Raw genomic sequence first — 288,358 nt, forward strand, 5'->3', positions numbered from 1 at the left:
TTGAAATTAAGTTACTGACTCCACACCCAGTCTTTCTTCAGTCAGTTTCTTGTAAATTAAAGCAATATGAAATAAGTATAATCTAATGTTACTCGAACAGCCCTATATGTTATAACAGCCCCAAGGCATCACTATAAAAAATGGTATTTATATAAATTTGCATGAGTTATTGGGAAACCATAACTAATTTTCCACATATTCTACTAAAGAAAACAGGAAGTATGTAATATTTTTTGTTTTCAGTCATAAAACATGTCTTGATAGTTTGACAAGTTGTAAGGGATTAGATACCAAAAGAATATATTTTTTAAGCCTTTTAAAATGAGATGGTAAGAAATTCTCAGGACCCCAGGTGAAATGAGAGCAGGAATGTGGGAAGGAAGCAAGGATGAAAACTGGCTTTCATCTGAAGAGGTTCTGCCAAATCCTAGAGGCACTGAGCTTCAGTGTTGATAACTAAGTCAGCCATGGAAAAAGCCTAGAGCTGTCCAAGGTAAATAAGCTAATAGGAGACCCCTATATAAAGATGGCAACCCAAGGAGTATGTATGATGTCAGCAAGAAAATGGTATCTTGGGAGAATTTGTAACTAACTACATGTTGGCCCTCACATGAATTAATGTTCATGCTAGTCATGTGGTCTGAAAAACCTGGAAACAAGAAACTAATATGTTTTTGTCAGTGACTGTAGGCAACCAGCAGAATCAAATGTAAACATTCTTTGGAAAAACAAATTTTAACCCAGTTCTCAAAGAAATCAAACAGATAAATGTGTAGTTTAAAGCTAACAGTCACAAAATATACATGAAACAAGTTGTTATATGTGAAAACCAACAGAAATAGAACTATATTGTATATTATTGTATATCAGTATAGAATATAAAATATTTATGACTAAGAATAGATAAAGGAAGTGCTGTCTTGGATCAGTTTCTCTAGACACAGAGCTTGAGACGGGGACTTGGATGAGTATGTTTTGTTGGAGAGCTCACTAGCTGGTGAAGGGGATCTCGGAGGGGCACCAGGAGGTCCACTACTAACGTCTGAAAACATAACCAAGGTCAAAAGCAATTTTAAAAAACCTAACTAGACTTCTAGAAACTGAAAAATGTTTTAAAATCTTTAATCAAGAATGCAGTCCAGAAATTCAAAGAAATATAAAATATGAGGACATTCATGAGAAAGTGAAAAAGTCCAACATGCATCTTATTGAAGTTTCAAAAGCAAATAATGGAGAAGAGGTAATATTTGAATACATGATAACTTAGAATTTTCAGAACTTAAAAAAAAATTAATCCTCAGATCTTGAAAGCACAGCATATAAAAAATAGAATAAATACATTAATAACCACCTAGACATATCATAATAATACTGCAGATCATTAAAGGAACAGAGTTCTTAAAAGCAAAGGAGTAAGTGGCTGAATGCTGAATAGCAACAATGGCAGCCAAAAGACAGTGACTTAGTATTTTCTATTCCCTGAGAGAAAAGAGCTATCAACATAAAATTCTATAACTAGAGAAACTATTTTTTAGGAATGAGGAAAAAAAAAAGAGTATTTTTTCCCCAAGGACTAATAGAATTTACCACTAAAATATCCTCATCAAAAATAAATTCTAAATGTATTTCATCCATAAATAATATCTGAGCTGTAGGGGAAAATGCTGAGTAAAGATTTGAGTGTGTGTTAATGTGTGTTTGTGTGTGTGTGATGGAAGGAAGCTAGACCAAAAATGCTATCCTGAATAACAATAATGCCTAAGTAAAGAAGTAGCTGTTTGATGTTAATGCATTCAAATTTCTTCAACTGGTCTGGATGAAGGTAAAAAAAAAACATGACTAAATTTAAACTTCGTCATATATGCATCTCAAAATAGCCAGGGTGATTATTAAAATAACAGAGAATAAGTGTATAACTTCCACAAAAGTGGAAGAAAAAGACAGATTGAACACTCCCACACACATCCCTCAATCCAAAAGAAGAAAAACAGAGGAAAAGAAATAAAAGTCCTAAGAATTCAAAAGAAAATTAAAACTATGCTTATATTTGCAGATAATGATTTCCTACATAAAAAATCCTTTCTATTTAAATGATTAAAATGAGAGATTTTAGAATATAAAAAAATCAAAATCAATGTCATATCAATTGCATGTCTATACAGTGCTATCGGTTAAACATTAAATTTTATAGAAAATAACATGTGGGTAGCAATAAGATTATAAAGTACTTAGGAATATGTCAAGCTATAAATGTGCAGTTCCATAATGAAGAAAATAAAACTTTTTGAAAAACATTAAAGAAGTCATAAATAAATGGAGATAAATGTCATGGTCTAGAAGGCTCTATGCTGAAATGAGTCAATGCTTCCAAAACTGATCTAAAATTTAATTGAAATTCAATTTAAATCCAGCCATGGGTTTTTATGGAACACAAAAGATTTATTCTAAATTTACTTAGATGTATTATAAAAAATAAAAAATAAAGGATAAAGGGGCCTGGGATGACCAGGACAACCCTAATAAAAAGAAGCTGAGAGATTTAATCTAGCAGATGCCAGGCCCCATTGTAGTGTGTATATATATACATATATATATGTAGTTATAGTATTAATAATTAAGGCAGGGTGGTATTGATGAAAGAATAAACAAATTAGTCAATGGGAAAGTACAGATAGCTCAGAGAGAAACTTAAAATAAGGGAATGATAAAATATAATTCAGTGGTTATGTCTGGATTTGGCGAGGGAGTGGAATGCAAGCTGAAGAGTTACTCATGCTCTGTTCCTTAACCTGGGTGATGAGTAACCGTGGTGCTTTGAACAATTTGTACATAAATTTGATATACTTTTAATGTGATTAGCATGAAATATTTTAAAGCCTAAACTTAGAAGCACCTTCAAAGACTTTTCCTTACTCAACTATCTATTTAATATCCCTCAGGGTTTTTTGCTCATAGTATCATCTATTTGTCTTTCATAGAAGTTATGATTTGTAGTTATATATTTACATGTTTAATATGTGTTTCTCCTACTAAGTAAGCTCATGTTCCATGAGAACTGGAACCACATCTATTTTGTTTACCACTGTGAGGTTCAAAAGTGATTCCTTCTATATGAAACCATATACGGTTGAGTTTTAAGATTTTGAGAACTCTTCCACCTATGAAGATGAATGTTAGTGGGAAGCTTTATGAAAGCAATTATGTAACCACTCAATTAAGAAAGATACCACATAAGTAGCACAGCACAATACATAGTGCATGATAAGTACTTGATAAATATCAGTAGCTGCTGGTGGTGGTAGGTGTTGATGTCAGAGTTCCACATTTTACTATTTAGGTCTACCATCCAAAGAGGTTGTCTAAGTTAGTTTAATTCAATTCAGATTTGTTCAATCAGGAGCAATAATTATGTCGTAGTCACTCTTTCTTGCTGGCTATGTATATAGATGTAGACTACTCTGCCAATTCATAGACAGTGGCTGTGGCATCAACAACTGAAAACTAGTGAAGTCCAACAGGACTGAGTGTAACTTTAGTTATGATAGTGGATAAGCAAGGTACATAGATTTGACATAAAAAGGTCCAAGGATAAAAGCATTCATTTCCTAGTTCTAATCTTCAAAAAATATCTCAGGGTGATTTATTAACTACTTTTGGAGAAAGAGTAATATCTAAGCTCTTATCTCAAGGGAAGGTACCATTAAAAAAAAAAAAAGAGAGATTATGGTAACATTAAACAAAGTAACATTCTTGAAAGTGTGAATCAGGTCCCAAGAGTGAGTGAGGAGATCAATTTAATGAGTTTCCACCAACATTTTTTATAATGAGATAAAATAGAATAATAAATATCAGAGCACAGGCAAATAATTTAGAAAACTTTTACTTTTGCTAAAGTACCATTTCTTTAAATCAAATACAAGATGGTACCTACTCATTATGAGAAGCACGCTAATTTCAGAGATGGTAATGTGAGAGAATGGCCAATGGTGCTTGTAAGAAGCTATTGATTGAAAATTGAAAGATATGTCATCTTTCAAAGTTGTTAAAATATGACAAAAATATCTTAGAGTCAATAAAATTTGGCATATACACACTTAAATACCAGTCTCTGATATTAGAGACCAACAGTCTCTAGACCGATATTAGAGATCAGCAGTAATAATGTGGATTGTGGCCAAAAATATTTGAAAGCCACCATGCCAGGAAATGTCTTTTCTTTTCCTTGGTTAGTTCAAACTAAAGTACTATTTTCAAAATTAACACAAGAATTCCACATACATTATGAATTTGTCAGTCAAATTATAAATTAAACCAGCATAAAACATTTTGATGACCATGAAATGTGACAGCTAATTGAGACTGTCCATAATACATGGACCAATATAGTCTTTGATCCCCCACACACCAAGAGACTAGACAGCCATGTGGACTCCTCAGGGCCATAGACTGAAAAATTATATCATATTTTTCTATAAAGTATACAATTTATTGCCAGTTATATGCAGTCAATTTTGAAATACTGTCAATAATTAAAAAACAAATACCAGTAAAATAAGCATAGCACCTTTCATTATAATTTGTCTAAGTTATTCTAGAAAACACTGCTAATTTTTTGTTTGTGTAGAGTCAAGCACAGAATTGAGCAGATTGATAAATCTATAAACATCATGGAAAGAATTGTAGAGAGGAACTGGAGCCACTCGAATGCCATTTGGTTCCCGCTTGTCACACTGTGGGGACAAACATAAATGAAGTCACAATAATGATAGCATTATTCACACACTGAAAAGCTACGTTCAAGGTAAACTTATGCAAAGCATTCATCCTGATTTCCTTAAATATTAATAGGTAAGCAAATTGTTTTCATGTTAAGTAAAACACAGAGTTTTTATGTTATTTAAACTTTCCTCTTTAAAATAATTAAAGTAAGAATGGGTTGGTACATGAATATCCAAAGTAGTTCCCTGAAGTCCACTTAGCAGTTAGCTTCTTTAAACATCCAACAGATCATAGAGACAATTTTTCTGTGGCGAAATCCTGGAGGGACTGGAACCCTTGGACAAATTTAAATGAATGAGAATTTCACTGGGATCTGGAGAATTTTAGCAAATGATCCTTAAATTTAATTCTCTGATCTTTGACCTTGCAGGTAAGGAGTGGGTTACATCTCTGGGAATGCTGGTAGGTCCTGCAGTAGCACCAGACCATTTGATCTGGCTTGACGATCACTATGGCTAACTTGCAGAAATACCCACCATAGACTAGACAATATATTAATTGAATATAGTTTATGTATGCTGTCCCATTTAATTCCCATAGCAACTCTTTGAGGTGAGTAGTTTTACACCCAAAATACAGATGGAAAAAAATCTCAAGCCAGTAGATCTTAATGAACTTTCCCAAGAGGACAGACAGCTTGGAAATGGCAGAGCTTGATCTGGAATCTTGATATTTTGACTTGTGTCCCTGGAGTTGGGGGTAACCTCTCCTAAAGGTTTGGAGGTCCACATGAGTGGAACAGTGCTTAAATTATATTATCATGAGAAATACATGTGTTATCAACTTTTTTCCCTGAAATTACTCAGTTAACATTTATTACCAATGGCTCTCCAAGAGATTAAGAAGGCTGCATAAAGTTAAAGATTAAAAAAAAAAAATTACTCCTTGCAATGTTACCACTCATGACAAATGTTTACATATCTTTTTTAACTGAACTCACAAGGTTGAAAATAAAATAACTTAATTCTATCAAAATAACTTAGTTCTATCAAGCAATTACATAAGACTGATTTCTTTTATTTTTCCCTTCACTAAATCGATATGCTCTTTAATTCCATTTATCCAATAAATATATACTGAAGTTTCCACTAGTACAAACTAGTGAAAACATGTCCTGATCAATTATAAAATAATTATTTCCTGCCCAAACTGTTATGAAAAGGATGAATAAGTTACACAAAACTATTTCCTTTCACCAAAATTTGCGGTTCCTTCCCTTTTATCAGAAGTGACAGATCTCTACGCCCTTCAGTTAGCAGGATGCTGACTGCTTACTTGGCACTTAATTCATCCTTAACTGACTGATCCATGTGAAATAACATGGAACACTGAATAAACCAAAAGATCCAATTTTTGTCCTCCACATGCAGCCCATAAAGAAAATCTGGGGGCAAAGTAAGAGACATACTTACAACCACTCCTCTTTTTTCTAGTTCTTGGAAAACATTTTTCTTAGAAACAGAAAATGTTAGTGTCAGCTGGCAACCCCGATCCTCTACACGGGATGGAGTAATTATGTTCACCATTGGTTTCTTGGTGTCTGCTTTATCTTTGCTGTAGTAATGCTTGATCAGGTATTCCAGATAACCAGTTAGCAAAATAGATTTTCTCCTCAATGCTTTCATAGTTGCCTGCTTAAAGATCTGCAGAATGAGAAACAATCGGATTAAAGTGTTGTATTCATTTACAAAGAAGCAAAAATTAAGTGTAAATCATACATAAAAAGGAAATGTCCACTTTTTCCCAATAAGTATCCCCTTTACATAATCTTTTTTGTAAAAGCATGTCCTCTTTTAAATGGCTTGCCATTAAAAACTGAAGGTGAGGTTTCCATGACAGAAAAATTGTACAAGTATCACTTAAAGAATATTTGCAAAAGAAAGTATTAAGTGAATATCACATACCTTCAAGTTATTTTAAATGAACTGAGTAAGTAAAACTCACCTTAATAAATGCATTTAGATATTATAAAATTTAAGCTTTTCCCCCAAAACTATTTTATAAAATCATATCCAAAAAGGCTTTTTCTATTCTAATATAAAGTTTGTGTGGTCCACAAAAAGTGCAATATGGGTCAAACACGCATGCATACATGGAAAGTGGTGTTATTAATGTTATTTATAATTGTTTTACTGACTCCTAAATCTCTCTCAGTTGAACAGTAAGAAAACAAGCAGTTAAATAATAAAGCTAAGTTTTCTCAGACAGGGATGCAAATAATGTTAGAAAACACATTTATTATTACTGAAGCATTTGATCCTTTCCTCCCTCTCTTCCTTTCTCTTTCCTCTTGTTTTTCCCCTTCTAAACTCTAGCATTGGTGTGAAAATACTGTCTTTGCTGCCTGAGGTGTCTTATACTAAGATGAGTGACAAGGGCACACAGTAACTGCTGTTGGAACATTAGGGGTCAGTACAGACGTGCTTTTCTGGCTTATCTCTTAAGGTCAAGTAGAGTTTAAAAATACATCCTATGTATAAGAACTGAGTGAACTGCAAACAGAGCATGATGCACTGGCCTGCCACTTAATGTTCCTTTTCTGTATTATGAGCAAAAATATCAAGAGCAAAGATAGGGTCATTTGGTGATACCAGACTTTATCAAGCTTGTGAAAATATTTATTTTTGTATGTACACCGTTGCCTGAGTGGGCAGATATTCTGATAGGACTCAAACTATTCAGGCATAGATTTTCAGGAACTATATTGTATGGAGGCTGTGGATTTGGCTGAAGGAGAGGACGGGAGTTGCATTGAAGGTAATAGTATCTAAGGAAGAGAGGAGAAAGAGCATAGAATGGTACCTGTCTCTCCCTCTCTCTCTCTTCAACCAGACCTCAGACTGTGTCTGAAGCCTACAAAGACATCAGTTGCAAGTGGAGGCTGATATTTTTCTTTCATAAGCCACTGAGATCTCGGGTGCAAACAATACTGCTTCAGGACTCAGGTGACCTGAACTTACACAGAATTTGGTAGGAAGTATCTCTTCATTTGCTCGTGTAAAACAAAATGTAGGTAGACTTGGCCCACTGAGGACTCCAGGGAAGCCAGCCAAGTTGTGGATCAGGGCCAAGAATCAACATTCTCGGAGGGCAGGGACAGGCAAGGCATGGGCCACTGGTGGTTTGGCTGTGAGGTTTAGAATAAAAAAATTATGAGAGGAATCTTTCCAAGATTCTCTCTGGAGATTCGTAATATTATAGGAAATTCTAATTAATAAAAGTAATTCTAGGCAATTTTATGGTTCTGCTATAGGTGGTGTAATATGCAGGTACAGGCGATGTGTGACGAATTACTTTTAATTCGTCACACATTTTGGTTCATTTGCATTCATAAGTTAGTAAGACTTGGGGGAACATTACTTAAGTCTATAATTTTTTAAAGAGGTTAGAGGGTCTTGCTCTTGCAGATTTCTCCTGATAATTAGAAACCAACTTTTTTTTTGTAGGACAAATAGTTTCAATTTTAATATACTGTGGAATGTTGTTATGCTTTATTAATAAAATAACTTAAATATAAAACTATTTCCCACATTACAACCACACCAAGGGCAGCCACATTCCAAGGGAATCTTAGATTCCTGTCTTGGGGGTAAAAGTCTCTTCTGAGGCCTCACATAAAAATATTAAGAGGATCTACTAGTGGGAAAGTAGAATAAATATCCTATTTTATTTTTGTATATCAGTTTTTATGCTTTCAATATTAAGAAAAAATAACTTTAAAATTAGAAAAAAATGAGAAGTGTAGCTTGAAAACTATTTAGCTCATTAGAGAATTCTTGGCAGAGTTTTAATTACTTGGATTATTTTTTTCTTGCTGAGTAAAATAAACACAAAGCTAGGAAAGTTAGATAAGATTAATCAGGAAAAATAACTATAGTATGATGTTTTCAATTGTCATTTTTTTTTAATTTATAAAATTGGCTTCCTAATAACTTTGTGAGGAAACACGTAGTGTACTTTTGTGTCCTGAGTCTTTTGACTCTTCCATGTATTTTAATTGAATGCTCTAATTTTGTGTTTTGAAGCTATTTATTTTGTGATGAACTCATATACTGAAAGGGTCTAAAAATTGTCTACCTATTGCTACATAGAAATATGAACTTTCAAAATACAATATGAATGTATTATTTAATTTCAAAATAAGTAAATGGAAGATTGAGGGGAATTCTAAAGTAATCCAGTCCAAACATCTTCATTTAAAAATCAAGGCAAATAAACTCAAGAGTAGTTGTTGCTTGTGAGTTGTTGCTTAGTGTTCAGAGAGGGACAGAGTACTTGCCACCTGAGTCCCAGCCTCATGCTCCTTCTCTTAATCCAGACTATTTAAGAAATTATTGTATAAATGACTAAGATCCAATAATATAAAGAAAAAGACAGTTTGAAACCGATTATAAGCTGCTATTTTAATACCAATCAATCATATATTCATGCAATTATAAGCAAAGCCACATTAATATCTTTTTTTAAAAAAATCATTGCACTGAAAATCTGAGCTATTTATGTGTAATTGATTCTCAAATATAGAATCTCTCCTCCAGTTGGTATTTCACTATGCAGAATATTTTTGAAAGAAGAAACAATAATGACAGCAGTTTGATTCATACATTTATTTCTTTCATTTATTCAAACTTCAACCCCCATCTCCTACAATGCAATGAACTATTTTAAAATGATAAGGTAAGTATTAACATGGCTAAATTCACTGATACTTACTCATATGGCAAGCTCATAAGTGTCTAGAAAGTAGACTTAAACAGATACAGAATGGAAAGCAATTATTATAAATGCATTATTTTGTAATTTTAATTTTTTGCAATTTATAATGGGGGGGTAGGAATTATGAAAAACACTTTGACCTATATAAGGCTTGATTAACTAAAGATTTTGTTTAGAATATAGCCTCTGTAATGAATGACTTCAGTAAAAGGCTCTAGAGAAATACTTAAGTGTAAAGAAGCTCCAGAGACGTGTATACCCTCCTTCTCTTGGCTTTTAGGGTCCTTTTGCTGGGTTTAAATTTAGACATGAAAGGGAAAAAAATAAATGAGTCCTCAGATTGTAAATGAAAATAAGAACTTTGTCTAGATGACTGTAATACAGTTTGGAAGGAAGATAAAGGGATAGGAAAAATAAGAATCTGCCTCCTTTTCCACAAGGAAAGGGTGACTACTGGAAGAAAAGCCAGCCTTCCCGTTGCAGAGAGCATACCAAAATGAGAGTGCCTACAAGGAAATCTCTAGATACCTCTGAGAAGTCATTTGCAAAGATAAGGAAAATCAGAGGAAATTTCTTCAAGTACTAGCTCTTCCACAGATAGGTATGTCTTAGTGCTTTTCATACTGTCGTTCATCTTTCCCTGATATAAAACTTGCCAAGAAAGCAGGAACTTTGTTTTGTTTTAAAAACAAAATATTTATTTGAATGCATAGCATAAAAACAACTCAGATATCATCATCTGATTTACTAGACATATTTTTGCTCAAAAAAAACTTTCAAAAAAAGGTATCACTGGCTGAAAAATCTCGTTACTGGGTCTATTTTCCAAGTTAAAAAAAAAAAAAATTCTGCCAAGTGAAAACAGCACAAGCTCCATCTAGTGGTCAAACTGAGTAGGTGCTCTTTAAATCTGGATGGAATGAAATGAGAGTATCACTATGCAGTGGTGAGGCTGCATAAAAACAGAGGAACTTGACACTGCCATCCAGTGGCCAGAATGAGAAACTGCTATAATTGTTCACAGAATTCTAGAATTTTAGATTTGGAAGGAATTTTCAAAGTCTTTTTCCAGTCATTCATTTGATGCTGGAATCCTCTACAACAGAATTTCCTGAAGTATCATAAACTAGATGATTTGATCCATAATTAAAGAAAAAAATTCAAATTCTTCTTTAAATAGCTATATATATCTATATATAAACATATATAGTCTCTGTTAGAAATATATATGTATATTTACTTAAAATATATTTTACTTAAATATATGTATATAAAATATATATTGACTTAATATGTATGTTAATATTATTAACTATACAGTATATAATTATTAAGCAATATATTTACTAGAATAAACAGTCTAACTCTAATAATATCTAAGGAATCAGTATATTTTCTAGATATGTATATATATATATCTATATTTATCTATTATATATAAACTAACTGATTTTATGGATATTAATTTCAGGGTGAGACTAAATTTATGTAAAAATATGAACAAATTTAAAGGAAAATATTGAGTTAGTAATTGTAGAAATTATATACGGACATAAAGGCATAGAAGTCTTAGAAAACAAAAACAAAACAAAAAAAACACCCACCCTACCTCATGAGGCAACCTTACTCAATCTTTGTTTTACTCTGATTAGTCATAGTTTTTTTTCTCCTTAAAGTAAGTCTTCCTGTGCTTTGTCACATAGCACTTTGTCAGTTCGTTGACTCACACTGAGCTAGAAGAAACAGTCTCCAGTACTCACAACATCTGGCACATAATACTTCCTCAATAAATTCATGTAAACGAGTGGATTAATGAAGAGCAAAATATTGCATGCTTAGTTAGTATATAGAGAGACCAAAAGAAGGTTAAGTAACTTATTCAAGTTTACACAGATTCTAAGTAGAACAAAAAATGTGTCTCCCTCTGAGTTCCATTTAATATTTGCTCCATGTCACCAATGTGCCTAGCATGTGCTAGGTGTGGTGATATAAATGAAGGGACACAATCATCACGTGGGTACTTTCCTAAAGGAGAATGCTGCCTTTTGTCCATTGCTCATGCACAGCACACGTTTATAATTATGCTGTTTAGCAGAAAAAGTACTACAAATTGTTGCAATTAGGTCAAAAAAAAGATACAGATGTGGGAAGTTTGAAACATAGATCACTTACCTCTAAACTAGCGTGTAAGGAACAAACCAACAAAATGGGAGGATTTGAAATTCGGAATCCACTGACCCCAGGGATTAACTGCAGCTCTGAAAAATTAATATCATGTCATTTTTATAGGATGTACCTTAGAAAGTGTCCATAAAGACAGTCAAATGATAAAGAGTAAAAGAGTAAAACTTAAACATTTATTCCTAGGTAGGATTTCTGAGATATTTAAAAGAAACCCAATGGAGCCACTAGAACCTTTGACACAAGATAAAAATGACCTCTTCTGGAAGTTTTTCTGGACCCCCTCCCCTGCCTTCCCATTCCCAAGGCAGCATTCCTTGTACTGCCCACGCTTTGCTTTTCTATTATGAAGCCATGTCAATGAGACAGAACTTCAAAATTTGAATGAAATATAATTGTAATGTCACCTAAAGGCAGAAGTATGAATGAAATGACTAACTTTTAGCTCTAGGATTATTAGGTCAAGTGGCTTCTCTTTGGAAAAGGATGAGAGGGAGCTTTAAAAAAAGATCTGCCCAAATCTGATATATAAAATAGGTAAATTAATAGCAGATACTATCCCAATTACAATTAAGTAGATTAAATTGTAACAAGTTAAATCCAATAGGGTTAAGATATCTAGCTCCAGATCAAGTTAAAACTAAGATTGACTAAAAAAATGTTAAAACATTATGGCTTTTTAAATATTCATTGGCTCCAGGACTTGACAAACTATGGCCTGTGGGCCAAATTTGACCCACATTACCTGTTTTTTTAAATATAGCTTTTTTGGAACATAGCCACAATTATTCATTTGTGTGTCATCTATGGCTGCTTTAGCACCACAGTGACACAGCTGAGTATTTTCCACAGGGACTGTGTAGCCTAAAAGGCTTAAAACATTTTCTGTCTCATCCTTCATAGAAAAAGTTTGGATTCCCTGATCTAATTTAATTCTTTTATTTACAGATAAGAAAAGCCACCTCAAAGAATTTAAGAATTAAGAATAACAGAGCTGATTACTTCAACAGACAAGATAAAATACAGGTTTCCTGATTTGACAGGAATAGCCTATTTTGTAATTTGAATGTTGCAAATCCCAATACAGATGATTTTCCACTTCCAGTGGTTGGACTTAAAAATTTTTCAACTTTACAGTGATGGGAAAGCGATTCACGCTCAGTAGAAAGCATACTTCAAGCACCCATACAGCCATTCTGTTTTTCACTGTCAGCACAGTATTCAGTAAATTACTTGAGATATTGAACACTTTATTGTAAAATAGGCTTTATGTTAGATGATTTTGCCCAACTGTAGGCTGATGTAAGTGTTCTGAGTATGCCTAAGGTAGGCTAGGCTAAGCTACGGTGACTGTCAGGTTAGGGGTATTAAGTGCATTTTTCACTTACAATATTTTCAATTTACAAGGATTTATCGAGACATAACTACATCGTAAGTGGAGGAACATCTGCATATATAAAACATTATCTTGGGGTTTGAAGGAATCTGAAGGATCAAGTTTATGCTGAATTCTGAAAACACCTGTGATGCTTTCTATATCCCATGTGATTGAGAAATAAAATCACTCAGGAAAAAGAAGCAGCGGAGTCTGTGAGTCCTATGTGTTGTAGAGTTTCATTTCTACCCACTAACGTTTAACTACTCATTGGGATTGCTACACTCTTTGGTATGTGGCAAAAGCCACAAACGGAGGATATTTAGAAAAAAAGAGGCATAAAAATGAATATTTATTAAAGCGCTGCTATGGTGCGGCTTGGTTTACAGCTTTGAACTTGACTTACCCTTAAACCAAACACTTAAATAGGTGCTATTATTCATATTAGGTATGTGGAAAAAAATGATCCAAGATGATATAGCTTGTGCAAGATCACAGAACTATTAAGCAGCAAAATGAGACTAACACCCAAGTCTCTCCGGATCTGATCTCAAACCCCAAATTCCCTTCTGCCCTCACTGCCTGATGTTTGGGCACACCATATTGATGAGATCTGACCAAGCCACATGTATTGTGTGTTAGACTTTATTTCCTTTTATCTCCCTACAAAGGAATACACTCAAACTCATACTAAAATCTATAAACATGTAGTCTTACACTCTGGAAATGTCATTTCTTATTTTAAGAATTCTCAGTGACATTTACAAAGTACACTCTCCATGGAGCATGTATATTACATATAATACAAAGACAGATGAAAACTGAAATGAAATTAAAATAAAATGACTTAGCAGGTAAAATTGAATACACTTACTGTTATCCATTTGAAATCTTGTGCTGAGTTCATGGCCAAACCATCCCACTAACCTAAAATATAAATAACAACATTAGATATTATATTTTGGTCTACAAAAATAACCATAATTTAGGAATTTGGGCTCCGAATTTGTGATATATCAAATACTTGAGCAGATAAATGCTATATGATGTCATAAGGCAATTAATAATATTGACAATAATGAGGATAAAATCAATTTATCTGTATTGTAACAGAGGTAAGGGCCTGAAAAAAGGCAAAATGTATTACAAGTTTTCTTTTTAAACCCGCACCCCAACTCTTTTTGGGAATTAAAACCTGTATTCCTGCCTGAGGCCAGTAATCAGAAGGGCAGAGGAATGTTCTTTGTTTTCTTTTATCTTTGTACCATAGGAGATGGCTTAATGGAATTGTCCAGGCAGAGGTCATGAGCTTGTCTTCACAGAAGATGCTGTAGTTAAACAGCAATAGCCCAAAGCTGAAACCTCCCTTTCAAAAGCTCTGTATTTCTGCTTAAAGGAAGGATGATGGCCCTTTAAGACAAGATCCTGCCACCCTCCTCATTTGCAGGCAAATTAATAAACTTCTCTTTCCTTTTTCTCAAACGACTTGTCCTCATTCTTTGGTGGGCCATGGAGACAAGTACAGAACTTTTGGTAACAATATTATTAGTTATTAAAATATTTTATTTTTGTGTAGTAAAATCATCTGATGAGTTATAGTTAATGACTTTTTTTCTTATTTAAAATAAAATGAACAAAAAATGTTAAGGATTTTGTTTTTAAAATTTTAAGATAAAACTAAGAGCTGAAAAGGGTAAAACAATTAATGCAAAACTATTTTCACAATAGAATCTCTAAAGACATATGGTGGCAAAAAATGCCCCATATAATAGTGGAAAAATTTTCAATAATTTCCTAAAGAAATAGGTTGCTTTTATATTGTTAATAAGAATGTGAATTAATCTGATATAAAATACAAAATACATAGAAGAAAGTCATATGCATGTGTGTTCGTATTACATGAAAAAATCTACAAAATAGTTTAGAGAAAAATATAAAAATTTTAGAAAATGATATACAGTGTTCCTGATAATCCATTCTCCCTAAATAATATTTTAGTTTTAATGCTGCCAAAATAAAAATTCCAAAGCACTCTTTTTTTACAACATGCCAAAATATTTTTAAGTTTATATAGAATATATGAGTGAACATTATAAATTTTGAAATTGAAAATTATACTGGAGTATGTTATATAATTTTGTAATGATATCATGCATGATTTATAAGATAATATAACACATTATAAAACTCAGTAAGTAAACAAGCATAGTACTGGTAAAGAAGCATCAGCAAGACAAAGGAAACATTATAGAAAAACACAGAAACAGTCCTCAGATCATTTAATAATTTAATAAGTGATAATTGCAACATTTCAAAAATGAAAAAATATTTGCATATGTGTATGACTTTGAAAAAGAGAAATTTCTTTCTAAGCATAAAAACAAAAGAAGAAAATATAAAGGAACATACTATTAGATTCATAATCATTTAAAGTTCTATATTAAAAAGACAGACAAAAGTACAAAGCAAACCAAAGATGAATAAGAGGAGTGATAATTGCTAAACAGTTTTTTCATGGAAAAAGGACAATACACCAAAGCTACCCAGCCATAGAGCATGGACAGGCAATTTATAAAAGGAGAAATTCAAATGCCCCACAAATTCAGGAAAAACAAACAAACAAAACAAACAAACAAAAACAACTCAATTTCACTTATACTTAAAACTATGAAATAACATAAGGGTGAGACCATATTTCATATACCAAACTGGTGAAGTCATTTAAAAATTATGATGTCTATTTTCCTCAAGGATTCAGGAAAGGGGAATTAGCCATTTGTCTAATGATCAGACTAATAAAATAGTACTTATACTGTCAAAGACACCTAAATATTTTGTAATAGAGAATTGATAAAATAAATTATACTACTTACATATGATGTGATACTATGCAACCATTATAAAAATCCTATTTAATAGAATATATATTTTAAAAGAATACAAAGGAGAGTATAATATTTAGAGTGTGATTCCAATTTTAGAACAATAAAAGTATGCATTTATATGTAACTATAGCCAAAGTTTTTAAATTTTAATTCTCCATTATTCATATCTGTGTTTCCAGAGTTTCCTAAATAGCATGCATTGTTCTTACAGGGAAATGTTTTAATTATAGGTTTAATTCCTACTCACTAGTCCAAACTTATTTTAATTCCAAAAAATATCATTATTTTGTGCACAAATATATGCATTTACATAGAGTTAGTCTGGAAAGTCTGATTAATTATGTAAAGTGATTTTCTAATCCATCATTTAAAAACATCATACAGCTCCCATGAACTTAAAGGTCAAAATTCATAGTATGTCAGCCTAAGCATACCTTTCAAATCTTATTTCCAATATTTCTTATCTCATTTCAAATAATTCATTCTCAAAATCTAATATTTGTCTCCCTTTTTCCTCACTGGGTCTTTTGCTTCTAATGGGTAGAAGCGGCATGGGAAGAATTAAAGAAAAAAATCAGAGCAGAGTGGCAAAAGCTCAAGTGATAGTGTATATAAGGAAGTTCCAGTGAAAATTTACTTACTGAACTAAAAGCAATGTGCCCAATTTGAACTTCAGAAACTATATGCTTAGTACAACCAATAGTATAGAACGAGGGTGAGCAGGCAGGCCCTTTTTCAGAGCGGCAGTTATATGACATTCTATGCAGAAAAAGAGAGGGGGCACATCCATACAAAGAATTAAGAGGAGGCCAAATAGTTGGAAGTAGTCAGTGAATGAGAAACCTAAAAGGCCACCCTGTCTCCTTCCCTAAACTCTTGCTTAGGTACCTCCTTCCAATTGCCCATCCAGGAAAATTCAACTCATTCAGTGATGAGCAATGATGAGACGGCTATAGCACTGACACAAAGATTCTCCATGAAAAATGTGAGAGGAATTAGTAAATCCTACCCACAGATGAAAAACATGCACCAGAAAAAGTCTGCCAAAAAGCTGATGAAAAAGGTAAAGCCAGCAAATAAATAAAGAAACAATAGAAACATAACAAAATAATATTCCACATGATGGGAAAATGCCCAGTAAAAGTGTAGGAATAAGACTGACATAGCTTGTGCAAGAAAAGGAGAATACTGTGGGAAAGACAGCAAAGGACAGAGGATAGTTAGGAGAAAAAATAAACAAAAATTAGATTTAAAATAGTTTCAAGAGAAAATGATAAATATAGTATGCAGGCAAAGAAGTTCTGCCATAACCAAAATTAATTCCCCAAGAAGAAAAGAAAAAAAAAGGGAAGAACTTTTCTCAAAATTATAATTCAAGACAACTTTTATTAAATAAAAAATAATTAATTGATAATTAATTAATAATTAATTCAATAATAATCTACATATTGAAAAAATGCAACATTCTCTGAGCAAGTTGGGGGGGATTAGAGTGGTCAATTTTGGTTGTTGCTTATTAAAATTATTGGATTTTAAGGACAGAGAAAAAATTAGGGTTCCAGTCAAAAAAGTTTCAGTCAGAATGAAGAGATATCAGATTGGCTTCAAATTTATCAAATGCAACCATTCAATGAGAGAGACTAACATAGAAACACCTACATAATACTCAAAGAAAAAACACATGATACACGAATTTCCTCATTGGGTAAGTTGAACTGTATAAAGTTTACTGGTTTTAATCAAGTAAGAGCTCAACTAATATTTTTCCCATGAATTCTTGCCTGAGAATGAACTTAAGTCAGCCAGGAGATGATTGGGGAAATTGATAAAAAGACATGTCATGACTATTGAATGTAATTGATTATAAGACTGAGATGAAACAAATGTGGAGATTAAGGTAACAAAACAAAATAAAATACTATATGAAAATGTAAAAATGAACAACTGAACAAATGGGGGTTTAAAGTAATTTTACTGATTATCTATAATTTAAACTTGATAAATCAAGGAAAACAAGTATATATCAGATTTAAGAACACAAAGTAAACAATAAGAAAGTAAAAATTAGTGACTAAATCATGGGGTGATAGAAGGTTGGGGAGAAAGAAGAGGAAACGAATCTATCATTGTTCAAGGAAGGGAACCATTAGAATAAAGGAAGAAAGAAATTAAAATCTTCTTACAAGTTCAGAAGAATTATTAACTGAAAAAAAATGAACAAAAAAGCAAAACATCTCATGTTGAAAGACTTTTTAAAAAGCTCTAGAAATAGGAAATATGATATTAAATGACATTGAATTAAGACCAGACATATCTGTCAAAGCAATAAATGTCAATGGGTTTAATTCACATATTGAAAGACAAAGTTATCAGATTGTGCCACAAAACAAAGAGACTCAATTAAAATAAGTGATTCTAAACGAAATAGAATAAAAGGATAGGCAAAAGTAAAAATGGAAAATGGAAAATGAAGCAAGGTGCAATCTTTATGTTCGACAAGGTGGAATTCAGACCAAAAAGGATTAAATAATAAGCAGTGTATTTTATCATGCTAATAATTCACATAAAACAGTTATGAATTTCGGTTCAAAACATAAGCAGTGTATTTTATCATGCTAATAATTCACATAAAACAGTTATGAATTTCGGTTCAAAACATAATGCCACAGCAATACCCATAAAGCAGACATTACAGAAACTATAAGGAGAGCTAGAAATATCCTGTGGTAGAAGAGTTTTGTTAGCTTCCCTAAATCCCTGACAGAGCACGTGGACAAATATATCAATTAAGAAGATAAATCTAACACAAACGTTTAGAGCTATGCCCTGAAATCAAGGTGTTAGCATTTTTAGAAATGCTGATAAGATGTTGACTATAACTACAAAAAACCCTTTAATATTTTCAAAGTGTATATATTGCTGTGTTTTCTGTCTATAATCCAATAAAACTAGCAATTAACAAGAAACTCAGAAAACAAAAAGACTCGATTACCTGGCAAATTGAAAGAAAATTTATTTCAAATTACCTTTAGGATAGAGAAGAATACAAACTGAATTGGTAGAATTTCTTTAAAAGAATAATTAAAACACTATAGATCAATACTTTTGAGATTTGCCAGAACAATGCATAGAGAGGAATTCATACCTTTAAATTTCAGATCAATTAAAACAATTTTAAAAAGAAAGCAGATAAATCAATAAGGACTGAAAAAGTTAAAAAGAACAAGAAAAGAAACTAAAATAAGACAGTAGTATGCAATTAACAAAGAAAAAGGCTGAAATTCCTAGTAAGAAAATATAAAATAACAGTTACATTGATATATAAGTCAAAAGTCAATTGTGGTGACAAGGTGGGTGTAATCAAGAAAATGCAAGACTCTAGTTATGAAAAATATGACATGTGGAGGGATAGTCACAAAATAGGGGAAAATAAAAGCTTTATAAGAGAGATGTTGCTTAAATTTATTTAAAAATCTAGATGAACTGGGTAGTTTTCTGAGAGAATGTGATTTATTTAACCTAATCCCAGAAGGGGAGGAAAATCTAAACCTACATATTTTAATAGAAGAAATAGAGAAAAAGCTCAAATACCTAAAACTCACAAAAGAAGGTGATCTTGTGGGGAAATTCTACCAATACTTTTCAATAGACAATTCCAATCCTTTTTAAATTATTTCAGTGCATTGAAAAGAAAAATCAAAAAAGATGTATGAGAGAGATTACCATTTTTTGTGATAGCAATAGAATATTAATACTAAACCAACTTAGAATTGTACACATAAAAAGCCAATCTTAATTAAAGCTGCAGGGTTCTGAAGCTTCCTTTCTCAGTCTTTATTTATGTCATTTCTAGACACGTGGTAATTAAATATTGAAACCTAATCTCCCTTTGATATGTAAGAAAAGCAGATGTGTATGTTCAAATACTGGGGTGGCCAGGGAAAGGGTGGAGGAGATGGTTCACATCAGTGCATCAGCATTCTGCCTTTGTATCACTGAAAGAACTGTGGTTGCTCAGGCAATGTTGTCCCAAGGAGCTACTATTCATACAACCTGAGAGTTAGTGAGGAGATGCTATTCCCATTGGTTGGTACCCTGACATATATTTCCAGAAGCCCAAGATTGGAACAACTTTTCTTTAATATAAAAAAACAACATGTTGGAAAGTATCCATCTAGTCTGTTCTAATTAGCCATCCCTGAAGGCAAGCCCTTAATTTGTTAAGCTATTAAAATGTAAGTGGCATATAAAATAACTACATCACAGCTAGAGGAGTGCTCATTGAACTCAGATTTTATTTTTTTCTCAAAGTACTTAATACCAGATAACAGTACATGACCAGTGAAGAAAAATATGGATAATAAAGAATTACATTAAAAAATGCAAAATAAAGAGTATTAATTTAAAAATCATACATATTAGCAAACAGATTCTAACAGCACATTAAAATAATAACATATTATCAACAGTGTGGTTCATTTCTGAAATGCAAATTTATTAATACATAATTAATTTTATTAGTAAAGCTGAAGAGAAAATCATAGGGTTATCGTCACAAATCCTATAAAGATATTTACAACAGTCTTTGATTATTCTTAATTTAACAAATAAATCTTAGGAAAACAATAATAGAAAGGCACTTAAAATAATGAAATATATATACCCTCAGCCCAAAAGTCAAACTCAGATTTACCAGAGAAACATCAAAGTTACTTTCTTTAACAAGATTTTGCAGATGTCAAAATTGGAAAGAAAAAGTAAATTATCACTACTGTACTTTCAAATTGTATAATTTTGTACCTGATATGAATAAAAATATAATTTAGTATGGTAGTCTGGTATGAAATTAATATGAGAAATATCTTAATTTAAAATAGTAAAAAATAGATAATATTACTAAGAAATTCAAGATCTACATTCCTGAAAAACAACAGAAGACTTGAATAATATTCAACATCAGGAAAAAAGTCAATTCTCCTCAAATTGAAGTATAAGTTAATATATCTCAGTAAAAATAGGTTTTTATTTGTTTTTACTTGGAAATAGACAAGCGATTCTAATGTCATATGGAAAAACAAATAATACTAAGAAATCTTTAAAAAAGAAGAGCAATGAAGCGCAATATTTCCATAATGTATTAGTATATTATAAAACTTTAAAATAAAAACAATGTGGCACTGTGTTAACAAATTGTTTAATATACAATTCATTATATTAATAAAGATAAAGAGAAGTTCAGGATCATTTTCATAGACCAATGAATCAAAAGAGAAAATCTTCTTGAGAAACAATAAGTTAAAAAAAATCATTTGCAGCTCCCACCACAAGGGATTAGCTAATCTTGCTAGTAATAAAGATCAATAAGGCATAAGTAATAATCCAATAAAAATGACCAAAGAATGTGAATGTTCATTTATAGAAAAGAAAAATATGGTTCTTAAAAGTTATAAAGAAAATCTTTCCACTTACTAATGATAAATATATATATACAAATTGAAACTACATTGAGAAACCACTATTCACCTTTCAGATTGGCAAAAATGCATAAATCTGATCATGCACTCTATTGGTACGACTCTGGGTAAAGACAAATTTCCATGTATTATTGTGGGAGTATAATTTGATGTACCCCTGTGAAAAACAAATGAGCAATAGCTATAAAGGTTACAAATACATATACAATTAATCTAGCAAATATACTTCTGGAATTTTATTTTCCAGAAGTACTTAAACAAGTATGATGTGAATTATGTATAAATATAGTCAGCGTATCTTTTTACTCATAGTCCAAGATTTAAAGGAATCTATAGATCATCAAGGCAGAAAATCAACAAAGAAGCATTCAAGTTAAACTGTACTCTAGACAAAATGGACCTGACAGACATTTACAGAATATTTCATCCAACTGTTGGAGAATACACATTTTTTTCTCACTGTCACATGGAACATTCTCCAGGATAAACCATATGTTAAGTCACAAAACAAATTTCAACAAATTAAAAAAGTCAAAATCAAATCAATTATCTTTTCTGACCACAGTGGAAAAAACTAAAAATCAATAACAAAAGGGACTTTGGAAACTGTACATATACATGGAAACTAAGCAATGTGCTCCTGAGCAACCAATAGGTCAATGAGGATATTAAGAAGAAAATTTAAAAATGTCTTGAAACAAATGAAAATGAAAACACAATGTAGCAGAGGCTATGGAATATAGGCAAAACAACACTAAGGGGGAAGTTTATAGCAATAAATGCCTACAGCAACAATAAAAAAATAGAAAGACTTCAAAAAAGTTAATGATGTACCTCAAGGAACTAGAAAAGTGAGAACAAACCAAACCTCAAACAAATAGAAAGAAAGAATAAAGATCAGAAGAGAAACAAATGATATTGAGACAAAAAAAAAAAAAAAAATACAAAAGATCCTGAAAAATACAAAAGGTCCTGAAAGTTGGTGTTTTGAAAAGATAAACAAAACTAACAAACCTTTAGCTAGACTAAGAAAAAAAAAACAAAAAAATAACAGAAGATTCAAAATTCAAAATAAAAAAGGAAACATTACATCTAATACCACAAAAATACAAAGGATGATTATAGACTACTATGAAAAACTATACATAAAAAATTGGGAAACCTAGAAGAAAAGGATAAATTACTGGACACAAAAAAGCTACAATGATTGAATCAAGAAGAAACAGAAAACCTGAATAAACTAATAATGAGTAATGAGATCAAAGTAGTAATAAAAACTCTCCCATCAACAAAAATAAAAAATAAAAAAAAAAAAGCCCAGAACTTGATGGATTCACTGCTGAATTCTACCAAACATTTAAGGAAGGACTGATACTAATTCCACTCAAATTATTTAAAAAATTAAAGAGCAGAAATACTTCCAAACTCATGAGGCCAATATGACAGTGATACCCAAAACAGACAAAGATACAACAACAACAAAAAGAAAACTATAGGCCTATATCATTGATGAACACAGATGCACAAATCCTCAACAAAATACTAGCAAACTGAATTTAACAACACATTAAAAAGGTTACTCACCATGATCAAATGGGATTCATCCCAGAGGGGCAAGAATAGCTCAACATATATGCAAATCAATAAATGTGACACATCACATCAACAGAATGAAGGCAAAAACCATGTGATCATTTCAATTAATGCTGAAAAACCATTTAATAAAACTCAAAATCCATTCATAGTAAAAACTCTCAAAAAATTGGATATGGAAGGAACATACCTCAACACAATAAAAGCCATACATGACAGACCCACAGCTAGTATCATACTGAGTGGGGAAAAACTGAAAGCCTTTCCTCTAAGATCTGGAACAAAACAAGGTTGCCCACTTTCACCACTGTTGTTTATCAAAGTACTGGAAGTTCTAGCTATAGCAATAAGACAAGAGAAAGAAATAAAGGATATCCAAATTGGAAAGGAAGAAGTCAAATTATCCTTGTTTGCAGACAATGTGATCTTTTATGTACTGAAACCTAAAGATTCCACAAAAAAACTGTTGGAACTGATAAACAAATTCAGTAAAGTTGCAAGACACAAAATGAACATACAAAAATGAATAGCATTTCTATATGCCAATAGTGAACAACCTGAAAAAGAAACCAAGAAAGTAATCCCATATACAATGGCTACAAATAAAACAAAATACCTAGGAATAAACTTAAGCAAATAAGTAAAAGATCTCTACAATAAAAACTATAAAATGTTGAAGAAAGAAATTGAAGAGGACACAAAAAAAATGAAAGATATTCCATGCTCATGGGTTGGAAGAATCAATATGGTAAAAATGTCCATACTACCCAAAGCAATCTACAGATTCAATGCAATCCTTATCAAAATATCAATGACAATCCTCACAGAAATGAAAAAATTAATCCTAAAATTTATATAGAATCACAAAAGACCCAGAATAGCCAAAGCCATTCTGAGCAAAACAAAACAAAACAAAACTGGAAGTATCACATTACTTGACTTCAAGTTATACTATAGAACTTAGTAAGCAAAAGAGTATGGTACTGGCATAAAAACAGACACATAGACCAATGCAGCAGAATAGAGAATCCAGAAATAAATCCTCACATCTATAGTGAACTTACTTTTGAAAAAGGTGCCAAGAACATACATTGGAAAAAAGATAATCTCTTCAAGGAATGGTGCTGTGAAAACTGGATGTCCATATGCAGAAGCATAAAACTAGACACATATCTCTTGCCATATACAAAAAATCAAATCAAAATGGATTAAAGACTTAAATCTAAGACCTGAAACTATGAAACTACTTAAAAAAAATGGGAAAATGCTCCAGGACACTGGTCTGAGTAATGATTTCTTGAGTAATACCCCCAAAGCACAGGCAACCAAAACAATATTGGACAAATGGGATCACATCAAGCTGAAAATTTTCTTAACTGCAAAGGAAACAACAAAGTGAAGAGACAACTCACAGAATGGAGAAAATATTTGTAAATTACCCATCTGACAAGGGATTAGTAACTAGAATTTACAGAGTTCAAATAACTCAATAGGAAAAAATCAAATAATTCTATTAAAAATGGGCAAAAGACCAGAATAGACATTTCTCAAAAGAAGACATACAAATGGCCAACAGATAGAAGAAAAAAATGCTCACCATCACAAGTCATCAGAGAAATGCAAATAAAAACCACAATGAGATATCATCTCATCCCAGTTAGAGTGGCTACTGTAAAAAAGACAACAAATAACAAATACTGGTGAGAATGGAGCCAGGTGAATGTTCGTATGCTATTGGTGGGAATATAAAGTAGTACAGCCACTATGGAGAACAGTATGGAGGTTTCTCAAAAAACTAATAGAACTACCATATGATTTAGTAATCCCACTGCTGGGTATATATCAAAAAAAAAGGAAGTCAGCATATCAAAAAGATACCTGCACTCCCATGTTTATTGTAGCACTACACACAATATCCAAGATATCAAATTAAACTAAGTGTCCACCAGTGGATGAATATATAAAGAAAATGTTGTACATATACACAATGGAATATTATTAAGCCATATAAAAGAATGAAATCCTATGATTTTCAGCAAAATGGATAGAACTGGAGGTCGTTATGTTAAGTGAAATGAACCAGTACAGAAAAACAAATATTGCATGTTCTTGCTGCTCATATGTGGAAGCTAAAAAAGTGGATCCCATGAAGGTAGAGAATAGAATAGTGGCTCTGAGAGTCTGGGAAGGGAAGAGGGAGGGAGCATGAATAAAAGTTGGTTAAGTGGTACAAAAATACAGTTAGAAGATATTAGTTCTAGTACTTGATAATACAGTATGGAAATTACAATTAATAATTTATAGTATAATTTAAAATAGCTAGAAGAGAAGAATTGTAATGTTCCCAATACAAATAAAAGATATATGTTTGAGGTGATGGATATCCCAATTACCCTGATTTGATCATTACACGTTGTATAGCTGTATCAAAAATATCACATGTACCCTCATATATACTACTATATATCAATAAATACATTTTTTTTAAAATGAAAGGAACCTAATTTTCTTCACTAGGAGGCTGGTTTTATAAATTATGGTAAATCTGTACAATTGTTACATTAAAAGTAAATGAGAAAGAGTCCTATATACTGATAGGGAATGATTGCAAGAGATGTGAAACCAAAAAAGAAAGATGTAGAATAGAATGTATTTTATCTTTTGTGTATAATAAATAATTACTTCTTAATTTGTTTTCCATTTTCTCCCCCAACTAGATTGTACGCTCCCGCAGTCAGGGGCTTGTCTCTTAGTATGTGTAGAAGAGTGTTATGAGGATGGTGTGAAGTGTGGTTGATGGTTGATAGGTGAAGCCTGAGTTAGAGAACTGAGCCCTCCTGGAGATGGTCAGGAAGCTCTTTGGAGGAAGCTAAGTAAAAGGATGAGTATATTTTTTTGGAAAAGGGGAAGGAAGGAGTGTTCCAGATAGTTGGGGTAGTACATGCAAAGGCCCAGAAATGAGAAAGGGCAAGGCTATTTGGTAGACAAGTGACTTTTCCAAGGTAGACTTCTCCATGTCGTATAATTGACAATTATGCTCACCATTGGAGATGTAGTCAAATGGTAAACATTGTGTTGAAGTATGTATTGAGTATTGAAGAGGGATTATTTGAAATGTATTCAACATTTTTTAAAAATGCTTTTCATATAACACTTTAAATCCTTTGTTTAAGCTGGAATCAAACTGTAGAGGTACAATTATCAAAAGTTCTTATATTTGTAGGTACAGTTAGAATACAAGTCAGAACCTTTCTCAAGTCTAATGTAAACAGGAGTTCATGTAACTGTTTTTGAGCTACATCAATGGGATGAACTGGAAGAAAAAAATTCACAACATAATTGTTTGTATGAGATGCAAAGTTAATCATCACAGATATTTACTTTGAAAATCATTAAGAATTGATTTAAAAGACAGATATAACAAAGTACTCAAAATTTTTCTCATAATGATTTATAAAATCCACTTCCACTCAGATAATTTTCAACTTGTATACAAGAAAAAAAGAATTTTATAATCCTATTAGCGATAACCAAATTATTTTCTAATTTAACATAGTGAAAGACACATCTCTGTGAAAAACAGAATTTGAAACGGGTCTGAATATGAGATCTTGCCTCATGTGTGAAGTACCTATATCTCATTTCAACTTAAATAATCACTAACTGTAAAATTTTACATGATAGTAATTAATTTGATACTTTATCTGTATAGATGTCCACTTTCACTTTTTCAAGCCTCAGGGAAAGCTTTATTTTAAATGTTAACTCGCCAAAATATTTCAACAGAATGAACTTTGAGAGAAAAGTATATTCTAGAATTGATTCCTTTTTAGACTGGTTAGCTAAATGGCATTATTTTGAATGGTCTGTAGGAAAAAAGTAAAGCAAGTAGGATATACTTCAGGTTTGAGGAAATAGACGATTCGTCAGGCAAAGCCATGTATTTTGCACCTCTCTAAACTCAACTAAAGCCACTGCATTTAATTCAAAGAACTGCTGAAGTTGACATTCTGTCTAAGCCTCACTATACGCTACCAGGAAAATCTGAACTTGCAATCCTACATCACTGATTCCTGTCTATCTCAACATAAAAAATTGGTTGAGGGAAAATGTTTTGGATGGTCTCCTTTATATGCTCAAAAATCTGTGATTCTATGTCACTGATCCAACATATTGCCAAACTTCATCTCCATAAATGGAACAAAATTAAAAGAACATAATAGAGAGGACAAAAACCTACTTAGAAAGTAAAAAGGACTATAGTTCACATAAATATAAATATCTGAGCACACATCTAGCATATCTTTATGCCTACAGGGAACATGAGAATGATTAAGAGCATTAAGAGGTTGCTGCTTGTTCTTTGTCAAGTCACCACTCATGAAATATCTGGCATTTGAGAACTGATCAGATGTTCAGTTGTATAAATTTACACAGTGAATACTTACCACATCCCAATTCATTCTACTGGGCTCATTGAGCAGTTTATATGATGCCCCTGATCTGTCCACTCCACCTCCAACATACACACGGACTGGGTGAGCTGATTTTCCCACATCCCTTTTCCCACTCTCATTTTTATCAGTAGTAGTATAATGTCTGACCTTAAATGAGTTCTGATTTTTCTATTAAGTTTAATAAATCTTTAGGTGCATACCTAATAGCTTCAGAATTGAGGTATAATGATTTTTCAAGAATAAAGTATTAAATCTGGTTAGAAAACTAATGATCTAGTTTGGGTTCTGTTCTTGCTACCTGTGCTATTTTTAATCTTGCACTAATTGCCAATTTCCTCTTATTTGAAAACTGTATGGATTCAGGGACAACTACTGATATATTAATAATATTATTTAGAAAATGTTTGGGGTGATAGAAACTTTAAAGATTTATTAGGGACTTTTCTCATCATTTACAAATAGTCTACCAAAACTTTCTTCCTCTCCACAGTGAATCAATACATTTTATTGCTTCAGGGTCATTTTGTTAAGTGGAGAATACCAAAGGATGCATATAGTACCAAAATCCTAATTTTTAGCTGTGAGTTCCAAAATAAGCTTTTGAAACTTATAGCACAGACAATTCCCTTTAAAAGCCAAGGATTTTGATTTACAATAGACATTTTGGATCTCAAACCATCATGTGTTCCCTATAGCCCAGTATAAATTTTATGCCATAAACAGAAAATAGAATAGGAGAAGCAATGAAGCTAACCCATTAATTAAATCAAGTTTGCTCATGTTGGGGAAGGAGAAGCCTCAGAAAGGGACTCTTAAATAAGGCTGGATTCAGGTTCCCAATAGTGAGTCAGGCTGCACTTCCTACCCCAGTTAAGTTGTAGGGTTTGAGACTGGGATGGTTGAGAGATCAGTGGCAACTCCAGAAATGTGTGGAAGGATCTTATGATGGAAATGGCCTGAGTCATGTTCCCTTGTTTCTAGGAGGCAGTCCTGAGTGTTTGTAGAGAATTTCTCCATGCCCAACTTGGTGCCATAGTCTGAATGTAAAAATGCACCTGTGAGAATGCATCTGTGATAGCACCTCCTTTTATTTATTTATTTGAGACAGAGTCTCACTCTATTGCCCGGGCTAGAGTGCCATGGTGTCAGCCTAGCTCACAGCAACCTCAAACTCCTGGGCTCAAGCAATCCTCCTGCCTCAGCCTCCCAAGTAGCTGAGACTACAGGCATGCACCACCATGCCCGGCTAGTTTTTTCTATACATATTTTTAGTTGTCCATATAATTTCTTTCTATTTTTCAGTAGAGACAGGGTCTCGCTCTTGCTCAGGCTGGTCTTGAACTCCTGCGCTCAAATGATCCACCAGCCTCGGCCTCCCAGAGTGCTAGGATTACAGGCGTGAGCCACCGCACCCGGCCTCAACACCTCCTTTTAAAGCCTATGTTCATACGACCCTCAAAAGACCCAAGAGAGTGTTCTGAAATTCCTGTGCCCCCAGAGAAGGGTGTAGAAGTGACTGAGAGACCCAAAGTCCCCAGTGAAGCTGATTGGTTGGGACAAAAGGCATGAGGCCATCTTGCCTTCACAGGCATCTTGGAAGATGCACCAGTAATGGGAACAGAAGACCAAAAGGGTACAGGCACATCTCAGTGTATTCCAGGAGACGGCTGTAGGCCAGATACCTCTCCTTTACCTCTGCCTGAGTGTTCTATACACCACTCACTCCTGCAATCTTAGATGCCATCCTTTGGAGGAAAGGAAAGGGAAAGAACTCTGAATTGACAGACCCTAAACTCTGAATTTACTGAGAAAAATAAGTCACTAAGCTTACCTAGAAATTACCAACACTGAATTTCCTGCAACAAATAGGTATGGACTCATGATAGAATTAAATTCAGATAGATAAAAACAAAGAAAATAAAATTATTTGATCACCTACATTTAAGGCTTGATGACAGTTACATACATAACTTTTCTTTAAAATTACCAAATTCTGAGAAATTAAAAATAGTACTACCATAAGATCCAGCAAGTCCTCTTCTGGGCATGTACTCAAAGGAAATGAAATCAACACCTTGTAAGTATATTTGCACTCCCATGTTCATTGCAGCATTACTCAGGAGAGCCAAGATAGGAAAACAACCTAAGTATCCCTTGACAGACGACATATGGACAAAGAAACCATAGTGCACGCACACACACACACACACGCACACACACACACAGAAATATTATTCTGATCTAAAAGAAGAAAGAGATATTGCCCTTTGCCATAACATGGATGAGCCTGAAGGACATTATTCTAAATGAAATAAGCCAGATACAGAACAAAAAATATTGCATGATGTCACTTATACATGGATCTAAAAAACAAAAAACAATCAAATATGTAGAGGTAGAGAACACAACATGGTTACCAAGAATGGAGTTGGGGAAGGAAATGGGGGGATGTAGGTCAGAGGACAAAAAGTAGCAGACATAAAGGATGAACATGTCTAGTCACCTAATATATAACATGAAGACTATAGGTAATAAAATTGTACTAAATATGGGATTCATGCTAAATGAGTAGATTTTAGCTGCTCTTGTTATTAAAAAAAGGGGGCAGAAACTGAGAGATGATGGATATGTTAATTTTGCTTCACTATATTAAACTTTTTACTATCTACATGTCCCATAACATCATGTTGTATACCTTAAATATACACAATAAAAAATAAAATTAAATTAAATTAAATAATAAAATGTCGACTTCCCTTTATTATAGGAAATGCCACCTGGGCCTTTCCACCTCACAGTTCCAGAGCCCCATCTCAGACAGAGCAGCTGCTTTCCTGCATTCTCCTTTGTTACAGGAAACATTTTATATATTCTAAAGGAACTCCAGCTTGGAGACAACCTTCAACTTGGAGATAACCGGTATATTTTCTCTATCTGAATCAGGAGTGACTTTAGGTTCATTAGTATTCTGGACTCTACTTACATATTCAGTTATTTGGGTTTCTGAAGATTTCAGTGCAATTTTGGAACATAGCATAACCTGAAGCTACTTCAGCTTGTCACTTAGATTGCAACAACCTTTACCTGGCTTCTCCTCCTTGTCTGTTCACAGATTGGCCTTTGAAAACCAAGTACCCTGAAATTTCTATAACATTTGACACACAGAAATATTAGTTCCAGCTTTTATTTTTCTCTTTTGCAGTCATAAAAAAATCTTGAGAAAAAAATTATGGCACTATTGCAAATCTACAAGATATATACAACTTTGTATATTTCTGCTTTCCTGAAAAATTTATTGATGTATGACTCAGTCACTCCTCCTCTTATTTTTTCACCAAGTTTTTGTTCTTATTATAGACTAGCATGTGACTTGCTGACAAAGAGGGCCAGACTATTTTCTTTTTGGTTGCTGTAGTTGACTGGAAATTCTTGTGAGCAAGACCTTCTCTGTTCCTCTCTGCATGCTTAGGCCCTAACCTGGAGCCTGGCACCCAACAGGAGCTCTGTTAATACTTCTTAATTTGAAATGTGAATGCCTTAAACAAAATTTATACAAAACCAAGTAGATTATTCTCTATTTCTACCCTTTAAAGCCATTTCAGATTGTTTTTTCCATAGCGCTCAGGGGAAGATTGATTTCACCGTCTTTGACTGCAATCTCGCCATAGCATTAATGAATTTGCTAGTATCATACTTGAATTCCCTATGACACTATTCAAATACCCCATACCTCCACTACAAATTAGTTCTTTCAGTTCTCCAACATGAAGGGAGCGCAGACCTAGACTCTGGATGACCTACTTGTTAGGAAGCCTCACTCTTAGCTTATGCTAGGCAAAGTATTTGTATTGGCTTTTATTTAGAGGAAGCACAATTTGTAGTTAGCCTTGAAGTGATGTGACTGATGCATTGGATCAGATGGTACCCAACCAGCGATGATTATACTAGTGAACCCTTCAGTGATGATTCTTGGAGATTGAGCTTAACTTCTTCCCATTAAAAACCTAATGAGACATAATTTTATCACCCTAAGTGCTTCAGTTAATAGTGCCCAGTTTAAATAGAATTTAGCAAACAATGTTGATAGTAAAGATAGCACACTGTAGGCAAAAGGAAAAGTGAACGCTGCCTTTACTTTTTCTTTCCTCCAGCACCTTCAAAACGTTTGGAAGGACTGTACTTGTTGAGACGTTATCTGCTAAGAGTGGTCAAAGAAGGTCTTACTTGACTTGAGACTTGAATCTCAGTCCCATAGCTTCCTACCAGTGAGGACTTGGGAAGATAACTCACTTCTCTCAGCCAGTTTTCTCATTTGTGTAATGGAGGAAATGTATAACTCCCTGAGGCTATGATTAAATAAAATGTGAAGTTTCAAGCACAGTGCCTGTGTAAAGGTAAGCTCATTCTAAATATTAGATTTTCCCTTCTTAAATACATCTAGTATTAATCTTAAAACTTACAGTTGAAAATTAATGCATGGGGAAGAAGATGTGAAAGAACTTCATCTAATGATTTTGTTGGTTTTTAATGAATTTGTCAAAATGACGAGTGCATTAAGTAATTTCTTTTAGAAAATTAAAGTAAAATGAAAATGAAGTTTGTTCATGGAAAATCATAATAGAATAATGGGGAAAAGTCCTATTCTCTAGTTCTACCTCTGCCAAAAACATAATATATCAAACAAAAAATCCATCTTTTTTCCTTTACATTTACTCATCAGCTCAACTCTCCCTCTTAGGTAATCTTAAATACCCATATTGGACACCATTAGGTTATTTTTCTCTTTCTTCCTGAGTCTTATGGGTCATTCATTTTGTTGTTTCTTGCTTTATAATGGCTTTGTCATCTGCTCCTTCCTTTATATTCCCACTGCTAGACTCTAACCTAACCCTTATCATCTTGTTGACAGAAAAAAATAAAATCATCAAATTTCTGATGACAACTGAAATCAGTGATGAAATTTAAAAGTATGATAATCAAAGTTCTGAAAAGAAGAATTTTGTATTAAATAACTATCAGAATCAGGATCAGAACCTACCATATGTAGGGTTATTTCTTTTTTGCCACTAGTACCAACTTTATTTTGGATTTCTTTATTCTTTTTGTTTGTTTCAGAGTATTATAGGGGTACAAACACTTTGGTTACATAAATTGCCTTTGCATCACCTGAGTTAGAGCTATTAATACAAGTGTGCCCAGCCCTCAGACAGTGTGCACCACATCTGTTAGGTGAGAATTTACCCATTCCTTCCTCCCACCTCCCACCTGCCTGACACCCTATGAATGTTACTTCCCATATGTGCACATAAATGTTGATGGATTAGAATCAATTTAATGGTGAGTACATATGGTGTTTGTTTTTCCATTCTTGTGATACTTCACTTAGAAGAATGGGCTCCAGCTCCATTCAGGATAATACAATAGGTAGTTCACCAATTTTTATGGCTGAATAGTACTCCATGGTATACATATACCACATTTTATTAATCCGCTTGTATTGATGGGAACTTGGGTTGTTTCCACATCTTTGCAATTGTAAATTGTGCTGCTATAAATGTTCAAATATAGATGTCTTTTTTATACAGTGTCTTTTTTTTTCCTTTGGGTAGATACCCAGTAGTGGGAGTGCTGGATCAAATGGTAGTTCTACTTTTAGTTCTTTGACGTATCTCCATACTGTTTTCCATACCCGTTGTACTAGTTGGCAGTCCCACCAACATTGTATGAGTGTTCCATTGCTCTCATCCACACCAACATTTGTTGCTTTGGGACTTTTTGATAAAAGCCATTCTCACTGGAGTTAAGTGATAACTCATTGTGGTTTAGATTTGCATTTCCCTGATCATTAGAGATGATGAGTATTTTTTCAAATGTTTGTTGGCCATTAATCTACTTTTGAAAAGTTTCTATTCATGTCCTTTGCCCACTTTTTAATGGGATCATTTGATTTTTTTCTTGCAGATTCTCCTGAGTTCTATCATAGATTCTAGTTATCAGCCTTTTATTGGATGTATACCATGAAAATATTTTCTCCCATTCTGTAGGATGTCTCTTTGCTCTGATGATAGTTTCCTTGGCTGTGTAGAAGCTCTTTAATTTGATCAGGTCCCATTTATTTATTTTTGTTGTTGCTGTGATTGCTTTTGGAGTCTTCTTCATAAATTCTTTGCCTAGGCCAATGTTTATAAGAGTTTTTCCAACATTGTCTTCTAGGATTCCTATGGTTTCACATTTAGGGAAATCACAGGGGGCAGCACATCTTGAGTGCAATGCATACGCCTCACCTTGGGAAAACCACCTTTGTGATCATGGTATCTCCCCTGCCAGGGAAATATATCATACATAAATTTGAACACATGACTGAGCCATAGCAATGAGTTAAATTGTGTGGAAAAACAAAATCATCTCACAAAGTGCTTGCTTATTTGAGGTGCTGATATTTATCATGGTGTATATTTATTCAAAAACCATTCTTTCGGCAAGCATGGCTGGGTACTGAGGTTAAATTATTATGACCCCTTCTATTGAGGCAAATAAGATTCATGTTTACATGAAAAGGAGGATTTAAGGAAGTGGTTCTAGCCTAAATGAATTAGATCCATTCACCAGAGTTTAGAACAGGGCCATTGACTATTAGTTTATTTTATTTTTTATCTTTTTTTTAAAAAAAGAATATTACCATTTGTTAAGAAGAATTGTTTCTTGGTAGCTACTTGTCAAAAATATAATAGATGTACGCTTATGTACCTAATACTTTCTGTGGAAACTGATTCAAAATTTGCCTCTTGGCATTCTCTTTTGTAAAAATCTGAGGCAAACACAGTGGCTGAGATAGGGCGATTAAAAACATAGCAATGTGTTTTTTCCATTTCTTTTCAATGGAATCAAAACAAAAATCAAGAGCAGTGTTCCAATCTTTTTTCTTATTTAGCAAACTTTTCTTTCATTTTTATGTATTCACTAAAGGACTGGGTATTTATCATTTCTGTTTGTGGAGTTGATATTAAAAATTCAAGAGTATGAATTATGATGATTGCTGGCTATATCTGACAGACACATCAAAGACCTAGTGCTCAAACAGAGTGTCACAGGAAAAAACAATAACTTGTATTTGAAAATACTGATGACATGTTCATAACCCAAATATGAAGGAAACAAGGGACTATACAAGGGGTAAAATGTGTTCTTCTTAGGAAAAAAAGCAACTCATAAATGATTTTGTAACTGAGGTCAAGGCACCATTTTAAAAAAAAATTCTTTATTTATTGAAGCTACTTTATCTGAAAGGGTATAAATAAAATATGATTGTTTCAAAAGGAAGACTTTCCAAGGTATCTAACTCATTATTTGATGATGATATTCCTCTTTTGCATTTATTCACTGAAGAAATTATATTTTCTCTCCAATAGCTTAATATGAAGGACACAAGGAGACCACCTGACCCTGCACCAGTTCCACTGAATATTCTAATAGTTTTCCATCCACCACCTTTTCTCACCCCTACAACAGGTAGATCCTTGACCTCTGGACGGAATTTATATAATCCCATAGAACATTTAAGAATAGTCTAGTTAATATTTGTTCTCCTGCCAATAAGAAATCTTGTTCAAAAGACATAGTTGAGCCAAACTTTTGCACAGCTAACTGTTGAGGAAAAAAGAATGGAAACTAAGACATGTTTGCTAGGAAATGGGCACAGTGATTTCACATGTTCTCACTTAATCTTTGCAACAACACTCTGAGGTAGATATTATTTCTACCATTTTAGATGTGAGAAAAGCAAGGCTTAACAAGGTTGAGTGACTCATCAGAAGGGATACCAAGCCAATGTCCTCCTCGATATATAAGCAGGAACACTGATTCCAAGCATGAAGCTGTGGTCAAGATGGCACCATCAGAAAGAAGTTGAAGGAGAGAGTTGAATATCTTAGCAAGCCAATAAGCAAGTGGAAGCTGAGATACCCAGACCCTGGGAGCTGAGTAGAAGAGCAGAAGCTAAAGGTAGACCTTGGTAAAGTAAAATAGTTTAATACGTGCAAAGTTGATGCTGGTAACTAGGGGCTCTATTTCCACTGTTTATGCTCCTAATTATATTATACTTCTTTTTTGAAGTATATTAGAGTTTTTCTACATTTCAATCATTAACTCTTCAATAATATTCGTTAATGAGACTGTTTGTTTGCTAGAAGCTAGAGATAGAGATCACATGGTAAGGTAAAGCAGAAACTGTCCCTCGTCACAAAGTTTAAATTCTACTAGGGATGAGTGTGGCTGAGGGTAGGGGGTAATTAAACAAGTATTAATTCAACAAAAGGGTGGTGGGCAGACTCTTAAGGTGCCCCCATCCCTGCCTCTTGGTGTTTATGCCTTTGTCTAACCTCCTCCCCTCTTGACTAGGATGGGATCTGTGACTCCACACCGAGAAGCAAGAATCCAGGAGACAAAGTGAGGCAGAAAGAAGAGAAGGAAAATGGACTCCATGCTAAATATCTGTTATTAGTAAACAGTACTTAAGAAAGATGAAATTGCTGGCATATTCCATGAGGAGTGAGATATTAGTTGAGTGGATTGAAACACTTAAAGAAATGAAACCAGAGACTCAGGAGGATGAGAAGTTTCTGTTTCATCAACATGAATATTGAGGTTATTAAAAGAAGGAGAGTAGAGTAAAAAAGTTGATTATACAAATTGGATCATTTTTCTCGTACCCAGCTAAATTAGCAGTGGAAGGGTCAGGGGAGAAAAAGTACTCGGGGTACACAGCATTGCTTCAAGAGTTTAATCCTCTGCAAACCCAGCTGCTGAAACTACCTACTGTAACCCAGTGAGCAGTTCTATCTAGTAACTGCTGAAACAACCTGCCATGACTCTAAGACTAGTTTTACCTATGGCTGTCACTCACCAATTAGAGCTTGCCAGCTCCCCAAGATTCTCTAGCGTCAATGAGCTTTTTTTTTTTTTTTTAATTCAAAATAATACATTTCTCTTTTGGAAAAAAACACAACCTTTCTTTATTCTTTGGACATATATGGAAGACCACCCAGTCTGTGTGTATGGCCTGAATTACAATCCTGTGGTTCCCAAATAAAACGTTAAATTAAAAGATTTCTGTATTTTATTTAGACTTCAACAGGAGTAAAAGAAATAGAAGAAAGAAAATAACAGCTCTTTATAGAGGCTATTGATACCATAATTCTCTAACAATTAGTAGTAAATGGGGTCAGAGTACTCCACAGTTAGAAAATAATATGATGTTTTCTATAAAACATGGTATAAAGGCTAATATCTAGATGTGGCAGTGATGTCATTGTAGTCAAAACCATTATTTAAATAAAATATTCATCAAAACAGCTCAGCTAATCATAAATACAGACTCTAATACATAGTTTTCTGCCATACAGCCATAAAAAAGTGGGGAGATGGGTTACTCCATGTTATAACATATGTGCTGTGTAGTCCTGGGGCCTTTGATGGTTAATCATTTCAGACTGTCACTGGTTTCTCATATGATGTTTTTCTTCCTTTGCCTCTTTATTCTGGTATCAAGTATTAATAATTACCTTGCTACTTTAATCATTGGTGGTTTCTATCTTCAATTTTAATGAAATTCTAAGTGTTATTTCTTCTGGAAAAAATTGCAACATTCTAAGATTAATTGCTCTACCCCTTCACTGGATAAAAAGAAATTTAATCATTTAAATGGTATATTAGAACAAGAAGATGACATTTCGATCTTATTAAAATTTATTTTTACCCATACCTTTTGTGAAATAAAGAAGTGTTGGGCTCTCTTTTTTGATGTGTGACATTTTTCAGGTGATTCTGGATATTTTCATGAAGAGCAACATCAGTGGTATCACCTTTTTAATATAAAAGCCCATACTAATGTGTGGTTAACAAGCTAAACGTTTTGAAAAATTACTAATTTAAATAAAATAAGAAAAGAAAAAAGAGTTTTATATAATAAAAGAACATGTTAGAGAGATAAAGCCTGCCCTTGTATTATCTTCCAACTGATAGGAAATCAACAACTTGAACCTAGGTGATTGATGACTCCCCAAGTGTTTAACTAAAGGCTTGTAAAAATGGTCAAATATGTTTAACTTAAAGGAGGTGTGTTCTTTTTTTTTTTTCCTGACTTAGGTTCTTATAGTTCTTTTAATAATTGTGATAGCAACAAAGATAAATATTAGCTAAGATTTTATTATGAACCAGACATTGTCCTAAGCAATCATTCAATCTTCAAAATAATCCCATGAAGTAGAAACTATTATTATCCACATTACACAAATGAGGAAATTGAGGCTCTAAAATGCTTAGTAAGTAATTTGAGATTCCACAATTATTAATTGTTAAGGCCCAAATGTAGATATAGGCCATTATGACAAAATATATTCATAAAAAATTGCAAAATCATCTGGGGCAAATTTTTTAAAACTGAATCAGTGATTCTATAAAAGCAATAGTCCCCAGATTACTTAAGTACTGCACTTAGGGTTCTGAGCTGGCAAAATGCTTGGCTAGATGACAGGCTACGATGGCAGAGCTGCTACATTCTTTTTAGCATGTACCATGTCCCCCCAAACCCCCAAAATATATGTATGTTCTTTTGACCTTCTCTGTTCTTTTAGAATCTCTGTAGTCAGTCACCCTTCTTCAAAATGCATGGTCTTATACATCTGATTTAGTAAACTTGAATCAGCATATCACTCTATGTTACACTTTGAAGTCTTTACAAATGGAAATGGGGGATATTTAGAGCCTTTAAAAAAGCAAATAAAGAAATAACTATTCAAAAAAATATTCAAACTCAAAAATACATTACACAGAATCTAAGAGAAAGTTAAAGTGATTTCATGAGCCCATCATTTGTAACATTGGAGAGGTAAAGTCAAAACACAAGAGAAATCTCAATGAAATCTTGGCATAGATTCTAAAAAAATAAGTATTCTGAAAACTTAAATATTCTAAAGCTAATGAAGTAAAATTAAAAACCATTAAATTAGTTTATAAGTAGCTATTATCACAATAGGCTCATAAATCATTCCTACAAACTGAATTTGAACAATAACAATTAAGATATAATCTCATTGAACGTAGACTAGAATTTCAAATCTTTTCTCATCAAAAATTAAAAATCACATAGGGAGTTAATTACTTAGAATGAAAATATTAACTGAATTTTGAGAGAAGCAAGGTGTTGGAAGAGATCTAATAAATACTAAAAAGCAAAGATCTTAATATGCTTTTTGTTCTTTGAAAATCATAAATTTCCTAAAAGCAGTTTCAAATAAATGTTATCAAATGGAAAGCATCACTTACTATAAAGGCACCTTTGAAGCATGATATTTAGATTCAGGGAGAGAAAGCCACCAGGGATCCATTCATTTTGTATACCAGGAGTTTCGAAATGCAATGCCCAAACTCTCCTTGATCTCCTTAACAAGTTTTTAATGGCAGAACCTTCAGTATAAATCCCTAAATATATCATGCATTGGATTAATTTAACTTATCCTTTAAGGTTCTTACCTCTCCTCACCCCAAATTTCACCAAAACTAAACAAAAGTAATCCCACTTTTTTAGCTTGTGATAAATATCCTGTTCATCTTTGGTGCAAAATAAAAAAGTATTGATAAATCAGATCACAATCTTTCTAAAGAACATACATTTTCATAAAAGACTGTTGTCATAGGGTCCTTTAATTTGACAATTTATTATTACATTTAATAATTTAATTCTGTATTTGGGAATGGAAACGTGACTAGGAATGAGTTTCCTTTCCTTTCCTCTTTCTTATGGTCATAACTTAAAACTAAATACTATTATCTTATTGCTTTCATGGCTTTAAAAAATGTGTTGAATTAGATAAATTGTTATAGCATTGCAAACACATGGAACATGCAGGGTACAGCATAATTGTTTATTTTCAAAATAAACAAAATCTGTAATAGCAATTTGGGATAAGTTGGAATGTCTATCATCCTCGCGTCTTCTATAATGTAGTCTCAAGTACATTACTTATTTTCCTCATGAAATAATCATGTTTCATAGAGTCAAAAGTTCCACAAAGGTTTTTTCTTGTTCAGAGAGTAATCAGAAATGTACTTATTCAAATAACCTTTATATATTCTTGATTTTCATACTAAAAACTTCAGCAGTTGAACTTGACGACATATATATGTAGTTTTCTTTTGCACTTGAGAAAAGGAAAAAGATGAGAAAGGTACAGTAGTTTCTTACAAAGTTGTCTGAACTTATTGTGCTTTATCACATCCACCTGTTATAAAATGGTGGGCACGAGAGGAACTAACCAAAGTCATCAATTATAGCCACCAACACACACATTTCCATCAAATTGGTTTTAGTACCTGACCTATAACTACCATTAATTCACCTTATTCTGATACTTCATTTTTATCATGTGAGAATCAAGAGTTTAAAAGCTGGAGGGAATCTTTCAGAGATCCCCTGGGTCTATTTATTTTTCCATGAGCAAACTAAAATTAGAGAGACAAGGAGACCTGAATTTGCAATCTTGTTCTACATAAACAGCCACTGACTCCCCTTTTTCTTTAAAATAAAATCAAAATTCCTTATGTGGAACACAAGGACCTCAGTGCTCTGGCCCCTGACTAGGATGCGTGGAAAACCACCCTGCCTAGAACACTCCACTGCTGTTTTCCCTCGGTTTGCCTGAGAGATAGGGGTATTTCTTCAGTCAACTTACATGTCACCTTGGCAAAGTTCTCCCAGCCTCTCTCCTTTCTCTGCTGACACTGAATGGTAAGTTCAGGACAATGGACTCTCATTCCCAGCTGTATCCCCAATGCTTTGTGTACACTCCTGCCTATAGCAGATGCTTGAAAAATATTTCTTTCAATGGGTAAATGAAGTAACCGTGTGACAACAGGCTAACAACTTAGCATTCCTTTGCTCAAACATCAGATTCATTTTTGATTCTTTCCTCATTCTCACCCCTGTATCCAAACTTTTCTCTGTGTCCTCTTGATTAAACTTCTTAATAACTGTTAACTCTGTCCTGCTTTCTTCATCCCATTTGCCATTGCCGGATTTTACATAGCAAGAAGCTCACATTTGTATCATTACAAACACCCATTCCTTAAGTGACACTCATATTTCTATTCGTTTTTCCATTTTAGTGTTTTGTTCCTTTTTTGGAAAAAAAATGTGATGAAAACACTTAACCCCATCCCCTAGACAAATTTTTAAGTGTACAATACTGTATTGTTAACTGTAGGTGTAGTGTTGTGCAGCAGACCTCTAGAATTTAAGCTTATGTAACTGAAACTTTCTTACTTTTCTAGTCTTCAGCCCTTTCTGGGTACTGCCATCTATCTTTTAGATGAGATCTAGACCCCGACCACTCTCATCACCTCCTCTGCTACTTTCCCTGTGTCCAGTCATTATCACCTCTTGCCTGCTTGTTGTAATACTTCCCAGCAGGTCTTCCCAGGTCCACCCTTACCTCTTACGACCTATTCCAAACAAAGCCACCAGAATGACCATTTTAAAAGTTGTTATGTCACATCAGTCTCTTGACAAAATGGGCAACGGATCCAAGTGTTTATAGTGCCTTACATGGGCCTGCATTGTCAGGATGTCTTTACCTCTCTCATTTCATCCACTAATCTCCAGCTCACTCAATGTCTTTCAGCCATTCCAGCACCTGAGATATACCCGTCTTAAAGCCTTTGTACTTCCTTTGCCTGGGATTTTCTTCACCAGGTAACTGTTTGGCCCACTCTCCCCTTCCTTCAATTCTTCATCCAAATCTTGTCTTCTCAATATGGGCTTTCCTGAATGGTTTTTAATATCGTATGTTGCCAAGGATCCCACATAAGGTGATACTATATCTCTTTTCCTGCTGTACTTTTTCAGTCATCTATAGGACTTACCAATTTCTAACATATTAAATAATTAAGCTCCGCATTATGTATATAGTCTGTCTTCCCCTGCTAGAATATAAGTTTGATGCAGACAGGGATCTTTGCTTTTTTGGATGATATATCCTAAATACTTTTAAAATTGCCTGGAATATAGTAGATGTTCAATAAATATTTCCTTAATGACTTTTTTTATAGAATGACTTTTGTTCTTCTGGGTAGATGCCCAATAATGGGATTGCTGGATCGAATGGTAGGTCTACCTGAATCTGTTTAAGGTATCTCCATATTGTTTTCCACAGGGGTTGCACTAGTTTACAGTCCCACCAGCAGTGTGTGAGTGTTCCTGTCTCTCCGCATCCACGCCAACATGTATTGTTTTGGGACTTTTTGATAAAGGCCATTCTCACTGGAGTTAAGTAATATCTCATTGTGGTTTTGATTTGCATTTCCCTGATGATTAGAGATGTTGAACTTTTTTTTATATGTTAGCCATTTTTATATCTTCTTTTGAAAAATTTCTATTCATGTCCTTTGCCCACTTTTGATAGGGTTGTTAGATTTTAGCAGCACAATTCACAATTGCAAAGATGTGGAAACAACCCAAATGCCCATCAATTCATGAATGGATTAGCAAAATGTGGTATATGTATACCATGGAATATTACTCAGCTATAAGAAATAACGGTGATATGGCATCTCTTTGGTTCTCCTGGAGAGAGTTAGAACCCATTCTATTAAGTGAAGTATCCCAAGAATGGAAAAATAAGCACCACATGTACTCACCAGCAAACTGGTTTCCCTGAGTGCACATTTGGGAATAACACCAATTGGGTATCGGACAGAGGTGGGGGCTGGGGGGAAGGGATGGGTGTATACCTACTTGATGAGTGTGATGCACACTGCCTGGGGAGTGGACACACTTGAAGTTCTGAAAGGGGGGAATGGAGGTGAGGGGAGGGGATGGGTGCATACCTACATGATGAGTGTGATGTGCAATGTCTAGGGAATGGACACGCTTGAAGCTCAGACTCGGGGGGATGGGGGGCATGGGCAATATATATAACCTTAACTTTTGTACCCCCATAATGAGCTGAAATAAAAAAAAATATTTCCTTAATGAGTAAAAATATAGCACAGGGGCATTATTAACCGATGCCTTCAAGGAGCGTAAGTCGAAATCCTTCCACAATGTTCAGTGAACACATTAACTTCTTTTCATAAATAATCATAGACTTCTCTGCTCTTCCCATTTGGTTACTCCAAGCTCTATTCATCTATTATCAGCCAAAATGTTTCTTCCAGCCTCTACTGACGGTCTTTTCCAGCCAATCAATCCAATTAGGATGACCAAATGCAAGCAAGCTCAGTTCTGTGGGATGTGGCACTGTTGCATGAGTACACAAGTTCCCCAGTCAAGTCCTTAGGCAGTGTCCTCATAGCAGGGCCTTAATGCTGATAAACTGTCATATGGAATAAGAAGAAAGGCTTGGGAAATAGAAACATACTTGTTACAGTTCAGGTAGATCTTGGACTTCAGAAATAACAGTAGTTCAGGCACACATGGAGAAGATAGTGCTACTGCATAGGAATAAGGAAACAGAGAAAGCAGAAAATATAAACTAAAACAAGAAGTCAAAACAAAATAAAACAAACACACAAACAAACAAACAAAAATAATAAAAATGAGAAAAAGAGCAAGTAAAGTCTAAAGTCCAGGCAGTTGGTAATCAGCACGTTGGTAGGAAAAGTAAAAGTGTGGCTAAGGGACAAAAACAGATTCAAAGACTCTAATGACAAAGAAAAAATATTGAAAACTGATAAAATAGGTTGCCTTAGTTCATAAATTGTACATTCATCCCTGGATGCCAGCAACCAGTCCCCGAGCATGCCTGTTATAATGCTTGACATGGCATGCCATGAAGCAGATAGAATATTACTAATACACTCTTAAGTAAAGAAGATCTCTATCAAATCTTATTTTCTACAAAATATTCATGTATTCACAATTGCTCAGCTCTGTTCTAATTCAGCTGATTTTATGCTGTTCTAGAAGCAGTTTGAAGAGGTATCATGAAATTCACTTCCTTTCCTTCCTCTCTTTTGTCCACCCATCTGTAACTACTGGTGCTTCACTTGGTTGTTATATATTCAATTACTTCAAATCTTACTCTACAGGAGGCTTGTTCAAACATGTCCAGTGAGCTAAGAGTATGATAAGTACAGTCATAAAAATCACTTCCTGAAATGATGAATTTTAGTTAATAAAAATTGTTTTCTGAAGTTTCAGGATAATATGTTGTTCTTATAAGAGCTAAGTCAATATTTTGTGTGTGTGTGTGTGTGTGTGTGTGTGAAAGCAATATTAACTAAAAAGGCTTTGAACATTTTCTGAGTATACTTTCTCAAACTATCTTATTATTTTGAAAGATTGGTTTATAATCCTTTGAGATAATACTGGTGTTCCAAGCACAGAACAGAAAGAAGATGTCTGGATTTAAGACTTTAGAAAAAACTATTTGAATTTTGCTCATCAATGTTGATTAAAAATTCATGAAGGATTTTTAGGTTGTCTGTAGCTAGTTTTCATGGATATATTTGGTCTTCACAGAAGCATATGGAAATACATATTTAATTTGACAGTATTTTGCAAATCATACCCACATCAGAATAATTTGCAAAGTGGAAGTGCTTCCATATGCTAGAAGATGGTTTGTCTATTATGCTGAGAGTAAAGAAAGAGCCATATATTCAACAAAAATATTTTAAAAATTATTTTGGGGGGACACTAAGGATTATGAAAGTAAGAAAAGATTAATAGGAATGTCCCTGTACCCAAAGAATTCAGAATTAAGAAGATTTCAATTTATAATCATTTTCTCAAGCAATCATGTCGAACATGCTGACATGACGTCTCCTAGGGATCACAGGCTTCTTAAAAAAAAAAGTGCCACATGGCCTTTTTCTGCTTAAATTGCCATGGCTTGTGCCAAATCTTCTAGACCTCGACCAAAGCTGATTGGAGCAGGGATTAATATGAGAACCAAGGTAACTTCACTACACAAGAGCTGGTCATGAGGGCAAAAGGTGCTAGTTCTAGACAAAACAGTAATTCCCACTCAATCAAATTCCCTCCCCTGGAAGAGTAAAAACAGGTGAACAAAGATGGATTGCACGGTGCAGACATTTGTCTTGAATAATAAATTTCAAGCGTTCTTGTAGGCTGTGAAGTTATCCTGCCCCAGTCTTGGAAGTACCAGGACCCACGGGGGTGCCCGTGTGATGAGGCAGTTCCCTGCTGCTTCACCCGGCATGTGTCATGCAAACACTTCCACCCTGGCTGTTTGGAAATCATAAGGAGCCAGATGGACACATGTATGTTCTAACCAAGGGCAGATAAAAATGTAGCAATAGCTCCTTGCAATTAATAGTAAAAAAAGCCCTGCAGATTTCAAAGATTACGTTAGGGACAAAACTTGAAGTAATTAAAACAAGAGCTGAAAGCTCTTTGACAAGTTTTACTTTTTTACCTCTGAAAGGTTCATTGACCCTACATATCTTCAGAGACACTAGACTGCAATTTTAAAATAGAAAATAAATTTTGAGGTTTCAAAGGACTTCAGTGTTCTCAAATTAATGATTATGTCATCATTATCTGAGAGTAGTGATTTGCAAGTAAGAATGCTTTAATGTATCTTTTTATACTGATAATTACTATTTCGGCTTTCTTTAAGAGCCAGAATTACTTTATTTCCTGAGATTAAAAAAAAAAAAAGATTATTTACTGAATTTATTTTTAAGTGCTCATGCCTCAATACATTTAAGTTAGTCTTATGATCACAGGTTAATTTCACCACCTGGGAAAATTATCTGGAGAATTTGGCACAGTAAAAATTGTCATGCCAAGAAAATAAAAAATCCTTTTAAATAAAATTATTGATCTAAAGTGATTTCAAAATAAAAATAGGTTTAGAGACCTAATTCTAACAAATGAATATATGGTGTGTCATGATTCCACAGAAATTTCATGATTTCTTCAAATGATTTGTCTACTTTTGTATCCTGTACAGTGACAATGTGAGGACTAAGAGCAGGAGTAACGCATTTCACGAGTGTGGTTCCAGAACTGAGAATTCAAAGCAATCATGATTTTACCAGTGTTTATAATTTCTAAAATGTTGTAGAAGAGGGATAAAGAACAATTTTATGATAAGAAGGTGGGCTTTAAAATGGTAAGCCAGTGAGTGACTCAGATTCCATAAAAATTCTAGTGAAGAGAATAAAAAGGAAAAGATCACTTGACATACCCCCTTAAGAAATGCCATTTGAGTAATTCTTTCTTCTTTTATACCCCCTTAAATTTATGAAACTTATGAAGCGAATCTCATAGGCAACAATTTCAGCTTTCAAAGTAACAGAGAGTGAATTTATTCACTTAGAGGATTCTCTGCAAGTTTCCCCACCTCCTTGCTCAGGCTTCTCCCAAGCAGCTCGGAGCCAGTCATCTATCCCTCCAGTGCTCCTACGGCAAACTCATTCTCAGAATTTACCCAGCAATTAGTCAGAGGTTGCCTCATGACATACTCTAATGTGGTGTTGCCTGTCATTTAAATCACTTACTTCACTATTTAAATAATATCTCTCCAAACAAATTGTAACATTTTAAAATCATTAGCAATAGCCTATATTTATTTCCATCTTTGAAAGTTTATTGCCTATAAGTATTTGTTGATTATGTTTGTTTGTGTCTCTTTAATCAACTCAGGATCATTCCCTTTACATGAGAAAGCAATGAGCACCTTCAAAAGACACCTCTGTTGGAGTAAAACACGAGTTTTACCATATTTAGTTTCTGAGATAAAGGTGTGTGTGTGTGTGTGTGTGTGTGTGTGTGTATGTACATACAAACATATTGAAAACGCTTATTTTCTGATGACAAATGGAAAACATAAGAAAAGACCACTTAAACCCATTGTAAACTTAATGGAGGAAAAAAAGGTTTGATTGAGATGCTATTTTAAAATATAAAGTTAAAAATTAAAAAAATTATAATTTGTTGACAAAATGTAGATTAAAATTGTAATATCCTAATTCTTAAAAAGAATAAATATTAAATCAAGTATTGATCTTTTGGTATATTTCTTGACAAAATGCTATGGCAGCAAAATATAATCCCTTTCATTTTATGTTTAACTTTTTCAACATGACCTTAAAGGTGACAATTTTTATATAAAGATTTATATAGCCATTTCTCTTTAATTCTTGATATTCAAGTTATTTGCTTTTAAAGTACCTTGTCAAATTTCCTCTACTTCACTTGTTAATAGCTCTACCTGACGTATTTTCATTGTCCATAATTTTGTAATTCAAGAGTTTTCCAATTTCACTTTCATGATGAAAACCTAAATCTCTTGAAAAATCTTTTTTTACAATCATTTTTTCATTATTTTTTCACTGCATTATCTGATATTTATAACATTCTATTATATAATCTAAGACTTTCTAAAGTAATTCATAGAGATAGATGCTAATACCAATGGGGAAAGGGTGTTCAGGTGTGGACTATAGTAAGTGGGAAGTGTATTAGTGAATATTTTCCTATTAAGACAATTTTTCTTTCCTTGTGTCTTTGGGGACTAGGATAATTTTGGATAATGAGTAACTCTTGCAATATGCAATCAGATGAAAATAAGGGTTACAAGTTGTGCAAGTGGTAAAGCAGGAAATGGAAATTAGTGTCCTCTGCAAATATGTATTGTTGAAATTATGATAACTGATAAGATACTCTGGGGAAAGAGAACAAAGACTGAGGCTTTTAGAGAATCCACAAAAAAGTGAAAGAGTAAAACTCGTAAAACACAAAAGAGCACTCACATCCACGGGAGTAGAAGCAAGAGAAAGCGGCACCACAGAAGCTTGGAGAAGTGGCAGGCAAACACTACAGTCAGAGATGGCCTTTATATATGGCTGAGAGGTCAAGAAGTTGTGGCTGAAAATTCATCCATGAACACCTAACTTTAGAAATAGGCTAAATAAGTAGAACAGATCCCTCAAGAGGCCTAGGTCATATTTCAAGTGGGAATTCTACAAGAACTTTCACTGAGAAATCTATTGATATTGATCTATGCCAATATTAATAGAATTGAAAACATCGGGAGCCTTGTGAATTCACACACCATGCTTCTGCCATCTATACTTCCTTATGCTTTCAGTCTGTACTCAAGGAGACCTTACCCAGGTTCCAGGCAGAGATTTGATAAGTAGTAAGTCAGAAGAGAGCACTATACAACTAAACAAGGATTAGATGATAGGTAAATTTCGGGCTATTCTCAACCATTGCCTGGAGAAATATGTGGAATTGAAATATATTAAGTCAGTGGTCCCCAGAACAAATGTGCATAAGATGATCTCCCCATATATCCTTAATTATACAGTTGGGTCAAGAATGACATAAGCTTATAATTTTTAGTCCTTTTGCTGAATTTTCGTGATGTTTACTTTTTTGGGGGGCTTTCTTAAGAATTGTTTGATGTGCATTTTTTGTTCTTGTTGCCAAATAATAACCTGCATTTCCTTACCCACCAACTGAAGTCAGCCAGCCTCTTCAACTGGTTCTTTTGAGCCTGCAGATTACTCGTAACAATAAAGGAGATGACTCAAACCCTTAAGAAAGCTTTAAAAATGTCATTGCTATTTAAAGCTTTCAATCAAATGCCTCTAACTGATTATGGAAATGTTTGGCATGATTTAAAAGTTGAGCATTTTTATCAAAATTGTCAGTTGGCCCCATTCTTGGCTACTCATAAAAGCTGGAAAAAAAAAAAAAAAACACATAGGAATTGAGCATTTCAAGAAATCTAATACAATGTGAGTATTTGGAGGTTTGTGATGCCAGAGTGGAAAGTGAGGAACAGCATGTATGTATATAGGATTTCACTGGATAGGGTAAAAAAGTAAATGATAGATGGAATCTTAATAGCTCATAGGATCCACTCTGGTTATCATAGTAGAGTTCCTTTTTTTTTTTTTTTTTAAAGTGGGGCAATATCTTGAATTGTAGCCTATGGGCTGATACAGAAGAATCTTTTGATAGGATTCAGATATCTTTGAATCCCCTAAAACCAAAAGGTTAAATACTGCTCTAAAGTGTGCCAGAACAGCTTGCATTTGTAAAGTTAAAAAAAAATTCAGGGTTATTTAAGCACGTTTTTTCGTGATACATTTATGATAGCCAAATTTGCACAAAGTCTTTCTTTTTATATCTCACAGCAATAATTAACTTTGTCCGCTGAATTGAAGTCTGCTCTGAAATGAGGGAAAAACACCCAAGAAGACACTTATTCATAACGCATCCTAATTTATTGTAATTCTTAACTTCAGACAAGGTTTAGAATGGCATTGCAATGAGAAAAGGTGATGATGAACTAGGGAAAGGTTAAGTTCTAGTTGAGAATAACAGCTTGAGTTATGATGCTTAATGCAGTGGGCTGATTCTGGCCTCTAATTCATTCCTTCTCTTTATGGGCAGAAGGGTCTTGGGAAAAGCCTTAGGTCATCAGTTTTGAACAATGGCCAAAATGCCTATTTAAACAGAAAAAGGAAGTGAAATTTCTTGGTACAGATGTAATTTACCAGTTGCCAATGAAAACATCATATAAAAGACTATTTCAAAATTACATACTGAATAGTAAGCTTCTAGAATCCACTGTCACATATCCTGGATTCACTTTCTACACGAGGTAGCCACCTACCCCATCATGCTTTCCTCACTGCAGCTTTGATGAATGTTCAAGCATTCTTTTTAACCACACACCTGGAATGCCCCCTCACCTTTACTTCCAAACTTCATTCTGTACTAACTCTTTATTGAATTTTAAGTACACGATTATTGTACTATAAATACACAGTCAAATGATTAAAAAGAAAAATAAATAAATGATACACTTTAAAATACTTGTTAAAGAGTGAATGACTAGACAAGAAAAAGAAACATCATTTGGATTTACTTATTTGAAATAACATGCATAGCCACTAGATGTCACCCTTTTTTAAGCAACGAAGACTACTTCACCAAATGTGCAACATCAATACCAGTGATTCTTTGTTCCACTATATTTGATGTTCTCCATATGGAGAACATATATCTCAGCTACATATTGAATATGTTAATAGTGAAAAACTCTTTAGTCTCTCTAAAGGTCTAAGAGAACAGAAAAGTATAGGTAACAGAAGGCTCATTAAACACAGTTAAACCAGCTGATCTTGGAGCCCTAACGACTGAAATATAATTATTAATTGGCAACCGAGTCAGTACTCACACAGGAACTTTGGAAATTCAAGTTGGATTTGATCTTTGTGCTATAAACATTATTATTATATTGCTCACAAAAGAACTCCCCTCCATGTTCAAAATACTTTTATTTATTGAATGTCATTGTAACATCTACACAATTAGCCTTATTTAGACAGTGTGGTATTTTAGGCTTTCATGTCTTTTTCATTGCTAACTCTACCACTTTTCCCGCAGGTGGTGTTTGATTTGCAGATACATAAAGGAGTAAAATACAGTATGGAACATAAAATTAAATTGTAGCAAAGCATTTCTTTTCCTATCAGGGACAATGAACAGATTATCTGAAAACAGCTTGTCCCCGTCTTGTACAAATCTACTGCATCCCATTCCTAATTAAATAGCTTCATCCCTAACACACATTAAATACATGATACCTAGTACAGAAGAGGGAGCTAAGGCTAGAAGTTGGTAGTACTGAAATTAGTCACGCTCACATCATATAAAAAGTTTTAAGAGTGTGAGAAAACAACACACAGAAAAACCACCACCACTAGGGTTTCTTGTAACAGGGTCTTCACAAGTCAAGCCTGATTCTGAGTCCTGTCAGTTTCCAAAGCTAGCTAGTTAAAATGCAACAATAGCTAATAACATGTAAGTTTCTGAAAAATTTAAAAGCATGGCCCTCATACACATGCAAAATGAATACACGTGAAAGATCTCATTCAATCCAGTAATAACGGACAATCAGTAAGATGGTAGCAAGACTGGTACAAGAGAATTCAGGGAATGGAGATTTATACAGACAAGCCCGCAAAGGCCTGTGGAAATAAACCTGGTAACAGACTCAAACTAATGTCCTACAAGGTCACAACCATAACCTTTGGGGTAATATTTCCTGCTCTAGAAATATGATTTCCACTGGGCGAAAGTCTACATGTTGACATGCAAATTCACAGTGAATCAACAAAGTTTTTAGGTGTAAATACTACATAATTACCAAACAATACCTGGGCAAAGTTGTTAAAGATGCCCCAGTGACATTTTAAAAAGCTGTCCCCCATATTTTTCCCTTATTTCTCAAATTTTGGATACATAGTTTTTCATATAGCCCCATATGGACCAATCACATATAGTACTTAAGTGGCTATGCTTAGTGCTTTAAATGCATCATCTTATTTTATTTTCACAATACTTGGTTATGGGGTAGAAGCTGTTATCTCCATTCAGAGACCAGAACACTGAAGGGTCAAGGAATATTCTTCAGGCTACAGGCCACCAAGAGTCTGAGCTGGATGATCTTTCTCCTGGGAGCATAAACTTAACATATATTTAAATGTTAACTAGGAGATTTTGAGATTCCACAAAAGGGGTAGATGTGAGCACACTCCAACCCCTTGGCCCTCTCCTGTTCCTTGTCCATGGTGAGAGAAGTCTCAGCCACAACAGCCGTATGTGTAAGGTCAGAGCTGAATCCCTAACACTGGCACTCTCTAGAATTTGTGTAGATTACTCTGCCCACCCCGCCACCACAGGCTTCCCCTTTGGATTATATGATCCATCACATGCTCTATTAAAATTTAAATAAATTGAGAATGAAACATGGCAGGGTGGTGAGTCATCACACAAAAGCAAGCAATATCTTGCATGCTGTCTATGTGGACAACAATTACACTAGATGAAATGTTTTATCAATGGGATTTGTTAAAAATGAAAAAGAAGACTTTTAAAATACATGTGGTATTGTTATAATATATGCTTTCTATTCTTCTCAGAGAGTTTGGGGACATGGAGAGAAATCTAATGGACTGACACAATGTATGCAAGGAAGATGTCTGCTTGACTAAATACCTGTCTAAAGAAAATGCTCTTTTTAATTTTAAAATTTTGAAGAAGTTTTAGACACGATTAAATAAACTATAGAAAATCATCTTAAATTTCTGGGATTTATATGCAGAGAACTTCAGAAATGTGAGGTGCTCCAAGCTCTATTGCTAATTCAGCTTCAATTCTTGGAGAGATTATACCACTCAGCCGGTGCCTGAGAAGATTCAGAAAACTAATCAAACATTATTATATTGTCTATTAGGAGTCCAGACAGTCTCTTCAGCACACATATTCCAATACAGCAACTGTGAGAAGGTTTTTTTTTTCTTCCTGGAATACTATTTCTTTATCTCCATACCAGATAAAAATAAAAGGAACACTTAGGAGTTCCCCAGTCAAATAAAAATGTATAAATTTGTTGGTGTATTACATTTGCATTTATACTTGCTCTAAAAATGAAGAGAGTTCTATAAAATAGAAAAGTATTACTTTTTATGTAGTCAGTCTGTTGTTCAGTGTTCAGCTTCCCCAGGTTTCATGGATTATAAAGTCTTTTAGGACAGAAGATACTCCCTATAAGCCATCATGTAACATTTATAGCTTTAAAGGTAGAGGTAATTTTAATAATAACATGCCATATTTAAGGCTCTATTAGGCACAGCTCTGGTTGCCTTTGATTTATTCATCAATTTGAGGACTCTGAAATTTTCTAAAGCCTAAATTTTGAAAAAAAAAATTCAAGTGGTCTTTTTGCATTAAACCGTCTGCTCTACATGATTGCAGTGACTCATTTTTAGCATTGAAGCTTCTCTTTTTTGATTAAATTTCTTGTTCGACCAATTGAACTCTTTGGAAAGCATTTTATTTCTGATAAAGTATATCATTGCTGATAGAGTAGTGAACTAATTATAATCTAATCCAGATTCCTATTGGATAGCATCTTAAAGAACTCATGTAAATTTAACATATTATTAATACAAATTAATTTGTTCATCATTAAAGAAGAATATGAAGATGGTACTTACGCAGGTTTAATTTTATGGGTGTGCTTTTCATGGACAAAGGCACCAGCAAGACCTCCTGCTCCTGAATTTAAATACTGGATTAAAAATAAAATAAACTGCATGGGTTTACTTAAATATATGACAAAAAACAAGCAACGTAATCATTTGAGTTTTTTTAAATGCACCACAGCTTTTGATCAGTTCAAAATGTGTGATAATTTGAGTTTTTATAACAAAAGAGAAACTTTGGACACCTCTTTCAAAGAAAAACAAATGAAAAATAGTATTATCAGGCTGAGAACAAATTGCTATTACTTTTTTGGTCAAATTTTGAGCCAACTAGTAGATAACAGTTCCACTGAGGTCTGTGTGATTTCAAAATTGATACATTTAAATTATTTGGTCATAAAATATTTAAATAATAAAAGTAACATATTTTAAAAACACCTAAATTAAAATTGGTTTTATTTTCATGCTCCCTGTCAATTAAATTGTCTTCAGATACTAATACCAAGTTGATTCTCTAAGAATTATCTTTATATATGTAGAAATTTCATAGCTTACCAACAAAAAAACCTAAGAACCTAATCCATTTTAGTTAAGTTTTAAGTGCAGGGTTTTTTCTCCAAACCCTCCTGACTTTTTCATGGCAGCTTAGGAACTGAAGGAATAAGTTCTCTATGGTGATGGAAATACTAGATTCAATTATTTATTATACTCCTCTACAATATGACTCTACTATTAGCTAAAATTAAAAAATGCAATACTGAAAGAAATAGGAAAGTCAGTCAAATCCTTAAAATTGACCCATGGATCCATTTTTCCTTTCAGGTTAATGTCAATGTGAAATAAAAGGCTGTAAATACATTAACTAGTTCGTACCTTGTAGGAACACCAGCAGGCAAAATCAACTCCCCAGTCGTGTAAGTGGAGTTCAACGTTTCCAACTGCATGAGCTAGATCAAAGCCAACAAAACAACCCTGGGGAAGAGCATAATAACAGACTGTGAATTTGCTTAGTGGTTAGAAATAGTAAATATAAATCTCTTTAAGAAAATCTTTGACAAACTGTTGTACCATAATGGTTCCTCTTTTGTGCAGTGATTCACAAACTGGGATTCTCAGTTCCCAAGACCCTTCCAGGAGACCTACCAGATCAAAGTGCTTTTCATAATATCAAGATATTCTTTGCCTTTTTACTGCGTTGGCATTTTCACTGATAATGCAAAAGTGTGATGGTTAAAACTGCCGGCACCTTAGCAAGGACCAAGGCAGTGGCGCCAAACGGTAGCATCAGTCATTGCATTTGTCTCAGCCATTCACTCACAGGGTGGTGGTGAGGGTGGGGGGAGTTTTACTTAAAAATCTCTTTGTTAAAGCTCTATAAATGATCAATTTTTATTAAATCTTAACACCTTAATTCTAATATTTTTAATGTGTAATGTAGGACGTATACACAAAACTCTTGGCCACATTCTGCAGTAGACTGTTTCAAAATAATGCACTTGTGCAATTATTTGAGTTGCAAGCTGAATTAGCTACTTTTATTTTATGGGGAATTATTGCCATGTGAAAGAGCACCTGACAGACAAACAATGGTAATTCATACCTAGGTATTTGATAAACTTTTTTTTTTTAATGAATAAAGTGTCTGTCACTTCAAGGAAATCAACTCATGGTATTTGTACCCAATGATATAGAGTTTCCAAGAGAAATTAGAATATTGGAAAACTTGTATCTACCTCCAAGAGTGTGACTACTTCCCAGTATTAAGAGATATTTCTGATGAGTTTAGTAGCAATATATAATTTTTAAAATATTGTATAATTAAATATATCAGTATTTGGAAAATAGGCATAATTCTATGAACTGATATTTTCCAAATGACTAATGTTTTATGTTACATATCAGGCATCAATAAAATCTACTCAAAATGCAAGATGAACCAATGGATTTTAATGTAACAGAGTACAGAGAATTCAGTTACTTGGCTTCACATTCCACACTACAACTCCTATGAAATTCTCACTGGTCAACTTCTGGTGTGGTATCAAAGAATATACACAATTAACTGAAAAGGTTATTAACTATTCCTGCCTTTTCCAACCATATATCTGCATGGGTATCAATTTTCTTCAAATGTTTCACCAAGAGGAAAAAGAGAGATTGGACACAGAAATGGGTATAAAAAACCCAGCTGTCTACTCCTCCTAAGTCAGATGTTAACGAGATTTGCCAAATGTAAAACAATGCCACTATTTTTTGTTTGTTTTAGAAAACATAGGTTTTTATAACAATATATCGCCTTTATTAATATGTAATGAGTTTGTTTTTATTCTAAAATAAATAAATACAGTTTAAAATTCTGTTTTAATTACAAATATAATAAAATAGACAGAATATCACCTCCATTTTGCAATCCATGATGAGTCTTAAGAGTGGAAAAGGTTTCCATTTCTAAAACGTTTCAGAACTTCTGTTTTAGTGTATCCTAGTAATTTGAAGGAGTTAATAGAGATTTTTTATCCCTTAACCCCATATCATGCCCGTATTTAATTTAATCAGTTCATGCAGAAACACCATGGTAAACTGCACCCATGGTTCTGATTCTTTGCTCCTTCATGTACTGTTTCCTTTGCCATGTGACTGTTCAGTTCCTCCTACTCTGGGCAAAGTGGGATTCTCTGCCACTGGGCTGAGCCAGGTGACTTGTTTAGACAAACAGGATGTTAGCACACACAATAAAAGCAGAGTCTCAAAAACAAACTTGAGTGACTAGGCTTGCTCTCTTGCTCTCTGCCACCTCCACAAGAAGGATTTGCTTGGGTCAACCTGCAGGCGCGGAAGGAAGAGGAAAGGAATAAGGACCAGAGTCATCCTCACCCCAGCTGCTCACCCACACCCCTCAGCTGCATAAGTGAGCTCAGCTGAGACCAGCAGGACCCCTCCAGCCAAGTCCTGACTAGATCAGCTGACACCAAGGTTATCCACAAATAAATGATTATTGTTTCAAGACAAAAAGTTTTGAGATGGTTTGTTACACTGCAATTTTATGGCAAGAGCTAACTGATATATATACTCAGTCCAAAAAAGAGCAAGGCATAATTTACATGGTCTTAGGAATTATAGCTGCCATTCCCCTCAAAGAGTCCAGCTACAGAAGGATCACAGATGGGAGGTTTGGATCAGTTACTGCTTGAGTCCCCTTAGTTTCCGTGTCAGAATAAGAGTATGTATTCGTGCTCAGTGCTATTCTGTAAGCAAAGATGCGTATTTCTGATACACTACAGATCCTTAATGTCAGCCAGCTGTTTTATCTGATGTTGAATTTTTAAAAAGTATTCTTATCCAATAATAGAGGGAAAAAATGATGTTGTTTGTTAGATAATTTCAAAGTTAATGTTGACTCTACTGTCTTCTCCATATACATTGACTTTAAACCTTAACAGCCTCTTTGGATCTGACTCCATTCTGCCTTATTTACTTGTCATGTGGATTCACGTGTTTTGTATGTCTGCCTAGTGGAATTCACAATGTTTTTCAGTAGAAACCAAGCCTCTGTTTTCACTAAATTCCCAAAAGGACAAACCAGAGCAACGAATAATTATCCAAATTGTACCCCAGTAGTAACTTTCTAATTTAATGCTTATGATCAAAACCATTTACCTACATATCAAAATGCTATATTTTTTTTTTTTTTTTTAAAGAAAAGGTCTCGGTCTGTCTCTTGGGCTAGAGCACAGTGGTGTCATCATAGCTCACTGCAACCTCTAGCTCCTGGGCTCAAGCCATCCTTCTGCCTCAGCCTCCCGAGTAGCTGGATTATAGGCATGCACCCCCATGCCATGATAATTTTTCTATTTTTTGTAGAGATGGCGTCTTGCTCTCCCTCAGGCTAGTCTCAAATTCCTGGCCTCAAGTGATCCTCCGGCCTTGGCTTCCCAAAGTGCTAGGACTACAGGCGTGAACCACCATGCCTGATCAAAATGTTAAAATTTTTACTTTGAAAATGTAGTGATTAATTTCACATGAAAACAACTTTGTACATGAACATGAACTTAAAAACTCATCATTAAATGAGGTGATAGAACTTTGTAAAACATTTTACCTCTGGGTTTGTCTATTATGAGTTTACCAAGTGTACAGATAATAATTATATGCCCCAAATATTAGATTTCCTGTAACATTGAAACAACACATCTCTCGACTGAAGTAAAGTTTTTGAAGTAAATAATTGCAGTGGGATGATTTTAGAATTGTTCTAACACCTCCTAAGAATAAATAACCCCAAACTGCTATTATGGTGTTTTCCCTAGAGCAGAGAAATGCAAACTATGAGATCTTTTATAAAGTTATATTGGAACATGACCAGGCTCATTTGTTTAAATATGGGCCATGGCTGCTTTTGCACCACAGAAACAGAACTGAGTAGTTACAACAGAGCCCATATGGCCCACGAAGCTTAAAATATTTTCTACCTGGCCCATTACAGAAAAGATTTGCTTACATCTACCCTATAGCATTAGTTTCCCTATAGAAATCTCAGTATATTTAAAAGTAATTAATTAAAAATCCCACTCACTATAATGTGACTGGAACTAGTATCTCACAAAAAAAAAGTTCTTACCAGTATTTTATAATTGAGGGATTTGTGCTTCCTTTCTCACTAAAACGAATAAGGTAGGTACTCTGTGCTAATATTAAGTTTGAAGAATGATGGGAAAGGAATACAATTAATCTCCATCAAGTCTTGGAAGTTATCAAAACCTGGGTTTGCAAAAGAATGTTTAGGTTCCATAGATACATGTGCACATTTTTTATTTGTATGTATGATACCGAAATCCTATTTGGGAAAAAGTAAAAATTAGTTATCCTAAATTTGAATCCCTCTTTCTTTTCACCAACACTTTGAATTAAAGCAATTTTTACAGCTCAACTTTTCATAGATATACTTTTTTTATAACTCAACTTTTCTTAGATAACTCAAGGCATAGAAAAGGCAATACTTTTACTTTTATTTTATTATCAATTATTTATAAAGAATGGCACATTGAAGAAACCACAAAACTTCACCTACCGTGTCCTGTTATTAAAAGCCCTGTGGCCACATTTGTGGCACCACATCAAAAAACCAATTGCGGCTTCTACAATATGTTTTAATGCATGCACAATTCTTTGCCCATGGATGGCAGTAAATGTAAATTATTAAAAGATGACTGTTTCAAGGAAAGGATTTGGAAGCTATAAACTTGAAGATCACCACGAGGTGATTTTATAAAAGTGTCACTAGATGGCAGCATCTTAAAAATAATAATGACAAACAATTACTCATTCTCTAAAACCTCCCTAGGGTCATCCAGTTAGGTATTTTCTTTATTTTACCTCTAAGAGTAGGTAACATAATATGTACAGGTAAAAACATAAACTCTACACTCGAGTGCCTACTTTATGCAATCTTTAATAAAAATCAAGTATTTTTCAACACATTTTTATTCAAAATTACTCACAGGTGCTCACACTCATATTGACATGACCACATACCGGCATGACATTGTTCAGCCACCATGCCACCTGTTACAGTCAATCCCCACACTATTGCAGTCATCCTCTAATCACCCTGAATACTCCCCAGCCTGCTGTCTTCCAAGGAACTTTCTAAATCACATATTTGATGACGAGACTCCCTGCTTCCCTTAGAGAACCCTCATTAACTTCAGAATATAATTCATACGCCTTAGTGACCTGCTCCTTTCTAGCTTTCCTGTCTCAGATGCCCCCAAACTTACCTCACTTTATTTACATAAACTTTTTCCAGGGTGTTCTTTCTCTACTCCTTTGCCTGGCTAGTTCATGTTGTGATCACAAGATAACTTCTATGGAAGGTTCTTTTGCCACCTCTCTCCCCTCTCTCATCTTACAGCCCTATTTGCATATCACTTTTGTAGCAATTTTCCAATCTTACTGTTTTCTCTCACATGATACGAAACCATGTAATTATTGAATAAATAAGTGAACAAATAATAAAGTCTTACAACTGTCAATAATCTCTATAGTGATGCTAAATATTAAAAGAATATTATTTGAGGTTCTCTGTTTCTGATGATATTTTGTTGCATATGCTATTATTCAGACATGGCATCTTTTAAAAGGAAGTATCTTGGGAAAAATACTAGTTAATAATAATGTCAAGATTTCTCTCAATTAAATAAGGAATATCAGTGTGTTTTGTCCTTGCCATCTTCACTAACACGATCCAAAGAATTTTTCTCATCAGTGGAGTAATATGATACACAGGGCCTGTGTTGAAATTTCCAGGAAAAGAGCTGGCTCTCTCTCTCTCAACTCTGATTAATTATTTGTTTATTTATTAGAATTAAATATGGAATGGTACAGCTGAATTATTTTCCTAATAACATTAAATTGCTGATAATTTTATTGATTCATTTTATAACAAATTGACTTTGGGCAATTATTGTTATTGTGTCTATTCCTTCTTCATCAAAAAAAAAATTTCTTTGAATCATGAAGATCATTAATAAGTAGCAGATTTAGTATAAAAAATGTAATTATACAAGATAAGTTATTTGTGGCTATATCCAGGGTTGATATTCAATTGATAGGCATTGGTAGGCTCTTATCGATTGCTAAAATAATGAAATACTTAAGGTAGGTAAACAGCCTTTGTCCTAAGCCACCTGCATAACCACCCATGGTTGCAGCCCTGTGGTCCCTGGGAGGTGCCTACCTAGGGTGCCTGTGGCTAATCATAAATACCAGCTTCTGAATGTGCACTGCTAGGTGCTGGCCCAGACTCCAGTGGCTGAGACGATGCCCTTGCTGGTGCCACTATCATTATGGTGGGTTAACTCTAGGTGCCTATCAGTCCCTCAAGGCTAGCAGCAGGTACTAGCTGGTAGTCCCACAGAGTATGACCTTCTCGTGCCTGACTATGGGAACTCCATATCATACCAATCAGGCTTTAAGTGTTTTGAATATCATTCATTGCTTGACACAAAAGTAATAGGAAACAATCCAAAACTACAATGCTATAAATTTGGACAATATTATCTTAAAGAGAAAGAGTGTGATGGGAAATTTGAGGAAAATGAACAAAAAAAGAAAAACTTATAGGGAGACATGTGTATATGTGTGTGTACGCACATGTTAGTAGACTCTACATAGATGGTGTGAACAAGAGGTAAATGAACAATTATAGGTTGGCTACTGAACTCAGATCTTGTGCTTTCCCAAATTAGTTCATAATTAGAGAGTTGTTGAATAGTACTAGTGAAAGCTGGGAATGGAGAGGAAGATGAAAGCTGGTAGGTTTTCTTGCCACAGTCTTGGAACATTCAACTTTCCAAAATTCATTCAACATTATAATTCAAAAGCATACATAGAAGGTAAGTTAAAAACAACAGTAAACATCTCTAGAACATCTACCAACTCTGTAAATACCTCATGGCAGAGTGAATTTCTATTCTGAAAGTCCTTCCTTTTATCCAGACTAAATTTATCATGGTCTTCAAAAATTTTTCTCACTCTTTTTTCCTTTTCTTCCAACTCTCTGGCTATGAGCAGGAACTAAGTATTATTTCGGGTATTATGCTCACTGTCTACTTAAAGTCAATAAGTTATAGGTGTCACAATTTCTTTCTAAAAATTATTTCATACAGCTATCTACTATTTTTTAATGCAGTATGCTAAGCCTTCACTTATTTATACCAATAGTTCAATGAAAATAGCAGCTCTTCACTGATAAAACATAAAACAATACAAAATGAAAACAAACACACAAATAAAAGGGAAAAAGACACAGTCTTCCAGGGAAATATTTTAGAAATGAAGTAGCATGGCAACCGGAATCAAAGCTTAAATTTTCTACAGGGCACTACCTAAATGCTACTCAAAGTTATTTTAATCTTATGGCTCTCATAGATAAAGCAAGACAAAAAAAAGAAGAAGAAGAAAAAGAAGTATATGTATTGCAGGAAGGAAATCCACGCAATATTCCATCCAGGCAGCTAGCCACTTGACAATCAATTCTAAATGCTTGTATTGAAGTTCAACAACAAACAGGAACAGAAACAAGAAAAATGAGGATAGCAGACAAGATTTCACCCTCAACCTTGTGGTGAATTACCTAAGATTAAGGTCTAATAACTTCCAATGTATCTCATCAAATATTACTTTAAAATGTAAATATATAGAGAAACGTGATAATCACAAATAACCCTTACGCTGCACAATAAAGTAATTGGGAAAACCTGCATTGTCCTAGCGCAATTGATTGATGGTACCTAATGCCAATATGCATACACGGAGACAGTGGCCCTGGTAAAGTGAACACCACTCTGTGCCAGTCATGTGTGCTGACGCCAGGGAGCTGGATGCCATGAGTATACTTAGGAATTTCCAGAGAGCTTAATTTTGAAAGTAAGAAATCCAATAAAGGAGTGTTCTGAATCAAAAAAGCGTATTTCATGACAAAATGTACACAGAAATCAAATGACTTATTAAACTAAAAATAAGTACCTTTAACTTGGAATCAGAAGGAAATCAGAATGAATATTTTTCCTGGGTGACTTAAAAACGCTACTTTGTATAAGGATAAGCTAAAAAGTGCAAAATGAATTCGTCTGGAAATATTCACTTATTTGTCAACCTGTGCAAATTACGGTAACACACGGTTAGGTTTTCATTGCCCACTTATATCCAAGCCATACCTTGATATTTTTTAAAAGTGTAGTAACTTACATCTATAGTTACCCTAAAGGAAAATTTGAAGGACGTGTCCTTTTGGGAAAGTAAAGCAACACAGGATGGATGTTGACTAGAAGGGGATGGGCATAAGCAAGCCAAAGTGCTTGTCTTGGGTAATAATCCTGGATTCCTGAATGGGAATGTTGAAACTTTACTCAGGTCTTGAAGATGGCTAAGCTATCACATTTTTTTAAAAGCCTCTTGGACTCCATTTGTTTCACAAGGAAGAGAAAATTTAGATTTTTTGAAATTAATATGTAAACCAAATTACTCTTTAAGTGCCATAAATCTTCCTGAAATTTGATTTACGTAGCTAATCAGTTTCCCTGTGGGGAAAACTGATAAAGGAGTATCTGGCACCACAGCTACATCCTCTACTTATGTGAACAGACGGCAAAGGGACATGACAGCTTCTGAATGCAGTGGGACTGTACCTCCAACGACCTCAGTGCGGCTCCCGGAGCCAATTCACATTGTGTGGTTTGGCCCCACCTTAAGGTTAAATGAATTTGAGAAAGCCTAAGTGTAGTTTCCGTGGTGTTAGAATGGCTTGTTTTTTCTAAGACACCTGAGAGAATCTGTCCTCACCTTTGCCGAGTACTTAACACAGTCTACAGCAATTTTCTATTTGTATGTCTCTATGCCCCTTCTGGTTCTGAGCTCTTTAAACACAGAGACAGTGGAGTTTTTCTTAATAATCTCTATTATCTCTCTCCCTTTTCAAACCCGGTGCATGACATAAAGTGAGAGATCAATATACACATGAAAGAATGAAGTTTCTTGAGAGTACTGTGCACCCCAGCTACCATTACAGAGTTTGAGGGACTTCCTGCTGGCATTCTCTCCACTGTCAGGAAGTTCATTTCCCAATCATATGGAAGCTTGCAAGCTCTTTTAATGAGAAAGAGAGTTTCTGCAAACACCCCAGACTTCACTGAAGAGATGCTAATGGGAGTGACAAAGGTGCCATCATTGCTGGGAACTGCTGCCAATGGAACAACTGCCTAAGAGATTCACCAGAAGGAGGCATGGAGGGGCCAGTGTCTCGGGGCCTCTCTAAAGGAGAGTAGCTGGGAGGAATGGGTTTGAGGCTGTGAGAAGGGGCACTGGTGAATGCTGGCACTGAGCAGAATCTAATTCAGAAAGACTTCTGGTTCCTATTCTTGATATTTAGGAGCAAAGTAAATATTGTGGGTTTTCAATATTCTCAAAAGAGCCAACTACAGTACCTATGAAAACAGAGGTTTCAGATTCCGAAGAAAATAAGTGACCAAGAAAAGAGAATTATGTATTATTTCTTTGACATCTCTAAATGCTGAGACCTCTTTCTCATTATATGATTAGTTCATATATATATATGGAAGGAGACAATATAGTGGAAGAAGAGCTTTGGTACCAACCATAGCTAGACTCCAACTCTAGCCTTTACCAACTGGGTAAGTCACCTTGGGCAAGTGCTCAACCTCTATCAGACTCAGTTTCCTCGGTAAAGCCATCGTGAAAGCTTACTGTTAGGGTTGCTGGGAAAATTGGAAACACTACATGTCAAGTGCCTAGAGCTCAGTGTGCCATCAATGGTAGCCACTATTATTCACATTTTTACAGAGCATCATTTCAGAAACTAGAGTCATCATTTTAGCCCTGCTTTCTTAACGAAGATATTGATGAGATTGTCAAATTCAAAGATGAGAAATAGGAGGGGAGAAAAGGAACATTTTGCTAATGAAATGCTAAGGGAAATGTGTCAGTTGCAAAGGTATGAGATAGCACTAACATGGAAAACAAGCAGACAGGATTTGGGAGAGAGGAAAAGCAAACCAATCTTGAGACCCTAAATCATTGTATAATTTGCAGGTTCACACTTCTTACTACTTAACAAAGTGTGTGCTTTAAAGAGAAAATTTCATCTATTTCTTTTACCAGAAAAAACAATAATTGTCATGCTCTATTTATTCTCAGAAGTACCAAACCAGGAAATATAAAGCAAATTTAGTGGTACTATTCTCTTCTATAGTCTTTTTCCAGCTGGCAAGGACCTCACACAAAAAGTAGTTTGTTTGATTTATTTCAGAGACCCTAGATGAGAAAAATAACTCAAGGTAATTTTTCAAGCTTAATTTAGTTCATTTAATATTTAATGACTTAATGGAGCAGTCTGCATGTTTTAAGTGTGTCAAAGAATAGAAATGTAATTTGGAAAAAAACTCAAAATTTGCAAAAAGTTACTTGATTTTTAGAGTACTTAGCCATTATAAGTAATTCTGCAGAAAGTTCTGATTCTATTTAAATGGGAACACAGTTGTGTTTTTTGTGCAATTTTGTGATCCATCAAATTAACCTGACCCACTCTATTCCTGATGTATACACACTTACCCATTCACTGGTCTAACAGGTATATATTTAAACATAAATGACTATGTGCAAAGCACTCTCAAGAGCCTGTGCGATTTGCAAGGCCCACACTCAATCAGTCATCAAACACTCTACTGACATCAGCTTCCTAAAATTGAGAGCTAAAATAGGCATAGAAATAATGACAAGACAGTGCAAAAGATGGCCAGTGGTACATTTTCCATCATGCTGTGGAAGTACAGCAGGAAGGTAGATTTATCCTGACACAGAGAAGCACAACAATTTTGATAATAAAGGTTAAAAATTTAGCACTCAGGTTTCTATGAAAGTAAGTCAAGGGAGAGGGCTCAGGATGGCTGACTGGAGACATTGGATACCAGTTCTCAGAAAGAACCAAAGTTACAAGTTTAGAATCACAACTTGAACAGAATATTAAGGGGCGAGTGCTGGAACATAGCGGAGAACTCATGGGAAGAAGCAGGGTCACAAAAAAAGAAGGAAGCAAGAGGCTGGCAGAGATGAGTTAGGCACCCTGAAGGACTTGGTACTGTGTAGAAAGGGCAGGTAGGGGTGTTTTGGCTCCCCCTGCCCCTGCAGCAGACTGCTGCCATTTGAACTGTCATAGAGCTCCTCTGCCCTCATGAAACAAAACACTAGTGTGGGTGGTGATTTGGGAACTTCTCGTGGGCATCATATGAGACTGAAAACTTGCCCCAGGTCACCCACCTTCCCCCTGGACTCAAGCAGGGGTGGTAAGGTGCCATACTCAGGCCACGGCCATCAGAGGACTGTGTCCAGCCCAGGGAAGAACTTCAGTCTTTGTGTCTCCACATCACAGGAACCCCCAGTGACATTCCCCAGTGTCCACTGAAGGGATGGCAGCTGCACAGGGCTGGCTGGACCAAGGGGAGCCATAGGGTTCCCAGCAGTCTATCCTTCAGGGGGTGCTGCTTCTAAAGGAAGGGAGAGTGCAACACACCAAGGTAGCCATGCCTTGGGAGGAAGGAAACCAGACCGTATGCTCTCTAAGGCCAAGAGCTCCCCACTTGTGGGTAGGGTTTGGTGGCACCACTTCCAACAGATACACAAAAGCTGTGCTTGGCTTTGCAAGGGAGGAGTGTAATCCTATCCCACTGGGTGAGCTACCTGAGTGCTCAGGCCTGACGGAGAGAGAGGAAATTCCCCTCCCCATCCATATACTGCTGCAGACACAGCTGTGGCTGTTCCTACTGGAAATTGGAACAGGCATGCCAGAGAACTGCCTTTCTGAGGCCCTATGGGGCACCTGAGTTCCCACTGGAGTGTAGCCATCAGGCTCAGACTTGAGCAAAAGGCAGGGTCCCTCCTCCTTCTTCCCAGAATAGCAGTGTCTCAGGAGCAGAGAGCAGGAGAGCTGGGGAGCTCTGTGTTTTGAGCTGAGGGAGGAGACTTTGCACCACAGTCATTCTGGTGGTGAGTTATGGAGCAGGGGTCTATTATGACCTTTGGCTACATTGCAGCCTGGAGACAGTAATATCTAAGTAAACCGAGTTTCCTGAGCATCAGGATAGGGGCACAACAGGGAAACAGATTGTGTTCCAGCCTGCCAAAGTTGTGGTGCTAGGGAAGCATCCTTTACCCTTGGAGAGACCACAGTGCATTCCACCAGAAGCTCCCTGTCACCCCCATTAGGGACTAGTATTTGTGCTCATTACATGGGATCTGAGGACAGGCTCATCCTGTACAGCTACACCCAGCTTCATCCTCCACCCTCCAGGGCTTAGCAGGGAGCTGAGACCACTATGCATTCCACAGACCAGCCCATTACCTGCAGCAATTGAGAGCTTCAGGAAGATCAAACATAAACCCAATTGCTACTGCCACAGCTGGCTTTTACTTATAAGCATCACCTAGTGGCCTTGAAGTCAAACTGCAGAACCAATACAAAATCTGCTGACATAGGTGCACAGTGTTAAGAATGAGATAAGCTTCTTGAGATCTCCATTGGCCCCTCAGAAGATCATAAGCCTACTCACATGCCCAATACATTGCTACTACAACCAGCATTTGAGAAAGCAACCATACTACAGCTATCTATAAGCAAGGAATACATACAGAGTCATTGCCACTGAACACACCCAGAAGCAAAACCAAACAGCCATACACAACATACATTATAGTCACCCTTAAGGGGTAAAAACAAACAAACAAATCCTATCCAAGTGAAAGTAAATTCAAAAATAAGAAGATGATATGTTTCTCCAGATGAGAAAGAACCAGCATAATAATTCTGGCAGTAGAAAAAACAGAGTATAATGACATACCCTACAGATGACACTTGCTCTCTAACAATGGATCTTAAACAAAATGAAAATTCTGAAATGCCAGATAAAGAATTCAAAATATAGATTGTAAATAATCTCAATGAGCTACAAGAAAAATCTGAAAATCAATACAAAAAACTCAGAAAATTAATTCAGGATATAAAAGAAGAAATTACCAAAGAGATATATATTTCAAAGAAAAAGTAAGCAGAAATTCTAGAAATGAAAAATTCATTAAAGGAATTCCAAATTACAGTTAAAAGCTGCAACTATACACTAGACCAAGCAGATAAAAGAATCACAGAACTTGAAGACAGATCCTTAGAATTAATTCAGTCAGACAAAAATAAAAAAAAAAAAGAATTTAAGAAAATTAACAAAACTTTAGAGAACTATGGGATTATGTAAAGAGTCCAAACCTATGAATCATAAGTATTCCCGAGGGAGAAGAAAATGCAAAAACTTTGAAAAACCTGTTTGAAGATATAATTGAGGAAAACTTCTCTAGTCTCACTAGAGATTTACACAATCAGATAAGAGAGGTTCAAAGAACTTTAAGGAAATACACTGTACAAAGAACTTCATCAAGACTAAAGTCAACATGAATTTAAAAAAAAAATCCTAAAATCAGCAAAAAAAAAAAAAAAAAAAGCATCTAGTTACCTATAAAGGAAATCCCATCACACTAACAGCAGACATATTAGTAGAAACTTTACAAGAAAGGAAGAGTGGGGCCCTATTTTCAGACTTTTTAAAGAAAAAAGATGTCAATCATGAATTTTGTATCCTGTTAGCATAAGCTTCATAAATGAAGGAGAAATAAAGTCTTTCACAGAAAAGCAGACTCTGAGGGAGTTTGTTACCACTAGATTGCCCCTACAAGAAATGCTGAAGGAAGTTCTAAACATAGAAACTTGATACTCACCATTATAAAAACACACAAAAGTATAAAACTCAGAAGACTTACAAAACAATTACACAAATAGGCTACAAAAGGGACTAGATAACAATTAACATGGCAAACATCAATATTAACCTTGAACATAAATGGATTAAATGCCCCACTTAAGAGCTATAGATGGACAGAATGATAAAAAAAAAAAAAAAAAAAAAAAGAAACCCATGACCCAACTTCATGCTGCTTATAAGAAACCCATCTTACTATTAAAGACACTTATATACTGAGGATAAAGAGGTGGAAAAAGATATTCCAAGTGAACAGAAACCAAAAGTAAGGAGAAGTTGCTATACTTATATCAGATAATACAGACTTTAAATTAATGACAGTAAAAAATGACAAAGGAAGTCATTATATAGTGATAATGAGATCAATTCAATAAGAAGACATAATAATCCTAAATATATATGTATCTGATACTGGAGCAACTGGATTAATAAAACAAATTTAGCAAAACCTAAGAAAAGAGATAGATGGCAATGCAATAATAGTGACAGACTTCAACACCCCAATGACACCACTAGATGGATCATCAAAACAGAAAATCAACAAAAAAACACTGGACCTAATTTGGACTTTAGCCCAAATAGACCTAATAGACATTTACAGAACATTCTACTCAACAACTGCAGAATATGCATTTTTCTCATTAGTCCAGAGAACATTCTCCAAGATAGACCATATATTAGGCCACAAAACAATTCCCAATAAATTTTTAAAAATTGGAATCATATCAAGTATCTTGTTATATCACAGTGGAATAAAACTAGAAATCAATTCCAAAATGAACTCTTGTAATTATACAAATACATGGAAATTAAACAACCTGCTCCTGAATGATCTGTGGTTCAACAATGAAATTAAGATGGAAGTCAAAAAATCTTTTAAAATGAATGTAAAATGATACAACATACTAAAACCTCTGGGATACAGAAAAAGCTGTGCTAAAATGGAAGTTTATAATGTTAAATACCTACATCAAAAAAAATAGAAAGATCACATATAACAAACTAACATCACACCTCAAGTAACTAGAAAAACAAGAAAAAATAAAAAAAAAAAAACTAACGTGTCAAAGGACAAGAAATAACAGAGTAGAATTAAATTTATATTGAGACCACAAAAACAAACAAACAAACAAAAAACAATATAAAGGATCAACAAAACAAGATGTTGGTTCTTTGAAAAGATAAACAAAATTGATGGGTTGCTAGCTAGACTTACCAAGTAAAAAAGAAAGAAGGTTCAAATAAACACAATTGGAAATGGAAAAAGAGACATTACAACTGATACCAAAGAAATACCAAAGATCATCAGAGACTACCATGAACAACTCTATACTGACAAATTAGAAAACCTAGAGGAAATGAATAAATTCCTAGAAACATACAACCTCCCAAGTTTGAACTGGAAATAAAAACAAATCCTGAACAGACCAAGAATGAGTTGTGAGACTGAATCAGAAAAAAAAAAAAAAAAAAAAAATTCCCGACAAAAAAAGCCAAGGACTAGATGAATTCACAGCTGAATTCTACCAGATGTACAAAGAAGAAGTAGTACCAATTCTACTGAAACAGTTCCAAAAAAAATCAAGGAGGAGGGGATTCCTCCTTAACTTGTGCTATGAAGCCCATATTACCTTGTTACCAAAGCCAGGCAAGGATACAACAAAAAGAGAAAACTACGCACCAATATCTCTTATGAACATAGATGCAAAAATCATCAACAAAATATCAACAAACTTAATCCAACAGCACATCAAAAAGATAATATACCATGATCAAGTCAGTTTTATTCCAGGGATGGAAGGATGGTTCAACATATGTACATCAATAGATGTGATCCATTACATGAAAAGAATTAAAAGCAAAAACTATATGATTACCTCAATACATGTAGAAAAAGTATTTGATAAAATTCAGCATCCCTTTGTGATAAAACCCTTAACAAAATAGGCATAGAAGGAATATACCTCAAAATAACAAAAGCCATATATGACAAGCCCACAGCCAACATCATACTGAACAGAAAAATATTGTAACCATTCCTTCTAAGAACTGAAACAAGACAAGGATATCCACTGCCACCACTTCTATTCAATACAGTACTAGAAGTCCTAGCCAAAGCAATCAGGTAAGAGAAGGAAATAGAAGGGATACAAATGAGAAAAGTAGTCACATTATCTCTGTTTGCTGATGATATGATCATATACTCAGAAAACCCTAAAGAATCTGCCAAAAGAGTCTTAGGTTTGATAAATGAATTCAGTAAAGTTTCAGGATACAAAATCAACATACAAAAATCAGTAGCATTTCTATGTACCAATAGCAACAAATTTGAGAACCAAATCAAGAAGTCAATTTCATTTATAATAGCTATAAAAAATAGCTAAGAATACATTTAACCAAGAAAGTGAAAGATCTCTCCAAGGAAAATTACAAAACACTGATGAAAGAAATTATAGATGACACAAACAAATGAAAAAACATCCATGCTTGTGGATCAGAGGAATCAGTATCATTAAAATGACTATACTGTCCGAATAAATCTACAGATATAATACTATTCCTATTAAAATACCAACATAATTTTTCATATAAATAGGAAAATACAATCCTAAAATTCATATGGAACCAAAAAAAGAGTCAGAATAGCCAAAGAAATCTTAATCAAAAAGTACAAAGTGAGAGGCATCACATTACTCAATATCAAATACAAGGCAATAGTACCCAAAGCTGCATTGAACTAGTGTTGGTATAAAAATAGACAGATTGATCAATGGAAGAAAATAGAGAACCCAGAAATAAAGCCCCATATCCTCAAGCAACTGATCTTTAACAAAGCAGACAAAACATATTCTGAAGATAGGATACCCTATTCAAAAATAGTACTGGGAGAATTGAATAATTGTATGCAGAACAATGAAACTGGACCCCTCTCTTTCACCATATACAAAAATTAACTCAAGATGGATTAAAGAATTAAATATAAGACCTGAAGCTCTAAAAATTCTTGAAGAAAACCTAGGAAAAGCTTTTCTGGACATTGATGAAGAATTTATGACTAAGACCTCAAAAACAAATGCAACGAAAGCAAAAATAGAAAAATAGCATGTAAGTAAACTATAAAGCTTCTTCACAGCAAAAGAAGTGGTCAACAGAGTAAACAGAAAACCTACAGAACAAGAGAAAATTCTTTGCAAACTATGCATCCCATGAAGGACTAATATCCAGAATCTACAAAGAACTCAAACAATGAAACAAACAAACAAACATAAATAGGCTGGGTATGGTGGCTCACACCTGTAATCCCAACACTTTTGGAGGCAAAGATGGGAGGTTGCTTCAGGCCAGGAGTTCCAGACAACAACATAGTGAGCAGCAAATGAGACCTCATCTCTACAAGTATAAATAAATTAATTAATTAAAAAAACAAGTAATGCAAAGTAAAATGAAAAAAGAAAAGAAATAACTATTAAAAAGTGGGCAAAGGACATGAATAGACATTTTTCAAAAGAAGATATGCAAATAATCAACAAGCTTATGAAAAAATGCTCAATATCACTAATCATCAGAGAAATGTAAATTAAAACCACAATGAGGTAGCATCTTTCACCAATCATAACGACTATTATTAAAAAGTCAAGACACAATAGATACTAGCTAGAATGTGGAGAGAAAGGAGCACTTGCATATCAAAAAATACCTGCACTTATATGTTTACCATAGCACTAATCACAATAGCAAAGATATCAGATCAACCTAAATGTCCATCACCTAATGACTGGATAAATAAAATGTGCCATACACACACACACACACACACACACACACCCCCCCAAGGAATACTACTCAGCCAAAAAAAGAATGAAATCATGTCTTTTGCAGCAATGTGGATGGAAGTGGAGGCCACTATCTTAATTGAAATAATTCAAAAACAAAGTCAAATGCCAAATGTTCTCACTTATAAGTGGAAACTAAATAGTGTGTACATACGAATATAGAGAGTGGAATAATGGACATTGGAGACTCTGAAGCGTCGGAGGTTGGGAAGGTGGGAGGGGGATTAGGGAGAGGAAATTACTTAATGGGTACAATGTACATTATTTGGGCGATAGTTACACTAAAGGCCTAGACTTCACCACTAGTAACAAAATTGAATTTGTACTCCCTAAATCTATACAAAAAAAAATTAAGAGAGTTAAGTCACATAATGTAGGAGTTGGGCCAAATGCACCACATTTGCTGATACAATGAGGGCTACACAAAACAAATCCCTAGGACAGGTTGTAACCTTTGAAGTGGGTAGTAGCCGAGCTGGAGTGGAGGAAGAGAGAACGTTCATATGTGAGAACTCTAAGTGGAAGAAGGAAAGCTAAAAAGAAAGGCATGGAAACAGAAAGCACAACATCTGGATACGGAATACATACAACGTTCGATGTGATGGATGCATAAGTTATGCCAAAGAGATCAGTGGAAAATATGATATTGATAGTTTAGCATACAAAGAATCAAATAGCTAAAGTGATTTGCACTCTATTCCACAAATGGTAGAAAAACGATGGTCACCACAAGGGAGGGATGTGAAGCGGGCAATTCAAGTAGGAGGATTGACATCAGGTCAATCACAGCCCTCCCAACAAAGTGAGGCTGACTTTCCAGATATATTATCAATTTATCTACCTGTTTTCTATAAAGTGGATTTTAAGCAACTGTTTTATCACCCATCACATGGTAATGATGATTACATCTGAAAACAGCCCCATTTAGATGTAAAATGAAAGAACACTCTTCTATAAGATATTTTTCTAGTGATTACCGTGTCAATCTAAATGGTCTATTTCTCAGCCAAATTTGCTTTATTTTAAAATATTTACTTAGACACTGAACTTTATAATATTACATAGAAGACTACTGCATAATTCTTGAGGATGTCTCTCTTAAACTGCTTCCTTTGAAGCCAGTTACTATGGACAATATGATAGTTCTGATATTCTTTGCTCTCTATCCTCCTTAGGATAGATTATCTGCTGGGAAAATTAAGATTTTCTTTTCAACTCAACTAACTTTTGATGTTGACATCCCTAATCTTGTTTGCATAAATAATTTAAATGATGAAATAGCGGATAGTAAAGAATGACATGGGAGAAATCTCTCACATTTTTGGGTGGATTTTTTTTCTGCCCAAGGATCTTTTTGAATTCCGCTTTTATTGCCATGAGACACAACCTTCCCTCTCCATTCTTATGGAGGGTAGTGAATAAATTAGAACTAGTTTATATGTTCCATATTGAAACACTTTCATTTTTCAGCTTAACAAAGACTTAACCTTCCTTGGTTAGTCAAGAAGCATGAAAAATGGAATGTTAGAGAAAATACCCCAGGCCAAAGACAACTTAAGTATTTTACAAAATGTGTATCAACTACAAAATACCCTAAATGCAATGTTTCTCTTGGGAGGCCCCAAGTTTAGCTATTATGTCAATAAATGAGGCTAGATCAGGAGAAACAGTTATCTCTCATGGCTTTGATGATAGTGATTACAGAAGCACAGATCCTGATTGGCACCCAGGAGGCTTGCTTTTCCCAGATCTGTAATCTTAAAACAACATTTGGAGTCCAGATTTCTCTTCCATTAAGAATTAATCATTCTTTCTCACATGGTCTGTTTAATCAAAAGCTGAAGTTTAATAATACACCTAATAAAGACTTCTTAGAAATAGCTCAAAATTTTTAGATTCTTGGGCACTGATCTTCATCAACATATTTTGACTTATTGCTACTACCTGGGTGGATTCAAGACTAGAGATAGTTTACTACATGTCTTAACAGAACAATCCTCTGCTATTCCCAAAGTAAAGAGTAAAGGCCAATTCATTAATGGGACGTTCCATCTAAACTTTGTTATTCCCCCCTTTACTAAAGCATAGGTCCAAGTTTCCCAATCAATATTCTTCATGAACAAATGCAGTACACACATTATAACCCTGAGGATATATGTGTCAAGTATGTATACACACCCACACACCCACGCATACCTACAGTAACCTGTCCTCTCAGTGGATTCTGTGGAAAGAACCAAATCTGGTTTAAACTACTGAGGTCAGTATAGACACGTGACTTTTGAAACTCATGCAAAACCTGTCTTTATTATCACTAAAGGAATGAGGATAAATATAATATGAATAATCACTTGAAGGGGATCAAAAAAATTATATAGTATGAAATGGATCTATTCTCTGGTACCTTCATCTTTTGAACTGTATCTTAATGATAGAGAGTTTTAAAATACTTACAAAGATACTGCAATTGCCTCTTACTTTGTCCACTCTTATCCCATTCCAATCTATTCTCATCACTGTGGGCAGGAAATTTCTTTCTAAAATTAAAACAAATCCAGCTCCCTGAATGTCTAAAATCTCTCAATGGCTTTCCATGAGTCTTCAAGAAGAAGCTTATATGGGTTAGTGGGCCCCCTGTTTATCTGGCATTTCTCTGCCTTATAGAGTCATTTTTTTAAATTTCAGCATATTATGGGGGTACAAAAGTTTAGGTTATGTATATTGCCCATGCCTCCCCATCCATCTCCCCCCCCCGCCGAGTCAGAGTTTCCAGCGTGTCCATCCCCAGATGGTGCGCATCACACTCCTTATGTAGGTATATACCCATCCCCGCCCCCCACCCACATCTGCCTGACACCCAATTGGTGTTATTCCCAAATGTGCACTTAGGTGATGATCAGGGAAACCAATTTGCTGGTGAGTACATGTGGTACTTATTTTTCCATTCTTGGGATACTTCACTTAGTAGAATGGGTTCCAACTCTATCCAGGAGAACGCAAGAGATTCTATATCACCGTTATTTCTTAAAGCTTTAGCTCAGCGGTTCCTTTGCCAGTGCTTTGGTAATCTCTTATAGAGTCATTTCTTGTCCTCCCTTTTCTAAAATCCTGCAAACAAATTATACTGAAATACTTGCTTTCTTGCAATCGTATCAGTATTTTTAACTTTCTAGAATGGCCCCCTCCCCACAGCCAGCCCCCTACAGGGGATTCGACCTTGTTAACTTCTACTCATATTTCCAGAATTGGTTCAGGTCTCATCTTCTTTAAGAAGGTCAACCTGACACTCCGGGATAAATTAGGTGCTCCTGCTTGTAACTTCATTATTATAATTTACTGCTCAAATGTTTACTGATGAATGAAAGATCCAAATGCATGCTTCTCTACTATAGAGAACACACATAGTGACAAGATTCTTCTTATGCACTAACGATAAGATCCTATTGGGTGAATGGGCACTGACAATAGAAAAATGACTCTAATCTCAACAATTCTTAGGAAAGATGACTTACCATTTAACATCGCAATATTAAACCTTCATGGAAAAAGTCAATTTTTGTGCATAAAAATGCCATATATCATGCCAATTTATATATAAAAGTTTTGGGCACTAATTTTTCTGAGCTAATTCATTGCTAAAGGCCTGATTTACCATGCAAGTATTATTGATACTATTCTATTATAATAGTTTATGAGAGTTGACTCCCAATTTTCAGAACTGAAAGCATTATAGCCAAGCTTTCCATAGAAATTTGCATCTTAATTACTCATTCATTTGTGTCCTAAAAGAACTATAAAATTGCTTTAAAGAAAAATTTAGAACTTCCCTGAAGATAAATGGATGATTTATTGAGATGACCATTCACATGTGAGTGTTGTTTGGATATCTCTGATTTTAATAAATCATTTTATTAATGATATCTTTATTCATATTTCTGCATTTGTCTTAAATTATTCTGAATCCAGAATTAATTAATTTTTATTCAAATTGCTTGGGCTATTATTACTATTTATTAATAATTTAAGCAGTTTATTGCTGGGTCTAAGAGATGTGTGCATTCAGACAAAGTAGAAAGTGCCACATGACAAGGTAGAAGCTAATAAAGCGATGAGGGAGTTTGTAGAATTTGGTCTTTTTTTTTAGACACCATTTGCATTTTAATCTTCAATAAGCTAACAGAAAAACATGTCAGCAATCATGTAGGTATACTAAAATGAGTAAAAGATGTAATAAATTAAGAGAGTCAATCATTCATTCATTGAGCAAATATTTGTTTGGCACTCATTGTCTGCCAGGCATTATATAAGTTTCAGTGTGCTATAGGCCATTTTAGAGGGACTTGGAGGGGATAGAGGGAATATGAATAGTTTGCATCAAGTTTTTTAATGATAAGATTATTAAAATTAAGATTTTTCCATCACATAAGATTTTAAAACTTCAGTCTAGTTTCCTGAGTCCTAGCCAAGCTGATTAGATTATACTGTGTTCTTTTATATTGCAATATGGAAGTGTTCAGTGAGTTTTTAGTTAAAAATTCTGCATGCTTCCCTTTCTAGTCTAAAAGTCTCTTTTGTTCATTATTTCTTTTTCTACTGAGGCTGAATATTTAAGTATGTCTTTTTTTTTTTAACACGTTGACAATTGCTAACATTTATTGAGTATTTACCATGTTCTAAGCACTAAGTATTTTAAAAATGATATCTGTTTAAATTCTCTTTAGAAGAAACCTATGAACTAGGTATTATTATCTTGCACATTTGTTAAGTGGATAACATAAGTCATATTGGTAAGTGAATTAAGCCAATAAAACTATTCTGAGAGGTAATGGGGAGTCCTGGGTTCAAGTCTAGATCTGACTGTGTCTTCATAATCTGCACATTTTATTACTGCAAATGCTACACTGCATCGCAGAATATCCTACTCCATTAGTAACACAAAATACCTGAGCCAGGTGTAGCAAAACTAATAGCTATTCTTCTTGCACACACAGTTATACTTCATTTCTCAGAAAAGGCCACAGAGTAAGTGTTAGTCAATAGAATACAGGTGAAACAAATTTTGCCATTTTTACCATAAGGCTTTTAAAAAGTCAGTGTACCCTTTCACATCCCTTTATCTCATTCCTTCAGCTGAATCCAGACAGAGGCTCTATGAAACAAAAGCCAAAGGACACAACCCCGAATCACTAGGAGCCTGAATCACTACATGGAGAGAAAGTTAGTCCCTGGCTGCTGCACCAGCAAGAAAGAAACATCTATCACTGTGAAGGCATTTATGACTCTGTTTATTTACAACAAAGAGCTAGTCTACCTAACCAATACACTGAGAGTTCTTCATTGAAAACATTTTGATTATTTGTTACCTATTTCTTATGATAATCCAAATTGAGAAATTATACTTTGTGGGAGTATTTCTTAAGATGATACACAGGAATTGTCTTTATTTCTCTCTCTTTTTATTTTATTATGTCACTCTATTAATTTCCTATGATTTTTTCAAGTGCTTTGTGAAATGAGGTGAGAAAGAAAAAGAGAGAAAGGAAGGCAGAAAAGAAGGAAAAGAGATAGAGGGAAGGAGAGAGAGGGAAAGAGCTTTAAAGGAAAAATTTGAGTGATGAAAGAGGAAAGAGGGGAACAGGTTAGACACAATGAGGTCTCACGGGGGTGTAACTGGGGAATGTGAGAAATTCTTCAGGTTAGCCAACACAAACCCCATTCCCAACCCTTTCTTCTTAGTCTGTTTCTACTCTAGGGCCGTAAATGTGAAATATTTTCTTAGTCATGCTCTTTCTTAGCTGCCACTTCAGAAAGCAGTGAGTCATAAGCAGGAATCTGCTAGGTTTTTCTGGGAAAGATTTAGCACTTAGGATGAAAGGGACAGATGAAGCTGCCCTGCTGATTTTCCCTTCTTCCTTCTCTCTGCCCTAAATAGAAATGAGATATTTGGATTTGGGATGACTGTCTTGTGACCGAGATGTGAGAAGTCTGAAAAAACTCTAAGAAAACTCTGGAGATGTCACTCAGACATAACTGAGCAGCTGAGTGCATCCCAGCAGGCTCCTGCCTCAAGTCTTCTATAGTCAGAAAAAGAAATCCCCACTTTTCAGCTGATTTTAACTGGGATTCTATTTCTCATAGCTGAAAAGCTTCATATTTGACTTAGGAATATTAAAGGAAAGACAGAGTCTGAGAGGATGGAATTATGTGAGTGGTTAAAAAGGTCAAGGATGGGTGATTTGCATGTAATGGCCCAGAAGGATGGTAGCATGAAACAGTAGGGAGAGACATATTTACTTGGAGCATCTCGAGATGCATCTGGGGCATCCAGGTATATGGGATATTCTCTGTTGTAGGAGTTGCCTGCAGCTTTCCCTTGGCAGTGATAGCTGAGTTGAGGTGGTGGTAGGGATGGTAATGCAAAGAACAATGGGAAACTTCTACATTCAGTGGGTGGAGAAAAGAAGAAATTCTTACCATAAGCAAGTAATGAAACATAGAGTAATATGGAAGTGAGGCAGAGCTCCAAAAAGATGGGTTGGCCAATAAGATAAAGTACATGCCTTCAAAGACAAAAAATGAAAACCACCTTCAAACTGATGTCTCTTGTCACTTGCTGGCCTGTCCTTGTGGTACCATTCTCTAAATTGACCCTATGTCTAGCTTTCTGTGGCCTCCCCCTCTTGCTACATGTTAGGCTTTCTCCTCAGTTAAGAAAACCTTCAGCATCTTCAATTCATCATGTGAATCAAGGTCAAACTATCAATTGTTCTTTTCATTAATTCATTCATTTTCCTCTTTGATGGCCACTGGAAATGTAGTATTTTTTTTTTTTTCCTTCAAAATCAATGTCTATACCACTTACAACCGAATCAGGAAAAGACAGATAACCCAATAAAAAAATGGGCAAGATACTTGAACAAGCATTTCATAAAAGAGATCTATTTTTTTTTTCTTTACTCTGTTTTTTTTTGTGTGTTTTTTTTTTTTTTTTTTTTTTTGAGACAGAGTCTCGCTCTGTTGCCCGGGCTAGAGTGAGTGCCATGGCATCAGCCTAGCTCACAGCAACCTCAAACTCCTGGGCTTAAGCAATCCTATTGCCTCAGCCTCCCGAGTAGCTGGGACTACAGGCATGAGCCACCATGCCCGGCTAATTTTTTCTATATATATTTTTAGTTGGTCAGATAATTTCTTTCTATTTTTAGTAGAGACGGGGTCTCGCTCTTGCTCAGGCTGGTCTTGAACTCCTGAGCTCCAGTGATCCACCTGCCTCGGCCTCCCAGAGTGCTAGGATTACAGGCATGAGCCACCATGCCCGGCCCCATAAAAGAGATCTAGAAAGCCAATAAATATTTGAAAGATTCTCAACCTTATTAATAATCAGGGAATTGCAAACTGAAACTCCCATACGTCATCTCTACAAACTAATCAGAGTACCTAAAATTATAGACTGACAATAGTAAGGATGTAGAGCAAAAAAAAGTCTCATATATGGTGGTAAGAGTATAAGCCAAACTGACATGACCCTTTTAGAAAATTGGCATTGTTGATTAGGAACAAATATACACATACCTGATGAGAAAGGAATTCTACTTTGGATTGGAGCTGTTCATTCCTATTTTCACTTATTTAATTGAGCATTCCATGAGAATTTGGCTTGGTAGGCACTTATATTTTTTAGGCACTTATATTTTTTAAGTGAAAGAAAGCTTGCAAAATGCCTAAAGAATGGTTTTAGCAATTGAAATACTTAAATATAAGAGTTACATATAAAACCTAAACAAATGTTTTGCTTTTCAATGGGAAATAAAAGAAAGCTTATATCTGAGCCACTTCATAACTTTGTATTCATTAAGGACAATAGAACAGGAAGAAACCATGATTTAACAGCAGAATGTGTGCCAGTCCATTACGTGTTTTATACTCTTCATTCTCACACTGAATTTATGAGGTGGGAGCTATTACCCCAAATTAGCACTTTTGAAAACAAAGTTGCAAAAAAGTCAAGTGACTTGCCCAAGATTACATAACCATTAAATGACCTAGCCAAGACTTGAACCTCAGACTGTGTTATTCCAAAACTCGTGGTCTTTCTTCTCTATCTTCCTGTCTCATATCTATGAAGGTTAATGAGACATGCCTGTGTACGAAGGGGACAGGGACTGCTGATTCCTTGCATAACATTTTAAAATGTGATTTTTTATTCACCTCTCTTTATTTTGGTGCTTAACATTTAATATCTAAATTAAGAAGACATTATCTTTATATCTTTTGTAATGCCCCACTTTCACAGTTATCCATCAAACCAGTTGGAAGTCGTGGTTGGAAATTCCTAGAGACTGCTAATAACGGTGCTAAATTTCTTTTCATTAGTTCCATTCATTAGCTTCAATAACTGAATATATTAACTAGACCTCACACATATATTAATCCATAACTTATTAATGTTCAGAATAAAATTCAATTGTCACATTTTTAAATACATGACTTGATTACTGAATGAAATAGACCTGTTATTTAAGGATTTAAAATATAAATTGTGACTGTTGGATGTTGCCCCCCCCAATATTATTTTTCAGGCAAATAAAAACTAAAAACACTTTTTACAAACAGTTATACACAGAGACACAACTTCAGAATGGAAAACAGTTTAAGTGCAATTTAATAGTGCATAGGGGGAAAAAAAGCCCTCCTGTTATAGGCAGTATAAAAATTTCCCAAGATTCTTAGGAATTAAATGGCCTTCTTAAAGTAACTTGTGCAAAACTTGATCTACTGATAAAATTTAAATCTACATTTCTCCATCTTTAGATACCAAGGGTTAAGTGAGAACTGATTTATATTTAGAACGAGTTACAATATGACAAAATACCAAGTTGAGTTTCTAACAGTCCTAACACATAGTTCCTATCCTAAGTATTTTGTCTGCTATCCTAAGTGTTTTGACCGAGCAGTTGAAGTACCAATGACATCACCTGCAGGAAGCTTGCCTGTCCTGCTGACTAGAGGCAACCACCGAGACAGCAGCTGTGAGTAAGGAGGTGAGACCACAAAAGTGGCAAAAAGTGATTTAAATAGAGATGCCCAAAGCAAAAAAAAAAGACTACCATTTTTTTTTAAAATGTAAGACTTATTCTTTTCTTAACTCTTAACATAATTTTACACGGACACAAACAAAGGTACTTCTCTAGAAGTGCAGTTAGAACCTTCTTCAGCCTGGCGATGGAAAGGGTGAGGTGGGAAGGAGGAAAGGATACATACCTTTGCTTGTCCAGCTTTGGTGATGGCAGGCATATTAAACAACTGCCCCGTATAAAAATGCAGCCCACTGAACAGGATCACTGCAATTGAGTCTCCTTCCTTCTCAATTACTTCAAGGATATCCTCTATTCTTAAGATTTCTTCCCCCTAAGTCAAGTTAGGCACAAGTTACATCATATCAACATTAATATATTTGTCACTTCATATTCACCCATCTAAATTTCACCATGAACTCTTCTCCATCATGAGAAAAATCAAAAATTATTTTCAGACTAAGTCTCTTCAAAAATCTGGCAAAAGAGCAGCATTTGAGCTTGCTTATTATTACTAAAAAATGATAATAAAATAGGAAAAGGGATTTTTACAGTATAAGTCTTCACAAAAGCCTAATTGCTTGATTTATCCTCCAGTAAATAGTTTTCTCCTTATTTCCAACCAATAAAACACCACAAATATTATATAAGAAGATAAATAGTTGGAAATTAGTATTGCACTTTTTTTCAATCTAATATTGTTATTTTTCTTCAGGAAAAAAAAAAAAAAAACTCACTTATACATCTTTTATCCAGGTGTTTAACCAATATCTTCTATTAGCTTAAGAGTAAAATCTCTCCAAACTAATCTAAATATCAATAAAAATCAGTAAAACTCATTATTGTAGAGGGTTTTTGCCCCATATCTCACCACTACAACTAATGATTGACTACTTCGTGAAAATAGTGAGTGAATTTAGATTTGGTCTTGCAAACAACATGGGCTGAAAGAAATCAGTTAAATACAGATTCTGGTCCACTTATGAAGCTTTTATAAATTTTCTCCATTGCTAAATATGACATGATTTTGAGGTCAATATGTCATTAATATTTTCATTAATATTTGGGGGAAGCTTATTAAGATATTATCCTTCCATTTATTTTTAACTTTTCATAATTCTTGCTATTTGCCAATTACTCTGCTCCATGTTCAAGGTGTGTGTGTGTGTGTGTGTGATACACTCTCTACCTGAAGAAGTGTGGAACTTGTTTACAAAATAGGCATCTATAAAACCAGTATTGATACTGAAATCTCTGAATTACTAAGTGAAGTGTAACTTATATATATAAAAAGAATTTCATTAATTATAAGAAAAATTCTAAGAAATGTTAATAACTAGGCAATCTAAAACTCTTTATTCTTAAATAAATTTAGTTCAGTTTGCCCACTATAATTCCAAAAAAAGGTATTATATCTATTAATACTTTATTTCTTTAAAGAATCAGTATTAAGCAAGTAAGAAATATATTTCTTGATGGTAGGATATGGCCCTTTCTCACGTTGACTTGTACGTAATGCTCAAGAGTGGTCTCAAGACTATGATTAACTCATGAGACCCCACAACCCTGGTCACTTATAACATTAAAACTTGTGATAATTAGCACCTATGTTCATTTATGCTACAAGTTAACAATTTATATCCCCTCACAGGTGTGAGACCTTTCTAATCTCATTAATCTATTGCATGTGGGCAAATGGAAATGAATAGAGTAGGTCTTTAATTTCTTCAAAGTAATTCTGGATTGAAAGAAATAATTGTTCAGACATTGGCTTATCAGGCTGGGAGCATCATATGTGAAACCAAAAATTTATTCTGCATAATTCTCTTGTTGATAAATTACACAAGCTGCAGGGTTTATATGTCAAAGTCTGTACAGCTGAGCCTTATATCTCTATTAATATAAAATACACGGTGTTTTAGATCATGAACATATGGTCAAGCCTGATTCGATGTATCCTTTGTTACCTGTTTAAATATAAGGATTCTCAAAGAGATAAAGAAATTTCCCCAAAGTCACATATCCAGTAAGTTGCAGGGTCTGGGATTTCACTGGAGTCTATTAGCCAAGTTGTAAAGCTTAAGCTTTTTCCGCTACACCACATCCCTTTTTCTACCCTAGTCTAAATGCAAAGAAAATGATTGATACTTATATTAAGGAGGGACATGAAAGATAATCATCATTCAATTTCAACAAGTATTACTGGTCTTTAACATGATTTTAATGGCACCAACGGACAATGACATTTGAAACTGAAAATGATACACCAGTTTGCCACCCTCTTCCCATCCCATTGAAGGATATGGAAGACTGCAGTGGTATTAATAGGAAAATAGTTTGCTTGCCATGTGGCTAGCCCTTGAAAAATGAAAATAAATACACATCTGCATTCTCTGTTTTAAGCAAAGCAATCTAATAGTAACAGAACTATAGGTCTTTTATTCTTTCTTGAAAGTTCCATTAAAGTAATCAAGATAATAAACTTGAGGAAAACAAAGAAAAAATCAATACTAAATAGAAGCATGATGAATATTTCTTTCTCATATACCTCTCTTGGCTTTATAATCCGCATACTTTCCTCAATGTTAAGTCCATGAAGTTGTAGCTGTGATTCAATAGCATACTGGAAAAGAAAGATAATCTATTTATTAAATTAAGCTGAAAGCATAGAAGTACATTAAAAAGAACACTAAAAACAAATAATAAAATAACAATACAAACATTATATTAAATCCAAGGTCAAGGTTAAGAGACCTAAACAAAACACTTCGGAGAAGAACAGCTTAATATAATTTACATGGAGGAATCTGAATTTGAAATGTTACATATTAGAGAAGAATGAAAATGTAGAGGTCATCTAGACTTAGGGAGCCACAAGAGATTTTTGGAATAAGATATTAAATCACCTAAGTCAAAACCAGAACTTACAAAATAACCAAGGTGAGTAGTAGAGACTTGCTATGCTTGAACATAGGCTACAGAAATGGCTTAACTTAGAAAGAATAACTTTACTTCCTTGAGAGTACAAGATATGGATGGGAATAAGCAATTACAGGAATTACCTGGAATCTTTTGAAGATATTAGAATTATGATCCATTTTAGTAAGGTAACAGGTATTTATTTTGACATAATAACATGTCCAAAAAATTACAAGGTGTAGGTCAGAATAGTAATAATATAAATACATAAAATTTTTCTAACACTGAAACTGAAACATACAATGTACTTTTATTTTTTTAACTTGTCACTGACTTGAAAATCATATACAATGTACTTTTTATCTGCGTCTGTGTCTAGAACAATCAAATTTCTTATTAAGTAAATTGCTGATAAAGTAGCATGATTTTATTTTAGTGAACCACAAGAAATATTTTTAATTGTTAATAAATTTTTTATAATAAAGCACTAATAAGTATGCTAGCATGCTATGAGAACAAAGGGACAAATAAAAGTTTATATTCTTATTCTATGTAGCTAACAGGCTAAGAACTGGGGTTTGTATTGATTTGGTTTCATATACAAATAAAATAGCAACAAGAATTAATAAAACATTTATAACTGCACATGATTTAGAACAGCAGTTTGCTCAATATCTTTAAAAAGACTAATAAATCAATGTTCCTATTCAATCCTTTCTTCCCCTAGCACATGTTTTACTTGAACAAAAGAAATAAAGTTACAATCTATGAAAAAAATGCCTAAATCAAAAGCATTTGACAGATCTTTTTATTGTAAGGTTACTTGGAAAAGACTAGTGAATAAACATTCAAGTCAGGAAAATGATATGCTCCTCTAGGAAGAATAGAAAGAACATAAATATAATTTAAAGAAATCCTTACATGATCAGAAGGGAAGGCTTTGGCTTCTAGAAGAATTTTATACCGTTTTGGCGTAGGCTTAAAGAATGATAACTACAATGAAACAGATTTATTGAAAAAGCATTAATGCACAATTTATGCATTTGTTCATTTATACCACACTTTTATGTTATAATCTCCAGCATTTTAAAGACATTAAGTAATTAAACATCTACAATGTCTGCTGGGGTACCTTTTCAATTAGTCTTATTTCCAGTGAATTATAAACAGAAAGAAGATACTGGCTCATTATGTTTATCAATAAAAAAGCCAACTCAGGGGAAAATGTGAATCAGATAAAAATAAATTCTCAAACTTTACTTAAGTATTAATTGAAAAATTATCTTCCCAAAGCATTTCATGGTAGTTTCTGTAGGATGACACTGAAATATCATGTTCTATGTACTTATATTGACTTCTTTTATACCGCCAATTTGGTTTCCACTGCACAACATTCCCACTGTTTTAATATTTTATGAGATTTTATTTTGGGTCCAACTAAAAGTACCTTAGCTCTAACATAAAACATTTGCCATTCCTAGAGGCACCAGCGAGAAGTAGTTCGTTTGTTCAGCGGGGCTCTTTCATCTCTCCACACAATTCTTGGGGAATGAGATCGGTGACAACAATGAAAGTGATAGCTATTATTAATTGGGTCTTGATCACTGGCCAGTGCAAAAGCAACTTTCACATATTATCACATTTAATCCTAGTACAACTCTTTGAGGTAAGTATTACTGTCCTCATTTTTACAAAGGAGACTATTAAGACATACAGATGCCAAAAGCTTGTCCAATGTCAAATAGGCATTAAGTAATTTAGCAGGGGGTCAAATCTAGGGATGTCTGAACATGTAGATATGTTTTCAAAACATACTCACACAATGAAGTCAAGATTTTTCAAAATATCAAGCAATTACTATAGATATCACATCCCAAATTGAGAATATATCTGATATTTTATTGAGTATTAAAGACTAAAGAAATATTTTAAACATAGGAACTCATTTAAGGTAGTAGATCCCTTTTCTTCAATTTAGCTTTATTTTCCAAGTCTTTTAACCTACTCCCCAAAAATTAATCCACAAAAGTATGATGATCCATAATTCCCACTCTGCTGAAGCCTAACATACTGGAAAATTGTCTTTTCAAAGAGTTCAATGCTTTGCTAGCATTTGTACATCATTGTTTTGTATGCCTGCAAGCAGTTTCCCTTTTCATTCACTGTGACTCTTATTTCTTATTTTCTGAGACAAGAACTGTTCATTATTCTAAAGCTCTTTGCAAGAGTCAACTTTTCCATGATTAGGAAGAAGCCATTATATCATCGTCCAGCATTTCCTGGTAAAAATGAAAATAACCTCACAATTTATTTTTAAATAAGTAAACCACCAGATGCTCATGAATTAAAGATAGAAAAACATCAGATTCTGTAAATGAATGTATTCTAAACATTGGTGGGAAAGGAAACTCACCAGTAGAAGATGTAAATTAACAGTCAAAGCATTCATTAAGGCAATTTCTTTCTCATTGGCTCCTGCAAAATAAACATATCATAATTTAGATGTTTCTATTACTTCTAAAGATACTTAGAAAAACAAAGTAGGAAGCTTCACTTGATCATTCTTAATGTGTTTAGAGATAAGGGCATATTTGATGTGTCATCACAAAGAAATGGAAGCTTTCCCACTTGACTCATTTAATCAAATGATATCTGAACTAACATGCACACGGCTAGCTAAAAATTATATTTCCTTTTTCATGTAGTAAATAACAACTAAATAATGAAGCATTTGCTTTTTCCTGGAAAATAAAAATGATATATCCTATTATCAGCTAGTTTGTCAAATTCCCAAAGAGTACATTTTTGTGGTAAGTGTATCTCCAAAAGGAATCTAATAAGGTATTAAGGCCAATTACAGTTTTAAAGCTGGCTGTTTCTGATATCAAATTAAAATGCACCTTTAATAAAAGGTGCTACTTTGCCAAACATAATTCATTGAAATTACAGTGAGATATATAACAAGACAAAACAACTACATAGCAAAATACAATGACCTAAATAGCTCTGGGGTTTATTCATACACACTGAGATAAAAGATAATATAGATGTGTAGTGTCTGCTGAGAAAATATGCGGTATTAGGATATCCCCTAAATAATCATAATATGATCTAATTCCTTTTAACAAGCCTTTTGACACTAGAAACAGACCTAGAGAATACATTAGGTGCTTAAGAATTTATAGCATAATAACAGCAATATTAGTACCTCCCATGTTTTGAGTTCTTATATCTCCTTAATATCCCTGAGAAAAATAGGCTGTGTACCTTAACATTTGTAAGGCTGTACTACATGTTAGAGAAAATGCATAACATAAGTCCTACATTTTCTACCCAAAGAGATATTTCTGATACAGTCCCATTTTAAAAGAATAGCCAGTAAGTGGAATAATAAATCTAATAGATAGAGTCTAGGATAAGTTCACTGGACAGAAAGGCCATGGAAATAGTGTATAATTCAGGAATTTATGTTTCAACAAAGCCATTTAAGGAAGCTCCTGTGATCTTCATCTGGTCAACGAAAACTTCTTATTGCATTTGCCATATGGATTTCTGCATTTGATATACAAAGTCAGTGAACAAGTGGCCGGTGCTAATATATAAGCCCTGGTCATTGTAAAGCAAAGGTCTGAAGTCAAGGGACAATAAGAAAAATCTCATTCCATATACCTAGCACTGAATAAAATTTCTTCTAGACATACTATATATATATGAATCTGATAAGCTTATGTTACTTCTAGTGGCATATGCCTTCTCCTAAAGTAAGAAAATCTCATCAAACTAATTTTTAAAAAATATTGCCAGAGGGCTGGGCGCGGTGGCTCACGCCTGTAATCCTAGCACCCTGGGAGGCCGAGGCAGGAGGATCGCTCGAGGTCAGGAGTTCAATACCAGTCTGAGTAAGAGCAAGACCTCGTCTCTACTAAAAATAGAAAGAAATTATCTGGACAACTAAAGTTATATATAGAAAAAATTAACCGGGCATGGTGGCACATGCCTGTAGTTCCAGCTACTCTAGAGGCTGAGGCAGAAGAATTGCTAGAGCCTAGGAGTTTGAGGTTGCTGTGAGCTTGGCTGACGCCACAGCACTCTAGCCTGGGCAACAGAGCGAGACTCTGTCTCAAAAATTTTATATATATATATATATATATATATATATAGCCAGCTTTATTATATTCATTTCTTTACACTATGGTGTAGATTTTTCTGTTATTTCCAAAACAAATAGTATCTAAGATATCTAACCTGATCTTATCCTTGACTCCCTGTTAACTATTTACATGCATCTTTTCTGAAAACCATTTATTAAAAAAAAAAATTGGCAGGGCGAGTGGAAGGAAGAAAGGAAGGAAAAGTAATATGAAGAGAAAGCAGAATTAGTAGAAAGAGTGGCATTCGAAAAGAGAAGAAAATAAAAAAAGAAAACATGGTAGTTATCACAAAATGAAAAAAAGAAATGCAAGAGGCAGGAAGTGGGGGACTTTCTATAGAAGCTCAGATATTCTATTTTTGCTTTAATATTACAGTCTGATTAAAACGAATATTTCCTGGGAAATTTTTGTTCTCCTGACAATACAGTGTTCATTTAGATCACCTAAAACTTCTTGGGCAAGGGAATGTGATGAATCTATGCACATGCCCACCCCTAAACGTGCTGGGCTGAATTAATGTACATTTACACTTGGCATTGAGTAACAAGAGGAACAGAGGTCATTCCTCACCTCACTTTTCAATGGCATGCTCACTTGGACCAGTTCTTTTTAAATAATCCCTCCTCTATTTGAATTATTGCACCATGGACCACTTTAAATAAAATTCACCTGCTACTGAACTTTGTCCAAAGACAGGGTCAGTCTATTTAGCATGTATGAATGTGCACTTACGTGTAACTGGGGGTGGTGTGAGTATTAATATTAATATTAATATTTCCTTCTATGCTTACACTATGGCATTCAACATTACCAATAGAAACGTAAGTTATAGTCATTGTTCACAAGAGAGTATAGTACTAGGAGCAGGAGTAATTGTTTCTTCAATCTTCTTTGGATTAATCCCTCATTTGGCCCAAATGAAGTATTCCCTGGATAACTTTTGGACCAAAAGAGCCTTACTTATCATCCTGCTCACCCAAGTCAGTGGAATGAATGTTTTTGCATCCTGAAGTCTAGAGCGCATTTGAGGGGTTGAGATCATGGACAAGGGGCTGGGTGCAGTGGCTCACACCTGTATTCCTAGCACTCTGGGAGGCCGAGGCAGGAGGATCACTTGAGCTACGGAGTTGGAGACTAACCTGAGCAAGAGCAAGACCCCATCTCTACCAAAAAGACAAGGAAAAAAAAAAAAAACCCAGCCGGGCGTTGGGGTGTGCACCTGTAGTCCCAGCTACCTGGGAGCCTAAGGCAGGATTGCTTAGAGCCCGGGAGCCAGAGGGTGCAGTGACAATGGCGCCACTGCTCTCTACCCAGGGTAGGCCAGTAAGACTCTGTCTCAACAAAAACAAACAAGGCAACCGACATCATGGACAGGGAAGGCAGTATCATAGGCCATTCCAGAAGGGCCTGTAGAAAGGCTACTAAGGAAATAGAAATACCCAGGGCATGCTGTTTGATGCAGATTTTATTCCCAAAGTTTTCACCTACTTTAAGGACATAGTGCAGTACACTTCAAGAGGAAATTCAGTCTTCAAAAATAGTACTTTTCTATACCAGAGGGGTGTGGGGATAAGCATTAGGTGAATCTATCTGTTTCCAGCTTGAAACCCTTTCTCTCTCAAGGCTTCAGTTTAGACAACCCTGCCAAAGATTCCTTGGGGACCTCAGAGGTGTCTGCATTAACAAGATGAGTTGAGATTATACGTGCTGAGAGTGTTTCCAGGCTGGTCGTGTCTGGAGTCTTTAAAGCTGGCTGGAGGAAGAGCAATGAGGTGTCCTGTCTGACACAACACTTGGGGTTGCTGAGAGAACAAGTGAGGTAACAACCAGCCTGTGAAAGGCTACTGTGAAATTACTAATGAACTTGTCTCAAGTTGAATATTTGGGGGGAAAAAAGTGCATGATGAGGCAGTAAGTGCCGATGTAGAACCTGCAGCAAGTTATTCAGAAGATCTGACTAAGATCATTGAGGAAGGTAGCTGCACTGACCAACAGATTTTTCAATGTAGATGAAATAGCTTTTTATTTGGAGAAGATGCCATCTAGGACTTTCATAGCCAGAGAAGTCAATGTCTGTCATCAAACCTTCAAAGGACAGGCTGACCCTCTTATTAGAAGTTAAAACAGCTAATGACTTCAAGTTCAAACCAATACTTATTTACCATTTTGAAAATCCTAAAGCCTTTTAAGAATTATACTAAATCTACTCTGTCTGTGCTCTAGAAATGGAACAACAAAGCCTGGATGACAGCACATCTGTTTACAACATGGTTCACTAAATATTTTAAGCCCACTGTTGAAACTTATTACTTAGAAAAAAGGATTCCTTTAAAAATATTACTGCTCATTGACAATGCACCTAGCCACCCAAGAGCACTGAGGGAGATGCTCAAGGAGGTTAATGCTGTTTTCCAGCCTGCTAATGCAACATCCATCCTGCAGCCCACAGACCAAGGAGTAATTTTGACTTTCAAGTTTCATTATTTAAGAACTACATTTCCTAGGGCTATAGCTGGCTGTCATAGACAGTGATTCCTCTCATGGATCTGGGAAAAGTTAATTGAAAATATCCTAGAAAGGATTCACCATTCCAGCTGCCATTAAGAACGTTCACGATTCATGGAAGGAGATCAAAATATCAGCATTAATAGGAGTTTGGAAGACGTTGATTCCAACCTGCATGGCTGCTTTGAGGGGTCAAGACTTGCTGAGGAAGGGATTACAGATGTTGTATAAAAAGTAAGAGAACTAGAATTAGAAGTGGAGCCAGAAGATGGGACTGAATGGCTGTAATCTCATAATAAAACTTAGAAGAAATTGCTTCTTATGGATGAGCTGAGAAAAGTGGTTTCTTGAGATGGAATCTACTCCTGGTGAAAATGCGTGAATGTTGCTGAAATGACAATAAAGGATTTAGAATATTCTATATGCTTAGTTGCTAAAGCAATGGCAGGGTTTGAGAGGATTGACTGCAATGTTGAAAGAAATAAAATACTATCAAATAGCATGGTATGTTATAGAGAAATCTTTCGTGAAAGGAAGAGTTGATTGATGTGGCCAACTTCATTGCTGTCTTATTTAAGAAAGGGTCACAGCCACCCCAACATTCAGCAACCACCACCTGATCAGTCAGCAGCCATCGACATAGAGGAAAGACCCTCCACCAACAGAAAGATTATGACTCCCTAAAGGCTCGGGTCAATATTAGTCTTTTTTAACAATAAAGTATTTTATAATTAAAGTAACTACATTGTGTTTTCAGCCATAATGCTATTGCACAATTAATAGACTACAGTGTAGTGTAAACATAACTTTATATGCACTGGGAAACCAAAAACTTTGTGTGACTCACTTTATTGTGATATTTACTTTATTATGGTGGTCTGAAACCAAGGCCACAATATCTTTAAGGTATGACTGTATTTTCAAAAGAAAATTTACCTAATTGATCTATCTTTTTTGGTTCAGATTAGATTTCTGAAACTAACATTGTGCTAAGAAAATATTTCAATATCATCCACATTCCATAAGAAAATAAATCTTTTTTTCTAAAGTAAACCAAAATCTTTTCAAGTTGCTTTTATTTATTCCTTTTCCCCCCAATTTCTTTGAATTATTATATTATAGAAATATTAACAACTACTAGTACTTAAGGGGAAATTTTTTAAAAAGCTTCCAGAAAGCTTATCAGGTTTTGAAGGGATGTTTGCTTCAGATCATCTGTGACTCATTGCACTAAGTGTCAAGATTTGAATAACTTCATTTGAGATGAGTGTGGGTCAGGGCTCTCTTTCAAAGACTGCTTTCCTGCCTCTTTAGTATGTGTTTATTTATTTATTGGACATCGTTTTTTTCTTTGCCAGAAGGTGAACCTCAGTTAAATGCAAGCACTGCCTTCTTGTCTAAAAGCCTGGCAAGCTAACATTTATGGAGCCTTTACCATGTGCTGACATTTCTAAATATGTGACTTACATTATCTAGTCTTCACAGCAACCAAATGAGGTATCTACTCTGATTTTCTTTATTTTATCAGTGAGGAAGCTGATATCCAAAGAAATGAACTAACTTACTAAAAGTCTCTTAGAAAAAAATAAAATAATAATAATAATCTTTGTCTAGAATTCCATTTGGAAGCATTGCTTACAGATAATCTGTGTATTTGACTTAAGTCAAAAATAGGAGACCTAAACCTAGACTCATAACCAGCCTCTTTCTGTGTCTTTCTAATCCTAACATAATTTCAAACCTTTTGCAAAATGAGGATGACAAGGCCCCCACCTGCTTACTATTTGATAAGAGGATTCATTAGGGGGGTCGCCTAACTGCCATACCATGTTCTGTGTATTCTTTAAGCAGATGCAAATGTTATCGTGGATTTGGCTGTCGGGTTTGTAATTAGGCTAAGTCCAAGAACTTTACACTCCATTTTCCAAGCAACACATTTCTGTGGCCTCTAGAGCTGGCCAATACATGGCTAAGGGCCTGTAACTGTTGGGGGAGAGATTCCAGGGATTACTGCTTCTCTGAGGGTCAATAAAGTTTCATAAAGCAAATTTATGTTCACATTACAACATTTTTATAAGCCCAAATGCATGAGGCTAGCCCTTTGTGATTTTTATGTACCCAGGGAAAAGTAGGCTTAATAATAGTACTAATAATATTCTTCAGCAATTTTATTTCTAGCATCTTGATAATATGACATTAATTATAAGGGAAAGTTATTCCATGTTTTGCAGAACTGTTGGCTCTATATAGAATGTTTTATTAATAGTTTTTCTTCTCATCTGAAATTGAAATTCTTTTCTATGTCTATGAATAAATAGCTCTTTCTCTTCTCTATCCACTCTATCAATTTGTACACATAATAATTTTTATGATCCTGCTGTTACTTTCTTTGAGAAATTTTATGGTGAAATAAAGGCTATGGTTTTAAGAAGCTGGAAGATTCAATCTTGACCCAAAATATACAACAAGTCTGTTTGCTCATGGCACATTCAGGTGGCCTAACAAGTAGGAAAAACAAATTTGACTTTTGGTACTCTTTACTGTAGTTACCATGCAATTATTTTAATCATTTTATGATTTAAACCATACCTACTTCCAAAGAGGGTCTGAAATTTCTTATACAATTTGAGGAAAAATGCTAACAAATAGCAATACAATACATGCACATTAGAAACAATTAAATGTTTTTGTTAGTTCAAACTTAACCAGCTTTTTCTGAGAACTTCCTAGTAACTCTAGTAATCCAGGGCAAAAAGGAAACCTATGTGGGGTCCACAAACAAAATAAACACACACGTACACAAAAATACCTTCTGAAAGAATTAGTTTCTATTAAAGTAAAGAGTGAACTAACAATTCATTTTTCAATTGGACGTAAAGATCATTTCTCTGACTAATATCTCCAATTTGAAAAGTAAAGAATTTGGAAGATTATAATAGTTACTGAAATGTAAAATAAATAAGTAAATATCAAGCTTTTAAAATATTGTTTATAATTCATTTTTGCAAAGTGTTAATTCATATTCTTCAACAAAAACATAGTAGAAATATTTCCCCTGATAAATTATGAATTGTAGAGAACAAGACAGATATTTAACAAAATAATCATTAACTAAAGATCCCCTTCGTTCACTAAAAATATTTCGAATGAAATGTGACAATGCATTTGTCACATAAGGTTTGAGATTTTAGGAAGTCAAATATATTTTGTTTAATGAGTTTCACATCTACAAAACTGACGGTCCATTTCAAGAAATATTTGCTATCTTGTATATCCCATATTATATTTTGGGACCAAACACCTCTATTTTAATTAATATAGCATTCAAAGACAAAGGTGTAGAAAGCTAAATGAAGTTTGCCCCATAGATGTGGTATAACAGGAACTATTTGGTCTTTGTTTCCAGTTCCTGGAACAGGGCTCCCAAAATCCTTGGATTTTTCCAAGTGATAAAAATATCTTGTGTTATTCATAAAAAATTCCTTTAGGTAGCACCTGAGTTTATGCTAATGAGGTGGCTTAGGGGTGGGCCTCCTAGCTAGTCTCAGCATGGTCACCAGAAAGAACAAGAGATTAGAGGGATTAGAGGATTGGAACTTTCAGCTCCACCCACTGGCCTACTGGGAGAGAAGGAGAGCTGGAAATTGAACTCTACGAACACATGTGAATAATGACACTCAGAGTGCTTATGGGTAGGAAAGCACCTGAGTGCTGAGAGGGTGGCATGCTCAGAGAAGGCATGGAAGCTCCATGCCTCTGGGTCCTCCCACCATTACCTTGACCTATGCATCTCTTCCATCGGCTGTTCCTGAGTTGTGTCCTTTATAATACACTGATACAGTGTTTTCCTGAGTGCTGTGAGCTGCTCTTGCAAATTATGAATCCAAGTATGGTGGAAATCCCTGAATTTACAGCTTGTCGGTCAGAAGTATGGGTGGCTCCTGGGGCTTGTGACTGGTGCCTGAAGTCGGGATAGTCTTGTGAGCCAAAATATAAATTGTATCACTCTGTGCGGTATTTCAAAGACAAGCAGAAAACCCCTACAGCTAGGGTTGACAAATTTTCTTTTAAAGATTTAAAATAAGTTCAGTCCCTTTACTTTTCTAAACAAGACAAGATTTATAGTCTTTTTTTTTTCCCCTTTTCCTTAGTAACAATAATGAGTGGTTGGTCTGAAATTTCAGGGATCTTTATGTGACATACGTGTATTTACTGGGCAACAAAACACTTACACATTTAATAAGTTGCAATAGAGCTGTAAACTTTTAAATGGTGGAAGGAAATGTTTTTGCAGGGTTTATTGGCTTCATAAATAAATCTCACTGAATAATATCACCTTACCACTTCCCTGGCCTGTATATAAACATCCTAACTCCTCTTTACAGGATGATAAATATTAAGCACAAAATAACAAGATTAGAATGTAGTTTATGTTCTGAAAGCAAACCTAATAAAGAGGTAAAAAAAAAAAAATCCACAGCTAAGGAAAACACACATTCTCTGGTTGATTTAATTGTGGATTTTTTTTTCCAGGGTTTTTGTTTACATGTTAGACATTTGAATGAATACAATTGGCTGCTAAAGAATAAAAACAAATGTAGGCTTTATTAACCAACTATTTAACACACCTTTAAAGGCAACCCAGGATTGTTCAGGTGGGAATTTCCTCCATCAGAATATACACTCCCAGAGTTAATTCTGATGGCCGGATCAAGTGCTCTGTGTTCCTGAGAACCTACTGGTATGGCTGGAGATTGTACTGGACCTGGCTGACAAAGATTCTGGGCCTTGGCACAGACCCAAGCATCTACGGCTGCACAGATTCCCTCTGGGGCTTCTTATGCAAGTCCTGACTCAAGTCCTACACACTGAGCCTGGTTCCATGTGCTGCCCCCAAAACACTGCATGTCCAGGCTTCCAACTGCTCCTTGCTTCAGTAATGGCTCTATTTCTGGTCTATGAAGGTTCCTATTTAATTTTTTTTTTAACTATTGCTATATATTTGTTAATTTAACTTTTTTCTATCCAAGGGAGCCTTTTCAGCTTGTACTCAATCTTTTATCTTAAACTATAATAGAAATTGATATTCTGATTCTACAATATAGCATATAAAACACATTTGTATAGTATAATGATTCCTCAATAATATCTACTAGAAAATAGAGCTTTTGCTTACAACTTTTCTATGAGATTGTTTAAAAATTAGGTTAACACATTTATATGGTTCATACACTGAAAACAGATTTTCCTGTAATTTGGGTGTGTTAAGCATGACAGTGTTCTCCTCTGTGTACGTGATGGGCCACTGTGCCAAGAAACTCCCCCACGTCAGACTCTTTAGGTGGCCCAGATATCACAGAGACTTGTCCAGTCTCCTGCATAGGTACTCGCAGCTAAATTAGATTGCAAGTTGATAAACGTTTATTTAACCCTTTTGTTTTCACTATGTTATATGTTATGAACTGAGTTGTGTTTCCCCAAATTCGTATGTTGAAGCCCTCATCTCCATCGTGAGTATATTTGGAGATAGGGTTATAAATTGGTAACTAAAGTTAAATGATGTCATAAGAGTATGAACCTAATCCAATAAGACTGGTGATCTTATAAAAAGAGGGAGGAAAACCAAAGATCTTTCTCTCCCCCATTGCACAAAAGAAGGGCCATGTGAGGACATAGTGAGGAGGTAGCCATCAGCAAGCCAGAGAGCCTTCACCAGAAATCAACCCTGAGCGCACCTTGAACATGGACTTCCAGTTTCCAGAACTGTGAAAAAATAAATTTTCATTGTTTAATTGATCTTGTCTGTGGTGTTTTGTTATGGTGCCTGAGCTGACTAACACAGTATACATGTCCTCACCCGGGACTCTTTCTTCTCCCTTCTCCAGTGACTAACCCTCTGGTCTTCTCCTGGAGTAGGGGTGTAGGCGGATTCACCCGGCAACTTCGAGTGGGCAAGGGGATGTGGTATCTAATTACATTTAGACAGACAGTAAACAAATCATCTTTTCTTCATTCCTATTTTCATCTCTACTTCTAGAGAGGCTTAATTGGAATAATTCTCAAGCCTTTGAAGGATCTGCAAGATAAAGCAGGTGGCTTTTCATTTTTTTCCCATTGGGAGAGGAGGATTTGGTTTACTTTTTGTTTTCATTTTGTTTTACATTTTGGACAAAGCAGTTAGCACTTGTCTACCTGTTAGCCATCTCCCCAAATTTCATAGCTACCATGTCCTTTACCATTCCAGTTTGTCCTTTGGGGTTTAGAACTTTTAAATATTTTCTAATTCCATTAAGAATTCCTTAGTGACAGTTCAGAAAAAAGAGTAATTAAATGCATATGTTCAGTCCTCCATCAACTGGAAAATTGTGTCTCTTCTGTAATGTGGATCACAATAATTTAATTCTATATTTCTTTGTATTTTACTTGATTATGTATACATATTAATTTTACATTTCTTTGTATCTTCCTTTACTGGGAGTCCCATGAGGATAGGATGGCAATTGTTCTTATTTACCGTAATGTTCTCAGTGCCTGCCACAAGTCCTGACATACAGCAGAGGGTCAATGATTATTTTTTGAACAACCAAGATATTCCCCAGATTTTAATGATTTGCCAGTTGCCTGAGGTTTTTCTGCATGTAAATCCAACTTTCCCTACTCTAATTCCATTTCCCTTCCAGCCGAGGTTGATTTCGTCTTCCGATTATTGGCCAAGATTCAAATGATATGAAGCAATAAAAATATTTTCATATTTGCTTATGGGGGAATGAGATTTAAAAAAGCATTTTGAAAATTGGGATTTTTTCTAAGGCCTTCAAATATTTCTAAATATCACCCTCTAATTGCTAAAATATCATTAATGTTTTTTTCAGTACTCTAAATTTCACATAAGATTTCAGACCATGTTGAATATTCAATCCAATTAAATAAAAAACTTTTATCAAGATGTGAACACATTTACCATCTAAAACTATCTTGGATACCACCAATAGTATGTATAACTCATATTAGCAAACACATTATAGACCAAAACAGCATCAGCTATATTATTTTCAATAACACTAAGTTTACGTTTAAATTGATCACCAAGGATTAAACTAAAATGAATCAAAACATGATTGGTGTTTCACACCTTTAGCATGTGAAGGTTTAAGTGTTCATTTTATCATACAGTGAAATTATAGAAAATTGATTTCAGTTGATTTTTATGAAATTTGTTTAACTCTAAATTAACACAATGCATATGCTTTTCATGGGATGGTAAATATTACTTTTAAAGTATACAAGAAAAAATAATATCACAAATATTTTATTTTTCTATCAAATAACCTGGTTATAGTCATTATTTTACAGCAATCTTTGAATGAACAAGTCTAAGTTAAAGGTATACTCACCCTTGACGGGAAAATGTTAAAACAGAAAATCAGGATGTTCTTCAATAAGATTTTGACTTTGTAACCTATGTTTATAACTAAATGATAATATGTTTACAATTTGATTTTTCTTTCTTTTTTTTATTTCAGAATATTATGGGGGTAGAAACACTTTAGTTACATATATTGCCTTTGTGCCGCCTGAGTGCCCATGCCCCAGACAGTGCGCAGGGCATCCCTTAGGTGTGAATTTACCCATCGCCTCTTCCCCCGCCACCTGCCCGACCCCCGATGAGTGTTACTTCCATATGTGCACATAGGTGTTGATCAATTAGTACCAATTTAATGGTGAGTACATGTGGTGCTTGTTTTTCCTTTTCCATTCTTGTGATACTTCACTTAGAAGAATGGGCTCCAGCTCCATCCAGGATAATACAAGAGGTATTAGTTCACATTTTTTATTTATTTTTTTTTTAGAGACAGAGTCTTACTCTGTCATCCAGGCTGGAATGCAATGGAATGATTGCAGTCTCAAACTCCTGGGCTCAGGAGTATCCTTCTATCTCAGCCTCCTGAGTGTCTAGGATTATAGGCGTGAGCCACCATGCCCAGCTAAATTTTAAAGTTTTTGTAGAGATGAGGGTCTCACTATGTTGCCCATGCTGGTTCTTGAACTCCTGACCTCCAGCAATCCTCCTGTCTCAGCCTCCCAAAGTGCTGGGATTACAGATGTGAGCTACTGTGCCCAGCCCCATCTTTACAATTCTTTTGGGAAAAAAATTCACTGTGCTTTGTACTTACCTACAATGTCCTTCATAAGGCCTACAATAATCTCATCTCCTACAATCCAAGGACGCTTCCCTACGTCATGACCATAGCCTCCCCTGAAATTAAAAAGGGACATAAATATTTCTTAGCTCTTGTGTGCATATGTGTGATTTTTCAAATATTAGCTTTGGCAAATGAACATTTCTATATGGGCCTATGTAATGTCTTAGTAATATATAAAAGCATGCTATTTTGAAACCAAAAAATAATACTTGGGAATAATGTCTTTTAACGTCATGTTGTTATTTCTTTAATTTTCTTTTGTTAGGAAGTGGGGAGATTGTGCATACACTATTGCAGTATTTTGTTATATTTTAGAGTCTAAGACAGTACTTCTTTCTCAGTTATTTTGAAATTTTCAAGATCGTTTGAACACCCTATTTGTATGCCTATAGCATGTACTGGTATGTATACTAAAACATAGGTACTATAGTTTTAGGCTAGAGACCGAAATGATTACAAATTAATTTTTAAAATATAGCTACAATCTGTAAATTAAATAAAAGTGTATGAAATGTGACTATATTCATGATGACATTTCAGGTAAATAATAAAACTTAGCAATAATCAAAGTCAACACTATTTGGCTTAACCTGTTTTCTAGCAATTTCGCCTTCATACTCCAGCTTAATTTTATTGTTCTGGTAAATATCCCAGAAGGCATAATAGAAAAACACAAAATACACAGAGTACTTCAAATCTCAATAAGTTTCCATCAAATGAGGAAGGCAAAAATACACTTGAAAAACACCGAAGAAATTAAAACAAAGGATTAAGGGAAAGTGCCTCCAAGTGCTGTTCCATGCTTGCATCTTCAAAGCTCTGAATTTGATAGTTCTTAATTCTTTAGGAATCCAAACGCTTTATAAACTTGGAAGAAAGAAGCTGAGTAGGTGCTTTGTATACAGTGCAAACCTGGGTTTGAATCCACGCACGGAAATTTGGTAAGCTGGTAAACAGGCTTGAAGAGGGGCGGTAAGACTGGAGAGTTGGAGCCCTGTCTTTTAGCCTTTGCTGCTTTTCATGGTGTAAATACTCCATCGTGGCTAATTTCATGCTACCAGCAAAAATTCTGAGTATTTCACAACTGGCTTTCGTCACCTAGTACAAGTCAGCGCCAGGTCACCACTGGCTGGTTGTGAGATCACATGTATTAGCCGCTCATAGGCCCTAATTTTCCACATTTGTAAAAGTAAATGGGTGACAATAATGTACCGTCAAGGGTTGCCATGAAAAATAAATGAGATAACATGTAAAAGAGAGTGATACCTAGTACTCCTTGGCCCAGTCTTCCTTCCTAATGTAAATGTAATGCTCAAATTCCCTCCATCAGCATGTGGCGTATAACACAATTTTTAAACTAATATTTCGATTACCATATAAACTAAGATGAAGGAAAAGGGCTTTCTTTGAAAATAAACATAGACTGCTAAGAACTAGGGAGGAGGAGAGGGCAATTGTTAGTTATTATTATTCATATTACTATCAGATAGCCTGCAGCTTGCCTCTTTCCTGATTTCCAATATAAATGCTAAAGACAAAAATCATTATCATTAAATGGTAGTTAAAGGCAGATACTTGGATCCTTTTTTATTTTAATCACATAGAGCTCCATGGCCTTTGCTGATAGCACAATACATCTTATTACATTTAGGTAGTAAAATTCTATGTTCTGCCTCAGAGAATTTATATCTCAGAATATTATGCCACCTACTCCTCACTCTGGTAGACACCATGGTAATAATCTTTAAGGATAGGTTTCTTCCTGCAATGCTTTTGGCGTCTCCTTCCTCTTAAAAATATCACACACAGAATCCAGAATCTGCTTCCTCATTTTGGCAGCCCACTACCCTGGGGTAGTGAAATGTATTCAGAAAGTGTTATCCAAATAAACCTCAAGTAAAGTGGCCTGTCATTAGACAGAGTTGATGTAGATTAAAGTGCAGTTATAAATATATGTATTAGAGTTAAGAAAAATATTATATTGCTTTCATTTAAAACTTCTTAAAATAGTTGCAGCATAGCTACAATATTCTTTTTACAGTTACTGGCAAGAAAAAGAAACCATGGGAGAGAGTTAGGTCACTACCATGGGATAAATCATTCCATGAGTGGGATGTTTTTTGAGATGTCCACAAGCAGTATTTATTCATGAAATTAGATTGCGGGATATAAAATCTAATTAGGAAGTTAATAGAAACTTGGGTCCTTTTTAAAGTAGGACCATGCTTTAATCATCCTACAAAATGAAAAGTGGCCCCGTTTTTAGAAAGCATCCTTCTGTAAGTAAATAAATAAGATTTCACAGCCTTCATTAATGATATCACAACTTTTTTTCATGACCCAATGATGATTAGCCCCCAAAGATGTTGGGGAAAATCTTTATAACATGCCACACCATGAACTTTCTTATACTTTCTTATATATATATATACCTTTGGTTTTTAAAGAAAGAAACACTTACATTGAACGAGACAAGAAGGCTCTGTAAGAAAGTTCTATACCTGCCTGGCATGCTTTATCAGTGCCCTGTCTGCACACACATTGCCGTGTAAAGTGAGCCATTGTCTGAAAACCAGGTGGCTTGTTCCTGATATGTAATTCAGTGGGACATTTTCATCTTTAAATAATCCTACCTAAACTGTCACAGTTCTTAGAAGAATCACTATAAAGACAAAACTATTGCAGGTTTTTGCTCTTGTGAAAAAAAGAGACCACCATTTATCTAGCAGATTTCACAATGTAGATGACCTAAAATATTGTGAAATCCATTCAACTTAAAATATCCTCTTTAAGACCAATACATCTTTCCCTTCTAGCTGAATGTTTTTATTATGATTATTAACCCATGTTATTCTCCTTTAAATAACCTAGATTATTAGTAAATATTAAATATAAAATATTCTCCCCAAATTCGTTAAGCTTATTGCCTAACCATTCTAGCAGACCCATAGATCCCAAGCATATTGTTGCTTATTGTTGTAGCACCTTTTTTCCTGATAATTACTAATAATTATTATGTATCAAATGAGTCCAATCACCCTAGAAGTTTTCTATTTCAGAATATTGAAATCACCTAAATATTGCCATTTCACAAAAAACAAATATATTCTTTAAAGTGTTATTAATGTACTTTAGAAAAATCCTAGAGTTGAAAATGAAATTGCAAAATAACAATAATAAGCATTTTAAAACAAACATAGCAGTTAAGTGCTGCTAGAGAAACTTTCACAGTTTTGCCTTAAATAAGCAGAAGTTTTAGAAGGAAATCATTTGGGTTCTGCTGTAGTCTCAATGTGTTCCCCCTCAAAATCATATGTTAAACCGTTAACACCAATGTGACAGTATTAGCAGGTGGAGCATTTAGGAGGTGATTAAGTCATGAGGGCAGAGCTCTTATGAATGGGATTAGGACCTTTATAAAAGAGGTGGGAGAGAGGTGTCCATCTCATCTGCCAAGGGAAGATACAGCAAGAAGCACCAATTTTGGAAGCAGAGAGCAGCCCTCACCAAACACCTCATCTGCCAGTGCTTTGATCTTGGAATTCCCAGCCTCCAGAACTTTGAGAAAATAAACTTCTGTTCTATATAAATTATCCAGTCTCAGGTATTCTATAAAGCAGAAGGAATGAACTATGAGAGATCTTAAATGATCTCTAAATGTACCTCTATTCTTAACTTTCATTTAATGTAATTAATCAAGAATGGTAGCCATGTGAATGACAAGGTCAGGCTGCATTATGACCAGAAATGGTTTATTCTGCACATAAGTGTGATAGGCAGTATGTCTGCAATAGGCCATAAAACTAAAGAAGATGACAGCCATGTGTCAAATGGCATTTCCTATTTTACAGGTCCTGGATGGCCAGAGACTTGATATCTATATCCCTGAGCAATATCTCACTTGGTTGAAGCACTCTAATTTTTATGTTACTATTAAGAGTATAAATTTTTAACATTATCTTTTCCAACTAAGCAACTAATTTCCATGTGCATTAGGGCACTTAGTAAATGCGTAGCTGTGTTTGACTCAGTCCTTCCCATAATCTTCCATTGGTCAAGGAGAAAGGGAGGACTTACCTGGCTTGAGTATCAGCCAAGAATTAGGACAGAAGTAGGATGGAAAGAAGTAAAAAGGAAGAAGTGATCAGGTAAAACTAACCCCAGTAATGGGAGGCCCTGGATTTAGAGGCAAACTGAACACATGTAGGTGAGATTTAGTACAGAAACCAAAGCAATAGTCAGGGAATTGAAGGAATCAACAGTCCACCAAAGGTGCATGAAGATTACTTTAAACTGAAAATGTGCGAACAAAAATCAGCTGCAGAAAGAAATACTGTCTAAACTTAAGCAGAGCCTCCTAAAAATACAGCTACCATTGACCCACCCTCAGAAGGAGGATGAGCCTTAGCACCAGGAGGTACAAATTCAGCTGCCTTAATGTCCTCCTAGGAGCTTCTAGCCAGGGAGGATGCTGCCCATTAACGTCAGGATGAAAAAGCCCAATAGACTTTGTTATATTTTCCCATCAAAGCCCTAAAACTCTTCCGTTTAGTTAAGCTGGTATATAAATCCATACCTCTGGCTGTTCAGTGAGCCACTCCTTGTAGACTGCTTCTGCCTACGTGTGAAATACACTTTTCTCTTGTTAACCTGTCTGTTGTTAATTAATGTACAGGCCCTAAGTTCTAAACTGGTAGAAGAAAAGTTTTCCTTCCAACAGAACCTTAGCTTAAAAAGACCAGAGACGGAATTTCAAGCTAAATATTTGGGAACAACAACAACAGAAAATAATAATGAGCAAATACTTTTGGGATCAAAGATGGCGCGTGAGGCAGGAGGGTCAGGAATGTGATCATGTACCTCAAACACCACTCACATTTATGGGCAGGTGGGACCATGATGTTGACTAGGACACCACAGCTTAAAACAAGAAGACTAAATGAAACAAACAAAGCCAAGATGGAATGGATATCTTTTGCTCAGAAGAAATTTTCTTTAATTCAGTTTACATTGCCTCATGCATTAAAATGTATCTCCTTTGTGAATCGTCTAATAAAACTCTGTAAGAAGGTTTAATTAAGACTATGAAATTTTTCTATCACTGCAAAGTAAAATATAAAAAGTAAAAGGCAACAACAATAGAAGGGTAAGTGTTATGACAGGCACTTTCCTGAAATATAACTTTAAAGCCTTGAAAATAATCAACCGGTCCCTTACTTAAGTAGGATAACCATAGGATATGAATAGAACAGCAGGGAAACATCTTTTTTAAATGCCTAAAGAATAAAAATGCACAGCCTTGCTGAATGAATGTCCAAGAGGCAAGGACACTCTCTAAAGTTCAAATTCATTCGATCTAATTCTCTGCTCTCTCTTACATTAAGGCCAAAAATGAATATTAACCATTTTTATTAACTATGACCCCCATTTATTAAATACTAAAACCTGATTGTGCAAAATGTGATATGTATTTTGCAAATTGTGCATAAAAGTTATGCAGATACATTTATAACAGGATTAATAAAATATATACACTTCTATCATTCTAGCATTAAGTTGTAAATTTAACAATCTTAACCACTAAAATTAAGAACTTTGCAAAGTTATTTGATTGCCACAGTAGGAGGTAATCATTAGCACAGTTAGTGTAAACTAGACTTGGAAGAATAGGACTTTTCCCAGTAGGAAAGACCAGTAACATGAAGAATGAAGAAAGGTGGCAAAAATATTCTGAATTTTTATGAGAGCCAAACGTTTCACCTCCAGAATTCTTATTTGGTTTGGTTTCATCTTTCTGACATTTTATTACCTGACCTTCAAGTTTGGCTCATTTCCATATGGATTTCTAAGTATCAACAAATCAGAAAATATTTAAAAAATATCTCTGGCTATTTTAAATATTTTAAACATTTAAAGATATTTAAATGTTTAAAACATTAAAGATATTTCTAGTTTCAACTTTATCAGTAATTACTGGGGAAAGAGAAAATACCTATGAGTGGCTTAGTTTCTTTAAGGGCTTTATAATACAGCTAAGAACATGAAACTGATAAAAATAAAAAGAGATACTTTCAAACGGCCTACCCAAGAGTAATGACTTTGAGGGAGAGCTAATCAATGTGGCTGGGAAGACTGGGCTTGCAGAGGGTTCGGGTAGGGAGAGAGTGAGAGGAGTTCCGCAGTCAGAAGATTGAAAGTAGAACAAAAGTGATGGAGAAAAAACGGTTCTGATTGAGACATTCTCACGATTGGTGCAAATCAGCTTAGCTAAATGAAAACAGAGCATCTTTCTCAATAAATCATGGGTTCGCTTGGGGAGAGAAATGCTGTCTGCTTTACTAGACCTCTTGCCTTTCTCAACAATTTTTGTTTCCTTATTTATAAAAAGAAAAGTATTGATAGCTTAGCTAAGAACTAATCATAAAAGAACAAAAATCCTGACTATTAACTCCTTCTTTAGTCATGGAAGACATAAAATAGAATAATTCCATATGATTTAGAAGTGTCAACGTAAGGGAAGGACTTAAAGGTTTGATATTTTAAAAGTTTTACTCTTGACTCTGCCACTAACCAGCCATGTGACCTTATTTTGATCCTCAGTTATTTCATCAATAAAATCAGAGGATTGAACAGCACGATCACTAAGGTTCCTCCCTGCCCTAAAGTATAGTTGGCCATCTGTATCCCTGGGTCTCACATCCATGAATTCAACTACTCAGGCATCAGAAATATTTGAGGAAAAATAATGGGTGGTTGCATCTGTACAGAACATGTACAGACTTTCTTTTCTTGTCATTATCTGCTAAACAATACAGTATAACAACTATTTACATAGCATTTATACTGTATTAGGTATTATAAGTAATCTAGAGATGATTTAAAGTGTACAGGAGGGCTGGGCATGGTGGCTTATGCCTGTAATACCAGCACTTTGGGAGGCTGAGGAGGGAGAATTGTTTGAGGTCAGGAGTTTTGAGACCAGCCTGAGCAAAAGCGAGACCCAGTCTCCAGAAAAAAATAGAAAAATTGGTTGGGTGTGGCGGTACGCCTGTAGTCCCAGCTACCTGGGAGGCTGAGACAGAAGGTTCGCTTGAGCCCAGGAGTTTGAGGTTACAGTGAGCTATGATGACGTCATTGCACCCTAGCCCAGGCAATAGGGTGAGACCTTGTCTAAAAAAATAAATAAATAAAAATTAAGTATATGGGAGGATGTGTGAGTCATACACAAACACTATACCATTTTACTGCAGGGACTTGAGCATTGTGGATTTCGGAATCCAAGAGAGGTCCTGGAAGCAATCCACCATGGATACAGAGGACAACTGTACAATCCAAGGATTCTGTTATGCAACTTTCCAAATATTAAACAACCTAGTGTGATTTTTAAAATTGTTGTATGAATGTGGAGCAGCGGCTTTTAAAATAATACTTACATTTTGGCCCACTTATCAAGTTCTTCTTCAATATATGTTCTAACCATTTTTGGTTGAAGGCCAAGAGAATTTCCCAAGAAATAGATGGCATTTTCATCCTTGTTCACTAAAGATAAATCAACTGGAACAGAAGAAAATACATAAAAAAAAAATGCTTATTGAATCAACATTCTTCCATTTTGTATTGTTAATGTGGGACAAACAATTAACAAAATTAACTCAAAGAAAGATAATAAATACCTAATAATTACTCCCAGGGGTAACATCAGGTTCTCTGAAAAATCAGTAAACCTTTGCATTTTTTAAAGCTATAAGAGACTATTGTAGTGATCTTTCATGTTTATTGAGCTCCATTAGGAAATCTAAATTAGCAACTACTTCCAAGCATAAATAGCCAAAAGCAATAGAAAAAAGTTAAAAATAGATTTTTTTATAAGAAATACATTAGTCAATTTAATCATATTAGAAAGTTACCAGAATTTAAGCAAGTACTAACCATTTGCATTAACTACTGTTGTAGATGTGGTAAAATTTAAAAATCTAAAGAAATTATTTACATAGCTCAAACAGATGTATTGGATTTATACTTTTTTTCATCCTCTGTCTATACATACATGTATAGAATTAATGTATATATAGGCAGAGATCGTTCTCTATATTTACTTCTTATTCAAATAAATAAGAACTTCGGTGATTTGTCTCTTACAAGTCACCCCTGACTACAAACATACCAACCCATGTTCTTAAAACACAATCAAGGAATGCACACATTTACAATCACAGTTGTAAACAACTGAGTTTTCTCTTAATTCTATGGGAAAAAAAGATTTACACTTCTTGCTGATATTTCATTGGAATCATTTTGTACTATATTGGTCTTTACTTCATACTACTTAAACCTTTAAAAATCTTTTCAAGACATACCATCTATGTCAACTTCATCACTTTTATAGATACTGTGCCTCTTCTTCGTTGGCATTTTTTAAAGCCATCTTTATAAAGCATCTTTATAAAGACTTATAAAAGAGGTGTAAATATTGTTTGCACATGTGCACCAGAAGGGTCCTCTTGGCCAGGGTACTCATTATTTGCTATACCTCAGGGTCACATAGGACTCAGGGCTTCTGATCCTCCAGGTGGTCATGTCAATTGTTATTGTCTCATCAATCATTAAGGAGGATAGTCATCTCTTGCTTCCTTATAGCTAGAGTCCAAGTCTAGAGCCTTCTGGAATACATCCATATCTTTCATGGCTACTTTGCTTTCTCTGTACAACTCTTGAGAATATTTGGGTTCTAGGTGCAGACACACTTCCCAGTTCTTCAGTGCCACAGTGCCAGCTGCCTGACTCTTACACAACTCAACTTCTTATAGATTGTATTAGTCAGTTTATTTAATTGTTTCATGCCTATAAACTGAGGGAGAGTGCCCTTTCTGAAGCATTTATTGTATTTATCCTTTCCTTCCAAAGCCAAGTCAGAATTGATATACACAAGTCATTCCTGTCCTTCAGGATATTTTCTGTCTGTAGTGCTAACAATTTCTTTTTTCTGCATATTAGGGTATGATGTTCTACCAAAATAGTTATTGTAGAAATGATGGTATTGTCATATTTCTTTTCTTTGAAGTAGGTGTTGCCAATTAGCGCATACGTTTTTGCAGTTTCTCAATGGTCTTCTTGGTTTTCTCCCTCACTTCAGTGGCCTTTTCACAAAGGTCATAGAGCTTTACTGTAACCTCCCTTTTCAAAGTAAAGTTCTGTTTGATTAACACGTGCCATGTTTGTGGGTCCCAACATTTTGGTTAAGTCATAATGCCTCATGACAGTCACTAACTAACTCTTCTTGCAGGCACCATTTTCCACCTTTTTCTTTCAGTGCCTTCGTGTCTTGTTCTCTGGAAGATTTTCCTCCGTTGGGTTTGTCTCCATCTTATTCTTGGGAGAAAGAAGTGGGTAAGTGACCTCAATTTCTTCTTCTTAATCCACACTGTTCAGATCTACTCTGGGAAACAGAAAGATGTCATCATCTGAGTATCCTGTGGTTTTGTGTCCAGATGAGACCGTTTGCTGCATTTGTTCTATGAATCCCCAGCAGGCAGGATTTCCAAGCAGTATTCTTGTTCTAAGAAAGGCAAGGCAAACCTTTTCTATAAAAAGCCAGAGATTAAATATTTCAGGGCTTTGCAGGCTACATCCTCCCCACTAGAGATCTCCAATCTCCAGTTCCCTGAATCAGTTAATACATACTTCAGCTGCAGTGCCTCATTTCTGTTATGGTGGCATAAGAAAAGTCATAGATAATTCATTAACAAGTAAATGTGGCAGTGACCTCACAGAACTTTATAACTATTAAAAAGAAAGAAAAAGTTTGTTGAGCCCTGTCCAAGAGTTACTCCTCAAATTCTGGCACAGTTAGGCATGTTGAAAAAATTCATAAATTCCCTCCATCAACCCAGTCTCCACATTCTGGAAGCCCTCCTTTTAAGCTGGGACTACTTGCTTCATGGTACAAGCTCTCTGGATTAGTTTGCTAGTACTTCTGTAACACAGACCCATGAACTGGGCAGCTTAAACAAGAGAAACGTATTGTCCCACAGTTCTGGAAGCCTAAGTCCAAAATCAAGTAGTTGGCAAAATTGCTTCCTTTTGAGGGCCGTGAGGGAAGAATTTGTTCTAGGTCTCTCTCCTTGGTTTGTAGGTGGCCATTTCCTTGTGCATGTGGTGTTTTCCCTGTACACCTGTCTGTCTCCACATTTCCCCTTGTTATAAGAACACGATGTCTGGCCGGGCGCGGTGGCTCACACCTGTAATCCTAGCACTCTGGGAGGCCGAGGCAGGAGGCTCATTCGAGGTCAGGAGTTCCAGACCAGCCTGAGCAAGAGCGAGACCCCATCTCTACTAAAAAATAGAAAGAAATTAACCGGACAACTAAAAATATATAGAAAAAGTTAGCCGGGCATGGTGGTGCATGCCTGGAGTTCCAGCTACTCGGGAGGCTGAGGCAGGAGGATCTCTTGAGCCCAGGAGCTTGAGGTTTCTGTGAGCTAGGCTGACACCACGGCACTCTAGCCCAGGCAACAGAGTGAGACTCTGTCTCAAAAAAAAAAAAAAAAAGAACACGATGTCATATTGAATTAAGGCCCACTCTAATGACCTCATTTTAATGTGATTTTTTGTAAAAACATTCGGAGGTACTAGGAGTTAGGACTTTAACATATGAATTTTTAGGGGGCATAATACAAACTTTAAACACTTTGCTTAAAGATTCACTTGATTCCAAACTTGCTCTTGAGTTTCAGCCTTCTACAAACAGGCCTTGCCCTCGTTGCACTTTAAGTCAACAGCTTTAGAGCTGTATCTTCTGGAAGTCTCCTTTCTTGGCAAAGACTGCAATATGATTGCCATAGAGTTCAGGGTTCTGAAAACTCACTTGGTTGCTTCTGAGTAACATCTTAGTGCACTAAAATTGTCCATCACTCTGGACCTTATCTGTTTATCCTTTTACTCTTTTAGTTTATATGTTCCAAGCCTAACCTGGGAACCAATTTTATGTTTACTTCTTAAATATAAAGCAAAATATCAATCTCACTTTTGATTCACAGCTTCCCTCCACCCCCCACTCATGCCTCATTTAAATTCAAAAAACGCAGTTTGGAACAGAGAAATATGTCCACTGTTATCTGAGGTTTTTTTTTTTTTTTTTTTTTTAATTTGTTTTTTTTTTTTTACTACTGCTGCTTCTAATACCTCTAAGAGGGGAAAGAAAAGCAAGAAAACCTTACTCTGGCTTTGGTGCCTTCAGGTTAGCTTTTTTTCTTATGAGGTACTTTTTGTGAGTTCGTTAGAAACCTCCAACCTCCAGTTGCCTGAAGTAGTGAATACACACTTTGGCCGATGTCGTATAATCTGACCCACTACCTCCTGCCTCATGCAGTGTATTTCCAGACTCTTTTTGGTAAAGTTACCACATCTCAACTAGCAAACTTCTCAGGTATATACCTTTTGAAGTAACTTAAGCTCAACTACTTTTGACTGGGTTCACAATTCAAAGGATACCCAGGCATGCCTCAGAGAGATTGTGGGTTCAGTTCCAGATGACCACAATAAAGCACGTATTGCAGTAATGCCAGTTACAAGAACTTTTTGGTTTCCAAGTGCATATAAAAGTTATGTTTGCACTATGCTGTAGTTTATTAAGTGCATAATAGCATTATGTCTAAAAAAACACATGTACAGACATTAATTAAAAAATATTGCTAAAAAATTCTAACTATCATCTGAGCCTTAAGAAAGTTGTAATGTTATTTGCTGGTGGAATGTCTTGCTTTGATGTTGATGGCCGCTGACTGATCAGGGTGGTGGTTGCTGAAGGTTGGGGTGGCTGTGGTAATTTCTTAAAATAAGACAACAATGGAGTTTGCCACTTCAATTGGCTCTTCCATTCATGAAAAACTTCTCTGTAGCACACAAGGTAATTTGATAAGATTTTATCCACACAACTTCTTTCAAAATTGGAGTCAATCCTCTGAAACTCTGCCCTTACTTTATCAACTGAGTTTACGGAATCCTTTTGTGTCATTTCAACAACATTCGTGGTATCTTCACCAGCAGTAGCTTCCTCCTCAAGAAATCACTTTCTTTGCTCATCCAGAAGAAGTAACTCTTTGTCAGTTCAAGTTTTATCAAGAGATTGCAGCAATTCAGTCCCATCTTCAGGCTCCACTTCTAATTCTGGTTCTCTTGCTATTTCCCCCACATCTGCATGTACTTCCTCCATTGAAGTCTTGACCCCTCAAATCAGCCATGTAGGTTGGAATCAACTTCTTTCAAGCTCCTATAAATGTTGATATTTTGACCTCCTCCCATGAAACACAAATGTTTTCATGGCGTCTATTGTAGAATGGTGGATTCTAGCCAGGTTTTCAATTTACTTTGTCCAGATCTATCAGAGTAATCACTCACTATAGCATCTATAGCCTCATGAAATGTATTTCTTAAATAATAAGACTTGAAAATTGAAATCATTCCTTGATCCATGGGCTTCAAAATGAATGTTTTGTTAGCAGGCATAAAAACAACTTTAACCTCGTGTGTATCTCCCTCAGGGCTCCTGGGGGACTACGTGCATTGTCAATGAGCAGTAATATTTTGAAAGGAACCTTTTTTTTTTTTCCTGACTAGTTCTCAACAATGGGCTTAAAATATTCACTAAACCCCACTGTAACAGATGTGCTCTTATCCAGGCTTTGTTGTTCCCTTCACAGGGCACAGGCAGAGTATATTTAGCATGATTCTTAAAGCCCTAGGATTTTCAGAATGGTAAATGATCATTGGCTTAATCTTAAAATCACCACCTGCATTAGCTCCTAACAAGAGGGTCAGCCTGTCCTTTGAAGCTTTGAAGCCAGGCATTGACTTCTCTTCTCTCTCTGTAAAAGCACCAGATGGCCACTTCTTCCAAAGAAGGCAGTTTCTTCTATACTGAAAATCTGCTGTTTTGTGCAGCTAGATCTTCAGGGTATTTACTGCAGCTTCTGCATCAGCATTTGTGGCCTGGCCTTGAACTTTTATGTCATGGAGATGGCTTCTTTCCCTAAACCTCATGAACCAACCTCTACTGGCTTCCAACTTTTCTTCTGCAGCTTCTTTCTCTCTCTCAGCCTTCACAGGATTAAAGAGAGTTAGGACCTTGCTCTGGATCAGGCTTTGTTTAAGGGAATGTTGTGGCTGCTTTGATCTTCTATCCAGACCACTCAAACTTTCTTCATATCAGCAAGAAGGCTGTTCTGCTTTCTTAGCCTTCGTGTGTTCTCTGGAGTAGCACTTTTAATGCCCTTCTAAAACTTTTCCTTTGCATTCACAACTTGGCTGTTTGACATCAGTGCCTAGCTTTCAGCCTGTCTCAGCTTTTGACATGACTTCCTCACTAAGCTTAATCATGTTTAGCTTTTGATTTAAAGTGAGAGATATGCAACTCTTTCTTTCACTTTAATACTTAGTGGCCATTGTACGGTTATTGATTGGCTGAATTTTAATATAGTTGTGTCTCAGGGAAAAGGGATGTGTGAGGAGAGGGAGCAAGATAGGGGAATGGTTGGTCTGTGGAGCAGACAGAACACACACAACATTTACCAATTAAGTTTACAGTCGTATATAGGTGTGATTTATGATGTCTTAAAACAACAACAATAACATCAAAGCTCTCTGATGACAGATTACCATAACAGATATAGTAATAATGAAAAAAAGCTGAGTACAGTGGCTCAAGCCTATAATCCACGTGCTGTGGGAAGCCAAGGAGGGAGGATCACTTAAGGCCAGGAGTTCAAGACCAGCCAGGGCAACATAGTGAGACCCCCCATCTCTACAAGAAAACACAAAAATTAGGCATGGTGGCACATGCCTGTAGTCCCAGTTACTCAGGAGGTTGAGGTGGGAGGATCACTTAAGCCAAGGTCTAACTTGAGGTTACAGTGACCTAATGATGATGCCACTGCACTCTAGCCAGGGCTACAGAGTGAGACCCTGTACATCAATGAAAAAATAATGAAAAAATTTGAAATATTGTGAGAATTACCAAAATGTGACATATAGATGTGAAATGAGAACATATTGTTGAAAAAATGGTGCCAATAGACTTGCTTAAGGCAGGGTAGGCACAAATCTTCCATTTGTAAAAAAAACACAGTATTGGTAAAGTGCAAAAAAGCAAAGCACAACAAAATGAAGTATGCATGTGTGCCTCATTAATATATTCGTTGTTGGCATAATAACGAAACTTTTGGTTTGTTTGCTTGTTTTGTAGACAGCATCTCACTCTGTTGCTCAGGCTGGAGTGCAGCGGTGCATCATAGCTCACTGCAGTCTCGAGTTCCTGGGCTCAAGTGATCCTCCCGCCTCAGCCTCTTGAGTTGCTGAGACCACTGGCAAGTGCCATCATGCCAGGCTAAGTTTTAAATTTTTTGTAGAAAAGAAATTCCGCTATGTTACTCAAGCTGGTCTCAAACTCCTAGCCTCAAGCAATCCTCCCTCCTTGGCCTCCCACAGTGGTAGAGGTGTGAGCCACCTCTCCTGGCCCTAATGAAGCTATTTTTAATTTTGAGTTGCAACTATTTTCAAGCCTTTGTGTACAAGTTTTTGTCTTCTACATATATAGATTTCCTACTATGATGCCTTCCACCACAGGGGAAAAAAAAAAAAAAAACACTTAAATGTTTGGAGCATCCACATCCCATTAATTTCATCAAAGTTGGCCAAATATGACCCCAATTGGAAATACATTGTTAGAAACCAGTAGCAGATATTGTGTTTAAAGAAATAAACTGCTATTTATTTTAAAATCATGCACATATAGGTATGTTTAAAATGGTTATGATCATGTGTTATATTTATGCAATAATTTTTAAAAATATATAAATAGAAAATAGATCTTTATATATTTCATTTGGATTTCCCTACTGATCTATGACATCAGGAGCTTGAAAAAAACCCCAGTGCCTGGACTTGACTCAAAGATTCTAATTTACATTCTCTGGTGTAGGGCTTGGGCATAGGCACTTTTTTTTTTTTTTTTTTTAGAGGCAGTGTCACTCTGTTGCCCAGGCTGAAGTGCAGTGACACAACCATAGGTCACTGCAACTTCAGACTCCTGGGCTAAAGCTATCCTCCTGCCTCAGCTTCCCAAGTAGCTAGGACTACAGGTGAGTCCCACCATGCCCAGCTAATTTTTTTATTTTTCATAGAGATGGGGTCTTGCTATGTTGCCCAGGCTGGTGTGAAACTCTTGGCTTCAAGCAATCCTCCTGCCTCAGCCTTCCAAAGTGCTAGGATTACAGGCATGAGCCACTGCACCCAGCAAGCATAGGCATTTTTCAAAAATCCCCAAACAAATTCTCTATATGGACTCACTTCAGAAGCCCTGGCACTTAATCCATTCACTGAAAACAAAAAACAATAAAACAAAAATTGAGACTATGCAAGTTTAATTATGTTACCCAAGGTCACAGGAGGTAGCTTACTTTCAACTTTATATAGCATGTGGTTACTGTAATTTAAGATTTAATTAAGTGCACTTTAAATATTTTAAGATACAGTTATAAAATACATGTGTAATCGTTCTAGAGTAAAACTTTCCAACCCCTTTCACTTGATAAAACACATGGAAAATTATACTGTTGTAATAAACCAGAAAGGCCACTTTAGAACAGAGGTGAAGGGCCCAGCCCAGGTGCCCCAAGAGCTAAAAGAATAAAAATCTCAGTACACTTCCAACTCCATCCCCCATTCTCATTCTCTCTCTCTCTCTCTCTCTCTCTCTCTTTCAATAAACAAATTCTCATTGAAAATCAAGTTTAGGTTTAATACAAGAACTATAAAGTAACTTTATTTTTGTTTCCTTTTTGAAAATGAAAGAGGAAACCTAGAAGTAACACTATGGTTTGAAGGAAAAGCAAATGCAAGTTCCAGAGATTTTTTAAATGGCTTGTCTGTGTAAACAATATTTTATAAAATAAAATTATTATGAAAAGGAACTCAAATGCTAATGAATTTGTTTATCAGATGCCAGTGTGTATCTGTGATATGTATTCCAAGGTGGTTGCTGTGTGTGTGTGTGTGTGTGTGTATATATATATATATATAAAACCAGCATTCAATGGAACTGTTAGTATTTCCACCCATTTAATTTCAGCATTGCAAAATTTTTAAAATTCTCTCCATATAATTAATGCTATTGTTGGACCATTATTAGTTAGGTATTTGAGTTTAGAATGAAAAACTAGCTTTCTAACATATTCTGCTTTAAATTTTTTTTAAAGTAAATGCTCTTTCTTTTTAAAAATGGTTTAGTTTAAATTGAGATATATATGTGTGTGTGTGTGTGTGTGTGTGTATATACATATATATATATATATATATATATTTTTTTTTTCTTGAACTAGGGAATACCACTTCCTGGTGTTCAGACTTTAGGAGAAGTCCAAGACTCCAAGCTTGGTATAAAGAATCAAAACTGAATCAAAGCTGTGGCCTATCATTTAAGTGAGCATTCAAATGCTCAAAAGCTGCTTTGAAAGGCAATATCCAGGGATTGGTGGTTGTGATTGCTAGAATTTTCAAGGCCTAGATGTGTAGGAAAAAAAGAAAAAAGACAGAAAAAATATTTCAGAGAAATTAGGTCCTATAAGAAACGTATTCTGTATTCATTCTGAAAGTTATTTTCCTCTGTATGTGTATAAAACGGTGATACCAAAAGACCATATTCTAGATGCATTTATTAGAGTGCTGTTCTGATTAGAAATCCTAGGCTAAAATTTTACCGTAGTGTGACTGTTCATTTGAGGAATCTAAGTTAATTTTACTTTATTTTTCCTAAACCAGGAACTCCTTTATCAAATTTAAGAGAAAAGAAAAAAAGAAGCTGGGCACAGTGGCTCACGCCTGTAATCCCAGAACTTTGGGAGGCTGAGGCAGGAGGATTGCTTGAGCCCAGGAGTTTGAGGTTGCAGTGAGCTACAATGACACCACTGCATTCTAGCCTGGGCAACAGAGCAAGACTCTGTCTCTATAAAAATAAATAAATAAATAAATAAAAAGAAGAAAAGAAAAAAACCCTGTTCCAAAGCTATACAACGTTTTTGCAGATTAGTGAATATTAAATTGTTACTGATTGCATTATAATTAGTAATAGAAAGCATAGAGATTCCAGCTGTGTTTGTTTCATTTGTGTTTTGATTATTTGGATCTCTGGTATTTCCAAGAAGAAGATGAACATTTAATATGAATTTGGTGGGTAAGAAGTGTATAATTGTAAAATTATCCCAATCTTAATAATTGGGGTACTAATATGATTAACTTTTTGTTGAAAATATTGAATTGAATTTCAGCAATTTGGAATGGTGTTTACCTGAGATATATGATTATGTCCCTAAATCTAAGACTACCAGGTCAAAATTTTATCACTAGACCAATAAGCCCCAGAACTGAAAAACATGAAACAAATGGATGTAATTGACTTTTGTAGAACACTCTAACAAACAATAGCAGAATAAATATTCTTTTAAATGCACATGGAGAGTTCACCAAGACAGACCGTTGTCCTGAGTCAAAAACAAACCTTAACAAACTTAAAATAACTGAAGTATACAACAGATGTTCACTAACCGTAATAGAATTAAACTAGAAATCAATAATAAAATGAAAACTGAAATATGTCCAAATGTTAGGTAGATAGTGAGGGATTCTGGGTCTCCTAGGCACAAAAGTGAGTTCTGTTGCTTTGGTGCAATTGCCCACCCTAATCCTCTCCATACCTGTGGGAGGAAGAAATACCCTACAAATCTGTCAATCATAAATAACTTAGTGCACCAGCTGCAAAAGAATGCAGAGGACTCTCTAGCCCATGGGCCAAGCCACATAGATACCATACAGTCAGGAAATTCACCTAGAACAATCCACATGCATAGTAATGCAACTCCGACTGTCCAATCAAAGTGGTTCCATGGTGATGTCTGAGCCACTAGGGAGGTCTCAAACTGGGCACTATAAAACAAGACACAAACCATAACCAAGTCCTTTTTGTGCCTTTCCTTTTGCTCTCCCTTTGCTGTGACAATGGGTCCAGTCATCATTTGTGGCTATGTATCATGCTTTATAAACCTATATCTTGCTTTTGCCCCATAATCCTGTCTTTCTTTCCTCAATAAACCTCATTTTCATGCTTGCCTTACTCTGGTGTGTCTGGTCATTCTTTGGCCATGAGCCCGCTAAGAACTTACATTTCAGATCAAAACCTGACACAAATACTTGGAAACTAAGCAACACACTTCTAAATAAAGCATGGGCCAAAGAAGTTTTTAGGACTTGCGGTTAGGTGAGGTGCTTTTAGACATGGTACCAAAAACAATCCATAAAAGGAAAATAAAAAGGAAATTAAAATCATTTGCTCGCTGAAAGACGCTATTGAGAGGACTGGGAAAAAATATTTTTGTATCACTTATTGAACAAATCACTTGTATTCTGAATGTACAAAGAACTCCTAAAACTCAACAATAAGAAAAACAACTGAAGTTGAAAAATGGTCAAAAGATTTAAGTGACCGTTTCTTTAAAGTACAGATAGTACATGAGCATACGAAACGATTAATACTTAAGTGAATTAGCCATTAGGAAAATGCACATAAATTCCAAAATAAGATGCTTCTACAATATTAGATATTAGAATGGCTAAAAAATAAAACAAAATAACAAAAAACCTGACAATATCAACTGGGGGCGAAGGAGGGAAACAATAGATACTCCCATACATTGCTGGTGGGAATGCAAAATACAAAATAGCAGAGTCATTCTGGAAAAGTTTGGCAGTTAAAAATACACTTGTAATATGACTCATCAGCAATCAACTTGCAGTATACTAAAGCAGGGTTTGACAAACTGTGGCTTGTGTTCGAAATCAAGCCCATGACCTGCTTTGTATGGCCTGCAAGCTAAGAATGTTTTTACATTTTTAAATGGAGGAATAAAAATAAGGCAGAGAAGAAGGAAAAATAGAGCAAGAATATGAGGCCTGTCAAGAGTGAATCTTTACTATCTGACCTTTGACCAAAAAGAAAAAAAGTTTGATAACTTACATTCACAAAAAATCCTGTACATGAATGTTTACAGTAGCTATTCATGATCACCAAAACTGGACACAACACAAGTGTACTTTACTGAGTGAATGAACATACTACTGTAGTCTATCCCTAGACTAGAATACTGTTCAGCATTAAAAAGGAACCTTTTTTTTTGAAGTAACTTTGATTAACATCAAAGGCATCATCGAGTAAAGAAAGCTCGTCTCCAAAGAGTACATACAGTATACGATTTCTTTTGTATGACAGTCTGGAAGAGATAAAACTATAGGGATGGAAAATAGATCAGTGATTTCCAGGGGTCAGGGGTGTAGTGGAGAGATTGATTTTGTAAAAAACTCCAGTATGGAGTTTTTGGGGGGATGATGAAAACTTTCTATATACTGTGAGGAGATGTGTTCATATGATTCTAAACGTGTTAAAACTCAGAGTGCACACCAAAAAAAAAAACAAAAAACAAAAAAAACCAAAATGGTTATATAATATAAATTTAAATAAAAATATTAATAAACTCTTCTAATGAACAAGTTATTTATTTTGTACTTCTGTCATTAGAAAAGAGACCATTCTACCATTCCCTCTGAAATTAGAGATAAGTTCATAGATGGGTGGGTAAGAACAGATTTTAGGATGAAAAATAAAAATAAATAAATAAAATGCTGGGAACAATGTGATCCAGTTGCACTTTGCTGAAGAAAAGTGTGAATAGGAACAGGAGAATTAAAGAGTAAAATGGCCAGTTTTACTTGTGTCTGACTTAAATGATTCAACTATGGTATTATTAATTGTTTAATTGTAAATCTGTTAAAGTTGTGACATTCAGACATGTTAGCCCAGATCCATATGTTTGGCTCATTGAATAAATAAGAGCTTGGAGTGAATTTTAGATAAAACCTTAAAAGTTGATATTCAAATATTGGTTATAGAAGAAACAGTGGTTAACCTGAAATGGGTAATACCTGAAAGAGGGTCTACGGCAGTTTTACCAGGTGCTGGCAAATATTCTGTTTCTTGGTACAGGATCTTGTTACATAGATACGCTCATGTTATGAAATCCATAGATCTGTGTGATTTGTGCATTTTACTAAAGTCTGCATTATTCTTTTTACTATTATTCAGAATATAATGAGTGAAGAATTTTTTATGTGCCTGATAACATTAAATTTCCTGGTGTTGTCCTAAGGGATACTCGTGTCCTTTTTCTTTACAGGGATACAAGGCTATGTTCCCAGCAAGCTCCTTGGACTTTGAATATAATTCCTATAATTTCTGGAAGAAGATGGAGAAAAATGCATGATCACTATAGTCCACTTGCACACACTCCTTATATATTTTTGTCTAATTTTGAATCCGTTAGTCCTCTTGGAGGCCTAGAATGATGAACGGGATGGCATCTGATGGAAGACACTCCATATTTTGAAGATTCAAAAAGGAATTGTCCACACCTTTGAGGGTAAAATCCCCTGAGGAAAGAGTTCACAGGACAGGAAAGACTAAACACAGCCCCAAGCAAAGGTGAAAGTCTAAAGTCTCCTGATTAGACTCTTTCTATTCCCAATCCTTTGTCTCACGGCTGAGCTACGCCTGGTAACACACTGCTAAAAGTACGGAGTAGCTGGGTGGGACGTTGAAATTTCTTCATGGAATCTTAATCTGACTTATGTTGACTGTGGACACTGGGGAAAATACATCTTTTGAGAGCAAGCAAAGATTGTATTCAGCAATTTAGGATCTTTGTTTCCCTGAGCTTAAAAAGATGGAGGCAGACAACACATCAAATATGGACTCTAAATGGCCAAAAATCACATTCACGTTTATCTGTCTGTCTCCCTTTATCTCAAAATTTCACTTTCTCAATCTATAACCATAATCAAGCCCCTACCTTCTTTAAGAAAAAGACATTCATTCATTTCTTTTCATCTCTTGTTAACAACGGTGTTTTCCTTTCACAGTAAGGTTTCTTGGAAAAGCACTTTAAAAACTTCATTTTCAATTACACCCAGAAGAATACAGTCCCTCCCACCCCCATTCCAATGAAGCTGTTAAAGTTCAGGCAATGGAATAAAGCTCTTCTAACCGCTCAAATGTAAGGCTTATCACGCAGTCCCTAAGGCTTTATGAAGGCAAGTTCTCTAATTTTCTCGACTGCCTCTCTTCTCTTGGTTTTAGAACACCTCATTTTCCTTGTTCTTCTGTCTCTGACTTTTTCTAGAGTTCTACTTTCTTTGCCAATGCTTAACATTTTATTTATACCAAACTTCTTCTAATTCTAGATATGATGCCTAGATAATACCACACCCGCAGTTTCAACTATTACCTAAATGTTGATGACGCTCTCAAAATTATATCTTCACTTTAAACTCAAAGCTAGCTGTGCCCTAAGTTCCATTCTATTTTCCTTTTATAGTAGTAGAATTGTTAGCTTTGCATGTGGCTATCAAGAATAAAAATTGTATTTTACACTCAGTCTTTTTTGCAGATAGGTGGGGCCATGACCCAACACACCCAAGCCCCGTGGGGCTTAGATGGACATGTTAGGAGGCAACCTCCGAGACCTTCCTCAAGGGAGAGCACACATGTCTTCTTTGTCCCTACCTGCTTCCCACTGCTTGAAATGCAGCTGCCACCTTCTTGGATTCTGAGGTCAAGGCCACAGATAGCAGAGCAGCAAGAGAGGAAAAAATTACAAAACTAGTTTTTTTTTTTAAATGAACAGTTCCCAAAACAAGTTGATAATATCAATGAATACCACCACTATTTACCTAAACCAGAAAGTGTGGCTCCTCGTATGTTTTTTTACTATTAAATCAGGTTTATTAAATGAGTATTTCAACTATTTCTTGAATCTCTTCCCTTTTCTCTAGCTCCATTACATTTACTTCTTCAGCCTTATTGCTAGTTACCCACACCCACTTATTTCGTACATATTCTATTCCACCAATTATTCAATTAATTACCCTGTTCCATATTCTACTGTTTACTAATTATCTACACCCATCTATCTACACGATATGCTCTGAGGATGTAAAATTATTCTTAGAGATCAAAACAAATATGCCTTCTTCAGCTTGTGTCTTTGCAAATACTCTTCTTTCTCAGTAATAAGATCTCATTGGTTGCCTTCACCCTAAGGTTTGCCTAGGTGACCCCCACTCATTCACAGAGAAATAAAACAGTCCCTGAGCTCAGGGAGCACATAGTCTAACACAAAAGAAAAGACAAGATTACAAGTAAGTTCACTAAAGTGCAGAATTCAACTGACATGAGTAGTTTACAATGTCTTTAAAATTAGACCTTTAAGAAATGCTCTTCTTAATTGTTTTTCTTATGGAAATTAGATATTTAAGCCAGATTAAAATCACATAGTCATAAATATATGTCCTCCTATAGCTGGATAAAACCTTTATTTAACTAGTGTTATCTGTTTTTAAAGAAAGGATTCTAGTTTATAGAGAAAAGTATACTTTCCCCTATTTCATGCACTGATACCTCCTACCTGTCACAAGTTTCTAGGCCTGACAATCATTGAGCTCAAGAGGATCTATTATGTTATATGGAACCCTTAGAGACAAACTTAAGCATGACTGCTTTGCTATGCCAATTGTATCTGAGGCCAAATAATTACATAGGCAAAGTAATAGTAGATCTTGTTTGGATAGCTTTAACTTTATGACTATTTAGCTTACAGAAGCTGGATGGCAATTTACAGATCTGTCTTCTGGATGTGTGATAAGATTGAAGGAGGGGAATATTTGACTATGAAAGGAACAGTGACAGGAACACTTTTTTAAAAAATATTCTCCAAATAGAGCTTGCTAATAAAGATATTCTTTGAGTTAATGATCTATACAAAGCAAAATAATGGCATGTTCAATAGATTACTGGTTGCCTTGGCCTTGGGGGGGGGGTGGGAAAGGGAAAAGAATAAATGTTCTAAAATTGGGTTATGATTGTTGTATAACCATATACTCACTAGAAATTATTAAATTGTACACTTAAAATGGGTTAATTTTATGGTATATAAGTTGAATTTCAACAGGGTAATTTTAAAAAGTAATAGCAGAATTAAGTCAAGAGAACTGGGCCATTAGTCAGAATATTTGAAATCCATTTCTGGTTCTGCTACTAGTCAGCTATGTGGACTGGACATTTTCACTTGAAATCCCACAGATGTCAAAAAGTTGATATTCGTAAAATTTTAAAACAGCAAAATTAATTTAAAAATAAAATAAATAGAAGTGATAAATTTATACATTAAGACGAAATGAAAAAGAAAAGCAATGGCCTAGGAATTTATAGAAAAAAAAAATCCATTACTGGTACAAGACCTGCAAATTCAAACAAGAAAGGAACAATTTTTGATTATCCACTGAGCAAAGATTTTTACTGCTAATACCCAAAGTCAGTGAGGGAACCTCTTTTACTTTTGGAGGGAATGTAAATTTGCACCACTGGTTTTTGAAATGGCAGGTTGGCACTCTGATACAATGGCCTTGTGTCTGAATATATCTTATGGGGCTATCCAGGATGCTCTTAGACGTTTAAGCATAAAGATGTTTTAAATAGGGATATTTATAATTTCAAAAAAATTTAGAAAGGTCCTTTCCCATAGGTATGCCTTGTAGTTCCCTTTTCTTTTTCTCTCTTTTGCTCTCTCTTCCCTTCCCTTTCTTCCTCCCTCCCCACCTTCTCTCCTTTTTGTTTGTGTTTTATTTTTTAGCTATGATCTCGAGAACAATGTTGAGCATAACAACACCAGCTGAGTGAAAGTATTTTTGACCCTTTTCTCTAATAACATCTCAGACACCATCTAAGAATAGAAGGAAACTTACTTATCTTAATAAAGTTTCTTTGAGAAGCCCAGAACAAACATATTTAATGGAAAAATATCAGAAAACCATAGGCTTTGTCTGTGGCCTTTCCTTAAGATAAAAAAAAAAAAAAAAAAAAAAAAATCCTATGTTGGGAGTTGTGATCCTTTCATTTTCTCAAAACTTATTTATTTGTGTTCTTTGTTTTTCATTGTTCAGAGTTGCTAAAGAACATTTGTTCTTGGTGTTATGTTAGTCTCTTAAAATAACTTCAGATGGTTTATCATTTTTAGATGTTCTTGGAAGATTTTAACAAGATAGGAAATATTGGTTGCTTGATGAATTCATACCTTGTGAAATAAAAAAAGAAGAAAAAAGTTTCAACACTGTTGAGGCTCAGAACATGAATATCCCAAAGTATAGCGCCTTGCTATGCTGAGTACTCTGAACTGGAGGAGGTTGAGAGAGCCTCAGAAGCAAGTTCCCTCTGACCTTCTCCAGCACTGCACCCCCCTCACACCCAGGTGGATCAAAGAAACTAGAATTCCTCTCCCAAAGAAAGCCATGAAACCTAGCAAGCTCACTCTCTGACTTTTTCCTACTGCCTTGTAGACCTTCTTCATGTGACAGGCGTTCTGCCTTATACTCAGAGGGAAGAAATACTACATGAAGAGACCAAGAAGAATCTGAACTCAAGCCTTGCTAGGTTCCTCCTAGTTTATTACCATTAGGTCACATCCCTTTTGTTCAATCCTATTTCTCCACAACTATCCACTTCTTTCATCAGACTTAGTGTAAACAAAGACACAGTTTTCCCTGGGTCCTTGGGTCTTCATTTCTGAAGGCTCACATGCCATGTATAAGTTTGTTAAATAAATCTGTTATGCTTTTCTCTTGCTAACCTGTCTTTTGTTATGGGAGTGTCAGCCATGAGCCTTCTAATGGATGAGAAAAAGGTATTACGTTTTTGCCCCTACCACACCATGTGCTCCTGAGTTGGTGTGTTTGTGCAGTGCGAACCTCAATGGCCATCAGACTCAGCTTCGCCTATAAATCCATGAGGCTCACTTTCTCACTTCATTCTCCTCTCTGCTCAGATGCCTCATCAGCCTTTCCTTCGCAGACTATCTTGGGTGAGATAACACCCTCATCTTCATAGCACTTGGAGCAGTACCTGCTAGTAGAGCATATATTGTTTCTAACTTTGGTTATTATCTGTCTCCTCATACTAGATATAAGTTTAAGTATTTGACAATCTTGCTCTTTAGTTCATTGAACTGTTCTGAGAAAAGTGTCTGTAACAGAGAAAATAAATAATATTTGCTGAATAGATGAACCCTTAGAAAGTAAGAAGCAACTAGACTGGGAATAGTGAGAATGGGAATTAAGTGGTCCAACTCTCTATGATACCATCCCATCCTAGCTGGTCTAGAATAGGTGACTGGGCCTCACCCGCAGCGTCTCTGAGTCAGTAATTCTGGGTAGGACACAAGAAGTTGCAATTCCACTAAGTTCCATAGTGAAACTCATGCCTCTACACCTTGATAATCACTGATTTAGAAGAACTCTTGAGGTTAAAGAAGTAAAGTTTTGTATCATTCAAACCTAAACAAATAAATGATTTAAATTCTCCATTTAAACCAATTTATCTTCTGTCTCTTTTCTTCTCTTTAAGAATCAGCAATGACTTATCCAAGGTTGTAATTCCTTAGAGTTACTTTGTACTGAATAACTAATCAAAACAAATAATATACCTATAATTAGGATACTAAGTCAACTCAAGCATAATAGAAGTGATTATATGTACAATGCTGTTTTTTTTTAAAGTGGAAACTTTTTATTTTTAATAAACATTAAAAATAATGTGCTAGATACATGTAACATAAAATTTACCATCTTAATCATTTTTAATATATAGTTCAGTTAAGTACATTCACATTATTGTACAACCAATCTCCAGAATTTTTCTACCTTGAAAAATGGAGACTCTATACTCATTAAATAAGAACTTCCCCCAATCTAAGAATAGAGTCAGCTCACTGTATTATTTTTGCAAATGCAGTTATTTCTTAGGCATTAATTGTTGTTTTTCATGGTAACTCTTATACACACCATATTTACTCACAGCATGCAAAGATAGCTATTTACCTAACATCCCTCCTAAGACATCCAGGTCACAAAATAATAGTCCCTCTAGGGCAAACATCATGCTATCATAAACTAGGTGCCACAATATAAGATATTCTAAAATTATAATCTAAAAGGATTGCTTTGAGTCCCAACTGCATAGAGAACAAGTAAATGCATCTGCCTATAATTTTCAATCAGTCACTCTATTGTTCATAGAAATAGTTGACAGCATAAGCTCCCTGTAAGTATTTTATTCAGAGGAGGAGAGAAAACATAAAGAATCTGAGGCTAAGGTAGGATGACAGGTTGATTTAGTAGCATCAAAGACCTGCTGTTTTTCAGACACAATTATAATGGCTCTATTATGTAATGGAACAATGATTTTTCAAAGATTTATGATACATGCAGTAGCAAAAATAAATAAATTAATAAATTAATTTTAAAAAGACAAAAAAAAAAAAAAAAAAACTCTTCCCATTATTCTTACTTGGAGGCAGATCCTGCATTTTGGGGATATAAAAACACTGTCTGAAGTGCCTCAGCTTATCTTCCTTGTCTAATTGGAGAGCAACCCTCTCATCTGTTGGGTGACATTGGAGTTCAGCCGCGATGCGTCGCACGGTGTCAGCTGGCAGCTCAAGAGGTGAAGGCTCCATTACAAATGGTTCTCTGAAAAGGAAAGAAAATGATAAACTGTAATTTAGCCACCATCCTGTTACTGCAGAAAATTAGTCCTTTAGGGAGTACATCTTCTGTTTTAACTAAGATTCTCATTTTCCCAACCTCAGAAATAATATAATTAACCAACCAGCATCAAACTCCACGCCTGAGTTTTCCTCATACATAAAATGAAGAAAATAATAGTAACTTAGGGATATTGAAAGGACTAAATTAGGTGATCATGCTCAGGACAGAGTAAGTTCTCAATAAATGTTATCTCTTTCCATTCTTATTATCTAGAAAAGTGTACCACGTCTGTGGCTTCCAAACATGTATAACTCCATCACATTTTCTTCTAGAATCTTACTGTCAGGTAATAGTGAAGATGACCTTTGGGCAAGTATAGAAAAACAGTGCCCCACCAAGCTTGTCACTGTCACTAACCCACCCCCAATAGTTCTTGGATCATAGTTTTAAAACTATGGACATGGTGAACCTGAACAAAATTCTTTATTGTGAATGAAAATGATATTGTTGAAAAAGGTAACTTTAAATATCAGTATTTTTGTTATATGAATAGCAGAGAGATTCATTGCACCTGCTGCTGATAACAATGAGAAAGTTTTTCTTTTTCAACACCATATGTATCATATTAGAACAAACAGGACCCCGTGGTGTTTCTTGAAATCACATTGTGCTCTGTTTAATCATCATTTAACATTTTCCACTTTTTGGAAAGAAAACGTAGTCTCTCTGGAGGGGATAAATGACAAGGAAGATTTAATCACATACTTTTAAATGTTACCCAAGTTTGTTTGTTTTTATATTTCCTCTAAGTTTTAGTTTTTTGAAATTAGCAGGAATGATAGTAGAGGGAAAAAATTTCCTTAGGCTAGCCTGATTTACATATAGTTAGGCTGACTTCTCTTATATGTTCCTCCATTTATTTACACTTTCAGCAGATATTTATCAGGTACCTACCAGCTGGCTCTGGCAGGAGCAATGTATAGGACAGTGTGTAAGTGCCAACTCTTGCACCGTTTACTTTTTAGTGGAATCATGGAAAAATAATGTAATTTCAGATAGTTTCAAGAGCTACAAGAAAACAGCAGAGTAATGAGACAGAGTCACTGGAGTGTGGAAGAGCTACTGTAGAGTGATCAAGTGCATCTCTGAAGAACACATGCACAAGCAATTCTAAATCATATTATGGAGTGAACCACATGATGATCTGAACCTGGAAAAACATGACAGCAAGTGCAAAGGTCCTGGGAAGGAGACAGGCTTGGCTTGTTCAACTAAAGCACTAAGGGGAGAGGGGGAGGAAGTTATGAGAAACTGTCATGTGAAAAAGGCAGAGAAAGAAGTTAATCATGAAGAACTTCAAAGGCCGGAAAGGAGTTTGGATAGTTGTCTAAGTTTAATGAGAAACTACTGGAGTGTTTTGAATAAGAAAGGAGTATGATACAATTTTATATCAAATAAAAATCACTTTACTCTGTAACGAGTTATAGGAGTTGAAAAAGAGAAAACTTAAGGCTACTAGAGTAGTTTAGGAGAGAAAGGAAGGTGGATTAAGTTCCGTGGTAAGAAGAAAGGTAGAGACAAGAATGTAGATTTATGATATATTTTGGAGAAAAGATAAAGAAAATCTATCTGGTTGATAAATTATCTCTGGTGAGGGCAGGAAAGAGAGGGTTACTTCTAGCTTTGGAATATGAAAAAATACATGAAAAGTGATGAAATATGAAATACCTAAGGAAGAAAAATTTTGAGGAGAGAAATCAGAATTCTTTTGAGGACATATTAAGTTTCAGATAAGTATTGAACATCCAGGTAGAAATATCAAGCTAGTCATTGGCTATGGTGTCTGTATCTTTGGGGACTATTGGATCATAATATATGTTTTGCATTTTCAACTCATAGACTGTACATAAAGCCTAGGACCCCTGGGAACCAAAACTAACACAGAAATGAAGCTCTAGAATTCAATTCAATTATCTTTCTTCTATTCTCCCTCCCTCCTTTACCCTAACCAATACACACAGTGTTAGACAACAGAGAGTTGCATGTCTGAATGTTATACAATGCCAGTAAAATAGCATTCTTCCTACTTATTTGGCCTCTTCCTTTCTCACTTGCCAATCATCTCTGCCAATGAGCCATCCTTCATATTCCTGGATAAGGATACCTGAGCTTTACCATTGCATATTTTTTAGTTTGATACAGCTAGTGGTTCCCAATTTCTCCAATCCCTGCTGTTGTACAAAAGTCAATGATTTCAACATTGATGTTGAGGATGCTTTCAATATCTTATCATACCTATTATTCACCCTCCACATAAAATCTTCTATTTCTGTGATTTTCCTATTCCACTCCCTTTGCCTAAGATGTTTTGCTTCCCCTTTTACATGTTCATATTCTGGCCACCCTTCAAAACCCTAGCTCAAATGTTACTTTTTTTCATGAAGCCTGTTATGATATCTCAGCTAAAAGTAGTCTTCCTCTGAACATCTGTAATACTTATGAGCACATTTATGAGCGTTAATAATAAATAATACATTCTGCCAAATTCTATATTTATCCACATATGTGGATGGAAATGATCAAACTTGCTTGCTATGCTTACAACTTGATTCTAAATGGGTTCCTATTTATAGCTTTCTGATGAAGGAAAGTATCTTTTGAATGGAGATGACTGTGTCTCTACTACTTGTAGAGACACAGGTGACTGTGCCTCTCCCACTCTATTGCCCGGTTATAGTTGATTAAACCTCTGCTGGACACTTGCCCACTAAAGACAATCTACTGTTTTGTCAAAGATCTGTGAATGACTTGCTGTAGCAGCTCTAAACAAACAGTGGTGATGGTGTTTAGCTGAGCATATAATCAAATTCTTTCAGAAATCTGAGCTTTGAGATATATTTATTCATTCAGTTAGAAACAGGAGCAAGACTTTAAAAGAATCATGGAAGTTAGGAAATGCTAGGACCTAAGAGGAATACTGTCAGAGTGACTCATTTTTCAGAGTCAAACAGAACCACTGATTATTAAAGCATGAAAAGCAGGAAGTGATTCCAGCAGCAAGAATGACTTAGTTACACAAGGGCGGGGAATTGAATAGCTATGTCTCCTGTAAAGGTGTTTGGGCTGTTCCTAAAATTCCGTGAGATGTTTTTCTATCTTACTATCAAGTGTGTCTTTACTACCAACTTGTTAATTATGATAGCTTCACAGAGTTGCTGTTCTACCCTACTGAATTGTACCCGGCGGCCTAAATCATGTTCAATTTGTCTTTATAGCCACCCTGTTGTCAAGCAGTGTCTTTTAGATAGAACGTCCCCAAAATGCCAGTTGACTAAGAGAATAAGCAAAATAGCTTGGTAAATCAGCTTGGAAAAATTAATGACATATGTCTACAGGAACACCTAGTCCTCATTCTGAGCACACGGGAATCAATTTGAGAAATATTTCTAGTGAAATTCAGAATCAAGAGAGCTTGCTTTATACTTGTGACATTCTTTGGGGAGTCAGCACTTTGAGAGTTTAGTGGAGATGAATTTAAACTCTAAGTGGGGCTACTTAAATAAATATACAGATTAGTTTGCTACCATCATATTCTGAGCAAAATTCAAGTTGCCCTATTAAAAAAAAAAAGATATTCATTAGCCTCTTTATTTCAGTATTTTATTTAAGTCTTGTCATAAGCCTGAGGCATCAGAATTATTTTCCTCCATTCTGAGACCATACCCTGGAACAGACAGAGTAGAAACAAAAACGGAATGGCAAGACAACAGAATGTACTCTTTGGTATTGAACTGTGACTGAGGTACTGGTCTCTGGCAAGGGCTGTGGATGGAACGTGCAAAGCAGAACTCCTCCTCAGAGACTTAAACCTATCACTTTATTTGTCCTCGCATCTCACTTCCTGATTTTTAAAATTTATGTTTCTTCAGCTCATTCGTTTTTTCTTTGTCTTTTTTCTACAGTCCTACCCTCAGTCTGCAAAGGGCCACAGGCTATGTATGTATAAATCCATTTACACTTTTTAAGCTATCCTTCCCAAACCCATCCCAGATAGGCAAGAGTTACAGTGGCTGGTTCTGCTTCTGGGCCCCTCACACCTGGGGTCCAGTGAAATGCTTGAGGGGAGTCATCTTTCTGCAGTAAGTGCACCCCACCTCACAGCCTCAGATAAGACCCTCACGCCAATAACTTATTAACTCATTCTAGTTGCTGCTTAATTCTCCATTCACCACACCGGCTAAGACAATCAATCAGTGCTCACAAGCCATAATTTTATGCCATGTTAGGTTCACCACTTGCAAATAAATGGACATGCTCATATTTTGAGATGAACAAATCAAGTTTAAAAACAACTTCAAATTTTATATTTCACATATTTTGTGTTACCTTTATTAAGAAGGTGGACATACGCGCCATAAGGTCTCAGGCAAGTCACCTAAGCCCTCTATACATCAATGTTATATAAAATAAAGTTAAATTTTACTTTGTTCAAACAATCGTGGTTAGGCTCAAATGACATTAGTGAAGTCTTTGATAAAAAGATATATTTTTATAATGTCTTTTAATATCAATGGAAATTGCCACTGTGCCCTCAATTTAGCTTTTGACATTTTCACATTGTTTTTTCACAATTCTATTCACACAGCTATATATAACTCTAAAGCTAAAACTTGTATGATAATTAAAAACTGATTGTTTTGATGGAAATCACTGAATTCAGGATCTCCTAGTTACCCACTGGTCTAAGATTAAGTAGTTAAATAACTGCGAACCCAGTAGTTAATGTTTTATACAGTTTCACATTTCATGCCTGAAATGAGCAAATTGTACCTATGAGTTCAAAGTTTAGAATCAAATTTAAAAATACATAAAGAAAGTGTGTCGCTTTTCATTGAGAAAGAACAAGAGTAAATCTTAAAATATATGTACATGGAGGAAGCTTCTTTAGGCATATCACTGAGAAATGAGTGACATTTCTCTGTGGCATAGTTTTTATCTGTTAGGTTTGTTCCAGGTGGAAACCTGGAAAGTATCATAAAGCCTACGACACAGAAGTCACAGGAGTCTGGAGAGTCCAAGGTTGTAAATTTAACTTCAACCACAGACAGGTGTAGGACCACAGACAGCTAGAGAGTGGCATTCCTATCCCCCTTGATAAGGACGAAGTTACCCCCTCCCCTATCTCTGCAGATATTACCCACTCCCCCTGGAAAAACTCTCTATAGAACCCAAGGCTTTCCCCTCCCTCAGGGTGAAGGCCAAAAAGCCAAAGAGCCTCCACCCATTTGCCCCCAGATGCTCAAAATAAAACAGCATTTTGCTACATATAAGGCTTCATGTATCTCCCTCTCAGCTCCAGACCTAACAATATCTAGGATTTGAATTACTTGCTGAAGTTAACATTAATAAAATCATCTCATTGCATTTGCTTCAATGTTACTACTAAATAGCACCCCATCTTGCACAAAATAAAAAACAAGAAAGACAGAAGAAAACCTTTTTTATTATAAAGAAAAAAGTATACCACCTTTCCATTCTTAGACAAATATTTCAGAAAATGAAAGTGGAAGAAACTCCGCTCAAGAAACAGAAGTTTTCACTTCTCTAAACAAATACTTAGTATGAGTTAAAGCAGCCTAAGACAACTAGAATTACCAGAAAACAGCAGACTTCAAGCCTATTTAAAGATATCTTTCCCTCATCTGGATTTTGATCTAATCTTATCATTTAAATTCCAGTAACTACAGGATTAACTTTAATTTGTCAAATGTAACCATGTTCAGCAGATACACTACAGTGTACTGTTGACAACAATTCTTTTTTTACTACATTGGTAAAGATCTCTTCATATAACCTGTTTTTAAAGGTGAGTGGCCTTAGGGAGGTCATGCCATTTTTATTTATGAAGAGAATGTGGAAAAAAATGAAGAACCCAGCAGAAAAAACCCCTAAAGCACTATGACAAGGTTTCCAGCCGAGAGAAGCTTCATTTGGAAAAACCATTGAGTGCGTATTTGTGTCCAGAAAGTGCACCTAGTGCCTGGTGCTTACCTGCTAGGATTCCGATGGGGTCCACAGCTCCCAGAACCTCTCAAGGAACCAACCTCTCCAGAGACTTCCTTGCAAATTTAAGTCAGACCTTAGGGTGAGAAACGCAAAGAACCGCTCAGACTCCACCCCGTGGGGAATTTGTAAACTAACTTTGGTTCCTCCCACCCAATCTTATCTGATTGTAAATCTCCATTCACTAACAAAACTCTAAGCACAGTGCCCTGGTTTAGCATTTCAGACACCAGAGCCTCCACTGACAGTTCTTTCCCCTAAATCACTCTTCTCTTTAGACTCTGGTAAACACTTCCTGACCCTCTGACTATTTAGATCTCAGGCAGCAGAGCTGAAGAGTTTGTCCTAGAGCTAAATTCCAAATTTTGCATTTCTCCCTTGCTTTGGACTCTAGATGTTTGAGGTGCACTGTCAAGGTCATTGGGAGTTTCAATTCTGATGACAGAGTTTATGATATTTAAAGGGTGAACTTTTCAGTCAAAAGTTCAAAATAAGCTCCCAATTGCAGAATATACTTTCTTGTCTAATATGTGAGTTTTAATAAATTCATAGATAATAAATCTAGGCAGTAAAAACAAGGAAGAAAGAGTTAGGGTGGAGAAGATTCAGTGGTAACTAGCCTGAGAAACTTCATTAAGCCAAATTATTCCTTCTTTAAGCCTGGGAACTTTCCATTGTTCTACCTTGATTACCTTTTTAGGCATATTCCTGAGCTTGGCTCTTTTGATAAATATCCTTTTAGGTATAAAAACTAAGATTAAAGACTTTCAGAATTAGGACTAAAGATTGAGACTGGGTGGGCTTCAATAATTGAATTACTTATGCACATATGCTTTGTTGAGCACCTACAACATACCAGATAAAGTGTTATTTTATTTAATCATTTCTATCAGGTGTTTGTTGTATAACCCTGGACAATTCACTTAACCCTTGCTGAGGCTCTGTCTCCTATCCATCAAATGCACATAAAAGTACCTTCCTCACAAAATTATTGAGATAATAAAACCATACATGGTGAAAGCTTTACTATATAAAGATTTACTACATAAATCAATAAGTGACATATTCTTTTTTTTTTTAATTAACCAGACAAAAAGTACTATTCTCCAGTCTTCAAGAGAGGTGGATAAAGTCCATGAAATTATTTTAATACAGGTAATTGGCCAGGGAAAATGAAATATATTTCACTTTATCAATCTTATCCTTACAACAATCCTATAAAATAAGTTGACTACTCTTGTTTTATTAACTTGAATGAGAAAAAAATTTGAATCCATTCAGGGAATTTCAAAACTTGTACTTTTTGTTTTCTATTGTGCTTACCCCTTTGTGCTGTAAAAACTTCGGAAAATTTGCTACGTTCTAACGTGTGGGGAGTGGACAGAGGGCAGGATCTGTGTAATTTTTTTAGGAGAGTCACTTTCCTTTCGTGACTATAATGTAGAAATAGAGATAGAAATGAAAATCAAGGGCTTGTTTTCACATTGTTTCTTCTAAAATCTTTTACTAATACTATTAAAAACTATTCCATCAAAATAGTATCCTAAAAACTATTGTTTAACATCACCACTTTTAAAGAATTTGAAGGTCTAAGCTACACTTCTATTTCTTATATTTTGTACATCTCTTTCTCTCTCTCTTTAAATTTGTTACCTTTATTCATTTATGAAAAGTATTAAGTGTATTCTTTGAACCAGGTGCAAAGCAAAATGCCAGGAGTCTAATGGTGAGCCAAATTTTACAATAACATAATCCCCTAAAAATATAAAGGGATTGTGAGATACAAGCCATGAGGGCAGGAGCGAGAGCAAGACCTAGTGCAGGGCCAGCTGTGGAGGCTGAAGAAAGAACAGAGTGAGCTTCCATTCCTGCCTTTTCAGAGACAGGAAGAAAAGAAGTGCTGCCAGGATAAGTTGTACCAATTCAGAGTTGTCTATTAACTTCCACATGTCATCGCACCTACAACATGATATGTCTCTGAGACAAAGAACTGTGATTTTATCCTCTTTAAAACATTGCCTACGTATGGAACTAAATAGATATCTATTGAATTGATTATTTTTTTTTTTTTTTAAGATTCACTTCCTTCCATCAAAATTGATGATTGGGGATATAGGGAATCTCTGTTCTCCCAAGAGGTAATTTTTAAACCATGATTCTTCAGGGCTTGTTCAGTGCCTAGCATTTAGTAGACTTCAATGGGTGCTTACCGGATGATGCATCAAATTAAATTCAGAGCAGCAAACTCTTTCTGTAAGAAACCAAGCCTTCACTACCAATCCAAGCATGACTCCAATGCTGGATGTTCAGTAAGTGAGAATGAGTGATGAGATTAAAGACAGTTGCTTGATGGCCAATTCAGGTTCCACTGCTAAGAGTACTCTGTAGTAAGGAGAGAAAAACCTCAACTTCAAGAATGAGTTAGGGAAGAACTGATAAAAAGTTGCAGTTTCAAACTTGGGTAGATAGAAAATTTCAGGGGTGGGCACAGTGGCTTATGCCTGTAATCTCAGCACTTTGAGAGACTGAGGCAGGAGGATCACTTGAGGCCAAGAGTTTGAGACCAGCCTGAGCAACATAGCAATACCTTGTCTCTATTAAAAAAAAAAAGAAGAAGAAAAAGAAAAAGAAAAGAAAAATCACACTCAAAACATTTTTTAAAATTTCACATTTTTTTTTTAATTAAATAAAAAACACCTGGCTTCCTCTAACTGCTGTTTTCTTGATCAGCTTGCAGCAGGGGCTCTCATAGCCAACTCAACTCCTGATCCTCGAGGCAACATCCTTTTTCTATTGGAACTTCAGTTCTGTCCTTGAATCCTGACTAGGTGTTTCTTGCCCTCAGTTCTCAGAATTCTCTTGGCTTTTATTCCTTGATCCACTTGTCAATTTTATCAGTCTACTCCTGGTTCCTTCATGGTTTCTCATCAAGCCATAGGGAATTAGGGAAAGATACCTTGTGGGTTATAATTTATTAGATTGTGATTTTGCCCAAATTATGAGTATGATTTAATAAGAACCAGAACATTTCATGATTTGGGTAGGAATGAGTACCTTATCAAGTGGATCAAATGATATGGTACCTATCCTTTGGGAAGAAATACCTAAAACCTTGATGTGGGTTATGGATTAGCCTAAAGAAAAATAATAAGGCATAAATCAAAAGTAATAGGGAAGAATAATAGGAATTTCACTTCACATAACTTAAGAAAAACTTAACTGTTTGAATAAATGAAACTAATGTTTCTCCTGGATTCAAATCGTATTTATAAATGTATAATGTACTCAGCTACTATTTGGTTTAAATCGACTTGGGAAATGTTATCATTTTTACTATTTTCTACAGAGAAAATATTTTCTAATTTATATATCATACAACTTGATGAACTTTAAAATTACAACCCATTTTTTAAGTTGGAGCTATCTGTGCAGCAGTTACTCTATAGTTGTACATAAAATGTTTCTACTGTAAGCTGAGTTAATGTTTAAAATACTGCCTTATGGCATAATAAAGATAGTAATACTAACAAACAAAAAAAAAAACTTTTTTTGGAGCTCCTCTCACTTCTCTGGAGAAAAATTTAATGTGAGTCATTACTGGGATTCTCCCTCCTTCTTCCAGTAGGATGATGGGAAGTTCCCAGATGTTTGTTTTCCTCAGAACGAATATTCTGGTAGGGGCCTATTAGCTTCCTCTTCTCTGTCCTTCTGCCTCTCTCCTTTCCCCACCCTCCCATAAGGGCTCTGAACACACAAACATCCTTTTTTTTTCCACTTGGGGATACCCAATATAACATAACATAAGCTTTCTCAAATGCCAGGTCAGGAGGTCCTCCTTGAGCAATTTCTATGCTGAAGCCACAGAATACAGAATCTTCTCTAAATGGGTAGGGGAAATAAAAAGAACAGAACACATGCAAAAGTCTCTCTCCTCTATTCTTCTCCCTCCCTTTTCCTTTTCTCCCTTCCCCTCTCCTTCCCTCCCAGTCCTGAGCCTCTCTTCCCTTCCTTCCCCTTCTTCTCTCCTCCCCTCTCTTTCTCCTCTCCCCTTCTCTCCCCAGTCTCCTCCCCTTGCCTTCCCTCCCTCTCTTTCCCTCTAGCCTTTTCTTCTTTTTTTCCTTCCCCTTCCTCTTCTTTTTATCTCCTCCCTTCTCCTCCAGTCTCCTCCCTCCCCTCTTCTCTCCTCTCTTCTCCCTTTCCCTCACTTCTATAACTGCGAAAGCAAAAATATTAATATGCTTATAATTCACTAGGCTATGTTTAGAAAATATGTTCTCTCTTTTTGGTAAGATATATAGTCTGATTATTAGAAAAATTTCCCAGTGATGGGTGGGGACTTTCCTATTCTCTATATGTAGTGTTCTCAGTTTTTCAGAGGAAAATGCAAGGACTCATTATAAGCAAATGACATTTTGCCAGTTGGTGATTAAAATTTATTTAGGGGGAAAAAAAGTAAAGAAAAATAGAAAAATAAAAAGTTTGAAGTGTGGTTAAAAAAAATTAAAGGAAAAAAATTTATTTAGAAACTAAAATTCTTATAACTCTTTTACTTTTTCCTAGATTAGAACTTCTTCCTCACTATTAAGTTCACAGAGGCATTTAAAGCAATCTATACTTTGTGCTCTAGCAGGAAATTTTAGTAATTCTCTGTTACATATGTTTGCATGTCAATTTGCCTAAATGTCTGATCGTTTACATGAGGAATTAGAATTAATAAAATAGTCTACTTTCCCCTCCTCTGTACTCCAAGCTGATAAAAGAATCATAGTTGAGCTGTAAAGAGTGTCCAAAATAATTTTGAAATAAGCAAATGCTGTTAACATTGCTGGCACTATTTTAATGAGTCATCATATCTGAATACATGTAATGTTGATTAATTAGTAAATTACCATTGAGGACTTTTAAATTCCCATTACAGAGCAAGGGATTGTTTTCAAATAAACCATTTGTAGTGGTAGTGGTTGCTGTTACTGTTTGTTTAATGACATAGCTTCCCTCGAAGTAATATTGTTACTGCCACCACCACCCCCTTGATAACTATAGGTTCTCTCAGGTTTCTGTAAAACATAGAAAACCCAGAATAACTTGAGTCATACTGACATCATCGAATACATGACAGCATCATTGACATTGTGATGACTCTTTGCAAAATGGGAACAGGAAATACAAAATCTCTATTTGAAGACAAAACTTACACTAGGATTTTTTCCATAGTACAAAGTACAACACATATGCCTTCCTTTCACCATTATAACTCATATCTCATAACAATTTAAAAAAATATATATTAAAAATGACTATCACTGGAGGTAGTGAAGGTATGCTTAGAGGTATCACTTCGAGATCCTCTTCTGGCATTTGAAATTTCTTCCTGTGTTTGTCTGGCAAAGTGTTTTCTAATGTCACTAATAAATACTGCAAAAGTTCCCACTGTCGATGTGTCTGGTATCTGCACACTAATTTTGCCAGCCATTTGTGACTTCCCATGGCGTATAGTACACAGACACAAAAATATAGGAAAATTCCTAAATTTTCTTAATCCCACACTACAGACAGGGGGAAAGATTTCGATACACTAGAATCCAAAGAATTTTGCAGCAAATACCTAAGAACCAAATGAAATACTTCTAAGGGGCTGTTATTTAGATAAGGAAGGTACAAAGTATTAGATAAGAGCGAGAGCTATCAAAACATGGAAAAGGACATTAACCAATTTGAAATGTTAACTTGTATTTATATATAAAATCAGTATCTGGTCCTATAGAAATATTTTTATAATCTGGAAGAAAGATATAATGTTTTAGCAAAATACAAATTTTCAAACTGACCCAATAAGAGGAACATTTGAAGAGAACATTTTTTTTCAGAAGATAATTTAAAATGTGTTTAAAGAGTTAGCATATAGAAGCCAACATTGTTTGAATACTTTTGTACCAGCTCTAGCTGAGCTTTAAAGATTAGGAGATCCCCACATTATTCAAACTATTCCAGACCATACACAAAGATGAGCTTTCCTGTTCATTTTCTGAAGTTTTTCCTAATCTCAATTCCAAAACATGATAAGGACAGGGGTATAACCTGTGAAAAGCTGTTCAATTTAAAGAAAAAATAAAGTTGATACGGAATTGTGTTGCATCTATCTTCATCAGAGCCAATTATTTTTAATCAGGACATATTAATTCTGTTTAAAATAAATTACAGCTTTTCCCCACTGCATTATTTTTACCATATTTTCTTGTTGACATGGCTTTCAGCTGTTTTCTTTTTTCAACTTATTTTTAATTTTCTTTACATTTTTATTCTTTCATACAGATTTTATTCTTTTATAAAATTGAGCAGAAAGTACAGAGAGTTTCCATATACCCCCTTTTTCTAATCATATTTTGCAACATTAATTTTTCCAGTCAAATTGCTTGTCTTTTTCACTTTTGCCCAATTTGTTCCTTATATTTTCTGTTTATTATTTATTATTCCAGTTTGAGTCTTTTATTGTTTTAACTCTTTTTGATGGTTTTATGTCTTTCCCTAGTTTATTTTATAATTCACTTTTTATTTTCATTTTATTGATTTTAGTATTAATTATCTTAAATTGGTTTCTGTTATATGGTCTGACCTTTATTATTTCTTGTATTAGGCTATTTATTATTTATTTTTACTCAACTTCTTTTTGAACTTCTATTCATCTTATTGGTTTTATTCCATAATTCTATTTCTTTCCCAGTTACTTTAAATGTTCATCATTAATAAACTGGAATTGTCTTTAATTTTAAAAATTGTCTTTTTGTGGCATATGGAAAACAGGAAGAGTGTGTCTCACTGAAAGATGGCCTTGCCGTTGTCGATCAAGCTCTCCAGGAACAGTTCAGCCTCCTCCTTGTCACAAGGCACTGAAGAGAGCAGGTCCGCTCATGCTCAGTAGTTCTCAGCTGGGATGCAATAGTGTGCATCTCATAACCCCTATCTGGACACTAAGGCAAAGGCAGTCCTAACTTTGGTTCATATTCCCATTGCACTATGGGTAGTAAAAGATTTTATACTCTGAGTGATATCAATTCTATGTTTTAGAAATATTTTCTTTCTATTTCTACATTTTATGCTAAATTAAATTTTCTTCGCATTATAACTGTAGGGTCCCCATCTGTGAAGGCTCATTGTCCTCTCTCTGAATCCCCTTCATGGGCATTTCCAGGCCACTTGGCTTCATGGATGCTGCAGACTCTCTGGTGGCTTCAGTGCTCCTGAGCCCACAGGTTTGAAGATCCAATCTCATTCTTTATCTTACTGCATTTAATTATATCCAATCATGTGAACTATCTATACATCTATCTAGCTATTCATCTATCCATCTAATCTATCCATCTATCACATATCTATCTATGTATATATTACCAAATATTTTTAGTGTTATGTAGAAAGGTATTTTTAGAATGTGTAGTCTACCATATTACTGAAAGTTAAACTCTACATTACTTATTTCATAAAGTTAATTTTTTTTTTTTTTGAGACAGCGTCTCACTTTGTTGCCCAGGCTAGAGTGCCATGGCATCAGCCTTGCTCACAGCAACCTCAAACTCCTGGGCTCAAGTGATCTTCCTGCCTCAGCTTCCCGAGTAGCTGGGACTACAGGCATGCACCACCATGCCTGGCTAATTTTTTCTGTATATATTTTTAGTTGTCCATATAATTTCTTTCTATTTTTAGTAGAGACAAGGTCTCGCTCTTGCTCAGGCTGGTCTTGAACTCCTGAACTCAAACGATCCACCCGCCTCGGCCTCCCAGAGTGCTAGGATTACAGGCGTGAGCCACCGCGCCCGGCCAAGTTAATTTTTTATTACTATGTTTTTCCTGTTTGAGTCATCCTTGTTGAATTGGAACTTCTAATATGGTTTTTTGGTATTCTGCTAATATTCTTTCATTTCTGTACCCATATAATTAGATATATATGAATTTGCTATTATTTAAAACAAAAATACCAATTTTTTCGCCTATAAGCTTCACTTTTTCCCCCTTCAAGACTTTGTTTCCTGCCTACTGCCCTCCCTCTCCTTCCCTCATTCCAAATAGAGGATGCATTTACAAGACTTTTGTTCTCCTACTCTTTTCCTCTACTTACCTCTGTTCCCTGATGCAAACCCGAGAAGTCTTTTCCTTCCTTCCTCTCCTCTTCCCCAAGGATGCAAATCCTAGATTTTCTGAGATAGCTTAGTACCTAGAATTCCCACGAGAGTGCCCTGATGTTACAAGAGACTTTATTTGGAATGTGTAATACACTTTCTAAGTCCATCATTCTCTATTAGGATATGTACAGAGGGATAGTGATAATGCAACATTACCTGGTTTCTTCTCCATTCTTTTCTATCTCTTCATCTCATTCTATTTCCAAGTCTCTCTTCTGATTCATTTGTTATTTGAGGGTTTTTTTCTCGATTATTTTTCACAGATCATGTACATGAGTGACATACTGACTATATTTTTACATATTTTGAAATAACTTTATTTTTGTGTCAGCCTAATAGCTGAATATTATCTTGGCTATGTATGAGATGTTGGGACAGATTCACTCATTAATCTGCAATACTGTTCTACTTTCTTGTAAGTCCATGGTACAAATAAGAAATCAGATGTTAACCTGCTCCTTTTGTTGATAAGTTTATAATTTTTTAATCTCTCTTTACAGTTCAGGAATTCTCTAAGGATATGCTTATAGGCATGTCATTTTGTTATCATTTCAGCTTGAAAATAAGTGAGTACTTTTAATCTAATGATTTGGTCTTCTTTCAGGAAAACTGTCTTTGATAATTTTATCATGGCTTCCATCACTCTCTTTTTTATTACTATTCTTCTCCTTCTGGAGCTCCTATAATTTGTGGTAGGTCTCCTAATCTATCCTATACTTACCTTTCCTGTCATGATTATCTTCTCTCTGTAAATATGCTAAACATAAATCATATCTTTCTAGGCACAGGTCATACATATACACACACACACAGACACACACACGATGCTTGCTAGGTTATTTATTCAAATAGTCTATGTACAGTAAGTCCTCCTTTAACATCATTGTTAGGTTCTTGGAAACTGCGACATTAATGAAGTACAGTAGGTCCTCAGATAACATCATTTTTTTCAATGTCTTTTCTTTATAATGTTGATGAGAAAGAAAAATTGATTTTGGTATGTGTCATTTCATTTAAAGTTGCATTTTCCAAGAAGTTATCATTGACATTGAGGACTTACTGTAGTTCATTGATGAGGTCTATTTGATCTATTCATATATGATGCTATATGAAATATGTTTATTTTTACAATTTGAAGATTGATCATATTTAAAATTTTTATTTTGAAATAATTTCACTTCTATGGAAAAGTTGCAAGAATAGTAGGAATAGTACAAAGAATATTTTGCATACCATTCACCGAGATTCACCAATTTTTACCATTTTGACACATCTGTTCTGTTTCTTTCTTATCCTCTCTCATCTACAAACCCACACATTTTTACAAACATACACATACCTGCTATTTCCACAATCAATTCAGGGTATGATTTTTTGGCAGGAACCCTTCATTAGTGATATTGTGACCTTAATTTATCTCTTTAGGAGGCATGGAAGGTCAGTTTGTCCCACTATTGGTGGTGATGGTTTTTTTTTTTTTTTTTTTTTTTGAGACAGAGTCTCGCTCTGTTGCCCGGGCTAGAGTGAGTGCCGTGGCGTCAGCCTAGCTCACAGCAACCTCAAACTCCTGGGCTCAAGCAATCCTCCTGTCTCAGCCTCCCGAGTAGCTGGGACTACAGGCATGTGCCACCATGCCCGGCTAATTTTTTCTATATATATATTTAGCTGTCTATATAATTTCTTTCTATTTTTAGTAGAGATGGGGTCTCGCTCTTGCTCAGGCTGGTCTCGAACTCCTGAGCTCAAACGATCCGCCCACCTCGGCCTCCCAGAGTGCTAGGATTACAGGCGTGAGCCACCACGCCCGGCCTGGTGATGGTTTTGATACCCAAAATGTCCCACATTAAGCCAGTGGGAATTCCTTCAAGCTGGCTCATGTGTCCTTTGACATGTCATCACCATTTTGCTTTTGAACATTTGCTTACTTTCTAGCACAGATGGTCCAGGCTGATCTTGGACTTTTCTAGCATCAACCCTGAAATCAGCCATTTAGCCAAAGCTTTGGTTCTTTTTAGAAGGGACTACTGTGTTTAAAAACCAAATTATGCTCTAGATGAACTTACTGAAATCAGATATCAATGCCTCTAGATACATAGGACTGAAAAAGTTACCTGGGTTAGTTCTATTTTTTTCTCTACTCAGTTGGTTTTCCTACACATGTAAAATACAGTTTGTTTTTTGTTTTGATTTCTACTAAATTTTACAATTCTCCTTATTGATTTAATTTTAATTTTTTGAGCATTAAAAATATTTTTGTGGTTTCTCAAGTCAAAATTACAATAAGTTTTACTCATAGGCATTTCTCACCCTCCCCCTTTCCATCCAAACTTTTCCCACCCATGGGCCTATAAGTAAACAATGTGGTGAATTTCCGCTTGGTCCTTACTTTGATTTTCTCTACAACTTGGGTAAAGGGAAAAGATTCTTTGTTATGTCTATCAATTGTATGTATCAGAAAATTTGATAAGTTTAACTTTGTAAAAGTAAATTTAAAAAATCCCTTTACAGTGCAAAAAACAAAGAAACTCAACAATAAATGAAGACAAAAAAATGAAAAATTGGAAAAATTATTATTATACATATTAATACTATATATACAAGTTAATGTTCTTAATAGATAAAGGACTGTTGCTATCTGTGTTCATATTACTCAATAAGATACTTCCATTTGATTATGAAATACTTCTTTTTTTTTCCTCATAGTTACACAATTCCATCTCTTTATTGTGGGTTTTTTTTATTTTTTTCATTTTTTAATTTTTTTTGATTTCAGCATATTATGGGGGTACAAAAGTTTAGGTTATGTATATTGCCCTTGCCCCCCCGCCCCCCTGAGTCAGAACTTCAAGCGTGTCCATTCCCCAGACAGTGCGTGTCGCACTCATTATGAGATTATGTAATACTTCTTACCATAAATTTTATATTTTATCGTAATAGGAGTAAGTTTGGGTTTTTTGCTGATGTTTTCCCTGTATATTTTCTTTAATTTCCTCTTTTTCAACCTTTTTGTGTCATTTTATTTTGTTTTTTTTTTTAAGACACATAGCTAAATACCCATATGCCATTTTATGTTTACTTCTATATCCATCTATACCACAGTGTCAAAGACTATGTGTTTTTAAGAGGAAATTAACCACCTTCAGTTAAATGCTGATGTATTTGGAAAAGAAACTTAGGAACCAGCATCTGTTAGTGGTGATTATATGTGAAGGTGCTGGTGGCAAAGTCTCTCGTCTCCTGGATGGCTTATCACAGAGATGCAAAAGGCAAAAGAACTCTGATCTATACAATGACCAAGGTGAATAATGAGTGTCATCCTCTGGCTTAAAGGGTTATCCTGAAAACATATGTAGCAAATACTGTGGGTGGGCTATAACTGGGACTCTAAGGCACAGTTTTCTACTATAGCCACTCCTTTGGGTGTTGATACAAGGTTGGTCTGCCTCAGACATTCTCCACTGCTTTACATACAATCAGTCCCATCAACAGACTAATTGATGATTGAGAGGATAGGAATCCAAAGCCCAAGCATCTTCCCTTTAATCTCTCTCTCTCTCTCTCTCTCTCTCTACACACACACATACACACACACACAAACACACACATACACACACATATGCACAGACTTTCAAACACAAGAGCATGATTACATCTTATTCCTTGAATATGGAATTAGCTACCCATTTTTTAAGGGCAGATACTCTATGTGTTTCAACTGGATCCTACTATCCACCCTTAGGTAAGACAGGAAAACTGGATTTAGTGACTCAAAAATTATTTAACATCTTTAAGAGATTAAGGTAAATTTCAGCCCTTTCAACTTGTAAAACACAAAGGAAAAAAAGGTCAAACCAACACACAAATTTACTATCAAGCAGCTCATTCTGTAAGGTGAGTGTAGCTAAGTTGGGATAGGACAGACAGATAGCAAAATTTTCCTGCCATATGAAAAGCACAAGCAATGTTAAGATTCTTGCAGGTTGAAAATGATGGGGAAGGAGGTAAATAGAGAGAGACAAAGAAGCTTGGTGATTGTTCCTGTTACTATCATGCAATGTAATCCTTTTTCTATCTAAAATTTCAGCCTAAAGTCTTGTGTCTGTGCTCTACCTGGAGGCAATAAAAGAATAGAGTTGGTGTTCAGTATGATATGATTTGATGTGGAAAAGAGATAATCTCTAGTGGAATGAGATAATCTACAAAATGAAATAAATTTGTGAAAGTAGGAACTCGGCAAGAGAGATGGTGCAAACTTCCATCTCCTCCCTGCAAACACATCCATATCCTTGGAGCAAGGGGTGATTTAAACTGATATTGGCATTTAGAGGAACATGGTGATATCACTTGACAATTGGGTTACTTTTCAGGAACTTTGGATTTTACCTCCAGCTGCACACTTGAACTCTATTACTTTTGACTCTTAATGAATTTGGCTCTTAAGAACTCAAATTTGACTTCCAGTTCTGGTGAATTGAGGAGAATAAAAAAAGCAAGGCATGGATTTCAGTTTTATATATGTTCTACAACAAAACATGATTCTTTTATGAGAACCCATAGGAGAAATATCTCTCAGATCTTAGTGTCTGGAAAAATAGGTAGAATTGTGTTATTTTTTGCTTTGTCTGCGAAGGAGGTAAAAGTCAACTGTTTGCTCCACTTTCAGCAGGCTTGCAGAACCTTTGATTTCTATCAGTTAGTTCTAACTTCCGATTGTGTTCACTGTACATTAATTTTTCCATTGCATCGGTTCATTTATTTATTTTTTCAATCTATGCGTGGCCTATTTCATTTCAATGCATAATATAAATTCCAGACCCCTTGTTCAATGGTAAGTGGCAAATAAATAAATAAATGAATAAGGGATTATTGCTTTCATACAAAATTCCCCTTCTCTCACTTTAACTGGACACTAATTGCTGCTTAGTAATACATTTACTCCTCACCAGTTGACTCAATATTGTATTCTCTAGAGCAGCTTTTTAAAGTATTCATTGCCATGGTCATTCGTTTGGAGGAAGGTCAGGTGCTCTGTTACCTTCCCATGTTCATCTGGAGTGTCCTCAGGCTGTTCAGCGTTAACAAGAGTGAATTGTGGTCTGGGTAGTTTGTGGGGAACATCCAAGCAGGGGAGTAGTTTAAAGTGGTCAGCAACTAGCTACATCTCCTATGCTGTTTACATAGGACCTACTTCTGATTTGGTTCATTTATATATCTTCTAACTTCTGACTTGTAATTGTCTTTGTTCTTTGTCCTGTTTGCCTAAGAAAACATTCCCCCCACATCGACCCCTGTATCTTTACTGTGCTTGAAAGTATGGACTTTTGGCCTTATTGCCTTGACGCAGGATGGATGCAATTGTAGGTTAATGGTTTACTAATACCAATGAGTAGCTAAGCAGGACACTCTAAATTTGAAGTTAGTGAAAGGACACTAACACAGACTAAAATATATATTTAGTAGGAAGACCAATGCAGAAGAAATCGTTTTCCCATTTCCTCTTATCCCTGATTCTTCACAAAGATCACGGGATCATAATTCTATTGGCCTCTGAAGGACACATGGAGTCCTTACTTTGACCAGTTACCATCTATTCATTCCTTCTGTCGCATTTCCACCCTCCCGCCCGTCTCAGTCTGACCTGTCTCCATGCTGCCACTTCCTTTGGACAGTCCCCTAATCTGATCCCTGTCTCTGCATTTTTCCTTAAACTCTAAACTCCAAGTCGTTCACTGATTAATCTTGCTCAACCACAGACAAAACCATGTCTGAAATGTTACTTAAAGGACTTTTTATTGGTCTCTGAAAAGGATGAAGTCTTTACATGACACTCAAGGCTCACCATGATCTGGCCTAGGCCTAGCTCTGGAGTTGTGTTTTGGGCCCCCTTTCCCCATGGGTGCTACCACCCAGCCATCTTAAATTCACCATGAGAATTCGACTGTCCCAGACTCTTCCACTCACCTCTGTGTTTTTCCTTTTATGCAGTTATTTCCTTCTGGTTGAAATATCCTTTTCTCTCTTGATTGCCCTCTTCCAAAAATCAACTTACATTTTAATCTTAACTCCGAGGTATTCCTTTATACTGCAGTCAGAGTTTGTTGTCTCTTTTATGATGTCTCCTACAATATTTTATTTAACTGTTCTGAGAGAGGTAAAGTCTTCTATAAATAAGAAGCATGACTGAGGTGCTCAGGAGGTATGAGGGGATTTATCCACCCAGTATGGCTCAATCCTTCCTGGTGGTGTTGTAGAAGCAGAAACTCCACATGGCCCAAGTTTAGCACCAGGTGATGTAGTTTTGGTGTTGTGAGGTGACTTAGCTAACCCTGATCATCATGCATGAGGCACTTTATTTATAAAATTTATAAATAAAGGTGAACTTCTGCTGCTCTTTGGTCTGCTACCATCCTGGCTGCAATTTCTTATGACAATGGCTGATGTATGTGCTTTCTCCTCCAGTTTTACGTCTCTTTCCAATACTCAGAGTGGAACAGAGTTTAGAGATTACTCCCCAGCATATCCAACTTTGCAGAAGTACTAGTCTGAGTAAGATGTTCTTCACTGTATCCCATAGGATACACCACCCGCCTTGGGAGAAACCCATGGCTCATGAGAGATAAAAATGCACTCTCCAGATTTCTTAGGTCTGAACCTTTATTGTATTCAGCAGCTGTTCTTCATAGTTTGTGGTTTAACATTATAGCTATTACCTGTTTTGTTAAAGACAGAATTTTCTTCTCAGTTTTCTACAAAGTGATTTTTCGTTTTCTCTTGTCTTCAGAGAGAAAAGCAGTGTAGAAACGCATTTAATGTGCTTCTTTAGCTGCATGTTCCCCTTGGATCTTACTTTCACTTCCACTGTGTTACTGAACCTCCTCTCTGACAAAGCCCTAATGACTCCCTAAATCGACAAATCCCAAACTGCCTTCTCTGCTGACAGCCTCTGCGTTGAAAGCTCTTGATCCTATCACTTCTTTTACGGCACAAATCTCAGTTAATTTCTATTCTCATTCTCCTTTGCCGCCTCTTCTCTTTCAATCTCACGCTATACTCTTTTCCCTGGGTTATCAAGAAGAAATGCATTCTTTCATTTTCGTTCTTGTAGCTCTTTTTTTGCATTGCTCTTAATAACCTTTAGCAAAGGCTGAGTTCTTACTTTATCTGAATACATGATTACTGCTGTTTTAAATATAGGTGTCCCCCACACCCAGTTCATAGTTGGAACTTAGCCCTCAAAGTGATGGTATTGGGGAGGTAGGGGGCTTGGGAGGTGATTAGGCTGTAAGAGCTCGGCCCTTTGGGACGGGATTAATGTCCTTATAATAGAGGTTCGGGAGCTACCTCCTTCCTCTCATCCCTTCTGCCACGTGAGAACACCCAGAGGGCACCATCTATGAGGAACAAGCCTTTTCCTTTTCCACTCTCCTTCCACCACATGAGGACTCAGCCTTTGCCCCTTTCCCTCCAGTGAATACAGCAACAAGGCATCATCTTGGAAGCAGAGAGTAAGCCTTCACTGGACACCAAATCTGCTAGCACCTCGAGCTTGGACTTCCCAGACTATTTTTTACAAATAAAATTTATAAATAAATTTCTATTTTTTGTAAATTACCCAGTCATTTTGTTACAGTAGCCCAAACTGACTGAGACAATTACCTTCCTTTCTAGGAGTATTTGTTACTTGAGCATGAGGTTTTATCTTTCTTTACTGACTTTTACATAGGGAGTAGCCAAATGTTTTCTGAATTCAAACTATTCAATTATTTAATTAATTAGATAGATTGCCTCTATGTTGTCTCTTTTCACAAGGATCTATTAATAGCCAGTTATAGTGATAAATTAGATTAAAATATCACAAATTAAAATCAACAGCAAAAATAAAAGCATTATGGTGATGAAATAGAAAATTAGAAAACAAAACAAAACACGAATGTTGAACCACAAGCCTGGGTATCTGTTTATTGTTTAGGTCTAGCATTATCAGAGGGGAATGTGGGGTCTTAGGATGAGTAGGCACAAATCAAATAGGCAGATGAGGAAGTTACTCCACACAAAGAATGTTTTTTTAAAAATGTTAATTATAAGGTTCCTTAATATTCAAGGATTTACTTTTGGTTTTCAAACAGGAAAAGTATCTTGAAATACTATATTTTTAGTCTGTGGGTCTAAAAATTATATTTTAGCCTATATTTTCATTATCACAAAATTTTACAAGTGTAACATAGAAGTATGCAGTTTTACTCAAATAAAGAAAAAAATCCATCAAGAAAACAAACACATTTTAGGGGAAGCCATCACATTAATAAAAATGCCCACCAGGTGTTAAACTCCAGCTCTGGAAGTACTGTGAAGAGTAATACCCTTTATCAGAGCTTCTGTCCTCAGTGTCACACCCCACAGCCCACTCTCAAAAACGAAGTTGCTTCTGTGATGAGCAATCATAGGGATGGCTGGAGAAACACACACACACATACTTACACAGAGTTAGAACTAATCCTTTCTACTGCATGCCCACAAAAAATATTGTGCTTACACTTGAAGCTAAAGAGATTTTATGAAAAGCTTATTCTTTACAACTCTGCCTCTTAGCCTAATAGTTGACCACAAGTCTTTGTTTGTTCCATGAGTCCCACTCGTGATTTATGAGACATGCCTCTTGTGTCTATTACTATTGCTTCTTGTACTCTATATCTATCTTGATTATGTGCAATTACAGGACAAAGCAATGAAAGAAACACTTCCCATTATGTTTGTCAGAACTGAGCTTACTGACATATGGTTTACAAAACAATGTGCTATGTAATAAGACCATCTTAATAACCCAAACACCATAGGAGCACACCTGTTCTTTCCTTTCTAGGTTTGTTTTTCTTCAGGAAAGGAAATCAAATACAACTGAGACTTTGTGTTTCATGATGGCTTTTTCAAAATATATTTTGGCATGCTAGGTGATAAATCATGTAAAATGTGCAAGAGTAGTGGTGATCAAAGTGCTGCAGTTTTGCAAATATAAATACAAGAATTCAGTGGATACTACTATGGGTCCCTATGTCACTGGCAGATCAGGTGCTTGATGCAGAAAGGCAGGTCAGCTTTAAGGACCGTCTCTTTCCTGCACAGGCAGGCCTGCTTGGCTACTGTGAGTTCAAGAGCAGAGTAATGGCTCCTGATTTCCCAGCTGCATCCTTCTCCATCTGTGACTGTAGCCTCCACTCTAAATTTCAGGCATCTAGCCTGAGACTTTGGTCTGGGATTAAATATAATATTGGAAAAGCACTCAATTTAAATCTAGATTAAAATTAAATTTCTTAAATTTATACATAGATCTAGGTACAACAAAATATCTAGTCAATAGAGGAAGAGGCTTAGTAAATCACTAGCATGTATCGAAGCCTCACTATGTGTCAGATATTACATTAGTATTTTATAGGTACTATCTCATTTAATCCTTAGGGGGAAAAAGAGTTACGAGTACTATTCCTATTTTTAGTTTACAAACCAGGAAACTGAAGTAGAGATATAACAGATCCATTTAACAGGCACATGACAGATTGGGAAAAGATTAATATCTACAATATTTAAGAGATTTCTCAGGAAACAAAGATAGAAAACACAATAGAAAAATGGTCAAGGGATTAAAAATAAGAGATTCACAAAGGGAAAACCTGAATAGCCAATACATTTTTGAAGAAATGGATAAACACTTCAAGAATGAGAAAAAGGCAGCTTTAACACACATGCTGAAATACTTCTATACATTAATCATGTTGATAAAAAGTCACATATCACCTAGAATTTGAAAGAATGTGGAAAAGTGGGAAGTCTACTGTGCATTGTGTTCCAGTAAAATCATTATGGACACAGACTTTTTTGCAGTTTATTGAAATTAAAAAAGAACATGCCCTATGTCCCAACAATGTCACTCCTGAGTATATATCTGTATTGTTTTTCCTAGTTCAGGTATTTATACTGACTCATCAAACTCCAGAGTGTATACTCAGTGGAGGCATTTATTTAGAAAATGCAGGGAAGCTTTAGAGATCCAAGAGATACACACAGCATGAGCTCCCTGTGGGCCCAACCAGGACTGGCCTGAGTCTCTGACTTGAATTTCCAAGATCTGTGTGAGAGATTCTGTCTTTGGTAGAGCTCCCCAACAAAAGCTCTTAGTGCTTAAGTTGTTAAGTCAGGCTTATCCAACTGGTTGAGCCAATTGCAAACCATCAGTAAAGAAGCCTAACCTTTGGTGTCTAGGGGAGTTTCAAACCCTAAAAATATATCATAAATTTCACTGCCCTTATCTTAGCCAAGAGTCAAAAATCAGACTTCCAGGAATCCCCAGAGATAAAGATAAAGCTCTTGTTGTCCAGCTGAAAATCAACTCTATCTCCACAAGATCCTTTAGAAACACTTCCTTACTTACAAAGAGAAATGTGGGCTGTTGTCCATCTTCGTATGTTTTCTATAGCAAGGATTCGGAAATGCAAACATAAGGAAATTAATAGACAAAATATGTGATATGCATATAATGAAATACTATATAACAGTAGAAAAATAAGATCTCTCTACATCAACATAGATATATATGAAAAGTAAAACATTCAGTAAAAACCAGAATTGTGACATGACATAATTAAAGAGCATAAAACATATAGGGACATACTGTACATTATTCAAAAATCCATATGGATATAAATAATGACATGGATTATGGTTTGGGAAGGATGTGGTCCTTTTCTCTTGATTACTATATCACAATCTGAAACTGTTCACATATTATATAGTGAATTCTAATCTGGAGAATTTTATTCTACTTCTAAAATTTATTATTTAAAAACTTTTGCTGTGATAACTAATTTTAAGTTCTTTGTTCAATTTTAAATTGTCATTCTGTGCCCCCCTCACTATTCAAAACATATTTAAATGTATCTATGGATAAAATCATAATAGGCTTGCATAACATGTTACAAAGAAAGAAACTGCAGATAGATACAGAAAAATCCCAGCTATTCTTTATATGTAGATGTTATTCCACACATTTCTTTCTCTCTCAGTAGTGTAAAGGAAAAGCTCAATACCAGTTTAATTGGTTTTTCTTTTGGAAATAACTTGTTCTTTCTGTCTGGAAGCTTGTTAGAATTTTTTTCTATTTTGGAATTCAGACATTTTGCCAAAGCATTCCTGTGTGTGTGTGTGTGTGTGTGTGTGTGTGTGTATGTACATGCACATGTGCATATTCATAGAAAAATTTTCACTATCATTTTCCTAGTTATTTCTCTAGTCTCTCCTCAAACTCTCTTTTTTTCTTTTTCTTTAACTCCTAAATTTCACATGTGGGAGTCCCTTGTCTCTCTCTCATTGTATTTTTCCAATTTTGAGATTCCATGATACTTCTTAACAATCACCATCTACTTCTTCAATTATTCTAATAATTTTTAAATTATTTTAAATTTGAAAATTATGTTTGTAGTACCTGAAAGCCTTCTTACAATATAATTGAATTAATCTCAATATTCCTTTTTCTTTTCTGTGACAGTTGTCACCTGTTTCCTTCAGATGCAACTTCAAATCTAGATTCTATTAATAATTCAAATCCGGATTCAATCTCTCTAGAGTATATCTACCTGCTTAGCTTGTTTTCCTCGGTGTTTGGGTCTCACGGTGCTGAATTATCTGAAGCATACATCTAGTCTTGGCTGTATTTGTCTTTATGACTCAAAGCAAGCTATTGCAATAACTTGCAGGTACCAGTTGGGGGAGGTACAGAAGTGTCCACACCTGGGCGCTGGTGATGTGCTAGCTGGCATTCTGCCTGTTTCTGCTGAGACTCCATCAACAATACTGGTCTAATTCTCTCACATGGCTTGCAAGGCCAGAGTACTCCTAGCACTACACACCTGTTCAGGTACTAGTCTCCTTTTCAGTGATCCATGGATTTCTGCAAATCAAGCTGTCACCAGGGAACTCAGAATTTAATTCTTACCCCAGACTCTTCATATTTAGTCCAGGGGCACCCATCTGGCTAAGAGAACATAAACTTTCTGCAGATACTTTCTCTTTCTTTTCCTACCACAGTTTGGGGTTAGGTTTGGGGGTAGGGGGAAGGCAGTCTTCCATTTTTCTTCCCTCAAGATTTCATGTGAAGAAACTTTAGTTTGAGTCACTGTTTTCTTCGACCACTTCAGAGTTTTCTCTATTTCAAAATGCTCACCTGTAGGAAAGTTCTGTTTTGTTTGGCTGACTTGCATGGTGAGCTTGTCAGCATAGTCTTTGCCTTGAAAGGGTAAAGACTATGTTTTTATTGGGGAGATAGGATTGATGCATGGCAGAGAAGTAAGAAACCCTCTACCACCACAGTTAACCAGCTCTGAACAGAAATAGAGCTATTCTGAACTTAGAGTTTAGAGAGCAGTATGCTTAACTATTCTCCCATTGCCTCAATACCTAATAATGTATCCCTGAGGCAGTAACAATTCATCCAGTGGTGTTTCCATTCAGAAACAGTAGTTGAAGATGTGATTGGAATTGGGAGGGAAAGATGGTAGGACCATGCATTCATATATTATTTTTTCCAGAATCTCTCTGGGTTTGTCACATTTTACTTGATACCTATAGACTTTCAGTTCTCTTTTCAATAATAACAATGCCTGGTCTATTTTTCATAGATGTGTTACACCATGAAACTACTATACCGCGATGACATTCAACTACTTCCTTTGGTCATCATTGCAGAGAGAGATCTTTCTGGTATCTACATGTTTAAATCTATTAGTTTTTCTTCTTCCCAGCCACCTAATGTTCATTACAAAAAATCTATTGGAAATGTAGCCAATGAAAAAGTATCAACAACCATGCCTCGTTTATCTTCAGAAAAAGCTCCAGAAAAACATGCATATCATTCTACAGCACATTCCTGGAATTACAGACACTCACTGTGGTCCCAATTTATGCTTTAACTTCAAACTGAGATTGAAATCAACTTGTTCTCATACCATTGAGCTTATCTTTTATTACAGAATTGCTCATGGAAATACCTCTGAATTATAAGTATATTGCCCATTAATTTCAAAGGAGGTCTCCTCAGTGTTTTATAAATATAATATCCATACCTTTCTGAATAATCACAACTGTAGACAGCACTATAGAAAACTCTTGATCACTGCGTCACAAGCTGAAATAGTTCATATTTTTGCTTTATATAGTAAAGCCTTATCAAAAAAATATTATCCTACATTTAAAATTCATTATTTAAGAACTCTTTGTCTTGGTAACTCACTTTGAGTTCTTTGCTCAATTTCAAATTTTGATTTTTCCTTCATATTCAAAACATACCTAAATACATCTACAGATAAAATCCTAATAACCTTGCATAAAATATTAAAAGAACTGCATGTAGATATAGGAAAATCCCAGCTATAGTTTATATAAATCTGCTTCTTTAAATGCCAGATTTGTTACAAACACTGTGGCATATTTCATCAAACTCTCATTATAGATAGAAAATGAGTTTTATAATTCCAGAAAGTAAAACACAAGCATATTATCCCTTTGCATCAATATTCAATGTAATATTTTCTCTTAAAGGAAACAATTTACATTTAAAATACATAAGCATGGAATGCACATGCGGAGACATAACCACACCTGCTTTGTACCTTGAAGAAATGTACTGTAATTCCTTCTAGCCTGTATTACAATCTATTATCTAGCTCCTGCATAAAAACGATGTCAACAGTATTGTTTTAAAAATTAAACTATTGTAATGTAGCTCATGCAAATGATAGAACATAAGCTCAATATTCACAGTATAGCCTTCTACCACTGATAGAAATTGATCCTTCTAAATCTCCAACGCCCAAACATATTCAGGGGGAAAAAAGTTGCAATTTTACTTTTAAAGTGGCGTATTTTATTCTTCCCAGACAATAATTTTCATTTGGACACCTATTGTGTGCAGAATGTCAACAGACTATCAGTAAGAAACATGACTTTAAAAGCTGTTTTAATTTTATACATATTTTATTTTTTGTCCCTTGAATTGTGGCCCCTTTCTTTGCCTATGCTGAGCGAATCTCCACATTTACAATGGCTGGACAGATGGCCTTGCGTTAGTTCAGGCTGTGTTTTGATGAAGGCTTCCCTTAAGTGAAATTTCACTATTTCCAGAATATGCCACATTCAGTCTTTGCCTTTTTTCTACATTGGTTCTTACTTCTTATAATACCTTCCATATTCGTTTCTGCAACTCCTCATCTTAAATCCTGCTACAAAGTTCTACAAAAAAAAAAAAAGAAAAAGAAATCTTTCTTAAGCATTTCAGTTCCAATGATTCCACATAACAGTAAGAATTAACTCTTTTTAATGTCACTATTAACTCTTTAAAATTTAATTATTTAATGAATATTGAAATTTTGGAATATTGAGATGAATATTTGACAATATCAGGAATATTGGACCTCCAAATCAGATCTTCTAAGGCAAGGTCTATGTCATCTCCTTCTTTGATGCTAGCATGAACCCTAGTAGAAGCACCATATATCAATGTTGACTGATTGCTTCTTCTATTTATCATGCTATCTGTCATTCCCCTTTGACTCACTGTGCGGGAGCTCTCAAGGTTTGTTGCTATTATCCACCCTTATAGCTACACCATATGGTGGATCTGGGGGCACAAAGGATTTGCCTAGAATTGTAAGCAGACACTCAAAGTTCTCACTGAATATTATGTCTAGGCATGGAAGGAAATTGTGTAACCATAAATATGTGCAAAGAAATCGACCAAATTTTGGAATTAAGTAATTAAGTATTATACCCCAAGTACATATGTATTAATAGTATTCCCTGAGAGGGAGAGGCACAAGCAGCAACTCAAATCAGATCACCAGAAAGACTCTGGCCTTTGATTTCCTTCCATTAGTTCTTTAATGGGAGCAACTAAGGTTGTAACAAAAACCTACTGTAGAGATGTTATAGTTCATTGTATATAAATATTTAGAGTGACGTGTACTTGACTCTCATTACAGATAGGGAGGGATTCAGCTATTTTCTACATGTTCTTTATTTGTCTTTATACAACGGCCTCAAGATTTTGTTACATGCAGTGTCCTAGTCTGGCTGGACACTGACTTTCCGTTAGGTTCATATTCTGATATACAGACGAAGAAAAAGCATGAAAGCCACATCCTCTACAGAACATTCTAAGATAATTAATTATTCCTCAGTGTGCTACATGGGCTACTGTGCTGAGATGTCAAATGTTATATAAAAATAAACCCAAATTATAGCATTTAATAATTTCAAAGACCTTTACAGTTTTAAAATGATTCCTTATTAGTTAACAACATAAACTATCTAATTCAATCAGACTAACTTTTTTACTGTGCAAAATACCTCTTCTTTTTCTTCCACCGCATGCAGTCCCTTGCCAACTCAGACACAGATGCCATGCTGTCATGCTCCTGATGTCCTTTCTGTCTTTGCTCTCCTTGAATAGCTTCTTCTTTTCTCTCAGGCCATCCACATCCTGACCATCATTCAGAAGTCACGGGTCAGGTGACATCCACTTGACAATAGTGAGGCTTTTTTTTCTCTAATCCCCTTTTGTTATTGTCAGTCAATTACATCAAACACAGTCAAGCAGATGAACATAGGACACACTCAGTCAACTTTATGATGATTTATTTCTCTGTAGATGGCATTATAGAAGTAGAGGCCATGCATGTGAGTCAAAAGTATAATATCTGCTACCCTGAGCCAGTTGGGCGCTGCCCCTATCAGAATTCTGTCACTTAGTAGGGCACCAAAGGATTGGTATGAAGAGACAGGATAGACACTGATCTCAAATGTGGAAAAGGAGCTCCCAAACGCCATTTTTTCCTTGAAAAGCTGTATGGAACTACATCACTGCATTAATTTAAGATATTTATGATCTTATTTATGTTTCTAACTTGTACAATCAATTTATTTATAAGAAAGCTCAAATATAGGGAAAATTGTGAAATAGGATAAAGGTATCCTAATTCATTCTTCTCTGTCTTCCACTTCAATTTACCCAGTGCTCCCATACTGCTTGTCTTTCCAATTATATAGGAAACTTTAGTAAATGACACCAGTTTCAGTGCCTCACTTGTTCCAGAAATATTTGCATATTGAAATATGAGAAGGAAATGCCTAACATAAAGTAACACATTGGCTTTGGTAGAATTTGTAGCTATTTGGGGCAGGTTACTGTAGAATATGTGAAGTCTTTTCAAATTTTTTAAATTAAAAAATATTATACATATTAATGTGTTGAAAGGGGGATATTTTTCTCTATTCTCTTAGGTTAAGTAACTGAGGGCTTGTGAATTAAGCTAATAAAAGGCAGATTAACAGGAGGAAAATGCATATAGTTTAATTAATGTTTTACATGCATGGGAATTCACAGAAGAGAAGAGAAAACTTGAAGTGGTTAGACTTGGGGGCTTATATACTATTTTTACACAGGAAAGAGGGTTTGGGCTTCAAGGGACAAGAAATCATAGATAACTGACTAGGGATTATATGCAGGAAGAAAAGGGTTGTTTCAGTAAGGTCTGTTTATGCAAACTCATCTTTGTGTAAACTCCCTCTGAGTGATGCTCTTCTCTTCCTGGTACAGAGGAAGAGGAGGACACCTTCAAAAAGGGAAAGTTATGCCCTACTTTTAGGCAATTAAAGAGAAGGCAGAGAACTCTTCCTGAATCCATTGATTCTCATTTGCCTTCCATTCAAAATAATCTTGATGCCAAAGTAATATATTTTGGGGTGGCATATTTTGACTCCTTTCAACTGCTTTCTATGATAGGCACAAGACTGACTCATTGGCCTATATATATATTTTTTAGAAATATCTGTCATTTCCTAATTATTGTATGAAAGGATTCAGTCTTATGTTGGAGGGAATGATGCTGTTTAAATAGGGCAAAAATTTCTAAGAGAGCAGAGCAACAGAATTCATTACTAGCTTATAAAGGCAGTGTGCCGTAATGGATAGTGAAGCAAATACCCAATTGAAAGATTCATGTTCAAATCCCAGCTTCAAAACCATCGGCCCTCTGTATCCACAGGTTTTGCATCCCTGGATTCAATCAAATGCAGCTCAAAAATATTTAAAAAATACCAATAAAAATAACAACATAAAAATTAAAATAATGCAAATAAAAGATACAGAATAACAATGATTTACATAGCATTTACATTGTACTAGGTATTATACATAATCTAGAGATGATTTAAAGAATATGGGAGGAAGTGCAGAGATTATATGGAAATACTGCACCATTTGTATACAGATTTAAGCAACTGTGGATTTTGGTATCTGTAGAGGGTCTTGGCACCAATCTTCCACGGATACTGAAAGACGACTGTACTTACTGTGGGCAATTGTTTACATCTCAGGATTTCTCTTAGCCAATTTCTCAATCCATGAAATAGAACTAATAAGCTAAAGTTATTATGAAGATCAAAGATAATAGTAAACACAAAAGTTCTAAGCAATACCTAAACTTCATAAAAATATAAAGTTTTATTGTTCTTTATTTTTTTCTAATAAAGTAATTTAGCTGTGTGTAGGGTTTCTCAGCATTCTGTTCCTTCGAGGTCTAAAGTTCAGGCCAGTGTGCTCTGCTGAGATTGCCAAGCTATGCTGAGATCTGCTGTGGGGGCTACATAATACGGAAGATAGAATGTGACTTTAAAGTCAGAATACAGAGAATTCATATTGAGAATCTGCCTCTTACTGGTTTTGTAGCCTTTGGCAAAAGACAACCTATTTGTGTCTCAGTTTCCTTATCTATAATAAAGTGACATGTTATCTCCCCCACAGGGCTGCTGGGAGAATTACAGAAGATGATATGTATGTAAAAAATGTTCCCATGGGAGGCCAACTAGATGTGTTTGTGGTCACGAGAAGGGGTACACATAATAACATGTTCATGGGGGCCCCTTTTTCCCCATCCCATCCATCTCTTAGTAATATTTTCTTTGAATATGAAAGATGAAATACCAGTTTTGAATGGACAAGGCTTGTATTTGAAAAAAGCTCACATTCAGAATATGAATACATTTTAAAAATTTTATTTTAATTGATAAATAATTATATATATTTATGGGGTAAAGTGTGATGTTTTAATATATTTTGCAATGTGGAATGATTAAATCAGGCTAATTAACAGATCCATGCTTCACATACTTATCATTTTTTTGTGGTGAAAACATTTAAAATCTACTCTTTGGAATATACAATAAAATATTATTTATTATAGTCATCATTCTGCACAATAGATCACGAAAGCTGATTCCTCCTAACTGAAACTTTATATCTTTTGATCAACTCCTCCCTTTTCCCCATCCACTCCCCTGCCCCAGCTTCTGGTAACCCCTGCACTTTCTGCTTCTGGGAGTTCAACTTTTTTAGATTCCACGTACGAGTGAGATCAAGCGATTTTTGTGTTCCTATGTCTGGTTATTTCACATCGCATAGCGTCCTCCAGGTTCATCCATGTTGTTGTTAAATGGCAGGATCTCCCCCTCTTTAAGGCTGAATAGTATTCCACTGTGTATATATACCACACAGAATGTGAGTAATTTTTGGCTGTAGGCTCCCTGAGTCAAAGGCAGTGTGCTGTTTTGCTTTCAGTGATGTGAAAGTGACATTTAGAGAAGGCACTGCTGTGTTAACAGCATAGTATTTTATATATCTGCCTGAATACTGGTTGATGGATCTAAAGGTTTCTGGGTTGTTTTGCTTTTTCTGAAGGAAGGAGGGGGGAATAGAGAAGGTAAAATTCATTAAGCGGTGCCCTATTAGAATGTGTCTGCCTAAACCGAATGATAATCAAACTGACTTAAGTTTGGCTTAGTCTGAAATTTCTTTAGATTCAACCAATAATAGCAAAATGGCAGGGAAGAAGTGAGTTTATGTAAGAAGGCGTGCTATAATCAGATTCACAACTTCTGGTATTTTCCTATTCATCTCAGCCCACTCCCCAGACCCTCACGTCACCACACAAACACATATGCACTCACAATACTCCCAGCCAAGAAGGAAAAGTTGCAATGTGCCCAAGTTACTTTTTATTTCTGGAGGTACACGCACTGTGTAGGGGAAGGTAAGAACTGGCATCTTTGCTGAAATTGCTGAACAGTGTTATCATTCCAACACCATCCTATATGTATAGGTCAATGATAAAATGAGGGGGAAAAAAAACAGAAACAAAAGATACACCTAAAAGGTTTCATTATGTTCCTCAGTGTTTTGTGAAATATGGTTTTCATGTGCCCATGCCAAGTCAACAAATTCTTCCAAATCCCCGATCACTTAACACACACACGTCCACATACATATGCACTTGCATTTATTGATTTATAAATATGAATAATGAGAGGTGACAGGTGAATAGTGAATGTTTCTAAGAACCATATAAATCTCTGAGTGGTTTATGAATGTACTATTTTTGAGAGTAAACTTAGGATTTCTATCAAAAGCTATTTTACGTACTGTAAAATATTTTAAATAATCCAGTAAGAAAAATCATTTGTAACAGGTATGAGCAATTTTGATCATTAGTTTATATAATCAAAGATCTCTGCATGAGAAAGAGAGGAAAATTTTGCTACAGGAGGGTTTTCTTAATTTAGGAAAGGTAAAAGTTAATAAAACAGTATATAAAAGTTCTGATAAACTTTAGCAGAAATGCTGATGTAATTTTAGAAAAGGAAAATAGACTAACAGGTCAAAATTAAAACTCAACACTAAACAGACTGAAAATACTAAAGAAATGAATGAGTATAAAAGTGAAGACTAGCATAGCAAAATGCTATAGAAATCAAATAGAAGAATCAGAGCTAGTAAGAAACAAACTATAATCAATACAGAAGAGCATAAGTAGAAAATACATTTTAAATCCATAAATTCTATAACAGAAAATATTAGGGCAATAGTTAAATGCATAAGTAACCAAATTAATATTAACTAATAGCTATTAGGATCAGCTAGATTTGCATACTTTACACTGGAGACAAAAGGCACAGCAAGTTTTTCATATACTCTTATTTATTCAATTAAAATTATTCTGAAGTTATGCCCCATTTGTCAAAATCATGGTTGTAGTGGGTAGTTGTATTTTAATGAGGTTCATAGGAAATTTTTCTAAAAGTGAAAACTCTTATGTTTCTTTGCAAATTTTCCTTGAAATTTTAATCAATCAGACAATCAAAATGTGGAGAGAAAAACTAGCTTGAGAATTGCTTTATTCTTCCACTTTATTTATTTATGTATATACTGGCTAAAGTTACCTGTGACACACTGGTAATTGTCATGAAACTTGTCAGGAAGCTCAAACACGATGTCATTAGTAAATCCAGATTACACAGCCAAAGAATTGGTTGGGTAATAGTCATAATCACACACACTTAGCGTTGATCTTGCACTTAAAGAGGTGACTAAAAAGATATTAACAATATATTACACTTAATTTTGTTTGAATCACAAATTGTATTATCCTCTTTGTGAATCTGCCACTGGAAGCTCAGGGATACCAATTTCAGTGCTCAATATAATTAATGATGACAGTTCTCCTATATCTACTTGCTGATGCCGTCTATTGCCTGTGATGTCTCACTAAGACAAATGACTTAGCCAATTGCAGATAAAAATGTTTTCCATCAGAAGTAGGCTGTGACACTACAATGGAGAACAAGCTCAATCTGACTATATGAATGGTAAAAATTTCCTTGCCAGAATGTGCAATGGTAAAGGATATTGTTAATATTGATTTCTATCCATGCAAGGATAACAATGTCAGCAAGATCAATTCTTTCAGTCACATCTGTTGTTGGAGGATAAAAAGTATCTACTTACTGGCAAAACTAAATTTGATACAACATTGCGGTTTAGATTTTAAATTTAGCCATAAGGTTTTAGTTTTTTAGGAGGAGTAAGAAGTGGAATATTGATGATATTTACCCATTACAATCAGCCAGAATTAATGCAATTTCACTTAGGACTGAAGTAACCTACCCTAAATTTGGGGTTACTTCTATAGAAAATAAAACCCTTTGGACTGGACTGATTGACATTAGTTTTTTTTCTCTCCACATCTAGGAGAATTTAGATTAGTTCTAAGAAAGTAGGCACCTTAAAATGTATCTGAAGACAAAAATAAATGATGAATTCAAAAGTTTTATATTTGCAATGCTCATGAATAAAATTATAAAAATTGTGACTTTTAATGCATGAGAGGCAAAACATAAGTACAGAATTGTAATAGTAATTCAGTGCTACCTTTTGTTACACTTTTGTACTGAGAAATTTAATAGGAAGAAGAAAACTACATTTGATCAAGATTTTTTTTTCCCATTCATAGCTGGAATACCTTTTAGAAGTAAGAATTAAGTTATGTTATTTGCTGCATGAAACCCTCCAGCCAATTAAAAATGAAAAAGAAATAAAGACCAAACCGTATCCATAGTCAACAAAGCCCTAGGTGATTTAGCTCCTAATACCTTGCTGACTTCAACTCACATAACTCTCCTTTTATCTCAGTGATCTCCAATCATACTGACCTTCAGTCCATTCCTCACACGTCCCCATTTTGCTCATCTCTAGTGTTTTGTACTCACTCTCCTGTCATAGCATGTGCGATCTCTCTATTCTGGGTCAGTTCAAAAGTCACCTCCAGTGGAGACTCTCCCTGTATGCTTTGACTAGAACTGAAATCCCATCCCTCCTCCATCCTATGCTGTCACTGCATTTAGCATTCTCTGAAATGATTCCATTTGTATATTGGTTTACATATATTTTCATGAGGTCAGAAATGTTGTCTTTCTTTTTCAGAGCTATGTGCCTGACATATAATAGATGCTCAATAAATATTTTTTGAGTTGACATTTGAATACATTCTATTAGAATATTTTAAAAATCCCTACAGTTACTCATATAAATTATTTCCCCATTTTTTATGTTGTTTTCTTGTTTTTTAATAAAATATATAAATAGCCAAAATGATCATCTATGGAAATCTCACCAGGCTTCTATAGGTGAAAAGAAAGATAGGGAGGATTAAATGGGGCCACTTATCTTAAGATTGCTTTAAAAAACACACATTCAAGTAATTTTTACACTTTATTCAATATTATAAACTTTTTTGGTGTAGAAATGATCAGACATTTTAGTCTGCTCATTTGCTCACTCCTTACTTATATATTCTTTTATTTAACAAATATTTGTTTAGCCTCTGCTCTATGTAAGATACTATTCACAGTTCCTGGGATTCATCAGATAAGCACAACTTTCTCTTATGGAATTTAGTGTTCAGTGGGAACAAATAAATGATAAACTCGTTATTTAATAAATATGTGCAGGAGTGCTAGAAGGTTGTTAGAACTATGGAAAATAGAGCAGGTAAGGGGTGAGGAAGGGCAGGAAGCTACTCTTGCCGGTTGTTGTCTGCTGCTGCACAAAGATGTTCACATGATGTGCGCTTTGCTATTTGTTCCTCAAAATCAATACTATTTGCAAAAGATTTATCCCAAAACATATGCCAAATTTGCCACTTCATTTACATATTTAATTATCTTTATTACTATCACTCTTAGTTACATTCTAGTGAATGATTTTTTTTTCCTAGTATTTTCAACATGTAGCCAGGTTCTGTAGTTTGTAGACATGGAAACAATAATACTCTCAAAAACAGAAACATGTCATTGCTGGACAGTGACTAAAAGGAACCCACAAAGGACCCCACATTATTGCAAATGCCATCTACTGTTATTCTGCATTGCTCCCTGTCTCTTTCATAAAACTTATAGAAATCAGTAATAATATTTTGTTTTTTAAAACTTATCATTTCTCTAACACTAGATTTTAGCCTCCAAAGACAGCCCCATATTTTCATTTTCTTAAAAAAAATTTGCTTATTTGTTTTCATTTACCAGTGCCAAGCATATAACAGGCAATTAAAATAATTTTGGCATAATTAGTGAGCACATCTGTAAATGTGCACAATGGCCCATAATGTATCCAACCATTGTTCTGTGGGATGAACTGAAGTGTCCATTAACCTAAATGCAGGTGATTTAGATGGAGAAACTAAATATTCAGCTCTGCGATATAAAATTGTGTACATCTGATTGAGTCAGAGCTTTACCTCTGCTGACATTGTTGCTGGTTTTTTGCCTGGATGAGAAGGCAGAAGGAGACAGATGGTAGAGATGTTTCTTTTCTTTAAAAGATTTAGATGGGGTGGAACTACATTAAATTATAATATTATATTGTAGAAATGAGTGTTCTTGTTGAAAATGACTTAGAGGAAAGGCAGATTCTGGAACAAGAAACAAGAATTCCCAAGACAAGCCTTTGGTTGGGGTGATGAAAAAATTTTTCTCTTCGGACCTCATAATAATTGAACCTAGAAGAGGATGCTCCACTGCTTTACTAATGGCGAGAGCTAAGCTGACCCCACCAGTTGTAGGCAAGTTGTCAGCTTGAGTACCAGACTTTGAGGGAATCCCCGAGTATAAGTCTGAGCTGGTGGGGTCTGAAATGAGCCACATGTATTAGTCATTGGAAATAATGCTGAGTGTACACCACTTTGTTATCCATGAACTTTCAGTTAAATGTTTTTAAAAGTTGCAATCCAGTTACAATACTGAACAGGGAGGTTTGGGGGAAAACCTACTTTACCCCTGTGTCAAAATGGTGAAGCCCGTGCCTTCCCCATCCCCATCCCCTCACTCCCACCTGCCTTCAGGTTTGTCCCTGCAGTGGTCTAAAGGATGGGGGGAGGCTTGTGAGGGAGCAGGAAGGCGAGGCAGACATGCACACAGTGACAGCAGCCAGAGCAAGATGCAAAGGAGTAAACCCACTAATGGTTATTGAATGCTTAGTCTTTTCTAAGTGCTATTAAGGTATTGATTCATTTAATTCTCCCAACTCAGTGAACTAGTACTACCAATAAATGTGAATCACAATCACAATAAATGGAGGGGAGAGAACATCAAACGAGGAGCTGCCACCCTTATGGTGGCTCAGTGTCATAATTTTGATATTAATAGAAACGTGTAAGCTGATTTGCATTAGCTGATGAAGAACGCCATACTTGTTCTAGAAGTTCTATTTGTTGAGGCTTCCTTTGGGAGAGCTTACAGGCAAGGGTAGACTGGAATAGAAACCCTTGAACAAAATTCTAATCACTAAGACTGTTCAATTATCTACTTAGATTAGAATATTAGTTTTACAAAGAGTTAAGAAGTTCAAAGGACATAGTTTTAGTTGTTGGATACTTTACATCTCATACTTTGCATCTCCCATTCTCCCATGAGCTTCTTTGTAAACTGCTCGGAAGAATAACCACTAACACCAAGGCTATAACTTACAAAATGATCTGCACCAGCATAAATTGTTATCTTTTACCTCCCAGGGGTTTCCTGGGGAGCATGAACTCTGCTGATCAATTCACCCTGAGTTCAAGAAATGATACTTGGGGGTTAGATGGCCTGGTTACTTCATTTTCAATCATTACCACATATCTAAACCACGAACAAGTTCCTGAGAACACCTGCGCTCACGAGCACTCGTCTTGACCTGGGTCTAGGAGAAAGAGTGAGGCTATTTCATTTTGTTACTGAAACTGGAGTGTCAAAAGTAGGCCATGTAATCTATTTTCTATAAAATATTTGTAGAGGAAAGAGAAAACAAAGGAAAGAGAGAGTGACAGAGAAAGTTCAGTATTTGCAACCGTGCCTGCCTAGGCTAGACAACCGAGCTAGGGAGCAATATGCTTGGAGACCTGATTCTGACTGTCTTTACTATTGGCATCAATTGCTATCATCAAACGGATTTGGCATTGATCTCTCCTGATTACTAAGGTAGCCTTGTAAGCAGAATCCACTAAGCTTCAGTGACGTTTTGGTACATATCCATAAATCCACCTATTTATTTTCATTTTCTTGGTATTTTTTATCAGGGGAAAAATAAGTGTTTATGTTTTGCATACAGTGAACTAGTTTAACCCCTTCATAAGTAATTTCAAAATAAAAGCATTTGTTGCTGAAAGATATAAATATCAATCAACAAGCACTAAAATGGATACTCTCATGGGGCCTTTTAACGTTATTATGGTAAAGGCTTAATGGAGCAGAGAATTCATAAACATTCTGGGAGAAAATATGAAACAGGATGCTAAAGTTGACACCTCTGTTATGAAGCTTTTTGTTTTGAACTTAATTCTCCAGATAAACATGAAATGTTACAGAGATTTTAAGGGTATATGACATACATATATTAAGAAAAATACCACCAAGTATCATCTAATTTTTTAAGTTTGAGCCTCAGTATACATTTTTTATTAGTTTGTTAACTACTGTATTTTGTTCTTGCATGTATCTTGGTCCACTGCACCAAAAGTCAAACCTATTTAAGAGCTTGCTCTGTGTATTCCCATGAAGTTGCTCAAGCATCAAGTCTATAGGCATAACACACAGTAGGCTTAAGTATATTTAATATTGTTTTCTTTCCTTGTTTCTTTTATTAGCATATGTTGTGCTCATAATGCTACTGTGTAGTTAAAGAAAATAGATAGGAAAGAGTTAACCTAAATGTCTGGGTAGTACTAAAAAGAGAATACAGAATTGAATACTTATGTTGATACACTTGCCAAAACCTCTTGCATCTCAATATGGAATTACAAAAAAAAAAAAAAAAAAGAAAAGACACGAAGAGAAAAAATGTTTTTTAAAACTGCAAAATATACAATATGTGTAAACAATTTAAAATATGTTTTATTTTTTTCCAGTTGAATATATCTTCAAAAAGAATTTCACACAAAATAATTGTCATAGAACCCAAGAAGTCTACTTACTTCTATGGGAATAGTTCAAAGTTCTTTTGTTAGTATTCCTGAGGGTTAGGGGAGAAAAACTCCGTCGTATTGACGTTTTCTCTGCCTATTGTTCTGAATACCTGATGAAAAAGGGATTCATTCTTCAGCAAAAAGGGGAAACTATGAGATTCTGGACATTGCAAACTTCTCTCTTCTCGGAATTCTTATTTTTCTTCTAATGGTTGAAGGAAGGCTCATTTACATATTTCTCTGATTTGATTACAAACTCTTAGAGATGAAAGACTTATTATATCTTCTACTTCTTTTTATATCCTAAAACAACTGAGATTTTTTACAAGCAACCAATAGACACGTATTGTTGATTCAAACTGATTGAACACCCATGTGACATAAAGATTATAAAGGGATATTTTTTATCTGTGTAATTTTATTTGTATAGCTTGAACAAATAGCTCACAATTTAAATGCCTTCAAATATGTTTTTCAATCAGTCAATAAATATTTACTGAAAGGTTTCTTTGTTCTCAGTGCAGCACAGGATGAATAATAACAGAGTTGAGCAAATCCTCAAAATCTACTTTTATCCCAGGTTGACAGAAAATATTCCTTTCCCTATGTTTATTCCAAGCTCCAAATGACTCTCATTTTTGATCAAATGTGACTTTTTTTCCAATGTAGTTTGAGATTATCATTTAATATTGTACCACTTTTAAGAAGAATGTAAAATATTCAATAACTCTTAAAAAGAAAAATAATGAAAGATGCTTTGTCTTAACATATATTAAGATATATATGGAAAGTTGGGATGTTTATATTATACCTTATTTAATTTAGTTACTAAGTAAATACTAAGTAAAAAGTTAATGACTAGTATAATATGTAATTTAATTCTATTTATTTAACAATTATTCATTAAGAATTACTTTTACAAATACTAATGGATATATCATTGGAGCAGGGTAAAATCCCTGGAAGCAGATCCAGGTGTGTGTGTGTGTACTCAATTCATATACTGTGTGTGTGTGTATATATGTATATACACATATATATGTATATATTCATATGTATGTATATATGTATCATATATATGTGTGTGTGTATATATTCATATATATGAGGTCTGTCTGGAAAGTATCCAACCATAGTTAATATAATATATATATAATATTATAATGTATGTAATAGTATTTTTAAAAATTCATATCTTAAAGATATGGAGAAAAAAGATTTTTTGATATACAGTGATAATTGACTGAAAATTAGGAAATAAATCCTCTATTTTACACCATAATTCAAAGTAAACTCTAGATGTTTACAACATATATAAAAAGGAAATTTTTAAGATAGCTAAAAAAATTGAGTACCTCTTAGAACAAGGAAATACTTTTTACATATGACACCACAGGGGGAGCCATACAGAAAAAGGCATAGATTTAACCACATGAAATCAAAATACTTAACGACGGGGGGCGGGGAGAAAAAAGAAAAAAAAAAATACTTAACAGGGGAAAAAGTTAAAATAAAATTACAAGTCAAAAACAAAATAAATATGTAAAATAATTTGAAGACAGTTTATAGTTGAGAACAAAAAAACATTATTAATTGTACAAAAGAGTTGAGAACAAAAGACACCATTAAATGTTAATTTTGGGGTATGGTGGCACACCTATAATTCTAAGCACTCTGGGTGACTGAGGAGGGAGGATACCTTGAGGTCAGGAGTTTGAGACCAGCCTGAGCAAGAGGAAGACCCTGTCTCTTAAAAAGAAATATTAATGTTCTTTGCATGCATAAAAGGAGATGACACTTCAGCAAATTTGATCTAAGAATTGATAAAAATACAATCATTGCATGATTGTTTGTTTGTTTGTTTTTGAGACAGAGTCTCACTCTGTTGCCTGGGCTAGAGTGCTGTGGCATCAGCCTTGCTCACAGAAACCTCAAACTCTTGGGCTCAAATGATCCTCCTGCCTCAGCCTCCTGAGTAGCTGGAACTACAGGCATGCGCCCCCATGCCCAGCTAATTTTTCCTATATATTTTTAGTTGTCTGGTTAATTTCTTTCTATTTTTTTAGTAAAGACGTGGTCTCGCTCTTACTCAGGCTGGTCTCGAACTCCTGATCGTGAGAGATCCTCCTTCCTCAGCCTCCCAGAGTGCTAGGATTACAGGCGTGAGCCACCGTGCCTGGCCTACATGTTTGTTAGTTATTAATTTGAGACTGTCACTCAAAACTTGCAATTAGATATGACAAGTTATTTGAGTTTAGTGGAAACAATATGTATATAAATAGAAAAGTAGTTGAGGTACACAAAAAGTTTATAAATGTTGAAATACAATTAATGAATACAGGAAAAAAGGTTCAATTGCTCTTGTAACGAACATGAGGTGTTATTTTCCATCAAATTGGTAAAAATGTTGAAAACCAACAATATACTATATTGGAAAAGATGTGGCAAGACACTGGCACTCTTGCATGATACCAGTTTTTTATAAATTGGCAAGTTCTGTCTTAGAGTACTATGATAATTAAAATATTAAGCCTTAAATATGTACTTATTCTTTAAATCAGAGTTTTAATGTTTTGTGAATCTATCCTTTGAAAAATAATCAGAGAAATGCACAAAATACCTTTTTCAGGGACTCAAGAACACCTTAGTCACAGTAGTTCAAATTGTCAAATCAACCTGAAATGTCCTTCCATGCAGGACATGTTAAATGTGGCCACCAAATATGATGTTGTCAATGTATATTTATTGATCTGGAAGTTGGTTTGAAATACATCGTTAAGTGAAAAACAGGACAAAATTTGGTAGAGAATGGTCTTAAGTTATAATTAATGCTCATTTGTATAATTAATTATAGAGTAAAAGCAAATCTCTTTAGTTTATCACACAGAACATTGTGGAATGTGACCCACATCCATTCCTTTTTTCACTTTTCTCATCTTTCTCCCATGAACTTTAACATTCTTACTAAGTCTCTGTAGACTGAATTTGTAGATATTGTGATTATATTCTCCTCTTCCCTGGATAGCTAAATCCTACTTATATTTTGTTCACTTGCCCTAATTCTTTGTGCATAACTTTGCCAGTGATTTATTATATCATGATACACACTGAAAGCAAAAAATAAAAGAAATACAGCATGCAGAAATAGTGAATAACAAAATAATATGAAATTATGTAATACAATCAAGGAGGATCTCTATGAAAAGTGTGCATTTAAGTTAATCATGAAAAGAAGAAGAAATCGGCTAATAAAAGAATTAGAGGATAGTGTTTCAGGCAGAGGTGAGAGGATAGCAAATCAATGGAGACCTGGAGGGCTGGGGAGGCTGGGGAGGTGGGAGACAGGAGGTTGCTTGATGGGTACAAGGTGTGTTACTTCATTGATGGCCCTGGCTTTGTCACAATGCAATAAGCAATGTAGCAAAATTGTACTTGTACCCCATGAATACAATAAATAAAAAAAATTTAAAAATAAAGGCCCTAAAGCAGGAAGGGGCTTGTTTTTAAGACCCAAAAGGAGAAACATGCGGCTAGATTACAGTGTGGGACAGTGGCTTTAGGTGAACTGGGTGAAATTGGGGTCTGATTATGAAGCCCTTTGAGGTCAATGCTAGGTATCTGACTTTGTTGAAAGTGTAGTGGGAAGCCATTAAAGGGTTTTAAAGACAGATGAGGGTGAATTTATATAATTTGTTTTTAAAGGTTGTTCTGGTTCCCCTAGTTCTAGCCATAATGTCCATGAAAACAATTATAAATGTGGACAAACTATTCAAAGCTATTGTTAGAAGGCATTAGAGAGCAACTAAGAAAAGCAGGATATAGGGCTCCTTTCCTTAATAGAAGGGAAGCAAAAATGGTGTTACATAGATGTTTTCCACTTTTCAGTTCATGGTAATAGAGCCCAAGCAGAAAATGACCAATTTTAGAAGGACAATTTTGGTACTGGGAAAATGAATGGGGCTTGAGGGAAAAAGTCTGGGAGAGAGGAACTTCAGGAAAGTGAGTACAAACATTCACATGGCAATTTATCTCAAGTAGTTGAGTGGTTCTTGAGCTATGCCAATGGAGCAAAATTCCAAGGAACTAAGTAGAAACGGTAGCTAAAATCAAACAGGTGAGCAGAGATTTTTAGGGACATAGTGCTGTGGATGCAGATGTGGGCATCAGGCTCTTCCGAGATGAAGGGGCCTTGTACTCCAAGAGCTTCCCCCTGAGACACCAGAGGGTCATGGCCTAACAGCAGGCTCTGTTGAAGGAGAGCTATACAGGTGATGGTCTAGGAGTAAGGACAAACTGAAACAGCTGCTGAGAAATAGGTGTAATGGAGGATAGTGACTTAGAAACTTTAGGAAGGAGAAGGTTGGGGTGGGTCAGCTGATGGGATTGGCTGAATGAAGCTTCAAATTTGATTATTGTAATAGTAAAAATATTCAAGATTCATAAACAAAAATCAACAATATTTTTGGCAGTCTCTGAAGTTTGCACTCTGAAACTTAGCTTGGAATAAAATCTATTGTCTTAGGAGGATTTCCTTAAAGAACGAACATATTGTTTCTAGGGAGTTTGCTCTACATTGTTTTCTGGATTTGGGCTATGTATTAGGGTTCTCCAGAAACAGAACCAATAGGATGTACGCATATTTTATATCTATCTATCTATCCATCTAACTAATTTATTATTATGGAGACTGGCAAGTCCAAAATCCATAGTGTGGCCTGGCAGCCTGGAGACCCAGGAAAGCCAATGGAGCAGATGAAGTCTGAAGGCAGTCTGCCAGAGAATTCCTTCTTGCTTGGGGATACCTGTCTTTTTGTTCTATTCAGGTCTTCAAATGATTAGTTGATGACCAATGACATCATGGAAAGCAATCTGCCTTACTCAGAGTTCACCAATTTAAATGTTAACCTTATCCCAAAACACCTCCAAGTTAACATATAAAATTAACCATGACAAAGTATAGTTTTGCATAAAATGCAAAGATGTTAAATGTTCAGTTCAATGAGTTTTGACAAATATATGCTCCTATGTAGCCACCACTAGAATTGAGAACATTTCTATCACTTCAGAATGTTTCCTCATGCAACTGTGTACTCACAGTTGTGCCAGGCAAACATCGATCTGATTTCTATTATCAGTTTTTTTTGGTTCTATAACTGTATATAAATGGAATATTTAATACTTGGCTTCTTTTGCCCAACATGATTTCTGTAAGATTCAGACATGCTGTTGTGTGACTTGATCATAATTTGATTCATGTTGCTGACTAGCATTCCATTATACAAACATCCACTATTTGTTTACTCATTCACATTTTAGTTTGTTTCCAGTTTTGAGTATTATAAATAAAGCTATAACAAACATTTTTATAAAAATATTTTTGGAAAAAGAGTTTTGATTTCTCTTGGGAAAATACCTAAGAGTGCATTTGTTGGATCACTGGGTGGGTATATTTTAACTTTTTAGCAAATTGCCGAATGATTTTCCAAGTGATGGTACTAGCAATATATGGGATTTCCAGTGGCTGTGCTGTACATGGTCACCAACACATGGGATTGCCATTCTTTTTCATTGTACCTAGTCTAGTGAAGTGATTTGTTGTGGTTTTTACTTGCATTTCCATGGTGAATAATAGTATTAAATATTTTTATGTGTTTATTACTCAGTTGTATGTTCTTTGGGGAAGTTCTGTCAAATCTTTTGCCAGTTTTTATTGTGCCTGATATTTTTATTACTGAGTTGTAGAGATTTTGAATGTGTATTCTAGGCACTAGTTCTTTATCAGATATATGTATTGCAAATATTATCTCCAGGTCTATAGTTTACCTTTCCATTTTCTTAATGATTCCTTTGGTAGCATACACATTATTTTGTCATTTAGAGCTTATCTTTCTTTTTCCCCTTTTAATGTTAGTTTTTTTTGGGTGCTCTGCCTAAGAAATCTTTGTCTACCCTAATGTCATAAAGATATTCTTCTTTTATTCTAGAAGTTTTATATTTTTAGCTTTTATGTTTTTTTCTATCCACCATGAATTATTTTTTAATAGTTTTATTGAAGTATAATTGGTGTACATTAAACTGTACATATTTAGAGTGAATAATTTGATGAATTTTTGACACATATATCTCCATGAAGCCATTGCCACTATCCAGATAATGAACATATCCATCAGCAAACATTTTTGATCATTGAAGGAGTTTCCCATAAATGACACTGATGAAACTGTGCAAAAAACCACGTGTGACATCTCTAGGGAGCTGCAAGGGTATCAGTCTAATGAAAGTTATATTATTTCATTTTCTCACACTTTAAGCACACATTTTTAACATATGCATTTTTATTACATCAGTATGATGTATACTTTCCAGTCCAAAGCACCCTTTTATTCCATCTCTTATCTGAAGCCTTTAAGTGAGGCTAAATGGTTTCATCCATCCTACTTGATAAGGCACACATTAGTTAGGACTAGAGGATGGTTTTAGAGCCATATTGCTTTTTAAAGCCTCAATTATTTTTTTCTCATTAATTTTGGTAAAATATACATAAAATAAAATGTATCAATTTATCCTCTTTTTTTTTTTTAGAGATTGGGTCTCACTATGTTGCCCATGCTGGACTCAAACCACTGGGCTCATTTCCATTATCCCATACTAAAATTTTGGACTCATTAAACAATAATTTTCCATTCCTCCCTCACCCCAACCTCTGGTAACCACTGTTCTACTTCCTGCCTCTATGAATTTGCCTATGGAGTTATTTTTCATGTATTGTGTGAGACAGAAGAGATTTATTTTTTACCCTATATTAATATTCAGTTACTCTAGCGCTTTCCAACTTGAAAATTTTTACCAAAAAATTTCTGCTGGGATTTTGATTGGGATGGTATTAATCTATAGATCAATTTGAGGAGAATTGAGAGCTTAAAAATATTGAGCTTTCCCATCTATAAATAAGGTAAATCTCTTTTCTCATGTAGCTCTTCTCTAACTTCTCCCTGAAGACTTGTGTAGTTTTCTGTGCAAACTTCATTCATATCTCCGTAAATGGATTTTTAAACTTCTTTTTTAATTGCTTGTTTCTAGGCAAATTTAAATGCCAAAATATGCTTCTTTTAAGCTCAAGGTAAAGCATAGTTCTAGATATTGGGAAAGTACATCGTATACATGCCTGCTATGATATATGTCTTTAGCAAGTATAAAAGAGAGGTTAGGTAGCATAAGCTAGCAACAGAGCCAAAAAAAAAAAAAAAATCCAGAGCTGCTGACTCCCATCCCAGGTTTTCATGGGGGACAGTTATGAAAATGTTACTTTAAATAATATTAATATTACTATTACTAGTATGTACAGTAGTAAAGGTGTTTATTTGTAGGTAGAAAGAACTAAAATCCTTTCAATTGTACTTATACAGGAGTATAACTTTTTCTTGAAAATATTCATAATATTTCAAGGTCATTTTGACATAAAGTTCTTGTTTAAACACAGAATTGCATTCATAGGCCCATTATCATCAGCAGTGCTGGCATCAGTGACATCCTGTGTTCGAGGGAACATTTTGATACTCTCGTACAGGGATTGTAAAAAATCAGGTTCACTTAACTTTGTACTATTTGACCTCATTCATGTTTTATTTTCAAATTCTCTTTTCAAAAGCAATCTTAAACTGTAACAATTTATCAGCAATCTGTTGTTTACTAAATGAATCAAAAAACTTTCAAAGTTATGATTAGTGGTTTATAATCATAAAGAAACTTTGTCTCCCACAGGCCCTAAATAGATTCAATAGGGCCTGATGAATCTTCCATCCCTGACGTTAGCTGGTTCCAAGATGTTTCTGTACAATATAAATAGTTTGCTGGTCACTTCCAAGTAACAAAGAAAACCACGTGCCCTTTCAACCTAGAAAACAGTCTAATTCTATGTAATACTCAAATACTTTGAGCTTAATTTGACATAAGCTCTTTCCCCACCATCCCCAGGTAAGATCTATTTCAGCAGAAAGGCTGCTATGGGAAAGAGAAAGTGGTTGACTTTGCCATCTGGCCTTTTGGCATCTCCTTCTGGAGTGGGAGTGGGCTGACAAGTGGTTTCTGATGCTGGGACGAGGATCCCAAGGGGAGGAAGATGTGTGTGGGTAGAATGGAGAAGAGAACAGGGAAGCAGGGAAATTCTTATATATTTGATACTCCTATAAGCTGCCATCTCACTTTCTGAAATTTGCTGATATTTACAGCTGCCTTTCTCTTTTGAGTGCTTCAGTGTCCTAAGAACCCTGTATATCATTCAGTCTTCCCTGACTTGGGTGACTGCATCTCTTTTGAGACTGATACAAAGACCTTAAGCATCTGTTCTTCTTCCACGTTCCTCTGCTTCAGTTCATTACTCTCTAGGCAGCCCTCTTCTATGGGATCTAAGTCAATCTCACAATAGTTTTCCCTCATATGCATGGCCCACCACCGGTTCACAGAAGATACTCATGCATTCTCATAAAGAAGACTGATTAGATACACTGTCAGCGCTAACTCGGCACCCCTCTTTCAGTCTAGGTCAAAGCAGGTAGCTGCCACTTTAGATGATATAGGCAAGAAAAAGCACAAGTCCCCTCTAATCAAATTACAGGGGACACACATTACAATCTCTAAGAGATCTCCTTGTCCTTCCTCACCACTGACTTCAAATAAAGGGAGAAGTACCAATGACAAAGGTGAAAATTACAGCAAAATCACTATTTACTCCAAATATCATTTTCACCGTCCTTTCTTAATCTTCTACCAACACTTTCATATGGGTCAGGGTTTTAAGATTTTTCTATCATTTCTTTAACACTGATTTCAAATTTCTACAAAAGGGCCTTAATTCAGAGTACATATTGTCTTCATTTATCAGTGTAAAGTGAGACAGAAAACGTCCATTTTAACAGCTTTATTAAGGTATAGCTAACATGATAAACTGCATATATTTATAGTGTACAATTCGAAAAAATCGGCCATTGTATATACATGTGAAACCACTATGATCATAACTAAGCAATAAACATATCCATCATCCTTAACAGTTTCTTCATGAGCACATGTAATGCTTACTTCCTGACCCTCTGCACCTTACCCTCTGCAGTCTACTTTTTCTCACTATAGATCAATCATTTTGCATTATATAAATGGAATCGTACAGTAAGACTACTTTTTTGTTTGGTTTCTTTCCAAAGGCATAATTCTTTTGAGATTTTCCATATTGTGTATATCAATGGTTCATCCTTGTTATTGCTAAGTACTATTTCACTGTATGGATGTAACACGGTTTGTTTGTACCTTCACCTTTGATGGACATTTGGATTGTTTCCAGTTTGTGGCGATTACAATATAGCTATTATGAACATTCATGCATGAGTCTTTGTATGGACTTATGTTTTCACTTCCCTTTGCTAAGTACCTAAAAGTAGAATGGCTGCATCATATGGTAAATATATGTTTACCTTTCAAAGAAAATACCAAACTCTTTTCCAAAATAGTTGTACTATTTTGCTTTCCCACAAGCAATGTATGAGACTTCTGTTTTTCTCAAACATTTGTTATTTTCAACCTTTTACATTTTAGCCATTCTAATAGATTTGTAGTGTTATCTCAAAACAGTTCTAATATGCATTTCTCTAATGAATGGTGATGTTGAACATCTTTCTTGAGCTTATATGCCATCAGTGTATCTTCTTTGGTGAAGTTCAAATCTTCGCACATTTCTTTAAACTAGATTTTTGACTTATAATTATTGAGCTTTAACAGTTCAATATATATGCTTTATCTAAAATATGCTTCACAAATATTTTTTCCAGTTTGTGCTGCACCAATGTCTTCAAAGAGCAGATTTTTAATTTTTAAAAAATCTGATTTATCAATTTATTTTCTAATGGAGTATGTTTGTGATGTCATATCTAAGAAATCTGCTAATTTTTTTTCCTAAAGATTTTTTCCTGTGTTTTATGCTAGAAGTTTTATTTTTTTTTAAATGTATATTTAGGTTTATAAATCATTTTCAGCTTATTTTTGTATATGGTGCATAGTAATGATTACAGGGCTTTTTTTTTAACATATGGATACCTAATCATTTCCGCACCATTTTTTGAAAGACTATTCTTTCTCTACTGTATTGCCTTTTAAACTTCGACAAAATTCAGTTAGTTATGTATGTGTTAGTCTGTGTCTAAACTTTCTTTTTAGTTCCATTAACTTACTTGTCTATGCCAGTAACACTTCCTTGATTACTGCAGCATTTTTAGTCTTAAAACCAAGTGCTCATAGCTCTCCAGTTCTGTTCTTCTTCAGAGTTGTTTTGTCGACCCCAGATCCTTTGGATTTACGTAGGAGTTGTATATTCTACTTGTAAATTTGACAAAAAACCTTCAGGAAATTGGATTGAGGTTGGGTTGACTCATCACAGTCTATCTTCAAGTGATATTATCAATTTCACATATAAGAACCTTAATATTGTATTTTTCCATTTGCTCTGTTTACATATGTTGTATTTATACATATGTTATAAAGCTCAAAATTTATTGCTATTTTTATTTAAATGGCCAGTTATCTTTTTAAATTAAACATTTTATTTTGATATAATTGTGGATTTACATGCAGTTGTAAGAAGTAATGCTGAGAGATTCCGTGCATTCTTTACAGAGAATCTTCAAATGATAACATCTTGCAAAACTACAGTAAAATATCACAATCAGAATATTGACAATGATAGAGCCAAGATACAGAGGCTTTCCATCACGACACAGATTCCTCAGATTGTCCTTTTATTACCAAACCCACCTCACTCCAATGTCTACTTGACCACTGGAAATCACTAATCTCATCTCTCTTGCTGATATTTTGTCATTTCAAGAATGTGATGTAAATGGAATTATATAGTATGTAACTTTTTGGAATTGGCTTTTTTAACTCAGTGTAATTTTCTGGAGATTCATCCAGATTCTTGTGTGTAGAGTTTGTTCTTTTTATTGCTGAGTAGCATTCCATGATACAGATGTACCACAATTTGTTTAATTATTCACCCTGTGAAAGACGTATAGGTTGTTTCTAACTTTTGCCTATTATGAATGAAACTGCTATAAATATTCACGTAAAGGTTTTGTGTGAACATTAGTCTTCATATTGCTGAGATAAAGACCCAAGAATGCAGTTACTAGGTTGTATGTCAGCTACATATTTAGTTTTTTCACAAACTGCCAAATTGTTTTCCAGAATGGCTGTTAACATTTTATATTCCCATTATCAATGTATGAGTGAATTCATTTCTCTGCATCTTCACCAGCAATTGGTGCTTTCACTTTTTATGTTAAGATTGTGATAGATGTGTAGTGATATCTCATTGAACTTTGGGGACTCAGATGAGTTGCTTGGAAAAAAGTTTGATCCTTTTAGATAGCATTCCCCAGTCTTTTTGGCACCAGGGACCAGTTTCATGGAAGACAGTTTTTCCACAGAATGGGTTAAGGGGCATTGTTTCAAGATAATTCAAACGCATTACGTTTATTGTGCACTTTATTTCTATTATCATTACATTGTAATGTATAATGAAATAGTTATGCAACTCACCCTAATACAGAATCAGTGGGAGCCCTGAGCTTGTATTTCTGCAACTAGATAGTCCCATCTGGGGGTGAGGGCATCAGCTACACCCAAAGTGTGTTCCTTATGTCCAGTCTACTCTGTAATCTTGTTTTCATTGCTGTCACTGCAGAAAACCCTGATTCACAAAGATAGGGTGTTGGAAATGGAAGCAGATTTTCTGTGCTTTTGTGGCCATCTCAGGATATTACACCTTGACTTTAATCCAGAACATACGGAGATTTGAAGTTGTCTCAAACATACTTATAAGACCACCATCATTTGTGATCTCAAGCAGTTGATCCTTTTCTAGCATGGACAAAGTCAATTCATCTGGCTTATTTACAAATGGGTCACAGATCCATTCCTTCCCAGTTTGGGAGTTTCTTGTGGTTGGGAAGTAATGCTCAAACTCTTTAGAAAGCTGAGACAGGTGATCATGCACCAGCTGGGAGAAAGAAGGCCCTGCCTCAGTGTCTTTCAAAAATCTCTGCTAATGTTTGAAACATGTCAAAAATCCCAATGCTCACTCATCACTCCCATAATTTCAGTTTGGTTTTGAATGCAGCCACTTTATCTGCTGACTTGAACACAGTTGTCATTCTCCCTTGAAGTGACAGATTGAGTTCATTGAGCAGGTTGAATATGTCACTCAAGTAAGCAAGTTTTGCCACCCATTCTGTGTCACTGAAATGTGCTGCCAGTGGTGACTGTTTTTCTAGAAGAAATCTCTGGAGTGGCTCTTGTAACTCAAAAACTCTGGCTGGTGATCTACCTTTAGAAAAGCATCTCACTTCTGTGTATGAGAGAAGAGGTGTGTGTTCTGCATCCATTTCCTCACAGAGCTGTGCAAACAAACGTGAGTTAAGGGCATTTACTTTAATGTGGTTGATAATTGTAATAACAGCCTGAAAAAGGTTGTTTAGTTCAGGTGACATTTTTCAGCTATCCAGCATTTCTCTGTGGATGACACAATGTGTAGACACATTCAGAAGCGACCTCTTTGGCCCGAGTAGTGAAACCAGAAAGCTGTTTGGTCATAACAGCTGCTCTGTCCATGTGCATACTAACACAAAATGACAAATTCTGTTTTTCTGGTATGTAAGTAGTCAGAGACTTGAATGGTTCTGCAGGTGTGGTGTGCTGGTTAGCAACAAAAGTGGACATAACATATCCTTGTGCACATCCTCCTGAAAAGCACACTGCACAAAAACAAGCACTGTTGCCTTGTTGTCAACTTCAGTAGACTTGTCAACCTGGATTGCATGGCATAGAGACTCATTAATCCTCTCTAACAATTGTGCCTCAATATCCTCTACTAATTCATCAATTCATCTAGTTATGGCACTAGCCAAGAGAGGAACACATGCCACCTTTTGAACTACAGCCTCTTCTAAAAGTTCACTGCAAATGTCCTTACCAGCAGGCAGGATCAACTCTTCACCAATAGTAAAGGGCTTCTTAGCTTTAGCAATGCAGTTGGCCACTAAGAATGATGCTCAGTGCAAACACATCTGATGAAGTGGTGGCCTTCCATAATTGCTTCTGATCTTTATGTACACGTTTTTTTTCTTTTGAAAAACTCCAAAGTCTTGTCTTTTAATGCAGGGTGCTTGGTCTTCATGTGGCAAAGCAGTTTTGAAGGTTTCATGGCTTCAGTGGATAGCCGGTTGCCACGTATTATACAAAGTGAGCTTGGAGAATGTGAATAACCTGTTGCAGCGAACCGAAATTTAGGTAGGACTCTTGGTATTTTCTTTTAAATGCAGCTCTCATTTGTTGGCAGTCTTAGAGTCTTCTGCTATCTCATCATTGGATCTTTCCTCCTTTTCAAAGAAGCTCCCCAGTGACATTTTTACTCATTTTTGCTAGGGTTAGCTTGTGGGCTTAGCAAAACTGTGACTGAGACAAGTGCACTGATTAGTGTGGAAAAGAGGCCTGGATGGAAGTGGTAAATAAAATAAGGGGGGCGGGGCAAACGCGCACTGAAATAAATGTCAGATTCTGACTTAAAGCCTGCCACCAGATGCAGCTTTACAACTGAAGTACGATGCTCACTTGCCACTATAAAGCCTGCCCCCAGATGCAGCTTAATTATCACTTGCCACTTGCTGATACGGTTTTGATATGAGTCTGCAAGCAATTGATTTATTATGGTCTCTGTGCAGTTAAACCACAAACCTCCCTGCTAATGATAATCTGTATTTGCAGCCACTCCTCAGCGCTAGCATCACCGCCTCAGCTCCACCTCAGATCATCAGGCACTAGATTCTTACAGGGAGCATGCAACCTAGATCCCTCATATGTGCAATTTACAGTAGGGTTCATGCTCCTGTGAGACTCTAATGCTGCTGCTGATCTGACAGGAGGCGGAGCTTAGGCAGTGATGCAAGCGATGAGGAGTGGCTGTAAATACAGATGAAGTGTCTCTCACTGGCCCGCAGCTCACCACCTGCTGTGCAGCCCAGTTCCTAACAGGCCATACATAGACCAGTACCAGTCTGCAACCCAGGGATCAGGGACTGCAGCTTTTTAAATTTGTAAGTTGTGTCTAAAGCAGTGCTTGGTTCGGTCCATAGGTAAATATTCCCCACTACTGAGATAAACTTTCTGAGTACTCTATCACACATGCTTTGAGTTTATCCAGTCTGTCTGGAGGAGTCAGACACAATTCCCAGCTGTGTATGTGCTGCAAGCCCTATTTAGTCTAATTAAAGTTGACATTTCCCCAGGCTCAAGTAGTTTCCTCACAAGCAGTCTCCCAGATCTCTATGTCTGGGAAGCTGTTCTCTCTTTTCAGATACTCTGCTCTGTAAAGTCTTCTGCTGTGTTCTTTTCAGAATCTTAGCTCTGTCTCCTCAACTCAGTGAGTTCTCCAGGTTATACCTAGTTTCCTCCTCACTGTGCCATGATCTGAAAATACTCTCAAGCCAGCAAACTAGGAAAATTGCAGGACTCATTTCATTTGTTTCCTGGCTGTAAGAGATGACTGTCCTTCATTGTTTGATATCCAATGTCTTGAAAACTTTTTCATGCTTTTTGTTTGTTTAGTTGGTTTTTGCTTTGCTTTGGTTTGGTTTGGTTATTTTAGGTGTGATGGCAAATCTTGGTCAGAGGTGAAAGTCTAAGGAGTCCTATTTACCAATCATAATTTATTAGTTTTCTATTGCTGCTGTAACAAATTATCCAAACTGAGTGACTTAAAACAACATGAGCTTATTTTCTTATAACTCTGCAGGTCAGAAATCTAATGCCAAGGTGTAGGCTGTGTTTCTTTGGAAGGCTCCAGGGAAGAAGCCATTTCATTTCCTTTGCCAGGATATAGAGGTCGGCTGCAGTCCTAGACTCGTGGTCCCTTCCTCTGTCTTCAAAATGCATGGCTCTAATGTCTGGTTCCATTGTCCCATCTCCTTTTTCTGACCTTGTTCCTCCTGCCTCCTCTCTTTTATAATTTCGTGTAATCTCCCTATCTCAAGATCTTTAACTTAATCATATCTATAAAGTTCCTTTTATTATGTAGGGTAACATATGTATAGGTTCCAGGGATTAGGACATAGACATCTTTTAGGGTCTATTATTCAGCCTTCCACATATTAACAAATTCATTCTAAGGCAACTACAGAGATAACAAGTAGAAATTTTATAACTATGTATGTTTCATCTCTTTTTTTAATGAAGAATTACTTCTCTGATGCTTACTATTGTTCATTTATTAAAATATTTATTTAATATTTATTGCATAATCAATTTTATGATCTGTAGGTAAGAATATGAATACGTTCTGCAGCTTATTTTGAATTAATTTACATTCAAATATGTTTAGATAGTAGACTAACTATAAGGCAAATGACTTTAATGATTTAAAAATGACTATATGGATCAAAGGAATCACCTATGCTAAAAGGTTTGAACCAAATTACAATGTGTTAATGTTACTCTTCTTAGAATAAAAATGGAAGATATATTGGAGATTGCCTTACTCAATTTACAGATTTGCTTAGCATAGTAGCTGGTATACCTCAGTAGTTTCTCAAATATAGATCACTTTATGACTTCTCAAATCAGATGGTTGAGACACAGGGACTCTTAGCAATAACTATAGAAATAAAATTTAATCAGCCATTAACATGTTCATTGTAATAAAATTATCTATGTAATTTACAGAGTTGTGTCTTATTGCTGCATGATACTTCTTTATAGCATCACGGTCAAGATTTTGGATTAGAGTTGAAAAGACCGGCATTTAAAGCCTCTTAATCTGGGGCATGGTTCTTAACTTCTCCATATTGCTTTTCCTGGGCTGTAAAATATTACCTTTCTCATCAGTTTGTTTTGAGATTACATGTTTTGAGATTAAATTGTCAAATGGTAATATAAATAGGGTATGTAATGCTTTATTTACACATAGTTAAACACTTAGTGCTTAGTGCCATGTAGTCAGGACATAAAAATGTCCTTAATATTTATAATCTTAATAATAGTAATATCATTATGGCCTGAATAATTTACATGTTTAGAGAAAGTAAGAGAGCAGGAAAGAGAACATTCACCTTTTGCTAAATCATTGTAGAAGATGCTTAGTGTATTAATATTCATTTCAGTGGAGGTAATCTTAGATTTTGAAATAAGTTAAATTTGGAAAATTCTAAAGATTAACTGATATGCATTTTTAATGTTCCTTCTGCATTAGATTGAATAATGAGAGAAAATGTATGAAAATTTGTTGTTTACCAATTTTAAAATTTTATTAAACTCTGTAACTGTGCTTAGATACATATCCAGAAGTGAAGTACACTTAGCCAGTAGTTATTACAAAAAAAGTACTTCAAAGACTGGTTTACCTGAATGTCAATGTGTGTATTTATTCACTGTTACTTGCAAAATTGTTTATTTTAAGGTCAAGCATGTACTACAAACACAAAGTCATATAAAATTACCAACCATTTTACAGATGGATGATGGAAAGATGTAAATCTAAAGAAAAAGGTTAAACAGAGACTTTTTAAAATTAAATTGTTTCGAAAAATAGATTATTAATTTCACTTATAACTAAAACACATATTCCAAATTTAAGCAAGAGGAATGACTCCAAAGCAATGAAAAACTCTCTTTTTGAGAGTTCATAATAGAAACACATAACCATAGCAATTCAAAAGACAACAGAGTAATTTAAGTTTCAGTAAGTATGATATAAAAATGACTCTCAAAATTCCTAAAGCCATCACCAAATTGTTTCATGTCATAGAATATGTGACACTAAAATTTCCCTTAAACTATGCCAGGATAAGATGGAAAACAAAAGAAGCCAGAGAATAAAAGAAAAATCAAATTGAATTTTCTTAACCCTTATCTTATCCTTTAGATTGAAAATATCTCTCTCCCTGGACATCATAGATAAGTGGGTTTGTCCCCAGATAAGTATGCATAAATGGTACAAATATATGCCTTTGAAAATATTGGCTAATATTCATGCCATCCTTTTCTCATTCTTAACAAAATATTGCATTTATGTAGTAATTGATATTTTTACTCATAGCTCTTTCCAAACACCTGCTTTATTCATTCATTCCACAAATATCCATTGGAAACTTCCTGTGTTTCAAGTGCTTCCTACAAGCCAAAGGTCCAGTAGTAAAGAAAGCTAACCAGTATTCTGCTCTTCCAGAAATCACACTCTTGCGAGAGAGGACCATACAAAATAAAGAGATAATATAAAATCCTAATGTAATGCATGCTATGATCACAGTAGCAGATCACAGGCAGGAGCAAGTGACAGAGAGTGACTAGCATGTTACTTAAATGTGGTGGTCAAAGCAACGACACTTTACCCACAGTTTCTATTTAATTATAATTATTTTTATCTTTCTAGCATCAAAGAAACAGATCGACATATTTTATTTGTTTTTGTAGATTTTCCGAAAGGGTCATATTATCTCTGGTCCTGGAAGAAATGGATTCACTAACTTAGGAGTTGATGTTGTATTTGAGCTTTTATAGATACTTAATTACAAAGTTGCTTCATTGCCATATTTTTGGTAAAATGATTACTAAAACACTATGTGCCATGTGGATTCTTATTTTGTATATAAGGAGCCATACAAGAAAAAATCTACAAAAATATTTGGGACTCTAAGTGAATTTACAGAATTACTTCTACCAGATTAATGCATTTTCTCGCCAATTCTTTCCATATTTGCATTAGTGACCAGTAAAATAGAGTAAAATTTCAGTGCCACTGAATGTTTTCCAGCAACTTAATGTTACAGCCAGACCTCTTGATTACCATCCAATGCACTTTCTATGATATCACAGTTTTTAAAGGTAACTTGATTTTATTTCTGATAAAAAATCGTTGCTTTAAAACATATACTTTACTTCATTGAATCTAAGGTACTATTGACTCTAGGATGTGTTATTATTTCTAAAGATGCTTCCAATTAAACTGTAATTCAATATTATTCTCACTTAGCTTTATATTTTATACTTTTATACTAAAAAAGCTCTTTTAGGATTATATCTATCAATTTTATGCATGCGTGTAGGAAAGTGTAATCAAAATAAACTGAGTTGTTTCTATAAATTTTACATAATAAGACTACAAGTTTTCTGAATAATTTTTCAATTTAGTCATTGATATCATCCTCAAGAACATTGATAATAAAGCACTTAAAAAAATCTTATACAGAAGATTCCTTTAGTAATGGGCTATTTAGATAATTTTGCAATTATGGTGATCTAGCTTACTTTTAAATACCATGTCCGGAATTTTGCTGGCCACTGTGTGATTGAGTTTCTTTACTTATGGTTTCCAGGAGTTTAAAAGAATGCTCCAGTGTTATCTCTGGGCTTTCCTACAAGCCAGTGCTACCTTTTCGGCAAGTTTCAATCTGGCATTTTGATGGCTGCTCATGCATAAGTAATGACAATTATCCTCCCTGACTGATTGCTGTTGTGACACATTATTGATTTCAATACACATCAAATTGCAAAGGTGTTAAAATGTGAAAAAAATTAATGTTTTATGATGACTGATGCAACAGAGCAACAAAGTGAGCATATTCAAGCGTTGCTAGTTCAACGGGAAGCTCTGCTTAACTTCTTATCATTTATAGTAAGGTCTTAAAGTCAAAGTCCAAAATGTTGGCCGGGCGCGGTGGCTCACGCCTGTAATCCTAGCACTCTGGGAGGCCGAGGTGGGCGGATCGTTTGAGCTCAGGAGTTCGAGACCAGCCTGAGCAAGAGCGAGACCCCATCTCTACTAAAAATAGAAAGAAATTATATGGACAGCTAAAAATATATATAGAAAAAATTAGCCGGGCATGGTGGTGCATATCTGTAGTCCCAGCTACTCGGGAGGCTGAGACAGGAGGATCGCTTGAGCTCAGGAGTTTGAGGTTGCTGTGAGCTAGGCTGACGCCACGGCACTCACTCTAGCCTGGGCAACAGAGTGAGACTCTGTCTCAAAAAAAAAAAAAAAAAAAAAAAAGTCCAAAATGTTATGTTAACATATTAGCTTTTTACAAAAAGACATTCATTTTAGGATCAAAATAAAATTTTTATATACTTTAGTTTTCCTTTTTGTTCCATAAGTTAATATAGACCTCCCTGCTCATTTCTAAAATTTAAAATTGCTTGTTTGTCCTAATATAATTATATTCTCTGGAGTAAAATATCCCTGTGAAATCTACTTCTTTCCTATTTTTTTTTTCTTCAAGATTTATAAAAGCTCTAGGAAACAAAATCTTCAGGTGCTATTGCTATAACTAACCACTTTTAAATCTGGGTAGAGCTTGCTTGGCAAAAGAAGCTTTAGCTTGTTTTTTTTCCTAGAACCTATGAAATGGGACAAGATAAGGAAGTGGACTAGGGTGTGTGGAAATTAAGTTGAAGACAGATGTATTAATATTTGGCAAGACTGCTTACTTGTGCTTCAACCCTCAAGGAAGATGTATGTAAAAAGCTGTCTGCCACAGCCACAATCCAAATTCAGACACGCAGTTCCTCTTTTGCTACTTGTTCCTTCCTACTTAGCATGTCTTAATAAATAAGTATGCTTGGAAAGTTCTGCTCATGTGTATTGTAAATAGGGGAATGAGTTCCCATTGTGGGGATTTTAAGGATCATTCCAACATGGCTCTGGCAATTACATCCAGAGAGGTATATAAAATGGCAGGATTTATTATACTCACAGATCCTAGAGACAGGAGGCATAGCAAACCCCGTGCATGGGGCCATATGGGAGAATCTCCCAGAGAGTGGGAGCTCTACTACATGCAGCTAGGAGCGGAATTAGGGGGGGAGGGGAGAGAGAGCGATCTCCTCTGGATGACTGCCAGGTGATTGGGTGTCAGGGTCTGGGTCGGAGTACTCACATAAGCAAAAGCTATCAGGGGATTTCATTGGTGCATCACTAGGTCACATCAGGGAGGGCAAAAAGGAGATCTGTGGCAAAGATCAGTCTTATGACACTGGTGCACCTGGTCTAGGCAGGGCACTTATGGCCTGTTTATGGGGATTTTGAGGCATCAGGAAAATATGAAGTTTTAAAAATTGATGATATGGCATGCACTTGCTCCCCTTTCTTTTCTGAGTTAAATGGTAGATTAGATATATCATACCTCAGTTACATGTTTCTTACACCACAGTACTGAAGTTTGAAAGCCGATAGATGCTGAGGCATAGATGTCCCTAGAAAATGTCTGTCATGTGGCAGACTGGCTGGCTGGCAGCTGGCAGACTCCAAAAACCAGTCTTTTCTCCTTCTTTATATTCTAAATTAATGAGTTTACCTGTATATTGATAGTGGTCTTATTTTACAGAGAAAGAGATACTAACCACACTCAAAAACAGTGGTTAACCAGAATTTATATTGCTAATTTACAATGAGAAATAGAGCAATCATATATTAAGAAATATATAACTCAGCCTTAGCTGTGCCCAGCACGGCTTCTTTTCATCACCCAAACCTGCTTCTTCCATAGTTTGCCCATCTCAATTTATAGTCAATGGATCCTTATAATTGAAGCCAAAAACCTTGGCTTCATCTCTGACTTCACTGTCTCTCTAAACCTTTGCAAGCATCCTACAGCAAATCCTGTGGACTCTACATTCAAAACACAACTCGAATTTGAATATTTCTCACCGTCTTTCTATTATTACTCTAGTCCAAATCACCACCTTCTCTTGCTTGGGTTATTGTAGTGACCTACTAAGAATTCTCACCATTTCCACCCTTGCTCTGTTTTGTTCTATTCTCATCACAGCACCCAGAAAGATTTTAATAAGATCTTTTTTGCATAAAACTCACCTACTGCTTTCCATTTAACAGAGTACGATTCAAAACCTGTAACAACTGAATGATCCCTGTGCCCACCTTTCATTCCCAATTATTCCCTTTAATTTTGTATCCTCGTTTTTTGTCTTTTTTCATATCATTTATTACATTGTAACATTTTTATGTATTACACTACAACATAAGCTCCACTGGGCAAGATTGTGTTCTGTTTTGTTTATTGTTGTGTTCATATCATGCAGAACAACAACTGGTGCATGGTAGGCATCCAGTACTTGATGAACAAATGAATTCATTCTGTCAAGCTAAGCACATTCTTTCTTTGGAGGCAGATATCAAAACAAAATTATTTGCATGTCCAATGCTATAATTGTCCAGTGCTTCCATTTCCATGAAGATCTAATATATATTACATTTAGAGTCCAGGTTGAGTGTGTGATTCAAGTTTTACTTCCCTGAAAGTACCTCCTAAATCTACTTTACTTTTATCTTCATTGTCCAAACGTATAATTACACAAGTAATACTTAATTGCATTGGTCTTTTAAAATAATGAGAATGTTAGATTTGAAGCTTAAGTTCCTTTTCACCATGACCCTCTGCTCTCCCCATCCTTGCCTGATTTGGTGTGTATCCTACTAGGAGAAACCAAAAAGACAGTTTATATATCCAAATACATGCACGAAAATATATACAATTTATGGTGCAGGTTTTTGTTTTTAGATAATTAATAACATGGTGTGCTTATAATTTTGCAAAGTGCTTTTTTTCACTCAAATACATTTTCAATCTGTCTATGTGAACTCATTTACAGGTGTACTTCATTTTATTACACTTCACTTTATTATACTTTGCAAATATTGCATTGTTTGCAAATTGAAGGTTTGTGTCAACCCTACATCGAACAAGTCTATTGGCGCTATTTTTCCAACAACACGTGCTTACTTTGTGTCACTGCATCAGATTTTGATAATTCTTATGATATTTCAAACTTTTTTGGTTGTTGTATCTGTTATGGTGATCTGTGATCAGTGATCTTTGATGTTACCACTGTAATTGTTCTAGAGTGCCATGAACTGCACCCATATGAGATGGTGAACTTAATCAATGTTGCGTGTGCTTTGACTGCTGCACCCACTGGCCGTTCACCCATCCCTCTCCCGCTCCTCTGGTCTCCCTATCGCTGAGACACAACAATGTTGAAATTAGGCCAATTAATACTCCTACAGTGGCCTTTAGGTGTTCAAGTGAAAGGAAGAGCCACACATCTTTCACTTTACATCAAAAGCTAAAAATGATTAAACTTATTGAAAGCAGAGATAGGCTGAAAGCTAGACCTCTTGCACCAAACAGTTAGCCAAGTTGTGAACGCAAATGAAAAGTTCTTGAAGGAATTTAAAAGTGCTACTTCAGGGAATACAAAAATGAAAAGAAAGCAACATAGCCTTGTTGCTGATATGGAGAAAGATTTAGTAGTTGGATAGAAGATCAGAGCAGCCACAACATTCCCTTAAACCAAAGCCTGATCCAGAGCAAGGACCTAACTCTCTTCAATTCTGTGAAAGAGAGAAAGAAGTTGCAGGGGAAAAGTTTGTAGAGGTTGGTTTATGAGGTTTAAGTAAAGAAGCCATCTACATAACACACAAGTACAAGGTGAAGCAGCAAGAGGCAGAGTTTGAGTGGATTGAGTCTAATTTTGAAAGAAGTTGTATTGTGAATAAAATGCTATTAGACAGCATTGAGCGCTGCAGAGAAACCTTTCACGAAAGGGAGAGTCAATGGATGTGGCAAACTTCACTGTTGTCTTATTTTAACAAATTGCCACAGCCACTCCAGCCTTAGCAACCACCAGCCTGATCAGTCAGCAGCCATCAACGTCAAAACAAGACACTCCAGCAGCAAAAACATTATGACTCACTGAAGGATCAGATGGTCATTAGCAATTTTAGCTAATTAATTACAAAAGTATTTTGTAATTAATATGTGTACATTTTTTTTTAGACATAATGCTATTGCACACTTAATAGACTACAGTATAGTGTAAACATAACTTTTATATGTGCTGGGAAACAAAAAGAGTTTGTGTGACTTGCTTCATTGCTGTGGTCAGAAAACGAATTTGCAATATCTCTGAGGTATGCATGTAGGTTTAGTTTATTCCTTATATCTGCTATATATTATTCCATCAAATTAACAAACTAGATTTGTTTTTCTAGTGTTGGAATTTCTGCTTATTTTAGTTTTTTTTTTAATTTTTGGCAAGCATATCCAGTCATTAAATACCTTACTATGTCTCCATGTACATGTCTACATTTGATGTTTCTTACATACTTAAAATAAAAATTGCTGATTCACAGTCTATGTATATTTTTGGTGTTCAGGGTTCTTGCTAAATTCTTCTGCAAAATTGCTCTACTGTTTACTCTGCCATAGCAATGAAAGACATTACTATTTCCTCATAATTTGTCCTCTAATTGTTGGCATAGTAATATTACTTTTTAAAATTCTTTTCTAATATAATGGGTAATAAAGTGATATTTTATTGTTTTTATAAATTTGAATTGCTATAACTACTATCAAGAATTAATACCTTTTCACATATTTAAAGGTCATTTGAATTTTGTCTACAAACCTCTTATTCATATTCTTTGTTGATTTTTTAGTTTTTGTTTGACTTTTATCCTCATGTGTCATCAATTATATACATTGATAATAAGTTTCATCACCTACAGCATATCTTTTAAGATTTTGTTCCTTGTTACCAAAATATTTAAATTTTGATGTCCAAGTTATCTATCTTTTCTATTAACACATGTATATATTATAAAACCCATTCTATACTGACAGGGAATGATGACTTTTAAAAAATCAGGATAGTTATAAACTCAAATAGGAGAACACAGGTATGAAATGTTCTTATGATTTTTTTAATTGATGGGTTCAGCAGTTTTTTTAATGTATTTTTGTATGTATTAAATATTTTATGTATGTATATTTAAACTTGTTTTCTTCAAACTCTTGATACAATTTCAATTGTCAGCTTTTCTAGTACCTTCCAATCCTTCCTACTTTCTTTCTGTATCTTTATGTCATCATTAAGATAATGTCCAGGTCTTAATTTTATGTTTTTCCCTGTCTCTACCATGACATACATTCTTCTCTCTATGCTGCCTTCTGCATGAATCAATAATATGTTTTATTTGCCCCTAATATTCCCAGAAAAAAATATATTTTTGTCTCACTTCCTGTGATTTATTTTAGCAGTTGATCTTTGAGAGAGGAAGTAAAGCAAAGATAGTGAACTGCAGTGGAAAGATTTTGAACTGAAATCGAGTAAGCGATTGCATGCCTTATGAGTATTTAACACAGGTGTAAAGATCAAGTCTTTCTACCCCTAGCAGGTTTGCATTTCCATCTATATAAAATGAGTCCTGTCTCTTCTATTTCTGTTTCGTCTACTTATTACCTGCCTGGGAAATCCATGTGTGACTTCTGCTCTGCACTGGGTCTCTTAAATCAGTTTCTTTAAGGTGAAATAAATGTTCTCAGATTGTAATCTCTTGAAGGACAAAGGGCACATCTTGTAGTTTTTCTTGTTCAGTACCTGGGACAGCATTATGATGGTGAGGATTTTCTTTGATTTCTACTTCTTCAGAGTAAATAGTGGTTATTAAATCACCAGAAATTTCTCTTCTCCTTCTACTGCAATGTATCCAAATACCAAGGCCTCTATTTTAGTGGAAAATATTCCGAACAAGCAATTCTTTTAAATCTCACTGCTGTCTTCATGAATTTAATACTGACATAGCATATAAGAATGTCAGAGAAAAGACTTTATGAACATCAAATAGCTTTATCCAATATTTATTAACCATGTTGTGCTGGGCTTCCCATGGAGTTATTTAGCTTTCAAACTGCCCTACAAACAATATTTATACTATTTTAAAATCCAAAGCATGATATGAGAGAAATTTAAACACTCTACTTTCTATGAGGAAACTTATAAGTGAAATGGTTTTCTATGTCTTTGGATTTGATACCTCTGGGAAAAAGAATTTAAAAAGCACATTTTTTTTGTGTGTTCCAACGTATGACTTAACTCAGATATGAAAAACAAATTTCCTATATTTAATAGAAGCAATTTCTATTAATAAAAAATCCAGTCTTAGATGGAAGGAAATGTATGCATAATCAATTTCCCTAATGGAACAATAGATTAGAAGGATCCTAGGAAATGTACTTAGGAGGTTAATCATTTCTTTTCTATTCCACATTTCCCTTTTCTATTTAAAAGAAATTTCTTCAACACTCATCCCTGCCTTACTCCATGGTTCATAAAAATGAACAAGTTTTTATTATATGAACCAAGTGATCTACCTACATATATTTTCATTAGTATTAGAGACATAACCTAGAGCAGTGTGGTTCTCAAAGTTTAGCATGTATCAGAATCACCTGGAAGGCCTGTTAAGATACAGATTTCTGATCATCGCCTCAGAGGTTCTAATTCAGGAGATCTGAGGCTGGGCCTGAGGATTTGCATCCTTAGCACATCACCAGGTGACGCTGCTCTGAACTGGTACAAGGACCACACTTTGAGAATCACAGACCTAGATAAGTTCTGAGCTTGGGCAAGGTTAATAAGATTCTCTATACTAAGAATTTGGAATTGGAGACTATTACCAGTTATCTTTGGGTAATATCTATGAATTTGGAGCTAAATTGGCCTCATTGGGTTGTGCATAATTCGCGAAAGTCATTTTGCAGAGGCCTGTGGGTTGGCTGAGGCAACCTAGCTTTGTGCTGCATGTCCACATGTGTTTGGGGGCAGTTCTGCTCCATGCACACTCACTCTGAGGCCTAGGTGAGAGGGGCGGAAGCTAACTAAAGCACGATTTCCTTCTGGTACAGTCAGGAACTTCCCAAGGGGGTGGCAGAAATATGTGATGCCCCGTAAGGCACTACTTTAATGCTGTTACCTACCTCACATCTCATGGGTTGAAGGAAATCACATGACCATGCTCCACATCTAGGGAACAGAGAAATGTGCTCCCTATGTGGAGATTAGAGGGAATGAAGTTTTGCTGAACAATATTCTAATACATTTTAAGCACCAGTGCTGAAACTACTCATAAACCAAGGGCAAACACTTTCATCTGTCTCCCATCATCAATTATGCTGAAGGACTTAACATGTATAAGGCTGTATTAGTTAGACTTCAGTTGTAGAAATAGATAAACTCCAGTAATTTAGAGGAAATGTAATATGGAGAATTGGTTATACAAATGTAGGAAGTACATGAAGAGCAAAAAGGAAAAAGGGTAGTATTATCTAGAGAAAGAAAAGGAAAGGGTATGATGCTCAAAGATCAAAGGCTGAAAAAATCATTGAGCTGGAGTCCATGAACTTATGCCTGATGCAATTCTCCTGAAAATTCTATTGTAATTGATGTTTGATCCACTAAAGAAGTTCCAGATTGCAAGCCCAGGACTGATGTTGAAAAGGTGGCTGCCTTTGCCAGATTAAGTCCTTTGTCACACCTCCTCTTTGCATCTCTAGCAATTGTCGACAACTACCAAACTGAAGGAGTCAGAAATAGAAAGTTTCTCTCTTCCTCCCACTTTCTGATTTCCTGTTCTCCTTCTTAACGATAAGAACTCTTCAAAAAGCCAGCTGTCAAAGGAGGTCTGAGAAATAGAATGTGCTGACCTCAAGCTTCCTTAAATACATAGCAGAATCGGGAAGGATGAAGTTTAGGGCCCAAGAGCAAATAGGCAAATGATCTATACAAAGGACTGTTATCTTTTGGCTGGAAGAAGATGGAGAGACTCTGCAGGAGGACTTGAGGAGAGAGAAGTGACAAATAAATAGATGATGGGACAGCACCTGTTGGCCATTTGGATTACGTTTGATATCTGATAAAAAAATAAGTGGACTGAAGCTAGAAGCTGGAAGAACTCCATTGATGAACTGCTCTATGAGACCCCAGGAATAGAGCCGTGGTGCTTCAGAGTGAACATGATACTGTGTATGAAATTCAGCACTTGCAGAGACTTCAAAAGGACTGGGAATGAGTCTCAGGAGTGACTTGGCTCAGTGCCTAGAAAAGAACACGCAGGGTAGAGAAAATTGTACTAGAATAGTCATGACACATGTAAGATACCACCAACTTTCATATTCCCTACAATAACAGATTGGGAGAACAGGGAGGGATTTGAGAAGAGATGAATTTCTTGCTTAAACCAAAGAAGTTTTAAATCCAATGGAGATTAATGTTTAATGTGGCAGTGTAGTTATAGCCTGATGAAATCTGAGACAGTTTATGAAACTATAGACCTTAAGAAATATAGTGAAACTCGTTCATCTAATCTAAACTATTTGTTGTGACCCACAAAAAGAAAATACATTTTATGGTGGATTACACACACAGAGAGACACATCCCACACAAAATTTAAAATACGTTTCATGAAGCAACACTTACCCTCACTATGTGATGTACTTTGATATTTTCTATTTTATCCAGTCTATACTATTTTATTTCTTAAAAGAATGCTGTGACCAATGTAATTGATTTTATGACCAGTAAAAGACGCATGGTAGCCCTCCTTCATGTTGAAAAACACTGATCACATTTAATTCTCACTTTATAGTTAAGAAAACTGGGCCTTGGTTTGATCTCTACCAATAATTCTCTACAAATTTCCTAATGTTCCTTATGCATACAATTGCATCATGTTGTTTTCAGTCCTTAAGTTCTTAAGAAGTGAGACAATATCTAGTTAAATCGTGTTCAATATCACAAGGTTTTTCATCTGTTTTCAGTGTATGTTTCCCAATGATTGTATCTATTTGAACCACACTGTTTCATGGGCTTATCTTACCTCCCCCAAGGAAATTGTTACCCCGTAGAGAGCAGACTTATGTCCAATAGTTCTCTTTATCTCCTACAGTAGTAACATAATTCTAAGCAAAGAATTCTAGGACTCAATAAAAACATATTTAATTAAATTATGGAAAAAGAATTACAAAGAAAAAGTTTTTAAATTTATGTTTCTCTTGAGGCCCGGAGCAGTGGCTCATGCCTGTAATCCTAGCACTCTGGGAGGCTGAGGCAGGAAGATCACTTGAGACCAGCCTGAGCAAGGACGAGATGCTTTCTCTACTGAAAATAAAAACATTAGCCTGTCATCGTGATGTGTACCTGTAGTCCCAGCTACTTGGGAGGCTGAGGCAGGAGGATCACTTTGAGCCCAGGAGTTTGAGGTTGCTGTGAGCAGCGATGATGTCACTGCCCTTTACCCAGGGAAACAGAGCAAGACTCTGTCTCAAAAAAATAAATAAATAGATAAATAAATAAATAAATAAATTTGTATTTCTCAGGCTTTTGTCACCATTCCAAAAATAAAATATAAATCATAGGATTTTCTCAATAATATGGAAAACCTAACATATCATTTCTCCGTTCAATATAAACTATCGGCATGGTGACTCAAAATATTCTCAGTTTGGAGTCCATTACTGTTAACAAAAAGCTTTTTTAGATTTATAAGGACAGAGTTTCAAATAGAGAAGCCTTCAGACTGTATGACTAGCTCACAATTTTGTCAAATCTGTAAAGTGCTGGTATACCTGAACAGCCTAATAGTTACCCGAGATTCGTGTCCTGCTAAAGTGTTTGGATTTCATGAAGAAAACAAACAGGTAGGCTGATTTTATATGAAAAAGGAAGAAAACAATCTTTACAAAGACTTTCAATTCTTCCTTTCTATCAAATAGAATTTTTATGGCTTTGGCATAAACCCTTGAAAAGCTGGAATTTTAATAGAAATGCCAATGTAGTTTTAAATATAGCACCCCTGGGCTATGCTTGCATTAAAGTAAAACTCAATGTCCCTCGTAGCAGCTGAATATTGGAAATATTGATGGTGGGGTTCCATTCAATGTTTAGCTATTCGGCAATCTTTCTTTTCATAGGAAACATATTTGTCACCATTTACATTTGTCACGTACTGAATAATTTTAAAAATCTCTATAATCACTTTAAGCCTATGGACTTGCGTAACCACTACTTACGCAAGTCTAAATTTTCAGGTGCATAAATATGGTGAAATATATATTTAAGCATGAAGCGTAACACTACATATGCTGTCAGAATGATGCGGTAAAAAGAATACCGCAGTCTGAGAAAGAAAACCTGGTTGTAAGAACTAAATTTGGCATTTAGTATCTGTGAGATATTAGCAGATCACTTATCAAAAATTAGGTACCAGTATTTTGATAGCAAAACAGGAACAATGACTTTCTTAAATAGCTATTATGAAAGTCAAGTGAGACATAAAGTGCAAATGTAAAGCATATCTTTTTATATGTATTCTGATCTAAAAATGTATATAATTATTGTAAACAAATATACTATATTGTAAAATGTAGGAAATATTAAAGATTATAAGCATCACAAATAACCTAAAAATATGAAAAACATCAGTTTAATTTCTCCATAATATTCTATACATTTTGCTATTTCATTCTTTATATATTTAAATTATATCTATGATAATTTTTAAATTAAAAAATTTTGTTCTTTTGTTATTAGCATAAACACCTTTGTAAACAAGTATATGTGTGTTTATACATATGTGTGTATGTACATAAATATGTGTATATAAACACATACACAATTATTTCTTTATAAAAATATTTAAATGGATTTATTATGTTGCAATGGTGAAGATATGCTATTAATTGAAATTTAGAAGCATTTAATTTTTTAAGGTAATTCATTAACCAAATGTCATCAATATTACGGTAATGTTGCCCTTTTCAATATTTGATCATTTTTTCTGTATTGTCTGACTTCTGAAACTAGACTACTATACTATTTGCCAAAAATAAATAAATAAACTTGCTATCTAAATTATTGTGTTAACATTTTTAGCAGTTTTAGAAAGGAACTGAAATATATTTGGAAACTTTAATTTGAAAACCAGCTTATAACTTTTTAAAAGACAAATATACACTGATTTTTAGTTTTTATCAAAACACCATACTTACTTGAAAGTAATTTTTACCTGAATCACAGAAACCTGTAATTATTGAGATTTTCTAAATTTCAGAAGAAAATTTTACTGGAAATAGTATTTAACTTTTCTGAGTAATGGACCTGCACTGTCTAAGGTGACTTTTTGTGGCTAGGACATTTCAATTCATCGCTTAAACTAACAGATGTGCACACTAAAATGAATTTCCCAGTAACATATATTAATCTAGAAAGCATTTAAAGTTAAAGTTTATTCATTTGATAGTAACATTGTGTAAAAATCTACCTTTACAAAAATTCATTACTTCTTTTAAGTGAGATTTTATAAAAAGTAGACTTAAAATGTATTTATTCTCTTGAAAGTCTATGGAAGACTCCCCATTTTTCATTTGTGTAAAAAAGATATTTATAGAACACAACTATTTGGACAGAAATCACGGAATACTTGAAAATTAAGTTCATTAACTTAAAGCAGCAGATTTTGTGTGACAGTCTGTGTGGGCCGGATATATCCATTCAATAATGATAATGTGCCCAGCTTGAGTATACTAACTGTAATTCCATTGTATGCTCAATGTTTAATACTACAAAATGAGACTAAGACTCACATAAGACAACTGTGGGAATCAGTCAATTATCTGTTCATACTTAGCTAAGCAGTAATTGACAGTCTACTAATTCGTGAATTGTCTCTATTGGTTGATGTAGATGATTTCTTGCCTTACACTGTGGTGTTTCTAACTCTGACAACTGGTCTCTCAAATATGCATTATCAGTCCAAAAAAAAAAAAAAATACTGGGAGTGGGGTGAGTGGACAAACTTCAATGAATCAATATTGTCCATCATTCACTATTAATATCGTTATTGAAATAATATCTCAAAACTTTGTTCTATTTGATGACATTTAGTTGGGTTTTTTTGTACATAAAATGACATACTGATTAAATCTTAGCAGGATGACACTATTGCTTGAATAGTGTAACTGGGACACATAAATATATATTAGCTCATAAGAGATTTCATTAAAGTGAGCATTGGGTGGTTCCTTGCCAGCTTTTGGCACTCTCTAACTGGAAAAAAAAAAAGCCTTAAGACTTCAAGGCATTTAGTTGCCTTATGAATGGAACTTTACAGCAACTCAGGACCAACATGTCTCCCTGCCAAGTTATATTTAGTCTTTTTGGGGTGAATAGTTTCATCTTTTTAGATAAATGGAATTATAAGAGTTTAAAATTGCTCCTGCCTTGTGTAAAATATGAATAATAATACTTATAACCTGACTCTTTCAGAGAGAGATAATGAGGAGGATTTATGAGGTGCTTGCAAAGAGCTCTAAGTTTCTTGGAACAAAAGCCTCACATATCTCATTTTTGGTAACATAAAAATAGTTGGGCATCACTTGTGGCATAAAAGATGTGTTGGTGTTACAGTACATATTAAACTCTAGGTACTTCTGATCTGATCTGAGGGTTTTGTATATCTTTTTTTAATCCTAAGAATTCCAAATCATTTTATAAATATTTCCAGTCACTGCACTCTGATGAACTATAAGTCACCATTTCACAGGCAAATGTATGTTGTAATGGGTTTTTTTTTGTTGTCGTTTTTGGCAGTAACAATAAATAAACCTGGCTAAAGTAGTTTTAAATAATAAAAGGAATTTTTCATTTACATAAGTAGAAGATTTAATATAGTATTGTCTTCAGATAATGCTTGATTTAGAGATACAATGATATTCCCAAGGAAGAGGCTTCTTCCTACTTTCCACTTTGCCTTTCATTCTGTTGGCACCATCCTAAAGCTTTCTCCCTTCATGATATGAAAATGGATCCCAGCAGCTCACAGGACTACATATTTCCTTCTTATAGGTTAGCCTCCTAAAAATCCTTGAAAAACTACAGAAATTCAATTTAATTCCCCAGCTCAAACACTGTGGTGAATAGAATGTACTGATTGGCTTAGCCTTGGTCACATGTTCTAGCATGGCACAGTGGATATAGTCAGTTTGGGACAACATACATTCCCAAGTGGAAATTGGGACCTGTTGTGAAGGTTAAGTTCAACTTTTGAAGTGAAAAAAAATATATATCTGTTAATAGATCTATATGTAAATCTAGCTTCTAGCAGAACAAATTAGTTATTTTATTTTACTAAAAAATGTAAGTATAAATGATATGGCTTGAGCTTGCTTGCCTATGATCATCAAAGTATTAATAGCTTATATTATCTTTGCCCTGAAAATTGTATTTCAATAATGGCAAACTGCCTTCTAATTTTATTAATAAAATATGTGTTTTTTTTCACTGAGTTCCCTTTGCAGACAGTTTTGAAAATTTTCAGTTGACATTTAGATATTCCAGAAAGCAAATCTGGTTTTCATTTTTCACTTCAGCCTGGCATCTGGTTCTGGTCTGTTGGTCCTTGCTGTACCCACCTCTTGGACAGTACTGCTCTGCTCTTTCCTAAGGCCATGGCATTTGGTGTTTTGCTGTCCAGAACACTTTCTACCCAGCTCCTCACATGGCTGGCTCCTCATCATTTCAGATCTCCTTTCAAAAGTCATTCTTAAGAGAAGCATCCCTGGCCACTTTATCTAAATGATGCTTCCATTATGCATTATATTAACTTATTTTATTATTCTGATAATGTTAATTAGTATTTAAAATTCTTTATAGTATTTTTTTAATTGCTGATTATTTATTTTGTTGATCTCCTCATATCGATTTCATCCATCAAGACTGTTTCGCTCGCAGTCTATTCCCTGCAGCTAGAATACTGCCTGGCCTACAGCAAGTGTGACAAGCATTTGGAAAATAAGCAAATGAATGTATTGTCTCTGAATGTGATGTTTTTCTCTCTTGTCCTGTGTGTCAAGTATGAGCATGAATTTACCAATAATCTCCCATTAAGGAAGTTGAAAATTATACCAACCGAAGTAAAATCTTGTGTGAAATTTATTACTGGTACCAGACATGTCGATCTCAGAGCCCAAAGGTACCACCTAAACTAGACTTTAATATTAGGAGGTTCCTAAAAAGATAGCTCCTGCTTAGCTTCCAGCCTGTGTCTGTGTTGTATGGGTCAATGTCCCGTCCTCCTATTCATTTTGCTCCCACACACTTAAATGAGTGTTCTTGAGCATGAGAATCCTACTTACCAGGGAAGAACAGGCAAAAATCTCTCTTTTCCTCAAATCTAAGACCCACCAAGTCCATTCTCCGTTCCCAGTTAGACCTCTTCCCAGAATGATTTTCATAAATATTTCCATTGCTTTTTAGGAAAATTCCACCTCCAACCATAGATGTGGAATCTGTCTCAAAGCCTTCTAAAGAACAATCTAATTGGAACATATAGTCCTCCATCCTTTCCTGAAAAACAAAATATCTGTCTTGAATAATAATAGTGTGGACCCTCAACAATTGAATCCAATAGTCCAATGTTCAGCCGATCCCAATATATTTTTGATGCACAAGTTGATTGGTTTATTTTTTTCAAGCAGAAGTTAATTGAGCTTTTAGGTCTTTCCTTAAGTCCATAGAGATCTCTATTGCTGACATCTTGTGACCATTGTTTTCACAAGAATTTCCCCAAGGGCTTGCTATAATTTTCAGAGACAGCACATTCTAAATCTATCCTTGGAAAAAAATTCCTCTAAGGGAAGCACAATCTGCAGATAAGCAACTCAGCTTGTAACTTGGCCAACCCCTGTATATTATCCCACAGAGCAATTGCATTCCTTGGAGTCACATCACTGATTTACAACCCCAAAATTAAAAAGCCCATTATCAGTGCATGGTTTTCCCGGAACAATAAAATAGCCTCCCTGAAAGTAGAATTGTCTTCTCAAAATCGGAAAGCAGAACACTTCCAGACTGCTTTAAAAAAGCAGATTTGTTTAGTTTTGTTTATTTGTTTGCTCTACCACTCTCTGAACAGCTTTAGATTTCAGAGATGTCAGCATGAAGTTTGGATCCAAGTCCGAATCAAAGTATTTGGTAAGTCCAGATATCTTGACTAGTGAAAGGTCTACTAAAGCTTTCAGATGCTCTTTCAGGGATCACTGCCTCTTCTAGATCCCAACCGATTTTTATGCTCTAATTATCTAGTTATACCACATTGGGTAGGAGTGAGCCAAAGTGAGATTCTCAAGTGGAATAGAGGTTCGAGCAAAAGTGTTTAAATAATAGTTTTCACAACAACCTGGGTATCTGTCCTACTATTCTCCAACAGGAGAAATCGTATCAAATTTTTAACTCTAGTTACATTTTTGCAGGTTCATAACATTTGCAAGAGTGACAGGGAGTTATGGTCTTCTCATATCAGGAAGAAAGAGTATTTCATGCATCCCAAAAGGATTTGAGAAACTGGTTGGTCAATTGGAAAGGATTTAAGCCAATAATCAAGAGTTACAACTCATATTCCCAGGTAATCTTTAGTTTCTCTAAAAAAAATTTCACATTTCTTCACATGCAAATTGTGTGGACAGCTCTCCTCTGAGGATTAGAGAATTGTTAATGCTGAACCTGATATAATTTGGAGGTTAAACATGGAAGCATATGTAAGAATAGTTTTTTTTTCCTTAGGCTTTTAATGATAAAGGCTAAATAGTTGAACTTGGAGTTAGCTAACCTTTAAGGCCAAAAGTCTTGAGAGAGAAGAGCCCATGTTAATGGCTTAATGGAGAGTAGTGGAGACATCTGACAAAGGGAATTCATTTCAGTAGCACTTTAATGAAGTGAGAATTTGGCAAGAGAAGCTGAAAGGCTGATAAGTCAAAGGTTGAGGTGGTAATGGACTGAATGTCTCTTGAATTATTGGGACTTCAGTTTGATTGATTTACTAAAAGATATACTTAAGGCCATTATGGATAGAGCACTCAAAGGTGTCATTATCTCAATCCTCTCGACTCTACTACTTCAATACTTCTAGAAATTGTTACTTTCTCTCACTTCTTATTGCCTTCGCCCTGACTACTTGCATAGACTGTTACTGTATTAGCTTCCAAAGTGGTTTCCTGCATGTCATTGTTTCTTGCCTCAATCCATCTTCCAAATTTCACACAGAATCATCTTTCTAAAACACAACTTCTTAAAACCATATATGGCTGATGAGAAGGTAAATTGCTTCCAACTTAATGGGCAACTATGGCAGCATCTATCAAAATTAAAATTCTACATATCACTTAATCAAGCAACTTCACTTTTAAGAATTTATCTTATAGCTATTCCTACCCATGCAAAATGATGAGTGCATAAGAATATGCAGTGTAGTGCAGTAGAGATGGAAAAGATTTTTTAAAAGTTAAATACCTATCTATCAAGAACTAGCTGAATGGATTGTTGCACGTTCATACAATGGAGTTTACGTAGCCATTAAGATGAATGAAACAGATCTGTACGTATAAAACATATGTTGTTTGTCAGATTTACTTATTTATTGGGAAAATAAGCAAGCTATAGAATAATGCATAGGGAAAAATATATAAAAAAAGTGGAAGGATAAACAAGAAAGTGTTCACAGTCATTACCCCCCAGGAGAGATCTAAGAAAAAAATGTAGGTGGGAGACTTACTTGTCACTGTAAACATTTTGCTTATTTATAAATTGAACTTGTGCCATAATTTTCATTAAAACAATTGATTTTAAAAATCATACAATAGATTTCAATAATTTCTTGGATAATCTACAAAATTATTAGTTACATTTATATAGAGAGAGACATACTATATCTGATACTATAAAATTAGCATTATATAATATAATAATATAATGTAATATAATACCATATATATCTATAATGCCACATATATCTGTAATGTCATATATGTCCATTATAATGGCATATATAGGTGGTATTATGGGGATATATATTATACACATTATGTATGTGTATGTGTATATATTAATTAATATATGAGGCAATGATGTGCAGGAATATTTCTGTTGCCAGTTATCAATGAACAAAAAAACCTTCTGAAATTTGCACCAACAGAGTTTTCTTCACGTCACATAGTTAGGGAGTTTGGTGGTCTTTGTTAAAAATTATTTCTGTGTGATTCTGAAATGTTGCTTAAAGTGGAACTTTTTTTATTTTTAATCATGAACATGTATGGAGCACTTATTATGTAATTCACACTGTGTAAAATAAAAAACCTGTCACCTCAATACTTATAGCAGCTCTTTCATAAGTGTGGAAATTGAAACTTACGGAAGGCCACATAACTTATCTAGGGTCAGCCGGCAAGTACCTGAAAGAGTAGATATTTGCACACAGTCCTCCCAGCTGAAGCCTGTGGTGTGTGCGCTCTTTTCAGGAGACACCTCCAGAAGTGATGTCATGAGGGAGCAACACCAGTATGATTGCAAAGAAGGTTCCCCTAGGAAGGGGAGCTCCTTTTAAGGGGAGGTGATCTTGGAAAACTTCATGAGGAAAGTGACAGTGGATGAGCAGAATTCTAAGAAAAAGAGATAGCGTTTTAGTTCAAACCATATGAACTCATCATTTTTGTAGGTGAAAAAAGTCACCTATTGAAAATTTCATATGGTTCATCTAAAATGTATTTGTGGTAGTGGTAATGATAGGGGAAAGTTTAAAAAATGAAGACTTTCAATTGTCTCCCAGGATCTCCATTTTCAAGAGGGCTCCTGAATGTTATAGAAAGAAAGGGGAAAATCAGAAATGTGGGTAGATTAGAGTACAGGTTTTTAACAAGGGGAAAAAAAACTTCAAAACTCTATAAAATAATTTATGTTGGTTTATTCTGAGCTGAGTAAGTGTGACCGATGGCCTGGAGCACCTGGCCTCAAGAGGCCCTGAGAGGATGTGCCCAAGGTGGCCAGGCTACAGTTTGGTTTTCATTTACGGAGACAGGAGTTACACGTAAAATAAACCAATACGTGAAAGGCATACATTGTTTTGGCCTGAAAAGGCAGGACATCTCAAAGCGGGAGACTTACAGAATATAGGTGGGTTTAAAGATTCTTTGATTTGTAATTGGTTAAAGAAATGAAGCTTTGCCTAAAGGCTTGGAATGTTTTAAGATAAGGAAATTTGTTAATCAGAGACAAGCCACCAGACATATATTGATTCAAGTGATCTGTTAAGTAAATAGATGGCCTGCAGGTGTGGTTTCAGCTTTGTCTTGCCCGGCCTTAGGTCCTGCTAATGATTGAGTATCTTATTGTTACAAAGAGTAACTAAAACAGGGAACCGGCATGGTGAGGCATGGCTGGCAACTGAGCTTTAAAGTTTTTCTGGGGTCCCCTTTGCCAAGAGCGGGCCCACTCAGTTGGCTAAAGGCTTAAGATTTTTAGTTCACGATAGTCTGGGGAAAAAAAGAATGAATATTTAAATAGAATGAAGTTCGAGAATAAATACTAATGTCATAATCACTAATACAGGAGTATTTTAAATCAGTTATTATTATTATTTTTTAAATTTATTTTATTGTGGTAAGGAACTTAAGATCTACCCTCTTAGACTTTTAAGTGTTCAAGTGGAAGTTCTCTAGCAAAACATCTTCTACATAGAGTTAAGACTCAAATATACAATGTATCTTTAAAAACTATTTTAGTAAACTTCATATTGTACTATAATATACATACAGAAAATTACGCAAACCATAAATATACAACTAAATGAATATCATAGTGCTACCAATTTCATTTAACTACCCAAAACCCTTAAAAATAGAACCGAATCAGAACAAAGACTACCTTGTTCCACTTCCCAGTCATTACTATGCTCAAATGGAACCACATTCCTGACTTTTAACACCATAAGTTAGTTTTTTGTTTTAAAATTGTATATAAATTGAATCATACAATATGATGATTTTTGGTTTGGCTTATTTCATTTAACATTATGTTTGTGACAGGTAGTTACATATAGCAATAGTTCATTAATTTTCATTAATGTTTAACATTCCATTATACGAATATAATACAATTTATTTATTTGTTTTATTATTAACATACATTTGAGAAGTTTCAGATTTGGCAGGCGAGAATTCTACCACTGAACCACCCATGTGAGAAGTTTCAGATTTGGACCTGTTATGTATATTGCTGTCATGTACATGTTAGTACATATCCCTTGGTACACATGTGTAAACATTTCTTTTGGAAATACATATATAGATAGATATATATAGATATATATGGAACTGCTGGATCATAGGATAGACATTCAGCTTTATTAGATACTGCCAGTTTTCAGCAGGAGTTGTACCAGTTTACTGTCTACTAGCACAGTAATGACAGTTACAATTACTCTCAGTCCTCATCAACAATTGGCAATGACAAACTTTTAAATTACAGTCATCCTGGTGCATGTGTGTGCATGTATGTGTATGCAGTGTAAGTGATTTTTAATTTTAATTTCCATTTCTTTGATAATTAGTGATTTTGAGCATATTTTTGATGTTGATTGGACATTTGTGGTATCTTTTTTGTGGAGTGCCCATTCAAGTCTTTCCCCTATTTCTCTATTTAGTTGACTGTCATTTTCTTGATTTATAGAAATTCTTTAAATATGTGCTTTTGAAATATGATTTAATTGCTGATACAATGTAATTAAAATATCTACTCATGCTTGGTGAGTTGTTTTTTTTCACTTTCTTAATGCCATGTTTGATCACCAGAAATTCCTAATTTTAAGGTCATTTAGTTTATCATTGTAATTGCCTTTATGGTTAGCACTTTTTCTTTCCTATTTAAGACGTCTTTGTTATCCCAAGTTCAGGAAGATATTCTCCATTGTTATTTTCTAGAACCAATCTAACCAACATAATTTTCCATGATGATGAAAATCTTCTAAATCTGTACTGATTCATATGATAGTCACTAGTCATATATTAAGATTGAGCTCTTGAAATGTGGCTATTACTACTGATAAAATGAATTTTTGATTTTAATTCAAATTTAAATAGTCACATGTGGATAGTGTTATCCTATTGGATAGCACAGTCTATATTATATTCAAAAAATTTTCATAGTTTGGTTTACAACTTATCTAGAATGGATTTTTGTTTATATGAAGAATCAATTAACCCAGCACTATATTTTGAAAAGTGCACCTTTCCTACCTGGATTGCAGTGATACTTTTATATCTATATATGTATGGGTGTTCTTCTTGACCTTAATCTAATCTATTGTTATATTATCAATCTTATTATCCTTTATTAGTTTTGTATTAACTTTATAATATTATTTGATTTACAGTGTTGTAAGTCCAACACTTTTTCTTTCTTTTTCAAGATTATTTTGACTATTCTTGGCTTTTCCTAATTCTATATGAGTTTTCAAATTAACCTGTTGATACCTAAAAAAAAAAACTTTTTGGAACTTTTATTGCATTAAATGTAAGAATAATTTGGGAATAATTAGCAACATTAAATATTGTTTCTTTCAATTTGTTAATATAATAATTCTTTCCATTTATTTATCTTTTCTTTAATTTCAAACAATAATATTTTTTAATTTTCTTTGTAGAAGCCTGGTACATCTCATACTGTAAACCATATAATTCTTAAAGTTTGATTTTCTAATTCTTGAGTGCTGGTATATAAAAATATAACTTAGTTTTATACTGACCTTGTATAAAATAATCTTGCAAAGTTCCTGTTTTAATTATAATATTTTATAGATTCTTTTGGATGTTCCACATATGTGATCATGTCAACTGGGAACAATGGCAGTGGTATTTCCTCCTCTCCAAACCTCTTATTTTTCTTATTCTCTTGCACTGATTATAACTTCCAGTTAGATATTGAATAGATGTGTTGATAAGTGGCATTGTTGTTTCTTCCAGATCTCAGGGAGAAAGATTAAAACAACTTACCATAATAAAGATATTGACTATAGGAGTTTTTCATTAGAGATTGAATTCAATTTCTTTTATAACATATATAAAAAGATATATATGTATACACACACTAATTCTATAGCCCATTAATTAGAAAAAGCAACGTCATCTCCATTTATTCTACATATTTTTTATTGAGCATCTCATATTTTCATTCCTGTGCTAAGTCTCAATTAAAAAATCAACAAATATTTAAATAGACATTTCTCCAAAGAAATATATAAATGACCGATAAATGAAGGTACTCAATGTCATTAGTCATTAAGGAAATAAAAATCCAAACCACAATGAGATACCTCTTAACAACCACTAAGATGGCTAAAATAAAAAAGTCAGTAATAACAGGTAATGACCAAGATGTGAAGAAGTTGGAACCCTCATACCTTGCTGGTTGGGTTTAAAAAGTTGCAGTCAATTTGGAAAACAGTTTAACAATTCATCAAAATATTGAACATAGAGTCACTCTATGACCCCACAATTCCATTCCTAGGTATATACCCAAGAAAATTGAAAACAGGTGTTCACACATGTACTCACTATTAAATTAGAACTAAATGATCAACATTCATGTGTACATATGGTAGTAAAATTCAACGGAAATAAAGCAGGTGACAGGGGGAGGAGGACACAGGTAAATTCACACCCAACAGGCACAATGCACACCATCTGGATGATGGACACACTTATAGGTTTGACTCTAACTATACAAAAGTAATTCATGTAACAAAAACGTTTGTACTCCCATAATATTCTGAAAAAAAAAATGTTTCCACCTTAAAAAAATTGCAGTACCATATAATGAAAGCTGCAATGGTGTGATAGAGAAAATGCAATGGACACAAAATGGAGGGAAACATTAATTCTCTTTTCAGGGCTTCAGATTAAGGAAGGCTCCAAATAGGTTTTCCTTTGATCTGGGCTTTAAAAATAGGAATAGATAAAGAGGAAGTAGGGCAAGTCATTCTAAGCATTAGAAAAGGAGTAAAGTCTTCAGTAAGTCTTAGACTTGTATGAATAATTCATTCTAACTAGATCTCCAGCTTAAGGGGAAGGGAGAAGGAAAAAATAATAATAATTTTTTTGTTCAGCATTTTTCCAATTTATGTAACCACTGAAATACTTATTAATGTATGTATTTCCTAGATAGTGGGATGCCATTGAATACATTTGGTGTAAAGGTAACATAATCAGTTCTGTGTTTTAGAAAGCTCATTCTGGTGGCAATATGGAGAGTGGTGTGGAATGGAAAACTGGAGTCAGGAAAACCGATTCAACCCATCTTTTCCCCTTTAGATTGCACAGCCAGATTTCCATGTATTTCTGGTCTTTTAGTCAGTTTGACATCCCTGTATTAATTACTGTTGCTTTTATGGCACTGTTACCTGGTATGAACAGTCCTTTGATTGCTCTTGAGGGCAAGTTTGCTGTTTCTGATCTTTTTCTTCCAAATACATTTTAGAATTAGCTTGGTCATGTTCAAGGAAAAACCTTGCTGGCATTTTTAATGGAATTTCACTGACTCTATTAATTAATATAAGGAGAATTGACATATTTGAAAAAAAGAAAACAGATGTTCAAACAAAAACTTGTACGTGAATGTTCACAGAAACATTATTCATAGTAACTAAAAAGAAGCAACAAATTGAATGTCCATCAACCGTTGAATCTGGTAAACAAAATCTGGTATGCCCATACAATAGAATATTATTCAGCAATTAAAGAGTCTGAAGGAGAATCACTGGTAGTGGAGTAAGTGTAAATAAATAATTGTCCTTCAAATAATCATAGCTATAGTAAATTGAAATTGTCACAATATAAAACTTCACGAGCTTCTTATGCAGTTAAAAATATATTCAAATCATAGAAACTGAAATCGGAAATAGATAAGATTATGAATCTGTCATTTTTTTTTTTCAGGAAAAAAGGTAGAGATGGTGGGTGTGATATTTAAGCATATATGATTTGAGTGTTAAGTTTTTAGGAATTTGTAGGCCATACTCTAAAACTAAATTCAGTACTGATGGTAGAGTTTTGAGGATCAGGAATAATATTATAAAGCATTTTGTAATGCTTCACAAAAAGATAGATTTGAATTTATCTGCATTTATGATAATCATATATCTTTGTATACTTGCTACTGATCAATTATTTTTTATAAATAAAACAAAAAATAAAGGATGTAGAAGTTGATAGCTTTACAGAAAAAAAAAAAAAAAAAAGAGACTGAAGCCCAGGTACATGCTACAATATGGCTGGACCTTAAAAACATTAGCTTTTATTTGTGTGGTCCATACATACAATGACATTGTATCATTCCATTTATATAAAATACTCAAAATAGAGGAATATATAGAGCTAGAAAATAAGGCTGATAGTAGTGATGGAGAGGTTGTTGAATAGGGAGTTATTGATAATGGTTGTGGGTTTCCTTTTTGGGGTAATGAAAATACTGTAAAATTAGATTCATGACGGTTCCACAACTCTGTGAATATACAATTACTTTGTTGTATACTTTTGATGGATGGACTTTTTTTGTATGTAAATTACATCAAAACGCCTGTTTAAAAAATAAAGAAAAGCAAACTAATGGATATCATGATAAAAATATATTAATAATACAAATTTTGTTAGACATATACAAAAATGTATTTGATCTCTCAAAAGATGTTCACTACTTTTTTGACCTCTTTTGCAAATATTTTCTATAGTCTATGAATGTGAAACCAATTCTCTGTTTGAAATAACTAATTGCCTATTAATTCAATGAAACAGATGGCTAAGAAGAGCATGTTGCTCTGAATTGATTAAGGAAGGCTCTGACCATTATTTCTTAAAGATTAAAAAGAACACTCAAATTATAGTCAGAATAAAAAACTGTAAAGTGATTTGCTATAACTTTGAAGAACTATTTACAGAAAAGGAAATCATAATATATAAGTATTGACTTAGCATTTTGATGGGTACTTTATGTGAAATAATAAAAAAGAAGCCATGTCAATTCATAAGCTATAATTGTTAGGGGCTATATAATATTCTTTCTATGATTACTAGTAAATAATATGCATATTTGTCAAGTGTGATACACGGATAATTTCATGAAGAAGACTTGAGATTTCATTTCTAACTTTCCCTATCACAAAATGTCACCTTGTGTGTGAGTGGTAGTTGTACTAATCAGAGTTCTCCAGAGAAATGGAACCAATACATATATAAAAAGATTTATTATAAGGAATTGGCTCACAGGATTATGGAGGCTGGAGAGTCTAAAATCTGCAGTAGGTATGGCCTGGCAGGCTGGAGATCCAGGATAGCCACTGGTGGAGAAGAAGTCCTAAGGCAGTTTGTTGAAGAATTCCAGGTGATTGAATGAGGTCCACTCATTATGGAGGACAATCTATTTTATCCCACATTCACTGATTTAAATGCTGAACTCAACCAAAAGCACCCTCTACGTTGACACATAAAATTAACCACCATGGTATTTAAAAAAATATATTGGTGACATCTTTGAGTGGACCATGCTTTTCTCAAAAATTACAGGTTAATCCCTTAGTCTTTTATCTCTAGATGTTACTTATCTGCCATGATACTTTCTCAATAAACCCATCTGTCTTTCTGCCTTCGACTTCTCTGTACCTTCTCCTTGGCTTTTGTTATCCTCACATCCCTTGCCAATGTTGCTAACCAGACAGGTACCCAAAACATACTTTGTATGCTACAATTTCATGTGTCTTTTATTCCCTAAGAGGCAAAGAGATGCTCATAAACATGGTAAAGATATAAATGAATAAAAACAGAAGAATGAAGATATAGTATAAAATTTAAAAGGAGAAAAAAGGAACAAAGAATATTATTATGTGACTATCATGTTTTTAAAAAATTATTATGGGATAAATTGAATTAATTTGACATATTTTGCCTTCTGCTAAAATCAAAAAAGGGAAAGTAGTTACGATACTTTCATGCTTCATACTTGAAGAAGAACTAAGTGGGTGATAAAAATAAGAGACAGATACTAGGGACATTAGAGAGGAAGGAAAAAATTCTGACAGGCTAAATAAAAGATATAAAATTGTTAAAGGGTTTCAGGGTTATGTCATATTTCAATTCAAATTGCCTACTTTAACTGTAATATGCACAGAGTGGATTGGTTTTTGACAAATACAACATGATCAAAAATCACTTTCATAAACACATAAAAATATAAACATTATAAAATGTTATCAAAAGATTTGATATTAATACAAAAGACACACCCACTTGTAAAGCTCTCTGATCTACTGACAGATCTTTCAGAAATTTAGACAGAAATCTAATTTTTCCTTAGTGGTGTCAGATTCTATACAGTCACTCAATTTCTTATCACAATGTATTATTTATTCTCATTTGCAACTATTTAAAAGAATGTCATATTATTATAAAATATTGATGGTTATAGTAAAAGAAATCATCTACATATTACTCACAAGTTAACAATTGATTCACAAAATTTATGTGTCTTGTTGAAAAAGTATTTAAAGTGCTTAAATCAAAGGTATTGTGTATTTGCCTTAAGCCTATTGAAATAACAATGTGTAATTCAAGTAAATTAAAATATAATTTGAATTATTAGGACTAACAAAATAATGCTAAATATCTCATTCAACAAACTCCCTATATATGAAAATCTTAGGACAAATCTTTGTTAACTACACAATATTTAAATAGGGTGTATTTTTTGCTATTGATAATTTTTATGGTAAAGTACAAAAGCAATTGGAGCAAGAGTATAATGTATAATATTAATAAATTTGTTTAAATTTAATTTCAAACACTTGTATGAAAACCTTTAAATGCACATAGTTTGATTGGCTGCTGTAGGAGACGTCGTAGTTGGTCTTGCTTAACACCCTTCCTAATCTTGTCACCTGCCCTCCTCTACTGTAAATGTTGCAAAGCAAAAAATTAAATTCCCGTCCATCCTTACAGCTAGGGGCAGCCAAGTGATCCCTGGAAGTGTAGATTCATCCTGCCAACCAGAGGGGACAAGTAGAAGGATGAAAGCTGTGAAGGATGAAAGATGGGTGATGAAAGATTGATGGGGTTTGGGGAGGTGTCACTGGGGAGGACAGAAAGAACTGCATCTTTCCTGGCATTTGCAGTCTTCACTCGCTTTAGGCTGCCTCTTCTCAAAATTTCATGGTATGTGTAAGAAAGCTCTAATTTTTGAATTTGCTATCGGTCATGATTTTGTTTATTTGAAGCCAAATGCATTACCAAATAATAAAGATACATTTTTTAAAATATATTTTTATACATATACATTTAAAAATATCCATTCTTAAAAATAATGTATATTTACTTAAATATTTTAAAAGGTACACCTTTTATTGCATTTATCATTGGTATAAAAATACATATCTTAGGAAATGTCCAAGACAGAAATGACACATCAATAAAATCAAGAACTCTCCTCTTTGACCTTTAGAGCCAAATATTATTTGGAGACTTTTAGTAACATGAGATATAGATATAAATATATTTACTTCTGGAGAACTACCCAATATATAATACCTACATTGTGCCAAATACTGTTCTAGGTATTTTACATGTATCATTTTTATCTTTTTCTTTTTTGAATCTTCACGATAACCCTACAATAAAGGTAACAATACATTTGTTTTACAAATGAGAAAACGGGGACCAGAGCGGATAAGCAATCTGCTGGAATTCATGTGCCTGGGCAGTGACTGAGCCAGGATTCTCACCCACTCTCAGCAAGGGCAGCAGTCTGTGCTCTTCCATGACATCCCACACCTGAACCGTGATGATCTAGGAGCAGGTTTGAAAACTGCTGCTTTTCTCTCCTTCCACCACTAGCCAAATTAATATTTTAAATAACTTACTCATGTGTTTTTTATGCATCACACTCTCATTTGAAGAGGAAAAAATGGTTTCCCATGAATAATTTCATTGTAATGCTTTAATTTTTGACACAAATTTATCAAATGAAGATGGATGGTGTGGTGCACTTGACAGTTGAGGGAAAATACACGTATGCCAAAGAGAAGTCCCCAGTGAATGTCATTTCTTCTCGCATATGGATATCCATCTTGGTATGTTTCACCAAATATTCACTCACTCCACATACATTTGATGAGCCCTTCTATGTGCCAGATTCTGCGCTGTACCCTGGGGTTACAGGTAAAGCAGAGATTCTTCCCTCAAGGTGTTTACTTGGTTGCACGCCTTTATACAATGCAAATGAAAAGTGTTGTAAAAGTGTCAGGACAGCTAAAAAGGATTTTGCATATTGTGATCTTACAAGGGGTCCTGGATGACCAGTGAGTGGTGGGCAAAGTCCAGATCATTTCTCCTCTTCCAGATCTGTGCCTCCATGGAGGCTGTGTCTGGCCAGAGGAAGACTTGCTTGTTTCTTACTGAGTATGTTTCCACCAGCCTGCCAACCCTGAGTACGTTTCCATTAACCTTCCATGCGTCTTCCTTCCTGCACCTAGCTGGAAGGAGTGCCTTTCCTTTCCTGGTCCAAAGACCAAGAAAGTGGCAGCATCAGCTATTATATCAGTGTATGAAAAGGAACTCTCCATCTCATTCAAGATAGAAAAAGAAGCTTAACTCAAATAACAGCCAAGAACCTTATCTTTGCAGACCATATGAGTTCTCTGGTAAAGAGGATAAAGAGTTTTCTAGTATAAGAGCACATACATATGTGGAAAATCAACAAAATACACACAAGAAAGTTGAATTCAGAAAACTTTGAGTTTAATAAATAAGATGATGAGAAGGTTGCAAATATATGTGGGGAATAAGATCTTGAAGCCTTCATATTCCATAGTAAGAATGATGTGAAAATATATATTTTGTACCAAAGCAGTCTCTATCCATATAACCATAAAACAGAAGTTAGAGATTGACTCACAGGGGGATGATATTACAAATTTTAACTTAGTTAAACTGAACGTCAACTCAAAGACCTAGAGAAAGGTGATGTAGGGAAGAAACAGTCTTTTATCTCAAAATGAAACTGGAATTGGTCACTTAGATATTATAAAATGGAATTAATTATAATTTTAGAAGAACTGTGGAACTCAGAGAATCAATATTTTTTCTTATTTACAATCCATGAGACATATCGTGCTTGGACAAAATCTATTTACTGTACTCTTCAGTATCATGAATTTTAGTATTAGAACATATAACATTTATTGATTTAATTTGAATTTGCACATTGCAACACACCTTTAAGAAATTACCACTTGTTGAGTTTTAGGGTAGGATCAAATATCTACAATTATCTGAAAAGGCTATTAAAATACTACTGTCTTTCCAACTATGTATCTGTGTGAGGCTATATTTTCTTTAGCTACACCAATCAATACAACATTTAACAATAGCTGAATACAAAAGCATATGAGAATCTATTTCTCTTTTATTGTCAGACATAAGAAGAGACTTGAAGAAATGTAAAATATTGTCCACACTTTCACTATCATTTTTTGTCTTGAAAAATAGTTATTTCAGAAAAATGTTATTTCTGTTAGTACAGAATGAAATTATAATATTATCATTATTTTTTAATGAATTACTACAAACTTTTAAACTTTCTCAGTTTTAGCTACCTGTTCAATAATATTGGTAGCTATAATTCACACAAACAGGTCTTTGAATCCCTCAATAATTTATTTTAATAGCTTTATGGAGGTATAACTGGCATATAGTAATCTTCACGTTTGCAGAATACAATTTGATAAATTTGACATAATACATCTGTGATTCTACCACTACAATCAAGATAATAAATATATACATCACCAGAAAAGATTGCATATGCCCTTTTTTAAGTCCTTCATCCCATCCTTTCCCTACCCTTCCAGGCAACCAGTGGTCTGCTTTCTGTTCCTATAAGCTAGTTTCATCTGCAAAATTTTATGTAAATGGAATCATAGTGCATGTACTCTTCACTGTCTGGTTTATAGCAGTCAGCAAATTTATTTTGAGATTCATTCATGTTGTTAAATGTGTTAATAGTTCATTAAGGTAGCTTTAAGTTTTCAGCTGTTAAAAATAAAGGTAATAGGGACATTCATGCATCAGCTTTTGTACGGATGGATAAGCTTTTGTTTCACCTGGGTAAATACATAGGGTCATATGGTAGATGTATACTTTAAGAAATTGCTGAACTGTTTTCCAAAGTGGTTGTACCATTTTATATCCCTATTAACAGTGTATGACAGTCTCATTTGTTCAATATTTTGTCCCACCCGAGTCAGAGATTCAAGCATGTCCATCCCCCAGACGGTGCGTGCTGCACCAATTAGGTGTGAATATACCCATCCCCTCCTCCTCCTTCCACCTGCCTGACACCAGATGAATGTTACTACTATATGTGCACTTAAGTGTTGGTCAGTTAATATCAATTTGATGGTGAGTACATATGGTGCTTGTTTTTCCATTCTTGTGATACTTCACTTAGTAGGATGCACTCCAGCTCTATCCAGGATAATACAAGAGGTGCTAGATCACCATTGTTTTTTGAACAAAAATACATTCTATAAAAAAGACATCTGTACTAGAATGTTTATAGCAGCACAATTCAAAATAACAAAGATGTGGAAACAACCCACATGCCCATCAATACATGCCAAATTTGATCCATGAATTGAATATAATCCCAATCAAAATTCCAGCAGCCTTTTTTTTTTGGTAGAAATTAATAGTTGATTCTAAATGCATATGGAAAGGCAAACAACCTGGACATCACTTATCTCCATCCTGACATTGTTAATTTATATATTTTCCCTTTCCTGATCAATCTGGATGGAGTTTTATTGTTTTTTTTTTTTAACTCAAAAAAATTAGCTCTTGGTTTCATCAATTTTTCTCTATTGTTTTTTATCCTTTTCTGCTTCATTTATATTTGCTTTGATCTTTATCATTGATTTCTTTTGCTTTCTTTGGGTTTAGTATGTTGTTTTCTCTTTTATTAAGGTAGAAGCTAAGCTGGAACCTTTCTTCTTTTAAATATATGTGTTTTACTGCTATACATTTGCCTGTAAATATTGTTTTAGCTGTATCTCAAACATGTTAACATATTGTGTTTCCATTTTTATTCTATTCAAATGCTTTCTGATGTCCTTTTTGATTCCTTTCTCAAACCATGGGACATTGATAAGTATTTTATTTTATTTACAAATTAGTTGAGGGCATTTCAGGTAACTTTCAATTATTGATTTCTAATTTAATTTCATTTTAGTAAGAAAATATAATTTATATGACTTTAAATTTATTGAGACATGTTTTATGGGCAAGAAGATGTTTTATATTGGTAAATCCAGTCCCTGTCTCCATCTTGGCCAAATACAGAAGTCCCTTCAATAATTCTTAAGAGCGTAGTAGAGTCCTGAGTCCAACAAGTGTAAGAAACATGGTTTTAGAACATGTCATAAAATGATTATACCATAAGAAGATTTAAAGACAAATTAAGAATGTGACTTCATTCCAACATGTGAGATACCATCTTTTTCAAATTTTGTTTTAAAAAAAATTATTTATTATTTTAAAAAATTCTGGTAAAATATACATAACATAAATTTTACCATTTTTATGTGTACAGTTCAGATAGCATTAAGTACATTAATATTGTTGTACAATCATCACCATCATCCATCCACAGAATATTTTCATCTTTCTGGACTCATTAAACAATAACTCCCCATTATCCATTACCTTCAGCCCCTGGAAATCATAATCCTACTTTCTGTCTCCATGAATTTGATTACTCTAAGTACTATTCCATTGTATGTATAATGTATATACTCTGTTTGTCTATTCATCTGTTTTTATCCAGATATATAGTGGGACAGATATTACATAGCTCCAAAATCCATATGCATTCTGTTCTCTTTTCTGCTATACATTATACTAGCTTTCATGTCTTATATATATGATCTTTTTTCCTTTTATGTTTAGTTGACATGCAATAATTATACATTTATGGGATACAGAGTTATAGTTCAATGCATGTATATAACGTGTGAGGCTCAAATCAGACTAATTAGTGTATCCATCACCATGAACATTTATCATTTCTATATGTTGTGAACATTAAAAATTCTCTCTTCTAGCTTTTTGACAATATACACCAAATTATTGTTAACCATATTCACCCTACTGTGCTACAAAACAGTAGAACTTATTCCTCCCATTTAGCTGTAAATTCATATCAGATAAGCATACTTTCCCTATCCTACTCTTCCCTACCCCTCCCAGCTTCTAATAACAATTGCGCTCTTTACTGCTATAAGTTCAATTTCTTTTAGCTCCTACATATGGTGAGAATATGAAGTATTTATCTTTATCAGCCTAACTTATTTCACTTAACATAATTTCCTCCAGGCTCCATGTAGCTGTGAATGACAGGATTTTATTCTTTTTATGGCCGAATAGTATTCCATTGTGTATGTACATCATGTTTTCTTTGGCCATTCATCTGTTGATGGACATTTAGGTTGATTCCATATTTTGGCTATTGTGAATAGAGCTGTCATAAACATGGGGTACAGGTATCTCTTTGATATGCTGATTTTCTTTCCTTTGGATAAATACCCAGTGGTGAGATGGCTGTATTGTATGGTAGTTCTATTTTAAGTTATTTGAGAAATTTCCATACTGTTTTCCATTGTGGGTACTAATTTACGTTCCCACAAACAGTGTTTAAGGGTTCCCTTTTTCATCACATCCTCACCAGCATTTGTTATTTTTTGTCTTTTTCATGATAGCCATTCTAATGTGGATGAAATGATATGTCATTGTGGTTTTGATTTGCATTTCCCTGATGATTAGTGATGCTGTAGCGCTAATGTCTTAAGCAAACATTTGACATCTGTGAGCCTCAGAATGCAGATAATAATTTCAGCAGTCTGCTTCAGAAATGTTATAAACATCAGATGAGACAATATTATTTCTATTTTGATATTTTGATAACTGCGAACCAAATTAGTTTCACTAGTTAAAGTTACCAAATGTTTAGATAATGCATACATGGATGGAGTATAGTATTAGAGAATCACAGAATTGATGTGTAGGGCAGGTCAAATAACTCTAAAATATAGAGATTATCCTGTCCATTGTATTTATTTTGATTCTGTATATGAAAACCTAAACTATTTTTCAGTTCTAAAATGTGATGATTTAAACACTTCTGATCATTTTTATAAAAATCAATAATGGAATTAAATTAATGTTATGAAATTTAAAAGGAATAAATGCCAATTTATGTTTTTATTAGTTAGGATAAGACTATCAATTCTGTAGGTAAACAGAAGGGAAAACTGATATGATAGCACCACCTTTGAATGGAAATTTTTGTGTGTTTGTTGACTATGACAAACTCAACATGACTCAACCCTCTGATTATGACACTGAAAATATTGTCCAGGCATGGTATTAAACTGTGTTAATCAAATATTGCATGCACATAAAGAGAGTTGTTCATCCCATCTACCATTTAGTTCACACTTGGAATATTTTCCGTATTGTACACCACAATATAAAAGAGACAGTGGCAAATTAGTGTGTGTTCAGAACAGTGAAATGTCTGAAAACTCTGACACATGAGGAAAGATTAAAGAACTGGGAGAATTTAGTCTTGAGATAAAAAGACTTAGAAGATGCTTTTAAATATTTGAGTAGCTATTTTTTTAGAGAAAGAATATATTCTACATGTTCTATATGTCTTTCAGACATCATTAGTATATATTGATTAAAGTTTTAGTGAAGCAGTTTCTAGTTTCTTATAAAGAAGATCCTTGGAATGAATGATCTGCAATGATAGGTGGGCAGACAGATTATATAGTGAGATCGCTTTTATTAGAAATATTTGAGTAGCAGCTAATTCATAGTTAATGTAGCAAATTTTTGGTGAGCACGGGGTTTTAACAGTTGAGTATTCATAATTTTGAGAGGGAATTTAGAAAAAAATCAAAACAAAGTTGATAAAATTAGTCATCTGTTGAAATTCCTGGAGTTATTGTCCATTAATATTATATGAAGAAATATGGGGACGTGTAGTTTTAATCAAAGCAGGAATGAAATGTTATTCTTGCTGAAGAGTCTAAACAAATCTAAGACCTCTGCTCAATATAGGCTCCATATAGGATTCTATCTAATTTTCTTGATTGCAACATTTTTGGGACCTTTGAATGTATAGAAAGATAAATAGTTTTAGGTTCCGAGCTAGCAGTGAATGAATCATTTGAGGAGCAAGAAGAATTAGAAAAAGAGATGTGGAAAGAAGGAGGTGATGAAAAGCTGAGTCATAAGAATGGCTAAGAAAGTAGAGGTGCAAACCCTATGTATCTGAGAGTATATAAAAAAAGACTAGATCACCAGACCTTCTATTGGGTCACCAGAATTGACATGAGACATGATGTTCTATATAATGGTTTAAAATCTCAGTTTTATAGGAGCAGCTGTGCAGCCATTTAAAATAGTTTTCTCTGCTCTTTATGCTCCTCAGTAACTTTATACAAAATCCTGAGGTGACCTGAATCTGTCTCTATTATTTGCAACTTAAGGAATCCTAATTAATGTACAGCTTTAAGTTAAAATGTTTGGTTTGAGAGAGGTGGAACATTATCAGCATGGAGTCTAAGAAAAGGAGATGGAAGAGCCAGGCATTAATGGAAGCAAGAAATTAATACATTCAGAACATTCTCTAATTCCATCTCTCCCCACTCCAACACTGGGCTGATGATTTCTTTTCAAATAGCAGTTTTCTTATAATTTGATCTTCCATGAGAATCTCTCCTTAACAGTGTACTTACAAATGTGACCCATGGATTTCTTGCACTAGAATCACCAAGGATATGTATTAGACATACATATTTCTGGACCTAGTGAATCTAATTCTACTGAAGCAAAACCTCTGTTTGTGAGTCCTAGGCATCTGCATTTTAAATAATTGCTCATGTAAATTTTATGCACATGAAATTTGCGAACCGTTGTCCCATACAGAAAAAATATACTGACCAGTCAGTATGAGCATGGTGGTAGAGTCTACTCAATAATCTTGGTACCTGAGCCCTAGTAAAAGCACTTCCTTATTTTGTCTCTTCAGTCTGGTGGTGGGGATTGTAGGGTCTTCCTGTTGTTGTTAATCTCTGGGTTGCTGTATTGTCTTCTGGTGCCTGGTTGCTTCCTGGAGTGTTTCATCATTACTCTAGCTGATTCCTCACATTTCATGCCCTTTAGTTTATATACTCAGAGTGCTTTCTTCCTTTCCAGTTTGTACCTTGACACCATCCCTAGGATGGCCAGTATTTCTGAGCGTCATACCCACCTAATCTGTCTTTAATTGAAAGGATATCTGTTTAAGTCAAACACTATTTGAAAGAAAAATTAGGGTCAACTTTTAACTCTTAGTTTCTGGGGAAATTCTGCATATTTTCAATGGCTAGCCATTGAGAAAGGCTGTTCAAGAAAGGCAAATGATTCAGCCACAATTCATGTGGCTTTTTGACGTGGCTATATACAGTTCAAATCAGAGGCTTGGCAGCTCTGAACAAGAATAGATGTGATATTCTTCTCCCTAGGTTCAGCATCTAGCCCTTTAACATAATTATATAAGTTGTCAATAATGTAAAATGTTCTGTTCTTCCATTAAAACCAAAGAGAAGTACTTCACAAGTATGAATGATAAATGGAAGCACTTCAAAGGTATGAATAATCAAAGTGGAGGCTATCTTGACATTTTGTAAATCCTACAGAATGCCAAAGAACATTTAGTTTTCAACTTCGATCTCAGAGTAGGTTGGAAGAGTTACTTATTGCCCATGGGTGCTATCATGTTTAAAAATTTCACTGTTTTTCTTCTTGCTCAGAAAGAAAAAAATATGAAAAATTTGTTCTCAAATTATTTTTAGTTCATCAAATTATAGAAAACTTAACTGTGAGAAATGTAAAACGTTATTTCTTATAGGTTAGATTCTTGATTGTCCTCACAGAGAGTGGGAGCTATATTAAAGATTTCTTTAGGACAATGGAATGCTTGCTGGCTGAGAGTACAGTCATTCTTTGAAAAAAAAAAGTTGAGTGCCTTTCATTACCAGGCAATGTGTTCAATGATGGAGTTACATAGATGAATAATACATATTTTCTGTCCTGGGCAATTGACCAGTAATTGAAGATATTAAGAAAGCAAACAGTAGTAATACAAATAAATAAATGAAATGAAAAAGTTTGGGTTTTCTTTTTTGAGACCTTTATGGAAAGCATGGAAAATGAAACAGAGAAGGAAGACACTCACTACATTTTGACTGCAGAGGCAATCATGTGTATTCTAGACAGTTTAGATAACAGTTTTATCTTTCATTCCCCAGCAATCTTAAGAAGTAAATATTTGCAGAGATTAAGTCATTTTCCAAAGTTAATTGTCAAGTTTCCTTCCTAGGTCACAAGTCATTTCTCTGATCTCCAAATAGCAGAGTACTCCAAGTTTCTGTCCCCACATCTTTTTCTTCTCCATGTACACATACTTCTTGGATCAGATTTTCACATTTCTCATGGCTTTAAATACCATGTCACCACTGTGCTGACTACTCTCAAATTAAATCTCCAGCTCAGATGTCTTCTCTGCTCTCCATACTCACATATCTAGCTGCTTAATTGACATTTGCACTTAGATGTATACTAGGCACTTAAATTTAGTACATCTAAAATTGAACTTCTGATCTCTCTCATCTTTCAAACCACCTTCTCCTGTAGTCATTGCCATTTCATTAAATAACTTCACTTTTCTAGTTTCTCAGGCCAAAAACCTTGAGTCATTTTTGATTTTTCTTTTTCTCATAAATCCCTTATCCAGACTCCTTTGTCTCACCAGAATATATTCAGATTTTGATCACTTCTTATCACTTTTCTTCTCTGAAGTTTCTTTTATTATTTAAAGATGCCTTCCCTAGATAGATCAATCTATCATCTATCACTCTGTCTATGTATGTATCCATCTATCAATCTGTCTATGTATCTATCTATTTATCTATCTTATTATCTATCTGATCAGGGCTGACTTTCTGCATTATGACACATATATAGTCTCAAAGGGTCCTGGGTTCAGAAGGATCTATGTTTGGTTTAATGTTCTGCTGTCACCATCTTGGAAATTCTTGATAACTTTATCTTTAAACTTGTGATTTGTTGGTGAAGTTCGATGGGACAAAGGAGCATGCACATTAGCAGAAGAGACAAGTACAATATGCATGTTTGCTGCCATTCACATATAGATTTTGTAATGCCCCATGAACACAGCACTCTGGTGGAACCACAATATATGGGAGTTCAACAAGGTTCAAAGTGACACAAGGGATGCTTGTTATGTTTCTGACTGAGTAAGTGAGAGTACTCACAGCCTGAATAGACCACACTTTCATTTGAACCAGAACATGCTTCTAACACAGAAAGAAGGCAATGGCATTCTAAGAAAGACAGACAACCAAGGAACCTTAGCATATCTATTCTTAGTTGTGTTATTTCTATTACTCAACCACTTAAGCTGAAAATGGTGACACTGAATGGGAAAGAATTGAAAAGATTGGATAAAGAAAATGTGGTATATATACACAATGGAATACTATTTAGCCATAACAAAGAATTAAATCATGTCTTTTGTAGCAACATGGATGGAACTGGAGGCCATTATCTTAAATGAAACAACTCAGAAAGATAAAGACAAATGCCACATGTTCTTACTTATAAATGGGAGCTAAATGATGTGTACACATTGATGTAGAGTGTGGAATGATAGACAATGGAGACTCAGAAGGGTGGGGGAGTGAGAGGGGGTGGATGATGAGAAATTACTTAACGGGTACAATGTACATTGTTTGGGTGATGGATACATTGAAGGCCCTGACTTCACCACTATTCAATATATCCATGTAAAAAAATTACACTTGTACTCCCTAAATTTATACAAATAAAAAAGGAAAAGGTAGGGAAATCTACAGTTCTTTTTCCCTTCAATTCCTCCTTATTAATCAGTAAGCTAAAGGTAGTGCATATTAGATGAATATGCTTGTATCAAAAAGTGAAATACAAAGTTAGTGCACATTTCCATTATTCTGGTAAAATCGAAATATGTATCCATGTCCCGATTATGAAATATGACCTGTGTAATTTCAGTGATTCCACATACTCTTCCACAAGCTGTTATTTGCATTTAAAACTAGCTTTCTGCAACACAAAGATGAACAGTAATGGCTTACTTTCCTGCCTTTTGAACAAGAGGCTTCACATTTCTATTTTATACTACATAAATTATATAGCTGGACATGTTAATATATATGGGATATTTGTGTGTATGTGGATATATACATATATATAGACACACATACACACTATGCACACACACATATCTTCCTTGTCTTATCCTAGTTGTGGCCCTGCATTGCATGAATATACTGCAGTATGTTCATACATTCTTCTTGACGGAAAACACCACTTTCTAGTTTAGTGCTGTAATACATGACTCTTTTTGTAAACATGTTTTTGTTTTTCTTTGATAAAAATCTAGTAGTTGAATTGCTCAGGCATTGGGTAGATATATGTTTAAATTTATAATAAAATGTCAAATAGGTCTCTAAAGTGTCTATATTATTTTACCCTCCTAGGAGCAATGTATGGGATGTCCAGTGGTTCCATATATTAATAGTTGCCAGTACTTGGTAGTATCTGTCTTTTATGTGTTAGCTATTTTAGTGGGTAAGAAAAGGCATGTCATTGTGGTTTAATTTACATTTTCCTGATGACTACTGAACTTATTGACATTTGTTGATCTTTTATACAGTACCTCTTTATGACTTGTGACCATGTTTAATTGAATTGTTTTTGTTACTATAGATTTGTGGAAGTTCTTATATTCTTGATAAAAGTTCTTGATTAGATAAATGTATTGTGAATATTTTCTCCTAATTTTGCTTATTTATTTAGAAATATCTAGATTAAAAGTCCTTTCGGTATTGCAAGAGGAATGATTCAAAGTTTCTTTCTTCAACAAGTTTACAATCGCTAGGCTTAGAAGAGGTCTGTTGGACATTTTTTAGAGAGGTTGGTAGGTACTTTTGGGGTTTTGTTTTTTACTTTGGGTAGGTGAGTGGACATCTTTCTAAGGCTAAGATTCTCTAGTTCTAATGATCAATACAACTCTTGATTATGTTTGACACTTGGGAGCCTTCGATCTTCTTACTTTTAATTTCTATATAGTTTCTGTTTTGGAGTTCATACTCCGATTTGAAACTTTTTCTTATATTATAATAAAAATCATAGCTATTACATATAATCATTTTGTAGTTTTTGTTCCTTTACCTAGTGATAAAAGTAAATAATTAAGAATTTCTTGATATCTGCCAAAGACTAGTATATTCTGCTATCTATACTTAGGGTGTTAAACTAAAACAGACAAATTATACATTAAAGTTATTTGTTTATTTCAGAGCTTACAGATTTGGTAAAAACTGTAGTTACCGAAGTCCAGCTACCAATAAAAAATACCTTACGGTTACCCATGGCAGTCATTTATCTGTTTGTTTGTTTGCTGGAAATTGTATAATTTTAGCTGACAGTGTTACTCAGGGTATATTCTGTTTCCCAGGATGGATATCTGCATAATAAATAGGAAATATATTTGTTTCACAATTCCCTTCTATAAAAAAATGATGTGGGTTGTTCCAGTCAAGCTGATTATTAAGCAAGGTTTCAAAGGTGACAATCAAGAAGCTTTGTAGGGACAAAATCATTTTCTTTTAACCACAGGGAAAATGTGCAATAAATAAATTATGCCATTCAATGAGGTGATAACCCAGAATGTAATTATTAGCATTACCATTTTAAATGGTAATCTTGTTGGTCATTTAACAGGAAATTTATCTTCTTTGCAAAAATAACCAACAGGACATCTGATTATGGGTCATTAATTATATCTATTGCACCTGGAAGCTTATACTCATTAAATAGATCACACAGGTTCTAATTTTGTATTTGCCAAAAGTATCTGACACTGACTGCTTCTAAGTTTTATATCTGAAACATCTAAGATCTTTTTATTTCTCTCAGAAATCATATTTCGTATCTACTGTTACCTATTTATTGTTTTAACATAGTTCCACTTTGAGAAACTCTCTGTATGTTTGTTCAATATTGATTTTGTTTTAGGGTATTACACTAGTGAAAAGCTCTAGATTCAAGGATTGGGTTCACATTTTGACTTTATTATTTCCTAGCTTTATAGCTTGGAGAAGTTACTTAACTTTTTCATTACCCATAATGAATGTACCTACTTCTTAGGAATATTCTCAGGTTAAATAAGTTAATTTTACAGAAACATACACACTAAATTAGTGTGTGTGTGTGTGTGTGTGTGTGTGTATGTGTGCATATAATGAATTGGAAGGTGGTTTAAAAATCCACTCCCCTAAATTCTTCCCTTGGGGTCAAGAGGAAATTAGAAATGGCATTATCTTATAATAGGAACATAATACAGTGGAAATATTTATTATCTAAATACAATATTAAGGGGGGATTTATAACTTAAATGCATTTGTTGGAAAATAAGAAAGCTAGGAGTGAATGACCTAAGCATTTAACTAAAGAAGTTGGAGAAACAGTGCCAGAGTAAAAACAATTAAAGAAGAAGAAAATAAATAGTATGACATGAGACAAATATCAGCAAAACCAAGAACAAAGAAAATAGAGAAAACCAGCAAAATTAAATTTGTTTCTTTGAAAAGTCTAATAAGACAGGAAGCCAGTACCAAACTGATTATAAAAATAAGAGAATTGAAAAAATATATAAAAAGGAAAGAGGAAGCTAGGCATGGTGGCTGACTCCTGTAATCCTAGCACTTTGGGAGGCTGAGGTGGGAGGATTGCTTAAGGTCAGGAGTTGGAGACCAGCCTGAGCAAGAACAAGACCCTGTTGCTACAAAAAAATAGAAAAATTAGCTGGACATGGTGGCATGTGCATGTAGTCCCAGCTACCTGGGATGTTGAGGCAGGAGGATCCCTTTAGTCCAGGAATTTGAGGTTGCAGTGAGTTATGATGATGCCACTGTACTCTAGCCTGGGTGATAGAGTGAGACCCTGTCCCAAAAATAAAAAAGTAAAAAGGATATCAAAATATTAAAATTTAAAAACATATTATGAAGATTGTACAAAATAAGTTTTAAAGAAAAATGAAATTGATATATTTCTGAAAAATGAGAAAGGCAAAAGAAAATTTTAATATATTTTTATTCATTCAAGAAATTAAATGAAAAATAAAGATTCTCATCCCTCACCAAAATGATCCATGCTCAGACATTTTTAGAGATGATTTGATTCAAATTCCATTCCCCCGAATTTAGAAACTTTAAACAAATAGTCACAAAAATTAAGACAGGAAGACTAATTGGCTAACTCATTTTATGGGGCTAATATAACCCCATAAACTAAGGATAAGGAAATATAAGGAAAAGAAATTATAGAGTCATCTTATGAATACAAATGAGTAGTTACTAAATAAAATTTAACTATATTAATTAAATAGTTTATTGGGAAATGTAAAAAATCCTGAAAATAGTTAATCTTTAAAATGGAAAGATACTTATTAACAGAAAATCATATATGCTACGATCAATTCATAATGTCAACAACTGATAATCAATGTATAATATTCATCACATTTAAAGACCACATAATAAAAAAGCCAATTACTTCAGTAGTTCTGGAAAAAAAATAGTTCACAAATTTTTCATAAAAACACTCAGAAAAATAGTAGTAGAAAGAAACATTGTTAAAGAATATATTCTATGTACCTGAGAACTATACTCTCTTGGTCCTTTTGTGTTGCTATGAAGGAATACCAGAGGCTGGGTATTTTGTAAAAAAAGAAGTTTATTTGGTTCATGGTTTTTCAGGCTGTGCAACAAGCATGGGGCCAGCATATGTTTCTGGCGAGGGACTCAGGCTACTTCTGCTTGTGCGGGAAGGCCAAGGGGAGCCCGTGTGTGGAGATCACATGACAAGAGAGAAGGCAAGAGAGAGAGAGAAGCAGATGCCAGGCTCTTTTCAACAACCAGTTTTTATGGAAACTGAGAGTGAGAACTCACTCATTACCAAGGACGAGGACAGCACCAAGCCATTCATGAGGAATCCACCTCCATAACCCAAACACTCCCTACCAGGCCCCACCTCCAACACTGGGAATCAAATTTCAACATGAGACTTGGCCAGCCCATACAAACTAGGTTGGGCCAAACAAACTGTATCCAAACCATATCATATACCAACCATTATATTAATTAGAGGACATTTAGATATATTTCCTTTAAAAAGCAAGGAAAAGAATGCCTATTATCATCAATAATGTTTTACACAGTTATAATCGATACTATTAGAGAAAAAAAGAGTGTGTGAGATATGACAGGAAGAAATAAAAATGTCTTCATTTGTTGATTATCTCAGGTTTTAGTCTGAAATGTCGGTTCTTGGGGTGCTTATGGCCAAAGAATGACCAGACGTGCCAAAGTTAGGCAAGCACTAAAATGAGGTTTATTCAGGAGAGAAAGATAGGATTACAGGGCAAGAACAAGGTATAGGTTTACAGAGTATGGTACCTATGCCACAGATGACGGCTAGAACCATTGTCACAGCAGGACAATCAAAAGGAAGGGCAAAGATAGAGATTGGCTATGCTCTGCATCCCGTTTTAGTGTCCGGATAGGGACCTCCCTTGTGGTTCAGAGGTCACGATGGAACCACTTTGAGTAGACAGTTGGGAGTCACATGACCTGAACCTTAACTATGCATGTGGGTTCTAGGTCATTTTCTGGACTTTATGGTACCCATGTGGGTTGGCCCGTGGGCTAGAGAGTCCTCTACATTCTTTTGCAGCTGGCACAACAAGTTCTGATTGGTAGATTAGTAGAGTATTTCCTCCTCCCCCAGGTATGGAGAATTAAGATTGGGCAGGACTAAGATAGGGGGAACAGCACCCACTTTTGCCCCTAGGAGACCTGGAATCCCTCACTGTCTACCTAACAATTACACGATTCATGATTGTCAAAATAAAAATAAATTCAACAGGAAAAAAGGACAATTATTACAAAGAATAAAGTAGTTCAGTAAAATTGATGCTTTGAAGTCAACCTGAACAAATCAATAGTGTTTCTCTCCAAGTGGAATAATCTAAGAGAAATGTAATAGAAAATAAGTCACATTTAACAAAATGGTATCTAACCATGGACCTTACAAAGAATGTATATAACATTTAAGGGGGAAAATTAAACTCTATTAAAGAGTATAAAGAGATAAAATACGTTAAGATTATAAAGATATTAATTTTCCCAAATTAATCTATATATTTACTTTCAGCTGGATTTTTGAGAAACAATACAATTATTCTAAATTTATATAAAAATACATCTATGGCAAATAGGTCAATCTGGAAAAATAAAGCCAATGGTGAGATCTTGCCAAATCTTAAAATACATTACGATGCTATAGTAGCAGCAACAGTAGCACAAGAACAAATAGACCAGTTAACACATGTAACAAAGAGCTCATCAATATACCCATATGTACAGTATAGCCTGAGGCATAATAAAGTTGATCTTTTAGAGATGGTGTCAGGAAAATTAACTCACTATATAAAAAATAGAAACAAAGCAAAATGATCTAGGAGTTGGTATTATATACTATGTCCAGGTGGACTCCAGATAGAATACAAATATAAATATGGAAGATATTACTCTAATGCTGATAAAAATAAGTGTTCTGACATAATTGTCAGTAAAGACTTGATAGCAAATATAAAAGAAATTTTTGTCTATTTTTCTATATTCAATTTAAAATAATTATTTTTGATGTTTTATATATATAGATATATATATATAGTAGAAAAAAACATAAATATGGTAGGGAAAATTTTTGCAATGTCCCAAATCAATGTTGGAGATACATATATATATTTTATTTGTATATATATATGAGATTCACCTTCACCTCTAAAGGAAAGAAAGGAAACCGAATCAAAGATTTGGAGAAGAAGGTGAGCAGGTGATTCACAAAAAGTGTAAATGATATAAAAATATATGAAAAAATGCTCAAACTCAAGTCAGAGAAAGGCCAAATTACAATGAAATACCTCTTCATGATCCTAGTAGGTAAAAATTAAAAAATTAGATAAAAACAACATTGGCAAGGTATGGAGTAATCACAATGTTCATAAATCTTTATACACTATTATAATAAGGAACATAAATGGGAGCAACTATTTAGGAAAGAAATTTGTACTTAATGAATATATATATATGCTCCTGAGAAAGAAGTTCTAGGTGTATAACCCAAAGAAATTCTTGGACAAAGCACAGAGGTGACATGTTAAAAATAATGTTGCAGAAATGAATAAAAGATATGTGATTGTGGACACTATGAAACATTATACATCATTTAGAAGCAATAAAACAAGTTGTGCATACGGTATTCAATGCTATTAGGACTTTTTGACAGCCAGACTTGCCTTAACTAATGTCCCTATTGATTAGGAAGACCCCCATTTATTACCTGGTGGGCATCAGCAACCTGGCACCCCACCCCTCGGAAGACCTTCATCAACATAATACTAAATCTATTACCTGGCTCATCAACTAACCTATTTACCTGGTGCATTAGCCACCTGAGACCTCACCCCTTAGACCACCCCAACCAATAAAAGTGGGAAAAATCGAGTAGATGGGGCTCAGAATTTGGTGGCGAGAGACCCCTTTGAGCCCGCCAGTGAATAAACCTTGATTCCCAGACCCTCCGTGTGCCGCTTGGTTTGTCCTCAGAACCACCCACTGTAACACTTGCTGTAACACTATTAGAAAATGACTTGTGGTTTCCCAAAGAAGACTCTTCAGAAGAAAAGAGGGTGTCTTGTTTGGTGGAGCTGTGCCTACCTTTGGTAGACTCATTGGATCTGAAGAAAAGGCTAATATTGAAAAATTCTATATTGAATTTGTTCCTTGCAAGGAGGAAGTACTTTGAAGATAATGGGCAACCATTTGAGTGTAATAAAAGCTTAAGCCCCATTGGGAACAAAACATGGAATGATCTTGGCAGAATGTTACACTAAAAGACTAAATCCACTAGGGCCCTGGAAGGGATCTTGATTAACAAGGATATAATTTGTGCAGTAGACAGGATGCATCATGGAAGCTCTTTGGACTGAATCAATCCCAGGAACATTGGAGAATGGTTGGGTGTGTGGGGGTGAGGGGGAAACTTCCTCTTTTCCCCCAAAAGTTTGCTGAAAGATCAATTCACAATTAAGTCAGATTAATAAGAGAAAGATGTTATGTACTGTGTAGGGGAGAATCACAGAGTGAATACCCAGTGTCCTAGTGGCATCCAGAAATTTATATGCACTCCTTTTAGAGGGGAGGGAGAGATGAGGCACATAGGTAATTCTGTTCAGGGGCAATACATGGTTGCTAGGGAGGATGAATAGATGGGGGAAACAGATTGACTTATAAATGATTCTCTTTGCAAATTAAACCTTGAGAGACAGATACTATATTTAAAACGATTTGGGCCAGATCTAGTTGCATTCTTAATCTTCTTTACTGCAATATAGTGAGATGAAGGGAAGGGAAGAGAAGAGGAGGGCAGGGGAGTCTATAGTTAAAACTCCTTCCAAGGCCTGTTGATCTCTAAGAGCCTTTAATTAAAAATACTCCATGCATCAAGGAGTAATATTTTGGGGTGAAATTTCCTGAGCTCCTTCAGGTGTGAGTGAATCAAGCAATAATAGATAGCTTCATGAATGTTTGAGTGCTTTCTTTTTTGAAAATAAGTGTTTAAAGAAGATAATACCTTATATGCTCCTTAAGCAGATTTTGTAAACAAAAAAGGATCCTAATAGTTAAATAAGGAATTATTTTTCTTCTCTTCCCCTTCCTTCTCCTCTTCCTACCTCTGAATTTTTGAGCTGATCATGTTTCCCTTTTTCCACTTTGAAGAAGTTCAGGAACCTTCACCCCAAAATATGACTCTTTGGTGTAAAGAGTATTTTGAATTAAATACCTTCAGAGATCAACAGGGCCCTGGAAGGGCCTTTCCCTCTACCTGCATAAACCAGACAGATCCTTCAAAAGAACAACTGACTTCCCTTCCCCTCCCTGTTATCTCACTATATTGCAGGAAAGACAATCAAGAATACAACCAGACCTGGCCCAGATTGTTTTAAATGTAATAACTGTCCCTCAGGTTAATTTAGTTTACAAAGAGAATCATTTACAAGTCGATCTGTTTTCCCCATCCATTCATCCTCCCTGGCTGCCATTTATTGCTCCTAAACAGAATTACCTATATCCACATGTCCTCCTCTTTTCTAAAAGGAGTGCATAAAAATATCTGGATCCCACTGGGATACTGGATAATCACTCTGTGATTCTCCCAGTGCGCATGGTAAATAAACCTCTTCCTCTTATTCATTGGCCTTAACTGTGAGTTGATCTTTCCAGCAAACTTTTTGGGGAAAGTTTCCCCTTCACCCCAACAACCTACTGCTAGAGTTTAGAGATAAATGTATGGATTATCCACTGCTGAAATCTAGTTGTGCATTATTTTAGCTTTATACCTGACATTATTTTATTTAATTAGTTTAGTTCATTCTCTCACCCAGCTTTAAAAAAAAAAAATCCACTTCTAATTTTTGATATCTTCTTGTATTTCACATTTTTTTCCAAATTGCCTTAAACCTTTCCTGGTGCAAGGTAGAGCAAAAGTAAAGACACACAAACGAACAAGCAAATGAATATTTGTCTTAAGATCTAAACGGGAAGATCAAAACCAACAGAATTTCCAACAAAGAGAAATTACTGTAATGAAATGATATAGGTGGAGACACAGAGATAATGGGGAGGTAACTCAGATACTAGGAATAGTAGGAAGTCAATACCACCTACAGACTATTGAGATTAAGGATGCAGGATGATAGCAGATGCAGAGGTCAGAGGCCAAAGCCATGTGAGAGAGGCTGGAATGCAGATGTGGAGCTGGTGGAGTACCTGAGGAGGGGGTGGGGCAAACACTGGCTTCTCCTGGTCTCCCATAGGTTGATCCCAGTGCATCCTGGAAAACACAGACTGTGGAGCTTGTTAATTTGTGACACAGACCAGAGGATGGGAGAGGAAGGTGTGGATCTGAGGACAAACAGACCAGGACTGTCTCAATCATTTGATAAATAATCCTTTCAAAATTTCCAGGAGTTATTCCTTTTCCCTTGATCTGTTATACAAAAGAAAACCAAGGACAATGAAAAAATGGTCCCTGATATTTGACAGATGACAGGATGACAAAAAGAATTCACTCTATATTTAGTCTAGTATCTATAGACTCTCTCAAAAATAAATCATAAATATTCTTATATGCAATAAGATTCATTCAGTAATTAATCATAAATTATAGATGAAATACTTTAATTTTTTAATGACAAGGCTTAGCACTGGGTAAAGATTCAATTTAATGAAATCATATGTGATAATTTTTTTTTTGTCTTTCCCCTATCAAGCGCAATTGCTAGGAAATCATACTAAATGAGGAACAGAAGCTACTACATTTAAGGACACTTTTCATTTGGTGAAATTATAGCCAGTTTTATGTGTCAATGTGTATCATCTAGCAGTAGTCTGTGGGAAATGGTTGTCCAAGACCTCCTGACTTAGTGATAGATTGTAACTTAGCAGGCTTCCATACAGATTTCTGTTTAGGGAACTTTGTTTTTTTTTTTGTTTTTGTTTTTTTTTTTTTTGAGACAGAGTCTCACTCTGTTGCCCAGGCTAGAGTGAGTGCCGTGGCATCAGTCTAGCTCACAGCAACCTCAAACTCCTGAGCTCAAGCGATCCTCCTGTCTCAGCCTCCCGAGTAGCTGGGACTACAGGTATGCACCACCATGCTCGGCTAATTTTTTCTATATATAGTTTTAGCTGTCCATATAATTTCTTTCTATTTTTAGTAGAGATGGGGTCTCGCTCTTGCTCAGGCTGGTCTCGAACTCCTGAGCTCAAACGATCGATCCACCCACCTCGGCCTCCCAGAGTGCTAGGATTACAGGCGTGAGCCACCGCACCCGGCCTGTTTAGGGAACTTTGGATCATGATTTTAAAGCCAACCGGCTTAAATATGTGCTATTAATATTATAATTCTATAGAAAAATATAAAATATTGTGATCGTGTAAATATAATTTTCGTATAAAATATGAAAGCAAAATTATACAAAACAATAAAAATTAACTATAATTACAAAAATTAATATTTTTAGCATTTAATTATATTTTCTAATTGGGGTTAAATATTGAATATAGTTTTATAACATTTAGAACACATCAGGTCTTTGGAAAAATACTTTTAAAATTATAAAAATAGGGTGAAGACGTTATATTTCTTTTTTCTTTTTCTTTTTTTTTTTTTTAATTTTTCCACTCTGAGTTACCAACTGAAGAAGAGGTTATATTTCTGTAATGGTTTGTTTATTATGATTGCTCATAGAAAAACATATGAGTTTTTTATTTCCAAATATTTAGTTGACTCCTATGTCAGAATGTCCCTGATCTATACATCAAAGCTATATGCTAAGTGTCATGATTTGTGTAACATGGGCCTCTTGTTAGCCACTTGTGAAGTCTTTCCCCTGAATAGCCCAGGAAGCTGTCTCCAATATCTTCTCCAATATTTCTTGAAGGCATAAATAGAAGCTTTAGTGAAAGAGAATAAAAATCAATAAACAGTGCATATGCCACACCAGGCAAATTGTTGTCTCACAGTAGTCCAGGATCCAACAAGCATTTCCCAAAGCCAGAGTCACTTGACAAGCAATTCTTTCATGCAAGGTTTGCATTTGTGATACAGCTGTGGGGAAGGGTAGGAAGGCAGAGCACAGGAGTTTCTGTGCTGCTCTGCTCAGGCTGCCATAGCAAATAGCACTGACTGAGTGGCTTAAACAACAGATACTGATTTTCTTACAGTTATGCAGGCTAGAAGTCCAAGATAAAGATGTCATAGCTGGTTTCTAGTGTGACCTTTCTTCCTGGCTTATAGACAGTTGGCTTCTTTGTGTTCTCACATGGCCTTTCCCCTGTGTAGATGTTTTGGGCATGGGAGTGGGGAGAGAGAGAGAGAGAAACAGATCCTCTTCTTATAAAAACACTAGTTCTTTTGGATTAAGGTCCACCCTTATGCCCTCATTTACCTTACTTATCTCCTTAAAGGCCCTATCCCTGAGTATGGTCACATTGGGGTTAGGGCTTCAGCATGTGAATTTTGAAAGGACATAATTCATTCCATGACAGTATTCAACTTACTATAACTTGTGACTGTAGGCTCTCAGGTAGAGAATCTATGCCAATGGAAGAGCGTGTATCAAATGCAGCTTGACTCAGCAATAAGATTTGAGGGCTAGAGAGGAAGAATCATCCTGATTACAGTATGTTGGGTTTATTTGTACCCACCTTAACCCACCAGTTATTCCTGGGTATTAATCCTGAAGGGAGAAAAAACGGACATTTTTAAAGCCAAACTGAAATGTGGTAATTCCAGGGCCAAGCAATCCTGCCATGAATGGTGTACAAAAGAGCACACATGGGCAAGAGAAGTTATCTCCCTATCATTTTGTAGCAGAGCACCTCAAGAGAGGCCTGAGTAGGGCGGCCAGTGGAGATGGCATCAGTGGTTTGGGTAGCTGTCTTTGAAAGTCAAAGAAAGAATACCCTAGGCAAACACAATAAAAAGAGTAGCTGCTTCAGTGTGGCTGTCGACAGCAGTTCTGTACACTAGCGTGTAGGTGGTTTGCACTGTATTCTAGAGGCACATCTATAGGGCTATGAACCAGATGTTAGTAATGGCAGCATTGTGGCCACCACTGCAATAGTTTGCAGGTGATATCAGCCCACAGAAAAGCATACAGATATGAACTGGATTGAGTTATGACTATGGTGTTGTAAAGAATCATGAAAGGTCTCGGTTTTATGTTGCTTTCCAGCTGACAAGTGAGTTTCCACAGTTTCATGAATGCTGATAGAACACATGAGTCTCCTGGGTCAGAAACAAAGGACTTTAATACTCAGCACAGCACATGGCAGTCATCATAAACCTCGTGGTCACATTTCCTCCCCATGCCCCACAAATCCCACAGAGTGAAGCAGAGTGGCCCAGATAGATAAGGTGCAATGAGTGGGTGTGCTTCACAGATGAGTGCTCTTGTGCTTAGGAATCTCAACTTCAAAAGGGGGCTTCTAGAAAATCTGTCCAACTTTTGCCTTGGAGGGAGACATTAATGTTATTGACCTGGAGGGAGATACTATATTTATCTGCCCAGGCTCTTTGCTGTACAAACATACTTGATAAAGTTCTGGAGCAAAGCTGTCCAGGCCTTTTACTTAAAAGACATGCAGAAATGTGAGTCTATAGATAACTATTTTCCAAAAGGCATGAGACCCCTGGGGACTGGCTAAGCGATGGGTGGAGGGCATGAGGATATTAGTGTGCTCTCATTTACATCCGTAAACTTCAGATTACTGGGTTAAACTTATAAATGCAGCTGTGTAAAGTATTTTTTTTAAAAAATTTGTATCCCTTTGAATTAACACTAATTTTTTTCTCTGAATATAAGAAAAATTTTGAATATAAGACATTTTCTAAATAGAAATATGTGGAAGAAAGTGAGCAGATAAATGGGTAAATTAATACAATATGTTCTTTTTGTCTTTTGAACAATTAATATGCCTACGAACTGAAGAGAGATTGGGCAACCAAAAATGATAGTTTGGAAAGAAATTTCAAGCAGGAAATGAATTTTCCAACACTTAGTCCTTCCTGTTTGATAAGAACTGCTGGAAGGGAAGGAAAGCGCAGGTACTTGGCAGCAGAGCCCTTGTTAAAAATTACATCTGGGATTGGCCAGTCTGGTAAGGAAGACTCCAACCTTCCACTGGTTTTGGAGATTTCAAAGACAGACAGCAAGTAGCCCTTTGAGATAGATGGTTCTTTTATATGTGAAAAAGAAAACAAGAAGGAAAAGCAAACACTTCCGTAAGTCTTTGGCTATGAGGCTATGAACAGGTAAAAGCTATCATATGGTTCAAAACAATGAGTGGTGAAAATGTCTCTGCCTGGCAAAAAAAAAATTTTTTTAAGTGAATTGATTATTTCAGTTTTAAGAGATTTAAGCATTATTTTGGAGGGATTAGGAAGTCAGGAGTTTGGGGACCCTGGAAATGGGAAATAAGATTAAGAGGAGATAAAACTTCTGGTTTGAAAGTGAATCAGGAAATAAGGGCTTTGTGGAAAGAGGGCCTATAAGAGAATCCTTTGAAGATGTATACAAGGGATATGAAAAATACCACTGTGTAGCTCCCATTTTTTTAATGAGGTTTCTTGAGGTATAGTTTACATTTAGTAAAATACTTTTTTAGCTGTATAGCTCTATGAATTTTGATAAATATATACAGTCAGGTAAACAATACCACAATCAAGGTGTCTGACACTTCTTTACTCCATAAAGGTTCCCTGTGTCCCTTTGTGACTTACTCTCCTTCACCTCCTCCCAGCCCTGCAACCACTGTCCTGTCTCTGCACCTTTAATTTTGTCTTTACTACAGAGTTTTGCCTAAAATATAAATGGGATCCTACCTTTTAAGTCTGGCTTCTTTTACTGAATGCATATGTGGTTGTACATATTAACATTTCATTGCTTTTTAATCTAACACCTACTTTTTGATTGTTTTCTGTTTCACACCATGGTTGTTCTCAGCAACTTCCCACCCTGTACGCCAAATCTTAAATAAATTTTGTTAACTTATGAATTTAGTTTTAATCTTGTAATTGCTCCCTTCCCCAGCCTAATCTTCATGAATTTTTAAGGCAAGTCTTTAATTCCTACAACCACACAAGATCCAGCTTAAGACATTTTATTTATATAAAGAAGAAAAGAATAATTTCGGTAGCTACAGAACTCAAAGCCTCTCTGGTTATAGACGCAATTGAAGATTTCTTAAAATTGAAAAAATAACATCCCAAATCAAATCCAAAGCATGACATTAACGTCTGTCCTATGAAAAAAGATACACAAAAAGTGGTGGCTAAAAGTTGTTTCTGTTTCTGTTTAATACTAACACTAAAACATGGCCATTATATTTCTAAGCAAACATAATAGTAAAAGTTCCTCAAGGTAAAATACATTGTAGATTTGGCTTCAGAACTTCTTGCGGAAAATCCTTTTTATTTATATATGAAAATGAACATGAGGAAAAGGAGTGCACACTAAGATTTCCAGTAGAAAAAAAAATTAAAACTGTAAGGAGAAACTCATCCAAAATATTTTATATATTATATCATGCACCCCACAAGTTTGACATATCTGTACATTAGCTAAAAGAAAAAAATAGATATAGTACTAAAAGTCTTGGAAAAGACCATGTAGCAGTCAAATTTGAGGAAACATTCTGTTTATTTCTATGACATTGGTTTATTTAACAAAAGTAGTGTTTTGTGTTAATACATACTTCACTATCAGTTGAAGATTTGAGAATGGACAAAGTGATTAATCTGACAGATATTGTATAATAAAATGGAAGTCCTAATTCTCAAGTATTAATTTTTAAAATGAGTTACCAAAAAACTAGGTCCTTATTATGGAATTGATGCCTTGTAAATTGTTTGAAATGGATAGGATTTTTCTACAATGACAAGGATTTCTATCATTTTAGGATATTTTATAAAAATAACATCATACTGTTGATAAATGACTACCAGAAACAAAGAGTTAATTTTTAATTGATGTGTGCCTTACGAAAATAAAATTAAAGCAATCACTCATGATAACATTGATCACTTAAAATAAAGTTGTAAAGGATCTTTGTTTTTATATTTACATTTGATTAAAAAATAAAAATCCATTCCCCAGATGCTACACTTTTGCTTTTAAACCAGAATGATATATTGATTCAAGTACTTAATTTTTAAAACATTTTCTTCTTGAGAAATTAGTCTTCTGTCAAATTCTCTTCTGTACACAGTTGGAATACATAGCATTCCTCCTGAGAGACTTACTATTCATCTTTTATTCTGTGGTCCTTAGCTGTGAGAAAAGCTGTAGCTTGTTTCTCTTTGTAATCATTTCCTTCCAAATAGTCCCTTTTCCTTATGTACTTTATACTGAGAAAACATTATATTTCTACTGTATGTTTTCAAACTATTTTACGTTCTGCTACATTTGTTTTCTTTAAAGGCCACATTGCATACTGGTTAACTACATTTTCTTCTTTGTTCCACATGGCAGCCTTAACTCACTTTAGGTAGGCGATATATTTTTTTCCAAAGCTGGCTTACCTTTTCTTTGATCCTACTATATTCTTTCACCCAAATTCCACATGGCTATGATGAATCAGTCACTGGTTTTCTATTCAGTGTTCAAAGTTTAGATAGATGACCTTGTCAACATTACCATCTAACAATATTGAAAAACAGGCTGGGCGTGGTGGTTTACGCCTGTAATCCTAGCACTCTAAGAGGCTGAGGCAGGAGGATTGCTTGAGGTCAGGAGTTTGAGAGTAGCCTGAGCAAAAGTGAGACCCTGTCTCTACTAAAAATAGAAAACATTAGTTGTGTGGTGGAGCATGCCGGTGATCCCAGCTACTGGGGAGGCTGAGGCAGGAGGATCACTTGAGCCCAGGAGTTTGAGGTTGCTGGGAGCTAGACTGACGCCATGGCACATTAGCCTGGGGAACAGATTTGAGACTCTGTCTCGGAAGGAAAAAAAAAGTCTTGAAATCAAGAAGAATGAGCCCACCCAAAATGTTCCCCAAAAAGATTTAAAAAAGTTAAAAAATAGGCCGGGCGCGGTGGCTCACGCCTGTAATCCTAGCACTCTGGGAGGCCGAGGCGGGTGGATTGCTCAAGGTCAGGAGTTCGAGACCAGCCTGAGCAAGACCCCGTCTCTACTAAAAATAGAAAGACATTATATGGACAACTAAAAATCTATATAGAAAAAATTAGCCGGGCATAGTGGCGCATGCCTGTAGTCCCAGCTACTCGGGAGGCTGAGGCAGTAGGATCGCTTAAGCCGAGGAGTCTGAGGTTGCTGTGAGCTAAGCTGACGCCACGGCACTCACTCTAGCCTGGGCAACAAAGTGAGACTCTGTCTCAACAAAAAAAAATAAATAAATAAATAAAATAAAATAAAATAAAAACAAACACTGTTTGCCAAATATTCACTAAAAATGTGATTGCTTTCCAAATGCCAAGAAGATACTTTACTATTTTGTCTTTATTGTTGATTTAATCTCTCAGAACCCCAAATGATTATCCCCACTTTCCAGATAAACATAATAAACCTTGTAGTAGTTAAATACCATCCCCAAGTTTGCACAGTTAAGAAGTGGCAGATTCTGGATTCAGTCGTGTCAGTTGACTTTGAGTTTGTATTCTTAAACACTGGGCAACTCTGATTTCTTAGAAAAAGTAAGTGTAAATAGTGAAAATGCATCCCTTTTCTATAAGATTCATTATTTTAAAAGTAATGTAAGAAAACCACAGGCACTGATATTTTAACAAAGTTGATTCTATTTCATAACTCTTATTTTTTTCTACCCTTGGCTTTTACTTATTTCTTTTGTAACCTCCCTGTGATCTCAAGAAACCAAGGTCTTGTTTTGTTTTATTTTAAGATTTTTTTTCTGTTCATAGAATAAAAATTATAGAAATATTTTATTAGCTGTGTGCTGGACAAGGCTGTTCTGCATAATATTGGAAGGAAGAAGTAGTAGAGAGATTATCCATTCTTCCCTATCCAGACCCTTTGCTCAGTCTGGATAGAGAATACTGATGCTGAGCAAGATCTACAGAAGTTAAACCAGATGCATGTCTTGGACTTATCATATTTGGTTAAATTCTTTTATTTCAGTTACTAAGTCTCAGTTTTATCATTTATAAAATGAAGCTAAAGTTTCTTATCACAGGCTTATGAGAGAATTAAATGAGATGATGTAGGAAAAGTTCTGTACAAATGTGGAAACAAAATGATTGCTATTATGTGTTTTTCACACCCCACTTCCTGCCCTCTGTACTTCAGTTGAGTCAGATGTTCTCACATAATACACCCCGTAGCAGCAGACTGGCAGACTGTGAACCAGCCTTCCCTCCCCCAACATCTCTATCCGCTGCAGACCTCCTCTCACTCTGTTCTCATTGGTTTGGCTTTGAACTTTTGTTGATTTTGGCATTATGACTTTTTTTTTTTTTTTTTTTTTTTGGTGTGTGACTATTTATTTACTTATTGGCTCATCATCATTGATTTTACTGTGACCTCATGTCATCCCATATTCTCCCTGGTGGGAACCTCAACCTCTTTCTTCTTCCACTTTGAATTTGGCACCGTGTGTCCTAAATCTAACCCTAAACTCACAGTCAGCTCCCTAACTGGGGCACCCCAACCTGTGCGTCCATTGCTTGTAAGGGAAATGTTTAGATTCCTGTCCATTGAAGCCACTTGATTGGCATATTTTAGAACTTCAAAAAAAAAAAAAAAGGTGATCTTGATTTGTACTGTTTTTGAATATATAGCTGTGTAGTTTCCTTAGCATTTGTTCAAGGTATTTCAATATACCTATGTAACTTGTTACAGCCTACTGGTATTGATGTTTTACCACTCCAAGTGAGGTATAGAAACCTTACTTTCATTTAGATTCCTTTAACCTTCCCACTTTTACAAGATAATAACATTGGATATTTCTTCAACATACATTGAATATCACATCATATGATGTTATGTTTCCTTCAATCATAAAATACGTTGTAACACTCATGAAGAGGACAGTGTATTGTTTTTATTCTTATTTTTACCCATTCCAATTTTTTTTTCCCTGAAATCCTAAGATTTCCATGATCATTTTCTTTCTATTAATAGGTCTTCCTATAGCCATTCCTTAATGGTAAGTTTGCTAGGGACAAATTCTCTTGGTTTTCCTTTATCTGAAAATGTCTTTATCTTGAAGGATGTTTGTATCAGACATAGAATGTAAAGTTATTTTCAATCATTACTTGAAAATGTTGTGCCATTTCTTTCTGGTGTTTATGGTTTTGGTTGAGAAATTCACTATCATTTAAATTGGTGTTCTCAAATAAACAATGCTTCATTTCTCTCTGCCGCTTTCAAGATTTTTTCTTTAATTTAGGACGTTTCATTATGTATCTTGTCATGGATTTCTTGGGGTTTATCCTATTTGGGATTTACTCAACAGACACAGAAAGAAACAAACACGTACACACATGCATGTACATTCACAGATCTCCTTAAAAAGGGAGGATACAGCTCAAGAATATTGAGTTTACAGACATTGGGGGGTTAATTTTTGATCTTTGTAAGTCATACAAATGAATAAAGTCTAGTCAATTAATGGCCTATAAATTTCAAACTAGTCCAAGCTGAAAATAATAATTATGTCTGTAATACTTCTAAATTGCAAATGACTCTTTGAACATATGGTTGAACTCTTTAATACCAATTTTACAAATAAGTTAAAGAGAAATTGGGAAAATTAATCTCTAAATGAGTATTTGATTTAAGACAAGCTTTCAATTATGAGACTTTTAAAAAACAACCTAGAGAATTACTTTTGGAATGAGTCAAAATTTTTTATTTGAATTTTTTTCAAAGTAAAATTCACCCTGTCTTTATATGTAGTTAACTGAATTTTAAAGGCCATAATTCAAGTGCGCAAAATAAATTTCTTTATGTCTTTTTAATAGCATTTTACTTAGTTTTTTTAAAAGTAGAATTTCCTCAATTGGTAGAAATTTCTTTATACATTTCTAATAGAATGTTACTTAATTTTTTTTTTTTTAATAATATTTCCTCCATTGGTGGAAAAATCTTCTACTGATTTAAAGGATACACACGGTTTCTAATGTTTTCTGGGTAAATATTTAATCTGTTCAGAAATTTCTACCTTTACTTTTTCCTTCTATTTTTGCCAGAGCATAGTCTTAAATCAGGATCAGGTGACAAATAACACACTTAAAGCGGGTAAGGGAAGGCAGTATGAAGAAGGGATTATTTATAAAGTCGTAGGCAAGGTTAAGGGATATCAATAAGGGAGGTGGACCACTTGGAGATTGGCAAGAGGGGGAAGTTGTGACTACTATATTTTAGGGCAACAGGAGAGGCAGCACTGGGGACCCAGGGAAAATGAGCAGACATAGGCACGGAGAAGAACATAGCCGCCGTCAAAATGTGTCTTGGCAGAAACAGAGTAGGATGGAGTGTGGAGAGGGTGGTGGGAAATATAAGTGACTACCTTGAGCTATTTGTCTGTCTCGCTCTTATCTCTTGCCAGTGCTTCCTGTTGTCCAGTCCGGTTATGATACACATGGGAGTAGAGCTTGCCCAAGACGGGCAACCCACACAAGTCAGCTCTAGATCCATGGCAGGGCAGAAAAGAGCAAATCTGGAGGACAAGTGGGAAATAACAGCCAAGGGCTCACATATTCTCACATGCGGGAAAGAAGTATTGTCTTTGCATCAGCAAGCAAACTCCTGGCTTCTACTGTGGTACATAATTCCCTCTGATTTTTAATCATGGGCTCCTATTCCCACTGCTCCAGTTTTGAGTTCTGTGCGCTCTCCTCACTGGGAACATTTAGGCTTTCTGCTCCCTCCTAACCCCAACTACATACCCTTAACTATATATGAGCTTCTCTTGGGGTTGAGATGGAGCAATATTAAAATTTATTAAATGTTTTCTTGTGCTTCTATACGTGCAAGAAGATTTGGGGATAGTGGGCTCTCTTCCTGACTACTTGTGCCCTGATATTTACTCTTGGAACTGCCTCCTTACAGGTTTCAATATAGGAGGTAAGACACTAATCCTTCTGCAGTTAGGTTCCTCTGGAACTATTGGTCTTTTGTTATTTCCTTCCAAGCCTGGAAGGCAGCTTGAGGATTTAAGATGTGGGGTAAGGGTAAACTTTCTCTTTGCTCCAGAAGGCTCCCTGCAAAAAACCAACTCACAATAAGGCAGATTAATAAGAGAAAGATTTACTTACTGTGTGCACAGGGACAATTACAGAGTGATTACCCAATATCTCAGTGGAGTCCAGAAGTTTATGTACCTTCATTTTAGAGGGAATCAGGAGATGAGGAATATAGGTAATTCTGTTTAGGGGCAATAAATGATTACTAGGGAGGATGAATAGATACTTGGAGAATAAATGGGTGAGGGAAACAGATTGTCTTGTAAATGATTCTCTTTGGAAGTTAAATTAACGTGAGAGACAGGTATTATATTTAAAGTGATTTGGGCCAGATCTGGTTGCCTTCAAGATCTTCTTTCCTGCAATATATTGAAATAATAGGGAGGAGAAGGAAAGGCCATTGTTCTTTTTGATGGATCCCTCTGGTTTTATGCAAATAGAGGGAAAACTCCTTCCAAGGCCTGTTGATCTCTAAGGGCCTTTAATTCAAAATACTCTTTATACCAAGGAGTCATATTTTGGGATAAAATTCCCTGAGTTCCTTTAAAGATCAGTAGGAAAGGGTCAGATCATTCTTCATAGCCTTCAAAGATACTAATTTTCTTAACTTCCTTTCATAGTTCTCCTCTTCTTTCAAACTATCTTTTTCTAGTTTCGAGCAAGAAATGATTCATATCATCACATTTTTTTTACTTTATTATTTGTAGTATAAACTGTGTCTTTTGATTTTTTTAAGAAAAAATAAGAATAGCAACCTTGATAAAACATCAAAAATTGTTTCAAAAAAGCCAGGTGTTAAGTTTCACATTTGCCTTGGTTTAAGACTATAGTTATAGTATGAGCTATGAGTTTTCAAAACAATCTATTAAGAAACTTGGTTGACTACTTTGCTCTCATTTGTATCCATCCCCAACCCCCATCTGCCCAAGCAATGGAGGCCACTAAGTTAATGGGTCAGGACAAAAGGGACAAGAAAAAATTCATGAGAAGCAAAGATCTGCTATTATTTTCCAGTAGTGTTATGCCATATATACTTGAGCAAATAAACTTACTTTGGGAAGTTTTACGCTTAGAAATGCCGAATGGTATACACGTAACATCCACAGTGCTCCTTAAAGTGATGTGTCTATTTTGCTAGAAATTAATTCTCTAATAATGGAAGCAATCTGAGCATGCCACTACTTACAAATCAGTATTGTGAATTTCAAAATGAATTAATAATACTATCTGCATATATCTTCTGTATATACATTACAAAAAATTTTCCTGGACCACATAAATCTTATCAACACAATAGGTTCACTAGAGACTTGGAACACAACAAAAATAAAGTTCTTAAAACTTCACCTCTCTTGAGATCAACTCTACAGTTTACTTTGCTTCAAAGGAATTGTCCAGAGAAATAAGTCAGGAATTACAGACTTTTATTTGGCTGACCACAGTCATGGAAACATAGGTTATAAATGTATTTGTAAAAACTGTTTTTGGAGAATTTAAATGTTCTATTGGAATTGCCTTTCTCATCAAGGTAAGGAAAAGAAGGTCAAAGCGTGTTTACGTTGGGTGCCCAAAGGAGCACAATGAACCTTGTGCACTATGGTAAACAGAGCCAAATACGGTAATTACACTTATGATTACATTATTCATTTTCTGTTCCTTGTTACCTTGGCTACAGATCTTCTTTCTATAATTACTAATAGTTAATGAGAAGTAAAAAGAGTTTCAAAAAATTTAAGTTTGACTACCAGTCTTTCAAATGTAATACTTAAGCTTAAAAAATGTTTTTGTGATGGTTTAACTACTACCAATAAAAACAATTACAAATATAATAGTTTAACTTTTAAGTATTTAAACTGTGTAAATTATGAGATATGATATTAATTCATTTAAATCATATTTGTGAAAGAATTTACCAGTTTGTGTCAATTATTCAAATCTATTTGTACAGCGTGGAGTTTCCTGTTGAATATATTTTGACTTTTTGGTATATTTCAGGAAATAATAGTCTCCTCTTTCAGATATATCTTATTCAAACACAATTCAGTGATTGATTTTTTTGATAGTTGTAATTGAGAGAGCTTGTTAAAACTAATCTCTCAAACTATATTTAGGTCAAGCTCCAACCTCTTTCTCCCTAAACCAACCAGCCAACCAACAGCAACTAGAATAAAACAAAGACAAAAGTACTCACTGCATACACAGATGTCTAAAAGAATAAATAAGTAAATAAATAGGCAGTAATACAAGGACAGTCTCCAAATCTATTAGTAAAGGCAACACCATTCTTGTACTAACTGATTTGGAGATATTAGATTTTTAAAAAAATAATATATATATATATAATCTCTATATTAGATATAGAGATACAGAAACTATTATATATATGTGTGTGTCTGTATATGTGTATCCGGTCTCAAAGGGTTACATATTAAATGATTTCATTTACATAACAACATTAAATGACAAAAGTTATAGTGACAGAAAATACATCAGTAGTCACCAGAGGTTAGAGATGGAGGAAAGATGTGACTATTGAGGAGTAATATGAGGGGTGTGTGTGTGTGTGTGTGTGTGTGCACGAGCATGCATGCACATATGAGTAATGATGGAGCAGTTCTGTGCTGGTTACTCAAATCTCTACATGTGACAAAATTTCAAAGAGCCATAATCCCTACTCAGCACACACACTCACACACACACACACACTCACGAACACATACACAGAGTACATGCAAATCTTGAAAAATTCCAATAAAGGTCTATAAATGAGTTAATAATTTTGTACCTATATCAATTTCCTTATTTTGACAATACACTATGGTTATGTAAAATATTATAATTGGGGAAAGTTAAAGGAAGGGTATGTGGAAATCTTGGTTGGTACTATTTTTGCAATTCCTTGTGAGTCTTAAAATCTTTCAAATAAAAAGTTATTTTCAAAGAATGACCCAGAACTGACATAGATGTTAGAATTAACAACAAGGGTCATTAAAAAATTATTATAATCATATTCTATATATTTAAAAAGTCTAATAGAGACTTGAAAAATATGAAAATGACTCAAATGAAACTTCTCAAGAAGTGTCTGAGATGGAAACTAAAATATCTGTGATGAAAAATACACTGAATTCTATAATTGTACTATGATTGTGTAAGAGAGTATCTTTGTTTTAAGAAATTACTAGTTTGAGATTATTTCAAACATTTTTTAAAAGGAAAGAAAATGGGGCTTAGAGTTAGTAAGCACTTTATCCATGTACTCATAGATACTGAATGTCAGAGACTACCCAGTATCGTTGCCAGTGCAATACAATACAGTACGCTGTCTTGCAGTGACTCCTTCCTTTCCTTTTTTTTTTTTTTTCCTATTGAATTAAGTTTCTTTTGTTCCATTAGATGACTTTGTCTCAGGCTATGTTCTCCCTATCTTTTCACCCAGAGAATATGTATCCATATACAAATTAAAGTTTTTCAAGTTGTCAGCATTCTCTGATACAAGATGAGAGTGGTAGAAATAAACAAGTTTCATGTATTCTATACGATCTATTCAAATGAATTGTCCAAGAATTTAGAGTAAATTACTGTAGTGCTGATTTCAAGGCAAACTCCTATGTTACTATAGAATTGGAAAATGCATTTATGAACTCTGAACAGAAATATGGTGTTGATGTTAAGGAATTATAAGACTCAATGACAACACTCTCATAGAAACATTAATAAACATGACCCAAGTGATGGGATCCTTCCACAGAAACATTATGACATGTTATTCTTTTAGTAGATATTTTTTAACAAGACAATTGAAGATGTGATTCCATTTTATGCTAAATTGTAAATAAAAGGTATATTATCTACCAGCATTTTTATCATGGTTATTAAAGACAATAGAATCTGATTTGTAAATAATGCTGTGTTATTTACTATCAATCAAACACTGTGTTTCAGGCTCTGTTTTATTCAATTTATATTCATTATCTTATGTAATTGAGTGAATTCTCATAACAGTGATACTCTTGTGGCCATTATAAAGATGAAGAAACTGAGGTTAGAAGTGGTAACTAACTTGGTGCAAATAATAAAGCTAATAAATGGAAAAGCTGGGATTTCTCCCTGTCTATCTGACAAGAGACTACACCATTATCGTTTGCATGCATCCATTCCTCTATACTTTGCCTGAATGAAAAGCTCCATTTGGATATTTCATGGGTAACTTAGACTCAACCAGTAGTGATAAAGGGCTGGTTGAAGGAGTTTAGACCCTTTCCCTTTCCTACCACATGCACACTCACACACGCATACATTATTCTTCATGAGTATGGACAAGTGATATTTTCTCAATCTTGTATAAAATGCTATAAAAAACACAGATATAGCCACTTCATCTCTCCTAATTGCCAAGCACAAGACCATGCTACTTAGAAATTCTGGAAGTGCTGTTCAATTCTAAATTGTTCAAAATTGAACTTGTGCTCTCACCAAACAGTAATCTGTCCCATATATCCTAATTCTGATTATGTCACAATCAACTTTCTAATCACCCTAGTGAAAAATACCAGAGCTTTAATTTTTCTCTTTCCTTGGCCCCTATATCTAATCATTTGCTATCATCTATGGAATCTTCTTTATTAGTAGCTCTTCTACTTTGTGCCTGCTTTATTTTCAAACAATCCCTTTTCTAACATTTTGTGATTTCTATTTACCTTGATGTTTCTATACCACTCCTGCCTGTATTTCTGGTGTTATTTTTGATCATTTGGTTTTCTTTATATCCCCACTTCCTTTCTTCTGAACACACACCTATACTCATGCTAATAGTCTGAAATCAATATAATCTGTGTCTATTTTTTAGTGGTTACCCTTAAAACATGACATATATATTTATTTGGACTTAGGAAACTCTAAAACAATGCAAGGGCCTTAGAATGATTCATTTTTGGTTGCCTCTCTTCTTTTACATGTTATTGATGTCTTGCTTTTTTTCTTGTAATTTTGCCTATTGTTTTATCGTTCTCCATTTTAGCCATTAAGCTACTATTATTGCTTTATATGATTAATTCTTATCAAGGTTTGTTGGCATTTGCCAATTTTCTTGCATACCATTTCTTTTTTTTTTTATTTCAGCATATTACAGGTGTATAAATGTTTAGTTTACATATATGGCCTTTGCCCCACTTGAGTCAGAGCTTCAAGTGTGTCCATCCCCAAGATGGTGTGCACTGCATCCATTAGGTGTGAATATTCCCATCCCCTCTTCCTTCCTCCCACCTGCCTGACACCCAATGAATGTTACTACTAAATGTGCACCTAAGTGTTGATCAGTTAATACCAATTTGATGGTGAGTACATGTGGTGCTTGTTTTTCCATTCTTGTGATACCTAGTAGAAAGGGCTCCAATTCTAACCAGAATAATACAAGAGGTGCTGGATCATCATTGTTTTTTTATGGCTGAGTAGAACTCCATGGTATACATATACCATATTTTATTAATCCACTCATGTATTGGGCACTTGGGTTGTTTCAACATCTTTGCAATTTTGAATTGTGCTGCTGTAAACATGCTAGTGCAAATGTCTTTTTTTAATAGAATGTCTTTTGTTCTTTTGGGTAGATGCCTGGTAATGGGATTGCTGGATCAAATGGTAGATCTGCTTGTAGCTCTTTGAAGTATCTCCATATTACTTTCCACAGAGATTGTATTAGTTTGCAGTCCCACCAGCAGTGTATGAGTGTTCCTATCTCTCCACATCCATGCCAACGTTTATTGTTTTGGGACTTTTTGATAAAGGCAATTCTCACTGGAGGTAAGTGATATCTCATTGTGGTTTTGATATGCATTTCCCTAATGATTAGAGATGTTGAGCATTTTTTCATGTTTCTTGGCCGTTAGTCTGTCTTATTTCAAAAGTTTCTGTTCATGTCCTTTGCCTACTTTTTAATGGGGTTGTTTGATTTTTTTTCTTGCTGAGTTCCCTGAGTTCTATATAGATTCTAGTTATCAGCCCTTTATTGGATATATGACATGGAAATATTTTTTCCCATTCTGTAGGTTGTCTGTTTGTTCTCATGATAGTTTCCTTGGCTGTGCAGAAGCTTTTTAATTTGATCAGGTCCCATTTATTTTTTTTGTTGTTGTTGTGATTGCCTTTGGGGTCGTCTTCATAAATTCTTTTCCTAGGCCAATGTCCATAAGAGTTTTTCCAGCATTTTCTTCTAGAATTCTTATAGTTTCATGCCTTAGGTTTAAGTCTATTATCCACGGTGAGTTGATTTTTGTGAGAGGTGAGAGGTGCGGATCATGTTTCAGTTTTCTACATGTGGCTATCTGATTTTCTCAGCAGCATTTATTGAATGAGGATTCTTTTCCCCAGTGTATGTTTTTTTTCTGCTTTGTCAAAGATTAGATGGCTATATGAGCATGGTTTTATATCTGTTTTAATGCTGGTCTCAAGTCACCACGCGGTCCCCAAGCTGGATGAATGTCTCTCTGTCACGGGGTTTGCCTGGCTCTGCTGGAGTCACTAGGCAAGTGGCACCAAGGAGGGCCAGCAGGTAGGGAGCTCACAGTTTGAGTACCCCTCAGTCTGCTGCAGGGCCCCAAGAGGAAAGGTCCCATTCCCTGTGGACGCCTCTGGGTGGTGCCTAAATTGTCTGTCTTGGCAGCCCCAGGCAGGGGAGGAGAAGGGAAGAATGAAGCAATATGGGTACATGCAGATGGGCTCAGGTCTGTGGGCAGAAGGTGCCCTGATACAGCTGGGAACCTGGTGCCCTATCTGAAAGAGGCTCACTGCTCACCAGTGGCAGCTGTCTCTGGGCTGGTGTCGGCAGGTCTCTCCAGTAGCTTGGGAGCCCACCAGCAGTCCAAGATTCAAGGAAGGAGAAATTTAACTGCTCCACCTACCTTTGTCATTGGTCTCCATGACTCTCGGGGTTTAGACCCTGCTGCTGCCTTTCTCCTTCTGGTTCTGCTCCACCACCTATTCCCATGGAGTCTTCTGTATGTTCAGGCACCCTTCCTTCCAATCCTCATCTGATCTATGTTTGTCTGTCTGTTTGTTTTTTTCACTTTCATCTAAAATCTTTCCTTCTTGTAGAGACACCCTGGCTGGAAGTGTTTCTCATCCACCATTTTGCCAAAATCTTACCATTTCTTTTAAATTATTGTCATTCCTTCCAGATTGTCTTCTGAAAAACCTTCATTTGGATTGCTAGAAGGAGAGTGTGTGTTAACTTTCTGTTTTTGTTTACTATTGTTTTGTCTCATTTGTAATAAAAGTTTCATGAGGTATGTATGTGGTAAGCAGCCCCTAGGTGGCCCCTAATGATCTCTGCCTCCTGTACTTATGCCTTGTATAATCCCCTCCCTTTGAATGTGGGCTGCACTCAGTGTCTCTCTTCTAACAAATAGAATATGGTAAAAATTTTGAGATGTCACTTCCAAGATTAGATTTACCAAAAGTCTGTGGCTTCCATCTTTTTGGCCTTGTCTTCATTTTCCACTTCTCACTCTAATGGAAGTCAACTGCCATGTTTTGAGCTCCTATAGACAGAGGGTAACATAATAAGGAATTGACATCCTTGGAAGGCATCCAAGTAATGGTCACCAAGGAACTGACATCTTCAGTCTGGCAGCCTGCAAGAAACCACATCCTGCCATCAACAAAAGAGTGAGTAATTGTGTCTGCTACAACTTCATTAATAACATGCCTAAATATTTTCTTCTTCTGAACTCTCATACCACTTTACATATTTCCCTTTGTGGAACATCTTATTTTTAACCTTGCGTATGTATAATGCACATATCTTAAATCTCCTAACAGATTTTAAACTCCTTTGAGGTCAAGATTTATTTACTTACATATATAATAATATTTATGGGATATGTAGTATATTTTTGGTACGATTGTGAACAAAATTAAGAAAGAAAAGGAAGGTAGAGTGAAAGGTAAGTGCAAAGCAAATAATCTCAAGTGCTTGTATAAAATGGAGTGATTGGGCTGAGCATGGTGGCTCATACCTGTAATCCTAGCACTCTGGGAGGCCAAGGCAGGTGGATTGTTTGAGCTTAGGAGTTCTTTGAGACCAGCCTGAGCAAGAGTGAGACCCTGTCTCTACTAAAAATAGAAAGAAATTATAAGGACAGCTAAAAATATATATAGAAAAAATTAGCTGGGCATGGTGGCGCATGCTTATAGTCCCAGCTACTCGGGAGGCTGAGGCAGAAGGGTCGCTTGAGCCCAGGAGTTTGAGGTTGCTGTGAGCTAGGCTGACGCCACGACACTCTAGCCGGGGCAACAGAGTGAGACTCTGTCTCAAAATAAATAAATAAATAAATAAATGAAATAAAATGGAGTGATTGGACTCTAGTTCTGATATTAATTGGGTGGTGGCCACATCCTCTGTAGATGGATAGACATATATAAAAGATACAGGCTATTGGGGACATTAATCTATAAAATATGCTTTTACTTAGCATTTAATCTTTATCAGACACTGTATTAACCCTGAGTTATTTAGAATACCCTTGCCATTGAAGAATCCACTGTTTAATGGATGATATAGAAAAGTAAAGAAATAATTAGATTGTAGTATGATTTACAATTATGGCATTATTGGACTTAAAGGAGGTAACTGACACATGGTAGAGTGTGAAGAGTTGGGATTATATATGGCTCCCAAAATTAATTGATTTAGCTAGGTGTAGAAAGGAAATAGGGAGAGAGGGATGAGAAATTGTATCATAAGCAGAAGAAATAGTAAATGTGAGAGCAAGAAACCATAGCAGATTAAACTTACATCTCTTTTAATATAACATGGCCATATTGGAGCACAATGTGTTAAGGTTATGATGAGCAATGAGAACTAAGTTACAAGATTGGGCATCATGAAGGACAGTATATGGCATTCATGCTGAGAAGCATGGATTGTATTGTGAAGGTCATTGAAGCCATTGAAATGAAAAGTTTATTAATGTCACCTAAACACTTGCTATTTACAGTGTGGTCCATGGATCAGCAGCAACACCATCACATAGGAGATTTTTTGAATTACAGAATGTGGGCCTCATCTGATATCTACTGAATCAGAATCTAAAGTTTGCAGAGCACTGACCTAGACCACAGAGGTTTGTGAGTCCTAGCTATTGCAGACACTATTTATGCTCCATTGCCTTGGCTAACAAGACTGCAATTTCATTCAGGGTAAGTAAAAATTTGTTTAAGTTCATCCTGGTATTTTCATTCCCTTGCTGGTAACTAGTCTAGGGTAAGCATAAAACCTAGCCTATCCAATGGGATGGGAAGAATGTCCTGGGTTCATAAATAAAAAAAGGATCTCTGATCTTAAAGAAGAAATACCTTATCTACTTTAAGATGATGAGGTGATGTCCACAACCACTTTCCCCATGTGAGGAGTGAGCCAAAAGATCAAGGTGACATTCTGAAGCTGGAATGAGTAGAAAGCTGCACAGAGTCTATGTCCTTGATGAAGTTCCTGAGCTACTAAATTAACAACACTGAACCAACCTACTCCTGCACTCCTGTTATGAGACAGCAGATACCTTCCCTGTTTAAGACATACTGAGTTGTATCTTTTACCACTTTCAGCCAAATCATCCTAATTGCTAAGATGCTAACTGATGGAAAGTCAGATTGTTGAGTCAATAACCTCATCCTTTTCCTTATGTCTCTTTAAGAAATTCTCAAAAATGGCCAGTGGTGACTTAAACATGTTTCCAGAGTGACCATTTGTGACTTCTGGTCCCTCCTTTCTTCATTTCTGGATCCCAGAGCATTTGGTGTGTCTGCCAGTGATTCTCTGTGTCTGTCTCTGGCTGGATATCTGGATACTTTGAGATTCATACCTGGCTTCATAATCTCAGAGACACCTGTTTTCTCTCCACTTTCACAGGCAGATTTCCTTACCATCTATTCCACTCAACTCAGTGTCTTACTTCTCTCTAGCTGGTAAGAAAGGGCTTCTTTCCTCAAGTGCTTGTCTAAGAAGGGAAGATGCCTAGCTTTAGAGTTTCTAAGCTTTATACTGAAATAATATCAGAATTTTATTTTATGACAATCATATTTGCAGATTGCATAGATGCTTTGAGGGTAGGGCAGACAGCTGGGTTGAGTGGACTCAGTGTGTCTTCAGAATGCATCTTAAAAAATAGCATTTAGCTGTTGGCAAACAAAGCTATTGAGTATAGTCCACCTTGATTAATTCATTCTTCTTTTGGAAATTTTTTTTCTCATGGCCACAGTCGTTACTTCCTGAAATCAGTTGTCTATAAGGTTTTCTAATCCATCAGGCATGGCTGCCGAGGCCTGGACTCCTGCTGTAGACCACTTTCAAGGTTTTTCTCACTAACGGTCTAAGTCCCAGCAGCTCAGGATATATGGCTTGACTCCTGGTTGGATGCTGAGGTGTCATTTTCCCAGGGGCATTAACGCCATTAATGGGGGTGATGTCTATGTGCACATGCAAGAAATAAGCCAAGCAACCAAAGGATTTAAACAAGAAAAAAGAAATATTAAATCTGTGCTTTAGACGTATCACTGTGGTATCAATATAGAATGGAATGAATGCACAGACAGATGGGCGGCAAAGGGATCAGTTTGATGACTGCCACAAACCAGGTGAGAAATGATGATAGCCTAAGCCTGAATTAAAGATGGGCCTGTAAGGCATATGGTGGAGAGAGCCAACCTGAGCCATTTTCATTACCAAATTAAATATGAGACATTAGGAAAAGGGGAAATCCAGACTGTTCACAGATTTCAGTCTGATCCATATAAATTTGTTCTTTTTGTCTCTCTTGTTACCAGAGGATTATGTTTTATTAAGAGATGGCATGGGTTTAGTGTACCATATAGAGACTGACTTGACCTCATTAGCCCAATGTACACTGTGTAAGAGCAAAAGAAATTATAGCCATGCTAAGGGGATCAGTTTGGGGCTCTAAATAAAATGATGCAATGAAGCTAAATAAGTGTAATGCGTTCTGCCTGTGCTTTCTACCCTGTTTGGTTCTTCAAGGGAATATTTATTTGTGAGGGAATGCCAACACACATTTGCTGCAAGTATTCACTGCCAGCACATACTTATGCCCTTTTAATCTACAATGGGGAGGAGAAAAATTTGTGGAAGCAATGAAAATGTACAGAGTTTATATGCAGCCTTCATATGAATTTTGCAAACCAAATAGATTATCCTTACATATGAAGGTCTTTCAAAACTATTTCAGTATGGGATAGTTTGGGCTTTCACAAACAAGTCAGTTTAAGTTTGCATAACTAAAAAGAGTCTCACTTCTTCCCTACAGCTGTGTGCTAAACTAAGCAATTACGTCTGTTAGAAAATAATACAAAGGACATAGAACTCTCAGACCTTCCAGCTGTTCACGAAATTGGTTAGTATTTGTGTGCTCACCTCCAGGTCTCAATGGTGTTGTAGCCAGTGCTCAGTCCAATTTCTAAGGAAAAAAAATCAAATAATCTACGTGCTAATGGTGTCTACTGCTTATAATTCCTCTAACACTAACCAGATCCTTAAAAAACAATGAGAAGTATTTTTGCCCTGTGAATGAAAATTAGTAGCTGGTTGAATTTTGATAATTATTCCTTTACTCTCAAATTGTGCTGAGAGAAGACTCTATAAGCCTTAAAAAGATTTTTGGTTTCAAAGAATATCATCTACACCCCCCATTCTTCTCCCAGCAATGAGAAGTTTACCAGTGAGCTTGTTATTTTTCATCTTTGATTTAGTCATTCTTTAAACGCATTTGTCATGATGTGAATCTGAAAGAGGTTTTGTAATATGCCCCTGAGTTTGACCTTTTGGGACCGGGAGGTTGTTTCGCCATTCTTGTTATTCAGAAATGGATCGAACTCTTTGAATACAACAATGCATTAAATTTGTGAGCCTCATTAAAATCCTGGCACAGAATGCTTTTGAAGTGTGATGTTTCCAAACACATGTAGCATTATTGCTTTGTATTCAATAAGTTCTGTGACTTTGTACATCACATAATGTTATTATTTATGCGCCTTTTCCATTTTCAGAAATGTGCTATTCTTTTCTTCCCATATTGCTCGTCAGGATTTTAGAGGACAGTTGAAAATCTATTATCCTTGTCAATAAGAAGGCAACTTCCCTAAAAGGAGACCTGAAGCTGTATTGTCCTTGGAGTAAACCCCTGAGGAGTGGAGAATGGTGATTGCAGCAGCTGACCTGGTCTCTTGCATTCTTTCAGTCCCTGGTTCCGGAACACACAAATTCCCCAGCTGAATGCAAAACGCTGAGTATTTCAGAAGTGCCAAAGGCACCAACTGTGATGGGAATTGGCATTTGAGAAATAGCCTGACCCCCAGAGAATGCAAAGAAAACATATCATGTTATCTACCATTTGTGAAATGTACCTTTTGCATTCTCTCTGTGTTACTAGATTTGTGCCTCTGGACTTTTTGCTGACAGTTGCCCTATCGACCTTTAGTATCCCAAGTGAGTGAGAAAAGAAACTTTTAGTTTTTCTCTCTCTTATTAGCACATTAGGCTTGTGCAGTGTTTTACTTCTAGGTGTTACAGAAGTTCTTCCTTGGGCAGCAATCACATCAGCCTCCAGTGACTAGAGCTAATGAAAGCAACCCCAGGAGAGCTATCAGTATCCCTACCTTCCTCTGCTACTCACCCTTCCCTGGAAGTGGCTGGTCAAAAACCCTGATGCCCTGGGAAGATTTTGCCCTGGAGTTATCAGAAGGAGTATTGTCATCTTCATCACTATTCAAATCACCATTCACACACCAAGGTTGACCCAATAACTCTTATCTTTATTATATGGATGCATTCACCTTTGGTGGTGGTTCATAACTCCTGTGCACATGAATAAGAGTTATGCTCTTGGCTCAAAGAGTAACCAGATCTTAAAGGTAAAGTATAAATTAAGATGTGTCATGAAAGTATTGGATTTTTTTCTGAAATCTAAATGAGATCATAAATAACAGATGAAATGCAATGACTTAGAACTTAAGAATAAATGACTGTATAGAGGTCTGAATTTCCAATTACGTTCAGATAAGCATGTCAAAACTTGGTCCTTCATTGTGCTTAAAACTTTGGTTAGCCTGGATTTGGGTCAATTCTATCACTTCAGTAACTCTCCAGGAGGTTTTTTGAGTGTGTGTGTGTTTGTGTGTGTGTGTTTGTGTGCATATTTGTGTCTTAATGGCTAAATTGTTGGGAGAACTATTAATAGTCCATTACTGTTATTTCAATCTGATAATCCATGATCTAAAATACAACCCCCTCTATTATGCTGATTGTACATGGGGCAATGGTGAGTTTTCCTGCCTTAAATTCAACTAAGAATACAGACATGAGATTCTCCTCTAAGAATTACCTGAAAAGCAGTGTATAATTAATCAAACTGTGGTAGGCAAAGCCTCCTCCAAGGTCAAAATAATATCTAGGATGTAAACTGATTAAAGAAGTTGTTTAAACATCAGTGGCCTGTTGGTCAAGACCTCCACATTAGAAGCAAACACAATGAGATATCACTTAACTCCAGTGAGAACGGCCTTTATCAAAAAGTCCCAAAACTATACATGTTGGCGTGGGTGTGGAGAGACAGGTACTCTCATACACTGCTGGTGGGACTGTAAACTAGTGCAGCCCCTGTGGAAAGCAATGTGGAGATACCTTAAACAGATTCAAGTAGACCTACCATTCGATCCAGCAATCCCATTACTGGGCATCTACCCAGAAGAACAAAAGTCATTCTATAAAAAAGACACCTGCACCCGAATGTTTATAGCAGCACAATTCACAATCGCAAAGATATGGAAACAACCCAAATGCCCATCGATTCATGAATGGATTAGCAAAATGTGGTATATGTATACCATGGAATATTACTCAGCTATTAGAAATGATGGCGATATGGCATCTCTTTGGTTCTCCTGGAGTGAGCTGGAACCCATTCTATTAAGTGAAGTATCCCAAGAATGGAAAAACAAGCACCACATGTACTCACCAGCAAACTGGTTTCCCTGAGAGCACATTTGGGATTCACACCAATTGGGTATTGGACAGAGGTCGGGGCTGGGTGGAAGGGATGGGTGTATACCTACTTGATGAGTGCGATGCGCACTGCCTGGGGAATGGAACACGTTTGAAGTTCTCTCTGGGGGGGATGGGGTGGGGGGAGGGGAGGAGTGCACACCTACATGATGAGAGTGATGTGCACTGTCTAGGAAATGGACACAACTAAAGCTCAGACTCGGAGGGATGGGGAGGCATGGGCAATGTATATAGCCTGATCTTTTGTACCCCCTTGATGAGCTGAAAAACAAACAAAAAATAAAAAAAAAAAAAAAAAGTGATATAAACATACAATGGCATATTATTCAGCCTTAAGATGAAAGAAAATCTGTCACATGTTCCAAAATGGATGAACCTGAGGACTTTATGCTAAGTGAAATAAATCAGTCACCAAAAGACAAAAAAAAAAAAAAAAAAAAAAAAAAAAGAAGCAAACACAATACAAATAACTATACAAAAACTACCCGTGATAAGTAGAATGACAGCATCTACCCCATTCCAAAGATGCTCATGCTCTAATGCCTGGGACCCATGAACATATTATTTTACCTGGCAGACTTGACTTTAATATGTGATCATGAATACAGAGCTTGAGATGGAGAAATTGTCCTGAATTATCTGGTTGGCCTAATCTTGTATGAGTCCTTAAAAATGTTATCTAAACTACAAGCAGGTTTCGGTCTAGATCCAGTTGCTTGCTACACAAAATTCCACTTATAGAGACAACGAGAATTGCCAAGGAAGAGAGGAATTTTAATGCAAAAGACATCTGTCAGGAGGAGAGGAGAAATAGTCTCAAATCTCTCTCCCCACCAGCGGAGATCATAGCTTTTTAAGGAGGGGCCATGTGCAATAGAGCAGGTCATGGAGGATAGTGATTCTGGGCATCAGGAATCTTGCTAAGGGGCCTTTGGAATCTAACTCCTTTGTCTTGTAAAAATTCACCATGTCTGGGATAAAATTCAAAAAAATTCAAGTAGTTGGTTAAGGGAGGAGATCATAAAAATATATATAGGGTCATTAAAATTTGCTCATAGAGCCTGGTGACAAAAGTGGAGAACCTATCCACTTGGGTTAGAAAGTCGAAGAGGAAAGAAGGAGGAGAGATTCAAAGTGCAGGAGGGAGTGGATTGCCTTTATGGCGTTGGACATAGAGGAAGGGGCCAGCAGCCGAGGAATCCTAAGAGCTGGGAGCCACTCTTGGCTGACAACCAGTATGAATATGCACATCTCAAGCCTCCAACCACAAGAAACTGAATTGTGCCAAGAACCTAAATGACCAAGGAAAGGGAATCAAACCCTAGAGCCTCCAGAAAAGAATGGATCTCTGCTGCCACCTTGATTTCAGCCCAGTGAGATCTATATTGGACATCCAGCCTACAGAACTGTAAGATAATACATTTGTCTTGTTTAAGCCACTAAATTGGTGATAATTTGTTCCAGCAGCAAAAGGAAATTAATACATTGCGTTACAGACCAGGCATCTACCTATCTCATCTATCTATCTGAATGTCTGTATCTATCAGCTCCCTTTGCAGTGTTTTTTAAGCTTGGCAGTGTGGCACCACATATACGCCTTAGGAATTTCTTTGCTCTTTGGCTGGAGGAGAGGAGGCTGCATGCAAGTTGGTCTCCTGGCTCTCACCACATTTCAAACACACTAGTTCCCCCTTTACATGCCATTTGAATAAAGAACCAGTCTGCTCGTGAAACATTTGAAATCAGTGTTATATTGCAATTTTCTTGCTTTTATTAAAATGAGTTTTAAAAAACCCAGACAATGAAAGTACTGGTTCTAATGATAAAATACAGGTCTTATAACCTGGATACACCTAAGGCAAAGGTGGAATTCGTTAGGACAGCTGACAGTGGAGAAGAATTTTACTCCAATGGATGATCATTAGGTCTAAGCCTGTCAATTCTGTGTTCTCTTATGAAGCGAAAGAACAAAATAAGGACATGTATGAAATGCTTGAAATATATCAGCAAAGATCACACCTAAAATGTTATGTGCAATTAGAGATTTTAAAATATTTTAAGCTCCTGGGAAGAGAATCCCCTTCCTTAAAACATGCACACCATATGACTTAGAAAGTTAAGTTTAAACACATTTTCGGCATCATAATATGCATGAGAGGTATCTATAGAGAGGAGACTTCAATCAGAAGAAAGGTTTTCAGAAAATCATTGAAAGAGAATCAGGAAGGCATATAATGGCATTGAGCCTAAGACTCAAGGGAGAGAGAATGTGCTCTGGACCACAATTAATTGTCCAGTCTTTGCAGAAAGTCTGTCTTTATTGAGGAGAGAAATAAATCATGTCCTCATGTCTCAATAGTACTACTATTTTCTATTCCAATAACAGTCTTTTTGATAATAATTGGCCTTCATATATAGGTCTGCCTACAGGATTGAAAATACTGTTCAGTCTCAGGTAAACTCAAAAGTCATAGTTCTCATTATAAATAGATAACTCTCTCTCTCCCTCTCTCTCTCTATATATATATAGACACACACATATCTATACATATATACACATACATATTTATATTTGTATCTATCTACCTGCATACATATACCTGTGTGTATATGTATGCATATATGTATAGATAGATAAAAGAAAGGAAGGAATAAGTAAATAGGAATATAGATAGAGATCTATAGATGTATATGCAGATATGGATATAAAAATATAAATGCAAGTATACTGATAAATAAATATATATATTGGTCTCTAGGTCTTTCTCAACTGGAATATCATGAGAGAATTAGGCCCTAATGCCTTAAAACATCCACTGAATGTTATGAATTAACTTTTCACCTCTGCCTCTAAAAATAGTGCTCTTCAGAATACTTAAGAAAATAGTCATTTAAAACATTTTCTACGTAATGTAGTTCAGTGTGGAACCCCAGATGAGAAACTTCAATTAAGATAGATTGATTAGCATGAGTTAACCTGTTATTCAGAAACCTCAAATTCCCAAGTCTGGAAATGTGAGGACCAGACCTTAGTATGTGGTGCTCACACTAAATTTGTATTTGTGGGCAGCCAGTCTGCTTTCTTAAACAACTTTTCCTCTCTCCTATACTTCCCTTTGCACTGTACACTAATGGTGAGACAGCTCACCTTTTTGCCCAAGTTCGTATAGCATCCTTCTCAAAATAGTATTTAGTCATTGAAGATGATCATAAGAGGGTGTCTCTTAACTCTACTCATCACTTATTTAACTGGATGCATATCTTCAATAGATCAACAAATGACACAAGATACTAGCTAATATATCTTGAGCGATTGCTGTAATGACAGATAGTATGCTAAGTGCTTTTAAAGTATTATCTCTTAATTTTCACAACATTATGAGATAAAAGCTATTATTAATTCTACTTTACAGGGAGTCCAAGACTTAGAGAGATTGTCACTGGTCTCAGATCACTTGGTGATGAAGCTGAGATTTCAATTCACAAACTCTGATTTCACAGTCCAGGAAATATTATTTTTCTTTTGAAACTATATGTCACATTCACTAGAGTACAAGAGAGTTGAACATATTCCATTCAGGATTTTGCCTCCAGGTTACTATTTTATTATTAACAATACCTTACATACAGAGTTTTCCCCCAATGAGTATGCAAACTGCTTTTATATATATTGTATCAATTTATCATGAAAATAATTCAAAGAAGTAGGGAGAAAAACTTATGATAAAGTTTCTGTTACTGATGCTATTCCTGATGACCACCAAACACAGCAGTATAGAACTCTGTTTTCCATTTTTTGATTAGGAAAATGAGGCTTGGCATAATATAAAGATGTGCCCAAGGTAACATACCACATGCAGTGGTGCCAAGGTGAGCACCTAGACCTTCTAACATTTACTACCCTGTTTCCCCTTAGATCTCTCTATGAAAGTGGTTGTGATTTAATATATCCTGTTACATGCATGCTACTTGATAGAAAAAGCTCAATACAGATTTAAGGATGACCTCTCTCAAGAAATCTTCTTTTACCAGTTTAGCCATATGTGCTCTCCCTTTCCTAAATTATTTTTGTCTTTTATTTCATGTTTTTCATCTTATGTTATATTTATATATTGCCTTTTTCTTCTAGATTTGAACTGCAAGAGAAAGCAATCTCTCTGTTTTTTCCTCTGGTCCTGATTGTAATGCTTGCATCTAGAGTGCTAGATACACAGTGCACGTTAGTGGAACCAGAAAATTAATTACTGAGCAGGTATCAGTATCTGAAAAGACAGTTGACCAAGGTAAGGCACTAATCATATAAATTCGTGTAATCTTTTGATCCTCATGCTATTCCATGCTTATCTGTAACTACTTGTTTAAAATTCTTTCAAACCATTTCTCACCAGAAAATAAAAACAAAGAAACAACAGAGACGAGGAAGTATGTGGGTGGGCTGGGTTTCCTTATTACTCTGGTTAGAAAAAAAATGATAAAAATAATATTGTCGGATCTAGAATGTTGTTTACATTAAAAATAGCATTTTATAAATTTGCTTATAATTTACTACTCAGGATAGCATGTACTTAATAGATCAAATGCCTCTGTATTAGCACTAGATATAACATTAAACTGTTAACAACTTAAAGCATCATATATAGTGCTTTGCCCATGTGGCTGTAAATTCATTTTTCACTTCCTATGATTCATTTTGACTGTATGTTGGTTCCACCACTAAATATTACATCCCTAAAGATGATATACTTCCTCTTCCCCAAGTCCTGTACATTTTTTACTCTTATTCTAAAATCCTAAAAATCTCATGGACAATAGCACTAACTAGGCTAAATTATTTATTGGATCGTCAAACCTTACTGGGTGTGCACAATATGCCCAGCCTGATGGTGGGAGCTGGGGGACAAAGATCAATATCTTATATCCTCTTAGAAGCCACACTCTGGTGGGCTCAATAAACTCAAACCCAGGCACTACTACTAATTTTTCACATATCAGTAGTCAATTCCTTAATGTCATTAAACAGTTTCTTTTTTGTAATAGAACACAAAAATGAATAATATAAAATGTTTTCCTCACCAAATATTATTTGGGAATTATTTTCAAAAGTCATTTTAAAGAATTGTTGGCCACTAACTCTCTATACTCAAATGGAATTGGGCTCTCTTTTGTTTAAAAATTTATATTAGGTTAACTGGTCTTCTATTCCTATACTGATGTTAGTGGCCTCTGAGTGGAGGTTTTTCCCCAAGTTCTTGGTGACGGTCGGGAAAAGAATTTTAGGATGCAACACATAAGTCAAGCAAGCGACATTTATTCTTTAAATTGAAAATGAAAGAGAGAGAGAGAGAGAGACTGCTTGGGCAGGCTTGAAAAGAGCAGCTGTCCTGGGATGAAGTAGGTTTTGGCCTTTTGAAGTCTTACTAATTGAGAGGAGGAATATTCAAGGCTAAAGGGTTGGCTTTTACTAAGAATTTGGATAGTAATTCCTAGAATTGGGTTCCCTACAATTTTCATATTTTATATGCTTGTCTCAGAACTGTCATGGTCATTTCGAGGGCTGAGAAATTTTAAAACCACAATGTACATGATATTGTAGTTAGCCAAATTTCATGCAAGGTGACAGAGATAGCGGACAGGCCAGTTGAAGCCAGTTCTTGCCTGTGGTTATCAGCCCCTCAAGTTAGCTTCTGCCTGAGGGTTGTTTACTTTAACACCCACATCCAATCTTCAAGCCTCTGCATCCAGTATCAGCCTTGTCTCCTAGTTTTCTACTCTAACTGCTTAGATTTTACAGAGAGGGTTCAATCCTGCAATTTTTTTCCCCACCAAGGCCTGATGTCAAAATTTGCTGAATTTAGAGCATTTTTTTAATCATATGTTTTTCCAGAATCATGAGCATATTTGAGATTTTCATTTGGTTACAATTGGGGTATGTAATTCTCCAATAACTCTCTAAAAATGCCATGAACATCCATAAAATTATGCATATAATGACCTTATGCTCCCAGAACCTTGCACATAGAAAAATAATGACTTATAATCCTGGGGTCACGTAAGTAAAATCATTTTATGTTTATTTTAATTCACTAAAACATAATAATAAATCTTAATGTTTCCTACTTATTTTAGCATGTCATATAAAAAAGCTAAAGACCATTTCAGAGCTTTGTTTATTTAATTTTACATTTGAAAAATCTACCTTTTTGTTATGTTGACTTATTTTAGGTGAGCACATTATTGTTACTTTGATCCAGAGCTTCAAGAAGAAAAAAGGGCTTACAGTTAAAATGCATTCTGGGCCGGGCGCGGTGGCTCACGCCTGTAATCCTAGCACTCTGGGAGGCCGAGGTGGGCGGATCGTTTGAGCTCAGGAGTTCGAGACCAGCCTGAGCAAGAGCGAGACCCCACCTCTACCAAAAATAGAAAGAAATTATATGGACAGCTAAAAATATATATAGAAAAAATTAGCCGGGCATGGTGGCGCATGCCTGTAGTCCCAGCTACTCGGGAGGCTGAGACGGGAGGATCGCTTGAGCTCAGGAGTTTGAGGTTGCTGTGAGCTAGGCTGACGCCACGGCACTCACTCTAGCCTGGGCAACAGAGTGAGACTCTGTCTCAAAAAAAAAAAAAAAAAAAAAAAAAAAGTGCATTCTGGATGGACATTGTGGTATGCTCAGAAGCAATGGCTGAGATGTACAAGCAATGAGGTAGGTAGATCTTAAAAACATGCCACAGAGAGAAAAAAAGTTTAAAATGCACATATGCAAAATGCATATTTTACAAGAACACATGCAAATAAATGGATATATACATATACATAAATACGACAAATATTTTTAAATGTTTGTTGGCTGGTAGAGAAATGGGAACAGAGACTTGAGACAAAGGGGAATCAAAGTTAAAATAAAAAGCTGGTCAGGCGCTGTGGCTCACACCTGTAATCCTAGCACTCTGGGAGCCGAGGTGGGCAGATTGTTTGAGTTCAGGAGTTTGAGACCAGCTTGAGCAAGAGCGACACCCTGTCTCTACTAAAAATAGAAAGAAATTATATGGACAGCTAAAAATATTTATATAGAAAACATTAGCCAGGCATGGTGGCACATGCCTGTAGTCCCAGCTACTCGGGAGGCTGAGGCAGGAGGATTGCTTGAGCCCAGGAGTTTGAGGTTGCTGTGAGCTAGGGTGACACCATGGCACTCTAGCCCAGGCAACAGAGTGAGACTCTGTCTCAAAAAAAAAAAAAAAAAAACCAACCACAATAGCCTTGCCCAGATCAATTTGTGTTAGGAGTTGATATACATGGTTAACACAACCCTCCATATCTGAGGTCCAAATAAATAAATAAGAAAGAAAGAAAGAAAAGAATATGTCTATCATTGAATCAAATGTAACCCTTTAATATTGGTGTGTTACCTATAGGGCAGTCTATGAAGGAGAGTGACAACTAAACATTGAAACACACTCAATTCTTTCTTTACTTTCCTCGTACATCCAATTATACCCAGTAGTTTTGGAGATGGGAATGTCATAGAATAGACAAAGAAGTTTCTAGCATACAACCTACATTAACCTCTACGAATTTTCCTTCTCAGATGTTCTCTTGCCCTTACCAACAGGACACTATTTTTCCAGATATGACAATCAGCCTCTATTCCATAGATTCCCAGCAGTTCAGATTCAGCTGTGCCCTCCCCCAAAAGGAATATGGTGTGAGAGGAGACTGGATAATGCCTCCCTGTGGGCTTTGCGATCATATCTCCTCAGTTCAAATCCCAGGTAGGCTGCTGTGTGTCCCCGGGAGCATTACTTACCTTCTCTGTATCTGTAAAATGAATGAAATAATTCTACTTGTATGGTTATTATGGGGTTGAAATACGTTGTTTTTTTTTTTTTTTTTTGGTATATAAAGCACTTAGCTCTGGAATGTACTAATAGTAAGACTTAAATATATTTTTGCTAGAACAATTATTTTATTTTACTTATTTATTTTTGAGGCAGGGTCTCACTCTCTCGCCTCAGTCTAGGGAGCAGTGGCACAATCATAGCTCATTGCAACCTCAAACTCCTGGGCTCGAGGCATCCTCCTGTCTTGGTCTCCCAAGTAGCTAGGACTACAGGTGCATCACCATGCCTGGCTAATTTTTTTATAGAGATGGTGTCTTACTATGTTGTTCAGGCTGTTTTCCAACTCCTGGGCTCAAGCAATCTTTCCACCTCAGCCTCTCAAAGTGCTGGGATTACAGGCATGAGCCACCACATCCACCTATAATTAGTAATTTTAATAATAAAATTCTATGCCATTTAGCAAATCAAAAGCTTTGCAATTAACAAGACTAACACTTTTCAGAAGGCAGTATGTGTAATGAAGAACTACTGTGGTGATATTCAAATTGTGTTCCACAGTTTGTTAGTCTGAAAATTGGTTGTTAGTCTGTGATAAGTACAGAAATTGAGAGTGTTTAGAAACTTGTATAATGATTTGACAAAGTAACTTTTGTTTATTGAGTCTAAAAATTTAAAAAAAACACTTGAATTTAGTATTAACATATCTTATTTTATTTTTCTATTAATTCAATTTATTTTATTATTTTTTTTAATATTGGTCTGCAATCAATTGAGATTAACAACAATGAAAGTGGTCCTTTACCACCTATAGTTTGAGCAATACTGCTTTATACTTATTCTTTTACCTAAAGTAATTTTTATCACGTTCTTCCAGCCACTTACAATACTGTCTCAGAGAGGAATGACAGAATCTACACTTTTCTCCATGTTACTGCACATGAATAGAGATGGATGTAGAAAATAATTTGCAGACTTCTATGAATTTTATTGAATGAATGATTTTTTTTTTTTTTTTTTTTTTTTTTTTGAGACATAGTCTCATTTTTTGCCCGGGCTAGAGTGAGTGCCATGGTGTCAGCCTAGCTCACAGCAACCTCAAACTCCTGGGCTCAAGCGATCCTCCTGCCTCAGCCTCCGGAGTAGCTGGGACTACAGGCGCGAGCCACCACATCCGGCTAATTTTTTGTTTCTATTTTTAGTTGACTGGCTAATTTTTTTTATTTTTAGTAGAGACGGGATCTCGTTCTTGGTCAGGCTGGTCTCAAACTCCTGACCTCAAGCGATCCTACTGTCTCGGCCTCTTAGAAACTAGTATTACAGGCATGAGCCACCACACCCAGCCTGATAGTTCATTAAATGAAAATACAACCAGTTATTCTTTTCTCAGTGAATTTTGAAGTAAAAAGTATGAAAATGAATGTCCTTATATATTAACTTTTTCATAAACTCATAATTATTTTCTGAAAATAAATTTCTAAGTGTGAAATTGGGTCAGAAGAAACAGATTTTTGAAGATTTTGTTGTACATTGATGAATTTATCCTTTTAAAAATTGTACTAATTTGCAGTCTTTCAAAGAGTGCTCATGGGGATGACAATTTTCTCCTTATTATTCAAATTTTATTATGAGTAAATAATTCCTGGCTTTCTAGATTCAAGCTTTAATCTCCGTCAAAACTAAATGAACTTTTTGCTTTTTGATTATTTCTTTTTAATTTGTGCAAACTTAAGTGTATTTTAGTTACTTGTAACCACAATCTTCTTTTGTAGAGATTATTTTCTACTCTGATATCCCATTTATCACTTGAAATATTTGTAAACTTTATTGTTTGAATTCTTCATCTTAGTTATTAAACCTTTTTATTCCATGTGTGCTATAAACAGTATTCCCAGTTTGCTGTCTTTTAATTTTGCTTATGTCACTTTTGAGGAAGTTATTAAAACTGTTAAAATGAATACATTCTATGTTTTCTGTCTTTCTTATAGTACCTCAAAATGTTTTTTTATTTATAACATTTATTTGCATTTTACCAAAATTGTAATCTGGCTAATTTATTTATTTGCATACATGGAATTTTTAATACAAGTAGCCCTTGAGTTGCATGGTAGTTTGCAAAAATGAAATACGCCATCATGTAAAGCAATTTTAATAATGAATGGAACTATTATGATTGTTCTGTGACTTTTAAAATTTTCAGTCAAAACATTAAAAACTTTCTTAATGTTGGTTATAAATGTATAGATACATAAAAAGTTACTTAAAACTAACATTTCCTTAATATGCTATACTTTAAAACATTAGAGACATTGAGAACCAAAGTGTTTTCCTTTTTTGTTTAAACAACTTATCAGGAGGAGTTTGAACAGCACTTCCCTTTTCTTCTCTTTGTATAACTTATGATATGAAGTGAGCATCTTTTTCATGCTGTGGGGAGCTTTCTTACTCCTTTCAAAGTTTGGGTCATATTCCAACATTTTAACCATTGTGGTTTCAATGTTATGGAATATCTCTGAGAGTTTCTTTAATGTGAAGTTTTTGTTAGTGTCAGTTCCTCTGGGACATCTTCATCCTTTTTATCACAACCAATTTCCACATTTATGTCAATAAGTTCACCTTTACTAATTTTCTCTTGCTGCAGGATTAGGGTCTCTTGAATGGCAGTGCCAGCATTCCCACAGTCAGCTGTTTCTTCTATAACTCCATTTATACTCAATTTGAGTTTTACTTCCAGAGTTATCACTTTTATTTTTCCTCCTCTTCTTCCTTTTTGCCACACTTCCATCTTTGTTGGTCATTTTCCTCTTTCAGTTATCCCTTTTTGTAAAATCTCACATGGGTTTACTATTGAGAGACAAGGAAGAGCACAATTATACATTTTTCTGTCTGAGTGTGGACTTAAGAGATGCTCAGAAATCAATCACCATCACATGTTGAAACAAGCGATGTGGTAGGTGACTGCGCATGATGTTCATCGATTATTTTCTTAGGAATTTGTGGACTGAAGGGCCAGTAGCAAAGTTTTCACTTTATGTAATTACTCACAATTCATAAACCCTGAAAACTGAAATTCAAACTGTGTTGTTGGGGGAGGGGGGTTATTATTTAACTAAACTGTGGTGACTTAATTTTCAACTGTGTTTTGGAAGACTGGTGTTACTTAATTAAATCATTGTTACTGAAATTTGTGCATGTGAAAGCAAGGACTGCCTGTAATTAACTTATTAATATATCTTAAGGCCAATGCTAAGTTCTAGAGAGCCTTTATGTGGATTAGCAAAAGATGTCCTCCAACCTTCGTAAATACAATCCTTTAGGTCACATATTGACAAGGAGACATGATTCAGAGCACGACCTACAGAGCTGTAAGCTGCAAAACCTGTTGTGACTGTCTCCACAACTACTTCCTAAGAGAAACTATCTTATCCTGTGGTAGGATAACTTTATCCTGCCATTTCTGGGCAGAAGGTACAGTAGTTTTCTCCTTAGGCAAGTCCTTGCGAGGGTGTTCCATCCCCCAAAGTGCATGTCACCCATATGCCAGCTCAGTTGACTGATATTACCTGTGGCTCTAAGCTTAACTGGAAACATAAAATAGCTACTGGCCAAGAATTGAAATCTTGGAACCACTGCTGTTGAATATAAATGAGAAGCTTGGTAGAGAGAATCAGAATTTGTAGAAAAGAATTCTGCAAAATCCTTGATTAAACCAGATCAGAAGAAAACAACACAATTGGCATCATCTCAGGCCCCCACATTGAGCTGTTTTTCCTTAAATGAATGATGGACGTTTCCCATCTATCCCCAAGCAGCCTGTTACATAGGCAATGGCAACATGAAACAAGCTGCTTTGTTTACCTTAAGAATTATTGTTGGCTGGGTGCGGTGGCTCATGCCTGTAATCCTAGCACTTTGGGAGGCTGAGGCCATGAGTTCAAGACTGGCCTGAGCACTCAGGACTACTGAGACCCTGTCTCTACAAAAAAAAAAAATGGAAAAATTATCCCAGTGTGGCGGTATGCACCTGTAGTCACAGCTGTTCGGGAGGCTGAGGCAGGAGGATTGCTGGAGCCCAGGAATTTGAAGTTACAGTGAGCTATGATGACACCATTGCACTCTAACCCAGGGGACAGAGTGAGACCCTGTCTCAGGAAAAAAAAAAAAAAGAAAAAAAAGAATTATTGTTGAAATAATACAGCATTTTCCCCCCAGAATTCACAGAAAGTAATTTCTTGGTTTTAATATCAGGAGGAATGATAGTTTCCTTAAACAACTATCTTTCCTTTCCTTTTCCTCATTTTTCCTTTGTTTCATTTTTCTCATGTATTAATTTTATTGGTATTTTTTAAATCTCATTACATGCACACTCACACACATATATCTTAAACCTTTTTAGACAAGATGGGATATAAAAAATGAATGGTTCTATATAAAGATTGATTTTGTGAAGTTATCTTAAGTCACAAAAAGAGGATTTGTGTTTAAAACTTTCATATTCAAGTTTGGCAAAAAACCAGCTGGTCAACAAATTTTATAAGAAAAACAGGATTAAAAATCTTGACAAATTTAGAATTTAAAATTGTTTGCTGGTTTGTTTATCTAAATATCAAGAATGAGCAAATGTGTGTTTGAAAGTCATTGATTTGTGAAGAAAGTAAAAATTACAATGTTGCAGGATTCATTTGCAAAGAGCAACCTTCTGTTTTCCAAACAAGGCTGGTCACCTCAGTAGCCTAATTATCAGCTCAATTAGCCGTTCTTTCCTTATGCTGAAGTCACAATTAACTGGCTTGGCAGGCAAGAAACAATTCAAGGGCTTAATGCATTTCTGTTTAATTTGTTTTTAGTTCTGTAAATGGAAATTACTGTGAACAAAATAATAGCTCTAGATTCATAACTACTATGCAAGATGAATATCACGTAACAGCTACTGCAGCATCAGAAAGAGAATTGTGGGTGTTGTCAACAGAGACTAAGGAAACGCGGCTAGAATTAATGGGAGTTGAGTGATTAAGACAACAATTAGATTTGGACACCAAGACAATAATGTGAAGAATTAGAAATCCCTTTGCTTTCACCATTTACAAAAAGATAAAGTATTTAAGTATCCTTTGCAAGAAGCAATTCTATGCTGGAAGAGAAAGGAACACGTTACATAGGACAGATGACTATGCCTTTATACAAAATCAGTTTATATTAGTCTTTCACATTGTGATATTTATTACACAAAGGTTATACTCTAGAAAGTTTTCTCTTTTTAACAGCATTTGATGTTTTACTTCTAATACAAAGTCTTTAAAGAATACTTTTCTTTCTTTAGCTATGTTTCCTCATTGAGGAAATGATTGAAAAATTAATGTCATATGAAATCCTCTTGTAATTCAAAACTTATTTAAACATTGTAAGTACTTTTTTTAACCAAATTGTCTTGAAAAGAAAACTTGAAAATAAAAAATTTTTGCCAGTTCATGTCAATTACTTTTGTGAACTATTATTCTAACCCATGTTGTTGACATGTTGCCTAAACCATTTTGTTGCTGAACTTTACCATACACCCTTTTGAGTGATTTTAACATTATTTAAGATAATTTAATGTAACACATATAAGAAAGAGCCTATGTAACGTTATTTCCAGAGGGGAATAAAGACTCTTGATTTTTAGAATTCAATTAAAAAGTCCCTGAGTACATTTTATTTTGATCATAACAAACAGGGCATGCATAGAGAATTTGTGAAATAAAAATAAATTTGAAAGAAGAGGAGAAAGCTGAAATTCTCACTACCCAAATAAAATTACTGATTATACTTTGCTATCTTTCTTGTCCAATGGATTTAAGAGGACTTTTTTTATGAATTTAAATATAACATACTTTTGTTTTATAATTTGAAAAATATCTAATGATATAAATAATTCATTTAGAAATAATTACTACAGTTTTTTAGGAATTTGTCTTCTAGTGTTTTTGGTTTATAGTCCTTTTTATTTATATAATTTTAATTATATAGTCTACGAAATTTTATATTCTGAATTTTAGGTAGCATAATTATTTCAGAAATGTTATTTTTAATTTCTGTATGATATTAAATAATATAAACTGCAGTTAGCATATATCTCTTCTCTCATACTTGATATTTGATTTGTTTCATTTTTTCTTAGAGTTTAAGAAATGCTATCATTACTATCTTTGCATATAAAGTGTTAGTTTTTGTTTGTTTTTGTCTCTGCCCTTAAAATAAGCTGCCATACTGAAATTTTTAGAGCAAAAATTGTCATATTTTTAAGATCTCCAATACAGATTTGTAAATTGCTAACTTTTTCCAAAAATGTTTCTATACTGTGTCTATAAAAAGGGTCTCTGAAAAACTAATATTTGAGGGAAATAATCCATTTCCACTAAATGTTGAACTAGTGAACTAGGAGATGACTCAGAATCCTTTATTAAAAGGATTTGTTCCGTAAAATTTGGATTCAGTTAAAGCGCTGCACTCAAGGATCCAGAAGGCCACATATGACCTCAAGGCCACAGGTTCCCCACTCCTGACTCAGATCACCTCCTGTAAAAGGTACCTAAAAAATTGGACCTAAAACATCTTAACAAACTGAGAACATCATATATTAATAATACTGAGGGAGAGAATGAGCCATTTCTTCCTTAGGGGCATTTTCAACCTTAACAGACAGCTGAGAGGCAGCAGACAATGGAGCCAGAGTCCTGGACCACCAAGAACAGGATAGAACCCCACTGCTATCTTTGTACTGGGAACTTCTGCTAATCCTGAGAAAGCATCTGACAGGAAAACTACCATTCAGCAGACTCATTGAGCTGGAAAGATAAGAGTTAATATTCAGTGACTGCCAAACGCAGAAATCCTTGTGCAGTATCCCTTGCTCTGAATAGGAACTTGGAGAAACTGCCTTCTGAAGGCAGGGTATGGACTAGACTCCGACAGGCCATCTCGGTAACTAACTCACACAAGTCTCAAGTTTTGGTCCTGGTTGCTGGCACACACCACTGTCTGGCAGAAGAAAACAGAAGTCATCTCTCGGAGAATATAGCAGCATTTTAGGGCTCAAATTATTTCTGAAAATAATTATTCAAATAAACAATAAAAAACAATGAAGCAGATAGCAGAATGACACCATATGAGCTAGAATCAGTAGGACAGCATTCAGTGGAAATTGGTCAAGAGGAAGTCTGGTTTTAGGAATTGTTAGATATACATTGTGATACAACTATGCTTTCTATGTTCAGAGGAGGAAAAATGAATTTAAAATTCAGAGCAAGGAACTGGAAACTATAAAGAGTGATATTGCATATCTGAATAAAAATCGGTGAGAAATTATGGAACTGAAAAAGATAATCACTACAACCAAGAAGACGATGTGTGATCTTAATAGCAGGTTAGAGACAGCTGAGCTAGAAAGAAGCAGGGAGAAACAAAATACAGAAATCAAGAATAAATAAAAGAGGATACCAGAAAAGAGTCTCTTTTAACTGAAGTAATAACAGAGAATAGCTAAAACAGGGCACACGAAGACTTTTTTTTTTTTTTTGAGATAATGGATGAGAATTTCCCAGAACTGATGAAATAAACAAAGCCTAAAAATATTAAAAGTAGCTGGAGATTAACCTCAAAGGAATGATTGACTACTGAACAGCAGTAGAGGTCAGAGAAGAGTGGACCATCTTCAAGATGCCAAAGGACATAATTGCCAAGCTGAGTTTCTTTTTTGTACACAGTACCATTTCTAAGAATGAAGGTAACATAAATGCACTTGCATATACAGAATAAAGAATTCACTAGCAGCACACAAATGTAAAAGGAAACAATAAAGATTATTCTTCATGCAAAAACAAATAAATGATCCCAGGTGGAATCTCAGAGATTAAGCATGGAAAAAAAGGCAAAGAATACAAATCTAGGAGTAAATCTATATGAGTGCTGCTGAGATAGAGCAATGATAGCAGCATTATGAAATTTAAGGCATATAGCATTTATGTACAGAAAATATTATTTAGGATGCCAATACATGGTGTTAAACAGTACTAAGTGCATGTGTTGTGCAAGAAGAGGATAAACATGTAGAAAAATACAAATTTGGTGTTTAAAAGGCAGATTAGCAACAGTAAAGTAACAAAGTATATATTTCATGGAAATCATTTAGCTGGAAGTTCATCCATTAGATTAAATTCTTTGAGAAAAAAATACAAATTTGATGATAAATGCAATGCAAGGCTTTGTATACAATGTTTGTTTTCACTATGTGAGTAAAAGTGAAATCATTACTTACCTTGAAAATTTGCATATCATGTAAAAATAAATTGTTTCATGAGATTGGGAAAAGGCAAATAAAGATCTTTCAACTACAATAGAGCCTCATATTTTATTATCACCACAGGTGCTATGATACCAACAAGGTAGAGAGATTATAAGAAAAAAGAGGTAATCAAGATTTACTCTTTTCTCAGTCACGTTGTGGGATCAAGAAATTGTAAGAGGAAAAATGAATTTGAAACCAACAGTCATTATCTCATAAGGACTTTAGACAGATCTTTGACCTGATTCTTCATACATCAGAAAAACAATGATGGAATTTAAAAACTATCCCCTAGAGTAATATTGTCTCATGTCAGAAGACTAATATTCTGCAAATGTGGGAACAAGAAATCTAATAGATTAAGTACATGAACAGAGCTAACACTTCTGGCATGAAATGATTTGATTTGAAGATTTTTAAACACTTATTAAAATAAAACTCTATGAAAGTGTAAAGAAACACTACGAATCGTGAAAGGGGATAAGAGAGATTTCAAATGCGTTTCTTTTTAATGTGCTTTTCTAATTAATTTGCAAGAAGGCAACTTATACATTTGCATTAGAATGAGGCTGGGGATCATAATGACTCTAAAGAGCTGACTATTTTATTTTTGTAAATGTGCAAAACACTTAAAATATCAGAACCAAGTGCTGCATATTTTAACAAGTAAAAGGAAAGCTGACAATCAATAATGTATGATATTACACCACATAATAAGAAATGCACGATTTCATTTTCTTTAAATACATTTTCGTAAACATGAAATAGAATTGTTCTTATCTCTCTGCTAATAAATTTTGAATTTATTGGGATATTATCTGATTTGAATTTCAGTGAAGGAAAATCAGAAAGGATGATGAAAATACAAATAAGACTGTTCCAAAACTAGATACTTTTTCATAGTTACAGATGTTACTAGACTATAACTAAAGGGACAGGAATAGTTTGCACCTTTTTGTTGTTGTATCCTAAGGGTCTCTCTGGAGCACTAGAGCATGCACTAGTATATATTCTTAGCATATATATATATATGTGCTTGTTGAATAAATGAAAATGAGGATGAGTTAAAAAAAAGATTTTTTTGTTTAAATTTCATTCTTCAGTAATACTTTATATTTTAAAATTGAACAGAATCTATGGATTTGTTCCCTGAAAAAATGTAAATATGCAATCTATATTTTAAAATTTGTACATGTTGGATACAACTGTAGGAGGACAACCATATTGAGATATCTCTGGGCTTCATTGAATCTATCTAATGCCAAAGATGTTAGTAAATCATAAAAATACACAAAATTCAGAAGTATTGGGGCTAGATTTTAATATATTTCTTAAAATTTAAATCTAATACTAATCTTTCTTTTTTGATATCTCTAATTTATTAGCCTTTAGCTTCTGTTTGTGAGTATTTTTTCCTTTATACTCCATGCATATGCTGGCAAACGATTGTGTATGTGAGGAATTCTACCATGTGTTGTGCTATAGATGTATTATATTATGTAAGCACATGCACAAATTTTATGTATGAAACATAAATCCAAAATGATGGTGAATGAGCTTATGCTGATTCTTAAGACAGCAAACAAGATGTAAAATTGCATGTGGTCAAAAAAACTTTGAAAATTCTTTAAACCACCCTTAAATCTCAAGGACTTTGGTCTTTGGCCCTTGAAAATTCAAAGTCAAGAAATTCATTATTCAACATAGATTTAGTTAACACTTATTTGGTACAAGAGTTTGAGATGCTGGAGATACAAAAGGCACAAAATGGCGAAACTTCCTACCATGAAGCCTACATTTCATGTGGGAGACGGGCAATTAAAACCATAAATAAATTGTATTTGTTTTATATATAGTGATGTGTTAAAGAGAAAAAAAACAAAGCACTTTTGATTGTCTTTGTTTTTCAGTTTCCCTATAGGGGAGGAAAGAGCAACAGGGTTAAAGAAACTTCCCCTCCCTCCCTCCCTCCCTCCCTTCCTTCCTTCCTCCCTCCCTCCCCTCCTACCCCATTACCCCCTTTTCTTCCTTCCCCTCCATCGGTCTCATAGTCCCTTCCTCCCCCATCTCTCTCTCTCCTCACTCTCTTTCCTTTCTCTCTGCCTAGCTCCTATTGTAAAGCCAGCTCCCTTTCAACACTGGAATTATATAGTCTTAGATATTGTAGATTTTTTGAATTTTAGATTTTGACAAAATTTGAACTACCCAGACAATCTGTACCAAATAAATACAAACAATCTGCAAAATATTTGGGGCACGGGCTAAAATAAATGATACGTTCTGAGACTAGTGTGAAGGAAAAGTCCCATAGCTAAATGAGTGAGCCTAGTTGACCATATTTATTTTAGTTTGTTTTCATCAGTGAGCCCCTTTTCATTACATTCTATCACTATTTCTTGGACTTATCTTCTACATCCTCTCAGTATCATTTTGTAGAAGTATTTGCATTGTCTCCTTTAAAGAGTTTCTATTCATTGAGGGCCAAATGATTATAATGGTTTTTATTCTGTATTTTTTATCAATAGTTTGCTAGCTAACCCTTCCACTTTTCTGAATGGAAAGCCATCTTTTTCCCAATGCACCCCACTTGGAATGCTCCTATTTTCTTTATCCTATTTCCTCTGGAATCTGTTTTTAGACAACCTCATGACTTCAATTCTTACCTCTCTGGCAGCAAGTGTTACATCTGAATCTTCAGTAATTCTCTCTTTCTCTCTCTCTCTCTCTCTGTCAAGATCCAGTACCACATTTTGAACTGCTGGACATCTCTCTCTGCAGGTACTCTGTATATTTCAAATCCAATGTATCTAATCATAAACTCATTACTTTCCCTTTTGCATTTTTTACTTTTCCTGTGTCTCTAAAGATGATTAAGACTAAAGCCGTCTTTCAAAATTAAAGTTGCAGAATCATCCTTGGTGTCTCCTTCTCCATATTCCTTCAAATTCAATAATTAATCACTATCAAGTTTGAAATCTATACAATTTGTTCCCTGACTTTCATCACCAACATGAGGACCACCATGTATGGTCATTCAGGTCGTACACCGCAAAACTCCAGAGTTTCTATTCACATATTCTTTGACGGGATGGTACCCATTAAAGATGTGCAGGGTCATATTCCCAAAGCATTTCTTTGACCACTCCTTCCTTCTAATAAAAAATGAGAAATGTGGAAAAATGGAAAGTGAACAGAGTATGGGATCTGATAATCTGTGAGGAATATTGCTCCATCTCACACTACATGTGCTATAGCCTAAGATGCGAGAAATGACCACCTAAAGACCGAATTGAGCCAAATTAGGAGTCCTTATTAGCTGGCCAGCGACCACCCCCTGTTCTGGGAAAGTCCAGAGACAGAGAATGGCCCTGACCTTAAAGTGAGCAGGGGTTATATACCTTCACCACTAACAATACTAACAATACACATACGGCTAAGAACATGTTGATTACAATAATTCATAAGCAAGCAAACTTACAGAAGCAAATAGCATCCATTAAATCAAGGAACATTTCCTTGAGGAACATCCAAGGAACATTTTTTCAAGGAACTGCCAAGCATAGTACAATGTAACTATACACACCTAATGATTTTAAACAATCACTTACAAGTTAATCACTGTATAAATTTTTTTTCTGTTATTCATGTATTCTTTTTTTTTTTTTAACTTCACACAACAGTGAGTCCGTACACAAGATGGCTGCACTAGCCTGCATACAGGATGGCTTCACTGTGGCTCACAGAGCTATAGTGATTACTGTGCCTCATCACAACATGTATGACCTCTGGCAAGACATTTAATGTTTCTGAGAGTCAATTTTTATCTTTTGTAAGAATAATTGCAGGCTAGGCAATTTTTGAGGCATTAGGGAAAAGCACAACTCTACCTAGAGAGAAAATGCTGCTTGGTGGTTATAATAGGGAATTCTGAATACCAGTGAGCAGAAGAAAGGGGTCTTAGGTACTTGGTAGAAGAATGAGCCACGGAGAAGGAAAGTGGCAAAGAATATGAGAGGATGCCAAATGCCAATCTTTCTGAGTCAAAGCTTGCTCAGCATGAAACTGAATAAGTCACTGAAATTGGTAAATATAAATATTGAAGATTAAAGTCTACCACCACTCCTTGTCCTTGCTCAGCTTGCAGTGAAAACTTAAAATGGAACAAAGACACTGGAGATATTACATTATCAATTTAATCTTTAAGGTTGTTTTTAACCCTGCTTCCATACCACATTCTGAATTGTACCTCTCTTAAGATAGGTGATATAATGGAATTAATAGTGACAAGAGAATTTTGTGCTAACGAATGGTGTTCGAAATCCATTCATCTATCCCTGTCACTGAAATTAGATAATTAATTTACATGGCAAACATTTAATTCAATCAAAGTTTATAAAGGTTAAAATGAACAGCCTATCTTAAGATCATGATCTTTCTCCAGCTAATTGAGCTAGCACTAAATATTTTCTTGTGATAACTAAAATCGTTGCTTATATAGATAAACTTGATCTTCAAACTTCCCTGCATTTTCTCCCTCATCTTTATACTAGCTAAAATGGCTTTATAGTCAAGCAAAACAATGCAATTAAATCAGTTGTGAAAAAAAGAAAATGTAATAGAAGGTAAATATATTATTTTAAAGATTGCATAGTTTCTCCAAATATTTTTTTTGATTATTACAGATTAATATTTGGAAAAATAATATCTTGACTGATTCAAAAACATCTAATCACTATTTTTTTTGAGAATAAAACAAACTGAAATGTACTATTCAAAAATACATAATCCTGGAGAAAATTATTCATGGGCTTAAAATATATTTCTTAATTAAAATTTAAAAAGAAAGATTGAAATTAACATTTAACTTTTCAAAAAAAAAAAAAACCCACATGCTCACCATTCTATTTTCATGTGAACAATGAAATCTATAATATTTTAGCTAACTGTTGTTTTGGTTTGGGGAGAAAACAGAAGAATGCCTTAATTTCTCATTAACCATAGCATCAATCAGTGGCTAATTGTAATTAGTTAGCCTGTAGAAAAAGTGAAGGTAGAATTAGAATCTGACTGCAAGTCAAATTAACTTTGTCTTTCTTATTGACTGAAACATTTTTAAGACAGATGTTCAATAAGTTTTGCTTAGCAAAATTTTTGTAGTGCTTGGTCAACGTATTGAATGGTAATTGAAGTCAGCTACTATGTTATACTCTGTGTCTCTTTCTTTCTTAACTTGTAAACGTTAATATTCTTTCAAAATAGAGGACAAAATTGATATTGTTTATCCAATATCAGTTCATAATTGCAATTAAGTGTTTTGAGTAGTTATAGAATTTTTTATCTTACTTTGTAGATTTCAAGTTTGATATTGAAATCAATTCATTCTCTATTCTTGAATGTTTCTTTATATTTTATTTAGACACAATTGAAAATGATATAAACTGTCTGTATAGATTTCCCCAGTGCTGTAGATGTCTCTTGCTAATTGTTAACTTGTTAAAGGCACAGATATTGAGCCGTATCAGTTTCAACTCCCATTTTACATTTTAAGAGCACCTTTTTGTTTGTAATGCAGGGGAGAAAAATTGAAGACCAAACCTTTTCTCAACAGAATGTCAAGAAATAAATAAAAGCCTTATTTCAAAATGTGAAAATGTTAATAGCTTGCCAGATCTAGTTTCTCATTTTTGGAAAGTGTGGTGGTTTTAGGGTTTCCTCCTTTTTCCTAATAACTATACTCAGAATTGGCTATAATTTTTTCTTAACGGAAATTGCTCATTGAAGAAGCAACATCTGAATTTGGCATTCTTTAGCTTCCCTTTCCATCAGTGTCTAAATTATCCATATATTTTCTAAATCCTATGCTAACAGACCTCTGCAGTCAAATGCTAACTGTTATTAACCTGCAACAAATTGGATTCCTGATGAATCCATGTTCTTTTTTGAAACAGTGTCAATAAGTCATCACAATGTTCTAAAGGGGCCTGCTCTAGTGGCTTTGTGAATGGGCCCAGTCTACTTGCTCTTTGCTTTTTATGATTTTGATGCTAACTTTGGGTGGTTTATGAAACAATTACAAAGAAATAAATGTATTTTTTTCTTTCTATACAAATTTTTTTTTTTTTTTTTTTTTGGTGTAAGTTGTAAGGTGGGTACAGTGCTTAGATCTTAGATCTTTTAAACAAAAAAGATGTGTCCACAGTAGTGCTTCCTTTATTTAGTACATTTGCATTATTTATTCCATTTATTCTTATTTAGTACAAATACACTTGGGTATCTGTGGTTTTATAGAAGTAAATGTCACATTTTATATTTTCCTTAAAAGGATACTGACATAATTTAATGTCAATTTTTATAACTTGAATTAATAATGAGACAGGGACTTTTAATACAGTCTATTAATTTATAGTTTATTTTCAGGTGTCACTTTCATCAAGTTTCTAGAAGCCATGTCATTTGCTAACCCCCCTCAGGTTTGCACATTCTAACTTTGTGTGGCATTTATGCTGCTTCTGCATTTTGAGCAAATGTTTCTAGAAGGACGGTGAAGGGGAATATGCTGCCCCTGCCCCACAGGCGACTGTCCACCTGAGAAAATTTTGAAGATTTGGTTGGTACATGGGGTTTTGTAATTTGAATTACCTAATTGAGATTCTATTTACAATTTTAAGTGTCCTAGGTGATGAGAGAAATCATAAGATTGTTCTGATTTTTTATTCAAGGATCAGGGAAGTTTAACCTCCCCTTACATCCACGACTACTATTGCTGTGGGATCACTCTTAAAATGGAAATGGGAGATAATAAAATTTTTTCTTATCCCATATTGCGATATTGTCTTTCTCAAAGTGTCAGACACACACACACGCACACACAAACATACACAGAGAATCTATATTTTGATCACTATCTTTTAACTACCTTGTTCTGGTAAACCTCTTTGAAGGAGATGGCCATAAGGAACAGAAAGATCGTTCCTATTGGCTATGCATGGAAAGAGCATTTGGGGTCAGGCATTCAGTGGACATTGTCAACAGATACCAGACAGAAGGACTGAAAAGCTGTAAATGCATCAACCGGGGTTTTACGTAAAGACACTCAGAAACAGAAACACAAAAAAGGGGAGAAGACACAAAGTGTGCATTTTGTGATGTGGCTGTAGGAGTAGCTAGAAGTCTACAGGTTGTGAATCCTGGGAAAACAGGACCTGAGAGATGGATGCAATTTTGAGAATATTAGATACACTGGGCTTAACTGCCCTCTCCAAGAACATACAGATTTCTATAAAAACAATCCCACTAGCCAGGAATCCAGAGATGTACCTTTTCTCATTCTATGGGCTCCAAAGGAAAAAAATAATGTTAAGAACTTTCTGAAACTGGTAGGAAATTATTATAAGCAATAATAATAATTTAACATGAAAAAATACAGTCAAATGTTACTAAGCTAGAAACCATTTTGTTTGTAGATGATAGATGTTTTCTAAGGGAGAACAGCCTTTAGCTAAGAAACTGTAGATATATGGTACTGAGAGAAAGAGACTTTAAATTGAGGGATTGCTGGTGGGATAAATAGTCATTTTAAAGCCTCAATCATTTATAGGAGTCAGAGTATGACTGGAAGAAGATACACAGGAGGGGACTGGGTTTTAGAGAAATGATAAAGACCAAGTTCATCATAGTCCTCACAGAATTAGTCTTGGCACAGTAAGTTTCTCATTCTCTGCCTTAGCCTTGCTCTGCTACAATAAGCATTTACACATTAGGATCTAGAACTGAAACTATTTTATGGGGATTGGTGCAATAAAATGGTTGGTTTACTATCAAACTGTGATAATCCATGATTTTTGGATCTGACATAAAATACAGTATTTTCTAAAAAATGAAGGCTTTAAGTTATATGAAAACTTAAGGATAAATAAGAAAGAATTTTTTTATGCTGGCTTAGACAAGTGAGTTTCCATTTGGCATCTTCTATGCTAGATAAGGAAATGGATATGTGAGCTGAAGGAAACACAATCAATGTGAATCTTAGCATGTGAGTTGGAATGTCACCCTCAGTGCTTAATTATGTAAAGGTATTTCTTAAATAAACTATTTTTGTATAACAGTCAATGACATATAAAATGTTAAAATCTAAGTCAGAATTTTCTAATAAAGAATAAAATATACATAATGGATCAGAATGTGAGCTCATTTCACATAAATTTTCTTGATCTATTTATATAGGATTTGGTGCCTGCATTTCGCCTCAGTTGTTTTTGCATATAGTTATTCATCATTCTTCTGATTGTTATCCTTAAAACTTTACTACCAGAGCATCTGGTAGTGCCAGAAAATAAGGAAGTGCTCAAGAAAAAAACAAAACAAAACAAAAACACAATCTTGGGGTATGTACAAGGGACACAGGAGCCATTTGAAAGAGCTTCCAATGGCCAAAGCTGGAACAATTTGAGCAATAAAATAAAGTAGCATTGGATTTTAACCTAAAGTATAAAATAAATATTCATGATTCTAAACTGATATGAATAAGTGACTGCGTAAAGAAATAAGTTGGGGAGAATAGAAAAAATATCCCATGCAGAAAAAGACCAAATAATTTATGTATACACTCCACCCTCAAAGAGGTGGAGCATAACTCCTCACTTTTTAGGTATGGGCTAAACATAGTAACTTCCTTCCAAAGAGTACAGTATGGAATTGGGAGAGGGGCAGTAACTTTATGGTGGAGAAACCTGACAAACACTATCTCAGCCAGGTGATTAAGGTTAACATCAGTAGTGTTATGTTGATAGTATATATTCTTTTTCTTTTTTTTTTTGAGACAGAATCTCCCTCTTTTGCCCTGGCTAGAGTGCCGTGGCATCAGCCTAGCTCACAGCAACCTCAAACTCCTGGGCTAAGCAATCCTTCTGCCTCAGCCTCCCAAATAGCTGGGACTACAGGCATGTACCAGCATGCCTGGCTAATTTTTTCTGTATATATTTTTTAGTTGTACAGATAATTTCTTTCTATTTTTAGTGGAGGTGGGGTCTCACTCTTGCTCAGGCTGGTCTCGAATTCTTGGCCTTGAGCAATCCTCCCTCCTCGGCCTCCCAGATTGCTAGGATTACAGGCATGAGCCACCACGCCGGCCAGTATATATTCCTGATATGATGTGTTGAAATGGCAATTAACCTCTGTGATATTTCTTCCCAGAACACATAACTCCAGTCTAATTATGAGAAAAATATCAGATAAATCCCAGTTGGAAGACACTGTACACAATACCTGGTTAGTACTCTTCAAAACTGTCAAGGTCATCAAAAGCAAGACACAGTGAGACATTGTCTCAGCCAAGAGTGACCTAAGGAGACCTGATGATTAATATAATGTGGTGTCTTGCAGAGAATCCTGGATCAGAAAGAAAAAAAAATGTTAGATAAAATTTAGGAAGTCTGAATAAAGTATGGACTCTGGTTAACAGTATTTTTTATTCATTATAACAAAGGTACCTCACTAATGTAGAATGTTAGTAATAGCAGAAACTGAGTACAGGCTTTATGAGAACTCTCTCTACTGTCTTTGTAATTTTTCTATAAATCTAAAATGAAAAGTTTATTTTAAAAAAAATCCACTTCTCGTTCAGTCTGATTGATGATGAAACTTTGATAGAGCTGGCTCAGTGCCTAGTCCTGGTGGTGAGACTGTGACACAGGCCTGGCTCATTTGAACATTGCTTCTTACACAAACACAGACATTGTTTCAGAGAGTGACATCTAATTTGAATCGTTCCAATCAGAGTAAATCCTGAACTGTTTTCTAGCGGGACAAAGACAAGTGGTGTTTTTTCTTTCCTACCAGTGTTGAGCTTTGTGCATCTAGGCCTGGAGCGATTGGCAGCCTTCCTGTCTCACAAAGGCAGAAACTGATTTAGGGCAGAACGAAAAACTAAGTGAGATTTGGAGATTATGAGGCTAATTCTTAACCACATTTTTTGAGCTCTTGTATCCAGTCATTTTTAAACTAGCTCTGATTCTTGGTCTTTTCCATTTATATGAAGTAATAAAGCCCTCCTTTTGTTTAAGCCCATTAGAGTTGTGACCCTTGCAACCAATCACTATAATTTGAACTGATATAATGTATTTGAGGTAAAGCAATGAATTGTCAGGGAAGCACAGAGCTTCTAACAGTGTTCCTTTGGGAAGATACCTTTTGCATAGATTAAGTGATGGACCTACTGGCAGAGTGATGAAGTGAAGATAACTGAAGAAAGTTATCTGATCTACTCCTCAACATTTGCATAAAAACAGCTGTTTCATTTATTTTAGAGATTATGTGTCTTTCTATAGTGAATGAGTTGATTGAAAACAATACGGTCCATATAACTGTTCATTATGATTATTTGTTAATAAATGTGTATTGAGTCCCTATAATGTGATAGCATTGTTCTAGCTATGGGGAGTCAGCAGTAGTGAACAAAGCAGACAATCTCTCTTGTCTCCTTCTAGCACGGGAAGATGGGTACTAAACAAAAGCAAACACACAAAGAAACAAAAACAAGTGCCTCTATTGTCAGTCAAGTGGTTGTGAGTACCATGCGGATGCATAATGGAGATAAAGGAGACCTGAAGGAGGGGAGAGAGAAAGGGTATTGCACAGCTGGGCAGGGAAGGAATATTACCATAAAACACAATGCTGCAAGAGGCCTTGGATGGGATGTGGTGATGTGATGGTTAATTTTATGTGTCAACTTGTCTTTAGTCAAACATTATTCTGGATGTTTTTGTGAAGGTATTTTTTGGATGAGATTAACATTTAAATTGGTTGACTTTGAGTAAAACAGATTGCTCTCCATAATGTGAGTGGACCACATCCTATCAATCGAAGTCCGGACAAGAATAAAGACTGACTTCCCCAAGCTAGAAGGAATTCTTCTAGCAGCAGACTACTTTTGGATTCAGACTGCAGCTCTTCCCTGGATCTTCAGTCTGCTGGCCTGCCCTGCAAATTTTGAACTTGCACCTCTATAGTTGTATAAACCAGTTCCTTAAAATAAATCTCTTTCTTTTTCTCTCTTCACATCCTCTTGGTTCTGTTTCCTTAGAAAACCCTGACTAATACAGTAGGGTTTTTGGAGAATTCGAGAATTAGCAATGAGGCCAGAGTAAGCTGGGGCAGAGTGAGGGAAGAGAGTGGTAGGAGGTGATGCCATCATTCTTAGCTTTGACTCAGTCATGAGATTTTTACCTGTAGAGTGAAGATGGGTCATTCAGCAAACTGATAATCCTTAAATCCACTTGCAGTTTCTATCATCCTAATTTCTGTCCACATCATTTCTTCCTTTAGCATAGTCTTCATGTGTTGATACCTTTTTACAATAAAGTGAACGTATTATTTCTACATTTAAAAATTCTGCAATTAAGTTTGCTTCTGCCAATGATACAATCACAGGTTAGCATGTGAAATAAAATAAAATTAAGTTAAAAAATACAACAAAATAAATATGATTAATTAGTATTGTATATTAAACAAAACAAAACAAATAAAATCTGCCCCCTCACATTATTTTAATAAAATTCATTTCTCCAAGTTGCTTTTCTGGTCTTGGGAAGTATACTCCAAAAAATTAAAATATTTATTAATTAGCCAGTTCCTCACACTTGAAATTTAGAAGTAAGCTTCAAAATTTTTTTTTCCTGTTTTATTTTATTTTATTTTTTCAGCTCATTAAGGGGGTACAAAAGATCAGACTATATACATTGCCCATGCCTCCCCATACCCCCGAGTCTGAGCTTTAGTTGTGTACATTCCCTAGACAGTGCACATCACTCTCATCATGTAAGTGTGCTTCAAAAATTTTGATTCTTTGGGGTTGACACTGAAAGTTCCAGTGTTTTATAACTCACATGACTTGTGATATGTAGTGTAGTTTTTTAAAAGAAAGATTTCGGCAGAATATTAACCACACAAACACACAACAGCTAAGTAATTCTAGTCCTTCTATATTTCTAGTTATTTGTCATAAATTCTATCTCTGACTCCTAATAGCTGTACTTTATCTTGTTCATTTTTGATTTTAGCTACAAAGTTAATGACATTTTATTAGCTTGAAAAAGAAAAATCCCTTATTGTGTCTAATGTACTAAATCTCACTTTTCTCTTCTGATTTCAAAGCTCTCTTCCTGTTCCAGAGGAAATTGAACAACAAAAACTAAATCTTTGATATGATTATCAGACAGATCTAGGCCATTATATGCAGTGAGATTCAAGAAAAATGAAATAGTTTTTAAGAAACATGCTTCTACTTATACATTCAAATTAATATTTTCTTCTAAATGGCCACCTTGGGAAAGGTCATTTAGCTGTTCTAATCACACTGTTGTTATTCAAAATATGTTTATGTTTTGTTTTCATTTGGCTTCAGAGCCCAATGATAAGTCACCTAAGAAAATTATTTAAGAAACACTTACATTTGATATATCTGATGCAGGCATTGTTCAAAGAGCTTTTTAAATGTAAACAATATGACTGGGTGCCATGCAACCCCCAACCCCTTCCAACAGCTGCCTCCTGGGGATCTGAGCAGAGCAGGTGCTCACTGGCCCTCAGCATCTACTGCCACCATCTTGCCATCTCGATAGCATCACTACTGCCATCTGAGTAGCACTACAGTAGCTGCCACAGTTGGACCTGGGAAGAGGGAGAGCTCCAGCCACTGTGACTCCCTGGTGGGGGGCTATGCATCACTCCAACCCTGCCAGCCCAGTTGTCACTGCTTGAGGAGACACCCCATGACCAGCTGTGGTCCCTCAACCCACCCAGGCACTGGCTAAGATCCCAAACTCTCCAGGTGCCTGTCAAGGTCCTTTGTTCCAAACAGGTACCTAATAAGGTCCCATGACCCACATAGGTACCCGCCAAGTTCCCGTGACTCACCCCACCACCAGCTGCAGTCCCAAGATGTGCTTAAGCACCCAAGGTCCTCTACCTGCCCTGGTGCTGGCCAAGATCCCATCACATGCCCAGGCAGCTGTCAAGGCCCTATAAACTGAATAGGTGCCCACCAAATTATTACAATCCACCCTGCCACCAGCTGCAGTCCCATGAACTGAGATGTAAAAATACTCAGCAAAACACTAGTACACTTAATTCAAAAGCACATCAAAAAGATAATTCACCATGATCAAGTGGGTTTCATCCCAGGGATGTAAGAATGTTTTAACATATGGAAATCAGTAAATGTGATTCACCACATAAATATAAGCAAAAGAAAGATCATATGATCATCTCAATAGATGCAAAAAAAGCATTCAATAAAATTTCTCATCCTTTCATGATCAAAGCCTTCAACAAAGTAGGCATAGAAGGAACATACCTCAAAATTATAAAAGCCATATAGGACAAACCTACAGCCAATATAATACTGAATGAAGAAAATTTGAAAGCATTCCCCCTAAAATTGGAACAAGACAAGTGTGTCCATTATCACCACTTCTACCCAACATAGTACTAGAAGTCCTAGACAGAGCAATCAGGCAAGAGAAACAATTAAAGGCCATCCAAATTGTAAAAGAGGATATTTAATTATCCCTATTTGCTGATGATCTCATCTTATATTTAGAAAATCCTAAAGACTCCACCAAAAGACTCCTTGAATTGATAAATACATTCAGCAAATTCTCAGGTTACATCAATGTACACCAATCATTAGCATTTGTATGTACTAATAACTGTCGAGAGTCGAATCAAGGACTCAATATCATTCACGATAGCTACAAAGAAAATAAAATATATGTAGAAATATACCTAACCAAGGAGGTGAAAGATCTCTACAAGAACTATAAAACACTGATGAAAGAAATTGCAGATGACACAAACAATTAGAAAAATATCCCTTGCTCATGAATTGGCAAAATCAACATCATTAAAATGTCCATACTGCCCAAAGTGATTTAAAGATTTAATGCAGTTCTCATCAAAACACTAACATCTTATTTCATAGTCCTAGAAAAAATAATCCTAAGCCTCATTTGGAACTAACAAAGACCCCAAACAGCCAAAGCAATCTTAAGCAAAAAGAACAAATTTAGAGGCATCACATTACCTGACTTCAAATTATACTATAAGGCTATATTAACTTAAACAGCATAATAGTGGTATAAATGTACAGACATAGATGAATGGAACAGAATAGTGAACTTAGAAATAAAACCATCTACCTACAACCAACTAATCTTTGACAAAGCAGACAATGACATACACAGGGGAAAGGAAGCCTTAGTCAATAAATGGTGCTAGGAAAATTGGATAGTCACAGGCAAAAGAATGAAACAGGTCTCCTGTCTCTTGCCATATAAAAAAATAATTCAAGGTGGATAAAAGGCTTAAATATATGGCATGAGACCATAAAAGTTCTAGATGAAAACATAAGAAAAACTGTTTTAGATATTGGCCTAGGCAAAGAACTTATGACTAAGACCCCCAAATGCAAACACAACAATAATAAAAATCAATAAATGGGACTTAATTAAATTGAAAAGCTTCTGCTCAGGATAGGAAATAATCAAGAGTGTGAATAGACAGTCTACCGAATGGGAGAAAATATTCACAAACTATGTATCCAACAAAGGACTAAGAGCCAGAATCTACAAGGAACTCAAGCAGATCAGCAAGAAAAAAACAACCCCATTAAAAAGTGGACAAAAACATGAACAGAGTTTTTTAAAAGAAGATAGACAAATGGCCAGTACACATATAAAAAACTGGTCAATATCACTAATCATCAGAGAAATGCAAATTAAAACTACAATGAGATACCACCTTACCCCTGTCAGAATGGCCGTTATTAAAAAGTTAAAAAACAATAGATGCTGGCATGGATGCAGAGAGATGGGAAGGCTTATACACTGTTGGTGGAACTGCAATTAGTACAATCTCTATGAAAAACAGTATAGAGATTCCTCAGAGAAATAAATTTAGACCTACCAGTCAATACAGCAATCCCACTCCTGGGTATCTTGCCAAAGGCAAAGAAGTAATTTTATCAAAAGAAAAAAAAGTGCAACTGAATGTCTATCACAGCAGAATTCAAAATTGCAAAGATGTCAAACCAACATAAGTGTCCATCAATTCACAAGCAGATTAAGAAAATGTGGTATGTATGTACTTTTATGGAGTAATACTCAGCCAAAAAAGGAATGAAATAATGTCATTTGCCTAAACTTGGATGGTACTGGAGACTATTATCCTAAATGAAATATCTCCAGAATGGAAAACCAAACACCATATCTGATCACTAATATATGGGAGCTAAATGATGGGTATACATGGGCACAAAGAGATATAAAAGACATTGGAAACCAAGAAGCAAGAATGGTGGTAGGGAAGGTTCATGATAAACACTTACCTTTTGGGTACAATGGACGCTGTTCTGTTGATGAACACACCAAAAGCCCTGATTTAAGCATTATACAAGGTATCTATGTGACAAAAACATTTGTACCCCCTTAATATTTTAAAATTAAAAAAAAAGAAAAGAAACCAAAGCATTGCCCAATACTATACACCTACAAAGTTAGGGAGTTAGATTGAACTCAGGAAGTCTGGCCTCACAGTATTTACGAAGTCATTACATTATGTTATCTCTCATGTCTGACTTTTATTTCTTTTTTCTTTTTTTTTTTTTTTTGAGACAGAGTCTCACTCTGTTGCCCGGGCTAGAGTGAGTGCCGTGGCGTCAGCCTAGCTCACAGCAACCTCAAACTCCTGGGCTTAAGTGATCCTACTGCCTCAGCCTCCCGAGTAGCTGGGACTACAGGCATGCGCCACCATGCTCGGCTAATTTTTTGTATATATATATTTTAGTTGTCCATATAATTTCTTTCTATTTTTAGTAGAGACGGGGTCTCGCTCTTGCTCAGGCTGGTCTCGAACTCCTGACCTCCAGCGATCCACCTGCCTCGGCCTCCCAGAGTGCTAGGATTACAGGCGTGAGCCACCTCACCCGGCCCTGACTTTTATTTCAACATTATCAACCACATTTTTCACAAGTTATAAAATACCTCTGAACTTTTTTGTGTATGTCTTTCTTTTATACAGTGACTTCTTCAACTGTTCTTCTTTAATAGATTAAAGGATTTGAAGCAAAATAAGAACTTGAATCATGAAAGATTCAATCATCCATGTACTTACTAAGGAGAGAAAATGGAAAAATTCCTGAAAGAAAAAATTTTCAGCCTCGTCTTTTGTTAATCAGAAGAACTGATATGATCAGAGCCACCTTTCTTTTAACTTCTGGTGAATTGAAGCTTTACTGAGGCAAATACAGCATCAATCCTCTTAGCCAACCAATTCACAGCTATAATTCTTAAGTTTAAGATGTACTCTGTCAGCACTACGTTGACTTTCACTAACTCAGTTGGACCATTACTCTGTTGATCTTGATGAATTTCTACTAGTAGGATGATTTTGATGAGCTATAAATCAGCCTCGATGTCTTTTTCTCCCTTAAGTCTGTCTTTTGGTAGATACAGAAAAAAGTTAGCTAAGAAATTTTGTTCAATTCTAGATTTAAAGGACACAGAGAAAAAGGAGTAAATTGTTGATTTTACACACACACACACACACACACACACACCATGATCTCCTATTCTTTTATTCTACTGCATACTAGTAATCAAAGATCTAACCCAAAGAAGGGAATTGAATGACTCTAAATTTCCTATGATTTTGTTAATTGATCATAGGCCTAATTAAAAATTTAGTTTCTTTTCAAAGGACAACTGATTTCTGACAGGAGGATAATTTAAGTAAAATTCTTGTAAAATGGTTTGTTGATGGTTGGACTGTTTCTTGAGGCAGTTTGGCATGTGGTCAGAACTTTATAAGGTGACTTACGCCTCTGGCATATTTCCAGCCAGAAACACCCGTGGGCTGTCATATTACAGAACTACTCTCCAGTGATTTGGTAACATGGAAACTTACCCCAGATGTTTTGTGAAGGGTGTTCAACCTTGGAAGTTGCTCATACATACCTGCTTCTCAATTTAGAAGCTCAGACACTCTGACCTTGAGAATAACATTCAGAATGTGGTCCGTGACAACCAAGGTTTTAGCTAATTTACAACTGTCTTTTGCTGTAAAAATTTAAAAGACTTTTTATGATCTGAACACACATATGGGTCTGGGCAAGCAAGACAAAGTGAAAAACATCCAGAGACATGGATGATAATTAAATCATAAAGTGCAATCCCAAGACCTTTGGTATCCAAGGAAGAAAGGGGCCTTGACTAACACAGATTGGTTATTCACATTGATCAACTTTGTAAGAATTTGCTTATTGATATTCCTCAGTAAAAGAAGATTATTTTCTTAAAGAAAAGCACAACGAAAGATTTTTTTTTTTTGTTTCACCATTAGATATAACTTCCACCAGGGCAATAATTACGCTTATTTCATTCACCATTGTACACAGCAACTAATACAATGCTTGGTATCAAATAGTAGTTGTTCAAAAATATTTATTGAATAAAAGAAGGTTGTATTCTTACTGTTTTAATTATTATCCTTTTCCAGGCTCCAAGGGACAATTTATATACCAGAAAAGTCTCATAATAATTTAGGAATAGAATGAAGTGACCTCAGAGTTACAGAAATAAGTGATTTGGAATGCCATGATTAATCCCAATACCTTGTACTTTAACCTATTCAAGCTATATAATGTACACTTTTGTTATTCATGGAAACAACCATGAGGATAGTAAAATAAGTTTTGTTGCTTCTGTTTTTACAGTGAAGTTAAAAACCTAAGAAAGGATTTGAACTTCTTTCCACAGAGTTCAGAAGGGTATGAATCTGCCCAAAGAGCATACATTATTTAATGACCTAGATTCATCTTTCTTCATCTAAATGAGGCTACCATATTTGCATCTTTGTGATTACAGAGGAGAAAGAAAAGTCCTGGT

The 288,358-nt window shown here is 35.2% G+C and overlaps 1 protein-coding gene across 2 annotated transcripts; it reads right to left on the reverse strand.

Moving 5' to 3' along the window:
* Positions 1-3,894: 3,894 nt before the first annotated feature.
* KYNU (kynureninase) lies at positions 3,895-143,563 on the reverse strand. Of its 2 annotated transcripts, none has more exons than XM_069473018.1 (14): positions 143,520-143,563; positions 124,045-124,226; positions 104,987-105,107; positions 97,524-97,606; positions 85,107-85,168; positions 83,615-83,686; positions 82,323-82,397; positions 79,962-80,108; positions 53,369-53,467; positions 52,508-52,581; positions 13,926-13,978; positions 11,668-11,753; positions 6,192-6,422; positions 3,895-4,730 (listed from the first exon to the last, which is right to left on the reverse strand). In XM_069473018.1, the coding sequence occupies exons 1-14, from the start codon at positions 143,531-143,533 to the stop codon at positions 4,605-4,607; spliced, it is 1,425 nt and encodes a 474-aa protein (XP_069329119.1). In that variant the 5' UTR covers positions 143,534-143,563; the 3' UTR covers positions 3,895-4,604. The 2 variants fall into 2 exon arrangements, with proteins under 2 accessions (XP_069329119.1, XP_069329128.1); XM_069473027.1 differs by lacking the exon at positions 143,520-143,563 and adding an exon at positions 130,296-130,393.
* Between the last annotated feature and the right edge of the window lie 144,795 nt (positions 143,564-288,358).

Source organism: Eulemur rufifrons, chromosome 1 (assembly GCF_041146395.1).
Source record: "Eulemur rufifrons isolate Redbay chromosome 1, OSU_ERuf_1, whole genome shotgun sequence".
NCBI classification, from domain to species: Eukaryota; Metazoa; Chordata; class Mammalia; order Primates; family Lemuridae; genus Eulemur; species Eulemur rufifrons.

Coding starts and splice junctions, on each gene's coding strand:
- KYNU (XM_069473018.1), bottom strand. Junction 82,398..83,614: donor AAGCCTTCCCTTCTGATCAT/GTAAGGATTTCT, acceptor TTTCTTTTCCAG/TATGCTATTGAATCACAGCT. Junction 4,731..6,191: donor TAGAAAAAAGAGGAGTGGTT/GTAAGTATGTCT, acceptor TTGTCCCCACAG/TGTGACAAGCGGGAACCAAA.